Consider the following 212,546-nt stretch of genomic DNA (forward strand, 5'->3'; position numbering starts at 1 on the left):
AAATTACCACCTTGTTAAAAAATGTAGAAAAAAGTTGGGGGGGGACAATTAAAACTCATCCTGTATATAGACTCTTTTTTTATGTTTATCTACATTGCGGAAATGTGTGTGCCACTTAATAAGAATTTTATGTTTCATTAGAAAATATGGTAAAGGTTTGGTACATTTGTCTTATGGTTTTCTGTGAAGTTTATGTAAAATGAATACAGGTAAAGAGGCTTCAAAGCTGTCAAAGAATCAAGTTAAAATATGTGTATATTGTGTTGTTAGATTTGTGTATATCTATTTAATTTAAATGTAAGGAGAGTTTATAAATAGGTACGTGTTGTAAGCACAGTTTATTTTATAAAACCTGTTAATTTATATTCATATGTTTATTTGTTTTTGTTTGTTAAAAAAGGTAAATAAACTTAGTTAAATAAAATAAATTAATAAAATAATTAATTAACTAATTTTAATTAGTTGATTAATTAAAATTAATTAATTTAAAAAAAGGTAAATAAAATTAGTTAATTTGACATAAAACAGTACAATGTAGCAGCGGTTTAGAGCTATGCCTCAGAAGAGAAATCCTAGAAGGAAACAATCTGACTATGAAGATAACGAAAATGACCAAGAACACATTAAAAGAAGCAGAAAAAATAAATACAAAAATTTAAGTAGCTCAATCAATCATTGTATAAAATACACTTTCAGTTATTCAACCTCAAGCTATTTTCTCCTTTCTACCAGCAGATTGGCCAAAATGGAAAACACGATTTCGAAGGTATCGGTCAGCAGCTGGGTTATCTGAAGAGTCTGAGAACAAATAAATCAACACTCTGCACTCTGATGTGCACATTAGGTGAGAAAGCTTGGGATTTTTGCACCTTTTAATTAGCAATTGAATCAGCACTAACATTTGAAAAAGTCTTAGATTTATTTGAGAAACATTTTATTCCACGGAGGAACTTAATCTTCGAAAGAGCAAAGTTTTTTTAAAAGACAACAAAAAATTTACGAAACAGTTGAGGAGTTTATTGTTGGTCTCGCATCTAAAGGATCTGGAAGATAGAAAAGAAACATATCGTAAGAAGTAAAAACACAATTATGATAGAAAACGTAAACTGCAAACTCTCAATCCTCTTCAGATATGAGACCCAGTTTGGATTGTGGACCTTAGGTACACAATAACATTACCATGTACACCTAATACATGGTAAAACTGTGAAAATCCTGGACAGCCCTCGTTCATATATTGTTGAAACCGAGAAAAGAAACGTGAGGAGAAATCGATTCCATCTCAAACTTGCCCCTTATTTAAAAGAGGAAAACAGTGAACAAAATTTGTCTGAGAATACACGTCAAATAGAATCATACAACTGTCCAAAGATAAATATAAATAAACCAAGTTGATTAAAGAACTGTTAAACTTAAAAGGGAGGATGTTGAAAGAACAGTTTATTTTAAAGCCCCTGTAAAGATATAAGCTTTTAATATAAGTATTTACATGATATTATTACATTATAATACTAGTATTATGTTTCATAAAAATATAAGCTTGTAAATCAAGTTATCAGAGTACTGCCCCAAAATACCAGTTATAATACTAGTGTTTACACAGCTCTTGTTTCAAAAACAATCAAAACTAAAATTATAACACAAACATTTGGAGTAATATATTATAAGCATTTTTTGACACATAAAATTTTACCGTGTATCTTCTATCAGATGTAGCAAAGTATAAATATAATAAATATTTTATTAAAACAGAGATGCAATCAAGTGGGTCAAGTGATGAAGAAGAAACAGTGGTGGTTAGAAGACCAAGAACATTTTTAAAATAGGGATTTCCTACTTTCAAATTGAATAAACTCATGAGTTTTATGAAAGGTTTAGGTTAAGTTATAAATGAAATGAATTATATTCATTGAAGTTATGAAAATTGCAATATTATTTTGAATACAATCGAGCCTGTGTTACAGAACGCAACGAATAGGAACCATGCATTAACACCCAAAGAACAATTACAAATTGCACTTCATTGGTTTGGTAGCGGTGTACAATACCATTGCATAGCAGATATGCACGGCGTGTGGAAAGGGACAGTTTGCCGTGTCATAAAAAATGTTGTAAATGAAATTAATCAAAATTTATTGATGGACACTGTTCGCTGGCCAGACGATGTAGGAGTAAATTAAATAATTCGTAAATAACGTAATAATAGCTCTGACAGTTTATTTGTTAAGCTATCAATGCATTGATAATATGCATAAAGTAATATCGCTGGTATACCTCTTACTTGTTCAATTTTTTTTTCTTCATTTCACGTTCGCTTTATATTTTGATCAAGTTAAAATAGTGCAGTCAAAATTAACCTTACAAATCATACAAAAAAATTATATAACATGTAAAATAATGCAACAGCTGACTTATAACTTATATCATTAGTCTAATATTTTATTAGTTTGTATTTTTTTTACCAAACAGACAACTACCAACTTATAAAATAAAATTTTATCCTACTAATATTATAAATGAGAAAGTTTGGATGTATGGATGTATGTATGTTTGTGACAAGTAAACACGAAAAATACTGGTCGGATTGGCTGAAATTTGGCATGATGATAGCTCACATTCCCGATTAACATATAGGCATATTCTTATCTCAAAAATACTTTTAGGCTCCGCCCCAGTGGCTCTGCAGTTCCCAATGTTAACCTTATGAGTATTTATATTTAAAGGGAATTAAAGAATTTAGCCAGCTGTTTCAACTAAAAGAGTTGGTTCTATGATATGCAAAAGCATTAAAAATTTATAAGATTTACCAACAGGGTGCAGCACTATAATTTTTTCAATATTTATGAAAACAGCTAATTTGAACTAAGCGGCAACAAAAAACTGTGATAATGAGAACTGTCAAAGTAGGATTGTTTACAGTTATGTTTATGTTTTTAATTTCGTGAATAATTTATGATATTTTGCGAATTTTTAATAATCTATCTTTCTCTATTGTCTAGGCGAAGTAGTAGAACATTATGGCTATGGTAGCTGTGTAATACTATCGCATACCGTAAATTTGAGGAAGCAAATAAATGTTCTCAAACCGTTTTTTCTCACATCGCAAACGCAAAGATAGGGTATAACTACAATAAGCATTTTATACTTACTTGCCAACCCCGTACGAAGGACGGGTACTCTGCTAGTAAGCTTATATTACTAGCTTATAATATTAGTACTTTTATGAAACAAGCCCCTGGTAATTTCTGTTAATTTATAATCATATGTTTATTTGTTTTTGTTTGTTAAAAAAAGCAAATAAAGTTAGTTTATTTGGAGTAATGACATAAAACATTGCATCCATTTAATTCTTAGTAAAATAGTACTGAACGCTTTAAAGTAAGAATAGCTTTCTAATTAAATTTTTAAGTTACAGTATTTTCACTACGCCATTTATACACCACACTAGGTTTCCCAGAAAATTTAAACCTCTAACTCACTATACAACAAAACTCATTGTATCAAAATATACGGTGAAAATTAAGCTTTGTTTCTAAAACGAATGATGAATAAGAAACAATTTCTTAATAACTAAAATATTCTCGTCCGCGTCCTCTTTCCGTTGCAAAGCATGGGTATTGGGTATAAGCAACCAGTTAAATAATACTACACAGGTAAAATGTCGCATTTTGGTGAAAAAAATATTGAGTCACAAACAACATATCATATAGGTTGCTAAAAAATAAGGTTTAAAGGTTTTGCATTTTAAAAAATGGCTGACGATTACAATAATTAAGGCTACACCTATTAGCTCAATCTATCACTAAACAGATATTTGATTGGCACCACCTGCTTGATCGTTGCATATCCAGGTCTATGAGTTGCACAACGGCTGGATAGTGTTCCCAGCATGTTGTTCTTATTGCTGTTCATGGTGAGTATAAAATGCATTGGAAACTATATAAAAAAAATTATATATATATGTGTGTGTGTGTGTGTGTGTGTAGATGTCACAGTTAATTTATTATTGTATTTCCATTTTCAATTTAATATAACAATATAATCATATCTTTGATTCGAGTGGGACATAATTGCAAACAAAGAATAATATTGCCTTGTAAATTTAAATGTTGATACTGTTATGTAAACGCTACTTCAAGGAGTTATCATAGTTTGTATTGTTTCAGGTGCTCGTGCCTTTAAAATGTGCAGAAGGGTTGACAGGTAATAGCTATTATCAAATACAGAATTATACACTCTTATGATGCACGTTTAAGTTTTAAATACCGTCACTAAAAGTCGAAAGGGTTTTAATGCGATCATGTATGAAAAAAAAAGCTTTTAAGTTGGGATGTATCAATCTGTGTAGAATTCCTAATAAAATTGTTCATGCTTTGAAAAATACCTCACGATAATTTAAAGGTCGATTAAATTTAGTCAGTAATTCAAATTATTCAAAAAGTACCATCAATTATGAAATGCATCTTTGCTTCGCTTATTAAATTAGTACACAATGATGGTTGTTATTAAATAGTATGATTTAGATCTTCCAACTATTAGTAGATATGTTCATCATTATCTAGAATCTTTCTGAAAAATACTACTTTCTGAAAACTCTTCGGATAAAAAAACGGACACATATTATATTTTAAAACATAATATGGCATTTTATGTCATTGGTTGAAAGATTAAAGTCTAATTATTACTATTATTTTCGTTGGTATATATTCTTCAAATCACTATGACTCTTTGTATTGCAGAAAAATAATTTATTGTTGAGAAATTTGTTTACAAATCGGGATTGTAGTCGTAAAATTGGATATTGTTTATTTTGATGGCTTCCGGGCCTGTTTCATAAAAGTTACAGGCCCTGTAATACAGGTAAAATCCCTGTATTACAAGTTAATGTTACAAGTTTGTGTTTGATAATTTGAGATTATTTCCTGTAAAATAACTTACAGGTGATTTTCAAGTATTACAAGTAAATAATACAGGACACTTTTAGGGTAGTGTCTCATAAAAAGTAACTCCTTTTATTAAAATAAGAACCTGTAAATTGGTGGATATTTTAACACTCTCTAAACCACCATAAACGTTTTACAAGTAACAAGTAGTGATACATTGATACGTGAAATGTTGTAGTAAATATAAAACAATGGATGGATCTAGTAGTCATAGTGAAAAGGACAATATTGTTATTATTTAGAGGCCAAACATTTTAAGGAAAGAATCGTATCAAGATGTTAAAAAATACATAGCCTACAAACATTAATGTTCAGATTTTGATATAATTTGGAGTGAATTTTATGTGTGGAATAAATGTAATTAAGATCGCAAACCATAAAGATTGGGTCATGAAAATAGGGTTATGAAGTTAAAATGTTTAAAAAAAAATGAGTTTTTCAAATATTTATCAATAATACATGGAAATTCCCAGTTTGTATTACAACTACAATGTAAATCTTAGAAAGATATTATATTGAAACATCGTTTTGCCATTAAAGGTTACCTACGGAAAAAAAATATATATATATATATTGAAAATTTTAATCTTATTTTAATGGAGAAAAAACTTGTGTAGTTTGCTTGTTATAGCTATATTTTGATCAAATTTTGAAAGTTTTTCATTTCATCCTGTACTACTATGAAGATTTGATAAAACCCCCCTTTCCCTTCCCCGTAGAAGTCAGTCTTAGTACTCGTTAAATATAATGTTACTTAAATAGGAAAAACCACGATTACTAGAATCGTGGGAAAAACATATGACTCGTTTATGGAAATATTTCAGTAAAAATCCGATCACACTAATTGAAATTTATAGTCTACTGGTTTGTTGTTCAGGATGCATTTTTCTTCTGGTTTATAGCAATAACCTAATATTACTAAACAATTTACACACAATTAACGACAATAATGTCAATACTTTCTCTTATTGACGACTATACATATTATCAAAACTATATTTAAAAATACCATTCACAGCTGTGAGTTACTGGCAAATATTACACTAAAGTTATAAGGGTCAAGTTATTTTTTTTAAACATGATTTTACAAGATTGTAAATTTAAATTTAAAAGTCCTGTAATACAGCCACTGTATTATAGGGGTTTTATGAAACAGGTCTGGTGAAAAAAATATAATTTTGTAATTAGATTACTTTTAAATTATAATGTTGACGTGTTAAATAGTATAGTCATAAACAAGGCATTCATTCCAAAACAATTGCCAATACCCATAAAATTATTAAATCACTAATTACTGACTACATTTTCTAGTTGGTGATGTTTCTACGCTGATACCCGCCTATGCTCTCACTTCCCACAATTATATAAGAACTTTTTATTCGGAAACACACAGGGTACTATGTTTCCGAATGAGAGAACCAGAACATTTTAAGGTCAGGAAGGATGAATATGTAACCAGCAGCTTTGTAGCAATCCTCTACACAACGTATAAATCTTGGGGTGGATTTGTAGCGATGGCAGCCATATATCCCGAATCTTGTCATCACAGTCTTGGAGATGCAATCAACGTTAAGGATAGCGAATTTGAAGTAATGCTAGGCGAATATAGTTATGAAAAGAAATGGGCGTACTTTAAGGACTCAAAATGTAAAGGAACTCGTTTTCAAGATAAACACTTGCCTGATACATCGTGGTATTCTCTTAGACCTCAGGTAGGTTTAGGCCTTAGTATTGCGTGTTAAATGCATGTCACTGTAATTTATCAATATTATCATTTTTTTTCATCATTACGTTGATTTTAGTGTGAATGAACATTTGAATTACTTGGGTATGAATTTGAATAAAAAAGGACTCACTGAACAGAGCAACTACACATCCTTTTTATATAATTCTGTAAGGAAAAAATTTTACCAGAAAATTGTGGACGTCTGGTAAGTCGCAGAAAAGTGGGAGGGGTCTTAATTAAAGGTCTTGACCCCAGGGACTCGGGAAAAATAGCAGAATTCCCATTAAGTTACCAGAAAACGAGATAAAACGTAAAATGTGATATAAAAAAAACACATAATGTAATGTAAAATGTAACATAAGAATAGCATTAGAAGCCAATTACTGCAGATTTTTGTTTACTTCAATACAGCTGATCGTGATTTATCATCAAGCCAGTACGCAATGTTAACATTTGGATAACTTTTTTGCCAGTCAATTCTGCAATGTATTATATAATAAAACCAATGATAACGTTACCTATAATAAATAATTAATTATATGTTTGCTGCCTTTAGCAGAGTTAAACCTATGTAGTGATTCGAATGATTTATTGAAAATAACATTTACAAAGGCAAACATAGACAAACAACAAACTATTTTTTACACAAAATATATGGCGTATAGGGATACTTATTCTGACACATATATTATATATTTCTTAGTTTGTTTAAATATTAGAATAATTTGTTTTATATTATTGAGCTTTTTAGGGACTTGTGTCCCTACAAGCCACTAGTTTCATGTATTTATTTTAAGTAATTGAGCGGAGCGAAGCGAAGCAATCGAAGCTCTTATACTAAACTCCTGCTTTTGTTTCAAATAATATTTAATAATAATAATAACAACCACTAAACAGATTAAAAATAGACTTTGGTTCCTCCAAATAGACAATTCATTTACGTGAACCAGACTTATAATTCACTTTGAATACCGCAAATAGACATTCCATTTATGTGAACCAAATATACATCTGACATTGGATACTGCAAGTAAGGTATTTAATCTTATTTACGAGGAACAGATGTAGCATTGACTTTAAAAGTATTGAATTAATATGCTAGCTCCGCTCAATATTGCAAGCAGACAACTGCATTGTACACCTAGTTTTTAATATACGTCATATGATATATTGTGATATCTTACAGGGCCCAAATGATCCTTCTGAAGACCCACATGTTGCTAAATCTAAAGGTAAGTTAGACACCTAAAAATTAATTGTAGCATTAAACGTAAATTTGTGTTATTATGCCGTAATGATACAAATTAAAAGAAGTGATTATATGTATATTTGTCTAATACCTTTGACTATCAATACTTCAATATCCAACAGTCAATGCTAATACTCTTTGTCAATCTTATCTAGGTTAAGTCAAATGTTAATACATTAGTTTATCTAAATACATTGATAAAAATACGACTTCAAATGCTCTTCTAGGATGTGTTATGTTTTAATCTTTACAATGATTTGGTGAATTGGTGATAATTTAATTAGGTAAAAGGTCTATTGGCTATTACATTTTGAGACGATAGGTTTGTATATTCCGTGTGATCAAGCTTGTGGATAAATTAGAGTGGGAGAGTAAAATTATCTAAACTTTTTAAAAGTTTACACTGTATATTTTTGCCATGAAAAATTAGAAAACAAAAACTAAAAATTGTACCTACTATAATGTAACTATATTACGTATTTTGCTAAATGCTTACTGAAATTGTTTTTATTATAAGTGTGATTGTTAAACAATTATCAATTATCAATCACTGAGATGGGGTCACCATCTAGGTGCGTATTTTAACCCAAGTATGAGTAAAGGATGAGTATAGATTGTTGTGCGAGATGATCCTTGTAGCTTAGTTACTGCCTAAAAGATCAGCCGTGCCATTTGCCAGGATCATTTGTTTAAAGCCCAATGTTCAGGGTCCAGTTTAAAGAAGGATTGAGAGAGAAGAAGTAAAATTGTAATGATTTGAACTTCAGCTGTCAGTGGTAATGAGAGGTTATAAACAAAAACGCTACCTCTGCTCGATGATATGAGTAGTGATTTTTAGTAATTAAAATACTGTTGTAGGTAAAGTAGAGTTCGCAACTCACGTAAATAATGTCAAAGACACTCGTAAAAGTTTTTACGAAAACTAAAAATTTACTACTATTACAAGGCTTTGCTTATGAGGGGAAATAACCTCAGCACATCTATATACGGTGCGAGAGTGTACTTTTTATTTGATATTAATATTTGACCGTCATTTTTTTTTAATTTCCATTACCCTGAGAAAACAATAAATTAATTTTTGACGTATTTTAACATAACCACTATATCGTATTGGGTTGAGATAGACCTATAACTTTTGCCGATACCATTATTTTGTAAATGCCCATGAAATGGTGTGTCACTTGATGTGGCTTTACATACTAATCATAATTTACTCCAGGAAAAATTATTATCATACAAAAAGTTCACATTTATAGATAGTCGGTTATACTACTTGAAGCAAATGTCATTAATACAATCAAAACAAATCGTACCGATTAGTTATGAACGGCTCGAGTCAAAAACAAACCCGGCGAGCTAAAAACACCTCCATCGAGTATAATACCTGTGATGACAACATGCACCTTAAATGGGTTTTGATTTTTTAACGATCCTGTTCTGCTCTGAGCCAGTTGGGCAAACGGATGATAAGGTGTATCAATATATAACGATATATGTATATATATAAAGGTGCGCAGAGCTTAGTATTCGTTGTGTTACCCGTTGACATGTTAAAGATGGGGTTTCTATACTTTTTCCAAACAATTAAAAACACTCAACTGATAATAGAGACTAGTTTCTCTGCCGTGCTTTGACACGGGGTGCGAATGCAGAAGAGGACAATGCGGTTCTTTAAATCTACTGTAAATAACTTTTACGCACCTACTACGGATTATAGAGGCGAAGCTCAATCGCACTTATTGCTTATATTATTGAAAATCTCTTATGTATTTGCAGTAATCTGTGTGGCATAATCAAAACTAGAAATACCATCGTAATGTGAATAGAGAAAATCCGTAATGAGAATTAAAAGTATAACTCAGGAAAATACAAACAAAAAAATACAAATAAAAACAAAAGTAACAGCTTACACATTTTCAATACTTTTAATGTGATTATATACCACCCTTTCATTACGGTTCATGCTCTTAGGGGAAGGAAGGTTTTTCGAAAGATTAATATATTTTGGACAATTTCTCATCAAGATCATAGGCCTAAATTTTAGTATGCTGTGGCTTACTGTTATCATAAAAGTTTGTGTTCCTATTAACTTTATGTATTGATTGATAATGATTTTGATTTCCAGTTGAAGACGTTCTTACTATTTCTCAACAAGACTCCTATAGTATCTTACAAAACCTCAAAATCACTATCCATTTTTTTGAACTTGGGACCAAATTCGTTTTGAAATGTTTCGAACTAAATGACGAAGAAAGAGAGAAATTACATTCCGATGCAAAGTACGTGTCTATTCTTTCCAATGATGAACAAGGTACGAACATGGTACTTATCATGACCTCTTGTGAAAATATGGACAAAAACATTATAAACGTCCAAAACAACAAAATGGAAGTAAGGTTGTCAAATGGCAATTGGGCGTATTTTGAAAACCATGAGTGCAAAGGAAAAGAATTTTCGAATAGCCAACTTCCCGTCACAGTATGGATATTGCAAGACGCAGAGGTATGATGATATTTGTTGAATTAACTTAGTTTTAACTTGAATAGCTAACCTTCAATTTAAGTGAAGAATGTATCCAGTTAACAATTGAATAGTATACAAAATTTATTTTTTGTTTTAATTGTTCATAATAAATCGATTAATATAGGCTTAAAACCCCATATAGAATGCAACTTAGTTTATACCTTTCCTATTAGGTTAAACCATTTGCTTACTACTAAATAACTTTTTTGTTGTAATTTTTGCTTATCTAGAATGCTGTGTTGTGTTGGGGAGCGATCTGGTGTAGTGGTTTGAGCGCGGGACTTCAGTCCCTAAGGTCCCGGGTTCAAATCCCGCCAAGCCACCTAAGGACTTCATGTATTCTATAGCCCCGGACTTCATCTAAGTGATAATGCCGCTACCCCTAGGTCTAGCTTGAAGTAATGTGAAATACCCCCACCGCAGCAATCCTGCAGTCTAAGCAAATTTCCATGTGCCTAATTTGATTTTCAATTAAATCTATTCAGATAACATTCGGTTTAACGAGTACCTAGGTTTCCTGACAACAGGGAGGGTAATAAAGTGTGTTTTAGTAAAATATCAATAGCTTAGAATAAAATAAATAGATTTACCAAGTTTGATCTAAATATTTCCACAAACAAGCAAACTACAACAGTTAACTTATTATCATAAGAAAAACATAGGAGTTTTTAATTTACAATTTTCTCCGTAACCAATAACCATACAAAAATACTTCCATATACGAAATTACTTGACTTTTGAAGCTCTTCAAAATAGTCTAGGGAGAAATCGGGAAATTCTATGTTTTGGGGGTCAAAAGTGAGAAAACCCAATTTTTACCCCATAAATTTCCTCATAAGATTCTGTTCCCATCATGGTGGTTCACAAACTCTAAAATAAACGTAGGTTTACACGTTTGCACTGAATTTCATCGAAATCGGATCATTTTTGCTCTAATTATCGTGCTAACGGACACATATGTATGTGTACAAATAAATGTATAAATATATACAGGGTGATTGGTACTCAGTGTGACAAAAATGCATTGATGTAAGTACAAAGTAAATTAAGGGTGATGGTGTATATTAGAGGTTCCAAGTCTAAAAATTTGCTACCCAAAGAATTATTTTAAGTTTTTAAAAAATTACCATGTTTTGGCGAATTTCCCATATAGGGAATAAGCTATTACCGTAGTACTCATGGTAAGACCTGGACCCGGGACCGATTTTTTTTTCGTTTTTAGGTCCCTAGAGGCAAAAAATAGCATCCGTTCCCACCCTGTATGCAAGAAAAATGCCAAATATGTAATCAAACTGCGCCATTTTATAAGCTTTCCAACAATATGCTACACTATTGAGGTTTAGATATGCTTTTCTTTGTCTTAGTGGTTTGAATACGAGAAAACAGGGAACTTTTTTAGTGTTTTCACTGTTCAAACTAAAACAAAAATACAAGTATTGCTTTATGGTGACTTTCTATGTTTTCTTTAAACCACTAAAGTGTACATAAGCAGACCTAAAACTCAATAGTTGTGGTTGGAAAGCTTATAAAATGGTGCAGTATACATAAATAAATATACGGTTGGTGTTTTAGGCCTCTAGGGATATCAAAATTAAAAAGTAAATCGGTCCCGGGTCCAAGTCTTACCATGAAACTAAAAGCTACTTAAATTCGCTGAAACAATCCCGGTTTATGCCTAGCGTTTTAGGACACAAAAAACTAGAAAGCTGTGAGTGAGCAGCTTTACGTAAAGCATCACAGTTAGAAAACGTGCTTACTTAGAACAAAATGTACATGGAGATGACGTCGGAGATAGATATTTAATTACATCACACTTGTGTACACATACATAAACCATGACGCATTTATTCCCGAAAGAAAGATCTTCCTGCTTGATAAGAAAAAAATTCAAACAAATGAAGGTAAATTATTGACAATGATATTTTAAGCTTAGCTTATAAACGGGAGTTTTAGTTGTATTTTAATAACACCTTTTTCTTTTCCATTTATAGGATTTTAAGAAAGAAATGGACCATTCACAAGGTAAGAAAAGATAGTTATGTCATATCCGAAATCATCTTCTGGGTGTTTTTATGATGATACGCCAATTGAAATGTGATAATTAATGCGCTAATGATGATTATTTCATACGGATTTTTAGACACTATAGTCTTATTACGTAGGTAGTCTTACTCATAGGTAGGTACTCATATGTAGTAACTTTGGACTTCAAATAAATACTGATATGTCTTCATAAAATATACAAAACCAGGTGAAACCCTTCGAAATCGACGGTTACTTTCAAGGCTTACGTTAATTCATCTAACTGCGATAAATTGGGTGAAATATACATATTTTGAGCATTTAGCATTGTTTAGAGAGTAATAAGTGTAAAAACAATAATGATATTAATTGCGTTAGTTGCCAAATTTGTTGTATCATTCAATGAATAAAATATTCCCCATACCGTACGTCATCGGAGTTATCTACTATTGGTATGTTATCTGGTATCTCTTCCTGTGGAAGTACCTTTAAATAGTATTAAAATCGTATTGGTGGATCTTTTGTAGGTAAACACTTCCGTGATTCATCAGTGTAATATGATTTAAAGAAAATATTTTTGGGAAGACATATTCTAATATGAAAGGGAGGTATATCCGGTACAGTGTCAGTTTGATTTCCCTTCGTCACGTCGTGTCAGTTCATATCGTACTTCTGTGCCAATGAATGAACCCTCTAGCATAGTTTTCAGAAATTGATTGTGGGGTTACTGATAAAGCTGTAATTCCTTGACATGGGGGATGTCAGTTAGTTGTCTCAGCCTTATCAATAACATAAAGTTGTCAATTCAATCTATCTACGGAATGTTAGGTGTAGTGGAATACTTGAAGTGAAGTTGGATTTTATTTTTGAACTGTTATTGGCCTCCTAGTTTATGCGGCTTCATTGGCAACAAATGATACAAATGACATAGCAATGGGACATTTCCACAAAAGCAAAACTACTGTAAATAGGCTGTTACGTAATATTGACGTTTACATGCATTGTTAATCAACGTATCCTGTAAAGGATTAACTTATGTGATCTAGTTTAAAAGGAATATGACCTTTCTGTCATGACAGTGGCTGTTTTAATAGTATTTTCTCTTTTTACCATATTTTACAGCCAAAAATGTCGTGTTATTTTCAATAATGTTACCAACCCAGTGCGCCAAAGTCCGTAATATAGGCAGGTGTAAATAATTTGTTAAGATGGGTACCATTTTAGGCAAAGTTTCTATGTTTGGATTTTATTAGACATGATAAGAGCAGATATTTCTACATAAATATTTGATATGTGTAGAATAATATGATAAAATGTAGGCAAAAGTGGTGAAAAAACAGACACCATGATAAAGAAGAAAATCAATTTTAAAATCAGAAAATAACATTGCAAATACCTATTTGGTAGAATTCAGTAACTCCCAATAAATCTGTGTTGTTTGAAATACAATTTAAAAATGAACAGCTGTTTCATTAAAAAGTATTATTCACATGGCCAAAATGTAAACAACTCTGTGGAGGGATCTTTAAAGGCTTCTGGGGCAGAGTCCTAAGGGATTTTGCTTAGTTTTCTTTTGATAACTCATCTACAAACCAAGACCTTTCTTTGGACACCCCTACCAAGTTTCTACGCCCATCCGTTCTCTCAAATTAGTGGAGACAAAGTTTCCAATTAAAAATTTAGATTCCCCCATGTTAATCTTATGGGAGAAACTCCAACTTTGATGGCCTGTGGGGCAGAGCCCGGGGATTTTTATTACAGGAATTGGTGAAAGGGGGCGTCTACACAAAAGATAATTTATTTTGACAAGTCGTTTGTAAAAATCCGTCCATTATTAACGGAGGAGTAGTGTTTCGTAGAAATCACCTTCACGTATTATACAGGGTCCGGCTAAAAACCTCCCCGGTTTAAGCAAGACACCACATGAGTTGTAGTGGGGATAGAGATGTGGAGGGGGTATTGTTACGTAGCGGCGCACGTGCAATTTTCATTGTTGCCATGGCTTGGCTCGGTGTGCATCGGGCGTTTGTTGTGGAGGAGTTTATTAAAAATGGCGGTTCTGTGATTTCTACTCAATGAGCGTTTCGGCTTTGATTCGAACTTGGCCGATGTGATAGTGTTCCTGATGCGAAAACGATTAGACTGTGGGTGTCAACCTTTAGACAAACAGGGTCAGCACTAAAAAGAAAACCAACTGGACGACCTCGTACTGCAATAACACCGGAGAATATTGACAACAACTTCAGGGAAAGACTTCGTGAATGTCTTAGCAATGAGGGACATCATTTATCGGACATAATTTTCAAAACCAAGTAAAGTGTACTAAGTGATGTAAAATGGCATCATATAGGCTATTTACAAATATTCAATTGTATAATAAAATCCTGATAACAAGTGAGCGTAGTTAAACATTCTCGAAGCTGTCATTGAAGGTAAGGTTTTTGCACGATCAAAAATAGAAACAAGGTGTTTGTGATCTGTTATTAGAACAAATTTTCTTCCATGACAATAGGCGAAAATTTTCTTCAACCCCCAGTGAATTCCTACTGCTTCTTTGTCGATTTGGCTTTACTTCCTTTCTGATTTTGTGAGAGTTCTTGAGGCGAATGCTATTGGTTTCTCTGGTTCATCTTTGTATCTGTGAGATAAACAAGAACCTAAGCCAGTTGGACTTGCATCTTTAGCAAGTACCAATGCTTCACTCGGATCATAATGAGCTAATATTCGTTTACTGGTGATTTCAGCTTTGATCTTCACAAAGGCATCCTCGCACTCCTTATTCTATGTTAACTTCTTTCCATGTCTTAGAAGATTATTTAATGGCTCCAGATAGGTTGGCATGTTAGGCACAAATCGAGTGTAGTAATTTGTGAGTCCTAGGAAACGTATTAGTTGAGTAAAATCTTCGGGTCTCTTTGCTTTACTTATAGCTTCAACATTGTCAGGTGATTTATGAAGAACATTCTTGTCTATAATATGGCCTAAATACTTCCCACTTTTTTTGAAGAATTTGCATTTATCCCGATTCAATCGTAAATTGTATTGTGTAATTCTTTGAAAAACCTCTTTTAGTCGACTCATAGTTTCTTGGAATGTGCTCCCTTGAATGAGTATGTCGTCAAAGAAACATACAGCACCTTCTAGTCCATGAAGAACTTTGTCCATAAATCGTTGCTGTATACTTGGAGATTCTTTTATGCCGAACATTAGGCGATTTACTTTGAACAAACCTAAATGAGTACTTATGGTTTGTATTTACCTTGATTCATCATCCATAGGAAGGTGCAAATATGCATTACTTATGTCCAAGGTGCAGAAAAAATTCCCTTTATTCATGTGTGTAAAAATATCTTCGATGCGAGGGATAGGGTACTCATCTAATATTAGTTTGTTGGCTGTTACCTTGTAGTCAGCGCAGAGCCTTACACTTCCATTAGGTTTTTTTACGGGAACAATTGGTGTTTCCCATTGCGAGTTTTCAACTTCGGGGATTATACCACTGCTCTCTAGTCTATGTAGCTCATCTTCAACAGCTTTCCTTAGAGCAAAAGTTACTTGTCGTGGTTTAATAACAATTGGTTTTGCTCCTTCGTTTAGCTGCATATGTCCTTGTTTTGAGTTTATTTCACCAATTTATGCCTTAAAAATGTCCTGAAAAGTTGTTAGGAGTTTATCAAGTTCAGGATGTGTTAGTATACGCAAGATTTATATCAGTCCAATCCATCTTGACTTCTCGGAGCCATTCACGTCCAAATATTGGGTCTACATTTTGTTTTAAAACATAGAGTTTCCCGTGAAAATTTAAATTTCTGTACTTGCATTCAACAAAACAGACTCCTACAGGCCTCATAATTTATCCAGTTTATGTTTTCATTTCCACTGCCGTCTTGAATAGACGTTTATTAAGTTCAAGTTTAAGAAAATCACTGTATGATAATGAGCTCAAAGCCGCCCCGGTATCAAGTTCCATAATCAATGACTTGCCTTCTATAGTAACGTTAATCATGAACTTGTCATTCACAGTTGGTGTTCCCACCATGTAAACCTCATGAACGTTGTCATTATCATCTTCAACATAAATTTTATTTGATTTCAACTTGTAAGCGTTCTCGCTTGCACTGCAAACCCTGTTGCGTGTAAGACAAACATTCGCAATGAGTCAGATCTTAGTACACTTCCTAAAAAATTCATGTTTAAACTTACAAGTATCAGCTTTATGTCGAGCACTACCGCATCTGTAACATTTACCTCTTAAATCTTGAAAGGTAATATGAGGTTTGATTCCATTTCTAATCTTTCTTGCTAACCCAGATTGTTTACTCAGATAGTTAACATCTTTAGTTTGTTCTGTAACGTAATGAGAGTACTTAGGTTTTATTGCGTAACTTTCCAGTTTGGATTGTTCAATAGAAATAGCCACTTCTACCACTTACTTAAATGATAGTTTATTTTCTTTTTCGTGAAGAAGCTCAACTCTCACCTCATTAACTCTTAACCCTGGAATGAATTGCATCTTCAAGAACATATCACAGACTGAATGTTCACTATTGTATCACTTAAAGTCACAGTCAATTGCCAAACATTTTAATTCTCGAGCGTACTTAGAAATTCCCTCTTTAGTATCTTGAACTTTAGTGATTAACCTATTTTGATTAGCAAGTACACTTGGAGCAGGTTCCATACATTTTTTCAGTCTGATAGTTCTTCATGCAATTTGTCACCTGGTGTCTCAGGAGCAATTGTATTGTGTCCACTGAGCTATAATTCTAACTGGAGGTAGCACTGAATGTCAAAGATGCGTGTCGCCAGCCGCCATGTTTGCGTGAGGTGGGTGTCCATAAGAAGCCATATTATTGCTATAACTATTATTATACTTGGCTTAAAATACCTACTTTGTATGGTCACCATTTCAAAGAAAATTATTAAAGTATTAAAAGTATTCAAGTATGACAAAAATACTCACTGCTATACCAACCTAGTTATAAGAAGCCATGTTATTGCTATGGTAAGAAAACTTACTGCTATACCAACCTAACAAAATCAGCAACTCGCTTTTGACAGACTTCTGCCATGGCAGTGCTACCTCCAGTTATAATTTTAGCTCAGTGATTGTGTCACATAATGCCTGATGCATTTCGAGTGTAAGAGTACTAACAAACAGAAACAGCAGTTGTGTTTTTGTTTTGGGCTCTGTGATTTGTTTTGGATCCATTTGGATCCAAGACATTTTTTAAGCCGCATTAGGATATTCCGAAAGGTTTCATTTTCTGTGTAGAGTGTGAAACTCGCATTTGGTATGTTCAACTTATAGGGATTTTATTAGAAAAGGTTTAAATACCTGCTATAAAGCAATCCAATTTTGTTGTTAGCACAACTAGTTTCGGTGTCTGTGTGACACCATCATCAGGCTGCACAAGGACAGTTTTCTTTCTTCATACGAAGAGCGTCATATTTACACGAAAATAAATAAACATTTAAACACGACACAAACACGAATACGAGACATTATGGTAACTGATCAGTTAAGAAAACAGACGACGCTAACCTGGCAGAGTTTGAGTCCAGACTGCAAGTGGTCAGTGCAGTGGTGTACGTCCGTTATCTTATCATCCCAGGTTGCGTCCTGTCAATCACACCTCCCCTCTCCATTAAACCGATGGCAGTGTCATACATAAAATTAGACGAGAAAAATTGTTGGTCATTTAGTACATTATGGTGGTCGGATTTTACTGCCTTATATATCTCAAACTCTTCTAATGTGTTAAGTTTATATCCTGTCTTTAGAAAAATGTAGAATATCCACATTGCTGCTAATGTTGGTATAATTGTGGCCTTGGGATATTAAATGTTCGGCAAAAGATGATGTTTGGTGGGCTGTTGACCCTTTTGGAATATGCTCTTTGAATCGTTTTGTTTGGCCGATGTAATATTTAGTACAATCGGTGCAATTGATCTTGTAAACGCCAGTTTTATCAAAAGATTGCGTCATCGTGGGGCTGCGTTCCTTTAACAATGAACCAAGCTTGTTTTCTGTTCTAAAGGAAACTGTGATTTTTTGCAATGAGATTTTTATATTTATTGCTCATAAAGGTGCCAAATTTTGCAGAGATGAAAGTGTTCTGTTTATTAGTTCATGTTTTATTTTTATGTTTGTAGATGAGTTTATCCACTATACTACTTGGATAACCATTTGATACGGCTATATGTTTTATTGTAATTACTTCTTCGTTGTAGTCCTGTTCATTCATTGGAATTGTTAGCAATCGGTGTATGAAACTGTTATATGAAGCTAATTTTTGTGAATGCGGATGATAGGATTTTGAGTGAATGGTCTGGTCAGTGCATGTTGGTTTCCTGAATATTTTAAACTCAAATTTATTTTCATGCTTTTTTATGGTGAGGTCTAGAAAATTCAAACAATTATTGTTTTCTTCTTCCAATATGAACTTCATGTTGCTGTGAATACCACATAAGTATGCGTTGAGTAACGATAACTGTCTACTGTTTCCGTTGAACAAAACAATAGTGTCGTCTACATATCCGAAATAAAACAGGATCTTTCCTTTGTAGCGGTTGGAATCAGAAAATAAATGTTTATTTTCCAGGTTGTTCAGAAAAATCTCTGCTAAAATACTGGAGAGAGGGGAGCCCATTGCCAGCCCCCCATTGACAGCCCTTCTTTCTGGGAATAATAGCCATTGTTGAATCTGAAGTAATTCTAATTAAGCACTATTCTTGTGAGTGAAACTAACTCATTTACCGACTCTCTGGATAAACTTGAGTTTTTAATGAGCTTTTGGTGTAGGAGAGCTATTGTTTCTTGAACAGGGACGTTGGTGTACAAATTTACGATGTCAAATGATGCCAATTTGTAGTTATCTTTAACAGCATGGTTCTTAATTCTATCAAAAAGTTCAAGGCTATTTTTTATACTATGACTATTCTCCAATAAAATTTGGTCCTTTATTATTTTATCTAGCTTCTTGGCTATTTTGTAGGCTGGACTTGGCATAAAATTTACCAAGGGTCTGATGGGGACGTCAGGCTTATGGATCTTGGGGAGGCCTCTGAGTATAGGGGCTTGTGGATTAGTTACTTTCAATGAGGTGATTTCGCTTTTTGATAAAAGGTTTTTACTTTCTGAAATGGCTTTATTTATCAAATTGCTGTAATTTAAAGTCAGATCTTTATTTAAAGCATGTATTTTGTTAGCGTTCAAAAACGTTTTTACCTTATTTACATAATCGTTTATGTACATTACGGGATTGCTTTATAGCAGGCATTTAAACCTTTTCTAATATTATTTGGCAATCCGGAGGCTAACAACTACAATGAAGTTATAAGGATTATTTAATTCGCTAGAATCGTTCCTTTCTACTTCTGTTTGCCTGATAGTTGTAAAGAATAGTTGTAATAAAGCTCTTGCCTCGAGGTACGAAAAAAATGTATCTCCTTCACACACTATCAAAAAAATTACTTATTAAAAAAATTAACATAAAACACAATTTCACTTTGACAGTTCTAATTTTGTATGAGAGCTGCTTGGTTGATATTAGCAACTGTTGTCATAAATTTAGGCAATTAATATTGCTGCACCCTGTTGGTACATCTTGTAACCTTTTAATGCTATTGATCATCACAGAATCAAATTGTTTAGTTGAAACAGCTATTAAGATTCTTTAATTCCATTTAAATATGAGTACTCATAAGGTTAACATGGGAAACTCCAGAGCCACTGGGGCGGAGCCCTTTTGACGGATCTGCACCAAACCTCACACGAACTATCCTTGAATAATGCTTAATAATGCCTGAGAGTTTCATTACAATCTGCCGAGAAGTTTCGGAGTCTATAACGTTCAAATATACAAACTTCCTCTTTTATAAATATAGATACACGTGAATTAATTAGTAAAGTAAACTTTATTCTAGATAAAATGTAAACAATTACAAGAAAAACAATAATAATCATCTAATTATTTAAGCATATGACAAATACTCTGCTAAACATTCAACAATATTGATATTCTCCTGGGACTCCTTTAACGTAACAAAAAGGGCATAAAGGGAATAGCTCAGATTTGTAAGTTTTATGATAACACAGGTATGTGACATAAACTAAAATGAAATAAATAATAAAAGTTACACCTTTTTACCGTATCTTTTAAGAACGAATTCGGTATTTAAAGTACAGTAGATATGGATGTCCTAAGTAATAACCAATTGTTTAGACAATTCCATTAAACACGTTTAGATGTATATTTTTAACTTTATACGTTTTACTATTTTTTCAGTTTTGGCTGTTTTCCCCGATCTCTCAGAAACTTGGATGGCGGAAGTCAAAAGACCAGTTAAGTTAACTGCGTTTTACAAGGAATTTGTTCTGAATTGCTATGAGCTTGAAGATGAGAAAATTTACGGATTTAAATACAATAACAATCGAAAAGCAATAACTTCCAAATACGTAGCGACGATTGAGAATTTACACGGAGAATTAAAAGTGAAATACTTGCTCTCTGCTTTGGTTATGAAATCATGTGATAATATGGACAGAAACATTATAAACATAGTAACCGAAGATAACAGTTACCCGTGTTTGGAGGTAGCTGTGTTGGGGCAGCCGAGGCTGTTCTTTCGTCTTAACTGTCGAGCTGTACAGTCCGATCCCTCTATGAGGTTTCCCTATTCTAAATGGACATTGCAAAAGCCTGAAGATGTCTAGGATGAGCCAATGCATGAGTAGTTGGGCCTGCATACCCTCCTGGCCTACAACCGAAACAAAACATTACCTGGTTTGATCAGTTAATCAGCTGAATATGAGACATCTTTTAATTCATTAAAATACACCAGGTAAAAAATTTACAAGTGTAATTTATTTTAACATCTCCCTTTTACTTTTGGTTATAGTTTTTTATGTAAATATCAGTGGTTAAGCATATGCTTCATCTATCGCAATGTTTCAATGCAAATAGATTAGGTTCTATCACAGTTTAGTGCAACAGATAATGGCGCGTGAGTAAATAAAATAGTAGTCTAAATACTATACAGCCGCTTATGTAACTCACTCAGGTATACAAATTCTAGCCCACTTCTAGATGTGTTAGGGAGTTGAAATTTGGCACACTTGTAGTTCTTGGCCCCAAACCACCCAAAAAATTCCAAAAAGTCGCATTTTCAAATTTTAAACCCCCCAAAATTTTGAATTTCCCCCCCATGTTATTCTTATGGGGAATAACATTAAAAATGGCCGACTTTGGTGTGCCCATCTGAACCACTTAGAAACGTGATAGAGACTTGACATTTGCGTAGTATTGTACTATGGGATCTTAAATTAACGGTGAATTTTGCAAAAGTCCCATTTTCAAATTTTAATTACCCCAAAAATCCAAAATTGCGGACCTCTGAAAACGACAAAACACGTTTTTTTTCAAAGGGCTATAGCTCGAAAACGAGCTAGAAATGATTTGAAAGAATTTTCATGAACAGGAATTAAATTTTCTACTAGACACTATTAAGCGTTTTTCGAAAATCGCACTCCTTAACCATCAAAAAACGCCTACTTTCAAAATTTGGTAAATTTTCTTCAATTCTTTAACGGTTTTTGCTATTTTTTCGTACCTAAATAATTATTTTTTGCAAATATTATTAATGTTTCGTACTTTCCTTAGTTTACTTTACATTTCACCCTTTACATGTTTTTTTTCGTATTTTTACTCCTTGACCCCCCAAGACTTAAGTTTAATATGAAAATTTGATTGGTTTTTACCGCTTTTACCAGCCCCATGTTATTCTTATGGAGAATAGCTACAAATACATAGAGCTCAAAAACTGTAAGAGCTAGAAAAGATTTAAAAGAATTTTCATGGTCAGGAATAAAATTTTCTACAAGACACTACTATGCTTTTTTCGGAAATTGCACTCCTTAAGGTTCAAAAAACGCCCTACTTTCAAATTTTTTTTAATTCTTTCACATTTTTAACGGTTTTCGCTATTTTTTTATACCTAAATAATTCTTTTTTAGAAATATTGTTAATGCTTTGTATTCTCGTTAGTTTACTTCAAATTTTACTCATTGCATGTTTTTTCGTAACTTTACTCCTTAACCCCCAAAAGGTGATTTTACCACTTTTACGAGCCACATGTTATTCTTATGGAGAATAGCTATGAAATTTAAAGACTTTGGTATGCTCATCTGGTTTGTTTTGAAACATGTTACAGACTTGAAATTTGGTAATATTGAAGTATAGGATCTTTAATTAACGGTGAAGTTTGCAAAAATCCCATTTTCAAATTTTAACCCACCCAAAAATCTAAGATGGCAGACATAAAAACGACAAAACAAGTTTTTTTTACGGCTATAGCTTGAAAACGGTAAGAGCTAGAAAAGATTTGAAAGAATATTCATCGTCAGGAATTACATTTTCTACAAACACCTCTTAAACGTTTTCCGAAACTTTCACCACTTCACCCCTAAAAAACGTCCTACTTTCTAAATTTTTTAAAATCATTTTAAGTCTTTTTTTGGTTTTCGCTACGTGTTCCTACCTTTGCGATTTGTTTTTGCAATTATTATTAATGCTTTGTATTTTCCTTAGTTTACCTTAAATTTTACACTGTACATGCTTTTCCGTAACTTTACTCCTTAACCCTTAAAACTTAAGTTTAATGTCAAAATGTGAAATATTTTTACCATCTCCATAACATTTACAAAGTTTTAAAAAGACTCTTTACATGTTATATGGGCACAAGGGTACTAAAACTATACACACTTTACTGTATTAGAGCTAACACCAAGGTGAAAATAAAATGAACCATATAAAAATATCCCTCCCCCCCCCCTCCAAAATCGATTTCTCCCCTTATATCTTTCCTATAGTCACTACAGGTGCATCGGTCTAAATCACGTTTACCCATTTATAGATTAGCTGGAGATACTGAAATTTGGACCGATTTTAGGTCTTGCACCCTTTTCGGAAATTGACATTTTAAAATAATAATAACCCCCTCCCAAAATATTGACTTCCCCAATGTCATTCCTACAAGTGTATCGGTTTAAATCACATTTAGGCTACTCACTTCAACACAAACTGGAGATCTGAAGTTTGGCACGATTGTAGGTCTTTAGGTCTTGCGTCCTTCTGACGTTTTACAATAACAACCCCCCCCCCCCCCGAAATATAAAATTTCCTCTCCCCCAAACAAACTAGACAATTTTTAAAAGTTAAATTTTCCTATAATAACCCTTTTCCCTTTTTAAGAATTTCCCCCAAGATATTCTTACGGGAAATAACGTTTTAAGCTTGTGGGGAACAAAAGCCTTGTAAAAACTACTTTTCGGTAATAACCATCTTACAGTTATTTTTATTTTATTGCCTTCTTGACTTCTTTGCGCTTCTCGGTGTTGGCCTTTCACCCCCCCCTTCCAAGTTTTGAATTCCCCCCTTTTATTTTTATAGCGAATAAGTTTGAAAGTGGCTGTTAGATATTTGTTACTAGAGATTTTAAATTTGCCAAGGATGTAGTAAGTAATCTAATAAGTCAACACCCCACAATGGGGGACTGGGGCTAGACTCTAATATACTAATGACGACTAACAGCTAGGGGGCCTCCCCAGCGAGCCAAAGGCGAGTACATGATATAACACTGTAAATGTAACATTATTTCAAAGAAAAACGTGCAAATGAATATAAACGAGGTTTTATCTCAAGAATTCGTTGTATCTCAGTAAACAAATAATCATCCTGTGTTTTTTTTAGCGAAGTAGCAAATTAAAATTAATATTAAATAGATTTCTTAAGATTATTATATATATATATATATATAGTAACAAAAACATCCCTGTCGCAGCAATCCTGCAGACTAAGCCAATATCCATCCGTCTGAATGCATTTTACTATTATAGGAATATACCTTACGTCAACAGTTCAACAAGTAGTATTCGAATTCACCTAATTCACGACATTATTTGCCTCGGGCGTTGTCAAGATATCTTTAAAAGTGTAACACACCACACTAGACCCTTAACCTAACCTAACCAGGTTCGGTTCATGGTTGCCCAACTATCATAATATAGTCACGAGATCTGGAGTTAATAAAAGAATAATAACAAGAATATACAATTATTTAACACTAGGTGAAACCGTCAAAATCGACGGTTAATAATATGTTAACGTTAAATAACGCCAATCCAGCTTACTGTAGCATTCATACTATAGAAAATTGTAGCTTACTGGATCGCTCTCGTTTTCCAGAAAGGCTTTTGTTGCGTCGTTTCGACGAACTCGGAGTTTGAGGCTTAGGGTTATTATTCACGATTGGAGAACACAATAAACTTCTTCTTCGTCGTGGGAATCTGATGGCTCAAGAGCAATAACCGGAATGTCACAATCCAAATCCAAGGACATGTCCATCTCAGTTGGCTGCATTGACATCGACGGTTGAGGGCTGGATGTTCTGAGTTTCTTTAATTATTGCCTATAAATTCAGATTTATATTTAAAAACTAATGCTACTCAAGCGATGTTCACATTTTGCATTCTTTGCTAAATTAGGTGATTCTAGGCACTTTTGGGGAAATTCGGTTTTCATTCGTTTTTTTTTTTTGGAAGGTCGTAAGTCAATGGTATTACCTATCCAACCTATTTTCAAAGAACTTAATGCAGTCGCGAATTTGCATAAAGAACGATACCATCTACATGGTTTTTAAGACACCAAAGGAACTTTCCAACGTAATAGAAGTTTGGTAATGTTAGGAGATTACAGCTTGGGTTGGGTTCCATTCGGTTAGCGGTTTTTGTTTGGTTAGCAGTTTAACACTTATGTAGGTTTTAAGTGTATTTTAATACCCACATTACCTACTGAAATGAACATAAAGTTCACAAAATAATAGCATCTTTGGCCATCCCTTTAACGTGTTTGTCAACCTTAACCCTAGGACTGCCCTGGCCTGATTAATGCAAAATTGCTCGGTGCCCTGGCAGTTTTGGTTATTTTGCAGAGGTTTTTATAACAATTTGCAGTGCCTAAAGTTCTGTTGATAACCTAGTCATAATTATTGTTTTTAGCGAATTTCCCTATAGGGAAGTAGCTATTACCGTAGGTCTCATGGTAAGACTTAGGCCCGGGACCGATTTACTTTTTCATTTTGATGTCCCCAGAGGCCAAAAACACCATTCGTTCAAATTTTTATATATGTATATATATATATATATATATATATATATATATATATATATATATATATATATGTGTGTGTGTGTCCGTGAACACGATAACTTGAGTAATTTTCATCCGATTTTGATGAAATTTGGTTTGAAGGTGTAAGGCGGGATAAACTTGAACGAGTTCGTGATCCAGCATGATCGGACCATGGGAACAGTGTTTTATGGGGGGTTTTATGGGGTAAAAATTGGTTTTTCTCACTTTTGACCCTAAAAATACAAAATTTACCAATTTTTCTCCAAACCTTCTTAAAGAGCTTAAAAAAACAAACAATTCAGTATATAAAAGTGTTTTTGTACGGTTATTGGTTACGGAGAAAACTAAAAAAATGGTAAATTTAAAATTCCCATGTTATTCTTATGGAGAATATTGTAAAATGTTGTAGTTTGCTTGTTTATGGATATATTTTGATCAAACTTGGCAAATTTATTTATTTTATAGTAAGCTATCAATAGTTTACTAAAAACACACTACTTTATTAGTTTCCTTGTAGCAGCAAACCTAGGTACTCGTTAAAACTAATGTTATTTAAATAGATCAATTAAAAAACCAATTCAGCCAAATGGAAATTCGCTTAGACGGCAGGTTTGCTGCGGCGGGGGTATTTTTTTTTAGAAAAGAACGGAGATTTTGAATTATATAAAATATCAGGAATCCCTATAGGTGATTTTTTTGCAAAATATTACAAATAACAAAATTCTAATTTTTGGAATAATTTTCAAAAGCAGAGGCCTAGCATTTTTACAAAAAACTTTTTACAGACAATCTAATATAAATGAAATGTAGGCAATATATTTTCCTACTAGGAAATGTTATTGATTTGGTTCAAATAATTTTTTTACTAGAATTACGGGGGAAAATACGGAAATTGGGAAAAATCAACAAATTTAAACTGAACGTTTGAAACATAAAAATATAATTAGAAGTATACAATTTATATACAAAAGTTGGTATATTACTAAAGGTAACAATACATTTATTCAGAATAATGTTGTACAAAGTTATAACTTTATATGACTTGAAAAACTAATTTTAGTTTTTCCGAAAACAAAAATCTGTTATTCAATGTTATTTTTAATTTTTGTACTTTACTATAAGATGATACATATTACGTTTATTCGTAGAAAATATATTTCTTAACAAGAAAATATACATTTTTATACAGAGATATAAACAAAAAAAGGTTCCAGAAGCATTATTCTGGCGTGAGACACTCATACGATTGTAGGCTAGGCTAGGATTTAGGGCTAGCCTATAGGGCATATCTTCTAAACAATCACCATTTTAATAACACGAATTTTGATATAATTAATAATACTTACCAAGCGTATTATGGATAAACGTATTATAGATACTACTACTAGCTCGTACACCACCTACACTTCTTTTACACTAAAACACTAACCTCTGATGAAAATTAGCACAGATAATAATGTAACCGCACTGAAAATCTAATTTACATTCCGGCGAGCAGAACGCAAACAACTTTTTTTTCTATTTACAACTAATGTGTCACCTGAATCTCAATACTGAAAGGCACCAAAACATAGTGATAGAACGTTTTCTTAGCTTTAAATAGGTATAACTCGCATAACTCTATATCACTTATCAACATATTTCTTGGCGATTTGGGCAACATGACCAACTGACAAAACAACTGATTTAAAAAAATATCCTAACTTCGTATGACAAAGTTCTCTATACCTACGAAAATAAAGAACAACTCAAATTCTTTTCAATGGTACCAACCACTTCCTGTTAAGGCCAAAATTACGACTTGTAGATTTTTTTCTAAAATAACGTGTTTTACGAGGTTTTGTCAATCGTGACTTGAAAATGTTACGCGAGCAAAAGATTGTTTAAATTATAATATCATTTATATTGATCTGTTAGCGCTACGAGGTTCGTTTATCTATGAAAATAAAGGTTCAGAATCTCTTCTTTCCAATGGTATCAAAGTTATTACGCTTCTGGATCAATTTCATTGCGTAATAGTCCAGCGAATAGAGGTCTGTTTACTTACAAACGGTCCGGTAGTTCTAAATTTTTTATATGTTGTCTAGGATGGTAAGTAAGTAGGTGTTTAAAATGCAAACTGCACAATTTCCCTCCTCTGCGCCCGCCGCCATATTGGAAAAATCGATAAATTGGTACTTTTTACAGATTTTCGCCTATATCTCCGTTCTGGTACGATTCAGCGAAAAATATGTAGTGTCAATGTTGTAGACAATTAAATATCCTATTATATAAGTTTAACAATTTGTTTCTAGGACTTATGGATACGAAAATATATTTTTTTACAATAAAAAATCAAATATTTTGGATATTTTGCGAAATTTATAACTTTAGATTGCTGTAATTCAGTAATGGCCTATTCTAGGAAAACAAGTATCACAATCAAATTTATAGATAAATTAATTACCTACAGAATGCTTCTATTTTTAAGAGAACCGTTTGATTTGGGGCTGAAAAAACAAACAAAACAAATTAAAAGAATTGGCCTATTTTTTCGCTTTTGTTACCTAAAAATTGACAGATTTTTGTTCAGTAAGCTTTAATTCTCTGTTAATAAAAACCATACTTACTACATGTAACAGTGCAATGCTCATGATGCAGACACTATACTCCCCTTACAAATATCAACGGGTGAGAGTGATGGATATTACTGTCCAACATCATATGTTTATAATTAATATTGCTTAATGTATGAAATCACATGTTAAAAACACTTTATTTACAATGGATTGTTTTGTTTAGGTTTTGTATTAAAATAGACTTTATGATTCTGCTTTATTCTGAATTTACTAATTTCTTACATATTTAACAATGGCGACGAGGATAATAGAAACAATTGAACAAATAAAAGAGAAGAATGAGAGGATAATCAAGTACAAAAACCTCAGAAGATCCTTGAAAGCTCAGCTTACAAATATCACAAAACTTTTGAAAGAGAACAAAGTGTCTTGTTCATGATGCTTGTGTCATGTGTGAAATATTGTGTCTTGTGTCATGATGCTTCAGTTAGACTACATCATTTAAATGAATTGCACACGAAATTTGGTATAATACAGGAACACATTGAATTAATGATTAATGAAGATGATATTGAAGATGAACTCGCTTACAGACAAGAATTTGAAAATACCACAATTGATACCAAGGTAATGTTACAAAACCTAATTGATACATCAGGTGTCGATTGTTCAAATGATCAGATTCAGCATGCTGCTACAACAAATGTGACAACCTCAAATCTAAACTTTGTGCCATACGATGAAAGGGAAAGTTTTCGAAATTTTACAAAACGTTTGGAAACTTTTATGGAACTAAAATGTATAAATGACCAAAATCAGAAAACATTGACATTCTTACATGCTCTCACACCATTAATTCATCAAAAGCTATACGACATTTGCTCACCAGATGATCCAAGTAACAAAACATACGAAGAACTAGTACATTTATTACAACAGTACTTAGATCCTCAAGCAAGTACACTAGCGTTACAACACAAATTTGTACTTAGAGAACAACAGAATGGAGAATCAGTAACAGATTTTTCAACAGACCTTAAAAGGTTATCTACAAACTGTGAGTTCAACTGTGCATGTGGAAAGTCTGTTTGTGATATATTTTTGCGATTACAGTTTGTCAGAGGACTAAATGACCCAGAAATAAGAACAAGACTCTTACAAGAACGTGAATTGAGAACATTTCCTGAGTTAGTTAGGACAGCAACCGGAATAGAGCTATCAAAAACAGAAAGTGCAATGATTACTGAGCAACATTTTGCTAGACATGTGAATCAAGTCAAATACAAAAGTCAGCAAGTACCAGTACCAACAAATAAAGATGTAAGAAATACAAGGTATTCCATGAAATCTACTGCGAAACTTGATAAAACTACCTTGAGTTTTGATTCTTTGAGAGGAAAGTGTTATCGTTGTGGTAATGAATCACATACGGCTAATAAATGTAAATTCAAAGAAGAAACATGTCATTCTTGCAATAAAACTGGTCATATTGCTCGTGTATGCATGAGTAAAGGTAAGTTACAAAAATCAGTTCACTATGCTGAAGAAGAAGCTTTTGAAGAAGAGGATGGAAACGACTTACATAACATACATTTACTTTCAAATTCAAAAGACAGAGGTAAATTCAATGCAAAATTATCAGTGGATGGCAAGGAGATGTTATTCGAATTAGACACAGGCGCATCATTGAGCTCCATTTCCCTAAAAGACTTTCAACACAATTTTCCGAACAAAAAGCTTCTATCAACTGCAGTTGAACTACGCACATACACAGGAGAAATAATAAAACCGTGTGGCGTAGCTTTTGTGAAATGCAACTACAAGGGACAAAGATTCATTGGAAAGCTATACGTAATAGATCACCAAGATGATGCTATATTTGGACGTGAGTGGATGAGAGAGGTGAAACTTGATTGGGCAGACATGAGGGCAGTTGAAGAAACAAATGGATCTCAGCTGACATCCTTACTTGAAGAATATGAAGCTATTTTCAAGACAGAGATTGGAGAGATTCCTGACTTCAAAGCTAAATTTCAGGTGATGGAAAACACTACACCTATTTACATAAAGCCTAGACAAGTACCGTACGCAATAAAAGGTAAGGTCGAGAGGGAGATTGAACGATTGGAACGTGAAGTACTAAGGTAGAAAACTCTGCTTGGGGAACCCCTGTGGTTCCAGTAATAAAACCAAATGGCAATGTGAGATTATGTGCCGACTACAAGGTTACACTCAATAAAGTAATTGAAGAGGTAAACTATCCCATACCAAGAATAGAAGACATTTTCTCAAACATGAGTGGAGGGAAGTACTTTTGTACACTTGACATAAGTAATGCGTACTTACATATGGTAATGGACGATGAAAGTGCTAAAATGCAAACCTTAAGCACACACAAAGGACTTTTTAAGGTAAATCGCCTTATGTTTGGAGTGAAGGTCGCTCCATCTCTCTGGCAAAGATTCATGGACTCAACATTACAAGGTCTGGATGGAGTACAGTGTTTCTTTGACGACATACTCGTACAAGGATCTACGTTTGATGAAACTTTACAAAGATTAAAACAAGTACTGAATGTGTTACGTAGCAAGAATCTACGATTGAACAGAGAGAAATGCAAATTCTTCCAGAAGAGCATAAAATATTTGGGACACGTGATTGATAACAATGGTTTACACAAGAGTACTGAAAAAGTTGAAGCAATAACTAATGCAAAACGACCTTCGAACATCAATGAACTACGATCATTCCTGGGTTTGGTGACTTACTACAGTAAGTTTATTTCATGCTTCTCTGATATAGTTTATCCTTTGAACAATTTGCTAAAGAAGAACAAACCATTTAAGTGGACATCAGCTTGTGAACAAAGCTTCAAGAAAGTGAAAGAAGAAATTGCAAATGAACGGACATTAGCTCATTTTGATCCTTCGCTACCGTTGGTTCTTGCTACAGATGCTTCTCCAGTAGGACTAGGGGCTGTCCTATCACATAGAATGAAAGATGGCAGTGAAAGACCAATAGCTTTTGCCTCCCGAACATTGACAAGGAGTGAACAAAAATACAGCCAAATAGATAAGGAAGCAACTGCAATATACTGGGGATTGAAAAGATTCTTCTCTTACTGTTATGGTCGTAAGTTTCTACTGATTACAGATCACAAGCCTTTAGTATCTATTTTCGATCCACATAGAACTTTACCGACAATGACAGCTACAAGGATCTTTAACTATGCACACTTCCTTTCAGGGTTTAACTACACTGTTGAATTTCGCAGAACACAAGACCATTCGAATGCTGATTTTCTTTCCCGATTTCCAGTTGAGAACACACCTGATGATTTCATGGATGATAATGCTGTGTTTCAATTAAGTCAGTTGGAAACAATGCCAGTCACTAAAGAAGAGATTGCAAGAGAATCTTACAATGACAGCACTACAAAAGAAATTATTAAATTACTTAAAGAAGGAAAGAGTATCAAAAGAATTGGTTTACATGATCATGAATTTACTCTACAGAATGATTGCTTGTTTAAAGGAAACAGAATAGTTATTCCAACTAGTTTGCAGAGTAAAGTCCTACAGGAACTTCACATTGGACATTTAGGCATTGTAAAGATGAAGGGGTTAGCTAGAAGTTATTGTTACTGGAAGGGCATAGATAACGACATAGAGAATTTGGCAAAAACATGCAAAGAGTGTTGTCAAAAACAGAATCGACCAAGCTTAGTGACTCTACACCCTTGAGAAAGTACTGAACAGCCATGGCAGAGAATTCACATAGATTTTGCTGGACCATATGCTGGAAATCAATACTTTTTCATTATTGTTGATTCATTTTCTAAATGGGTTGAAGTTATTCCAACAAAGATAACAACCTCGGAATGGTGCATAAAGACACTTCGGAATTTGTTTTCGACTTTTGGTATTCCTCCCGTACTAGTATCTGACAATGGACCACAATTCACATCATTTACATTCAAAAGTTTCTTAAAGATAAACAGGGTCATCCACAAGACATGTGCTCCATTTAACCCTTCGTCAAATGGGCAAGCAGAAAGATTTGTTCAGACAATAAAGAAGGGCTTAAGTGCAATGAAAAGTGAGGGAGGAGACATAAGTACAAAACTACCAATGTTTCTAACGCAACTAAGAAAGTCTGTAAACTCAACGGGTAAAGATGCGTACTCCCTTATGTTCGGTCGAAATATAAGAACTCGTCTTGACTTCATGCTGGAAACAAACAAACTAGAAACAGCAAATGAGAATGAAACTTCAAATAAAAGATGTCGCAATTTTAACATTGGAGAAAGGGTTCAAGCTTTATGCTACAACCAAAAAGGGAAAAAGTAGAGTTTTGGAAGAGTAACAGCTAAAGAAGGAAAAGTGATGTATGTTTTGGGAATGGATGACGGCTGCAACTGGAGAAGACATGTCAACCAGATGCTACCTTGCCGATTAAAGGGGGAGGATTGATGGATATTACTGTCCAACATCATATGTTTATAATTAATATTGCTTAATGTATGAAATCACATGTTAAAAACACTTTATTTACAATGGATTGTTTTGTTTATAGTCTAGGCATATTAGGTAAGTTAGGAGAAAGTTTAGGTACAGTCCTAATCATCACTTTTCTTTATGTTTTTTGGGTCGCTGAACACGAATATGAGGTTTGCTGACAGATATTTTTCCCGGAACATTGGTTATTTTGTGAAAAACCTTAAAATTTGGGCACTTTTTTTGTTTTTCAGGCAAATCTCGATAAGTATGGGTTTTTGATAAAATCCTGCTTTGTAAAATTAAAGATGACAAAATTTACTACAAGTTTCGTATATAATGTTTGTTTCTACGACGAACCGTTTCGCCACAAGAGCACACTAAAAAAAGCCAGAAGTACAAAAAATTAAAAACATTGCTAAATGCTGCCGTTTTACATTACGTTTCCATGAAAACAACCCATGTTACGATAATTTTAACTATTTATTCATGATAACAAACTGAAACACACTTAAAAATACCCCCGCCGCAGCAAACCTGCAGACTAAGCGAATTTCCATTTCCCTGATTCTGATTGGATTTACACTAAAATGTCTCCTTAGAAATATCACATTTATTCCTGATTTAAATAAAACTAACGAGTTCTTAGGTTTGCTGCAACAGGGAGGGTAAAAAGGTGTTTTTGTCAAACGTAATAATTTAGTATAATATGAATGCATTTTCCAAAGTTGATCAAAATATGTTCATAAACAAGCAAACTACAACAGTTTACTTAGTCTCCATAAGAATAACATGGGCATTTTAAATTTACAGATTTTTGGAATTTTCTCCGTAACTATTAGGCGCATAACAACGCTTTAATATACTAAACTATTTTTTTAAGCTCTACAAAATGGCATAGAAATAAATCGCTAAATTTTAAGTTCATATGGTCAAAAATAGGAAAAACCAATTTTTACCTCATAAAACCGCCCATAAATCCCTGTTCCCATAGTCCGTTCATGCTGGGCAAAACCAAAAATGAAAATAAACCCTAACCGTTTTACAAAGGTTTTACATTGGGTTTCCATGGAAACAACCCATGTTACGATAATTTGCACTATTTATTCATGATAATGAACTGAAACACACTTGATAAATCTATGCCAAAATGTATGACTGACTGACTGCTGGAACATTTCCGTTCTCACAAAACCCCCATTTATTTTCTCAGCACAGGGATGTTGCTGGCCACAGGGTTGACTGCTATAGTGGTTGAGAAAAAAGGATGAAATACATTAAAAGAGTTGTAGATAACTTTTAACTTTGGTAACGTCAAGTTCAGACGAGCAGACCGTGTCCAGCCACTTGCCATAGTAAATAACGCGATGAAAGTAGAGAATTCTTACCCGTAAACCCCAGCACATTGTTTCAACGTATCAGCATCGCTAAGGATTCTGACGAAGAACTAAAACACTTCTTGTCGTTCTTACGGAGAAAATTCCAAAAATCCGTAAATTTAAAATGCCCATGTTATTCTTATGGAGACTTTTTTTTTAAAACAAGTATTTATTTACAATCTATTCTATACTAGAATAATAAGTAAATTTTATAACCATTTTAACATGGGTTAGTTACACTCCATCAAGTGCACTAACATACAAAAACTTTTAAAAGGTTTAACTAAAAACGATTTGGAAGGTCTATTGGATTAACTCTTTTGAGCCTATATGTAGCTTCAAGTAAACTGTTTTAGTTTGCTTGTTTATGGACCTGTATTGATCAAATTTGGAAAATGCATTCATTTCATACTAAATTATTACATTCGACAAAAAACACCTTTTTACCCTCCCTGTTGCAGCAAACCTAAGTACTCGTTAAAGTTTTATTTAAATATGGAATAAATGTGATATTTCTAAGGAGACATTTTAGTGTAAATCCAATCAGGGAAATGGAAATTCACTTAGTCTGCAGGTTTGCTGCGGCGGGGGTATTTTTAAGTGTGTTATCATGAATAAATAGTTAAAATTATCGTAACATGGGTTGTTTTCATGGAAACGTAATGTAAAACGGCAGCATTTAGCAATGTTTTTAATTTTTTGTACTTCTGGCTTTTTTTAGTGTGCTCTAGTGGCGAAACGGTTCGTCGTAGAAACAAACATTATATACGAAACTTGTAGTAAATTTTGTCATCTTTAATTTTACAAAGCAGGATTTTATCAAAAACCCATACTTATCGAGATTTGCCTGAAAAACAAAAAAAGTGCCCAAATTTTAAGGTTTTTCACAAAATAACCAATGTTCCGGGCAAAATATCTGTCAGCAAACCTCATATTCGTGTTCAGCGACCCAAAAAACATAAAGAAAAGTAATGATTAGGACTGTACCTAAACTTTCCGCTAACTGTCACTTATAATCCTAATATGCCTAGCCTATTAGGTTTTGTATTAAAATAGACTTTATGATTCTGCTTTATTCTGAATTTACTAATTTCTTACATATTTAACAGAGAGGACGTGTTAAACTTCAAACAACCCACCAACACAGTGAGTACATTTTAAAAGATTCATTTATTCAAACAAAATAAGATAAAACTAAGAAGAATAAGTAATGTCAATGTTGTAGACGTTTAAATTCCTTATAATATATGAATAATAATTTGGACTTATGGATACGAAAATATAAATTTTTTACATTAACAAATCAAACTTTTCGACTGGAACCATCAGAATGAGTAGAGACACTGCCCCCCCCCCCCCCAAACCTGCTAAACACAATCTCATGCGGTTGCACAACAGGCTGTATAGGGGTGTGTAACTGTTGAAAGGCGGGCCCAAGTTGTTCCGCCCTTTGCAAAGGGCAGTTGCCCAGTTGCACCGATGGTCAGGGGTGGCCCTAATCTCGAATGCCCAGTTGCACCGATGGTCATTTTAGGGTGATGCCCAGTTGCACCGGCGGTCAAAGATCCCTGACGCCCTCCTCTCCCATTGAAATGTTGTTAAACGTAGTTAGTACGGTAAACGGTTAGGTTAGGTTTACAAAAAATACAAATCAGTAAATATATTTCAAGACAAAGAGATAAACGTTTTATGGAAAAATTATATGATAAGGTGTGTTGATATCAGTCTATGTGTTTGTAATGTTTGTTTGTTACTCTTTACCCCGTAGCAAAAAGAAGGGGTTAGCTGCTAGTTCCCTATACAGGGTGTCTCAGACCACCCGGCCGGCTTGTATAGCTCCAATATGAAAGCAAATGGAAACCTAATTGCAACTGGAACCCCCTATTTTGACCCCAAGGAATTCAGCTAAATTATTTTCAACCCCAAAAAAGCACCCCAAAGGGCAGATTTTGGGGGGTGGGGGTGGTTTTTGGGAAATTTTCAAATGTAAAGGGGGGTCGTGTTATACCTCTTTTTAAAGGTCCTTTAGTCCTGAGTATTTTAGTGGAAAAAGATTTAAATTATCTTCATCCCTATTTACAGGGTGTTCAAAAACGTACAAAAAATAGACCTTTGAACTACTTTTCACTGTAAAGAGGTGGAATTTTGTGGGGGGTTCAAATTTTGATAACACTTTAATTAATAAATGAGCTTTCAAAAAACTCTGGTTTCAACCCTTTTGCTATCTTTTTACTTATGTTACGCATTTTCAAACTTTTTGAAGTTTCAAAAGCTGTTATCTCAAAAATTTCAAATGGCAACATGGGTTTCATTACAAACCACATTGTAGCCCTTAAAATTTGCTATAATTTTTGTATTAAATGTTTTTTGGTATCTTCATTGGTTAAAGAGATATAGCAAAATTAGTGTATTTTAATGTTTTATTAAATGGAATTCAAAGTGTTTGCTGTTGTAAATGTACACGTCTAGGTCTCAATTAAAACTAATTATGTTAAAAATTTAAAATACTACCCAGATTGTTAAACTTTGGAGGATTAATAAAGAAAAAAAACACAACTGCAAATATTCTTAGTTATTTTACAATTACAAAGTTCTAATTGCTTTGAATGAATACTGTCTATAAATGCTACTGGTAAATAAAAAAAAATCATCACGAAATCAATGAGCGTGTGCGTGAAACTGGTCACGTTTGATAAGATAAAACAAATTATAAGGAACTTACTGGATCTGTAAAAGAGGTGAATGCACCTGCGGTAGTAAAATAGCAATACAGTACCATAATAGTGGAGAAGAAGTACTACGTGCATAAACAGAGTTGGGGTTTGCATGGAACAAAATGGAAGGCAATTTAAGCATTTGTAGAAGTCCATCGGTATGTAGGCTATTAATGCTGATTCAAACAAATTATTCATTCAAAGCACTATTAGAGCCATGAAATTGTAAAATAACTAAGAATATTTGCAGTTGTGTTCTTTCCTTTATCAATCTTCCAAGATCAACAATCTGAGTACTATTTTATTTTTTTAGACAAGATATTGTTTTAATTGAGACCTAGTGGTGTACATTTGCAACAGCAAACACTTTAAATACCATTTAATAAAACATTAAAATACACTAATTTCGTTATATCTCTTTAACCAATGAAGATACCAAAAAACATTAAATACAAAAGTTATAGCAAACTTTAAGGGCTACAATGTGGTTTGTAATGAAACCCATGTTGCCATTTGAAATTTTTGAGATAACAGCTTTTGAAACTTCAAAAAGTTTGAAAATGCGTAACATAAGTAAAAAGATAGCAAAAGGGTTGATACCAGAGTTTTTTGAAAGCTCATTTATTAATTAAAGTGTTATCAAAATTTGAACCCCCCACGAAATTCCACCTCTTTACAGTGAAAAGTAGTTCAAAGGTCTATTTTTTGTACGTTTTTGAACACCCTGTAAATAGGGATGAAGATAATTTAAATCTTTTTCCACTAAAATACTCAGGACTAAAGGACCTTTAAAAAGAGGTATAACACGACCCCCCTTTACATTTGAAAATTTCCCAAAAACCACCCCCACCCCCCAAAATCTGCCCTTTGGGGTGCTTTTTTGGGGTTGAAAATAATTTAGCTGAATTCCTTGGGGTCAAAATAGGGGGTTCCAGTTGCAATTAGGTTTCCATTTGCTTTCATATTGGAGCTATACAAGCCGGCCGGGTGGTCTGAGACACCCTGTATATGGTAAATATTTAGCGCAGACTATATACGATTGAACGTTAAAGAGGGAATAGGTATATAAAATCGTTCCGAGGAGGGGAAGGAGCATCCAAACGTAATAGATGTTGACCGCCGGTGCAACTGGACATTCTTGGGAGGGAAGACTTAGTCAACCCTTGCAAATTCCTTTGACCATCGGTGCAACTGGGCATCAGCCTTGCAAAGTGTGTGGTAGCCAAGAATGCAACAACATATGAAGTCACCATCGACGACGAAGACGACGCTGATCTACCAACTCCTATACTTGAGGACAATGAAGATTCCTTCTTAATTCTCTCACCCCCTACTAAACGAGCGAAGCTCCAGTATCCTAATATGTTAGTTTTTTTAATTCGATTAGTTATTAGTTGAGCGGAGCGAGCGAAGCGAGCGAAGCTCTTATACGTCGACTTTTATGCATTTCGTAATACGCAAACTCCTCCTAGACGGCTGAATCAATCGTTTTCAAATTTTGGATGGTGATAAAGACCATATCGGTGAGTGCCAACATCTACATGGCGTTAAAAATAACTCTCAGGAATCCGCCCCACTGGGTCTCAAAGTTTCAATGTAATCCTTATGGAAGCAGTGTTTGACACATAAACAAAGACATATGATCAGCTGTTGACTTTTGAATGCAGTAGATAAATAAATAGCTGATAGCATTATTCCCCAGATATTAAAACATAAACGGTGGTATGGATCATAAAATAATCAAATGACGACACTAGCTTGAGGTCCGTGACGTAGGAAGTGTTAAAGGAAGTACTAAAGGTGAACAGTCTGGAGTGTGGGAACTGTTTATGACGATTAGATTTAAGGTATCTGCATTCCAAAAATTATAAAGGAAGATAGGAAAACGGGTCCGTGACGTAGGAAGTAATGAAGGAAGTAGTCATGGCGAGCCGTCTGGAGTGTGGGAACTGCTTATGACCATTATATTAAGGTATCTGCAATCATAAAATGCTATGGAAGGGAGAGAAACAGGTCCGTGGCGTAGGAAGTGATGAAGGAAGTAGTAAAGGTGAGCTGTCCGGAGTGTGGGAACTATTTATGACGATTATATCAAGGTATATGCAACCCTAAAATGATATGGAAATGGAGGGAAACAGGTCCGTGAGTTAGGAAGTGGTGAAGGAAGTACTAAAGGTGAGCTGTTCGGATTGTGGGTTCTGCTTATCACCAATAGATTAAAGTATTTGCAATTCAATAAAACTAAGGAAACGGAGGGAAACAGGTCCGTCACGTAGGAAGTGGTGAAGGAAGTAGTAAAGGCGAGCAGTCCGGAGTGTGGGAACTCTTTATGATGATTAGATGAAGATATCTGCAATCCTAAAATGCTATGGGAAGTAAGAATAACGGGTCCGCGACGTAGGAAGTGATGAAGAAAGTAGTCAAGGCAAGCTGTCCGGAGTGTAGGAACTGTTTACGACAGTTAGATTGAGGTATCTGCAATCATAAAGTTCTATGGAAAGAGAGGGAAACAGTTCCGTGGCGTAGGAAGTGGCGAAGGAAGTAGTAAAGGCGAGCAGTCCGGAGTGTTGGGACTGTTTATGACGATTAGATTGAGGTATCTGCAATCATAAAATGCTATGGGAAGGGAGGGAAACAGTTCCGTGGCGTAGGAAGTGGCGAAGAAAGTAAAAATGCTATGGGAAGGGAGCAAAACGGGTCCGCGAAGTAGGAAGTGATGAAGGAAGTAGTCAAGGCAAGATCTTCGGAGTGTGGGAACTGTTTATAACCATTATGTTAAGGTATTTGGAATCCTATGATGCTATGGGAAGGGAGGGTAACAGGTCCGTCACGTAGGAAGTGGTGAAGGATGTAGTAAAGGCGAGGAGTTCGGATTATGGGAACTGTTTATGACGATTAGATGAAGATATCTGCAATCATAAAATGCTATGGGAAGGGAGGATAACGGGTCTGTGACGTAGGAAGTGATGAAGGAAGTAGTCAAGGCAAGCTGTCCGGAGTGTGGGAACTGTTTATAACGATTAGATTAAGGTATCTGCAATCATAAAATGCTACGGAAAGGGATGGGAAACAGGTCCGTGGCGTAGGAAGTGGCGAAGGAAGTAGTAAAGGCGAGCAATCCGGAGTGTTGGAACTGTTTATGACGATTAGATTAAGGTATCTGCAATCATAAAATGCTATGGGAAGGGAGGATAACGGGTCCGCGACGTAGGAAGTGATGAAGGAAGTAGTCAAGGCAAGGTGTCCGGAGTGTGGGAACTGCTTATGACCATTATATTAAGGTATCTGCAATCCTATGATGCTATGGGAAGGGAGGGAAACAGGTCCGTCACGTAGGAAGTGGTGAAGAAAGTAGTAAAGGCAAGGAGTCCGGAGTGTGGGAACTGTTTATGACGATTAGATGAAGATATCTGCAATCATAAAATGCTATGGGAAGGGAGGATAACGGGTCCGCGACGTAGGAAGTGATGAAGGAAGTAGTCAAGGCAAGCTGTCCGGAGTGTGGGAACTGTTTATAACGATTAGATTAAGGTATCTGCAATCATAAAATGCTACGGAAAGGGAGGAAAACAGGTCCGTGGCGTAGGAAGTGGCAAAGGAAGTAGAAATGGCGAGCAGTCCGGAGTGTTGGAACTGTTTATGACGATTAGATTAAGGTATCTGCAATCATAAAATGCTATGGGAAGGGAGGGAAACAGGTCCGTCACGTAGGAAGTGGTGAAGGAAGTAGTAAAGGCAAGCAGTCCGGAGTGTGGGAACTGTTAATGACGATTAGATGACGATATCTGCAATCATAAAATGCTATGGGAAGGGAGGATAACGGGTCCGCGACGTAGGAAGTGATGAAGGAAGTAGTCAAGGCTAGATGTCCGGAGTATAGGAACTGTTTATGACAATTAGATTAAGGTATCTGCAATCATAAAATGCTATGGGAAGGGAGAGAAAAGGTCCGAGACGTATGAAGTGGTGAAGGAATTAGTAAGGTGAGCAGTGTGGAGTGTGGGAACTGGAAACCGTTTGTAGCAGTTAAATTAATTAATGTATGTGCAATGCTGAAATGCTATGAGAAGGGATGGAAGCATCCCCACGACATAGAAAATGGTGGAAGAAGTAGTAAAGGCTAGCAGTGCGGAGTGTGGGGAATGTTTGTGGCAATTAGATTAACGTATCTAAAATACTAAATTGCTATGGAAAGTGATGAAAACAGGCCCACGATGTAGAAAAAGGCTTAGAAAGTAGTAAAGTATGAGCATAGTGTGAAAACCGTCTGTGGCAGTTAGATTGATGTATCTTTAATCCAAAAATGCTATGAGAAGGGAAGGAAACAAGTCTATGACGTAGGAAATGGCGAAGGAAGTGGTAAGGCTTGCAGTGCAGAGTGTGGGAACTGTCTTTGGCAATTACATTAATATATCTGCAATCCTAAAATGTTATGGGAAGAGAGGGAAATATGTCCACGACGTAGGGGGTGGTGAAGGAAGTAGTAAAGGTGAGCGTGTTGAGTGTGGGAATGGATTAATGTATCTGCAAAGCTAAAACGCTTTGGGACGAGACTGTAGACTGTAGGTTAAAATAATTTCGAAGCACGAATCGATACATATTTCGATACATGCAATCGTTTATAATAGAAATTTTTTTTTTAAATTTTATTAAACGATCAGCATTTCATTGCTATACAGGTTAGGTATAATATAAGAAAGACAAAAATAACATTATTAATTACATTAACGTGGATAGAGGTCAGCTTAGCTCCTCAGGCACTTATTGTCACTGTTTTAGCGTGTCGGACTGTAAAGGCACTGTCCACCAATGAAACACAAATCAATGAAAACAAAAAAATGGTTATAATAAAACATCTTGAGGCAATCTGGGTTTTAGTCGGAGTCTCTGGATTTCAGAAGGTTGGCCTGTGTTATAAAATCCAATGCTGCTGGTTAATGGAAGTTTTGTAAACAATTTTGATGTAGTATGTTTTATCTATGATGTAACTTTCTCGATAAAATCTTCTATAGGTTTTATTCCCAGTTCACAACTGAGTTGACAACAGCTGATTTTTACTCCATAGAGGATAAAAACTATTTTTACTCCATAGAGGATAAAAACGTTTTTTACTTCCTAAAGAGTAAAATTGCTACTTTAGACCCGCAACGCATGCATTAAAAACGACTAGTATTACTGCAGTATGACCAAAACAATATAATATAAACCCTTGATGACTCCGCTCAATTTTGTGGATGCCTCTGCGAACGCCACCTAGTTTACTTTTTTATGTGTGTAAAGATTTTTACAGTTTTTGATCTTATTTTGTTTGAATAAATTAATCTTTAAAAATGTACTTGCTGTGTTGTGTTGGTGGGTTGTTTGAAATTTACCACCTCTCACCAGTGGATATCTGTAAGGGGAATATATAGTACCTGTATCATGAGCATTGCACTGTTACATGTAAGTACAGCAAGTATGGTTTTTATTAACTGAAAATTAAAGCTAAAACTGAAAAATAATTTGTGAACTTTTAAGTCATAAAAGCGAAAAATAGACAAATTCTTTTAATTTGGTTGGTTTTGTTTTTTTTAGCCCGAAATCAAACAGTTGTTCTACAAAATAGAAGCATTTTGTAGTTAGTTTTGGCAAATAATACTAATACTTTGCAGGTTTATGAAGTTCGTATGCAATTTCATTCATTTTTTATAACATCATTCTTTCCTTTAACTCTAAATATATCACCATTAGCCCCAATCAATAGATTATCTTCCATTCTTTTAAACACATAGTTTTCTGGTATATATGGTCTATTATCCATATACTTAAATCCACTCAAAGATGTGGGGTCAGCAACTAATAAATCAGGATTGTATTCCATCAAATTAATTTTTTTTCTCCATATACAAATTTCGATCCATCATAATGCATAGCTTGTGACATTAGACAAATATCATCCAAATGTTCCCCCTCTGGTAGATTTCTTATAAATTGTTTTTTGGCATCCCAACAATATAGTTTTTTATTATAAGTTATAGTCTGTTCTTTTGTAACACAGTCAGTGTCATCAATGGCAGGTTTAACACGTACTAACCTTTTATTATTAAAATTCCAATAGCCTGCTTCCATTTTTGGAACTTGTGAAACATTCACAGCATCTTTACTATCTGTACCTTCTATCAAATTGCTAAGTTTCTGTTTTTTAGCATTCCAAACACCATTCTCTGATTCTAAAAATTCATAATTATTATCGTCTTGTACAAATTTACCATCTTTTCGTATTAAAGTCTGTTGTAAAGTGGGTACATCATGTAAACTTTCACCCTTTTCCACATTAGTAATTTTCTGTTTCTTAGCATTCCAAACACCATTATCTGATTCTAAAAATTGATAATTATTATTATCTTGTACAAATGTACCACCATCTTTTTGTATTAAAGTCTGTTGTAAAGTGGGCACATCATCTAAAATTCACCCTTTTCCACATTAGTAATTTTCTGTTTTTTAGCATTCCAATTTTTATTCTTAGATTCTAAAAACTCATATTTAGTTTTACCTTGTAAAAAGACATCACCTTTTTTAGTTAATGTCTGTCCCAAAGTTGATACATCATCTACAAACTCCCCATCTTTAACATTACCAATTTTACGGTTTAAACAATTCCAACTATCGTCTTGTAAATTTAAAGTAGGTTCACTATGGTGCTCTTGTCTTTTCCACGAAAAATAAGGACATTAATGCGTAACCAATAGACATACACACACAAATATAGAATTAAGTCCACACAAGATTTTGGAGTCCAGACAGAAAACGCTAAAAATTATACAGTAAGACATCAATTAAATTTAATAAGCAATAAGGTGCAGTGTTTATAAATAAATATTGAAAATAGTTATGTGTTTGTATGTAAAAATGATTCTTACTGCTACCACCGGTTCGAAGGAAAAGTAGCAGTACCAAAAACCAACGTTTACATTTGAGAAAAGAATTGTAGTACTTCGTACTTACGACTAATTTAAACTGTCCTTCTAATTAAACTCAATGCCGCAAATCATTTTTTGTTATCAAGTTTTATTTATGAAATATTGAAATTTTTTTGTTAAAAATGTCAATATTTCAAAATCAAAATATGAAAATGAAAAACGGATCATGAAATTGAGTTTAGCTTAAAAAAGTAGTTCGAAATGATGGGTCACAACACCCCCTTCATATTTAAAATAATTTATCACATTTCAAAATGGCGGATCCAAGATGGCGGCCGAAAAAAATACATCAGCCATAACCAAGTGAAAATAGTTCAACAATGACTGGTAGTGTATACTTATCTTTATCTAGCACTATTTTGAGATTATGGCCTTAGTTTGTAAATGCACAATGTTAAAATAGGCTAAAAATAAAGTTTTAAAAAGCCCTCATAACTTTGGAATGAATCAAGATTTTTAAAAACAGTTTGAGGCATTGTAATCAGGGTAAAAATCTAGTTCGGAATAATGGGTCACAACCCCTACCTTTACGTTTGAAAAAAATATTTTGCATCCAATATGGCGGATCCAAGATGGCGGCCGGATATGACCACCTTGTAAAAATGAAGTACTTACTACCCAACAATGTTTGGAAGTGGTCTGGGATTGATATTTGACAAAATGTAGAAAAAGGTATGGGGGGACAATTAAAACTCACCCTGTATCTAAATATATAAAAGGCAAAGCCCTCACTGACTCACTGACTCACTGACTCACTCATCACTAATTCTCCCACTTCCCATTTACCTAGGAGGCTGAAATTTGGTACACTGATTCTTTAGGCATTAAATAGGAAAACTAAGTAGTTTTTATTCTGATCGGACTCTCGGGCTCCGCCCCAGTGGCTCTGGAGTTTCCCATGTTAACCTTATGATTTTTCATATTTAAAAGGAATTAATGAATCTTAACAGCTGTTTCAATTAAACAAGTTAGTTCTATTCTATGATGTTCAATAGCATTAAAGTTACAAGGATTACCAACAGGGTGCAGCACTATCATTTTTTTTTAAATTTATGACAACAGCTAATTTGCAACCAAAAGGTGAGTGAGCGTAGCGAACGAACTTCAACCTGGAGGCGAGTTAGCGTAGAGAACGAGCTAACCTGAAGGCAAGTGAGCGCAGCGAACGAGCTCCAACCTAAAGGTGAGTGAGCGTAGCGAACGAACTTCAACCAGGACGTGATTGAGCCATGCGAATACTTATGAAGTTAAACGGGGCAAAGCCCGAGGGTACAGCTAGTATATAAATAAATACACAGGCCACAAAACATGTAACATGTAACGTTAAGAACGTAAAGCTTTGAAAACTCACTATGGTTTGCTAAAAAAAAACTTTCACTTGATGTGGTGAAATCACACATCACTTCACTTGAGTAATTTTCCATTACTAGCATTATTTGTAAGCAGCTTTTAATGTTAACTTATTAAGACAGTTTGAAGAAACCACCTTTATCCAAACAAAGGTTTCTTATTTAAAAGATTACGTAATATCTAAACGATAATCGGTACATATATCTAGCAAACATTCGGAGGAAATGTGACAAAAAACGCACAAATCTGGGGTTTTGTACGTTTGTAGTTTTATTTCCTAAGTAGGAAAAGTACCGTTATCGTTGTCGAAATTTAAATAAGTAGAAACCAAAAGTGACACATTGGATAAGCGAGTTTAGCTACATGTGTTATGTTAAACCTATGTGTGTGTACGATCACAGTGAAATCAGAAAGATCTTCCAAGATCGCAGCAACATCCACGATCACCCACTGCAGTAGTGATTTTTTACTTTGCACTTAACACAACTGTCCTTGAAGCGCCGTCAATGAGTGGAAACCTTTGTAAGCTACGGTATTGGTGACGATGATTTAAAAAATGTATGTTTCCTTGCACTAATACCACACTGATTCACGGTATTTTCCCCGGACTCAAGAAACTCAAGAACAATTGTTGCACTTGCGATTAATTAAACCGGTTCAGTAATGCACAACGTTTTTAATCTCACTTCGTTTGGATGTGCTGACAAATCTTGATCGGAAATGGTTGCGGTATTTGTAAACAACTTCAAATGTAAACATATCAGTGACAGCTAGAAGTGAGAACTAATCCAAACAGCTGATCGTTATTTCATAAAATGTAATAGTAAACATTGGGAGAAAATTTGACAAAAATCTAACAAAATTGGGTTTTTGGTGGTTTGTTATTTTGTTTTCAAAGAAGCGAGGCCATGTTTTTATAGCCAAAGACACTCTCACCAATCCAGTAAATACAGAAAAATGGTTAGAACCTTGATCGGTACTCTAGTTTTCTAGGAGTAGGTCCCGTAAAATGACATTTTTGCGTTACAGACGGAGTCACAGAATGGACAAACAGACAGACATACAGACAGAAATTGAGATAAGACTTGTTTCGGCTTTCTTAGGCTATGAAACGTAAAAATAACCAAAAACTGCATGATTCTAAGCAATGTACAGACAAAACTCTAATTTTATTTATATAGATAGATTTGACTCATCTGTTTACAAAACAAACTAAATGTTGTTGTTTTTACTTTTCTTTGTTTGCACTTACTTATTTAGCAATTGATGCAGTGAAATTTATATAAAGGATATGTGTGGACGATTCGTTTAATGATTTCAGGACACCAACGTTATAATTATGTGTACTGTGAATTTTATTGGATGTTGGAAATTGTGTATAGTATGAGTAATTGTATTGTGGTGATATTCATTGTGGAAGAGGCAGGTATGCGATGGAATTGAAAGGTGATATCGTTGACTAGGCCTATACACTTCTCAATTGATAATTACTCTGTCTACTGTAGGCTGCAATAAAATTTGTCTTTATACGTGTAAGCTAGCTGTTTTGAATTATACACAGTTTTAACTGACTACTCCCGTACGTAGGACGGGCTAACACCTCGTTATAAGTTAAGTCAAAAATAAAATAACAACAACATATTTAGAGGTTTATTTCAGTGAGTACTACGACTATCTGCAGTACTATCCTGATAATTAGACCAATACGTATATAGCAAGGCAAAAATGTGGTTCGGATTCCACTATAAACTGTAGGCCCCTTAGTTTCTATTAGCTGTATGGTCTATAAATTAACAGCTGTGTCTAAGGAATGTGTCGGCCTTAGTCATAACCATCGATATATAAACAACAAGACCACAAGATCGCGCCACTAATAACTACACTCATCTCCATTCATACTTGGCTTAAAATACCTACTTTGTATGGTCGCCATTTCATCGAAAAGTATAAAGTATAAAACAGGGTAGTAAAATAAATTTTGTACTCGTGTCTTAAAAACTATCTTTACGTGATCTTCACGTAAACTACCATTAACTGTCGATCAAAGTAACTCATCTAATTTACGTCGTGTCCAAACATATGATTACAGTTATTAAATTCCCCCGACGCAGAACACCTGGAGACTAAGCAAATTTCCTTTTACCTGGCTGGATATCTATTAAAATATTCCCTTAAAATTGACAGATTTATTTCTTAGTTAAATAACATTATTTTAGTGAGTACTTACGTTTGCTGCTACAGTGAAGGTAGGTGTGTTTTTTTTTTATTGAAATGTTGATTGCTTAGTAAGAGATAAACAGAATTGCCAAATTTGATTAAAATATATCCATAAACAAGCAAACCACAACAGTTTATTTATTCTCCGTAAGAATGGCTTGGGAGTTTTTAAATGTTTTTATTTTTTTAGTATTTTCATACATTTTTGTAACTTTAACACTACCATCATATTCTCCATTAAATTCTATGTAGCTATGTTCTAGTGCTAACTATCCCACGTGGATAGGCCGAGGAGGTCCAGTTCCCTGGCCCGCAATATCTCCTGATCTGAACCCCATGGATTTCTTTGCGGAGAGCTAGAGCCTGCATCAGAGAGAATGTAGGACATTTCGGAAATAAATTAAAATGAACCTGCATTTTAGTTTGGTTATCAATCCAATACTTGGAATTTGTTTTGAACTTGTCTAGATACAATATTTATTTGTGTAACTAGTGGGCAAAGGCTTTTGCACTCGTGTTACACATTATATTTTTCCTACAGTCACAATAAAGCATATAAATAATTAGTCTTTCAAACACTATATAACACGTTTTTAGGTTCAGCTGGCAACACAAATGGTGCCCTAGAGAAAGAAGTACCCGCGGTCCGTATAACTCCGCTATTTTTCCTCGGCAAGAAATGTGCTCCGCGTTTTGAGAATATAGTTCCGTATGTTTTTGTAGTTTGAAGTGGTTTCCGCGCCTAAAAAAAAATGCTTTAAAGGTATATTCTTGTTTATTAAGATCGTAGGAATGTTTTTAAAAGGAAAGTCCAGAAAGTTCAGAAATACCGAAACTATAAACACGAAATGACAGGTTAAATCGTAGTTATAAATAGTCAATCAGCTGCTCATGGTATTATTATCTTTAAGTGTTGCCAACCTATTTCCAAGCGTACACGGATTACGTGCATAATAGAACCACGCTGTTTTGGTTGTTTCGTTGGAATCCTGATGTGCGGCAAAGTATAAACCGTACGACAAAGTATAAACCGTACGACAAAGTATAAACCGTACGGCAAAGTATAAATATGCAGCAATTAGCAGCTTTCTGTACTATAAACAGTACAAGGAAGCCAACTTTGTCGGGTGACTGTAGGAAAAATATGTTGCAGCCTCACGCTGTTTCTATAATAATAAAAACTATCATGTGTGTCTTTTTGGTTTGTTATAGTGTGTTTTTGTTTTCCTTAAATCATGTTTTCCACTGTTATAACTAGAATAGCTGTACTTAAAAGGAAGCAAAATAAATGCCTCATCATATCTTTTTAAAGCTAAGATTTTAGAGCAGTTTTTGTAGCCATTTTCTAATCTCAAGTATTTTTCTAAAAAAGGTGCCTGTGGGCTAATTTTCAACCTTTTTTTTTGTGAAAATCAAAATTTCTTAGTTCTAATGAATTTTAATAGCAATTCTGAAGCTTTGGGCTCACCAAAAGCTGACAATCTATAAGTATAAAAGAGGATGTTTGTATATATATATATATATATTTGTGAGTGATAAACTCAGACACCGCTGAACCGATTGCCACGAAACTTGGTAAATACGTGTAGAATTTCATGGAATAGGTTTATACACCATCAATTTCGTGATCCGTCCAATCGGCTCCACCCCAGTGGCTCTGGAGTTTCCCATGTTAACCTTATGAGAAATGGAATTAATGAATCTTAACAGCTGTTTCAATTAAACAAGTTGGTTCTGTTCTATGATGTTCAATAGCATTAAAGTTACAAGGATTACCAACAGGGTGCAGCACTATTATTTCTTTTACATTTATGACAACAGCTAATTTGCAACCAAAAGGTGAGTGAGCATAGCGAACGAACTTTCAACCTGGAGGCGAGTTAGCGTAGCGAACGAGCTAAACTGAAGGCAAGTGATCGTAGCGAACGAGCTAACCTGAAGGCAAGTGAGCACAGCGAACGAACTTCAACCAGGACGTGATTGAGCCATGCGAACGAGATCATCTTGAAAATTAAGAAGTTAAACGGGGCAAAGCCCGCGGGTTACAGCTAGTTCTTACATATAATTTAATGGAGAATATGATAGTGTTAAAGTTACAAAAATGTATGAAAATACTAGAGGAATTTTAAAATGTTGTGTAAATGTACAGGTTTTTCTAAAAAAATCGAAATAATGTTTCTGCAAGTGGGTGTTTGGAATATATATATTTTTTAATTGTGGATTTGTGTCACGCTTGTGTTGCTCTACCACCCGAAAAAGATTTTAACGCTAGGTCCAGACCACCGTGTATTTTTTAGGAAAGAATAGAGAAAAGAAAGCTTTTTAAACAATTATAATTATTCTGCTTATGAAAAGCGTGCATCTTTTCAGTGCTAGGTTATGTTCAAATATAGGGCAACTCTTTTTTCTATCAGCTTAAAAGACACTGCCACTCCACTACCACAGATCATAAACTCTCAAATCAAAAGAACCGCCTTAGAACTAGTATCATAAATATTTTTGTGCTTAGAAGAAACAAAACAAAAAAATACTGTAAACTTTGTTTGTAATTTTTTTATCGATTGGTCCTTGCCGACAAGTTTTGTAAACTTGGCGAGGCCATACATGTAATATCTTGAATAAATAAATATAAAAAATAAAATAATTGTCGAACTAAGTAGACTCGAACTCATCTGATTAAACAGATGATTACAGTTATTAAAAACATATTTGTAACGCTTCAGACTCGAACTCATCCGATTGGTGTCGTGTTCAAGCAGGTGTTTGCAATTATGAAAAAAACATATTTGTAACTGTCGATCAAAACTCGAGCTCGTGTGATTGACGTCATATCCAAACAGGTGTTTGTGATTAAAAAACATATGGTACCATTTGGCATTAAAAATTCAGTTAAAATTCGTGTTTTCGGTTGGATAGACCACTGAAATACTGAGTTTATGTATGACATCTTCTTAGAACGGGCTAGAAGTGGACATGTTAGTTTTGCCATTGTTGACGTTGTTTGTGTTTGTACAGGTGATGACCGTTGACTCTTCACGAGATGAGAACCTCAAAGTTCAAGAGATAAAAAGTAAGTTAGGTTTCTTACGCTTGAAAGATCAGAGTTCTACTGTAGATAAAGTCAAATTCGTTAAAACTGTGGAAAACCAGTACCAGGAAGAAACTGAAGTTTGCGGGTGCGTTGAAGGGTGGTCTTTGTCACTTTCGAAACCTATGTGGGAAGAATTTGCTTCAGACGAAGGGTTTTTCTTGAATAATCTTCAATTCAAAACTATGTCTATTAACGTTAAGAAATTCTACATGACAAAGGAAAAAATCCAGGAGCAAACTGCTTCGGAAGATTGCTGCGATCGACGACCCTTTTCTATTTTGGAAGAACTCGACGTCTCAATTATTATGAGGCCATTTAATTTTCAGATAGTAAAAAAGTCGGAAAATGTCGAATGTAATCTTTCCTGGGATGAAAGCGAAAACCATAGAGTAAATCTACCTGCACTTACATCACCTGGAAATACATCAGGCTTCTTGAAATATATAAGAAGTTGCTTTTCATGTGAAGATCCAACGTTTGAATTGCGTAGAGAGTGGGTTGACGGTGTTGCCAACAACATTCTTGATTCAAAAGAATTCAAAGCTATTTTCAGCGAACTGTTCACAAAAGCAACCAAAGACCTATGCCAATTCAACGACAACCGTATTGTGGAGTGAACAGGTATGGAAATAAAGGTTTAATAAACTGCAGTTCAGATTCACACGCATTTGATTTATCGCCCAAAGTATGTCTTTAATATTGTGTAGATATGTCTTTAAAACAGAGTTTCTAAAACTGTTCATCCTGTAAAAGCTTGGATCAGTTGCTGAACACTCCCAAAAGCTTGCTCGTACACAACTTAAAAGTTTAAATTTAATTTAGTTGAGTTTAAAGTTACTCAACCAACTTTTAGTACCAATTTTACTGTAAACTTCGATTTGAAATCTTCACATTGTAGAATCTTATGATTATCTGGCAATACTGCGTTAATATCAAAAACAAATTCGTGGAATAGATGGGACGTATAATGTGTTTCCTCAAATTTACAATAAATAAATTATTTGTCTGGATTTATATTAATACATTGGCCATGTCAGCATACATTAAAACACAGTTTGTCTTATAAAAAAAACTAGGTACTAAATTAAACATTATTTACATTTAATGAATCAACTCATCATGCCATGTGCCCATGACTGCCTGTCAGCAATAAATTCACGGACACGATAGTAACATTTGGACAGTAGCAATTGTCAAAGTGGTATTTGTTCGTTATAATATAGTTATTAATATCGCTTTTTAAAGGTGGTTGAATACTTGTAAAGTAGATTGAAACTGTTTCACAAATATTTTGGGCACGATTTGGAATTTAAAAATAATGTTATTTATCATAAAAGATAGTGTTTCAAAGATGTATCAAGGAAATGTTAAGACTATTTGAAGGCTACAAAAATTTCAAAATGCTCGTAAGCTGATTTTGAATAGAGTTTGAATTGCTCTCTTGAAGTAGAAATAGAAATCAATTCTTATTCTTTTATGACATGATTCATTTAAAATGACATTGCATCACCAAATAATATAAACGTGTTATGCAATCTATTTAACTTCTTGTTTACAATTTAAATACCTTTACAAATTGATTTCGTCACATAAACTTTCCCCAAGGTCTACTGTTAAACCACTTTTACAATTCTCTCCAGTAAAAATAGTCGGAGTGGTTAAAGTCTCTTTAAATTTTAAGTCAAGCAAGTTCAAAAGTTCTTGTGACTTATCTTTCAAATTCTTGGTAAAACACTGTTCTCTAATCAAAATGGCTTGACCTTTTTGAGCTCAATTAATAGCCTGAGTCACAAACTATTTGTTTAAATAGTAAACAATGTTGTCGAGGTGAACAGAGTATAAATCATGAAAGTTATATCCTCAAAACTTATTAGGTATTTAAATTTTATCAAAATTCAATGGAAGAGTGTAGCGTTATGATGGGGTGTGAGTGTAAGGTGATTGGAGTGTGTGGAAATGTGTTGCTTCTGACACTAATTTAAGCGTGCTGAATCTGCTACCAAATGATTTACATGAAAGACGTCTTGGGACCAGAGGACGGAGATATTTTACCCAGACCGGAGGCTAGCTAGCCAGCTTTGATTTATCCGAATACAACTTATTGCTTAATCCTTCCAAAAACGTGTGAGCTAGAAAATGACTATGTGTGAGATAGTTTGGTTGTGATTGAACTACCTAAATCTGAAATAACTATGAATTTACTGAGATAAACTGAGGAAGCCTACTGGGGCAAACATGTTGCTATTTTCATGTTGAAAATGGTCGAGGATTTGATTCTTGTAGCTAAATAATGTTATAACGAATAACATTTATCTTATGTTATTGGTTATTAAAAACAACTAAATGAATCTGCAGTTTTAAGCATTTCATTATTACTGCCCATAACAAATTGAAAATGTCAAAAACTATGAGCTTTCAGTTAATATAAGTGTACAGTTACTCGTATATGTCAGTGGTTAATATTAAAACTGTAATGATAAAAAATGTAAAATCTCTTTCTTACACAAAAGTGGTCACCCCTTACTGATTATATTCCTTCATGATGTTTCATTGCCCAGAGGTCCTTGGGGGATCTGTGGAGAATGTTTGGTACACTATTCTAAACGCTAACACTGAATTTACTTTTGTTGTTATTTACTGCAATGCTATCAGTATCTTTTTCTTTTTATGAAAAATGTTAACTATATTTTATTCTTTTTACTAAATACAATAATTTGAACAATTTACTAACTAAAAATAAATATGAACTGAATTGGGATAGTAGTGAATCAAGTTAACTTACATTAACTGAAAATGTTAAATTGAATTGAAAAGTTGTAAGCTGATATTGGAATAGACTTCCTTACTGAAACAATTAAAACTGGTACTGTAACACTTTACCTTGGCTGATAACATGGAACTAATAACAACTGCAAAAGTATTTTAACCAAATTCAATGAACAAGATTAAAAACAAAATATATGCCCAATAATTCAATACAAAGCTATCAAACAGATAATATATATTTTAGCATAAACATTTACTATTATCCCTTAAAAAATTTAAAACTAAGGCGAAAGGGTGCCTGAACAGATTTTGTTGATATTGGAATTTAATAAAACAGTTGCTGACAGAGGGGGATTGGCTTGGGAGTTTCTGAACCGATTTCTTGTTTTTTTTTTTTTTAGGTAATCATGTTTGAGGCCAGTTGTTTAATTCGGCAAATGGTGATTTCAGGTGGAATAAAATCACACCATTGTTGTCATATCATAGAAAAAAATATTATGCACTAAAGACAGGCTAGCTCTGAGTTAAGCACATAGGGTTATTATTTTAACATTGTGAGAATTATTGAATTGAACGGTACTCAACATGACAGCCTATAAATCTGAATAGTTTTGAATTTACTCCTGGTAAATTTGTTCCTCCAAAATTTTATCATATAACCCCAAATTGTTCAGTCACTGGATTTGATTTTGATTGACAAACTTTGTTGGAAAATGTTATAATACATATCATCGGAAATTAAATTGAAAACTCTTTAGTTACTTAAACTTGAGATTAACAGAATATGATAAATAGTTGATTTGCTGATAAATTTATAATATATTTACACAGAGTGGCCAATACAAAGCCAGCCTTTGCAACACATTTTACAACAACGCAACATATATTAAATATTAATTAAACTCAGCAAAATGTCTCAACAATAGTGCCTTACGTATACGAACATAAAAGGAAGGCACTGGCTGAACTAATAACTAATATAAATGAAATTCCTTACATTTCGGGTCGACCCTTAAATCTAACACTAAACTTTTTTAATAATACTAAGTCGGTGGCAAGTTACTCGTCCGTACTATGTTTCATCGAAGAATTTAACTTTCGACTGGATCAAGCAATTATCAGGTCCTAACGTTCACTTGGTCGGGTTCTGCGGTTTTAAGATTAGACAAAATTGAATTTAAAATAATACAATTAATTATTTAGAACTTGTTTCGTGACAGTTGTACTTTCTATAAGATACAGGCCTGCAAAGCTAAGATTCTAATTTTGATACGCGACAAAACGCAACGAACTTTTAATAATTTGCTGATACAACTGGTACGTACCAATCTTGACCACCGTCTAGTTGACTGTATCCTGACCCTTCCACTCGGTCAAGGTTGTGATTAGCTGGTCTGGTACTGGGGGTTTTCACCATTCCAGACGTATTTGAATTTAAAATCGGTACAAAACGAAGTTTTATTACTCAAGTCATGGTCATCGATGGTCATGGTACTGCAAATAATATAAATGTTATGAATGATTTACAAAACGGGTGTAATAAACATACATACATACATACATACATACATACATACATACATACATACATACATACATACATACATACATACATACATGCGTACATACATACATACATACATACATACATACATACATACATACATACATACATACATACATACATACATACATACAAGCAAACATTGCTCATATTGGAGTATAGGATAGTAAGAAAGCATGTTCATAATAGAATATTTAGATAAAAATATTGATTTGAGAATAACTAGTATTTGCTTGTCTCTCTATCTAAAATGTGTCAATAAGCAAGCCCTCGATAGTTTTTACTTTTGGCAACGCTACTAATAAGAGAGAAACTTCTCATTTTCCTGGGTCTACCACAGTCTGATCTAAAGTGCATAACTAGGTGTACAATGCAGTTGTATGCTTGCAATATTGAGCGTAGCTAGCATATTAATTAGTCCAAATACTTTTTTAAAGTCTATGCTACATCTGTTTCTCATAAAATAAGATATACGAGCTGTTGGCCCGTCCTACGTACGGGAGTCGAGTAGACCATTAAAACTGTATATAGTTATATATCAATATGTGTAAATATTAAATAGTTGAGTGAAATGTGTGTGAAATTTGAGTAAATTTGTGTGAAGTACACACAAATTCACATCACAGTCACAGTCAGTTGTTGTATACACTGTGTCGTGACTGATGTGATTGATCTGTGAAGTGTCGTGTGTGAATCGACCTTTTTATGTCGTCAAATACAACAGCTGGTTTCTTCTCAACGATATTTTTGGATTTTTAAACGCCTGCTTGATGATAACGTAGGTGTCTGTATATTTAGTACTGTTTATAACAACCAACAAAAAATGGCCAATGACAATTTTATAGAATATTGTGTTTCAAATAAAAAATTGTATGTAACATCGGTAAATGAAGAGTTAGATAATAGACTGTAACCAAATAACTGTCAGGTTGACTGAGAAATTATGGATGCAATAGAGACTGACCTGTGACTGGATTATAACAGAACTTTGACTGGACTGATATGCATGAATAGACCTTTTATAGTACAAATAGTATACAATTTCTCTCAAAGGGTCAACATAAAATATTAAAAACTAAATATGACTTTTTCATAATAGACAAGGAAAGGTCTATGAATAATATAAATGTTCTGAGTCCATTATTTTGTGATATAATCACCAGAGGTCCCAATAAATCAAAAAATTATATTATTTTATATAAGTACAAATAAATCAAACCATTTTAATTTGTATGCCAATGCATTGTAATATAATATCAGCATTAGTAAATAAAGGTCTGCTTTATTGTTTAATAATGATTATATCTCAAAAAGGCTTGATATACAACAAAACGGCTAAAATACCAGCCTACATCGGTTTCAACATAATAATACAGCATAAAAAGTTTAAAAATTTAAAACAATTTGAATGGGTACCATTTATCAGTTTATTTTTTATGTAAATGTGTTATAATATAATTTCAGCAATAGCTATGGTTTCAAACTATAGGTGTTGCTAGCACGGCACTGAAGGGGGCGTGATGATGTTCAAAGTGATGCGCCTCCTATCACTTACATGTTTGTCTAGCTTCTAATAAAAATATTTACAGCATGAAATTTATACATTAAAATTCTAAATGAACTACTGTTCAATACAATATAAATATGATTTAATTTGTGTCAGTGTGTAATTAATTATTAAGGAAAATATAAAGAGGTTACTCTGAGTAAACATGAGTAAAGTAAGTAAGCGAGGATTTTTTTAATTTTTCGGTCAGAGAAAAACTTTCAGCGGAAGAAGTATAGACAATTACATGTTCCTCAATTTTTGTTTCAAACATTTTTTCATAAGACTTTTAGTTTGTCATCGCTGGGGATCAGAAGCATGCCCGCGGCCGGGAGCGCGCCCGAGTTTACGTGCAAACCTCGCAATGTCAAGTTGATGATTTTGAGAATATACACGGGAATGGATGTGGATTTGAAATGTTAATAGAGTTATACAATGGTATTGAACATTTATATAGGCTTGTATAAGCCAGGAGCTGGATTTTTTTAAAAAGTGGTCAAAAAAGCTCACCATTTCCAGACGTGTTTTTCAGTATTAAAAAAGTAGAAAATTTATATAGGGGTGTATAGGTCTAGAGCTGGGTCTTTAAAAAGTGGCCAAAAAAGCTCCTGGGGCTTCGGACATTTTTTCGCCGAAAATTTTAAAAGTTCTGGGCCAAAAAATTTTTGAAGTGGCGTTATATTTGCAGTATTTAAAGTCAATTATATGTCGGGTTTACTTTAACGAATTGTTTACTTGCAGCACATACTTTAGAGTACCTTAAACCTATAGAGTAAATCTATATACCTAAGCCTATTTTTGTAAACATAACTCCTCCCTCATTTTTAGACCGATTTTAATAATTTAAGTGTCAAAAAATGGCCCTGATCTGTAGTTTTTCAAAGTGTTTTTCATTTTTTGACATCTTTATTAGTCTGGGCAGGATCTTCCATCAAAGTTGACTTTCCTCCCGTAAGATTAACATAAGGAATCTAAAAAGTTAATTGGAAACTTTGTCTCCACTATTTTGAGAGAACGCAGAACGGCTAGACGTAGAAACTTGGTAGAGCTGTCCAAAGAAAGGTCTCGGTTTGTAAATGATTTATCAAAACAAAAACGAAATAAATCCCCTTAGGGCTCTGCCCCAGAAGCCTTTAAATATCCCTCCACAGATTTGTATATGGCGTTAAAACAGTCCCTCAGGAATCCGCCCCACTGGATCTCAAAGTTTCAACGTGATCCTTATGGAAGCAGTATTTTTGACACATAAAAAAGACATATGATAAGCCGTTGACTTTTGAATGGAATAGATAAAGAAATAGCTGATAGCATTATTCCACAGATATTGGAACAGAAACGGTATAGATCATAAATATAATCAAATGACGACACTAGCTTGAGGTCCGGGACGTAGGAAGTGATGAAGGATGTAGTAAAGGTGAGCAGTCTGGAGTGTGGAAACTGTTTATCGCGATTAGATTTAGGTATCTGCATTCCTAAAATTCTATGAGAAGGAAAGAAAACGGGTCCGCGACGTAGGAAGTGGTGAAGGAAGTAGTCAAGGCGAGCTGTCCAGAATGTAGGAACTGTTTATGACGATTAGAATAATGTATCTACAATCTGAAAATGCTATGGGAAGGGAGGGAAACAGGTCTGTGACGTAGGAAGTGGTGAAGGAAGTAGTCAAGGCGAGCTGTCCAGAATGTAGGAACTGTTTATGACGATTAGAATAATGTATCTGCAACCCTAAAATGATATGGAAATGGAGGGAAACAGGTCCGTGACTTAGGAAGTGGTGAAGGAAGTAGTAAAGGCGAGCTGTTCGGATTGTGGGATCTGCTTAGCACCAATAGATTAAGGTATTTGCAATTCAATAATGCTAAGGGAAGGGAGGGAAACAGGTCCGTGACGTAGGAAGTGGTGAAGGAAGTAGTAAAGGAGAGCAGTCCGGAGAGTGGGAACTTATATATGACGATTAAATTAAGGTATTTGTAATCCTAAAATGCTATGGGAAGAGAGGGAAACATGTCCTCGACGTAGGGGGGGGGGGGGTGAACCAAGTAGTAAAGGTGAGCAGTTTTGAGTGTGGGAATGGATTAATGTATCTGCAATGCTAAAATGCTATGGGAGTAGACTGTAAACTGTAGGTTAAAATGATTACGAAGCATGAATCGATACATATTTTGACACATGCAATCATTTACAATATAAATTAACTGAGTTGACAACAGCTGATTCTTACTTCATAGAGGCTAAAAACGATTTTTACTCCCTAAAGAGTAAAAATGCTACTATAGACCCACTACTCATATATTAAAAACGACTGTTTTTACTGCAGTATGACAAAAACAATATAATATGAACCCTTGACGACTCCGCTCAATTTTGTGGATGCCTCTGCGAATGCCCCCTAGTAAATTGTAATTTAAACAACACACATTTATTATTACTGAATTGTCCAAAAGAAATGTTCTGTTTTTTTATGTTTTTCTTCTGTACCATGTCATGTTTTGCAAAACGTTTAATTACGAAATCAGTGGAAAATCGTTTTATAACAGTAACTCTTACAATTATTTCTTATTGAACTAGGTATCTGTTTTACGGGTTGGTGTCTGCCTTTTCACCACTTTTGCCCCTATTTTATAATATTATTCTAGACAGATCATCATAGGTTCATGAGATTATTGTCATACATGTTTTCAATCATTGGAAAATCTTCGATTGTGTAATACAATACTGTACAAAATAATACAAGTGCAGAAGGGCACCTTGCCCATTTGAGCCGTGTCCATATTTTGTTAAATTATTAGTAGCTTACAGCAATTGGAAAAACATTTTACAATATTTATGTAGAAATATGTGCATGATTTAGAAAATCATTAAGCTGGAAAACTGCAATATACTGCAAACTTTTCAGAGAGGTTACTTCGATCTATTCATTCAGCTTAGTGAAAACGTAATAATAGATATGTATACAAATACCTGAGAGAGCCTTTGGATGTTATTAGACTAACGAAAATGGTTGTGCATGTTTACTAGCACTACTCGGCAACTATTGACGTTTGGTCAAAAACACTTTTTACCTTCCCCGTAGCAGCAAACTTAAGCACTCGTTAAATCTAATTCTATTTAAATTGGCAATAAATATGTTTTATTTATGGCAGAGCACTTCGAATGTTTCCACCACTGCCCACCGGGTACCATCTATTTTAAGACTATGTCAAATTTCACCAAACGCTTTATGTTACATATAACATTAAGGCCTAAAAAATATACAATTGTAACACAAATCAAAAAAGACATAGTTTGTTTGGATTAGATGACAAATAACTGTGAAGTTGATACTGAATAAGTAGCATTATTCAGTATAATTGAATGATTATTTTTTATTTGTTTGATCGTAAATATTTTTATACCTTTTTATGGATCATCATAATGGTAGCCCTAATATTAGTTTGCGGCGCAGTTTTGCCAGGTTATATGTTGCAAGGTGTCCAGGTTACCCGGACTAGTTTGAGGTAAAATTTCATAATGGTAATACCGCACTCCATAATGCGTAAATTTCATAATAGTGCGCTGGTTCCAGTCAGGCGCGATAATTGTGTTATTAATCCGGACCCTTCGGCGCAGTTTTGGTGGCCCGTGTCCACTTGACAAACTGCCTCCTCTCATTAAAACATCTGGTTTTTTCTTTATAGTGTATATACTTGAGCATTTTGCCATTTACCTTCGAGAACCATATCGGTAAAATATTACCATATTTTAATTTGACAAAAGTTCTTTCTTTGGTTTCTCATAAAACATGAATATGCTGCTTCCCTGCTAAATGTGAGTTTCAATTGGTCCTCCATTTCTATAGCCACGCCCACAACATGGCTGCCGGTGTTAATTGCTGTTAGACAGATGCAGTACACCTGTTAACACTGACGTCAGCTGATGAAGAATTTACAAACTGAATTTCAAATGAAAATTGTACAGTAATATACGATTTTTTTTGTGATTTCCAAACAAAGTAAAACAATTACATTATTCCTCATAAGGATAATGCGATAAAATGTACTTTTTTAGCACTACCAATATATCTCAGTAACTGAATATATTAAAACAATCATGTAACCTACTAAATTGGTTTTTTATGCTCTACACATGATGACAGTAGTGGAAATTGAGTATTATATGTTTAAGAGTAAAAATTTGGAAGAATAACATTTTTTTCATTTAACATAGGTACCCTATAACAACCGTTCCCATTAAAACCGATCTTATTAGTTGGCGAACTCATGAATATTAATCCAGCCTTACACATTTATTTATTTATTTATTTTACGGTAACAACCATTTACAATAATATGCTAATATGCTATACAATACAAAACAATACGTATTTGATTTTGAATTTGATGGCTAACATAGGTGTGGTGCGTTAAACATCATGACATATTTTTGACAGTAGATAATCTAATAGATGTATGTATATTGTTATAGTACATGCTTAACTACACAAAAGATAGATATTTGCTTAATGGCTACAATATGAAAATTGTACATACTGTAGTGATAATTGCAATCATTTAACAAGACCGACAAAATAATTAAGAATTGACTACAATGACATTAATAACACAGCCATAGTGATACATGCAATAGTGTTGAACAAAACAAAAGAGAAACACATTGAGAAAGCAACTGACATTAACTAAATACATGTCTCCAGTAACTAGGATTTCCTCAACAGCTCATGTATAGTGACTTTGAAAGACTTATGACTAGAATTGAAGAAGTCAACTTGTGGTGCAACTACATTCCCTAGTCTTTGGGTGCGGACCATAGTGGAGTTCTGTGCATAGTTTGTACTGGAGTGCTGTCTACCAAAGAGGACCCTGGATCTAGTTGCTTTTGGTACGTGGAAGTTTGTCCTGCCGAGCAGTTCACTGCAATCCACCAGTCCATTTAAAATCTTGTAAAGGAACAATACATCCTGAGTTTCACGTCTGGACAACAAAGTTGGTAGGTTCATCTAAGCAGCCAAAACATCCAAGGGAACTTCCATGAAGGCAAATCCAAGTCTGAGTCCAGCAAATCGTAGAAATCTATTCTGGATCTTCTGGAGGCTATCACCGAGGGTAGACTGATGGGCTGCCCAGACTACAGATGAGTATTCCAGCAAAGGTAAGCAGTATAGTGTTCTAAGTGTCTGAAGTTGGAAAAGATGTCTCGATGAGCGTAGAGTCCGAACGCTTGGTTAGCCTGTAGGCAAATCCTGCTTACATGTGCTTCAGCACTGAGGGATGGCATCCATACAACTCCAAGATCCCTAATTGTCAAGGGCCTTTCCAGGATAGTTCCATTAAACATTGTAGTTGAAATAAGGTGGAGAAGGGATTCTGTGAAAGCAGAAACTTAAGGACTTCTTAAGGAAGGGCTTCATGCTGGTTTTATCAAAACCAAACCACGATTGCTCAAGTTATTGTGTTCACAGACACACATATAATACTGTATGCGTAAACACACTGCAAATAATAAAGTGAACGTATACTGTTTTATTCCCTTTGGCCACAAAAATAAAAAGTAAATTGGTCCCAGGTCTAGGTGTAAACATGTCATCTACAGTATGAGCTATCTTGTATATGTATATACAGATGCTACTTGCTACTTGCTATGTTGTATATGATGGGGGAATTCACAAAAACAAAAGATTTTAGTATTGTAAATGCCTTTAAGGCTCGTTTCACATCTACTGATTATAGTTATTTAATCGGGAAAATAGTATATCATTATAAAGGACGAGGCTTGTTTATGGTGCTTTGTTTTAGAATATTATTTATTTATTTTATTTATTTATTTTAAGGTTACACCATTTTTACAATTCAATACATACATACATCAATTCAATACCAACATCACATGCTAATAGAAAAAAAAACTAGTTGAATAGCAAGCATAACAATAGATAGAAATTTGGAAACAATAACAATCGATAAATACTACAAGAAAACATGCGACTAGATAACAAGAAAGAATCTCTTATCATATTATTACTATCTCTGTATTATTGCTATCTCTTTGCGAGATTTTCGACCTATTTGTGTCAATTAAGAGTTACATAGTCACCATACATCTCAAAGATTGCCCAGGCTGTCCATATGTTTGATTAAAGATTTTATCTGAGACAAATTGAGAGAGACGTTGTAACCGACGATCTCCCAGGAAGCCTGTGATAGCGTATCACAGATACTATGCATCAGACTTGAAATTCATATAGGAGATGAGACGTAAGATTAAAATATTTTAAGACAAAGAACCCTTAAAACATAATTTTTAAAAGTGAAAAACACAATGTTTATTGGGCTAAAAACTTTAAAAGGAAGTTTATGTAATTTAGAATGGAAATCAATAGAAAATAAATTCCACGGTGCAAATGGACTCAGCAAAAGTTGATTTTGTACTATTTCTCATAATAATCAATAAACTAAATACCAATAGAAATGACAATCATGGAATCTTAACAAGTTGTAGGCTACTATAACAAATGAATGCCTAATCTTAAATTATTTTAAAGTAACAGTTTTTGGCCAAGATTCTTTGAATTTTTATTGATTTGATTCAAACCAAAAATTAAAAAAACAAAAATGGAACTATGATGAATACACTGATTATCAATGTTATATGGTCCACTGTCATAATGTGGTGTTAAAAATTACTGTATATTTAAAACAAAATAGCTGCAACTTGTAATATAGTACCTATATTAGTTTTGTAAAACAAGGATCTATAAATATATGATACTTAAATATGAGGTATCCTGTACTCTAATATGAGCAATGTTTGCTTGTATGTTTGTATGCTTGCACAAAAATCTCGAAAACGGCTTCGACAATTTCCTTCAAATGTTTTAAATAATTTATTTCTTGCCTAAAAACGTGTTTAATGTAGTTAAAACTGCCAACAAAAATCTAATTACGTAAAAAAATCCACCTACTTAAACTTGATCTCCTAAGTAATCAGCTGTTTTAATTCAAACTAAATGTCAACACAATGATGTCTTGTGGATTGCAAAGTTAAAATTTCCACCATAATAAATTATAGAAATCCACTAAAACTTAAAAAAAATATCCAAAATTTGTTGTAAATAAAACTTTAGTTTCCTTTATATTGCTTTTACAATCGAAATAAACTACACCGGGCCATGGCTCGGTCCCCAGGTACTAAAGGTTAAACAGTTCATTGCAAAGCACAAAACTTCCCATTTGGGAAGATGAAACATGGGGTGAAGTTAGTTTTCCCGTTTTCAAAACAAAAATTTCGAAAGTTCTTTTCAAACCATTTTATAGAGCTTAAAAATATACTGCAATTTAGTACATTGAAGCGTTGTTGTACACCAAATATTTACAGAGTAGGCCTAAATTCCAACAACTGTAAATTTGAAATTCCCATGTTATTTTTACTGAGAATAATTAAACCGTTGTAGTTCGCTTGCTTATGGATTTATTTTATTCCATACATTATCGTTTGTTATCATTTTGCTAAAAACACATTTTATAACATTTCTTAGAGCGTACTCATTAAACGTTATATTATTTTAATGGGAAATAATAGGAAATGTTTGAGTACAAATCTGATCAGGCAAATAGAAATACGCCTAGTTTGCAGGAGTTCTACATCAGGGGTATTGTGTTTATGAACGTTATGTGTAATAATTGTCCTAATGTCTTTAAAATATGAATAATATACTTGATTGTAAATCGACAGAGTTAGTATGAATTAAATAAGTTGGGCTTAACTGACTACACGTTCCCTATCAGTATAAAAGGGGTTATCGCTACTGAATAATATAGAGATGTGATAGTTATTGGGAATAAGTGGGGCGCATAGTAATTATAAAATCTATTACTAAAAAATTATTGTTTTTGAGACATTGTAAAATGTATTTATAGACGTTTTAAAACTCCAACGTTTCAGAGCAACTAACTAGTCTATGTCACGTTTTAATCACCCGCAGCTGTTTGACCTTGGCTCACATTGACTGACATGCTAAAATGTTGTTCGTGTTTTAAAAGCTGCTTTGTACAATTCAACTATAAATGTTTATCTCATATAGTCAAAGAACGCTTAAACTCTTTGATGCTTAGGCCTCATGTAGTTTGGAACAGAAACAACGTGTAAATAAATCATATCCTGGCACACGAGTTTAAAATTACCAACAATCAAACACAATTAAAAGCTTTACGAAAGAAAAAACATAACTTTGTTAAATAAGATATTATGTTGATTAAATTATTTTTCAGAGTTTAATTAATTGTAGTCAAAATCCTTTTCATGTCCCAGAGAAAGGCATACAACTTTACTCAAGAATCGACTGAATCATTTTAACATAAAGCAGGATTGATTAAATTATGTATCAAGTTGAATTATTTTTGGTAAAATTTCGTGAATTGATGTGCCACGTAAAATTTCAAAACCTATTCATAATAATACTCTCGTAATGAAAATGAACTTATATACATGTAAAACAGGACTGTTATTTTCATTTTTTGTAATTTGTGATATTTGAAATCCCAATTTGTGTCGTAATACTGTAGATGAGGAAACGGAATGAATGACCAATCTAACAACTCAAAAACAGAAGAAATTCATTTTAACCTTAGAATAAATTCTAATGACAATAAATCAGTAAAATTGCTAGGAATCCATATTGATCAGAAGCTGAATTGGATTGAGCATACAAACTTTTTATGTAGTAAATTGGCTAGAACTGTATTTTTATTTAACAAATTAAAGAACAATGTAAGTGAACAAATTATTCTAAATTGTTACTATGCATTTTTCCCATTCTCACCTACAATATGGTGTTCTCTTATGGGGTAACTCTGCAGGAGCCAAAACCGTTTTCAAATGGCAAAGGAAAGCAGTCAGGTGCATTAGAGGAACAATGCCCAGGGAAGATTGCAAAGCAGATTTTAAGGCCCTAAATATCCTAACCCTTCCATCTTTATACATTTTAAATTGCTTATTATACGTAAAAGAGAATATAGACCAGTATAGCATCCGATCTGACATACATAAACATTACACAAGAAATAGTCATCATCTCAACTTACCAACAAGACACAACAACAAGACTTACACTTACACACAATAGCTACAAATATCTTAGTGTACAATTTTTTAATAAATTGCCCCCTTCTGCAGTAACGATTCCAATAAAAAAATTCAAAACAGTCCTTGATTCATGGTTAAAATTAAAATGTTTTTACTCTGTAGATAAGTTCTTGTCCTTGGAGGTTTTAGATATAAGTTTTTAAATAATTTATTTAAGATCAAGCTTCCTGTTATTTATTCTATGACTATGTTTAATGCTTTAATGATAAGATGCCATTTGACAATGTCAATTGCTTTTGTAGAGCTGAAAGACAATAAAAAGATTTGATTTGATTTGATTTGATTTGAATGAATCTATGTGTTGTGTAGACTAAAGCGTCCGAGAATAGTTGTTTGACTTGTGAGCGTGTGAGTATGAAAGTGTGTGACTGTGTTAGGAATACGAAAACTAAATAACCGTTGCTCTAATCGTTCAAGTTTTGCACAAATAATAACTATGACACCACTAGAAAGATGCCATTAAAATTCTAGACGATTCCACTCAGTAGTTGATTCTAAAACTTAAACCACAATTTGTATAAAAATAACCATGAATAACATTGGCCAGTAATTAGTTTAAGTTAACTGCGAGATGCAAAAGAATTTTTGTTTACTTCAAAATTGGCCATTAATAAAATTTACAATAAAAACGTTTTATCTAAAAATTCATATATCGTCTTATTACAGTAGTTTATACGATTTTGAAAACATTTAATGATTTTTATTATTGATTAAATAGTTATCATCATACCTAAACATTAAATAGACAAAATGATCGGAAACAAAAATACCCCCGCCGCAGCAAACCTGCAGACTAAGCGAATTTCCATTTGATTTAGACTGAAATGTCTACTTAAAAATATAACATTTATTCCCGATTTAAATAGAATTAGTTTAACAAGTACTTAGGTTTGCTGCATCAGGGAGGTAAAACTGTTTTTTTTTTATGTTAATAGTTAGTAAGAAATAAAAACATTTTTCAAATTTGATCAAAATATGTTCATAAACAAGCAAACTACAACAGTTTACTTATTCTCCATAAGAATAACATGGGAATTTTAAATTTACAATTTTTTGGAATTTTCTCCGTAACCATTAGGCGCATAATAACGCTTCAATATACTAAATTATTTGTTTTTTTAAGCTCTACAAAATGGTTTGGAAAGAAATTGCTAAATTTTATGTTTTTTGGGTCAAAAATGCGAAAAACCTATTTTTACCCCATAAAACCCCCCGTAAACCCCCGTTCCCATGGTCCGATCATGCTGGATCGCGAACTCGTTCGAATAAACGTAGGTTTACACGTTTGTACCGAATTTCATCAAAATCGGATCATTTTTGCTCGAGTTATCGTGCTAACGGACACATATATATATATATATAAATATATAAATATATATATATATATATATATATATGAATTTGAACGGATGGTGTTTTTGGTCTCTAGGAACCTCAAAACGAAAAAAAAAAATCGGTCCCGCGTCCAGGTCTTACCATGAGTACTACGGTAATAGCTTATTCCCTATATGGGAAATTCGCTAATATCAGACGCTGCTGCACTCTAGTGGATTAGTTTTAATTTGTTTAAAGAAAGAAAACGTAAGAACGTTGTTTTAATTGATTTGTTATATTAAGCAGCTGTTTACATTGTTCAAAGATTAAAGTTATAAAATAACTTCAATAAAGTTATAAAAAGTTCTCATAACTTTAGAATGGATCAACATTTTTTAAAGCGGATTGCAGCATCGTATTCAGCGTAAAAGTCTTGTTTGAAACGGTGGGTCACAAACCTACCTTTACATTTGAAAAATAACTTTAAATCCAATATGGCGGATCCAAGATGGCGGCTAAAAATTTAAACCCAGTCAAAATGAAGTACTTGCTACTCTACAATGATCTGATGTGATTCAGAGTTGATATCTTAAGAAATGTATAAAAAGTAGGGGGGGGACTTATTTAAAACTCACCCTGTATAAAACAATTAACAATTATTTTCCTCATATTTTTTTTAGTTTTGAACAGCCACCATTTTGAAATGACTTGATGAAACTTGACCATTTTCAACTCAGGCCGAGATAATGTATTCAAGCACTTGTGTGCCAAATTTCATGAAAATCGGTTCAGGCGTTCGGTCGTCATAGCCAATTCATGGGGACCCAGCATCCTCTTACGGCCGCCATTTTGATGACGTCATTACGGACGACCGAGGTCCTTAAAAATTGGGGTCTGGGCGGTTTTAGGTTCAGAAACTTGTATACTGTAACCACCTAAAATAATTGTAGCTACTCTGCCAGAACTGAAATATTCTGCCACTACATGCAGCTATACGACCCCACTATTACTAGCGTGTTTACTTTGTATATTCCTGCTACATGTGACCAAACAAACAGCTGTTTCAAAACAAACTGTTATTGTTTTTACTTTTCTTTGTTTACACTTATTTATTTAGCAATTAATGCAGTGAAATTTATATAAAGGATAGGTGTGACGATTAGTTTTGATGTTAGGACAAAGTTAAATTATGTGTACTGTGAATTTTATTGGATAGTATCGTTTTATTTTAGGTCGTTTCTATTCAGACCTACTGGAAATTGTGTATAGTAGTTGTGTTGTGGGGATAATAATTATGGAAGAGGCAGGTATGCTATGGAAGGTGGTATCGTTGACTAGGTCTACACAACTAAACACTTCTCAATTGACTATTACTCTTTCTACTGTAGGCTACTTATAATCAGTGTGCGTCTGTGCGAATCGTCTGCCAATCTCACTTCAACGCTTTTCACATCGTAAAAATTGCAGGATTGCTGTTTTATTGTAAAATTATCGGATTTGAAATGCATACCTATCGTATAGGCCTATGATGGAATAAAACCTATTTTGTCACACAACATATGTTTACAAGATGATTTTTCACATTAAAACTGCAAGAAACTTTGTCTTTATATGTGTAAACTAGCTGATCTGAATTGTACACGGTTTTAACTGACTACTGAATTCCCGTACGTAGGACGGGCTAACACCTCGTTTTTGATAAATGTTGATAGCTTAGTATGAAATAAACAAATTCACCAAATTCAAAACGGGGAGACTTGCACTTGTCTATACGGGGAGACTTGCACTTGTCTATACGGGGAGACTTGCACTTGTCTATACGGGGAGACTTGCACTTGTCTATACGGGGAGACTTGCACTTGTCTATACGGGGAGACTTGCACTTGTCTATACGGGGAGACTAGCACTTGTCTATACGGGGAGACTTGCACTTGTCTATACGGGGAGACTAGCACTTGTCTATACGGGGAGACTTGCACTTGTCTATACGGGGAGACTTGCACTTGTCTATACGGGGAGACTTGCACTTGTATATACGGGGAGACTTGCACTTGTCTATACGGGGAGACTTGCACTTGTCTCTATACCGGGATACTTGCACTTGTCTATACGGGGAGACTTGCACTTGTCTATACGGGGAGACTTGCACTTGTCTATACGGGGATACTTGCACTTGTCTCTATACTGGGAGACTTGCACTTGTCTATACGGGGAGACTTGCACTTGTCTATACGGGGAGACTTGCACTTGTCTATACGGGGAGACTTGCACTTGTCTATACGGGGAGACTTGCACTTGTCTATACGGGGAGATTTGCACTTGTCTATACGGGGAGACTTGCACTTGTCTATACGGGGAGACTTGCACTTGTCTATACGGGGAGACTTGCACTTGTCTATACGGGGAGACTTGCACTTGTCTATACGGGGAGACTTGCACTTGTCTATACGGGGCACTTGGAACTTGGGCACGCGTATGATCCTCAAACGGGTCACAGGAAATGCTAAGTGCATACAATAGAGTAATAACAAATAAATAAATTTGTCACAAAACACGGTTCCCATGGTCCGAATATGTTTATTCGCGAACTCATTCGAATCAAAGTGGGTTCACACGTCTGTACCAAATTTCATCAAATTTAAATAGTTTTTGTTTAAGTTGTCATTCTAAGTGCGTTGGAATTTATTAGAGTTTTAAGGACTATTTGGGTTTCTTTTTCATAAACTATGGATGAATGTTAAGAATCTGTTTTCCAAATCATCTAAAAAGTTAATATTATATTTTTGTATGTATATAGTAAATTTCAATTGTTTTGATGTTGTAGGCATATTAAATGTAAGTAATTTAATATTTGATTGCATGTATTTTCATTGGTGTCCGGACAGTTGCGGACATGGACAATTGGGGACACGTCTTAGAAGCGGACAAAGGTGGAAATCAGACTCTTTCCAGAACATGTATCCGCAGTTGTCCGGCAGTGAAATATTTTTAGAGACCTGTCAAACCCTTTTCAGGTAACATTAATCCCTAGTGTCCGCAATTGTCCTATTTTAAGACGTGTCCCCAATTGTCCGTGTCCGCAATTGTCCGGCATTCTTTTCACTGCCTTTGAAAGGGCAAATTACTTTATCTACGTACCCATGCCAATTTATAATATCATTTTTGTCTGGAGGTGAGCACTATAACCACTCAACTACCCATCCATTAACAAATTATAGAAACCTATTAAAACAGAAGCTTAGACGAAACGAGAGCTCACCCCGTAGTCAAAAACTCGACCAAAATGTATTGAGCAAACTTCTCTTATTCCACCCCAAACTGTAAATAAAAAAGTGATAGGAATTTATTTAATTTGATTTGATTTTCTGTTTATATTGTGTTGTTATTTTGTCACCAACATGGCAACTCATAACACCGATGTAATTTGTTTTTATTTAAAATTTTTTTCTGATTTTTAAGCATATTTTAATTTATAAAGGGATGCTGCACGTCTACAGAAAATATCTTTCATTTGGTACCAAATGCGTGTAATTCGGTTCAGTAGAATGGTCAGGCTAGCTGTTATAAGTTTTGCAAAGGTTTTTTAGTATAAAGGATTTTAAATTACATTTTTAGAAGATTATATAAAGGAATAGTAAACTTTTCAGGCAGGTGGGAAAATACAGTTAATGACCTCTCATTTAACACAACCTGCATGTAAATCGGTCGAATATAACTCCAGATCTCACTCTTAATATACTAAACATTTTACCCCATTTTAAATTGTCAATACAGTAGATATTTTAATTTCCAGATCTCAGTCTTAATAGACTAAACATTTTACCCCCTTTTAAATTGTCAATACAGTAGATATTTTAATTTCCAGATCTCAGTCTTAATAGACTAAACATTTTACCCCATTTTAAATTGTCAATAGATATTTTAATTTCCAGATCTCAGTCTTAATAGACTAAACATTTTACCCCATTTTAAATTTCAATAGATATTTTAATTTCCGTTTTTATAACATTTAGTTGAGTAATATCTGAAGTCGAAGCAAAATGGGCAAATATACAGACAATTACCTTTCATTTGTTACCAACAGCGTGTAAATCGGTCCAGTAGTATGGTCAGGGTGTCTGTCGTAAGCTTGAAACAATATCCATAAGAAAAGTGTATTTTTATATTGGTTCCTAGAGGTCGCCCCGTGATCGAAAACTCAACCAAAAATATGTAATGTACAGACTTCTCTAATTTCACCCCACACTGTAAATAAAACATGTGATTGGAATATCTTACATTTGTTTTGATTTTCTGTTTATATTTTGTTGTTATTTCGTCATCACCATGGCAACCCATAAGACCCATGTTAATTTTTCAAATTCATTTTTCGTGCTTATTCATGAGACTAATTTAATTTATAAAGGGATTCTGCACATCTACAGGTAAATATCTTTCATTTGGTACCAACCGCGTGTAATTCGATGCAGTAGTATGGTCAGGCTAGCTGTCATAAGTTTTGCAAAAGTTTTTTAGTAGCCTATATAAGATTGTCTTCACATTTACCGTCTTTACTTGAAATTACCAACTTTTTTGTTTACAAAGAATGAAGCACAGTACGGGTAATGAATTCTGTAAGAGTGTAATATTCACAAGCTATGCGAGGCACGTCCCTAACTGTTTCCTTTACTGATTCTGGTCTCACTGGGTCTTGTTTACTAACTAGCTCAAGTCTCGTAGTTTTTTGGCTTAAAACGTAATTTAGAAACTGGTTTGTAGATCATACTCCTTAATAAATAAAATTAAAACATGCTTATATGTGTGTGTGATGTTTAGCAGGAAGCATGGATCAAATATAATAGGTAGATCAATGTTAGTGTTATGAAATTTAGCCTATTGAATGAAATAAAATTATTGACACAAATTATTTTATCGTGTAATATATTTCCAATGAAAACTCAGATGGAAAAGAATTCAACAATTCTTTTCCTGATCTGAGTTTTCAGAGTTTTTGAGATTGCTGATATCGACGATCCTACGCTCATTTGGAAGAATTGGAATGGAAGAATACTTGAGAAACGTGTAAACCCACTTTGATTCAAACTAGTTCGCGAATGAGCATTATCGGACCATGGGAACCGTGTTTTGTGACGAATTTGTTTATTTGTTATAACTCTATTAATATTTTAGTAAATAATGTTCTAGTTCTGTAAAGAAAACAAAACAATTTTAAATGCTGATAAAAGTATACTTTAACCATTGACTATTGGATACAGAAGCTTTTTATATATATAGTATAAAAAAAATAAAAAACGCATTTGTAACTGTCGATCAAAGTATGCATGTTATTTGGGTTTCACTAATGACCGCTTTTCATTGAGTGTTAAACCCCAATAACCCAATTGATATAGGAAAATTAGGTTATTTGTTATTTACACAAAATCTAAAAGAGATACGAAGTGGTAAAATACAAAGTTAAAAGAATTAAAAACCTATAAAATGATGTGCCTCTTGACATATGTTGCTACTTGAAAATTTGATGAACAATGGGCATTTGCAAATTTTCAAAATTCATTTATTTTGGATTTTTTTTATTATTTAAAATAAAACCCCTACTTGTAGCATATTACAGTAAAGCTAATTTCATAACAGGGCTAAGTGCATTGGTATAAGAAACAAGAGTATTAAAAACATATTGATTTTTACCCAAAAAAAACTGCACCATTTTGAAACGAAAAAAGATAATTAATTTCTGTTCTAGCCAAAATGTTTGTCTATTAAATGCCTTTGAAATTATGTATAACATGCCATATTTTTACTTTGAAAATTCCGAGATTCGAACTAGTGACCCTCAGTTTTTGGTACACCCTGTATCGTAAAAAAGTTATAACTATTTTTATGTTATTCCTTGGGGTCGATTTAGTGGGAAATCATTTTACTTCATCCTTTTACGTCGCTTGTAAGTAAGTAAGTAAGGTGTGTCAATTCTGCTTGAGGTTAGTAATAATCCAAGTACTCCGAAATATTTTGTGTGGAGTTTCACAAAGGCTTTGCTAGCTTCCATAGACCATCTGAATATCTTCTCTCTATCCTCCTTAATATACATTAGTATAGGTACTCGAATACTTCAAATGTTTCATGAGAGTGCTCCATAGATGCATACAAATACGTAGTACGTATCTCATACGTATTTCAAACGTTCATACGTATTTGATACGTTCATACGTATTTCATAAGTTGAAGTACGTTTGCGAATAAGCTAGTAAACACTTGTATACATAAACATGCACACTATCTATCAAAACCGAACAGAAGTCTGAACCAACAAGCATTTCATAGTGCATATGGCTTAATTAATATTGAAATATTTGTAAATTAGAGCACGTTAGTGTTAGTAAATATTAATTTATAAACTTCTGCTAGAATTTCATTATGGTTTATTAGATACTACAAGTAGTTTTGATAACAGACACTTTAACAGGGTTTACGTTTGAGTAAAAAGGAAAAAGTTTTAAACAACATCGAAATAGTTTACGCTTGTCGTCTTATGATGATCCCCTATATTTATTTATATATTTAATATATTGTTCTTGCAGTATTTCAAGTTATAATTTTAAACTTGAAACCCTTAATTCACTAGCATAGTTCTTTTTAATCTACTTTAAATATTTGTAAAGAAAAAGTCATTGAAATAATCCTACTAATATTATAAATGAGAAAGTTTGGATGTATGGATGTATGTTTGTGACAAGTGAACGCGAAAAATACTGGTCGGATTGGGCTGAAATTTGGCATGATGATAGCTCACATTCCCGATTAACATACTGTATAGGCATATTCTTATTTCAAAAATCCTTTCGGGCTCCGCCCCAGTGGCTCCGGAGTTTTCCATGTTAACCTTATGAGAAATGGAATTATTGAATCTTAACAGCTGTTTCAATTAAACAAGTTGGTTCTGTTCTATGATGTTCAATAGCATTAAAGTTACAAGGATTACCAACAGGGTGCAGCACTATTATTTCTTTTACATTTATGACAACAGCTAATTTGCAACCAAAAGGTGAGTGAGCGTAGCGAACAAACTTCAACCAGGACGTGATTGAGCCATGCGAACGAGATAATCTTGAAAATTAAGGAGTTAAACGGGGCAAAGCCCGCGGGTTACAGCTAGTAATAAAATTTATTTTCCTGTGGTTCTGGTAATTTATTAGGTCAAATATAGTAAAAATTAATAGAGTCTTAATCTATACTTATCACTATTTTTTATTCGCTGTTTGTTTTCAATCTCCAACTAGATTTTTAATGCAAGAGAAAGATTGAATTACATATTTTATAGATAGTTTACACTTATTCATTGTTACTGGTTAGGTTTTGAAATAAACTTAAACATTGTGCAACATATCAATTACTTACAGTGTTACAGTTATATTTAATTTTGGCCTATTTTTGATCATTATCAACTTTCTGAAATTATCTTAAATACTATCGATAATCCAACACAAACAAACGGAAATAATAAATAATAGATCTTTCGTCATACATAATCCATCTCGTAAAATAAGCCTTGAGTCAATTGAAATACCTTTGAAAATTTGATAACTAACCAAAGTGTCGAAGTAACTAACTCTATTATTTTCCAAAATATACTATACTTTTCGAAACAGGAGATGATTCTATCGGTAATACATTAACTTGTATACCCACAAACAAAGCAAACATCTGCATTGGACATACAAACACTAAGTTTATGGTGGTAGCCTGAACCAATACACTTTGACTAAGTGCACAATGGTAGTGAAACCATTGTCTGAAATGCAATTTGTAGTCCTGTTTCTACTACTTTACCACTTACCACCTGCTACTTTGAGTGAGAAATACTCTAAGAAACCTATGTATGACCGTAATTGAATATTCTACTCGTTTAATTAACTTAGAAGTTATAAAAATGTCTAGAGAAACACTGAGATTTTGCATTCAGAACAAGACAATTGTGGACAAGAAATAGAATAGGATTTTACTTTCCTTATATTGAGAGAGCATTATTTTGGTCAGAATTTTCGAGTTGATTTTTGGGTGGGAATATCCGTTTTTTATGTTAATGGATGAAAATATGATTTCTTATTAAATTCTATACTGATATAACAGTATTAATACTACTAATGTAAAGTTTGTTATACCAACATTTGAAAATAATGCACTGATCAATACATTTATATATTTATTATATACGAGAATTCAAATTACTGTACTTTGAAATAGTTCTAAAATAAAACTTATTTCAATATTGTGCTGTATACACTGACAATAATTCAGCATTTCCATTGTATTTTTACGATAATACAGTATTACATAGATTTACAGCGTTTACATCTTAACGACCTTTACAGTAGGTACGTTCCTTAAGAGCCATTTACGGTGAGAATGGCTCCTAAGTGAAAGATGAGCAAGTTAAACTGCGTCAAACAAACTAGTTATAAAGTGGTCGTTCAATTAACAAAGAAAACTCGCAGTTCCTGCCTTCAGGAAAAAGGGAATTCGGGAAATTAATGTTGAAAGGTTGGTATTTACATTGTCTGTTGCATTGTTGTATGACGTCAGCAGTCAGCGGTTCAGATACAGTAGTTCCTGCATTGGCAACTCCCCACTATAGGGAAGTAGCTACTACAGAAAGGTGTCACGGTATGACTAAACTCGGGACCAATTTACTTTTTAATTTTGATGTTTCCAGAAGCCAAAAACACTATTCGTAAAAAATGTATTTTTCTATATATATTTATATATGTATGTATGTATATATATATATATACATATATATATATATATATATATACAGGGTGATTGATCTAAGTGTGCCAGCCGTTTTATTCGAAAACCATATAGTCCAGTCAAGGAATGAGGTGTAGAGTGCGTGAGCAGGTAACTAAGCGATTCCTTCAGAAACTTGTTCAGGGGGCTTAGGGTGTTAACATACCAAAAGTCCTGACTCATAGGTGGTGAGCCAGGGGTGGAGGGGGGAAAAAAGGGGGGGGAAAGGTACGCATTTTGGTTTTTTTTTATTATATCTCGAAAACTATCAATTTTTTGTATATTATAGTAAATTATAAAATTGAAGAAGATTAAATTTTCTACAAGAAAAGTATATAATGTTTTTATTTTGGTTCAACAGATTACGAGTTATAACTTATTTAATTGATATCTTATTAAAATACTCCTTCCATAGGAAATACATGTAAATTAGTATGCGAAATGGGGCGAATCCTATCCGCCCAAAGGAAATATAAATGATATTCTGGAAATCTTGACAAAATTTCCAGTAATTTGGCACTTAAATCATTAAAATTGATCCAAAATTAAGGCGAGGGCGAGGTAACAAAATGTCAAGTTTTGGTGTTTTTTTATTGGAAATATAAAAAAACCTTAAATCATCCCATTTTTAAACGCTCACCCTCGCTTTAATGTTTGACAAAATTTCATGATTAAAGTGTCAAATTACTGGAAATTTTGTCAAGATTTCCAGAATATCAGTTATATTTCCTTTGGACGGATAGGATTCGCCCCATTTCGCATACTAATTTACATGTATTTCCTATGGAAGGAGTATTTTAATAAGATATCAATTAAATAAGTTATAACTCGTAATCTGTTGAACCAAAATAAACACATTATATACTTTTCTTGTAGAAAATTTAGTCTTCTTCAATTTTATAATTTACTATAGTATACAAAAAGTTGATAGTTTTCGAGATATAATAAAAAAAAACCAAAATGCGTACCTTTCCCCCCCCCCTTTTTCCCCCCTCCACCCCCTGGCTCACCACCTAGGAGTCAGGACTTTTGGTATGTTAACACCCTAAGCCCCCTGAACAAGTTTCTGAAGGAATCACTTAGTTACCTGCTCACGCACTCTACACCTACTTTTGGATCATTCATTGACTGGACCAATAAGAGATATCAATAAAAGTTAGATGGTAAGTGCCTTGGATTTTTTATTTTAAATTTTTTTTATTTGTGAAATTTTGAATAGTTTTTGAATAAAACAGCTGGTATGCTTGCTTAGGCCTTTATCGAAACTCTCTCTTATGCCTAATTTTTAAAACTTTAAACATTATTATCTTTGAAACGGTTAGGTTTATAAAAAAATCACAAGAATAAAATCGTCTTAAAATTACATTTTCTACCGGAATACATCATAAAATACAGGGTGTTCCGTAAGACAAATCAAAGTTGGCGGCCATATTGGAAAAATGGTGGCTAAAATAATTTTTTGACTTGACTAAAATTTTTAAAATAAAAATCCAAGGCACTTACCATTTAACTTTTTTTGATATCTCTTATAGTTTTAGAATAAAACGGCTGGCACACTTATATCAATCACCCTGTATAAGAGGAAGTACGTATGTTTGTATGTATTTATATACCCTATGGACTCCGAAACCACTTTGTACCACAAATTGTAATGCCACTTTCAAGCAATATTAAGCATTATTTAAGGATGGTTTGTGTGAAGGTTGGTGCAGATCCGTCAAAAGGGCTCCGCCCCAGAGGGTTTTGAGGGGTCCAATGTCAGACTTTTGGAACTGCTGTTTACAAATAAATACAGGGTGTCCCGTAACTCTGGACACTTGTATATAGCGTTATTCCTTAGGTCAAGACAAACACATTTCACCATAGGAACATGGGTCTGTGGTGTCTAGTTTACCAACTGTCGGAATTTATGTGTTGTTTACATAAACATTAATAAATCCTAAACGGTTTGAGATACAGCTTTGATATTTTGCAAAAATGTTAACCTTAAAGACCTATTATCGTTAGAAATTATACTAAAAAATCGTTATCCGTTTCAAAATGGCGGCCATTTCAAATATTTTATGCCAAATTTCAAGAAAACTGTTAGTCTAACTTTACAAAAAAATTGCAAGAGACAAAAAAGTTTAAGATTGGATAAATAATAACAGAGAAACGTGTTGTTTTCATAATGTATGACCACTTTTCTCCATTTAAACAATGCTAAACAACGGAAAAGGAGAATAGTATCTTACTTTCACTCTACGTTTATAAATTTACAAACATAATGCTGGGCTGTCAGTTAAGAGAGGATTTATCAACGTCATATGACTTCATTGACTTGACTATTTGATAATGGAGGTCATATCATAGACAACAAGATTTAAATATAGACCGTCAGCAGTGCTGCGGTTAGCATATGTTCTGGCGTCCATGCTACTCATGCTAGGAATGCCGTGTAGTTACGACGCAAACCGCTGCAGCGTCGCTGGAAGCATACGGCGAGGAGCCGACGATGGCAGCGAAACGAACACCAAGCACGCTCAAGCGGCACATTGCGGAACCTCCCTTTGACACCGACAGTCTTTATTTTATTTTATTTGTCTATGGCCATATTAATCTCATTCATTATAGTTGTTGACTTCTTATTTCAATAGAAGAAATCCTTATTGGGTTTTATTACAGACGGACAAACAAACAGACATTGCTCGTATTAGGATTTGGTTTCCCTTTTAATATTTACTTCTATTCTACAAACATATTGATTTGGGTCCTAAACCACAAATGATGTAATATAAAGTCCCTCACGCGCACTGTAGCCATAACTTACATCATGTAGAACTGGTCTGATTTAGTGGAACTTCCAAAACAGATGAACAGAGGAACGTAAATTTCCTTAGACACGGGATTACAATATGGAAATGGTGTTGGTTTTCCATTCTATTTCTCTAAAGAAGAAAACAAAATCTCAAAACTTGTTTGTGAAACTCCATATCTTATTGGTTTTGTTTAACACATGAGCTCATTTGTAAACTGCTTACACACAAACAAATCAATTTAGATTCACTGATAGACGAAGGCTATTTAAAACTACATTATCCATACAAAAGACCCACTTTTAATACAAGGAAAGTTTTACTGTGAGAAACGTCCAGAATAAATTGAACGGAAAATCTTGATTCTACAACTGAAACACTTTTGAAATTAAAACTCTTCTTAACACTAGCTGAGAGAATTAACTTTACATGAGACATTTTTACCAAACATTATTGTGTACTTTTGGTACATTATACAGGGTGTTTAATTTAAACGCAATCCAAATTACAAGTACCAAGGGCCACTTTATGGTGACAAAAAACTCCTAGTTTAATTTTTTTTTCGCAAAATGTCCCCTTCCAAATTAATTATGAATATATCATTACAGTTTACATTATAATGATATTTTTGACTATTTTAAGTACAGGAAATAGGCTATATCAAATTTACCATCAGGAATGTAAAATGTGCAATTTTGATATGTATGATGAGGAAAAAGGTACGTCATACTGTCTTCTTTTTTTACAGTTTATATAATATAGTCGCATTCAAACCAACCTAACTCATATTTTAAACAAATCATCAATTAATATCCTTCAATAACAGGGTTTCTATCGAAAACAAAGACCTAATTAATTAGCCACAGAAAATTATGCTGTTGTGACACTGGTGATTTATTTCCCAGTAAAGTAATTACCCCTCTAAATCTGACAATATTTTAAGCTGCTTTCTTTGTCTATGTTTTAAACAATTAGACATTGGCCTTACGGGAGTAAGTTTTACAAAATAAGAAGGAAAAAGTAAACATAATCCTTCTTACCTTGGTAACCAATAAGGCCAATATGACATTTTCTTAGCTTTCAAAAGAGTTGAATAGTGAAAAACAAGTTTTCCTGAACTATTGGCTTTTGCCAATCAAGTTTTTAAGCCTAAAAGACCCTAACTCAAATTTTAGAAAGATCCTACTTCTGGATTTAGAGATAAATTTTATAAACAAACAAAACCACCCACAAAAAACTTACACAAGTCATATTAGAGTATAGGATTTTCGATTTATTCTATTCAGCATTTTCATAAACAGTTTTTTTTCCTCTTGTTTGCCATTTTGATAGTGGTCGAAATTGAAATGAATGTAATCAGCTGTTAAATTATAGTTCACATTAAAACTTGTTATAAAGAAAATTGGTCAGCAGCTTGTACACTCTAGAAATAAACCGAGGCTACGGTGCGAAGTTTAAAAAAATCATCCTTTTCCTTAATAGTGATTGCACCTGCACTAAATCTGGCACATATATCCGAAACAATAGGTTATATAGGTAAGGCGGGCAAAAATGGTATGTTACAGGGGTTATTGGAATTTACAACCTGGATGTTAGGATGTTCCAGTAACAATAACTTCTAGCTAACACCTTCATCGTTACAATGCCTAAATGTCCAATGTAAAGTTGGAGTAAAGTAACAGTTCCATGGAGGCCTAGACCATAGATTAAACATACTAACATATATATATATATCAATAACATCTCAAGGGGGGGGGGCAATAAAGGCCATACATGGCATAAAGTATGTATAGGTACAAACACCTTATTTTCTTCTGAGATAAATTGTTATTCTATGATAGTATAGTGTGCTAGCTCCAATACCGATTAAAATAAGTGACTGCATTACTGAAGTAATTAAGGTACACAGGTAGCACGCTTTTGTGTCAAACGTGCGATTTCAGCTCTGGTATTTTGGAGAGGAAATTTGTTTTGTCACGAGCAATGAAAAGCCCGAGCGTTTAGCACTATGCGGAAATTCCTATCGCTTTAGGACACGGCTCACGGGGTCTTCCTTCACCGCGAGCGTTGTAGCAAGTTGTAGTAATACATGTAAGTGAGGGGGACGACGGTGCGGGACTTTGCCCCCCACCGCAAAACACCACCACTATTACCATTGAATTGATCATCTGTTTCTTACTTCTCTGTGACTAGACCTTTTACAGCTTTCAGGACGGATTGATTTGAAAATGTACAATAAGGCCCAACTTTCCCAATGGCAGCCTGGCAGATATGTGGTTGAAATACAAGATTTCTTTATCCAAAATACCATGGAGGGATTTGGTTTGATCCCTTGTAAAAGCTCCTCAAAGCATTTATCATGACACTAATATAAAATGCTGTATAAATATGGTATAGGGGGGGGGTTATTACTGATGGTAATACATTAACGTATCATGCATGATTGATTATATTACTGTACTACGCATGGTTTATAATAAATAAATAATGTATTATACTAATAAATTATACTACAAAAAAATTTGTATAATATACAACAACTGTTTGAGGCATAGACTCCAGGCTTTAATACATGTCGCAGAGTGCTAACGTGTTGTTAACAATTAATTAGCATGTTTCTTATTTGTATAAATCATAAATAACCAAACATATCATAAGTCAACAAATATCTCATTACAAATAAAGAATCATTTATATTTAACGGTATTTTCTATGTTTTATATATACGTGATCCAGTGCCGGATTTACCACTAGGCCGATTAGGCCGCGGCCTAGGGCCGCAAGCAAAAGGGGGCCGCAGAGGATTGGGAAAAACATTTTTTAGATAAAATTAATAACAAATAATTTATTTTAAACCACCAGTTTGCCGCGATCACAGGTGACCATAATGATGTCTCCGTGGACCGAGGGAGATGTTCACGATTTTGCCGCGGCCTCGGGTGCCTGTGATGATGTCCCGTGATTGCGGCCCGCGGGAGACGTTCACGATTTAGCCGCGGCCGTGGGTGACGGGGATGTCTCTTTATGATCACAGCCCGCAGGAAACGTTCACGAATTAGATGCTGTATCGAGTTGTCAATGATGATGTCCCCGTGATTGCGGCCCGTGTGCGGGAGATGTTCACGATTTCGCCGCGGTCACAAGTGTCGATGATGATGTCCCTGTGATCGCGGTTCACGGGAGTTGTTAACGATTTCGCCGCGGCTCTGGGTGTCAATGAGGACGTTCCTGTGATGGCTTCCCGAGCGGGATGTTTAAGATTTCGGCACGGCCGCGGGTGACAATGATGAAGTCGTCATGATCGCAGTCGACGGGAGAGGTTTTTTTAACACGACTTTGCCGCGATCGCAAGTTTCAATTATGATGTCCCCGTGATTGCGGCCCGCGGGAGATGTTCACGATTTTACTGCGGTCCCGGATAACTATGATGGCTTTGACTTGGTTTAGGAGAGATGTCCACGATTTCATCCAGGATCACGGGTGTCGATGATGATGTCCCCTTGATGTATAGGAGATAGTCACTATTACTTCCGCGATCGCAAGGAATTTTCACCACAAGGGGAGGGCCGCTCAAGTAATTTGGCCTAGGGCCGCAAGTACCCTAAATCCGGCACTGACGTGATCAATCGTACAAGGTTTTGTGATACTGTATAATTATTTCTAAAGCTGTACAGAAAAAGGGGACAGAAAAGACAGAACAGTGTTGCCAACCACTAACCAGTCCGGTAAACTACTGGTAAACTAAAACCATTGTTTATTTGTAGGATAATAGTTTTGTTGTAATTATTTTAATTTATCTGGCTTTACGACAGGATGTTTGACTAAAATAGAAAATATTTTTGCGTTTGCACTTTTAGATGATTCTCAAAATTTACTTTGCTCCCAACATTTTGAGAGGATTTTATAGTTTCTATTCTAACCTTCTGTCGTGAGCATCTGTTTTGTCTGTTCTGTATGCGGAGAACGGTAGAACCAGGAGGTTGACGTAAGCAAGCAGGCGTAGGCTTATCCTTTTGTTTTTATTCGCCTCGGTGCGATCAGGAATTCGTGCATCATAAACATAATTCACGCCCAATTTATACCGCATTTACAACAGTATCACCCCGTGGAAAGTGTTGGATATCAAGTTGTGTGAGAGTTCTGTGTTCTAATCTTATTATTTTGTGAAGTGCAATACTTTGTTCAACAGAAACATTGTACTTGAAATATTGATGGACTAACCTCTAACATTGGTTAGCGGAATGTTCAAATTTATAAGAAATAAAGGGCAACAGCCCTCAGCTGAGCGTCAAAAACTTCAAAGGGATTTGTTTGCATATCGCAGGGTAAGTTAATGTTTACCTAGGCCCTACGCTACTTGTTAAAAGTTTATTTTAAACTTAAGGTTGACTAGGTTTTAGCCCGGATAAGTATTAAATAGGCCTGCTACTATATAGGCTTGGTAGGATGCTCCCTGATGGCTGGACTAGGCCTAGTCTAAACTAAAAACTAACTATCTTAAGTTAGGCAGTTAATGTTATTTGTGACAACATTGAACATCTTAGCCTCTAGGCCTGGTAAGTTACCTAGACCCTGATTTGTTGATAGGCTAGGCTGTAAGCCTACTAGCCCTAATCACAATAATACCTATTATATATACATATACAAGAGGTTCTACCCGCAAATTAACTGGTGTACAGAAGCCACCATTAAATTTATTTGGTCAACTTTGACTCTAGCCTCTATTTCATTTAAAAGGTCCAAGTTCGAGAAATTGTCATCTGAAAGCATGTTAAAAACAGTGGAACCTTCATACACTAGACGTCCTAAGGTGGCTGAGGTGGTACGGTTGAACCTAAACATGCCGCTCTCTTTCACGACGTCTTTAATACCTTATTACTTTACTTTAATACTTTTCAATGAAATGGCGACCTGTTAAGACCGGTGACAACCTCTTGGAACGAACAACATATATGGTTTGTCAATCTCATATTCATTGTGTTTCAACACCTTTAATCACTCACTTGTATCAAACAGCTAGAAATAGCTTCACTGTCCATTCACCGCACCTTTTAAGAACAAAAGTACCGGCTAAGTGATAAAATAAGTAAACAAAAATGTAAACAAACAAACTATGTTGTCAATTGAATTGGCCAGCTGTTGTTTACTTAATTAATCGAATAACATTAACTTCCAAAACATGCAAGGCGTAGCCCTTTGGAAATCAGCCTGTGGGGCAGAGCCCTTCGTCCATATTCAATACTTTTTGGCAAATCTACACACTCTAGCCTAAGTTATAAGCTTCATTTTGATATGCCATATGCCTATATTTTTATTTGGTAAATGGCCTTAACACGTTCGCTGCTGAGCGCTAGATGCCGGGACGGCGCCAGTTGCTGAACTAACGCTCGGCCGCTGCGTGACATTGCCACCGATACACTGAATTACAGTAAAAACAACAGTAGTTATACTGGATGGCAATGTTCTGCAATAATACTGGCATTTGATATAGTACTAAGTGATTCTGATGGATAGCAGCACTACCCAGGTTACAGTCGGTAAAGTAGTGTCGCTATCTAGCAGGAAAGAGGTAAAACAAAGCCCTGTTCCAAACAACCCTGGTGGTGATTTGGGAAACTATATTTTTTATTGTCAGAAAAGTACGTCCCCACGAGCTGCAAAGAAATATAGAACGCTTGTGACGTGCTGGCTTATCCATAGCAACGTTAAACAACAATGAACGGTGACGTTCTGGAACGTTCTTAGCTCCTGGCGCCGTGGCCCGGCTGACGTTCCGGAACGTCCGTAGCAGCGAACGTGTTAACTGTTTAGGCTACATTAAATTTGATTGTATCACTTTAATAATATAATAGATGTGTCCGTTAGCACGATAACTCGAGCAAAAATGATAACTTATGTTATTTTATAAAAGAAAAACATGAATAATAACAAAAAATCTGATTTTAGAAAAAAAGCCGGTTTCGATTAAAATTTGTTAGTTGTGTTGTTATGGTCCTTTAAATGGTAATTCTGAGCAATTACTTGGTCAACCCCAATTTTTTTCATACTTTACTACGGTCATCAGGAGGTTCTCAGAAAGCAAAAAACATATAATTCAAGGCCCGCAAGGCCATATTACAGGTTGCCGAGCGATAAGAAGGTTCAAAGTTTAAGCGATAACAGTGGCTTGCGGGAGACGCGCGGAAGGCCAGTTGTGACAGTACCGTTATGGCTATGGCTAGTGCATAGCTAAAACTTGTTATTATTAAAATATAGAACAGTCATGTTATCGTTGATGTTGGAATGGCTATGGTTGTTTGTGATTAAATGCTCTGCAAAAGTTGATGATTGAGCTACTCCCGCCTTATATCATTTAATTGATACGTGAGGGCTGTTTTTTGTGAACCCCACTCCTCCCTTATTTGTGGACCAATTTCAACGTTTAAGGTGTCAAAAGATTCGACCCAATTCGTAGTTTTGCAATAAGGTTTTAGAATTTAAAGTTCCTACCCTTATGGGCGTGAGACCCTTTCAAAGGTCGGGTTTTTACCAGAAGAATTAGGCCTACATTGAACAGATTTAAAAACAAAAAACAGCTGTATACAAAAAGAAACTCACCAGCTTCTTGTGAGTAAATATTAATGTTTGTAATAATCAGGAGGTTATAGACCAATCCAAACAGTAAATCAGGTTTGTTGGAAGAACAGAAAATTTCTTGAGTTTAAAGAAGAAATATTAAAAACAGGAGGAGGTTAAGAGTTAATCTTAGACGTATGAGAAGAGTAGAAGAGAGGCCTGGTCTAACAGTAAGGAATCCAGATACACAATCACTTGGAGGGATGAATAATTTTTACCAGTTCTGCTATGCAACTTATTTTGCAAGTAAAAAAATCATGAAGAATATACAAATCATGTTATCACAGTGGTTTAAAGAAACCCTACCTAATGTCATATCAAATGAATACATGCAAGAAATGTTTACTATATAGCTATAAGTCGGGAAACATTTGTATAAAACACTAAAAAATAAGGCCGGATTCTAGCCTAAAAAATGATAAAATATTTTTACAAGTGTTTATTATTTCAACCCGTTATTAATAGAGTGAGTATTTCAATTAGTTACATGAGCTTTGAGTCTTTTAAACTTATCGAAATCGAAAATTATGACTGTTATTACTGCAGTTTTAAATAACACCTATATAATAACGGTACTTGACAATTGCTCGATTTTGAGCACTCATAGAAGATGACCGTTATTTTTTGATAACTCCTTGTATAATACCGGTACTTGAAAATTGCTCAATTTCAAGCAACAGGCTCACTAGTTATATCTTATATTTCGTTCATTAACTCTTAAGCAACATTACCGGTACAGTAGAACCTTACTTAAACTCGATTATTTGTGGACTCAAAGGTTGTCGAGTTTGGGGCTTGTCAAGTTATTCAGATCATTCAAATTTTTATTTTAATTGGTTTAGGTAAATTAATAAATTCATAACAGACTAACTTTTACATAGCCTATAAATTTATTACCGTACTTAGGCCTACATGAGTATTTTCACATATGTAGTAAATAATCTTAAAAATGTTAAATGTTGAATTTTAATTAAAACTAAATGTTTTGGAAAAATTGATTATTTTTGCGTGCACCCTGTAAACAGACTGTCAAGTTACCGGGTGTTGAGTTGGTGAGGTTCTACTATACCGTACTGATCTTACGTTATTGGTACCGGTACTTATTCTGTAGGCAATAACAGTACCAGACCCAGTACCCGCTTAGTGCCATGAATTTAATAGAGTTTAGATCTTACAATACATCTTTCTACCTAATTTTTAAGCTTTAACCTCTGGCAATGCTCCGTTTTCCAAAAAAATATTTTTACTCAGTAATTTCTTAAAAATATTACTATTTAAATCTAAATACAATAGGCCTAAGTTAATACCTTCGTACACAATGTATTCCAAACATTATAGTAGCCATAATGACTTTTTAACGGGATGAAAGAGATAGATCTGATGCTATTGTTTACAACAATCCTAAAGTCCCGAGGTCACTGACCCTGTTACTACCCAAGGTGGAATAATGACCTACAGGCAGCAGCTGATAAATCCTATCAGAAGGTCATTGGCTCATTTTACCTCATGAAAATGATTCTCTTCCTTTTTATGTTTGTTTTATTGTTTATTGGCAACAAAGTATAGGCCTATTGGCTACTTTTTAATGGCTCTTAACTGAATTTTATTCGTTAATTGTCGCTAGTTACAGCCTAAACTTGTAACACATTTTACTTTGGATTTTTTAGATGCATGGTTAGGGTTTAATTTTGTGTAACTTGCTTAGAGTGTAATTGGCTATGGTCTCGATCCAATGTTAGGAATTTTATGATTCATGATCAAATGTTCCTCCCTCTTACTGTTTGTTGAATGTTTTGTTGTATTGTTTTTCACTCATTATGCTACTTCTTGCACCTCTCATGTTTGACATCTCGTTGCCTTTATTTTATTATTGTTGTTTTGTTTATCAACTAATTTTTTCACTACTAATCCTACTATCAACCATTGTAGCACTAGTGGTAAGTAAGTCTTGATCCAAAGTTTGTATCAATATCAAAATGGAGCTGTCCGTTGAAATTTAAAATAAAATATATTACATGTTACTAAAAAAAAGTTTAGGAAGTGATAATAAAGGGTATAATAAACCTGCACCATTGTTAGCAATCGTAAAGAATTAGGGGCACTGACTCTGGTTCTAACCAGCTGTCGTAAAAAGATAAAAAATTAGACCAAAATCCTCGCAGAGTTAAGAATGAGAAACTATTATTCTTCAAAAATTAATAATTTTATTTAATTAACTATGTTACTTCTTTTCTGATAACTTTAAATGAGAAACGATTATTCTTCAAATTAATAATTTTATTTAATTAACTATGTTACTTCTTTTCTGATAACTTTGATAGCTAAAGCGAACATTTTAAATCTGTCCCACAAAACATAACATTTAATGACAGTCGCACAGCTGTAGCATTTAATAAATATTCAAAATTCAAATAGGCCTAACTATTTGTGGTACAACTTTATCCCCTTACTTATTTCTTGCTGTTTAATAATAACCAGTAGGCGCCTGTCATTATTTATGTGATGTGATAGGACCTCATGTGGGGAATTTTTGATTTTGAGTTGTACCTATATATTAATTCCTTATTAAATTCCAAACCATTTTGTACAGTCACAAGCGTCTACGATATTTTTTGTTAAAGTTATATAGGACTTTGAAATTTTGTTAGGGAAAAGGGTAGGCCTATATTAATTCTTATTAAATTCCAAATCATTTTGTACAGTCCCATGTGTCTACGATATTTTTTGTTAAAGTTATAATAGGACTTTAAAATTTTGTTAGGGAAAAGGGTAACTACTGTATTTGAAAATTTCAAATACGCATAAAACAGTTTTATCGTATTTAAGACACAATTTTGACATCAAAAGAAAGCTTATAATGTCCTCTTTGTAGACAATACCAATTCGTCTAAACTCACGGCAGTTTTCGTTAAAATAGTTTTTTATCAAAACAAGTTTTTTTTTTAAATCACATTTCAGAAAAGGGACCTCTTGTTGGGGCCGCAATATTTGTGAGATGATATTTAGTTGTCCATAAACTGAACTTTATTTCGTTTTCTAAATTCCCACTAGAATGCAAGAAAATTATTTTTTTGACTAAAGTCTGTTTGATAAAGTTAATAATTGGAAATGGGACCTCTTGTCGTTACCTATGGCAAAATAACATTGAGCAACAAGAGTTAGGTCCCTACCTTTTCTCAGACAGTGTAGAGGCTAACAAAAGGATTTATTTTGACCTTTTTACATTTTCAATTCGATATTTTAACCGATACTGTCCTGTTCACTGTTAAATGAGGTATGACAATCGACAGGGCCGCGTTAAGGGCCAGTGGAGCCCTGGGCAAAGCCAAAAGCAGCGCCCCCCTTTTTTCCTAGTGAGGGTGGGCGGTGGTTGGGGGGGCGTCCCCAAACCTTCGGCGCCCCTGGGCATATGCCCAGTCTGCCCATTTATAAAAGTGGGCCTGACAATTGATAAAAAACTTAATTTTGATATTTTCAACCTTAATTACTGTTATCGGCCATACTGAAAATTTTAGGTCGCGAACAGAGGTCCCTTTTAACTTTACACATCACATATTTATTTATGGACTAAACCTTTGGCAGTCCCCTCTAAATAGAAGGAAAAGCAACTTAGATAAAATGCGTATTACTGTGTAGAATACATTTTTCTGTGTTTCTTTTGTCTTTAGCCTGAATACAGTAGGACTAGGTTAACTTTTGTAGGCCTATTCCTGTTTCTTTTTAAGACTTGCCACATTTAGTATATCATATTAGCACCCACAATAGGTCTACGGTATTAAAACACAGGCATATTGATTAATTAAGGATGAATATATTATAATTTAGGGTAATATATTAATTAATAACACAATAAAATATTATGAACAAATCGACATTTAGGCTATGTCGTAGAACAATAGAGTTTACCCAGGTTAAAAAGCCAGAACATTTAATAATTCTTAACAATTTTTCAACTGGCAGTTTTAAGTACCTACATTCCATTTCAATTAAGCTCCGTCCCAATTCCAATTTGGCCAATAAAAGTCCTCTTGTCTAAATTGAGTGGAAGTAGAACAGTTAATTTCACACGTGATGCTGTGTCAATTGGAATCTAAATAGGTGATAGAGATTAAAGTTCTGATGTAGGCTACTAGAGAGAAGGTTTGGGAAGCCTTTAGTAAAATTTGTTACAGTTGTGATCAACACTATTAAATGTTTGGTTTATATTTTTAATCGACAATTCATCAAATTATATAGTTACACTTAGCAGCCAGTGTCACTTTGAGACTTAAAAATCTGTGATATTTTTAATTAATTTATACAGTTTTCTATTGCAAAGTCCTATCAAAACACAAAATCTGACGTAAGTCATTTTCATCTTTACATTTTATACAAATAACATTACAATATCTATATATTTAATACGCTAGGCATATTTTTGTCATAATTGTTTTGGAGTGGTGGTGCTACCGATCACCTTGTCCTAGGTGTCGTTAGAAAGGTCTTAACATGTAGTTTTGCCATCAAACAAAAAAACTTTGGAATTCCGTCAGGGCTCTGCCCCAGTGGCCATCAAAGTTTCCATGTTATTCTTAGGGAGAAAATGTTTGTTTACATTTGAACAGATGAATACTTTGAATTTGACACTAATATTTGAAACAGCTGGTTATACTAAAACTTTGCACAAAATCAAAACATAACCAAAAAAACGTTCTAATGGTTTAACTGGTACGCGAACAAAATACAAATACAGTAATACTATTGTCGTTGATAGCCGAATACAACAAGCACCCTTCCGTGTTGGGTTTAAGTGTGCTCTCCAACAGCCGCCTGAAGATTTCACATTCGATTTAGGACTGTTGGATAATCGCTGCATAAGCTGTTGATTTTGGAAGACAAGGAGGTGGGAAGGACTACATCGGAAACAGAAGAGAGGAGATATTAGATGAGTGGCAAATGCATTGGGAGCAGAGTGTTTTGTGTTAACGTTTAAAAGGTAAACATTCGGATATATACTTAACCCTTAGAGTGCCAGGCGAGAAATAAAAGTAACGCTCAAAAAATGCCTATGATTTTTCCCGAAGGTCGCGCTAAAAATGCCGAGCGCGATCTGGCGATTTTTAGGGTAAAATTTCGTAAAAATCGAATTTTCGATATTTCGACCAACGAAAATCGATGTATCGCATCTAGTAACTTTCGACTCAATGTTAATATATGGGTTAAAAGAATCCGAGTATCCATTCGGTTGTTATGACAACTGTTCGATCATTACGAAACGTCCGGTTAGCCGGACGTTGGCACTTTTGGCTCGTTCTAAAAACGTCCGGTCGGCCGGACGTCGGCACCTTTGGCTCGTTTTAAAAACGTCCGGTTCCCCGGACGTTGGCACTCAAAGGGTTAACATCAGAAAGAGACTGGAACAAGATTGGGAGAACAGGACATGGAAAATTTCAAGGCGAATTTGTGGAGATTTCGCATGGTGGAAGAATGTAGATGTGGAGAAATAAAAACCACGAGTCACATATTTATAAATTGTTCATTTCATGAGATAAATAGGAGAGAACAGGAATAAGTCTTGGATAAGATAGGTCTAGAGATGAGAAAACAAAACATGATGAGTGACAAGGAAACAATTGAGACGTTTAAAAAAGTAGCTAGGGAAATATGAAAAACCAGGGATACATAAAGGCTTTAAAATTTAAAAGAAGAAACAAACGAAATAAGAAAAGGAATGAAATTTGCCCGTGAAGGGGAGAGGAAAGGTTAGAGCGAATCTCAATGATCCCTATCGCTCAGGGCGGTATGGGGAGGGAGTCGTGCTGTTAGGCTTTTGAACACATAATGTGTCTGGAAACCTAATGCGATGCTACCTGGTGTGGATTAACGTCCGCACTAGTGAGTACTACGACTATCCCCAGTACTATCCTAAATAATTAGACCAATTCGTTAATTACGAGGAAAAAATGTGGTTCGGATTCCACAATAAACTGTAGGTCCCTTAGTTGCCATTAGCTGTATGGGCTATTAATTAACAGCTGTGTCTAAGGAACATGTCGGCCTTAGTCACTAACAAGACTACAAGATCGCGCCACTCATCCTACACTCATCCTTCACTCATATTTGGGTTAAAATACGCACATAGTGGCGTCCCCATCTTAAATAATTGATAATTGAATTGATAATTGATAATGCGGCTATGAGCAAGGCTATTTGTAGAAAACACTATTTACAATAAATGTTGATTATATCGATCTGTTATGTAGTACATCTTGAGTATTTCCATAATGTTTGAGTCGTATATTTCAAAGTCATCAGAAATTATGACTGTTATTCGTTTTAAAATCATGCCCGTAATTCATAGCAATTGCTCAAATTCAAGCAACAGGTACACTAGTTTTACTTGAATTCACTAAAACATTACCAACTGTAACGATAATCTCATTTCCTTATGGATATAGGCTAAACAACATTGTATCATTGCCATCTGTTTTTATGTAAACAAATGTAACTTAAACTTGACGAAAGTTCAGTTGATTGACAACAGTATTCAGCACTAACTCTGACATTTTAAAAGCCTATAGGACAAAGGACTTTCACGTGATATCATCCAAACCCGCAAAAGGCACATCTAGAGAATAAGAGCTGTAAATTGATACCGGTACCCTACCCAATATGCCTAAGTATTTAGGGGTCGATTTTCTGAATACAAAAATCCAACAAATTATTTTAATTACTTAGTACTGCTTCTTTACAATAATTCAATAATTTAAAACTAATTTTTAGTGGTGTTTTTAGTAGTGTTTTTTAGTGATTGAAAATGTTGAATGAAATGATGGTAAAAACTGTATTTTCATTTATAGACTTTTTGCTGGGTATCAATCAAAAATAACTTTTCACCATTTGTTGGGTCTAAAATGCTGAGTTTTAACTAAACCAATGCAAACATTAACTACTGTTCATAAACAATAACCAACAAAGAGGGTAGACAAAATTGTTAAAAAGTGGCAAAAGAAGTTACTAAGTTCAAGTTGTAAAAATACTGTGTACGTTTCGTTCTAATAAAAATGTTATTATCTTTACCCAAAATCATCATTTTTATGTAGGGCTAAGTAACTCTATAAGGCCACCTTTTTTGCAAAATTGTAGGTAGGTTATAAATTAACTCAAAGTTATTTACATTTTTTGTAAACCTATGTTTGATCTAGATCAAACATCTAAATCAAGTCTTAATTTTTACATTAAAATCTGTTTAAAGATTCTATGAATAAACTAGGTACAAAAAATGAAGGTATTGCAGTATTGTTTATTAACTTTATTTAAATTCTTAACAATTATACTAGGCTTATTCATAATTTTGAATAATCCAGGACCACTTGAAAGTATGAATCACTACTTGTAGCCTACGTGACCAACAATGTCATCAGCTGTTTTGTTTACAATCAGCTGTTTTTGTATAAATGGAGAGTCACTCGTGGTCAAGGACGGAGTTTAGCACTGACTGCTACACTTCCTTAGTCGGCTAAATTTGAACTGAAAGGTCAAATGATATAAATATCCAAACTTGCAGTGTCATTCTGCCTTGAAATGTTCCTAGGCTTTGCCTTTGTGAGCGCAGCTGTTTTGAAATCAAATTTATGGAATACATATCTTATTTAGAAGGTTTTTTTATGTTTACAATCTTTGACTATTGATAAAACAAAAAGTGCTCACAACATAACATTTTTGTTAATAAAAAAAAAAAAAATCTAATTGTTGCTAAAAGGTTTACGATGTAGGCTAATATTTTTTAAGCAACAAAATATATGAAAATACTATTTATCAACTTTCACTATTTTAACTAGACAACCGATCCTCATGAAAGCCACCAATAGATTGTATTGATGTAAATTACTAATATCTGTACATTAGAACTTTTTTACCAAGTGAAACAACTTATTATGATGACCGATAGTAACTGTTATATCCCATCAACTATGTAAGCAACAAAAAATGAGGCAGAAAATACAATTTTAGACACTAGCACATTCTGTGACTGCCTCTCTCAACTAAGTTTGATTTTTTTAAATAAAAAATTGGTGACAGATGTTCCATATAGATTTGATGTCTACTTCAGTAGGGTATCCAATAGTCAATGGGGTTACTAAGTTGCTTTATCTTGCTAAATGTACAGAATAATCTATATCATGCCAGTGGCAGATTGGCACTGGTCAGGCAATGTAACACAATCCTAGGGTAATATGATATGTCAAGGTATGGGACAGAGGGGCTTCTATGGTGAAAGTGGAAGTTAGCAACGCCTCTTGGCCTGTAGGTCAATTGTGGCTAGACACTGACTGTACAAAGTGTCTTGTGTGACCCATGACTGTAGTTTGAACTGACTGTAGCACTTTTAACCGGTTAAACTTGTCGATTGGTTTAAGATACGCTTTAAATTGAGTTTATCTAGACAAAACAGGTTGGATAAGTTGATTAGTTAAATTAGTACACAAACCTAAAATGTCTAATAGGTACCCAAAATATAATTTAATTTTAATAAAAAAAAAACATTAGCCTATTTAAAATTTTATTGATTTTTTTTTAATAAAGTTGTGCACTAAAAGAGGCCCTAAGACAATTATTTAGTGTTTTGAACATACTGTAATTATTTTGATGGTATATTTCTGAAAAAAATCTCAACTGGGGTAATTATGGCTCGTAATTTTAAAGTGTGTTACAAACTGTGCTTAATAAGTTTGAAAGATGGTTTAAGTCTCTGTTTTTGTGCTCCTGTATTGGATAGTCTACCAATCACGTAGTTGCCAGTTCGATCCCAAGTAAAGTCACTCTTTGATAATAGTTTCCATGTAGTATTTTATAAGTTAAGAAATTACTAACACAATTCAAAGGAAAAGTGATCAAAACAAAAATCCCGCTTACCAGGTCGAGAAAATCATGTTTTATCGTTTTATCTCGCTTTATTGTGATGAAAATGCTAATTTATCCTGTATTAATATTCCCGTATCATCCCAAGTGTTCCTAAAGAAGTGTCATGTCTAAATAGGTCTTTAACTTTTTACAACCCTGTCTGGAATAATTTTATTAATTTGGGTTAGTTTTTATCTTGAAAGCAATATGAAAAAGATCTATCATGAGAGCTGAAATTCCTGTTGTATCCTGCTTCCTGTTTAAATCCCAAAATAAAAAAAAAACCTCTTATCTGCTCACTTGTTGAAATGTCTTGAACCATATGTTACTCATTCTAGAAACTAGAAATAAATAAATATTTTATCCGTTTCTTCCCCTCGCCTTGATTTTGGCAATTATTAATAGGTCTTTTCCAACAATACGACAAAGCTTTGACTTGGATCCTGTGAGAAGGCAAAAATTGATTTGTAGTGCTTTTGATATCTGATTGTGTAAGGGTGTAACTAACTGATTTGTTGGTTACAAGATGTCAAAGTAATGAATGTAAGTTTAATGCCTTGACATTTACGGTGGCATATCCACAGTAGGCCTAATAAGATTACATGCATTGGCGTGCAAATAGGCCTAATGTTATTAGAGGTAGGCTGCACTTTCAGGCCTGACTTATCATATTTGCATTATTAAATAGTACACTACATCAAGAATACTGTACGGCATTTGAACCGTAGTGTTTTGGGAAATCTAGATTTGTATGCTATTTTCAAGATATAATATTTAATATTCAAACGTCTTTATGTACATGGTATAATGACCACCGTCAATAAATTTCAATACTAAACTATCCATGTTGTTCATGTTATTAATTATGTCAGGGTCAGGAGTTAAATTTCCTTCAGTTCTAACTGCATGAGAAATATTATATTATTATTAGCGGTTTTCCCTTTTTTCAAGCTTAACCCACCTTTAGATTTACAGATTTAGAGTTTAATTTTAAGTTTCGGTTCCGTTTTTGAAATTCCTGGTTTCGCATCCATTATATGTGTTTTAGCATCCATTTTGTATTTTCTCTTCTATGTGTTTTTACTTGAATGGATGTAGAACACTGTAGTTGTAGTTCATTATGTTATTTGTTAACAATTGTGCAGACAAGGGATTATTTTAGCAAGTAAATATCAAAGTGTTTTTGAGTGGTACTATTGTGTTCACAGTTTGAATCAATATCAGAGACAGTTCCCCGCCCGCCTCAAATGTCAAAGACTTGTTAAACACTCATTTGCCGCTTCGTTGGGTCGGGTGGGCCTCTAATGTATGCCTATATTTGAGCTGTTGTAACTTAGCCTCTGTTACGCTTCTAAGTAGGCTACATGGTCAACCAATAATAAAGATTTACTAATTGCGTTGTAGTTTCAAAATCTAACACTATTGAAATTTATTTTCCTTTTATTACTTGTCATTCTTACTACTCTGTGCTGTGATATAAAGACAGCAGAGATCCTAGAAGTTTGCTCAACTGAATTTATATACTATGTACACAAGTATGAAACCATTTTGTACTGTTTCGTTCGTTCTACAGTTATGTTTCAACTTCTTGTGTTAATAATACGTAATTTTTGTTGCAGACTGTACAACATGGGTTCCCCAACAAGCCTACCTGTGTCGCATGGGACCCGGAGCTGCGACTTATGGCTATCGGCACCGCTACGGGTAGCATCAAAGTGTATCCTTAACGTACCAAGTACTGATCTACTGATTGTTTGTTACATTTATATTTTTAGCAAATTTCTCAGAAATTTGCATTTACCAGGGTTTAAGTGCAGTAGCACTTTTAGAATTTTGCTATAGGTACACAACTTTATGCTACATTGTTTTTGCAGGCTATAGCAAATTTGCTATAAATAAAATTGAAGATGTAATGTTCAAACATGTAACATTACTGAATTTTTTTTTAAATGCTTAAAGAATAATATTTTTGCTGCAGATGTCTGAAAGTTTGTAGCATTTTTGCTAAAAATAATTCATCTCAGCCTATACCCTGGTATTTACCTGATTCTCATTGTGGGATCGGGATGTAATGGGACCACAGTGCTTTTTGGTTTTGGAGTTTTCAGGAGCCCAAGACGCCTTTTTTTTAAGTTACCTGAAGAACTAGGCAATTTACATAAAATAAAATCCATTGTATGATTATTTTTTTTATTTAGCTCATATAGGCTAATTAATTACTGTATTATAAATAGCTGCTGTCAAACAGCTCCGGAATTTGCACAGTACATAGGCTATACAGTATTAATGAGTTTTCTGAGTTTCATTACTAAAGCATGTTCATTTAAGTAAGGTCCTACAAGCCTTTAATGTTTAAAACCAAGTCATTTTTAGTATTGATATTTATCTTTTTTATATAAAATTAAGTTCAGACCGTAAACCGACTTTTATTATTTTCAAACAAGTTAGAATTGATAGTAATTTTCTTTACATACCATAACCGAAATTAAGAAATAGTAGAATAGGACTATTGATATTGAGAATTACTAAACATGACATATAATTGTTACATTATTTTATCACTAACAATTGGAATAGGCCTACATCATTGTAAGCTGTCATGTAAATTTTACTCGCTAATGAAACAAATTTCACTACGAGGTCAAGGTCTTTTACATTGGTTCAACTGTTTTTGGTTGACATCACTCAGAGTGTGTAATGATAAGTTTAACTGGCAATAGTTTTGAACTCTCTTGTGTTTTTATTTGAAAAAAATAAATAAATTAATAAATAGAATTAAAAAAAAAAATACACTTGATGTTGGTTAGAAATTGTCTTCCAGTGACACATGGCAGCTGTTTACAAAATCAAGATGTTCTGGATAAAACTAGCCACATTCACAATTGGATCTAAGTTTTCAAAAATTTCTCTGCTATCCTAAAATATCAAACAAACTTATTTATTACTTTTTAGAGGTCGCTAGACTCTTCATTCATTTTTCCATTCATTTCATTTTCATTTTTCCCTTCATTTTTCCAACCAAGAGCCTTAGGCCTGTGCGTGGAATGCATCAAGCGAAGGGGGTGAGCCAGTACAGTATGAGAGCAAACTGTACTGAATAGGCGGCAACAGTAGATGACTTAGATACTTACTTAGGCCACATTGCTGACTTAGATTTGTAGTTTGGCCCACTACTCAGACTCACTAAATTGTAGAAACTTGGTTACTTTACTCCTCCATGTAACATTCTATTGTGGTGGATAGCAAAGTATGTAAGAGTTTGTTAAAGTTTCCCTAACCACAGTTTAGCGTTGGACAACCAGGCGTGGAGTTTTACGGACATCTTCCCACTACAGAGACTGCCATCACCAGGCTGATATTCATCCCCAATGAGGTAATATTATGGGTTGCCTATATACTCCGTCAAAATTAAATTTTGTAAATTTTACAAAATAAACATGCATTATATTCATTTTTGTACAATAATACCGATAATACAGGTTACGTTCCATGTCTTGTCAATAAACTTTCATTCACAAATTATTAGTTTCAGAATTCATTACTCGATTTTCAATAATTGCCGAACATTTGTGGCCACGAATAACAAAACTCTGCATAAACAAATAATTACACAGTGGATTGACGATAGCTTGTTAACCTATTTTATTGTAGTCATGCATTCATCATCTGTGATTATATTTTTTATTTGTACGTTTTCCTAATTTTGTCCAATAAGATGACTTGGTTACCATTCATCCTTAGACAAGTAGATTTTTGGTGGTTTGAATGTAAACACAGCTTTAAAAACCACAAAAAAACATCTTACTCCATTTTATATTCAACCAGCATTCATATTAATTTTAAAATTTGCTTCTAAACATGTGTCACTGTTTTAGAACATACCTTTCTTCGGATATAAGAACGTTTCTAAAAGATTTTCCTAAAGCATTAAAAATAGGGATGGTCAAGTCTCGAAATTTCGGGAAATTTTCGGGAAATTTTAAATCTCGTTACACGAGATGAGATTTCTTTTTGGCCGAGATTTTTATCGAGACGAGAATAAAAAAAAAAAAAAAAAAAAAAAATTAAAAACGCCTGCAGAAAGTCAATGCAATACCCGCAATACAGGTGCGTGTTGTAGTTGCGTTTCCTTTGCGAAGGTGTTCTTATTGAATTAATTCTTTAAATGTAAATATTACTTTAATTATTTTAATAATATTACTTTAATAAAATTTGAGAAGTTTTGTTAAGTGTAAGCAGTGTGAGGAATGTTTTATTACTATAAAAATTCAAAATAAGTACCTAACTATTTTATAAAAATTAATATTGCTTTTATTTTATGATTTATTTTATTTTAGGATAAGTTGAACTCTATCCTAACTGATATCAATATGTTTCCTAATCGTAGGCATTTTTAATAAGTTAGGCGTGATTAATAAAAAAATGTTATGCTGATGTTTTTTAATAAAAGATTGTAAATATTCTTGCCTATTATCATTATTTTTGTATTTAAACAGTCATCTAACAATGTTACAAAATCAGGTAAAAATTTTGAACGTGCATTTCCCGTTGTGTATGAGAAGGGAAATCCCGTCTCGATCTCGTCTCGAAATTTTATGAAAAATAAAAAATCCCGTCTCGTCTCGTCTCGAACTAAAAATCCAATCTCGTCTATCCCTAATTAAAAATATATCTTTCCACGTCTATTTACTTGATCTAAGTATATCTACTTATTTATACTCCGTTCACATAATGTAGGCAGTTGTAGGGGAGGAAATCTATCCCTTCCACTTGGTCCTACATTAAAAAGATTGCTCAACAGCTGAGGTTTGCCAAATCAGCTACATACATTAAGCAAAAAAAGTGGTGTGGGAACTTCCCCTCAAACTGCATTCTAATGAACTTTAGTCCATGTATGAATATGGATGGTCAGTGATTTGATCTGTTTACAGGGTCGTCTGGTATCTCTGAGCAGCACCAACACTCTCCATCTCTGGGAGATGAATGACATGACCTTGGAGGACACCAAGAGCATCCAGTTGGAGGGAAAGTGAGTATCTCATCTTTTCAGTACTCGTATCTAGATGAGCCAAGATGATGTTGCATCTTGGTACATCGCAGCATAATTGATGCTAAATTGGTGGCTTGTTAGGATGAAAAGAGAATTGGTAGTCTTCATCGTTGACTGAACAATAAGCCAGCTGTACAGGGAAAAGCAACACAATCTGTTGTGTATCAATGAAGACCAAACACTTGGCGTACACTGCTTCATTTGGCTGAAATTGCAGCATAGTCCTTAACTTTGTTACCTCCGGGTCACTATATTTTTTGCTACAAAAACCATAGTTTGCGTTTGGCAGGGCTGTCGCCTGACGTACCTCACACACCTCTTTCGCGGAATCGGTTTTGGCTAGTCTTACCCCTTTCCCAGTTGTCACTGTTGTCAGTTAACCTTGGGGAGTGGTTCACTTCACTACTGTAAGTGGCTTCCGTGAGCGCCCTGTGATGTAACAGATTTCCCGGAGCCTAATTCTGTGTGTGCCCTTGTGTTTGACCTTATTTTGTGATATTATAAAATGGACGAAGAAGAACGAATTGTACGATTGTTGGCTAGAGTTGAAATGGCAGTGAACAACATTTAGTGAAAAAGACCTATTGGCGCATTCTCTTAGAAGGAACGTTTTTTTTTTTTTTTGGAAAAAGAGCTTTGACAAAATGAGTATTCCTTCAAACAAATAATTTATTTTTCATGAGACCAGAGGTGTTTTATTTCATACACCATTGCAATTTTTCTAATCGCTTTGACAAAGTAAGTTGTCCTTGTATGAAATGATTTTTTTCCATAAGACCATCTAAGTGTTTTATGTCATACAATAATGCACTTTTTGTCTAAGAGCTTTGACAAAATGAGTTGTCCTTGTACCAAATGATTTTTTCCATATAATATGTCCATAGGTATTTTATGTCATACACTATTGCAATATTTTTCTAATTTTATACGATAGTACTGTAATATGTACAAAGGTAAGTCTTTTTTATCCACAGAACTTACATATTTTTATTGTTTATTATAACATTTTCTATTTAATATAGGCCTACAACTTAAGTACCGATAATAGTGTAATAACTTTTTTTCAGTTTTATTGATATTAAAATGTTTTTTACTCCTCATTGTATAGTTTTTGTATTCCCGGAGGTAACTTCCGTGAGCGCCCTCTGGTGTTTGAAAATCAATCCGCCCAACGGAAGGTTAAGCATGGCTTACTCTCTTTCAGTAACACCAAGGGATTGAAAGAATGGTGTTACCCAAGTAAAAGTAATTGTTGATGGTTGGTTTGTCCAGGCTAAAGAAGATTTCCTCGCTGAGTCTAGACGGTTCCACTCTGTTGCTGGGTACCGAGGGTGGAAACATCTACTCTCTCAACACCGCTACGTTCTCCATATCAGAGAGCATCATATACCAGGACGCAGTCATGCAGAAGTGAGTAGTCGATAGCGTTAGTTATACATTGTTTGTATACATACAGTTTTGTTTAGTGAGAACAAAAGCAAATGTAAGGTGGTGTATCACTGATACACCACCTTCAATGACTAACTAATACACCACACACCACTCCGCTCTACTCAACCTATCACATGATTTCTAAGAAGCACTTCAGATTCATCTTAGTTTTAGAATAATTTCGTAGTTTAGTTCCAAGCAAGACAAAATTTATATCCAGACGTAATAACAATCATTTCCAAGAATTCATTTCCCATTAAAATAAATCACCCGCAACTCATGTCTACGCACAGGCCCCTGCCTATGTAGTCCTTTTCCATATAATTTGTAAAGGTGTTTTTTTTTCTTTTTGTGCCATTTAGTTATAAGATACTTGTGTAATTTATTGTTTTGTACAAGGATTGTATAATTTTTTATGTAAATAACATGAATTGTATTTTTCAGTTGGTAAATAAGATATTATTTCATTTCATTTACCTTAGATCTGATTTTGAAGCAAATTAGCATGCTTAACCTAGACTTCCATTATTCAATGGAATAATTTGAATTTTCCTCTTCAACTGTTAGAACTAGATTATCTTAAGACATCGAGATAAAAGCTGACTATAATTGGTATGAATTCCTCAGAAACATGTATCATCAGTGTCAAAAGCTTGTTAAGCCGTTTCAGCCTTGTAGCTCATTCATATTTAGATAAGCCATAATGTGTGTCAGTCATGTGTTATGTGATTCATTGTTGTTCCCGGGATTTACTTCCGTATCACTCATTACACCTTGGCTTGATGAAAAAAATTAATAGAATTATAATATTAATTCAGTATAAAATAATTGACTTTTCTAGCAAAGGAACTATGTTGAGACTGTTTTATTTGCTCGTAAATGGATACCGGTAATGTTTCTAGTTTTAATTGTGTTTTGATTAAGTAATTTGATCAAAATACTAATTCTTGAGCGTTAGATCAGGTTGGTCTAGAACATGAGGTACTGAAACCATTAAGTGTAAAAAATTATTAAAGCAACCAGGAACATTTTATTGAAATTTATATTTTTAATTCCACCAACAAAAAACACAAAAACATACTGTATCATTATGAGTTTTAGAAAAAAAAAAAAAAAAATTTAAGCCTGAAAATGTTCTCTTGAGAAAAAGAGGTTCCCCGTGGGGTAGTCAAAATTCCTTGCATACCTTGTGAAAATGCTTAATTACATTTGACTTATTTTTGTACCGGTACCTTTATTCTTTTTACTAAGATATTAGTGTTTTAACTTAGTGTAATCAAAATTAGGATTAAAAATATAAGAACAATTTCAAGTGTATAAGAGCATCTTGTGTGTCGTGATGCTTTTAGGACGACTAGTATCGCTAACTGAATGGTGAACTTGGAATGTAGTATGTTATGTCTGGTTATTAAGTGACTTACCACAATTCTTTGAATCAATAAATACATTTTGGTAGAAGAGAAGTAATTAAAATATAACTCAGTACGGTATTCAGATGAAGCAACCAACCTAACACCGACTAGCTGTGGCCTAACTCTGATTCATCCTGTCACAGTGTCCCTGAGGACTACAAGATCAATCCCGGAGCAGTGGAATGTGTGGAGCCTCAACCAGGACATCCGGGACATCTGCTGATTGGATACAACCGAGGACTAATGGTGTTGTGGAACAGGAATACCAACAGTGCTCTGCAGGTGAGGCAAAACTTATCTTTTATTTATTCCTTCAAGTCCTAGGCTCATTTTACCATGAGATATTTTATCGAATAACTATATTATTTTCTTAGATCCAAACAAACTCTTTTATCAGCCACTGGGCTTGGAAATTGAGTATAGTAACCGAAACTCGACAAAATGTGGATTGAAAGAGTGCCGAGTTATTGGAAAAACTGGCAAGAATTCATACTATAATGGGATTGGTTTATTTCTCACATAGATTAGGGTTCAAAAATTATTTCTATGTTATGATTTAGTAATTTTAGTTTACTATAGTATGTTATGAAATCTATATAATATAAAATCCAATGTATGTTTGTTTGTATGTATGTTTGTCCTTTATGGACTCCGAAACCGCTCGACAGATTGTAATGAAACTTTCAGGCATTATTAAGTATTATTCAAGGATGGTTTGTGTGAAGTTTGGTGCAGATTCGTCAAAAGGGCTCCACCCCAGTGGCTCTGGAGTTTCCCATGTTAACCTTATGAGTACTCATATTTAAATGGAATTAAAGAATCTTAACAGCTGGTTCAACTAAACTATCTGATTCTGTGATGTTCAATACAATAAATTAAAAAGTTAATAGATTTACCAACAGGGTGCAGCACTAATGTATTATTTTTTAAATTTATGACAACAGCTAATTTGCAACCAAAAGGTGAGTGAGCATAGCGAACGAACTTCAACATGGAGGCGAGTTAGCGTAGCGAACGAGCTCCAACCTAAAGGTGAGTGAGCGTAGCGAACGAACTTAAACCAGGACGTGATTGAGCCATGCGAACGAGCTCATCTTAAAAATGAACGAGCATTTGACATAAAACCACATAAGGACAGGACAACGTCTGCTGGGCCAGCTAGTAGGTCATAACATTCAAATATTTTAAGCTTAAAATTGTTTTACTATTTTCCTAGAAATTTTTGCTTAATGTTCAACTCATTGGCTAGGCTAGCTCCAGTTGTTAGGTACTCACTGCGCTAGTCTAGATTTCACATCCGGCCGGTACGCGTCGCTCACCTTCTCAGTAATTTCTTGTGTGTTTTTTTAATGTTAAATGTCAGTGCTTAATGTTCAATGTTTGTGATAAGTGTTTATTCTTTTATTTTAACTATGACGACCTTCAAATGAAGTGACAAGTTATATCCTTGCAAGCCTGAAGATGACTCCTTGGAGTTGAAACCAGTTGCAACATAAAGCAACGAATAAGATCACTTGAATGCAGGTATCTAAAGTATTATACAGTAATCAATATAACATCCATCAATATGTATTAGTTTAGCTTTAACCTTATATAGAGTTTGGAAGGCTGCTAGGTTTACTGTGCATTGTGCCGCAGACGTACGTGTGGGCCCAACAGCTGGAGAGTGTGTGTTGGAACGCGGCTGGGACTAACTTCATGTCCGCCCACAATGACGGCAGTCACACCTCATGGGACACCGAGTCCGGGGAGCCGAGGGGTGAACCCACGACGCCCTACGGACCCTTCCCCTGCAAGAGTATCACCAAACTTATCTGGACCCAGGCTGAGGGGTAAGTTCGTCAAGGAGGTTAGGTTAGGTTATGTCAGAGTTTGTTAGGTTAGGTTATATTTAGAGTTTGTTAGGTTGGGTTATGTCAGGGCTCATTAGACTAGGTTATGTTTCCCGCAGAATTTGTGAGGGAAGTTGTGATTAAAGGGATTTAGAGTCAAAGGGTTAGGTGTTAGAATTGAAGAATGTGACAAAGGGGATTAAAATTGGGTTTGATAATTTTTGAATACCATGCCTAGGATAGTAAGTTCTTTTTGGAGATATTTTAATTACGAGTCTGAGCTGCCTCCAGGACTTTATCATTAGTCTATTGAAATAATTGGGTCTTTTTCAGAAGAGGGCCGCCACTCACCACTATTAAAACTGTAGAAAAACCACAGTGTAGGTTAGGTGATTTTTGAGTTGTTGTGATTGTTTCTATTCAGTAAATAAAAAAGGGGGGGAAACTATAAAATAACGTACCGGTAACCTAACCTAACCTAAACTGAGATTATTCCACAGTAAAAAGTGGAGGCTCTCTTCTGAAAAAGACCCGAATATGAAGATTGTGTTTTGTAACACTAGTTAGATTAAATTTGATGGTGTAATAGTAAGTTTTCCAAAACAAGTATCATGGTTAATTTTGCGTTAGGGTTTTATCCTCAGGTATTACATTTAGCTGTACTTAGCTCAATAAGTAACCATAATTAGTGATTTTAACACCAATAAAATTTGTTCATCTGTCAAAAGTTAAGTTACAAATAAGGATGTGCCAACTTCAACACTAATTCCTGGCTACTAATTTCATGGCTCAAAATTAAAATAAGGAATGAGATGTTTGCTTGATAATTTAATTTGAGTAACGTTTGACACTTTAGTCTAGCAAATCAAGTTTTAAAATCTTTGAACAAAAGTATCAAAATATGCATTGTGTAGGCCAAGAAATAAAAACAAACGTTTAATCACTCATGGTTTTTACAGTGATGACCTATTACTCTATGCTGGAGGGATGCCTCGTGCCAGCTTCAGTGATAGACACACCATCACAGCGCAACACGCAAAGAAACATGTAGTCTTTGACTTTACTTCCCGAGTTATTGATTTCTTCACCATCCAGGCCACAGGGGACCAGAAAGGTGAGTTTCTTTACTTATGAAGTGCAGTTTTTTATCACTTTGTCATCAAATTTTGGTTTAAGTATCATAAGAAAGGAACTAATTGTTTCCAGGATGTTCATCTTATTGTGTCCAACACTTTCAATGCATTATTTAGATGGCTTGCAGTACTAAATGTTCTCCATGCAAGGACAGTACTAAGGTAATTCAGTTTTCTGATGTGTTATCACTGCTTGATTTTTGGGCCGGTACTACAACCAACTTATAAATAATAATAATGGTGAAATTAGACATATCTTATTGAACACCAAGTGTTAAGTTTGGTCTTGAATAAGTAGTAAAAACAGAATTGGTATATGAGAATTTTTTCTAGGGAGAGAGTCAACAAACTTCTTAAAAGAGAGATATAGCAAAATGGCAAAAATAAGGAAAAAAAACCAAAAACACAGTATTAAGATTTTGTTTGGCCATTTTCTTCTTGTTAACTTAAGCGATATCCCATAAAGTCAACCAAAACCGCTTGATTATTTGTTCAATGTTTTTTTGTCTACCAAAACTTAATCAGTTTTCCTTCCAAATGAAAGGTCAAAAAACTTGAAGAGGTTTTTATTCTAAAGGAGTGATGTCAAAATGCAGTAAAACCAGTATTTGTATTATATTGTCCTAAAAGATAGTCATAAATACCAGGAATTCTCTTTATGAGGGAGATTTGGGAATGTGAAAAAGTAGTAGAACCAAAGATTTTCACGTTACCGTATATAAAGAAAGGTCCCAAAAAGCTATTTCACCGTGGTCCACCCAAAATCAAATTATCTTTTTTTCATACAAGGTCTGTATATTGTGAATAAGATCCATCAAATTTGTGACACAGAAAACGTGGTACTATAACCCAGAATGCCAACCGCATGGTAAAAAGCATTAAGCGTTTTAGCATGGCAACGCTGGTGGCGCTGCCTACGGATTGACAGGCAAAGCTCTCTCAAAACGCTTAATGCTTTTTACCATGCGGTTGGCATTCTGGGTTATAGTAGTACGTTTTCTGTGTTTGTGATTGGCTTAGACATGTTTCCTAACCTAGGAGTCAGTGCGTTGATGGTGCTGCTAGAAGAAGAGCTGGTAGCTATAGACCTGCAGTCGGAGGATTGGAGGATGCTACAACTCCCATACCTTGTGTCCCTACACGCCAGCGCGGTGACTTGTGCAACCTATGTGAGTGACATCACGCCTGACGTCTACGATCAGATAGTGGCGGCCGGTCAGGCTCAGAGCAAAGGAATATACTCTGACGCGGTGAGTTTGGTGTTATTTGTTCATCACTGTAATATTTCCAATATAATTTTTTGTTAGGGTAAAAGTTGTTAAAATAGTGTTTCTTCAATAGAATTTATCAGGGCTGTGCAAATCCAGAAATTTTGGTTCGAATCCGAATCCGAATCATAGCTGTACAGATTTTATCGAATCCGGATCGAATCCGAATATTTTAATTAATCCCGAGTCGAATCTGGGTCGAATCCGAATCTCAAATTTACAGCCATTATCGAACCTGGATGGAATCCGAATCTGAAATTTAAAGCTGTTATCGAATCCGAATATTTAAACCTGTTCAGAGTCGAATCCAAATCCGAGGAAAGTCAGCAGTACCAATTTTCACATTTTTAGACCACATTTTCTGGGGCTGAAATAACTTAGGGAATTGCTTAAAAAAATTCTTGAAGTGGGGCAAATAAAAAAGTTATGAAATTTAGGCCTACCTATTTGAAGTTTTGAAACTAAAAAATTGGGCATAAGTTAGGCATACCACCTAGGCCTAAGTTTCTCGCTAAAAGTGATGGACTACCAATTTGTGTAGTCTAAAACATAGGCCCAGCCTATTATACACCTCGGTGTTAATCCTCCACACAAGCCTATGTCTGCATTACTATTACAAGTAACAACTAACACTGTGAGGTTAAGTTTACTGATAGCCAAGATAGGGTTCAAATGCGACCTACACTAATGTGCCTAAAGCCTAACACCAAGTTGGTCAGGTTCCTAACATGAACCAGTCAACAGCAAATCGGAGTGCACAAGTAGTTTTTTAGTGTCTAAAAAATTATATTGAAAATTATATTCAATCAGAATCTAGTAAATTTGAATATCGAATCCCAACTCGGATCTATTTCCAAGAAATTCGAATATCGAATCCGAACCCGGATCTCTTACCAGTAAATTTGAATATCGATTCCGAATCCGAATCCAGTTAGAAACAGTAGATTCGTTCTCGAATCCGAATCGAATCTCTAAAAGATTCGGATTCGATTCGTTTTTCGAACTATTCGCACAGCCCTGAGAATTTTCCCCCTAGGTGGTTACACCTTAAAAATAAATTCAGATTCTAATTCAGATTTTTTATTTCTTAACATCTTTTTTCTTTGGTGGCTTTTTGTAATGCATAATTCTTGATACTTTGTGGATTTGGATTCAATGTAACATAATACCTTGTTTTGTTAATTATTTAGATGGAAGTTGTTCTGAAAACAGGATCTTCTAAGAAAAACTGGATAAAAAAGCCTTTTTTTATTTAGTCATGAAGCATAACATAGTCTTTCTGTTTAGCAATCTCTTTTTTTCTAATACTTGCAAAAAGTTGAAAAACTCACACAGCTTTTACATTGCAGCTTTGACCCATTGCTTAGAGCTCCTGTGTTTGGCAGACATTTAGTAAATTTAGTTGAAATATAAATAATCATACTCGGCTCCATGTTGCAGCCGTGGCCTATCGACGGGGGCAAGTTAAGAGACAGCCCACCTACTCACCTAGACCTACTACTCACTGGCCATGAGGATGGTAGTGTGCGAGTATGGAGGGGAGGTACTGTGGCGTTGGCTCCTCTGTACAAACTAACTTCCTCCTCCGTGTTGGTGAGTGACGACGAACCCGTGTCTCCTGTGGAAGAGGAGGAAGACGAGTGGCCGCCTTTCAGAAAGGTAATTCAACAAAGTAGTCATCCTAGTATGAACCAGCCACAGCCAGTTGCTTGGATAGAAAGTGGATGAGCCACTCTGAGTGACTCTGTCAAAGTTGTTCTCTAGTAGATTTGTTCCTTTAAATTTTATTTGTTTTCTCTTAAGGCAAATGGTCATGATGTCAAGTCCGTTAAATTACTTTGTGTGTGCCCCTAGATTCTTCGCTTACTTGGCAAAAGCACACCAATGGTGTAGTAGCAAAGAGTTCAGGGTGTTTTTCTTACAAGAAGGCTAAATGTGTGGCGATTCATATGCTGACTACTACGTATTATAGTTTTTTTTTTTTTTCACACATCTCCTTTATTCAAATATTCATTGGGTACATTGGTGCGTTGTGAAGCATGGGTATAGCAGCTTGTTTCTTTTTATATTAACAGGCTAACTTTATTTCTATGATGTTATCTATTACTTAATTTTTAAAAGTAAACCGATGGAAAAGTTCAAAATAAGTTGATTTAAGAATTTTACTTGGTTAACATGTTTATGTATTAACAAAATATCAGTGATTCATATAAGCACATATCAGTGGTTGAATTCAACTGCCGTAGAATCCCTTTTTTATCCAGACTCCTCGGGAACAAGGCCTGTCTGGCAGAAGTCCCATAAAACTCATTAAGTTAGGAACGTCTAGCATACTACGTAAGCCAATAACGATTAAGTACTAAATAGTAAAACTAGACACTCTGGGATGAGAACTGTAAATACAAAACACCAGATGTCAAGGGTTTGTGCCTTTGAAATCTTCAACAAACAAACAACCATGCCGAGCCGGGCTCATAAACATGACACGTTAAAGAGATATCACTTCTGCCGATTGTAATCTAGTTTAAAGGTTTCTGCATAAGAGGAAGTCTACTCTATTTTAATTGATATTCTAAAACTGGGCTCGACTTTAACATTGGATTAGAATGTATGATCTATCCATAGTCAAAGCTAGCGGGGAGTGAGCTAGTCTATTATTAGAGGGTCCTGGGTTCAAATCCCGCCAAATCACCAATAGACTTTTTAAAGTGATAATGCCGCAACCACTAGGCTCTGTAAAAAAGTCAAATCTGAAAGTAACATGTCAGTGAAGGTGATACGTAGATATCCTGTATATTTGTAGAAGGTTTTCTAGTTTCTCTCCTTGTGTTTTGTAGGTTGGAGCCTTTGACCCGTATTCTGATGACCCGAGGTTGGCTGTCAAGAAGCTATGTCTGTGTCCAGAGACAGGAGTGTTGGTCGTGGCAGGAACAGCTGGTCATGTACTGACTGCTACTTTGTCTCAGACATCCACCACCAAACAAGTTAAGGTGAGTAGTCCGTTGTGATGGGCCTATTCCAGAATTGCTTGATTCCGATTCCACTGTACGATATGATCCAGACAATTGTCACACCATCTGCTCACATTGAGTGGGAACGACAACATGAATCCAGTAGCTTCAGTATTCCCGGTTTTCTGTAAAAAGTTCCTCCTTCCGTTTGCTGTAGATGTTTTCTTATAGTATTAGATTCTCCTTTATAACGTGACTTTTTTGTGATTTTAGCGAATTTCCCTATAGGGAAGTAGCTATTACCGTAGGTGGCACGGTAAGACCTAGACCCGGGACCGATTTACTTTTTCATTTTGATGTCCCCAGAGGCCTAAAACACCATTCGTTCAAATTTTTATATATGTATATATATATATAGACATATATATATATAAACTAGGTGAAACCCGTCGAAATCGACGGTTACTTTCAAGGCTAGGGTTAATTCATTTAACTGCGATAAATTGGGTCAAATATACATATTTTGAGTGTTTAGCATTGTTTAAATAGTAATAAGTGTAAACACAATAATTATATTAATTGCGTTAGTTGCCAAATTTGATTGATCATTCAATGAATAAAATATTCCCCATACCGTACATCATCGGAGTTATTATCAGTATGTTATATGATATCTTTTCCTTTGGAAGAACATTTAAATAGTATTAAAATCGTATTGGTGGATCTTTTGTATTTAAACACATCCGTGATTTTATCAGTGTAATATGATTTTATTTAAAAAAAAAAATATTTTTTGGGAAGTCATATTCTAACTTCAAAGGGAGGTATATCCGTTACAGTGTAAGTTTGATTTTTCCTTCGTCACGTCACGTCAGTTCATATCCTACTTCTGTGCCAATGAATTAACCCTCTAGCATAGTTTTGAGAAATTGATTGTGGGGTTACTATTAAAGCTGGAATTCCTTGACTTGGGGGATGTCAGTTAGTTGTTTCAGCCTTATCAATAACATAAAGTTGTCAAAATAATCTCTCTACGGAATGTTAGGTGTAGTGGAATACTTGAGTGAAGTTGGCTTTTATTCTTAAACTGTTAGGGGCCTCCTCATTTATATGGTCTTGGTGGCTTCATTGGCAACAAATAATGCAAATGACACAGCAATGGGACATTTCCAAGAAGCAAAAATACTATAAATTGGCTGTTACGTATATGTTGGCGTTTACTTATTGGTAATCAACGTATCTTATAAAGGATAATCTGATCTAGTTTAAAAGGAATATAACCTTTCTGTCATGACAGTAGCCGCTTAAATCGTAGTTTCCCTTTGTACCATATTTTACAGCCTAAATGCAGTGTTATTTTCAATAATGTTACCAACCCAGTGCGCCAAAGGTCGTAAAATAGGCAGGTGTAAATTATTTGTCAAGATGGATACCATTTTAGGCAAGGTTTCTATGTTTGGATTTTATTAGACACGATAAGAGCAGATATTTCTACATAAATATTTGATACTAGCTGTGTGCCCGTTCTACGCACGGGGATCTTATAGTAGTCAGTTGAAACCTTCTTATATTAAGATTAAGAACAGCAATTAGTTTGCATATTTGCAGATATGCTGGCAAAACTATTATATATAAACCTTCGCAAATACAGTATCTGACAGTTCAAGCCAAAATAAATGCTTCGCAATTAAATGTCACCCGGATCGTGTTGGTCCATATGTCCAATGATTAAACTTAAAAATGTTTTATAGATCCATGAAGCGTAGCCCTAAAGTAGGCCTATAATTGAAAGTTACTTTCCACATCGGTTAACTTAAACGTATTTAAAGTACTACCTCAACCTCACCATTTAACACTTTATTCCGGTTGACATTTTCAGTATCAGTAAGACATCACTTAAATTGAATACGGACGGCTCTAATAAATAAGGTGCAACACCAACGATATCTAATTTGTAAACTACCGGTTCTAAGGAAAAGAACCAGTACCTACGTAAGAACCTACCTAAGAATTACAGTAAATCGGACCAATTAAATACATTAAATACACTTCCTCTGTTAAACCTCTGTTACAATCACCCACTGCAGTTGTGATTTTTTACTTTACACTTTACACAATCGCCATTGAAGCGCCGTCAATGAGTGGAAACCTTTTTTGTAAGCTATTGGCGACGATCATTTCAGTGTCACAGCCCTATACAACACTGATTCAAGGTATTCTTCTTTCTGGTTGTCAAAACTCAAGAAACATTTTATACTCAAAGAATTTCTGGTTCCGATTTGGACGATGTCTAGTTATTTAATTTCATTTACGGTTACACTATTAGACTATATTATTGCACTTGCGATTAATTAAATCCGTTATGTAAGAAAAACGTTTTTAATCTCACTTGGTTGGGATTTGCTTTCAAAACGTGATTCGAAATAGTTGCGGTATTTGTAAACAACATTTGTAAACATGTCATTGACAGCTAGAAAAAATAATCTTGATCCGAACAGCTGTTCGTTATTTCATAGACGATTATGTGATAAAAATTGAACGAAAATTTGACAAAAATCACACAAAACTGCATTTTTGAACGTCCGTAATTTTATTTACAAAGTAGTGAGGCTATATTTAAATCACTAAAGACACTCTCGCCAATCCAGTGAATACATTAAAATGACTTCGATCTTGATATGTACTCTGGTTTTCACGGAGAAGATTGCGTAAAATGCCATCTTGAGTGTTACAGACAAAGGGACAGACAGACAGACAGAAATTGAGATAAGACTCGTTTCTGCTTCTTTAATGTATAAAACGTAAAAATAACCTAAAAGTATATAATTCTGAGCAATGTACAGACAAAACTCTAATTTTATTTATATAGATGTGTAGAATAATATGATAAAATGTAAGCAAAAGTGGTGAAAAAGGCAGACACCAGTGTACAATAGATATAAGATAGTTCAATAAAAATAATTTAAGAATTGCTGTGATAAAAGTATTTTCCACTGATTTTGTAACGGAACGTTATATTTCAAAACATGACATGATAAAGAAGAAAATAAATTTTAAAATCAGAAAATAACATTGCAAATAGACTACTGATTTGGTAGAATTCAGTAACTCCCAATATGTGTGTTGTTTGAAATACAATTTAAAAATGAACAGCTGTTTCATTAAAAAGTATTATTCACATGGCCATAATGTAAACAACTCTGTGGAGGGATCTTTAAAGGCTTCTGGGGCAGAGCCCTAAGGGATTTTGCTTAGTTTTTCTTTTGATAACTCATCTACAGACCAAGACCTTTCTTTGGACACCTCTACCAAGTTTCTACGCCCAGCCGTTCTCTCAAATTAGTGGGGACAAAGTTTCCAATTAAATATTTAAATCCCCCCATGTTAATCTTATGGGAGAAAATCCAACTTTGATGGCCTGTGGGGCAAAGCCCAAGGATTTTTATTACAGGAATTGGTGAAAGGGGGCGTCTACACAAAAAATACTTGATTTTGACACGTCGTTTGTAAAAATCCATCCATTATTAACGGAGGAGTAGTGTTTTCTAGAAATCGCCTTCACGTATTAAGGATATATATATATATATACTAGCTGACCCGGCGAACTTCGTATCGCCTAAGTTATAGGTTTCCCCTAAGACAGACTGATGGAAAGAAAGTACCGTTACGTTTAATTTTCAAGATGATCTCGTTCGCATCGCTCAATCACGTCCTGGTTGAAGTTCGTTCGCTACGCTCACTCACCTTTGGGTTGGAGCTCGTTCGCTACGCTCACTCACCTTTAGGTTGGAGCTCGTTCGCTGCGCTCACTTGCCTTCAGGTTAGCTCGTTCGCTACGCTAACTCGCCTCCAGGTTGAAGTTCGTTCGCTACGCTCACTCACCTTTGGGTTGGAGCTCGTTCGCTACGCTCACTCACCTTTGGGTTGGAGCTCGTTCGCTGCGCTCACTTGCCTTCAGGTTAGCTCGTTCGCTACGCTAACTCGCCTCCAGGTTGAAGTTCGTTCGCTACGCTCACTCACCTTTTGGTTGCAAATTAGCTGTTGTCATAAATGTAAAAGAAATAATAGTGCTGCACCCTGTTGGTAATCCTTGTAACTTTAATGCTATTGAACATCATAGAACAGAACCAACTTGTTTAATTGAATCAGCTGTTAAGATTCATTAATTACATTTCTCATGGGAAACTCCAGAGCCACTGGGGCGGAGCCCTTTTAAGAATTTTGGAACGGGAAATAGTTTACGTCCGATTCGCATACCTACAGAATTTACACACCAAATTTCATAACCATCGGTGAAGTCGTTCCGGAGGAGTTTGCAGACAAACACTGTGACACGAGAATTTTATATATTAGATATACGTCCGTGAACGCGATAACTTGAGTAATTTTTGTCTGATTTTGATGAAATTTGGTTTAAAGGTGTAAAGCGGGATAAACTTGAATGAGTTCGCGAATCAGCACGATCGGACCATGGGAACGGGGCTTTACGGGGGGTTTTATGGGGTAAAAATTGGGTTTTCTCACTTTTGACCCTCAAAACACAAAATTTCCCGATTTATCTTTAGACCTTTTTAAAGAGCTTAAAAAAAACAAATAATTTAGTATATAAAAGTATTTTTGTTCGATTATTAGTAACGGAGAAAATTAAAAAAATTGTAAATTTAAAATTCCCATGTTATTCTTATGGAGAATATTGTCAAATGTTGTGTAGTTTGCTTGTTTATGGATATATTTTGATCAAACTTGGCAAATTTATTTATTTTGTACTAAGCTATCAATATTTTACTCAAAAACACACTTTATTAGTTTCCTTGTAGCAGCAAACCTAGGTACTCGTTAAACCTAATGTTATTAAAATATATTTAACTGAAAATCAATTCAGACAAATGGAAATTCGCTTAGTCGGCAGGTTTGCTGCGGCGGGGGTATTTTCTATCAATTTATCTCTTAAGATAGATTTTAGTGTCTTCCTATAACTCTCATAGCTGTTTGTGCCAGGTAGTCAGTAGCCTACTATGGCTCAGTTAATAGCGCTACGGACTTCAGACCCAAGGCAGCGATGTCATGGGTTTGGATTCTGGTGCCAGCCACTACTTTTATCATTTCAGTTCTCTCTTGTACGTTCCACGTACAGGTCCTGTTAAATATGTGGAAGGACAAATGCAAGGTTAAGAGAGTCTATTAACCTCTTTTTTAAAGTAAGTTTCAAAAACTAACTGCATCTTCTTATAAAATTAAATCCTCTTCATGTCTCAAACCCCTCATGTCTTAGCTATTTCATCTGTCCAACTCTTCCCATCAGGTTTTCTTTCTATATTTTTGTTTCATTACATTACAAATCCATTACCGGTATATTAAATAGTATACTTTGATTCTAAATCATAGAGCTCATGCCTAAGATGCCTAAGATCTTTATCATTACTGTCCCTTCTAAATAATCAGCACAAAATCGTAAATTTACAGCTCATGTATTTTTGTTTTGAACATGACATTTGTTTGCTCCAACTTACCATTGTCTTCTGTTTCCAGGTCACATCGCTCAACATTGTCAGTGACAGAGATAAGTTTGTCTGGAAAGGCCATGAGAAGCTTGGAGTGAGGGAAAGCGTGGACTGGGGTCCTGGATACCAGGTAAGTTGTTGTTAAACATTAACTTTGAAAATGAAGAGTTATAGGTATATGTTTACTTATCTAAATACGATCCTTTTTTTGCCCACAATACACAGTAAAAAGCTTCGTTCTGTACTCTTTTTAGAGTAGAAAGTCGTTGTTTACAGACCGGTAAAGTCAGCTGGAGTATGGTAATCACAGCTGGAGTATGGTAAAGACAGCTGTAATAGGTGCGGTATACACAGCTGGAGCACGGTACACAGCGGGAGTACGGTAAACACAGCTGGAGCACGTTAATCACAGCTGGAGTATATTAAACATAGGGGGAGTACGTTAAACACAGCTGGAGTACGGTAAACACAGCTGGGGTACGGTAAACACAGCTGGAGTATGGTAAACATTATCTGGGGTATGGTAAACACAGCTGGAGTACGGTATACACAGTGGGAGTATAGTAAACACAGCTGGAGAAGGGTAAACACTTGGCAAGCCTCGCACGAGAAAATTTTGCTCTTGCAGTAAACGCCTACTTCCCGGTCTTATAGTGTAATGTACTATTACAATAGAGTAGAGTTACTTTAACCGACCGACCTGTGTTTATGTTGACCCTCCTTTAGGATGCTGGAGTACCATGAAATCGCATGTAATTTCCATGTTTTCTGTCTTGTATGAGTTGCCTATCCGACCTTGTCTGGGCCTGTTTAGATCAGATAAATTCAACTACTGTTCTACACACTACACAGCAGTACATTTTGAATGGTAGTAGGGGTATGGGAAGCAGCAAAATTTTTTTGATTCAAAGCAACGATTCGATTCAAAAGATTTTCGATTCGATTCGATGCAACTCGATTCGAAGCAATACGGTATTTTTCTATTCATAATTGTCAATTGAGTGGATTAAAAATAATTAAAATTTACCACATTTGTGTAATACAAATTTTTGTTGATGTGGTATTAGGCCTATTCATACTTAACATATGAATTTTAGGTGAAAAATATTTATTTTAAATCATATATTAGAATAACCTGTATTGCTGGAAATACCAGTGAGCTGCTTTACTTGCCTATTTCATAATTTTTACTTGGAATTGGCTCAACTGCAAGAAAGAAGAAAATAATTTTGTTTATCAAGACATTCATTCTCATTTTTATAACTGTTTAAATAACTAAATAGGTAGCTAAATTACAACAAATTTGAATGGAACTTAATATAAAAAGACCATTAACAAATCAATTAACATATCACAAGTTTAAGGCCTGTGGACCAACTTCAGGACTGCAAGCAAGAAGAAAATAAAAATAATATTTTTCCACCATGCAACATGTATCTTTCACATTCATTCCCTGCCTCCTAACCTCCTTAGTAATAACCCCACACTTACAAATAAATAAAGAATTATCTATTATTGGCATCAGTAGGCCTACAGCTTTACATAGGCATTATTTTTTATAGGGCTTAAATAGTAATAGGCTAAGCAACATGACAAGTGGAGAACTCATTGAAGAAAAGATATTGTGTAAACTAATTTACTATAAAACTCAAAAACAGTAAATAACACACAAACATTGTTTATGGTATAATTAGTAAGGGCTGTAAAAAATGCATATCATGTCATACAGTAGTGTAGACCTACTGCAAGAGATTAAAATCCTAAAACAACTGATTTTGATAGCTAATGAATGAAAAGAATTAAAAATCCATAAAATAAAGCCAAACAATATCACAATTAATTAGGTACCCGAAAAGTAACTCTTAAATAATATATAGAAGATTAAAATAATATTAAATCAAGAGATAAGAAAGTTAAATGCTAATTTCTAGTGCCCTTAGCAACACAGGTCAATGTTTTTAAACTACCCTCAATGTTTTTGGAACAGCAGGGTCTTTTTCTCTGAAGGGAGGGTAGTAGTACCGGTATGTCAACAAAAACAATGAATCACTCACCAGCCAAGATGTGTGCATTCAAGGTCATAGACCCTCCCCCACCCCTCTTACACCACCCGGTTGCTACCCGGTTGCTTCAATTGCTGACAAAATGCAAGTGATGAAACAAGGAAGTAGAGACAAAAAAATATATTTCTTTATTAAAAAACACAAAACTGTTACAGATAATTTTCAAAGAAATTAATTCATTGTAATTTGTGAGTTGTAAATATTGTATAGGATCTTAGAAATATCTTTTTTTAAACCCCATCTAACCAAGATACAGATCTGTTCACTATATCAGATATTTATTTTGTTTATAATTTATTATGTAAAATACAAAAATATATTTTTAATTAGGTATGGGATAAACAATAAATGATTAAACTAGTATGTCTGGATAAATAGTCTTTCTTTTGACTTTGTTTTTTTTTGCACTGTTAGTGTTGCGTCACGGCTTTTGTCTTGTCACTCTTGTCAGTAGACGACTAGACTGGCTCTAGCTAGTGGCAGTGCGGCAATTGCTCTGTTGTGTCTTTATTCTTAAAGGTCGTGAGCCAACTTAATCTTTAATTCTCATTTGAACATTTTAATTCCTCTGTAATAATAGATATAATAATATAAGAGTGTTTCTTTGGAAATAAATTATTCTTTTTTTTTCTTTTGCCCGAACAAATCTCTGACCCGAGGAACAAATCTCTGACCCAAGCGCTCTCTGACCTGACCCGGAAAATTCGGGGACCCGCAGACCCCTAACAAAAATACAAAATTTATCAGTCTAAAACATCAATCTTGCTAGTTAAGTATTAAGTAACAATTTTTCAGACTAATTTTTAGAATTATTTTGGAGTAGCCTATCTTGTTTTGGTAAGGTTTACAGTAGAAAACATGTCTCACACTGCTTACATCAAGAGAAAAAACTAAACCTCTCATCATTTGCAATGTCAAAACAAAAAATTATAAAACAATTAAAGCTATATTTAATGCAAAGAATGTATTGCGTTGTTCCTGTATTGCGGGTATTGCATTGACTTTCTGCAGGAGTTTTTCGTATATGGATACTGACTCCCTCATGAATCGAATCGTTTTTTGACCACCACTGAATCGAATCGCGATTTGATGCATCAAATCGAAATTTCGATGCATTTTCGATGCATTGCACACCCCTAAATGGTAGTATTATAAGCAGACAACCTATGTAATATTTGTATTTGCAATACAACAAAAGTGTTTGTTGTAGGTAGAGTCAGTGTTACAACTACATCCGCCCGCAGCTGTGACGGCGCTGGCGTCACACACAGGCTGGGGACTAGTGGCTGTGGGGACGGCGCACGGCCTGGCGCTCTACGACTACCAGAGATTCGTATCTGTCACGTTCAAGTGTACACTCAACCCTCATGGTGAGGAAAAGGCTTTTGTGTTATCGTTTTTGGAAATCACAGAAGACTCCCATTATTTTCGATAATTTGCTGACTAATCATGGATATTAAAATTCATGGATAGTGAAAACCTAACCTAAAATTCACAATGGGTAACATTTACATTGAACTTTAATACAAGTTTAGGTAATTATATAATCAAACCTTTTAAATGTAGTTTACATACCGTTTTGTTTTGTTTCACAAACGTCTATTGTCAAAACGTTGAAGAGCCTATTTCTAGACCAATTAATTATGAAAATTAAAACACACAAAATTATGATGAACACTCCCACCTAAACAAATGGTATCATACTTGGGTGGAAGTTGATGGATGGTATTGGTGAGTTTAATAGAGATTGCACACAACATCTGTTTTGCTTCTTTTTACATTAGTATAGATAGAGGAAGAGGACGCAGATTTCAATATTTTGGCTGTTATTTTGATTGAAATTGGACATATTGTGTTGCAATATAAAACAACATAGACCTAAACAATTTGTAATAGAGAAAAACAAATCTTCTTGTGTCAATGCTTTTTTACTGCTGCACATTTAAACAAATTATTTGTAAATATTTTAAAAACTGTAAGTTCTAAGAAAGGACTATGATAATTATTATAAAAAGAATATGATGAAACATTGGTACATTTATTTATCTGTAAACTTTGTACATTATGTGCTAATAAACATGATTATGATTATGCTGCATGTTCCATTAATTCATTTACCCGTCTGGTATCCTAATTTAACTGAAATTTGATTGGAAGGAAAGTTAGTGTTAAAAAGGTTATTAAGTGGTTTAAATTACCATGTTACTGTCAAAACGATCCTTTGTAGTTTGTAAGACTACATCTGTTTCATGCTTCGAATGGAGCACATCATCAGGTCAGAAGAATGTCATGTAGTCTTCATTGGACATTCCTCGTAGTGGAGTTCGTCAACAGTTTAATAATAAAAAGGTAACAACAAAACATAGTAACAAAAATAGGTAACCTATTATTTATTAAAACATTGACGAACTCCTCTACGAGGAATGTCCAATGAAGACTACATGACATTCTTCCGACCTGATGATGTGCTCCATTTGAAGCATTAAACCGCTGTAGTCTTACAAACTACAAAGTATCGTTTTGACAGTAACAAGGTAATTTAAACCACTATATAGTTAATTAAATGATCCAGAGGTCATGCCATCATGAAATTTAAAAGGTTCTTATGATCTAATACTTCATATTTTTAAAACAAAATATGTTTCTCTTTCAGATCTCTCAGGCATTGGGGATGCCCCGATCTCAAGAAGAAAGTCTTTCAAAAAGTCTTTACGAGAGTCATTTAGACGACTGAGGAAAGGAAGATCAGGGAGACAGGGAGATAAACGAGGGGGACAATCTCCCACCCCTACGGACAGGCGAGAGAAACGGTAAGTTGGGACTGGGAAAGAATCTGGGAGTTGTTGGGTGGTTGGGTATTTTTCCCCTCTAAACATAGGCCAAGAAGAATGATAGGCTGTGGCAAGGATGAAAGAGAAAAGAGTTTTAGGAATCTGTTAACTTAAAGTATTTGAATAGAAATCGTTTATTAAGTTCTCATTATCTAACCATCTAAACTTCATTTGTAATACCAGACCCTCCCTTTGCATGATCTAGTGTAGTGGAAACCCCTTTTGACCATCTGGCATAAAAGATATTTTAAATTAATTACATTCGTTATGAATACGATGGTTTTATATATTTTCCATGATATCTTATCTTTTTGCATTATCTGACGTTGCCTAGGCCAGTGTAGGTCAGACAATCGAGACTAATTGATCGAAATGTGTTCTAATCTCTGCTATGTTATGTTACAGGCCCGTGGAGGTGGTGGTGGATTCCCCGGGAACAGCTGTCACTACACCCACTACCCCCGCGGAGGCCAAGCCTGTAGAGAGAGCCGTAGAGGCCAGACCAGTAGACGATGCGCTTGGCAGTATGGTGCGGTGTCTCACCTTTGCTAAGACCTACATCATCAGCGGTAAGAATGACTCAGGTGCAAGATGCATTTGTTATACCTCCAATATTTGGTTTTAGCAAATTTTTTATATCGGGAATGAGCTACTACCGTAGACCAATGCCACACTAAAAAACAGGCCGTAATGCTTGTCAAGCATAACGTCACGATAGAAGACGGCAATGACGTAATGTTATGTTGTTGAAAAGATTAAAACAAGCAGCTGACAAACCGCAATCATAACGTCATTGCCGTCTTCTATCGTGACGTCATGCTTGACGAGCATTACGGCCTGTTTTTTTAGTGTGGCCTTGCGTAGACTCAAGACTGATAAACTTTTTTCATTTTTATGTCCTCAGATGCCAAAAACACAATCCGTTCAGATTCAATTATGTGGTGTCTGCTAGCACAATAACTCGAGTATAAATTATCCTTTTTTTTCGATTAAATTTGGTAGTAATGTGTAGACATATTTATGTGTAGACATAAATAGATGTGTAAAAATGTGTAGACATATCACCTATTCAAGGTAGTTTGTGAACCACAGTGATAAGACCATGCAAATGGGGTAAATATTATTGAATAATTATTTTTTTTTAAGTTTAGTGAAATTTTCCCAATTTCTCTCTAAACCATTTTGTATAAAAAAAATATGTGCAAATCATTTAATATTTTTAAGTGTTTTTTTTTATGTTAGCCTATTCATTTATGTTACAGTGAAAATTCAAAGAAATGTAAATTCAAAATTCTCATGTTTTTTTATGGGTATAGGCTAAGTAAATTGTTGTAGTTTGTTTGTTCATGGATAGGTAGGCTATATTGTGTATCAATCTGTGCAAATTAATTCATTTTAGGCTATACTAAGCTATTGACTTTTAAGCTAATTAACTTTTTTAAACTAAGTAATTGATTTGGTGTTGAAAATGGTTTTTTTTGTCTGTTGTTTCAGATGGTTACATATTGTCTTGTCATTTATTTTTACCAAAAGGTTGTATGATTGTAACTAAATTTGTTCTGTATCTTCAGTGTTTTTCTTTTGTTGCAGTCCAAAGTGTTATGCCTACATTGTGGGCGGGGACCAACAACGGAACAGTTTACGTGTTTACGATCTCAGTTCCTGCGGGGAACAAGAGAAGCGAAGAAGCTGTAGGTTGTCAACTAGGTGAGTCATCTTATGTGTGAAAAGAATACTAAATAAATGTTTGCTCCCACAAATCTACGATAGACAAAATGGATACTTCCAAACCAAAACTCAATCTCAAAATTTTAACAAAAACAATTCCTTAACATACTATGTTTAGGGGAAGAAAGTAATAAACAGTTGCTAAATGGATATTTTTCATCGTCATTTAACATTGTAAAATTTTATACTGCAACTGCATTAAATTACAACTGTTTTTGTCCGCAGGTAAAGAGATCCAGTTGAAACACAGGGCGCCGGTGATCGCAGTCAGCGTGATAGACGGGGAGTATAATGAAGTGGAGGGCCGCGTCTGTGACACAGTGCCTCTACACAGGGTCATCATCACATCAGAGGAACAAATTAAGGTAAGGGCTGTTGGTTATAGTAGTGTAAAGCTAGGATGTCTACCTCTCATCCCGTTTGGTTCACTTGTATATACACATAGGAGCATGGTTCTTCTTAGGAAAACCTAAAATCTCTAATAAATGAATTTTACTTCACGAACATCTACTGTATCCAATTTGAAGTCAAGTATGTATACAATTGAAAACAAGAAAGAATTACAATGTTTACAAAAATAAAAATAAAATTCCTAAAGTAAATTATATATTTATACGTTTTTAATTTGTCCGTGAAACCAGGATGTTTAGTTTTTTTAAGGTAGCAGAGGGAAAGTTTTACCTTCATTTTTCTATGTTTTTTCTTAGGTTGAAGTCAAAATGAGAAAATTCCAAGCAATTTAAGTCTATAGATGGTTAAACAGATCTGTCATCCTTATGGAACAGCTGAAGCCAATTTTATTGTTAGTTCTGTACGTCCAACTGTAGAAGTAGTGTTTTGTTTACAATTTGTATTTTGTTATTTAAGTCATTTAAAACCTCATTTAACCAAATAAAACAATATAATCATAAACAATAACTGGTCTAGTTATATAACCAAATAGTAAAGCACAAATAAAATAATAGAAACAAAATTCCGTTCACCCCAGTGATCAATGTGGATGTACATGAACTATACACAAAAAAAACATGTTTCAAAATGTACAATGGGATGAGGAGTCTACTTGTGTTGCTTAGTCTATGGTTAAACTTAAAAATCTAAGAATACCTTAACTCATTGAAATCCTGGACATCTACTAAGATCTTGTAGACATCGTCATCATTTTCCGCAATCATTATGTTACCCAAGTTATTATTTTGCTATCAGGGCTTCAAACTTGTGAAACAGCTACAGTGAATTGTGAATTCTGTGTTTATCTGTGTTCCAATCTCTCTCCAATTTCTCTTCTCCTTAGTATTGGAATACGGCATCGTAAGTATTATTACTAAAGACTTTAACCTGAATGTTTCATGATTGGTCCCGTATAGCATTTTAACTAAATTATAATTGTTGTAGATATTCACATTGCCATCCCTAAAGCCATTGTGTAAACTGAAGTTAACAGCAGGGGAAGGAGCCAGGGTGCGACGTACTGCTTTAGCCAGGTAAGGTCAAAGGTAATTTTTTTACCAGACATTTTTATATACTCACAATTTAGGTATGTAAAGGGGTTTTCTTGTGTAGTGGACTATGAAGAAAAAACTAGGAAATTAAATACAAAATTGATAGAATACATTTATAAAATTTCATTTTAACAAGACAAGACCTTTTTCTTATATAAAGGTAGCAAACTTTGCTTATGGTGATGCAAATATTATGACACGACAGTTGTTATTTCTAAATCTGCCATTATAATTTAGTTTGACCACAGTTCTTGTTATTGTGGCTCGGATGTTCAAAAGGATCGTAAATAACGGTCCAATGAAAAATGAACACAAAATCACATTCGAAACCCCAAAAGTTGTTAAATACCTTGTTTTTTATGAAACGTTATGGAAAATGTGTGCAATAATCTCTTGAATATTTATGTTAACCTGATTGTCTTTTGTTAGGTTTTCCACGACAACTCACTCGGAAACCTGCCTCTTGTGTCTCACCAACCTCGGAGATGTAATTGTACTGAGCCTGCCAGAGCTGAGGCGGCAGATCAACGCTGCAGTGATTCGCAGAGAAGATATCAAGTGAGTCACCAGAGAATGATTGTCGGTTTAGAAATTTTATTATTTATAAAATCAAAGTTGTGAATCAAAGTCAACTCCTATCCATCACATCTCAACAAATACTGTTGTTGAAAAAACATAGCTCCACAACTTGCGTCCATGTAGGTATAGAATAATATCCAATGAAAACACTTTGATCACTTTCTTTGAATTTGTTTTTAACGGTTCATCACATGTTTTCCAGTGGCATCTCGTCATTGGTGTTCACCCGGTACGGGGAAGCAGTCTATCTACACTCCAGCAGCGAGATGCAGCGACTCTCAGTGTCGGCTACGCGACACACAGCGCCTCACTGCGGTCTGGAGCTGCCTCCACACGCAAGGGCGACCCAGCGACTAGACCAGGGCGACTCGTCTAGTGACAGTGAGTCTAGCAGTGACTCGTCGTCTAGTTCTAGCTCTAGCAGCGACAGCGACGCGGAGGAGGAGAAAGAGGAGAAGGAAACAGGTTTGGTCGTAGGAGTTGCGGAGGTGGTGGGAGATCCGGTGGAAGAGTAGAATCTCAGCTGGGAGTGGTGACGGAAGGTTTTTTGTAGATACTGTTTGAACACCATATTTCGTTTAATTTTTATGAATTTGTATTGTCTTACTGTTTTGGATTTCACACTTAAACTATCATTCTCGCTTGCTACAAGTAGGGGTTTGCAGGTCCATGATATTTTTGGGTTGGGTCAACTCAACTGTTCAGGCTGGAAATGATTTTTGCGCCAATCTTAGGTCAAATTGAGCCAATGTTTTATTTTGGGAATTGCTGTAAGGGTCTATAAAGATGTGCTTTTTAAAATTGGCGATTTCGCCAAGATCACTGTCGATGTTCACAGTTTTGCCTCGATTGTGGGAGACAGCGACGCAGAAGAGGAGATGGAACCCGGTTTGGTCGTAGGAGCTGTGGCACCAAGAGGTACCCTTGGGTACCAACAGCAACAGCAGTATTATTAGTACTAGCAGTGCCGGATTTAGGGTACTTGCGGCCCTAGGCCAAATTACTTGAGCGGCCCTCCCCCTGTGGTGGAAATTCCTTGCGATCGCGGAAGTAATCGTGAATATCTCCTATGGATCAAGGGGACATCATCATCGACACCCGTGATTGTGGATGAAATCGTGGACATTTCTCCTAAACTAAGTCAAAGCCATCATAGGTATCCGTAACCGCAGCAAAATCTTTAACACCCCCCGCGGACTGCAACAAAGAGACATCATCCTCAACACTCGCGACCGTGGCCAAATCGTGAACATTTCCCGGGGCCGCAATCACAGGTACATCACATCGAAGTATATTAAAAATATACTACGATGGTACATAATCACAGGCACCCGCGGCTAAATCGTGAACATTTCCCGGGGCCGCAATCACGGGTACATCACATCGAAGTATATTAAAAATATACTACGATGGTACATAATCACAGGCACCCGCGGCTAAATCGTGAACATTTCCCGGGGCCGCAATCACGGGTACATCACATCGAAGTATATTAAAAATATACTACGATGGTACATCATCACCGGTACCCACGGCCGTGGCAAAATCGTGAACATCGTTACGGTCCCTCGGTTTGCTGAGACATCATTATGGTCACCTGTGATCGCGGCAAACTGGTGGTTTAAAATATTTTTTTAATCTAAAAAAATGTTTTTCTCAATCCTCTGCGGCCCACTATTGCTTGCGGCCCTAGGCCGCGGCCTAATCGGCCTAGTGGTAAAACCGGCACTGAGTACTAGTAGTTACTGTTGTGATTTTTACAGTTTGTAAGGACCAAATGTATGTTTTGTTAGCACTGGCAGGAGGTAAAACAAATCATTGAATCCCTTATTATTACTGTTAATCAAGAGGTTAGAGGAAGAATCATAGATAGCTGTAATGGAAGGATAGTCAACTGTGAAGATAGGGGTCAATTATGTTTGAAATGTCATCGAATCTAGATCCAATTTTTTTGTACTTTCTCAAAAATTTTTAATTGTATGCAACTGTTATTTTGAATGCTAAAATTCAATTTTATAAAAATTATCAGTGGTTGTGAAAGAAGGATTTTAAGTAGAAAGTCTATCGTTTGGAAGTGATTAAATCCTCGGATGGGTTCAAAACTTTTTTGGTGTTTGGTGAGTGGGAAAGGTAAGGTAGTATTTTAAATCGGTTGAAGGTGTGACCTAGTATAGAATAGCTAGAACCAGTATTATTAATATGTTTTTATAGTTTAATAAAGTTTGCATGTGTAAAATATAGGGATGGGCAAGATTGTTTTTAACATTGGCACTGCGAAAATTATTTATTTCCCCCCATAATTTAGGAAATGTAAAAATGTAAGCCTAAAGTTGTCAATAAACTCATGTAATAAAGGGAAATTAAATAAACCCCATATATTTTCCAAAAACTTTTTGCTTAATTAACTGCTTCAATACAAGTTTTAACAATTTTTCTTTTTACTGGATCAGATATGATTTAAAATTAGGTTGAACTATTTGCATCAGTAATAGTGATGAGTGACGTATCAATCTCTCACAAAATTATGACAATATCAAGATCATCTTTGGCAATTACAATAACCAATACCCGTTTCAAAAATCATTCATTTTGTTGTAAAAAGCATCAAAAGATTTTTAAAGTAACCCTGAATTTTCACGTATTGAACATGCCTAGTACAGTGAGTATTATGCAGTCAGTGGTAGTGGTTGGTCAATAGTCTTATCTTTCTGCCTGTCGTTGTAGTGCATGCGTTTGTTTTTGACAGTTTTCACTTTTATTTTGTTTTGTAAATATATGATCGTAGTTTTCTTCTAGAAAAGACACAACTTTGCTCCATAACAGAGTATGCAGCTTAGTAATTCTTTTTGCTGTATTTAAAATGTTTAAAAGCTGGGATGTTTAAGGTTACAACTTTCAAGTAACGAAAGTGGCATTGTCCAGTGCACGCTCAGGATTCTTGTGCTTGGCTTTTCTTCACACAAAAACACAAAATTTCATGTCCAATGGGAAGCCACATGAGACCGAGTTTCATGCACAAGGCAAAGCCAAGGGCAGGAATAATTTATCGAGTTTGTAAAATGATACTGTTGATCACAACACAAATTCCTATTTCTATTTGCATTTAAATTGTTAAGTAGTAAACAGCTGATTTAAATTATAAAAATATATGGTACCTACTACCTATACATGTGTACTGCCTAGTGGAAAAATGAAGCAAGGGAAAGAAAATTTAAAGAACTCCTTCACCTCTAAGTTTTGGTATAACTGATGTGAATGTACCTTGGGTTGCAGGACAAGGACAGGTAGTGGAGATCAAGGAGAATGGTTTGCCAGAGACTGAAGGAACCTTTAACCATCTGGACCTCAGCAGTGTGGGGGACATCACCATAGACTCTGTCAAAGACCATATGGTCAAGTAAGTCGTCTTTTTTTACCTCCTGTCCTGCATCGTTGCGATGACTACGATAATATAGGTTACATATGTTGTCAACCTTTTGTGGATCACTGCAATCTTTGTAGCTTCATTGTTCTGTTTCAAATTTAATTGTCATAACTAAATCGGTCACCTTGGTGTTTTCATTTTGAAGCACCTTAGGCACCAATTGCTGTAAATAGCCACCGAAAAAATTGTTTGAAAATGTAATTTTATTTTGTCTGAAAGTCAAAGCTACTAAATTGTAATTGTACATTGCATCTATACTAGTGATGGGCGGATCCAAGAAAATGTCGGTACCGGATCCGGATCCAGATAACCACTGTCATAAGGCCTTGTTAAAAAAACGTAATTAACAGAATGCCAATTTAAATCATACTGTTTAAAATTAAATTGGTAATGTTTAAAGGTTAATATATCTTATATATAGAGTAATCTCCAGTTGAGCCCATAATCCCTCATTTTTTGGGGACACTAAAACTTTTCCAAATCTTAAAATGAAACTGTTAGTTGATGATATTAGTTGGGCAATGTCACAGTACTGTATATTACGACGTCAATAACCTGTATGGATGCGGATGGGCAATGTCACAGTACTGTATATTACGACGCCAATAACCTGGATGGTAGGGCAATCTCACAGTACTGTATATTACGACGTCAATAACCTGAATGGTTGGGCAATGTCACAGTATTGTATACTACGACGTCAATAACCTGTATGGATGGGCAATGTCACAGTACTGTATATTACGACGCCAATAACCTGTATGGTAGGGCAATCTCACAGTACTGTATATTACAACGTCAATAACCTGTTTGGTTAGGCAATGTCACAGTACTGTATATTACGACGTCAATAACCTGTATGGTTAGGCAATGTCACAGTACTGTATATTACAATGTCAATAACCTGTATGGTTGGGTAATGTCACAGTACTGTAGGGATGGTCAAGTCTCGAATTTTCGGGAAATTTTAAATCTCGTTACACGAGACAAGATTTCTTTTTGGCCGAGATTTTTATCGAGACGAGAATAAAAAAAAAAAAATTTAAAACGCCTGCAGAAAGTCAATGCAATACCCGCAATACAGGAGCGTGTTGTAGTTGCGTTTCCATTGCGAAGGCGTTCTTATTTAATTAATTCTTTAAAAAATGTAAATATTACTTTAATTATTTTAATAATATCACTTTAATAACATTTGAGAAGTTTTGTTAAGTGTAAGCAGTGTGAGGAATGTTTTATTACTATAAAAAGTCAAAACAAGTAACTATTTTATAAAAATTAATATTGCTTTTATTTAATGATTTATTTTATTTTAGGATAAGTTGAACTCTATCCTAACTGATATCACTATGTTTCCTAATCGTAGGCATTTTTAATAAGTTAGGCGTGATTAATAAAAAAATGTTATGCTGACGTTTTTTAATAAAAGATTGTAAATATTCTTGCCTTTTATCATTATTTTTGTATTTAAACAGTCATCTAACAATGTTACAAAATCAGGTAAAAATTTTGAACGTGCATTTCCCGTTGTGTATGAAAAGGGAAATCCCGTCTCGATCTCGTCTTGAAATTTTATGAGAAATAAAAAATCTCGTCTCGTCTCGAACTAAAAATCCAATCTCGTCCATCCCTAGTATATTACGACGTCAATAACCTCTATGGTTAGTCAATGTTACAGTATATGCCTCATAATTCTATTCTAAAAAATATATATTCTCGAATCTCGATCTTTTCTTAAGATTCAGTGGATTCGAGATCCGGATTCGACACATCCCTAGTCGTAATATACAGTACTGTGACATTGCCTAACCATACAGGCTATTGACGTCGTAATATACAGTGCTGTAACATTGACTAACCATACAGGTTATTGACGTCGTAATATACAGTACTGTGACATTGCCCAACCATACAGGTTATTGGCGTCGTAATATACAATACTGTGACATTGCCTAACCATACAGGTTATTGACGTCGTAGTATACAGTACTGTGACATTGCCCAACCATACAGGTTATTGACATTGCCCAACTAATGTCATCAACTAATAGTTTCATTTTAAGATTTGGAAAAGTTTTAGTGTCCCCAAAAAATGAGGGATTGTAGGCTCAACTGGAGATTACTCTATATATAAGATATATTAACCTTTAAACATAACCAATTTAATTTTATACAGTATGATTTTAATTGGCATTCTGTTAATTACGGTTTTTTAACAAGCCCTTATGACAGTGTGTAACCATACAGGTTATTGTTATTTTATGTATTATATTATTTTTATGTTGGTATTCTTAATAATGGACACTATTCATGTATATATTGTATATTATGAATAAAGGATGATTTTATTTGATTTGATTGACGTCGTAATATACAGTACTGTGACATTGCCTAACCATACAAGTTATTGACGTTGCAATATACAGTACTGTGACATTGCCCAACCATACAGGTTATTGACGTCGTAGTATACAATACTGTGACATTGCCTAACCATACAGGTTATTGACGTCGTAATATACAGTACTGTGACATTGCCCAGCCATACAGGTTATTGACGTCGTAATATACAGTACTGTGATATTGCACAACCATAGAGGTTATTGGCGTCGTAATGTACAGTACTGTGACATTGCCTAACTATAGAGGTTATTGACGTCGTAAAATACAGCACTGTGACATTGAGTAAAAAATCGGGAAAAATTCGGTCTTTTACATGGATACAGACAGCTTTGTGTTAGTAAAAAAATCGGGGAAAATCGAAAAAAATTGGATCTATCAAAACCGGATCCAGCCCAAGATCCGGAATTTTTTGGATCCGATCCGGTGCCGGTTCTAGCTCGAATCCGGCGGATCCCGTAGTCCGATATCCGGATCCGACCATCACTAATCTATACACTTACATTTCACTCAATAATCATTTTAATGATTAGCCTATAAATTTCAAGGTATTTTCCCATTTTTATCAAATATTCAAAGCGTTACGTTACAGTTAATTTTGTACAATGACTAATATATCCAATATTTGATCGAGATACCAATTCCGATTAAGGAAGATTTGAGTTAAGAAAGATGATTTTAACTTCAATGGTGACAGTGAAATATTTTAGTAAACGTGTATGCTTTTGTGTTCCTTATGCCAGGATGCAATCTTTACCATCCTATATAAGCCTGCTATCGCCATAACAATCCACTTACTAACTCAACACTCTTGTTCAAACGTAATTTTCCCGTTTTCCAGTTCCACCTCACAGGAGGAGGGCAGCAAGATCGTGACGACAGAGATGACCAAACTCGAGACAACCACAGAGTCTGTAGTGGTCAAAACCACTGTCATCACCACCAATGAGACCACGCTCATCACCCCTACGTCCGAGAGTGAGTTACATTTTCTTGACTGTCAATTTCTCTTATTTTTTAAATAGTGTATTTGTGTTGCAATGCAAAGAGTGTAACGCCAAACTATTGGTGCTATAACAAGCTTCAATTTGGTTGAACAATAACAATATCGTAAAAAGGTGATAAAAATTGATACTTCAAATTATATATACATTTCTGTTTTTCCAAATTGACTGCAATAAGTGTTGCCAAAGTTTTTGTATTTAGGTCATTTGAAATTATTTTAGAAGCAAAAAGGTTATTAAATTAAAGTTTCCTATTCTAGACCTATTTCTATATTTTTTACGATTGGCCAAACAGTTTTCTAAAAATTAATAAATTAAGTGAGGTACAATGCTGCACAATTATTTTTTTTGTGTTCAGTTGTGATTTTCTAACATAGCTCTCGACTGTGGAATCATTGCATTTTATCGAGTATCATTTATTTTCAGAGTAAATATTTTTATCAAAGGGTGTAAGGGGGGTCTGATTTATTGGAATTATTAAGTTATAATATACCAAACAAGGCATTACAAATTGAGGCTTATTAAGGCAAGTTATATAGTAAAAGCAAGTAAGACTGTAGTGTAGGATCTTTGGATTTATGTTATTTTGCACCAATAAAAGTTACCTAATAAAAATAAGTAAAATTGTAAGTACTGTATATTGATACTGTAGTTATTTTTATTATCCATATAGTCCCTGCACATGTCAACCTAAGATAGAATGGTTATCGTGTTATGGTTAACAGTTTGTAGTTGCTTGTAGTATTCCGCCCAAAAATAACATTAGAAGCAAAGCAAGAGCACATCAAGATTGCTGATCAAATATATGTCTTCAGTTTACACAAATATTTGTGTTTTCTGTTTTAAAGAAGTATCCTCGTAAAAGAATTAGATACTGTTCATTGATCTCTAAATATTCTATCGTAATAGTTTAGTGTCTTAATCTTTAAGATCCCGGCACTTGCTCACTTCTGACAATGATTTAGTATTAAAATATTACTAAAATCACATAGCTTAGAGCCTAGAGCACTTTATAAAATTGTATATTTATCACAACTTTTATACAGAAGATGTGTTTATAGAAAAATTCTGCTGATGGAAATTAAGGTTTACATTTATTTTTTATTTTTTTATGGACAGTCTTGTTTAGAACATAAGTTTATATATTTTTGATTAGTATGGCATAGACATAGACTCTAGTTAGCTAAACTAAATGTAGGTAAATTGAAGTCAATTTAAGTGAGTAACCTAAAAGTTAATGAGGAAAGCTCCTCTAAAAATCAAATATCAAATTTTTAAGATCAAAATTTTTAAGAATATATTTTTGTATAAACAATTGGTTCAGTTAGAAAATTTTTAACATGATGATTCCTAGGTTTTCTAAGTTTTACCGTTAAAAATAGTTATTGGTAAAAGTTCCAAAAGGCCTCCGGACAAAGTGGCAATAGAATTTGGAAAGTGTCTCCTGGTTAGAGACAAATGTTTTTGTTAAGTTACTTAAGAGAACTTCTCAAATTAGCTGAAGAACTGGTTAGAATTAGACTCTTAGCCGACAATTCACTTATAGATAGTTTTAGTGAAGGGAAATTTAGTGTTGGCGTAGTGGCAGGTGCTGAGCATGTGTGTTGTATTGTAGCCCCGGAACGAGCCTCTACACCCACTATACAGGACGGAGGCCATATGTTAGCAGAGGTATTCTCTAGAGATGGTGGTTCGTTTGAGCACTATTACCGCATGACTTGGGTGCACGGGAAATAACCATACCTAACCTAACTTCTGTCCCTGATTTAGGCGGATTATATGAGTCTATGAATCGTTGTAGACTATTATGTGGTTTGTTTTTGTTTTTTACATACAGCAAGTTGAATTTGGGTCTGTTGGTAATAAAATCGGAAGATTAATCAGATTTAACTAAGTAAACTAACTCGATAATTTGTGTTTGTATAATCTCTTGTCACCTTTACTTTTTTTACTAAAACAGAAACCACCTTTTGACAAATTAAGGAAAAGAATGTAATTTTAACAGTAATGGAGAGTTTTATGTTTTTACGGAAGATAATTTTTTTAAACTAACACTACAGTTTAGATCTTGAAAGGTGCATGAAAGGTTGAGGGCATGACGGTTGGGTAGCCTAGTTATTTAATATGACAGCTAACAAAAAACAACGAATGCCAAGTTGAATAGGTAATTAATGATGTTAGAGTAAGCTGGAGCTCTTACTAGTTTGTTCGCTTGTGCCAAATCTGAATGATGAACGAAGCTGCTTTAAATGCCATGAAATTTGTCAACAAGGAAGAAAATAATACTGATAATTAGTAATAACCCCATTTTTGCAGTCATCATGTTGTTAACGTTTGTATGAACAAGACTAAAGTTGTCAAAACCTTAATCTAATGTAAATTTTAATTTATATATAAATATTAATGGCTGTGCTTATTTGATATTGTTTGTTTAAGCAATGAAGTTAATTATGTGTTTTAAATGTTGTAGGTTTATCTGTATCATTACTAACCTCCAGCACTAAAATATTAACATTTTGGAAAATCCTACATTCATATAGCCCATAATATGTGTCAGTTGGAAATAGATTTTTTTTTTTAAACAATTGAACCATTAGTCCTATATCACCCTTTTATTTTTAATAAAAATAAAATATTTTTTATTATCGTATTTTTTTAATACGCTTTGAAATACATTGACAATTTGCACCTACAAATGACCCCTAACCCCGTTATATTAATATAACTATTTTATTATCAGTGTAGTAATTTAATTAACATTTCCATTAAATATTTAATGATATGTGGTTTAATGTATAATTTTCTTAATTCTAAATGTAACTATAAAATAATAATGTAGGACTATTACATTCATGCATCAATAAGTAATATGAGTTTGTAAATTTAAAATGTGTCAGTTGTTGGTGTTTTGCGGTAAATCTTTACCTTTCAACAACTGGTTTGGGATTATCCGATCGTTAGCCGCAAAAGGTTTCCAAATGAGGTACCCTTTCCAGCAAAATTAAGATAGATATTAAAAAGTTAACTCCATCTTACATTTCCAAGGTCCTGAATTGTATATCCTCTTTCTCTACAAAATAGGGGTGTGTGAATATTCAAACTTTTAACTTTTTCAAATCAAATTTTGGGATATTCAATTTGATTAAAAATGTCTTAATAGGTTAGAAGTTTGAATATAATATTAAAATTATCGACCTATCATTTAAAAGTAAGTTATAATCAATTATTATTCCAAATTAATACATTATTATTTATGTTGTTTCATAGCTAAAAAAGAGTAAATTAAATAAATATTAAAGTCCAACTATGAGTTTACTGTCAAGAATACGTAAGATCGGCAGAATAGAGTACAAACAACTGAGACGACACAGGCACGGCAGCTCAGATGAGCCGAATCCGAACCTTGAATCCTAAGAAAAGATTCGGATTAACCAACAAAAAATAAACCGCTGACAGAATACGCCGACTCACCGCCAGCTCTATAATAATGTGTAGCAGCAAGCAGCAGAGTTAATCTAGAGCAGCATAGCTGTAGAACAAAGCCAAACTCTGTCTCAAAACTCAAGGCCATGGCTTTAGTCCAGTCGGCAGGTAGAAAAAAGATGTGTTAGATGGAAAAAGGTCGGAAGTTAATGAAACTTGGGGATGTTGTTCAGGGATGATAAATCATCATTTTCCTAAGTTTTGGACTTCGAGGATCCTGTAGAAAAAAGAGGGTGGGAGTAAAACTTCGAACTTTTGACAATCTTTTTATTTTCTCTCAATAACTTTTTTATCTGACTTCCTACCGAAAAAGCATACGTTACACTTTTGTAGAGCGTAAAATTTCCTACAATTCTACAGTTCAAACATGTTTGTACGATAATGTGTTACCGAGCAATAGTATTTTAAGTTTATTGCAATTTTTATCCACTTTAATACGCAAAAAAGCAGAATTCCAACATATTTTTTCTGTTACACAACAATTATCACAAAACTTTGTAGTAATTATAGTTCCAAGTTATAAGCACCATCTCTGGATACACCCTCCCCCTACTCACCCAACCTTACCGGCCACCCTTTCCAAACCCAACCCAAATGATCAAAAGCTAATTTTCTTCTCCCATGAAAACCAACCATATTGAGATCTTGTTGATATCGATATTAGTTAGACAATAGACAAAATCTCTATTGAAATATTCCTAGAGAACATTCATGCGTCAGGTACATAAAATGTACAGTATGTACATAAACTATTATAGTCATTTGCAATTACAATTAGAATTTTTTTTCCTTCTTTTTCCATGGTCCGGTAGCTTATTGTTAAAGAATTCATCCTCAGAGTAGAACGTTATAATAATGTTAAGTTACTCTTCGAAGCTGAGGTGTTATCACAACCACCTACTGCGTGGAGGAAAGGAGCAGCAACTTGGAGAGTAGTGGACACTGGAATATCTGCCTCTTCCGCTTTTATGAAGATAGACGATATTTGTGTTGGTTCATAATGCTGTCAACAGAATAAGTGTGTATAAATCTTGAGCACTAATTACGATGCTGTCGAATTCGCTAGCCTTGGATATGGCAGTGTCGACGATCATCACGTCACCGTCCTCATATGCTTGCTTCACTTCTATGTAGCATCCACCATTGGTGTCATCAACATAGAAATAAATGCGCTCTTGTTGTTATTGTTTGCCAAGGACTTTTCTTGTGGTATAGTCACCACATTAGACGAGGAGAACACGACTTTGGTTGCTGACTGTTAATGCAGTACGGAGAAATCGTTCTGCGGCTTTGGTGCTTTTATAGCCAGCATTATTGGGGTATCCATCAAATACAACAATCAATTGGCCCCGAAAATGTCTCTGCACGTAGTTGATGTACGTAGAGCACAGCATCTCAAACTTGGTTGTAGGAGTTTTGTTCCACATCACTTTATGTAACCTCTACTCTTTACAAAGGATACCTTTAGGTATCCTCCATTAATTACGTTACATTTCCTGTTGACAAGGGTTAATTTCTCTATAGGAATGAAGAGTGTGTACATTACAGACTTTTTTCCCTTGCGCATTCCTTCCTCGGTAAAGATTGATATGGGAAGGGGTCGAGTTCAAACTTAAGAACTTATGTGACGGTTAACTTCGTCATGACCAATGATTCCTGTGCTCAAATAAATCTCCTGGATGAGAAGGAATTGGGGATGTTTAGTGAACCATGCAAGCAGTTTATCAATGTCGATGTTGTCTCTCACTACACAGGTTGGTCTCATGTCTAAATGTTGCTCAGATGTCTCTGAGCGTACACCAGCAAAAAATTCTACTTGGTCACAAATGCTTTGAAGACATAGCGTGCCAAATGTACATATAGAAAGCACAGAATCGCTTACTCCGCGTCCACTAGTGAGTCCTCCATAGCTCTTCGTAGCCCGCGTGAAGAGCATTTCTGGTAGGCTACCAACCAAACGAGACTAAAACTAATATATAACTGTAAGCTACACAGCGCGGCAGTGCGGCAACACGGTAAAGTATATAAGGCAAAAATTAGTAAAGACAGAAAAGAAACATCTAACAACCTTGCAGACTGATGGATGTTATGGTGATAGTATATATACAAACATACTAATCAATTACAATTGTGAAATATTCTATAATACGTAGAAGATAATGTAATATTGTGGTAGTGTAGAACCAAGGGGGGGGGGGTGTAGGAAGCCACCTTGGCCAGGTGAGTGAGGGGTAGGTGGGATATGGGGGGGTATCCAGAGATGGTTCTTATAACTAGGAACCATAATTACTACAAATTTTTTTGATAATTTGTGGGTAATAGAAAAAATAATTTGGAATTCTGCTTTTTTGCATATTTTGGTGAAATAAATAAAAGGTTACAGTACCTGCAGACTGCCTTGTGGGTTTTGTTAGACTCGGCAAGAGAGATGCTTGCATCATATTATATCCTGTTCGGTGTTTTAATAGTAGGCCTACATGAGTTCAATGTTCGTTTTGTGTATGTGTTAACGAATTTAAACTCTGACGTGACCATATATGTCGAAGAATCAAGATTTTAAGTTTCAAGTTCTCGATCTGATGATGGCAATATATTTGCCGAAACGTGCGTAATCCTACTGGATTAAGAAAACCCACAAGGCAGTCTGCAGGTACTGTAACCTTTTATTGATTTGCTAAACGAGGTTTAGAAAAACAACTACAGTATGAAGGATATTTTGGTGGATAAAAAAAATACATTAAAATAAAAGTACTATTGCTCGGTAACAAATTATCGTACAAACATGTTTGAACTATAGAATTGTAGAAAATTTAATGCTCTACTAAAGTGTAAGGTATGCTTAAAGTTTTTTCCCCACTCTCTTTTTTCCACAGGGTCCTCGAGGTCCAAAACTTGGGAAAATGCTGATTTATCATCCCTAAACAACATCCCCAAGTTTCATTAACTTCCGACCTTTTTCCATCAAAAACTACCTGCTGACTGGACTACTTGAATTACGTACTAGTTGAATATTAATTGTATTTTAATAGGGATAGGCCGATAACGGAATTTCTCGATTCGATACCAGTTCTGAAATATTACTCACGATTCTCAATACCGATTTCATATAAAAACTCATATTTTTAAGGAAGTTGCCATGGTCAATGTTTCGTTGTTCGTTGAAATTCTAAATTAGACAACCGGAGTTCTAATTTTTTTTTTCTACCTAGTTCATGCTGGCCCAAAGATATCGTGCGCTCTCAGTTGTTATCGTATCCAAGTCTGATAATCAAACGGAATCAGGGAACCGCTCTTGCTTTTTACAAAACAAAATAGTCGTAGACTGAAAACATCGAAATGGAGGTATCACTGGCACGGCAACTCTGTTAGAAAATCGAGACGCTGTAAAATGTTGTTATTGGTACCACTAGAAGAATCAATCAGCTCATTGGCTGTTGGCAATAACAATCTCCTAGTTCCAAAGTATTATTCCCCTAGTACATATGTCAGCCAACGTCTCTCAATTCAATTCTTGCATTCAGTGCTACCTTCGGTTGTAGTGCGAGCACGTATTGCCGGTATTGACTTAACCTTTACTACTGCAATGGGCGCAATAGTATTTGTCTGCGTAGTGCGTTCGTGTGTGTGTGTACTGTGTAGACACAAGACAGACGGCACGACGATTTAGACAATACGATTCCTAATCGACGCTCGATTGTGGATTGAATTGATGTTTAGTATTTAATATGTTATTTAAAATTGTAATAACAGAGTATACTAACGATCAACAAATTTAAAATTAACAAGTGTAAGTTACCTACAACAACCATGAACTAGACATGAAAAACGAGCTTCATAATTTACAATGGGATGAGAAGGCTACTTGTGTTTAGTCTATGGTTCAACCAGCTTACTTGGAAAATAAACAACCGTGTAAACCTTATTTTGTTTGCTTTAAATGAAATTTTACTTTAAAAAAAGGCGTAGCATATATTTTTGTCGTGGTAAAAAGTAGGCCTATCGATACAATTTTTTTGTCACAGCATCAGTACTTTCGTCTTGAGCTTACTCCAAATATATTTCAACATCCGTGATAATTTTTCTTTTTCCTTCACTCATCTAAAATAACATACACTTAATGCAAATTTTTGGACATGGACGACTTTGTTTCGGCTATTACGCAAGTAGGTGCCTATTACCTAACATAAAATGAGGATATGGTTGAGGAAGTAAGGTTTAAATAAATAAACTAAATAGACAAAAAAATGTATTTTCATTTTATAGAGGTTGGAATTTCTTTATTTCTTGATTAGCGGCAGGGGAAACTGTTATACAGTACGATAAAACAGTTTCTTCATGGTCGGCTGATTGAAGTGGTAGCAACAACCAGTGTAGTGTGTGGAAACATTGGACTCATCCCTACTTGTGTTAGTTTGTGATTTTGTTTTATGTTTCAAGTGAACAACCATAATGGATGAGGAATCCATCGATATCCAATATAGGCCAAATAGGATTTTTATTATTTGTTTTTGTCATTTATCGTTATTATTAACTTATGCAATGTACACCTAAAGATCTCGTTACCAAATTCCTGTTTTGTTTGAATATTTTAATTTGTTCAAACATAAATATGACAGAGTTGTCTGTTATTTTATGTCCTCGTTGTAAGATACTAACTGAGAAAATATTTATTAAACATAAATAACTGTAGAATATTATTCAATTTTTCATAATACAGAATTTTAACAGAAAATATAAAAATCACCAACTGAAAATCTTGCTATACCAAGGCCTGGTCATGAATGATACATTACTAATGGTGGGGGAAAAAGGAACCAGTGATATAAATAAGTAAACACAATCATATATCTTTTTATTTTTTATTACATAAATTATATTTTTTGTAGGCTTACATTTTATTATAGATACATAACATGCTGCCTAAGTTGATCTCGAACTCAATTGAACTTAAAAACTCTTCAATAGAATATTCGCTTGTAAATAATTGATATTCGGGATAGTAAAAATTTATTTGATTCGATTTGAACCTAAAAATCACTATTCGCACACCCCTACTACAAAAGGGAACTAAATTTAAGTTAAGCTTTATAAAATGTCAATATACAAAAGTATAGGCCCCTGTTTCAGAATTGCAGGTTTGAAACTAATAACTTTATTTACAAACATGTATAATAAAGTAAATTGAAAAATCTTAAAAAATGTAGTCCTTAAAGAACTCTTGACTATAAAGTTTTAATTAAATCCAATGTAGGAATGGATATACAACTAATTCGCTTAACTAAAAATGCCAGGCAGTTTATTAGACTCGCAAAGTTCACAACACAAGTAATTAGATATTTGACCCTTTTAGGAGGAAAAAACTGGTAATCTTTGAACCAACTAAATCACTCTTGTAATTCAACTAGTATTTTACTCTGTCAAACTTATTTAAACCTTTCAAACAATGCCAGTATTCTCACTTTTGAGTTGTGTGTCCATTTTTTCTTAGTGTATTCCTTAGCCAATTGCTCTTCCATCAACCAATAAAATATAGGATGTATCTTTATCAAATACTTTTTCCTGTAGGACAAAGTCCAACTGAAATGTCAATTCCGTTCACAGATGCGTAAAGCGCCGCTGGCCAAGATGGAGGATTTAGAACAGCTGGAGATGGCAGCCTAAACATTCCGCATGTTCCAGCATGTCTCAACACGTTCCATCTCGCATGGACTCGCCGGTGTGCTTGCAACCTACTCATGATATTCTGACAAATTTATATTTATTTAACTCAATTGTTTTACTATCACAGAAGACTTTTTACATTGTTTCCGTTCATGGGAAAGTTTTGTTGCTTGTGATTTTGATTTGGGTTTCATTCAACCCAGATGTTTTCTCTGTTTTGTCTTCCTGGAAGATTATTTTTCGTGTAAATTGATAAGATGAAATTTTGTACAAGGCAGTTTGAATTGAATGCGATATTGTATGTTATAGCTTTTGGTGATAGGCTTTGTTCCTTAACAGTTGTAAAATCAACTGTCTGAAGAATTAACTTAATTTTTTCTAATTTTGATAGTAAATATCTGGGGAGTGTCTGTTGAACGAGAAACTTACAGTACTGATAATCTTAGAACAACTGCACCTTCTAACAGCTTTACCAAAACCCACGACCTTCCTCATAATTGTTTTACAGAAGCCGTGGTATCAACCCAACTGATATTTCCCAGCCTCTATAATCTACAAGAGCTTTTCAGGAAGTAAGGAATGTTTTAAAATAAAATAAAAAGTTTTCCTATCGCTGCATGGAAATGATCACTTTGCCAAACATGGAAACACTATCTCATTTCTGCTTTATTCATTCTCTCTCGCGTTTCAATTAGCTGATTCCACTGTTGGCGTTTCTACAAATCAATAACATCCGGTAAGCTAATAACATAACCTAAATGACTTTTATATACAGTAGAACCCCGGTTAACTGAAATAAAGGTGGGACAGCCGTTTTGGATGACCAATTTTTCAGTTAACCCATCATCTGCTAAAAATAGCCTATGTATTACCACGGACTGAAGGAAAAATTAATTTAAAACAATTCTATACAATACAGTGTTTTATTTCAGCTACAAAAATGTTACAATGTGTTAGGAAAGCCCCTTTCTAGAGAGAGGGGCTCAGCGCTACGCCTCGCTGTTTACAAGTATTAGTATTGTACTTTTATTTTAGCCCTGTATTAATTTATAGAACCGTTTCGGTTAACCCAGGTTTCAGTTAACCTGATTTCGGTTAACCAGGCTTCTACTGTGTACAAGTAAAAAGTTAATTATGTATTGTTATGATAAGTTAATTTGGCGATAGGAAAAATCCTGTATGTGTTGCGAGCACAAACATCCTTAAAGGCACTCAGCTATGGTTCTCAAGCGGCGATGACGTACTTTCCGCCTTTAATATCCAGAAAATTTGATATTCCACAAGAAACAGTTTTTACTAAATACATTACAAAGAGCGAATAAAATACTTCTTTTCTACATAGCTGTTAAACTCATTAAGGCATTTAGCAAAGCGGTGGACGAGCTTTGAAGTTCCTTTGTCGTAGAATTCCGCCGCCTGCAAGCTCAGCTACCCGGTGACGCACAATTGGAGGTTCTCCGTAATCTAGGCACTTTTTTCCTAACCAAGTCTTCTTTTCGGTGCACAAAACAAGAGAAAATCAATCGGAGCCAGGTATAGACTTTCTGGTGTGTGGATGAAGGAATATATCATTTTAGAATCATTGAAGTTGTGTGCAGTTTGATGTGCAAGATTGGGGTTTTGGACGTCAACTTTTGTTCGGCCATTTTGAAACTAAATGCACCATTTCTAGACAGAACTTAAATTTATTATGTTGTTTCTGTACAATTCTCACCCTTAGCAACAAATTTCTATAGGTTTTATTTTTAAAATGATGTCCAACAAAAACCGTATCACAGACGGTACCTCACAACTGGCGGGATCTTCAATTGCTGTACACTTCTTAAACTTTAATATTGCAACAATGGGCAGCATAACAAGAGTTCTGCTATGATGGCTTGGCTGGACCGTCATTGAGGAGGGGAACAGGTCTGTACCAAAAAGTGTGCGATCAGAGCACTCCCACCGGCGTCAGGGAGAAATACTCCTTACTTACTGAACAGCCCTTGTATATTATTCAGTTTTGTTACCTTGCATAAACTGTTCCCGTTTATCAGCACTTTATGGAATTGAATTGTTTAAATCCTAATAAATTTCAAATCTAAATAAGTAGCCTATAAAAGAATTTAACATTGTTTTATTGTATTTGCGTAAGACATTGAACAGAAATTGTTTGGTTCCTATTTGGTATCTCAGGTTTTTATTTTATACGTTTTTCATTCGGTTTTGTTACTTAATAAATTGTAAGTAGAGTCTGTTACGCCTTGTTGTATTTTAAAATTGATGTTTTATATGTGTTTGTGTTAAACTTTTATAGGGTTAAAAACTGTTTGTTGTTTGCCAGAAAAGAGGTTTAAAACTTTTCATGCTTGCTCCAAACTTAAAAACTAATTTGTTGAAGTTTGTCACTTTTTTATATCAGTTGGTTTTATATAAACATTAGGATATCGAGTGACAATTCATACATGAATTTTCCCGTTGTTTCAACTGTTTTTAAACTGAAGTGGTTTATTAACAACAATGACATTAATAACTTTTGCTAACAACAAGGAATAATTAAACATTTTGTACTTACATATCAGTTGTAGCTAATCATTTGTGATCAATGGTTATTTTTCAAAGAGTATTTTTGTAAACTGTTTCCAAATAGTGTAATAATAAAAAAAACAAGCTCATATTGATCTTGCCGTAGAGAGTTTGTCAGTCAGACAATATTGTCCCAGAGTCCCAGAGTACCTAGTTTAGATTTTGTACGACAGTAGATTTTGAGTCATAAAAAATATATGCACTATATTTTAAATGAAAATGCAATTTAAAATTCATCTCATTTTATGCATTTATTAAAATTTTAAACAATGGAATCCATTATAACAGTTATTTAGTTGAACTACTATCTTTTAAATACTAGTTCAACAATTTGTTTTCGGTAATTTAAACTTTTCAAATTATCTAATTTAGTTAAAATAGTCCACTATGGTAAAACATAAAATTTTAGAAATGTTATTAACATTTTTCTATTGTACTAGTTAAAGTGTTTTGCTAGGTAATTTTATAAAATTAATTTTAATTAGTAAAATCTAGTTTTTATAAATTCCGTTGATTTTCCAATATTTAATTTGTAACCCTGTGATTCTCATCTCAATTTTGTCTTCACCAGTATTTTGTATGCTAGCTTAAGCTTATTTAATTAAATTAATTTATATGTTATGTAGCGTTGATAAAATATTTGTATATTCGCCGCCGCTAAGGATAAGTTAAGGAGATTTTATATCAAGACAGTTTTATTTTGGTGGTGGTAAAAGTGCCTAATTTTAACCATTATATTCATGATTGCTAATACAGTAAATGGCAAAAACAGGCAAATTTGAGCAATTTTTCCTTAATTGTATGTTTTTCTTTGCATTTAAGTTTGATTGTAAACTTTAAATTCAAATCTAAATTGTAAACAATGACAAAGCTGTCTTTGTTATTTACATTTTTCCAATATAGTTAAGAGTTATATAGTTTTATGTCAAAAAATATTTTTAAAGCGAAAATTTGCCCTGTAAAAGCTAACTAACCGTGTGTGTAACTTTATTTTTTTACCATGTTATGTTAACACCCCATGCTATGAATAGACACATAAGTATGATTTATATTTGCTTACAACCAAGCAAAGTTTTGTCCACCTTAAAATAGAGATGTTTTTTAAATAAAGAAGCTAAATTATTTAAGCAAGTTTCATTTAACTACCTATTGAAATACTATAAGGCAATTTCTTTTTATTCCTCGTTTACTAAAGATATTACGTTTTCTTGTGAAAAAGTCCTGTCATGATCTTATCAAGCAAAAAAGCGTGAGCCAGAAAAGAACATTAAGGACAATTAATAGTGCTATTGACATTTTAGTACTGTAAGTATATTACTCCTACTTATTTAAAGTATTTTCTCTGTTTTGTTTTTTCAGCTCAAGGGTATTGTTGTTGACTAAATATTTCTCTCTTATTTGGGGTTTTAGATTTTACACTGTGTAATTTACTGTTAAGTTACGCAACGAGGGGTAGATGAGAGATTGTAGTATACCCCTACCATGATTGCCAATTAGGTAGTATACTTTAATTTGGAATAAACCCTATTAAGCTGGTACTAATATTATAAATGTGAAAGTTTGTGTGTTTGTTTGTTTGTTTGTTTGAAGTTCAATCACACATTAACTACTGGTTGGATTGTGTTGAAATTTGGTATGATGATAGCTCACATTCCCGATTAACATATAGACATATTCTTACCTCAAAAATCCTTTCAGGCTCCGCCCCAGCGGCTCTGGAGTTTCCCATGTTAACCTTATGAGTATTCATATTTAAAAGGAATTAAATAATTTTGCCAGCTGTTTCAACTACAAAATTTGTTTCTATGATATTCAATAGCATTAAAAGGTTATACGGTTTCCTACTGGGTGCAGCACCATTAGTTCTTTATACATTTATGACAACAGCTAATTTGAACCAAGCAGCAACAAAAACCTGAGTGTGAGAACTTTACTTCTTTCTATTGTTTAGGTGAAGTGGTAGAACATTATGGCTATGGTAGATGTTCTATATACTACAGTATGCCGTAGATTATAGTAAACCAAATTTTCTCAAAACGTGTCCTCTCTCATTGCAAATGCAAAGCACGAGTATTTAACTACAATAAGCAATGTATACCAACCCCGTACGAAGGACGGGTACTCAGCTAGTATGAGATAAATGAATAAGACGAAATAGGCCAACATAGTATATTGTCCAATCCTTTAAATCAATCAATACAGAACTCTCTTCCATAAATAAAATATAATTAACTTTTTATTACTACTGCAATTTCTAATAAAATAATAAATTAGTTTCACCTTGCTTTAATGAAATACTAAGTTAACTGGACTCTGGCATAACTAGTATGTATTATAAGTGGTTGATTTCTGTCTGAAAACAGCAAACAAATGCAATAATAACTATTCTTGACAATTTCTAATAATTAAATGTGGATTGAAGATCCTTACAATCATTAGTGGAAATGTGCTTTTCAAGAACAAAAACCTTACAGGTCTGAAACAAAGTAAAAATGATTTTAAGGATCTTCAATGCACATTTAATTATTAGAAATTGTCAAGAATAGTTATTACAGTAAACTCCCTCTTATCCGGACTCCTCGGGACCGAGGCCAGGCCAGATAACAGGTTTTCCAGTTAAACCGACGTCCCAAAACACTCGTTAAATTGGACAGTTTACTGTGTTGTGATATTCGACTTAAATTTAGGAGAGCATTGTATATGGACACGTGATCACTGGTCTCAAATCTTTCCCACGAGAACAGTCGTTTCAGTACCGCCCACTCCCTGCCAATCTAGTCCGGTTAAACCAATGTGCTGATAAAAATTGACCGGTTACAGATATGTCATTTCTGCCGAGTGTGGTCGGGTTAAACCGATGTCCGGATAAGAGGGAGTCTACTGTATTGCATTTATTTGGTGTTTTCAGACAGAAATCAACCACTTCTAGTACGTTCTAGTTATGCAAGAGTCCAATTAACCCAGTATTTCATTAAAGTAGGATCAAAACAATTTATTATTTTATTAGAAATTGTAGTAGTAATAAAAAGTTAATTATATTTTATTTATGGAAGAGAGTTCTGTATTGATGTAAAGGATTGGACAATATACTTTTTTGGCCTATTTTGTCTTATTAATTTAACTCACATCTACTATACCAGCTTAATAGGGTTTATTACAAATTAAAGTATACTACCTAATTGGCAATCATGGTAGGGGTATACAAATGGGTCACTCTTCTTTAAACTGGCTATCAACTAGGTCTACCAACCTACAAGGTAAAATACTCTACTATATTTCTTGTTGTGTCTCTACCAATGATTATAATTTATAAATATAATTTTTTTTGTCATTTCAAAACTGTTGATATTATTTTACCTCGGTACAGTACCTAGTTAGTTACAAATAGATTGTTTTATTTGGTCCAAGTAACTAAGAAAAATAGCCACAAATAAAATATATATGACCCATGTGCGATTGAGCATTATTGGACATAACATACTTTTAAAATGTTCAGGGGTGATAAACTCGTATCCACATTTTTGGATCCTGAACCAAATTAAAAGCACTAAACAAAATCTTGGCAATAAGAAAATCATGTGAGGTTCTGCAAATTGTTTAAGTTTTCATATCATTAACCAGGTGGATAGCACGATTTCAGTTTCATTTTAGATATTTGAAAGTTTTGTTAACATCACCACTAGTCCTGATCTCTGTATTTCAGTGTTTCAACCAAAATAAAAAGCACAATGCAGCCAACTGCTTCATTAATGTATCCCTAAATCAGAGCAAAGCAAAAACGATCAGCTGATTTTCCTTTGTTCTAAATTTACTTTCACTTGTATTTGCCCGCTACGTGTTTGTTTACAATTTATTTTCCCTACTGTCACCCGACAAAGTTGGCTTCCTTGTACTGTTTATTGTACAGAAAGCTGCTGATTGCTGCATATTTATACTTTGTCGTACGGTTTATACTTTGTCGTACGGTTTATACTTTGGCGTACATCAGGATTCCAACGAAACAACACAAAACAGCGTGGTTCTATTATGCACGTAATCCGTGTACGCTTGGAAATAGGTTGGCAACACTTAAAGATAATAATACTATGAGCAGCTGATTGACTATTATAACTACGATTTAACCTGTCATTTCGTGTTTATAGTTTCGGTATTTCTGGACTTTTTAAACGTTTTTAAAACATTCCTACGATCTTAATAAACAAGAAAATACCTTTAAAGCATTTTTTTTAGGCGCGGAAACCACTTCAAATTACAAAAACATAGGGAACTATGTTCTCAAGTCGCGGAGCACATTTCTTGCCTAGGAAAAATAGCGGAGTGATACCGACCGGGTACTACTTTCTCTAGGGCACCTATTTGTGTTGCCAGCTGAACCTAAAAACGTGTTGTATAGTGTTTGAAAGACTAATTACTTTTATGCTTTATAGTGACTGTAGGAAAAATATAATGTTTAACACGAGTGCAAAAGGCCTTTGCTGCACTCAAGATCATTCCACAAACATTGCTCTCTACACAAATAACTATATCAGCTGTGTTTACAGTTTAACAATGCAAATAAAAACAGTAATAGGCATAAGCTAGTTTTCTGTGTTTTAGCTTGTAGCATAGATAAAACATACTCCCTTGTTTTATCTATGCTTGTAGTGTGTGTTTACTGCATAATGAACATAGCCTTGAAATTGAACTTATAATTTAGATTTTCTTATTTAGGTTTACTGTCGACTTTGATCTTTTATTTTTGTATTAAAATAATGTTAAATATGAAATATAATAGTTTTGATTTTACTGAGGCCTGTTATTTTGAATGTGAGTATTTGTGCATTGTAATGTAAACTTGTAAAAAAAGTGAATTTCTGGCACTTGCTGTAACGCAAAAATAAAATTTGGTGTTCATAGATTCAAGATTCAAATAGTCTTTATTCAATATATAACATATATGAAACATACATGTATCTGAATAGAGTCAAAATCTATATACAAATCATACACATTAAAACATATAAATCTACGCAAATGTCCATTATGAAAAATAAATGGAAATTCAAATGAAATATTTTGTTTTATCTACAAATTCTTGTAATGAATAAAAAGGATTTTTTACTAAGAAATCTTTTAAAAGTTTTTTGAATTTTTTTAAATTTGTCTCCTGCCGGATGCTTATTGGTAAATATTGTAACAATTTCAATCCTGTATAGGTGGTTTTCTTTGTATAATATTCTAATTTATGCTGAGGCAATCTAATTTTTAACCTAGTATTATAGTTATGCCCGGGATTGGAGGGTGTTGTTAGTTCCCTTTGTTTCAAAAAGATTATGGTTTCAAGAATATATAAATTATACACAGTTAAAATGTCCAATTCACGAAAAAGATTCTTCACTGAGATGGTTTTCCGTAATTTCATAATAGTGCGAATTGCTCTTTTTTGCTGTTTAAGTACTTTATCAAGATTTGATTTTGTTGTTCCACCATAGACTGTGATTCCGTATGAAATGTGGGATTGAACTAATGAATAATAAATAATTTTTAAAGTTTCCAAATCACAGACTCTGGACATCTGTCTCAGAGCATAGATACCAGAAGATAATTTGTTTACTAGGTGATTGATGTGATCATCCCATGAGAGATTTTCATCAATGATTAAACCAAGAAATTTAGTTAGGCCCACTTGATCTATTCTTTCTGATTTTAAGAAAATATTTGGCTCGAATTTGACTTTTGATTGTTTGGTTGAAAATGATATTAGGTTTGTTTTCTTTTTATTTACTAATAGATTTTTTTGATCAAGGAACTCATGGATAAACTGAACTGTTTTATTTAAAGATTTTTCAACATAATCATGTGACTTTCCTGAAAACAGAATATTACAGTCATCAGCATACAGACACATTGATGCATCGGGCCCAGGGATCATCTCCGGCATGCCTCTTATGTAGCAAAGAAAGAGCAGAGGGCCTAAGATTGACCCCTGGGGAACCCGGTAACGCAGTGTCTGACACTGAGACCTGGATTTTTCAAGGTATCGAGCCCTATCACTCTCGACAATATGATCAACTTCAACAAACTGTTCTCTGTTGTCTAAATATGAAGAAAACTTTGTCTCTCACATGAAACTTGAGCCCACACTGAGAATGCCAGTTACGCTTACGGTACCGTTATAGTTAGTAAAACATACTATTGATTTTGAATTAAAGGTAGAGATGTTGTGTGAACTATTCCTATTCTAGAGGTTAGATGTTGCCAAAGTAATCCTTGGTCGTCTGAATCGCTACCGGTTTTGACACTCCTGTGTTGTCATTGTCAAGCCTAAGACGTGTGGATGTCACTCCTGTGTTGTCATTGTCAAGCCTAAGACGTGTGGATGTCACTCCTGTGGTGTCATTGTCAAGCCTAAGACGTGTGGATGACACTCCTGTGTTGTCATTGTCAAGCCTAAGACGTGTGGATGTCACTCCTGTGGTATCATTGTCAAGCCTAAGACGTGTGGATGTCACTCCTGAGAGGTCGTCAAAGTCTTCAAAACACATAAACAAGACAGGATTGACATGAACATAAACAAATATTGCGTGAAATAGAGGAACCCCACAATTAGGTATGCATAGTACAACACACTGACATTAAAATATTGAAGAGTTCAAAATGTACTGTGCACATTTTAAATTTTAGTTGTTAGAAGGAAACATCCTTTAGAAGGTACAGCCATCGGGAAACTTAAGATTTTTGCAGTCATATCCAATAAATTATAAGAACATTTATCTTTATCTATCTTATCTGCTGTTTAATGAGCTTATTTCTACTAATTTGAAATTAAATAGGAAAACAACTTTGGTTTGGAAGGGATTTACAGTTGTATCATCATTAACAAAAATGGGCCGATTTGGATACTTTGTAAAAAGGATTCCATACAAGAAAATCGCATTGCAGAAATGGGCAAAACATCAAGATGCAGAGTTTTGGAGAAAAGCAAAAGTGGAGGAAAAACTAGCACAGTACCGAGATACTGACGAGGAAGAAGAGGGTCAAGTGGAAGAAACTGAAAAAGAAGAGGACGGAGAATATTTGGAAGCAATAAAGGAGGCAGAAGTTGACACTGAAGAGTTGAGAAAAGAAACTTACAGGTAAGGAATGAATACATTTTGTATTTATAAACCCTTATTACAAATCTTGCCTGTTCCTCTACACACACTAATAAATGCTGGTGTGAAATGTCTTTATTTGAACTCTCACCAATCAACTATTCTAATTGAATAATTTTGCATGTTACCTAGAACCAGAAAGCTGAAAGCTAGTGAAATTATTCTAGATTTAAACCGATAAGACTTACAACAAACACATAAACATTTATTCTTGTAATCCAGCTACTAGGATGTCAAAATTTTGGATATTTATAGGCATACACTGTGGATGCAAAACTCCCTGGTGTGAATTAACGTCCTTACTTATGAGTACTACGACGATCCGCAGAACTATCCTAATAGTTAGACTGATTTGTTAATTACAAGCCAATCGGGTTCCACTATAAACTGTAGGTCCCTTAGTTGCCATTGGCTGTATGGGCTATTAATTAACAGCTGAGTCTAAGGAACATGTTGGCCTTAGTCACTAACAATAAGACTTCAAGATCGCGCCACTCAACTCCATTCATACTTGGCTTTTTAAGTATTTTATGTATATTTGGTACCTACATTTGTATGGTCGCCACTTTTTGTTTTAGTAGTATTAAAATAACCATTTATAACTTTGATGATATAATGCCTTCAGTGCTTTGCTGATAACAACCTAATCTTCAACAAATACAAACAGGAATGAATTAAAACATTAATTTTTGAACAGCATCAGACTCTTGAAGAAGCATTAACCGTGTTCCCCATAGTATTATTTCTGTAGTAAAATATTAGTCACTTCAACTAATAATCTAAACAAAAAGAAACTTGTATTTTCTTATCTCATTATTAAAGAAATAAATCATTAATTTGAAAACAGACGTAATAATGGAGATGTGATTTATATGCAATGCAGATAAGTCATTGCTCAACAAACAAAGTTTAACCTTAAAATTGATGTAGATAATTATTTAGTTTTGAACCATTGCCGTAGCAAAAGTGTAGTACACAAATATATTGTTTTATAGTGATAAAAATGGGACAAATAACTAAGAGGATAATCAAATTTCCAAAATTTAAAAAAAGTTTATCGGGAAGTTCCAAAAAATGGCTTCAAAGGCAGTTTAGAGATGAATATTGTTTGAAAGCTCAGTATGATGATTACAGGTATTTAACATATTTATTTTTAGAAGGTAAAACCATTGATTAAACTGACTCCCATTGATATATCACTCTTTCAATCAGCTAAAGACTATTTTCTGTTTCTGTCTTTTTAAGTCTCCTAAAGGGTGCTTCCATGCTTACTATTTTATTTATTATTATTCAAACTGCTTTAAAACTATTTTTCATCATACTGCAGCAAAAACAGCCGTTACATACATATGTTGTGGGTCAGAATCAGAATACTTAATTTCTTGAACATAGAGTGCAGAATAGGCGTCAAACATTACAGAGATTTAAATATAAAACAGCATAAATTTGTTGGGCTTTGAGTCTGTCTTTAGTCATGGTTATTACTATGAGGGTTGTTTAGTTTTCACTGGAACATCGGTGATGTTCTCCAGTTCATGAACTCCTCAACTGTGTAGAATGGTCTCTCCACAAGCCAAGCCGATAAGCGTTGTCTGGTGCTGCTTTGCTGGGGCTAATTATTGTCTCTGGTAGCAGGTTCAGGAACTTCACTCCCATGTAGGAAGGCTTTTCTTCAAAAAGAGTTAGATGATGGACTGGAAGTGTGTAATTCATAGCCTGTCGGGTGTTATGGCTGTGCCTATCCATACCTCGTTGGAGCTGTAGCCTGCTTGCGTGAGTAGCCACAGCTAGGATGTACAGGCTTGTAATCGTTAGGATTTTTAGTTCACGGAATTTCGGTCTGTGACTTTCTCTATTGTCAATGTCTGCTAATATTCTTACTGCTTTTTTCTGGTGGATAAGCACACGTTGGAGGTTGGTTGCCGATGAGTTTCCCCATACTTCAAGGCCATATAGAAGATGCGATTCAAAAAGGAAGTGGTAGACAATCTTGGCTATGTTGGTGTCACTTATGGTTTTTATCCTTCTTATCACGTAGACACTGCTACTCAGCTTACTACACAGGCTCTGTCAATATGGGGGGTCCATGTCAGTTTCTGGTCTATTATTAAACCTAAATACTCTGCTTCTTCTGGGCCTTCGATGTCTGGGATCCTGCATACCCTACCATTTCGCCTGCCAAAGACCAGTTGTTGTGTTTTCTCTTAATTAACTACTAGGCTGTTGTTTTGGCAATATTGTATTGCCATGTTTATGGAAACAAACAAGCTGATTTCAAGGGCTTCAGGCTTTTTTTCCCCAAGGAGGAGTACAGTATCATCCGCATACATAAGAGTCTTGCTGTAGTCTTCCAAATAGTGAGGGAGATAATTTGCAAACAAGATGAAAAGAATGGGGCCAAGCACAGAACCCTGTGGAACACCCCTTTTACAGGTAGTAACTTTGATCTTACTGTTTGTGTAGATCCCTTTTCAGTGTATTACCTGAAGTGTTTAAGTTCAACCATCTGACTTCTTCCAGTTAAATAGCTCTTGAACCATTCTGCAGTTTTCCCACCAATCCCAATTTTTATCAACTTGTTACACAGTTGTGTATGATCTAAGCAGGCAAATGCTTTGCTGAAATCAAGTAAAATTGCGGTTGGTATGTTTCCTTCTTCTAGATTATCTATTACATATTCAGTTATCTATTATGGCAGATGTGGTTGATTTTCCCTGTACAAATCCATGCTGATGTGGTGTGAGAAGTTCATTGGATGATAGGTGTTGAAGAAGTCTGTTTAGTACTATTTTTTTGAATACTTTGGAGAATGTGGAAATTAATGAAATTGGGAGGTAGTTCTTTGAGTCCAGATGGTTTCCTTTCTTGAATTTGGGGTATACCTTTGCAATTTTAAGCCCACTTGGGAAAATTCCTTCTTGGAAAGAATGGTTGATGATGTGTGTTAACGGTCCAGCAAGTTCTTCTTTACATTTTTTCAGTAGACTGGCGGATATATCATCTACTCCAGCAGATGTTTTATTTTTTAGGGCGTTGATCACTTGAGTCAGTTCCTGCTTGTTTGTTAACTGAAGAGACATCTCAGGTGTCTGACAGTATACCTCTGTGATTTCAGCTGGATGATTTGGTTTTGAGGATTTTGTGCAAGGGTGTCATTAGCTATGTCAACGAAGAACTCATTAAGATGATTAGCAACATTTTGAGGGTTGTTGGTTTTGAGGCCATTTATTTCTAGTGTGATTGATTTTTCTGATGTGTCTCGAGCCGGCTTTCTTTCTCTTTTGATGACCCTCCAGAGTGCTTTGGTTTTATCATCAGCTTGCTGTATTTGGACTGCCGTGGCCTGTCGTCTTAGTGTCTTCAGTTTCAGGTCGTAATCTTTTTTCTTGTTTGACATTGTAATTTTGTCCTCTTCTGTTCCACTCAGTAGGTATTTTTTCAGAGCCTGAAGAAATTCTTGCTTTAGTACCTCAGTTTCATGGTTTGCTATAGGACGATGTTTTCTGGCTTTTTTCCTTGACTTTAGCATTGGGCAAGTTTGGTTAATAGCTCCAGCAATAATCTTGCTGAAGTTATGATAGGCGTCCTCTGGTTGATGTTCATTGAAGACACTTTCCCAGGTTTCTTGGGCAAGAATAGATTTAAGTTCATGACATTCCTTTGGTTGAATTTCCTAGAATAGAAGGTTTGATTCTGAGCTTCTGGGGCAGAGGTATTTAATTTGCAGAGCTGTGCTGTGTGGTCTGAGAGTCCGGCATTGAGAACGCCAACCTGAATATCATCATTGCCTAGGTTTGTGCAGACACAGTCAATTGAGCTTATTGTAGTAGGTGTTGTTCTTGTAGGAGACAGGGGGAGCCGTGTCATATTGTGGCTAAGAAGAACTTCGTTTAATTTTGTCATTTCAATGTTTGGCTCCAAGCTGTCTATATTGATATCTCCTATGAGAATAACTCGATTGTTCCATGTATGTGTTTTTTCTAGGGTTTCAGAGATGATATCCAAGGATGAGTCTAGGTCTCCTTGGGTTCTGTAGATGCCAACAACGTGTAAGTTTTTCCAGCCCTGTTTTATTTTCACAGATATTAGCTCACACTGTAGTTCAATGCTGAGGTTTGTTATGTCTGTAGGTTCAATGGTGTAATTAGCATTGTCATTTTTATTTAAACAGCTACACAGGTCTAAAGTAACTGGCTCCATCTCTAGGGAGTAAAAGTCAGTCGTAAATTCTGTTGTAAACATTCACTGTAAGAAATTGTATACTGTATTGTTATATAAATTGTATATATTGTTCATTGTATCTAAATATGTATTTACGAGCTGCTATACCCATTCTTTGCAAGGGAAAGAAAATGTGACCTAGGCAAGGCAGCCATTAAAGTTTATAAGTGGTGCTGATGTGTGTTTTAAAAATACAGTAAGTCTATGATTTAATTTGAAAATAAGATAAAATATGATACTTACTTTCAAATCCATACTTTTGATGTTAATCGATTCAGAATAATAGGACAACATACCTTAGTGTAGCAATAGCATCATTTGCTTCATATTGATGCTTCATGAATGAGATGTTTTACCATAATTCTTCAATTTTAGTCAAGCCTCTTTACATGTAGCTTACTGTATAAATTACAAATAAACTTTATAAAACGAGCACTACCTTTCCTTTACCAAATATAACCCTCTTACTAAATAATCCACATTATTTCCTCAATCTACATAAAGCATCACAAACATCTTTTTCGAGTAAATAAACAAACACCAGGTTTATTGCATTGACCAGCTGTTTGGTTAAAAAAATTAAATCGTTTGAACTTTGGAAGTATGTCAGGCGTAGCCCTTTGGAAATCGTCCCGTGGGGCTGAGTGTGTAAGAAATTTGTTCATACCAATAATTTTTGGCAAATCTACACTCTTAGCTTCATTTTGATGTCCCAAATGCCTATATTTTTATTCGGTAAAGGGCCTTAACCATCATTTACATAAAAATTGATTGTATCACTTTAAGGGGGTTCCCTACCTCGAACTGTTTTCAATCTTCTGCGACCCTGGTGAGTTTAGTTGGAACTACAAGACGACAAAATATTCCCTAGGATTGCTGTCTGCTGGTCGTGTCACCGCCAGGACGCCTCCGCAGTGGAAGTAGGCCCATCCTAGTAAACCCGCCCCAGCAGTGCACTCACTTTCACTTTCTCCCCTAGTTCCCTCTCTCTGATTTACAACCCTCGGCGACTGGTGACAACGGGCTTACCTCCCTGAACCTATTCACGCCATACAGCTCGTACATACAGCTCAAGACCGTTGCGCGCCTCTTCCAGTCAGATGACATCGCTGTAAAACAACTATGGGATTATAGCCCAAGTTATAATTTTTGGAATAATCTTGGGGAAAATATTATGAATGATGAAGAATGTGTAAAATTTGTATCCCTCCGCTAGACAGTAGTTTCGATAAAGGCCGCTAGAGTCCGTCAGAATCATAGCACTTTTCGCCGTGCAAGGTTTTACGCGGTTTCATTTTGCATATACAAAAAATAATCTTTTCTTGAAACTAAAAGTGAATTGATATTTTTAGTTAAATTTCGCACTAATATTGCTTTATTAAAAATCGATAATTTCATAAAAAGATATTATTATTTAACTGTAAAGTTCACTAACTTTGACAAGTCGTTGCCCTTGATTGCGTAAGCATAGACATTTTTTAAAAAGCAAACTTAGTAGAACCACTCTTTATGTACAAAATGGTGTTTGGTTCACAATTTAAATGTTAAAACTAGAATCGCTATATGATACCGCGCGAAGCGGTTTTCTGACGTTTTTCGGCAGGGGTAGGGAACCCTCTTAATAACATAATAATAGATTGATTACAGTTATAGCTTATTGTTGCATTTTTGTCAATAGTTCGACATGTCGATAGGGTAATGTACACTTAACACAAACGTAATAGATTAAATGGTTGAACCACTAACTACACAGTCTGCTTATTTGTATTATAAAAATTGAAAACAAGTTGCAAGTTGTTTTGAGAGGTTTACTTTACATGAAAAGTATTTTCGTTTCCAAAATAGTTTGTTAAATAATGTTGCAATACAGTGAAAATGTAGTTCATCACACTGGCAAAAGTGTCTTTTTCAACCCTTGCTCATTTTCTGACCTGAGCTCAGGTCGAAAAGAGTCACTCTATGCCCTATACATGTGAAACTGAACAAAACTATACCTGTGCAAACTATTTACCCCTTGTCCTTATTAGTAAATAGCACAGCACACTTTGAAAATTGTTAATGTGAAGAATATTCATTTGACATTAGCACATTCAGCGCATTTGGACGCAGTAAAACCAACTTTATTCTAATTTTTCTTAGTCTTCCTATGTATCCAAATTTCATTTGACAATAACATTTTATTCAGTGTAATTGGATATTAAATACACTTAAAGGCTTTATTCTACGGACAGAAGGATGAGAAACCTAAATGCCAATCATATAGAGTACGGTAACTAACACAGTGCAGTCAGGAATCTTTTAACATGTTTAGATGCCGCAGTGCCTACAAACTGCTCGAGATTCATGACAAATACAAGTTGTTCAAACCCGGACAGACGGTTGTGGACCTGGGTTGTTGTCCGGGATCTTGGACTCAAGTTGCGGTCAATGCCACACGAGCAAAATATGAAAGTAAGTCGAGTAAAGTTTATTTTAGAGGCACTTTAAAATTAAAATTCATGATGTAGCACCTGAACTGTTTAATTAGACTAATATGAGGTACATACCTTTACGTCAACAGTTTAATTGTAATAAGTAGAACTCACAACATGTTTCACCTGGATATCATTGGCTAGGATATCACCTGACGATGCCTGAATAGGTGAAACATGTTGTGAGTTCTACTTACTAAACTGTTGACGTAAAGGTATGTACCTCATATTAGGCACTTTAAAAGTATCACTATCGGAGCACAAATTTTTTGCATGTTGCACTTGTAGATAAGGGTAAAATGAACTGTTGATTAATAATTTTAAATGTTTTTAGTCACTTGGAACACAGCAAAGTTAGATACAGCAGAAACATTCAACACACTAAAGTGGTATCTAGCACTAGTCGTTGGTGTCTAGGGCAAAGTCCTATACCGACCCCCTCGCCCTTGTGTACTAAAACGCTCACTGTGGAGGAAGACCCTATGCCCTGTGCGATGGGAATCTCTGTACTGTGCTCGCCGCTCGGGCTCTTCCTTGATCTTCACAAGTATATTTCCAGCACAACATACTAATGCTATAAGTGTCTTGTCGTCCCACCTTCCTCTGTACCTTACCGCTCTGCGACCTGACTGTGGTGAATTTGAAACTTCAATCAGGTTCTGCCTCGCAGCCTACACCACCATTAACCAGACCTCGTGGTCAACAGAACTCTGATAATAATGTTGGTGTTAACCTGAAAGATAGTAACAAGTTCTAAACTTGACCCCTAGGGTGTAGCATGTCAGTTAAAGCTTTAAACTGTTTTTCTTAACATATATAGAGGTTAGTTTTGGTAATTTTACTCTAAATTTCTGATAAATCAACCTTTGGCTGATATATGATATTTTCTTCCTCTTTCTTCTTCTGTTCACAAAAACTGTGAGTCATTTTTCAGAGTTTGGATCCTTTGTTCTTGGGATGGATCTGCAAAAGACGTATCCGATAAAAGGGGCAAAAATCATGGATAAAATGGACTTTCTGGATCCTAGCTCGCAGAAATTAATAAAACAAGCACTGAAAGGACGGAAAGTAAGTAGTCAGTAATTAGTTAAATTATCAGCAGCTGATGGTAAATGACAATTAACTGTTTGTGCTTATTTGGTACAGAGTTAATTGTAGAATAATAGCAGATTTCTAGATAGCTAGAATAATAGATAGATTCTAGTTTAAAACTAGCGTGTGACAAAACCCACCTCTAGATTTAAAAAATTAAAGCCATGGATAAACACAGAGTTAATATTTGCTATTAGAAAACGAGATAAAATGAGTAAACTAGTTAAAGCCCGACCTTTTGATGAGCAATAAAATTCTGTTCAAAAAATTAGAATATTTGGGTGTAAGGGGTTTAGCCCTGGCATGGTTTAAAAGTTATTTAAGCAATAGGACTCAAGTAGTATCAATTAATAACGTTATTAGTGATCAAATGAATGTAGATTTTGGAATTATTCAAGGTTCTACTATGGGGCCTTTACTATTTTTAATTTACATAAATAACATAGATAAAATTGATATTTCTGGAAAAATATTCTTGTTTGCAGATGACACAGCAGTAATCTTTAGGGCACGTACTTGGTAAGAGGTTTTTAATATTGCATCATCAGAATTACAAATTTTAAAAAGATGGTTCTCAGAAAACATTTTAACAATGAATGTCGGTAAAACAAAATGTTTGCCTATCGCACTTCGTCCCGCTAGCAAGCCGCCCGCCGAACTCAGACTAACCTTGCACTCATGTGGCACCGCAGGCAGCGATTGCAACTGCCAAATTATTGAGACTGTGTCGCAGTATAAATACCTGGGCATTATAATGGATTCTAAATTGAAATGGGAAAGTCATATACATTTTTTTTAAAACAAACTTAGAAAAATAATTTTTGTTTTTCACCAATTGGGTCAAATTTTAAGACATGAAGAAATTAAAAGAATTTATTACGCATACGTTCAATCTCATCTGCAGTATGGTTTAATAGCTTGGGGAGGGGCTTATTCATCGGTAATTGTACCTTTGTTCGTAATTCAAAAATCAATAATTAAAGAGAAAACCGAGACGTTATTCTACTGATCATCTGTTCAAAGAATCTCAGCTTTTATCAATAAGGCAGCTATATGTTAAAGATTTATTAGCTTATTCATACATTCATTTAGACCTTATCGCATCGCCCGTAGTTCATAACTATCATACCAGAAACTCGGTGATGATGGGATTACGGGTCCCAAGAGTTCTCAAATCAATCAATTTAACAAATTCCTTTTACATTGCTAATTGCTTGCTGCGTAATATTCCTCCAGAAATTAGGGACCTGCGAGTGTCACTGAGTGTATATAAGAGGGTTATCGCTAATTGGCTGATGGAGATAGGCCTCGACAATACAGAGTTGCTTATCAGCCCAGAATATCTCGTTTAGACCTAACCAACTGATAACTGGACTATCTATTGTACTTTCTACAGCACTCTTACTTGACGGAATCCACGCCTCAGTAAAATTGGGAATCGCAGGAAAAAAATTAATGTGTATTGGTAAACAGGTATTGGATGCAAGCAATGAGCTCCCCTACTATTGAGTTACATTTGCATATGGTTGTTAGGTTTCACAGTTTTTTTTTTTTTTTTTATCATAATTGTATAGTAAATTAATTGTTATGCTTATTTTACTAAGTTAGTGTTCTATTTTCTTTTTTTATGTGAAGTGTGAAGAACTTTTATTTTGATTTTAAGCAGCCAAATAAGGACTCTATCACGCACAGGTCATTGTGACCCATGTGATATTTTTATTTGGTTCATGTAATGCTGCAAAATAATTTGTAAATAAAGAATTTCTCTCTCTCAAAGATTTTGTAATTTCAATTGGTTTTTATCTATTTATTTTATAGAATGTACGAAATAAATATAGATTGATGGCTTATTTTGACAGCTCAACAGCTATACCTACTTCCAGTGACTGATTGGTTAAGAGAAATATCTGCAGTGGCAGGTGAGGTATGGATGGATTCTATCGTATTGAAATTCTGAGTTAAATCGTGACTGATCATAGTTACATTGAAACATGTTCTTTTCTTTAGGCTGACGTACTGACTAGTGATATGGCGCCAAATACAACAGGAATCAGAGACAAAGATCATATGCAAGTGGCTGAACTCTGCTACTCCACTCTAAAGTGAGTATTGACATTTTATTTTATTTTCAAAAGTCAAAATCTTTTGGGTCAATGTTATTTTGGGTTGATATATAATCTCTACAAATGTAGCATAACTGACACATTTGACCGACGAATGGAATATATTCACAAAGAATTTAAAAATCCCTTAACTTCAAAATTCTTAAAATTTCCATTCCTTTCCTCGTTGCTTATGTATTAATTCTTCATTGCACCTCTTCCAGATTTGTCCCAAGAGTTTGTAAGTTGGGGTCCTCCTTAGTCATGAAAGCCTTCGATGGTGTCGAGTGCAAACAGATCATAAAAGACTTGCGATTCATGTATGAAAAAGGCATAGTGGTACATCCCAAAGCAACGCGACAACCTTCCAGTGAATTCTTCTACCTGGGTTTGAAATATAGAGGAAATAAACTGGAACCCAAACAACAATCGGAGCCTGAAGAAGAGTTTTTTGAACCATCTGATCCATTTGAAGGTATTGAAGACTGTAATGTCCCATCATCCCTCAGTAGTGATGAATTAATGTAATCTTGAAGCTACTTAAGGTTACGTTTTGGGTAACCTGCAAATTATCTGAGTGCAAAGTTGGAACATTGGCAAGCTTGACGGATGATGATGGAATTACCGATAAGAAAAGAATGACTACTTTACATCCAAAAGCAAGATCACAATGCAAGATGATGAGCTGATAGAGAAATATAGGCCTTCAAGGCTTTGCATTATAATGAGTTAACATCCATTAAAAGGAATTCTGAAAAAAATCCTTTCAGTTTTAGTTTTAAAACTTTAAACTAATAATTGATTGTTACGTAGCTGTTTCATTTTAAAGGTTCTCTACTACTAGGAGAGAAAAAAATAAGTTCACTATGATGCACAAAATACATTTACTAAAGTAAGATCCTTTTGAAAAAACGAGTAATGTTTCTTTAAAATCTTTCTTGATTTAGGATAGCTAAACATTAAATTGTGTTAAGAACTGTAATAAAAAGAAAAATGATCTTACCAAGAATATTTTTTACTTTCCTAATAATACCAGTGCTCGATTTGTAGGGGAACGCGACGGAAATGTGTTCTGGTACCTGTCTTATGGAAAGATAAAAATATTGGTATAAATAGGTACTAATCACATTAAATAGCTTACAGTTGTGGCACCCCATTTTTTACAAATCAAGCACTGCCTAATACCAATACTATGTTTTTTTCTTACTGATCAATTTTGTGTGATTTAAATTAAATTAAATAAGTATAGATTATATTTTTTTTAACTGTGGTATAATTTCAGCTTTTACCTCAAACTAAAGCAGTTGGGTGAATAATAAGACTAGTTAAACAAACAAAAATGTATTTGGGTAACATTCAATGATTGCTTTTTATTTAGACTTTCAACAAATTAATCACTGCAGAAAATCCTGCCTATGACACATTAGAGATCTTAAAAAGTAGCATTGTAAGCGAAATAAATCTATACATGTTTTATATACAGTATTCCCTCTTTTAAAAATACAGTACCTTACAACTAAACTAGTGCGATATTCAGTGCTCTATGTACATTTTGTAAATTGTCTATATGTACATAGATTGTATTTGTTTCTTTAGCTTTAGATAGATATTTTTATGTCATTGCATTTGTAAGAAGTAATTAAAAGTATTCTTTACCTTTTTTCCCGCAATGTTAAATAAAGGCTCAAAACTTGAAGTATCGGAACACTTATTTATCCTGTACCTGTAGTAAGTTAAACCATGATACTGCATTGATTTTAATTACTGTAATATTTAACCCAATACCTCTGGTGAGATGGTTCTTAACATAATCTATTTTCTTGGTTTTAAATTTTAACATTACGTGGGAAGTCTACTCTGTGTATAGCCAGTTAAACTCACCTTTCAACAGATATTTTATCAGGACTGACTTTCTATCTAGCTGTATGGAAATGGAAATATCTAAAAACATATTTAGAAGTTGTTTGTAGATTCTCCTGTCATTCGTTATTGGATTCATTGCAGCATCAATTATTTTTCTTGACTAAAATAAAAAATATTTGAGTTTGAAATATTCAGATTTAAAACTATGATAAATGCTACCAGTCTTGGAAATATGCTATGTTTTATATTTAATCAGAGTTTAACTATTTCAAAAAATCTTGTATTGAGTTTTATTTATTTTATTCAGGAAAAATTTGCAAATAAAAATACCAGAATACCAAATATTTTTTTGTGTGTCTTTATCGCCATTACATTAATACAATTTTGATAATGGAAGGTCCAAAACTACTGTTTGCTATCACATAACATCCATCTACTGTTAAATAGCATAATTTGTAAATAGCCTACTGACAAAATGATGTCTGGGTTCAGAAATGACTGGACTTTGAATCAAACCAGCAACCTTCAAGTTTGAAGGTTAGCTCTATTAATCTAACAAATAATTAGTCATTACTCTGTCAGCCAAACAAATGTGGTTCCAAAATAGTATAGTAATTTAATGAAAATCATTTGATGAAATCCATACAGGAGAACCATGCCCATCAGGCTTAGCTGAAATGTTCTTAATCAGACTCTTAGCAGACTCATTTCCACGGGCTCATATCCATTTAATAAATCCATATTGTGTTTAATAAACTGTGTATTCCGATGTATACTTCAATGTAAATAGTGTAAATATATGTATGTAAAAATGTAATTGACGCGGTTATTCAAAGATGGGCTACAATCAAGGATTTGGTAATGGTATTGGTTTACAAAGGTCGTTTTTTAAGTAAGGGCTGTTTGTGTGTAATGCTTCTAGGTTCGTGTTTGCCGCAACGAGGCTCCTTGCCACTTACTGGCATCATTAGTGCTAAACGGTACCAGTAAATTTTGCAGTTCTGTGGCTGACATGTATACTTTGTTGTGTGTCTACACGTTCTGTTCACAAATGATGAGAGTGAGCGACCTGGCATCTCAGGAATTAACAAGAACTAGCTAATAAGCTATACACACAAACAGTTCTTACTTTAAAAACTACCCTCGTACTTTGTTATCTCAATAAGATGACAAATGTGTACAACTGAAAATTGTATATAATTTGCATTTCAAGAGTGTATATCAATCAACTGGCTTTGTGTTGTTCTTGCTGAGTTGCTATTTGTTTTTTGTTAGTTTAGTAACTAGTAATGAATTGTCTTTGATCATTGGACTTTGATAATGGTGCTAGAGGTGTACAAGCCTCAGATTTTTTATCAAGCTGAGCTCAAGTCGAGCTTTTGGAAAAAAAGCTTAAGCATCAGGCCTCTTTGGAGCCGAGCTGTTTTATATTATGGATTTGATGCAATACTATAAGACCATATAATAAATAAAATAATGCCATAACATGTTATCGCAGTAATAACGTGATCATTTCCCGTGATCGTGAGGACATCATCAGAGTCTCCTGTGATCGCAGAAAATCACAGAAACATTATTGCCTTCCCCGATCACGGCAAAATCTTCAAAAAAATAATTTGTCATCCACGTTTACGGAACTCTATTGACTTTCTGACGACGAATCCACTAACTATAAATGAAACAGATTTGCTTTACAATGACAAGGTCAAAAACTTTGGGCTTACTATCAACTCAACACTTACTTGGGGCAATGCGGTAGTAGACATCCGTAAAAAGGTGTTTGCATCAATCCACTCACTTAAAAAGTTATAGAATTTCTTGCCTTTGCACATAAAGTTACACCTGGTTAAATCACTTGTTTTTCCCCACTTCACTTACTGCAGCTCTATGATCAATGACATGACTGTAAACCTCACTGATGCTCTCCAACGCGCTCAGAACTACTGCCTAAGATTCATTTATGATCTAAGACGCAGTGAGCGCATCACCCCTTTCTACATTCATTCTAAGTTATTAAAGCTATGTGACCTGAGATCAATCAACAATCTTTCACTAACCTATTCAATATTAAAAAACAATTTTCCAAAATATTTTGTAGATGATTTTAGGTTTGTAGCTGAAGAAAGTGTCAGATACTCACGCCATGCATCATTAACTTTGCGTATGCCTCACCATAGGACCGCAATTTACGACAGAGCGTTTGTTGTAACTGCTTGCCGTCTTTGGAACAATCTCCCTTTAGCTATTAAATCCCTCGATAGTCGTTCCCGGTTTGTGGCAGCACTAAAAATCACTATTTTGAACGTATGGCCATGGTAGGTTTGTCGTAGGGGCCTGTGCGCATGGCGGTCGCTGACTAGTATGTATGTGTGAGTGAGTGTGTGTGTGTAAGTATTTTGAAAATTTACTGATTTTTGATAAAAGTTTCTGTATCTATGATTTCCGTTTTGTTTTATTGTATAAGCTGGTTATGTTAAAATATTTATATTATGTTTTAAAGTACAGGTTAAGTGTAAGAAAGGGCCATGTGGCCCTATCTTTGCCTGTGTAAATAAATGATTTTTCATTTCATTTCAAAATCTTGAGCGTCTCCTGCGGTTGTGAAGACATAATCATTGTCTCCCATTAAAATGGAAATTTTATCGTTACCATCCGCGATCTTGGCAAAAGAGTGAATTTTTAAAACGTGTTGTCTTGGTAGACACTTTCTGCAATCGCGATGATATTGCAATCATAAAAGATTGGCACAAACTCAATTTTCTGACTCGGCTTTTGAGCTCGTTAGCTAGACTCGGCTCAGCTTAGAAATCTAGCCACAAGCACACCTCTAGTTCTGGCTTATGAAACAGCTGTCCTAGTCAACAAAAAAGTAACACAAGGCATCTCACCAATCACACGCTTTTCCGCACATCATATTCCCCTATTTACACCCTAATATTGAACAGTGATTTCCGCAGTTCAGATTATTTACCTTTTAATGATGAATATAGGATAACATCTTAAGATCAATTTTCTTTTTCATATTGGAATAAACTAATGTTTTGTTTACATTAACATGAGCTGCAATATTTCCCTAATGAAAAGACAGGTAAACAACTAGTTTTTTTTGCTACAATTTTAGAATGTTATGTTCCAGTAAATATTATATTCCACATCACTATTTTCTATAAGGTATGTATGAAACTTAAATAATCCACTTATCTTATCCAAACTAATGACTAAACAATGTATCTACGCCTTTACTAATTACTTCTAGATATAACTAACTCTTAATTAATTACTTATATTTGATAGTTAACAAAATAATCTTGATTATCAATAAGTTACACACGCTCACTCGCTCACCAAGCACAATGGATACACAGACTATGTATCAGTAACGTTAAGATACAAACAATCTAGAAGACATAAAAAAACCTATGGATTCATCAGGACGGTCTTTTAAAAAACTACTCTAAAAATGTTGAAATTGGTTCTCAATTACCTAAATGATTATGATCAATTATATTGATTTTAAAACTATATCCCTGATTCTACATAAAAAAATTATAGTTCTCCACAAATAAATAAAAGTTCACTTTCTTACATCCTAAATAAACTGTTGTTAAAAAATCTTAACTAACTTTAATAAAAGCTCACTTTCCTTAAATACTACTAAATGTAATAAATAAACTGTTATTAAAATAGTTACCAATGAGGCATATAAAATGTAAAATTGTCAACAATAGTCGTCAAAAAATACATTTAACATTTCAACAGAAAACAAGACAGTCTTGGCAAAACTTGCTACTGAACTTAAATTTATATAAAATTTTACATCTTGACTAAGTTAAGATGGAAAGACAGGTAGTAGAAAGCTAAAATAAGTTAGAAACAAACCCAAAACCTTTGCTTGGGCAACAATGAAATAACCTCTCTTGAATTACTAAACTGACCGCCCTGATGTTAGCAGCATATGGCAACTAAACACAAAGATTTCACATTTCAACCTTAATACAAAATTTACAATTTTGCTCACCTATTTCTGTTATTTTTAATGCCTTAATGATACAATACTTGACAACAATCATAATTTGATACTTAAGCTATAGGTTTTTAGCTTTAAAACATTGTCAATGCATTTTAAAATAAATTAACAAAGGCTGTTAAAATAAGTTCGGTGTTGGAAATTACCTAAGGATCAGGAAAAGTAGAGACATCTTTGTAATATCGCAGTCTGTGTAAAGTTGCCTCAGTTAGTCATCCTTCGCAAAACGCAAGCGAACTGGAGTCATGTGTCAAGCGGACACTAGCAGACGTGAGCAAACGAAACTCTGCTAGTGAATGAGCGAAAGCGAGTGTCATCTCTTGGGTTCCACCTGGCAAACAAAAATTTGATTGCTTTTCTTTGGACACTACTCTTTTACACTAAATTATACATTGATTAATTACTAATTAGTTATACACCCAACTTAAGATTAATCAGGATAAAGGCTTTCCAGGTAAAATCGCGGCTAATCAGCAAAATAAAATAATATTGAACAAGAAAGGGTATTAAAATACAAAAGTCTTAAACAATGGTGGTTAACATATTTATGTTGTATTAAAAAACGCGCCTGAGTGTTGTATTTTACAGGATTCATAATGAATAAGACAAGTATTTGAACACAATGACACACGTAAATAGAGAAAATATGTACAATCTTTTACACCACATTACAATGTTTTAACAAACTTCCCAAGCAAGGATTTAGTCCAGAAAACAGCTGTAATGAGTTTTTACCGGACACCAACCAGCTGAATATATTTGGCAATGAGTATTTATAAACAAAAACATAACAACCTCTCTTAGAGGTTTTTGAGTATTGATCGTTTCTCATTTAGTCGGTGGGTATCTATAAGGATTTTTTATTGTTAAGTTAGCTTTAGAGTAGTATGGTGTAAAATATTGTACGTCACTCGTCCAAAATCTGTTTACCGGACTCGTATGGTAGTCCCGCACTCGACTTTGTCTCGCAAGGGAACGACCAGTAAACACCTATTTTCAGGACTAGTAACGTAATATACTATAAGATCAAATAAAATATTTACGAGACCAATATTGAATCCATGAAAAAGTGCTTTTATTTTAAAAAATAGTGGGTAAAATTGACATTCTTAGCACTACCTTTGCACTACATACAACAATGATCATTAAGACCGTCTGTTCCGCCTGGCATATGTAATGACTCAAAATTCAATGTTTATAAATATAGTCCTTATTTAAATTCCAAATTCAATCTTGTTATATTTTCAATAATTTTTCATGTTCATTGGTAATTATTAAAACCATATTGTCTCAACATATATATAATTTATAATCAATATTTATTCATTGGCTTATCCAAAATTATTATTATTCAAAACAATTCCTCCACTTAAAATACAGTGCATCTGGGGTCCAGATTACAAGTAAATTTCAACCATGTTTTTATTTATGTGAGCCCCATAACTTGAAATGATTTACAACAATGAATAGTAACAGTGCAGTTAAAGTATCCAAGAAGAACACACAGAATCTATTAACTTAATTGTGAAAATAATTGTGAAATTATAAAAGAAAGTATTGTCAAAATTTCCAAATTTACTGAAGAAAGAAGAGTTTAAGCCTACATTACTAAGAAGAAAATTATTATTATAGAAGATTGGCGAGAACATTCCATTTTATTAATTTATTAACTCAGACTAAGACTCCTCAAGCATCCATTTGGACCCAACTTACCTCCATTCACCAAAATCAAAATCCTTCCCATTTATTGTTTTTAAAAGATTATTAAATTTATAACTTACCATACTTATTGAAAATTTAAATTAGGCATCAACAAAATCTTTTGATTCAGCCAGAACGAATCCCCACCCCTGAACAATTTTTGTAACCTTATTTTAACCATTTATGTACCATTAAACCTTGTACCTTAAAACCTCTGTCCTCGTAATTATTATTGTTTAAACTAAGATAAGATTAGAATACACACCATATTTAGAGGTTTATTTCACATACTGTACCTGGTCAGCACTTAAAATAAATTCCAAACTGCAATAGTTAAATTAATTAAAGTAAACTATAGTGGTAAAACAAATAAAAAAACCAAAACATATACATTTTCCTACAATGGAGATATTAAAAAAACATATATTTTAATAACAATTATAAAATAAACTTTACTTTTTTCAAACAAAACAATACATTTTTCCATAAAATCTATAGATATTTTATGATAAAGAATATAACAATTAAACACTTTTTTAAACAATAACTTTACTAAACAATTAAATAAATAATAATTTTTTTTTAAATATGATTTTTTTTTTTATTTCCATCTTTTTGATCAAGCATCTTTTAAATAATTGCTTAGGGCCAATCCATACCATTTAAAAGCTCTATATATTGATCCTATGTCAAAATCGGACAGCCAAAATAAAAATTCCTTATCGTATTTAAAATGGGACATACATATATAAAGTGAAAAGCAAAACCAATCTTTAAATGAGCCACTCACAGACTGCGCTACAGTCTAAAATTTGAATTTCTCCAACTTTTGTTACGTCCATTGTTGTTGTAAAAGTGGCAGCGAATTGTAATGTACACAAGTAGGGATGGTCAAGTCTCGAAATTTCGGGAAATTTTCGGGAAATTTTAAATCTCGTTGCACGAGACGAGATTTCTTTTTTTGGCCGAGATTTTTATCAAGACGAGAATAAAAAAAAAAAAATAAAAAATAAAAAAAATAATTAAAAACGCCTGCAGAAAGTCAATGCAATACCCGCAATACAGTAGCGTGTTGTAGTTGCGTTTCCTTTGCGAAGGCGTTCTTATTTAATCATATCTTTAAATGTAAATATTACTTTAATTATTTTAATAATATTACTTTAATAACATTTGAGAAGTTTTGTTAAGTGTAAGCAGTGTGAGGAATGTTTTATTACTATAAAAAGTCAAAACAAGTAACTATTTTATAAAAATTAATATTGCTTTTATTTTATTATTTATTTTATTTTAGGATAAGTTGAACTCTATCCTAACTGATATCACTATGTTTTCTAATCGTAGGCATTTTTAATAAGTTAGGCGTGATTAATATAAAAATTTTATGCTGATGTTTTTTAATAAAAGATTGTAAATATTCTTGCCTATTATCATTATTTTTGTATTTAAACAGTCATCTAACAATGTTACAAAATCAGGTAAAAATTTTGAACGTGCATTTCCCGTTGTGTATGAGAAGGGAAATCCCGTCTCGAAATTTTATGAGAAATAAAAAATCTCGTCTCGTCTCGTCTCGAACTAAAAATCCAATCTCGTCCATCCCTATACACAAGGATAGATTGTCTTGGACTTACCGAGTACACGGTGATGCTAGTGTCCAGTGAGCCGGCGGCCATGTGACTCCTCAGCGGATGGAACGCTAGAGACGTGACGGGGACAAAGTGAGATGCCATGAACCACTCGTGGTACTTGATGGTGTTGAGCGCCACACCGGACATGCTGTACACACCGATGTACTGGTGTACTGCGCCACTGCTGTACAAAAATGTGTGTTAGTACACATCACTGTGATGGTGATTTTGTTATAGATTGGATTGACAGATTGTTGGACAAGACACACTTTCAGGAAAGAAGAGATTAAGTTTTCCCCAAGGTAGAAGACCAACTGAAGGGCCCAAAGATATTCAATTCTAAGTATGGTTTTACATTAGAAAAAGTTTACACCGTAAAATTAACACTAAATGAGGAAGAATCATTAGTCTACATCATTTAGGTAAAGTGATTTTTTACTATTACTGAAAGTGTTATTACATTTTTGTAGCAGTTTGACTCTTAAACCTCCCAAAGAGCAACATACAACCGAACGTATACTGTATTAGAGACAGGAAATACTATTACTTTGCAATTATAAATTGTAGAGTAGGGAGGATAGCAGCTAGCTTACCAATAAAATGGTAAAAATGTAAGCTAGCTGCTATCCTCCTTATTCTGCAATTCAAAATCCTGACCTAGAGCCTTTCCTTGCAATTATAATCAGGAAAGATCCTTAGTTTATTTGTAATAGGTGAAATAATACCAATATTTTTTTCACCTGTTACTTTTGGATCACCTCTAATAGGAAATCAAGATCAGCAATATTTCACTTGCTCGTTCTTACAGGAATATATAATTACATGACGCTTTCTGTTACTAGGTAGACGATCATTGTTATTTTTCTTGTTTGTTCTAACAGCTCAGACGACATGACAAAAATAATCTTATCAACAAGGTACTGTTAGGGAGACGCGATCAGCGAGATAGTCATTTGTTTGTTTAAACAGTTCAGACAACGTTACTAAAAAATAGGGTATTTTCAGTAATCTATTACCAGGGTAATAGGTGATACATTAGTAATAGTATTATTTATATAGCGTCAAATAACGCCTATCTTTAGCTTAAACTTACAACTATCGATGGGAACATACATTTTTTTTATTGGCTGAAGACTTTACTTTATTCAACTAGATCATATTATTGTAGATGTTCATCATCCAACCAGGAAAAGGAGGCAAGCTACTTTCTGAGTTGCCTATCTACTATTTAGGTAAATGACCTTCACCAAGCAAAGCTGGGTCCACCTCTCACCATGCGAATATGTCCGCCATCCTGTGTGGTGCCATAGCGGTCATCCCCTGGACCAGCTGGTTGGTGACCACTGTTGAATGCTTCCGAGTGTCTATCACTCTGAAGTCTCCCCCGCCACTGAAAAAATAATTTGTTATTTCTAGTTATAAATACAACAAAAATAATAACGTACATATTTAGTGATTACTGATCATTTCAGTCACAGACTCGCTTTAGTCACAAAACATGTGTAACTAGTAACTTCCCTTATTTAGCTTTTTATCGGATAAAGTTGGCGTTTTGAGTCAATGGGCTTATGGATAAAGTTTTATGTTATCATTTCAAAGAAACAAATTAGCAAGTAACTAGTAAGGATTTTTTACAGGAGAATAGAGTTTCACCAAGCTTATCTGAGAAAATTAGAGTCCAGAGGCTAAAAGATATTCAATAAAATTAGGGGTGGGCAAGTACTCGACCTTCGAGTAATTACTCGAGTTTTCTCAAATACTCGACCTCGAGTCGAGTAGTAATTACTACTCGAAAATTTCGAGTCGAGTAGTTATAAATAGTGCCAATTCACGATTTTCTACATCAATATTTAATAAATTATATTTTGTTTTGTGTTGATGCCTTATTTAATCCCCATTCCTACATAAAACAACTATCTAACCTCATATAGGTTAGACCAGCGTAAACCAAATGTTCAACAAACACCCATCGTCATTCGGCAGAGCTAGCAAGAGGACTACTACTACTAACAACAGACTTTCACTTTCCTACAACAGTCAACAATACGTCTCAATAACGATACAGTAAGTTGAAATAAAGCATTGAATGAATCTATCGAATTGCAATAGTCGATAGTCAACAAGGGAGTCTCGTGACTATAGGTCGGCCGCTTAGAAAACGACCTCCTCCAGCATTGGTTTAGCATTAGCGCGCAGGTCGTTTTCTAACCGGCCGAACTATAGTAGGCCTAACAATGGCAGACGATTCTTGAAGATATTATAAAGTACAGTATCAGATTTAGTTTGAACTGCCATAAAAATGTTTTATACCAAAATATAGAAATAACAACATATTTTTTACCAAAATATAGAAATCTATATAAATAAAATTAGAGTTTTGTCTGTACATTGCTTAGAATAATGAACTTTTTGGTTATTTTTACATTTCATAGGTCAGAGAAACCGAATCAAACCTTATCTCAATTTCTGTCTGTCTGTCTGTCTGTCTGTCTGTCTGTCTATCTGTCAGTCTCTTGGTAACGCTAAAATACGCACTTTATTACAACTACTCCTCAATAACTATAGCACTGTCCCGCCTGAAACTTATTTTCCAAATACTATACATATATGAGATGGTTTTAGACGTATTTCATCGAATATGAGACAGTTAGATATTTAACAGTAAACCCTTGAAAATCAAGTTTTTGTCGATTTTTGACGTGGAATTTCTGGAAGCCCATGTTAACCTTATGAGAAATGAAATTATTGAATCTTAACAGCTGTGTCAATTAAACAAGTTGGTGCTGTTCTGTGATGTTCATTAGCATTAAAGTTACAAGGATTACCAACAGGGTGCAGCACTAGCACTATTATTTCTTTTACATTTATGACAACAGCTAATTTGCAACCTGGAGGCGAGTGAGCGTAGCGAACGAGCTAACCTGAAGGCAAGTGAGCGTAGCGAACGAGCTAACCTGAAGGAAAGTGAGCGCAGCGAACGAGCTCCAACATACAGGTGAGTGAGCGTAGCGAACGAACTTCAACCAGGACGTGATTGAGCCATGCAAACGAGATCAGATAGTAAAAATAAAAGTAAGCCTACCGTTATAGGATCGACCGGCAGACACAGAGGTAATTTAACCTTTTATTGATTGTCATACCGATCCGGAACAACAAAAAACAACATAAAATGAAGCTATGTATAATAGTTTGGCCAGCATATCTTAAAATATGCAAACCAACTGCTGTTCTTTATATAAGAAGGTTTCAACTGAATATTATAAGATCCCCGTGCGTAGAACGGGTACACAGCTAGTACAACAAATAAAAATAACCTACTGTAGCATAATATTTTTTCAAATTAATCGGTATTGGTGTTTAGTTTTACAAACCGATAAGTTACTGCAAGGAACATCGATGCATCTGAATGACGCAATCTCATTGGGTCTAGGCAAATGGCAGAAAGAAAAGATCAGTTCCACTTTAAACTCAGTGTTGCCAGATGGACGATAATTTTTGTACTTTTACAACTGTGGTATTGGCGTAAAAAAACTATAAGTATAATTTTCTAATCAGTTTACATAAACATGATTTAAATTAGTCAAACTATTAACTTTTTTTACGAAATAAAAGCTATAACAATTTTATGATAATCTTGCCGACATTCACCATAATGGTGTAATGATAAATATGGCAACGTCAGCCCTGCAAAACAGCTGTTTGATGGGAAAACAAAGCAGAAGCAGACAGCAGGAGCAGACCGACTAGAGAGAGAGAGAGAGAGATAAAGATGGTGACGCATAGCAACAACAAGAACAAAACAAAACAATGGATTGAAGTTATGTCAACGTCAGTTTTGAATGTTTTTACTTTGAAGTGAATTTGTAACTTAAAATAAAATTGATTTTGTTAGTGGAAGTTTAATAGAAAGTAAAATAAACATATTCTGTTTGTGATTTTAATTGTGCAATTTTCAATCTGGTGGCAGAAACATGACAACTACAGTTTGAATTGTAACTTAACCTTGAAAATGTAAGTTTATAAAGAAAGGCCAGATAGGCTATACCAGGCTACAGTGAAATGTGTTTTAATTTTAAATTAAGTGTTTAATGTGGGATTTTATTTCGAGATAATAGGCCTACTATGTTTTTATTTGATATTTTCAGTTTGTCAAAGACGAGGCATTTGATCATTTTTATAAATGTACTGAGTGAAGAGGATAGCCCTAGTACCCATAACCTTCAAACTTCAGACAGATGAAGTGCTTATCCAAGTGATTACCTATTTTAAAATACCTCATTGATGTTTTTAACTTGTGATACAATATGTAGTTTGATATAAGTTTTCTGTTAAATAAATAAATTTGTTTCTTATTTGAATTGAAATTATTCTTAAAGTTAGGTACCTTATTAAGTTAGTTAGTTAGGTTGATTATCATGTTAGTGAGGAGGAATTAAAGGCAAGAAAAAATAAAACACACAATAACAAGTGATGTGTAGGCCTAAATAATTTAATGCTGCAGCCATCAAGTAGTCTAGGCCAAATTTTTTATTAGGCCTAAGGTAGGAGGTACTAATAATTAGTAACCATATAACTTAGAAAATTTGGTATAAGTACTTGAACTACCTATTTAGGCCTAGGCAGGGTTTAGGCTAGGATGAAATTTGTTTCAGCAAAATGCTGCAAACTCTCTGCAAAGACAATTAACTAAGTTAGGCCTAACTGTAGAAAAAATATTATTCAATAACTTAAGCATTTAAAACAAAAAATTCCAGTAGGCTAATATTACATTTGTTTGAACATTACGTCTTTCAATTTTATTTGTAGAAAATTTGCCATAGGCCTAGCCTGCAAAACAATGTAAACTTAGCATTTTTAAGTTGTGAATAGCAAGATGCTAAAAATACTACCGCAGCATAAACCCTGGGCCTTGGCCTACTTAACGCGCAACTACTCGACTCGACTCGATACTCGAGTTTTTACTCAAATACTCGACTCGACTCGAATTGAAAAATCACTACTCGCCCACCCCTAAATAAAATAACACAAAAGACTGATATTTTCTCTTGATGTAGGACTTCTTTAGAGATTAGGTTGAAGAGGAAAACAAATTGCTCTTTAACCCTCTCTGAAATCCTAAGTCAGGACAAAATATCAATGTTTCGTTTGTGTTCTTTTATTGAGTATCTTTTAACCCGTGGAATCTTATTTTCTAAGGTAAGCTAGCTGAACTCTTGTCCTTTTTCAAAAAAATCCTTATTATGTCGTCTATATACTCCCCCTGAAGAAGTGCTTCACATCGAAAAAAAATTTAGTGTTAAGTTTTTTGTATATATCTTACCCCCTGGACAAGCTAGTTTTAAACATTCGTCAATCAGCAACTTAGCTCTCCTTTAAATTATGAATAGACGTGAGTGAGCGGATTGAAACGCCTAAACATGGAGCCGAACATATTAGTTTTTGCTTTACCTTCCAGTGAGCAAAGTACAGCCGCCATCTCCGCGCAGGTTAACACAGGTGATATTCTGCGTGTGTTCTCTGTAAGTCATCACTTTGGCCTCATTCGCAGACAGACGTCTGTCAAACAGACGCACAGCTCCGTCAGAGTATCCTGCAGCCAACAGTGAACCACCTGCAAACACCAATAGTTCAAAACATTGGTGGTCCTTGGAAGGTGCTAACAAACCTGTGACCAAGGTTTCAAAACAAAATGTACTTTTTCAAACAGAATATCAGATTTATAAGATCACTTCATCCCTGGGTTGTGAGAAGACGGTCCACAAACACTTATACAAAGACACACAAACAAAACATTTTTAAAAGTTGGCCAGATTATATTACTTATAGTTATGTAATGGTTGGCTCTACTGACTATTGTCATTTTAGTTTATTATCATGATGTTTCTGAAGAAGCAATCCGCCGAGACCATAAGAAGAAGCGTCTGCTGACACAAGAGTTGGTAAGCGAGGGTCGTAAAATGCTAGTTGGGGTGCTGAGGTCAGAAGTTTTTTTATACTTTCAAACGCATGCTGTTGTTGTTCTCCCCAAAACCATTCATTTTTCTCTTTAAGTAGATCATGGATTGGTTTTAGTATTTCTGATCGATTTGGTTACAAGTTATAATAGGCGCAAGCTGGCAGATGGTGAGTCAAACGCAAATAGACTGTAAGAAATCAAGTTTCATAGTAGTACGAAGATCATAAGGATCGCCAATGACTTAAGCCTGTGTCTATATGTATGGATAAAATCTTACTACGTAAACTGTAAATTTTGCAGCCCCCTACAGACTAATGGATTTTGTGTACAGCTTTTTTGTTTGTTTTCTTTAAACACTTTTCTTTTAGCTGGAACCCATTTACAACCAATTATTAGGGATGGACGAGTCCCGTAATTTCCGAAATTTTTCGGGAAAAAAATATTCCCGATTATCGGGACGGGATTACATTTGATTCGGGAATTTTTCGGGACGGGATTTGGTCCGATCGTCGGCGATTTTGGCGCTTCGCGAGTCAGTGCCGATGACGCCGCTATTGCGAGCGATAGGTCCGCGAACGCTGGAGACGAAGTCATTTCAACGATTGCGCCGTGACCACGGAGTCATAACAACGATCGTGCTGTGACCACGAGTCATAACAACGATCGCGCCGTGACTACGAGTCATACCGACGATCGCGCCGTGACTGCGGGTCCTACTGACGATCGTGCCGTGATTGCGGAGTCATACTGACGATCATGCCGTGATGGCGAGTCATACCGACGATCATGCCGTGATGGCGAGTCATACCAACGATCACAACGTGACCGTGGAGTCCTACCGACGATCGCGCCGTGACCGCGGAGTCATGCCGACGATCGCGCTGTGACCGCGGAGTCATGCTGACGATCGTGCCGTGATCGCGAGTCATCCTGACAATCATGCCGTGACCGCGAGTCATACCGACGATCACCCCGTGACCGCGGAGTCATACCGACGATCACGACGTGACCGTGGTGTCCTACCGACTATCGTGCGGAGTCAAGCTGACGATCGTGCCATGATCGCGAGTCATACCGACGATCATGCCGTGACCGCGAGTCATACCGACGATCACCCCGTGACCGCGGAGTCATACCGACGATCATGACGTGACCGCAGAGTACTACCGACGATCGCGCCGTGACCGTGGGGTCATGCCGACAATCGTGCCGTGACCGCGAGTCATACCGACGATCCTCCCGTGACCGTGAGTCATAACGACGATCACCCCGTGACCGCGGTCATTTTGATGGTCGTACAGTAACCGCCAGTTATTTCGACCGCGAGTCACAAGTTTCTATAGGTACCTGTAAATTGTTACCCACTTTTTGGTTTTTTTATAGATCAGTGCCACAAACGGTAAAAATTGATTTCGTATGTCTTTTTTGGTAACTGCAATACTCAAGACTTTCTTTTTATGCACAGAAAAAAATCCCGTCCTGTTCCGTCCCGAAAATCGAGAAGGAAATAAAAATCCCGTCCTGTCCCGTCCCGAACTAAAAATTCAATCCCGTCCATCACTACCAATTATATTTATAAACCTCTCCTAATTGGCCATACATCATGACTCTAAATAGGGGCTGGGGGCAGACATTTCTACTTTGAGTTGGGTCAACAATTTTGGTCCTTTAGTCTCGGATCAATATGGGGTTGCTTTGGAAAGTATTGATTTTTTTAAATAATAATAACACTACAATCCTTTGTAGATAATATTGTAAACGTCTATAGCACTGTAAAATAATGAAAATGTTCTGTAACATCGTTTGCAGTCTCAGACAAATCAGAGTCACAGTAAAATCATTAACGTCTTCCGTGGTCAGAGAAAAATCAAAACATCTAATCAAAGTCTTTGGTAATCTCAGCAAAATCGTGAACCTCTTCTGTGATCAAATCATCATCAACTCCCACTATAGTAGGAAAACCTGTATCAAAACACGGGACAAGGAATAGTCAACTTTCAATCCAAATCTTTGCAAAGGTCTTTTAGCGATCGAGAAAACAAAAGCTTGGCTAACCCTACATGAAATTTGGTCCGATAACTATTTCAGGCCTGAACCAACCCTGACTCACCAGAGTGGTCGTAGTCGAGACACGTGATGGGAGAGTCACTGCCGCTGGCCAAGTCACACACCTTGAGTTCCTTGTCAGCGTCCCACACTCTGATGACCCTCCAGTCAGCCACTATGAGTTGTTGTAACGCCTGGTCCCACGTCATCACCATCCCACTGCCTCCACTGCCTACTACAGTAACAATATAAGACACTCCGCATAAGCATGTAGGTATTCAGTTTATTGCAAAACGTCTTGTAAGTCAACAGTATAAGTGTAAATATATTATTGCAAGTGTTATTAGACGTAATATATTTCTGTATTTTTCAGGTAATTAATAACACGTACGATGCTAATCAAGAAGTTATTTATTTGCATGTAACCAACATGTATAATCAACAAGAGTAAGACATAAAAAATTTCAATGTTTGCATCTTACTTTTAATAAATGAGAACTTTTTAAAATTAGGAATCTATGGTATTGATACCAAAGTATCGAGAAAAGTTTTTTTTTTTGCCTAGAACCAGTATTAGTACCGACTTTGAAAGTGGTGCACATCACTTTGCTAAATTTAACTGATTGAATCTTTACCAATCACTCTGTACTCATAAAATTAATTTATTATACCTGGTGAAACTTAAAACATGATTGATAAAAAACTCCCATTAACTTAAATAGCTTGAGTAGTATCTTTTAAACTATAGAATGTTTTTCAATTACAGTAGAATCCCTCATATCCGACCATGACGGAAGGGCCAAAAGTTACGGATATTCAGAAAGTTCAAGTTGAACTCTACGAACCTGAGGAATGTGTAGATCTTGAGGGGCTCTGACTCTCAGGCAGTGCTTGCCAAGCAGTAACTAACTGTGGCTCCCTGGTACCTGCTGCTAACATAACAAAATTAAATCACAATATTGAACTGTAAAAATAGTGGCCAACATTAAGGTAACCAAACAACAGTATCAGACAGAAAAAATAGTTAAACACTATTCTTTACTTTGGAAGATTAGGTACCACCTACTCTTACTATTAAAATTATTAAAAATTAAAATATTTGATTGTTTAAATGGAGACTTAGCTGTTGATCATCTGGCTTTAAAAGAATTAATCTTGCTAAAGAAACAGTCGGTCTGGGTCAGTAACTGCTACAATTCAATCTATGCTCCACTACGTTATTATATATTCTGTGACATACTTAAAAAAAAAACACTATACGGTTGAGGTTGTTATTGACAAATGAGGTTAGGATCTCTGAAGTGTGTAATATTCTAGTAGGCTAGCCCTCAACAGAGAATAATTTCAAAATAACCTGTTTTTATGCGATGAGACTACTCCAGTTTTAATTCACATTTCTTTTAAATCTACTCTGAAGAAGTTCTGTATAAGAACAAAATATTGGTGTTAAGTTTTTTTTCTTGTCTTTTATATCATCTATTAGCCCATGGACTCTAATTTTCTCAGGAAAGCTAGTTGAAATCTACCCCTCTTCAAAATTTGTTTGTGAAGAGAGAAGACATAAGAGTTCAGCTAGCTTACTTGAGAAAATCAGAGTCCGGGGTTTAACAGTCAGGTACACAATAAAGAACACAAGACATAACACTGATATTTCCTCCTAATGTAGAGCTTCTTCAGAAAGTCGATTTTAAGAGAAATGTCCACAAATGTAGACAACTCACCAGTGCCGTTGTAATTGTTCCACACCCGCACAGTGCCATCTTCAGAACCAGTGACTAGGAGGCAGCAAGTGTCGTGAGCATTCACAAAGTTAACAGAAGTGATCTTGACATTGGCAGAGCCTATCTTCCAGTAGCACAATTTGGTGTTGGCCTGGTAGTCCCACACACTGAAATAGGGTGACGTAAACATCAAGTACATCAAAAGCTGAAATGATTAATGATTTGTTATGGTCTAGAAGTTGCCAATAAATATTGGAAATGGTTATAATACCAAGACTCAAGTTCCGGTTCAAGTTTTGCCAAATCAGCTGATTTTAACAAGCCTTGCCGAGCCCATCCTACAAGCTCGAGAGATCAAAAGTTAAGTCAGAAAAAGGTGATCAAACTGAGCTTTTACTTGTCTTCAAAGATGGCACAGTTGAAAAATTCACGTTTTGACTGCAATTTTCGAGGATTGCAATAAGGTTCCTGTGATCACGGGAGGCAAAGATCATGTCTGGCATATGTTCACAATTTAGCCGTGGTTGCAGGAGACGATGATAATGTTTCTGTTACTGCAGGAAATATTCAGGTTTATGCTGCGGTGGACTATGATATTTCTGCAGGGTTAAACAGAATTTTTCTGTGATTGCAGGAGACAGTGATGACATTCACAGGGGCGCGAAATTGATAAGTTTCTGCGTATTACTACGAACACATTGTCATTGTGACATTGGGATGGAGGCACATTGCACCAAATTTGTGATTACAGTCTAACCTTGATATAACGAACCTCGATATAACGAATTCCTTGATATAACGAATTTTTTTTATTCCCCTAGAACCCTCCATAAGACACAATGTATATTTTACCTCTACATAACGAACGAACCATAACAACGACCTTAATTTAACGAATTTTTCGTGATTTCGGCTAAAATAAGACACCTCAATATAACGAATTTATCATTGTCAGAACCTCTACATTGCGAATTTAACCTCTGCATAGCAAATTGTCTACATCTTTCCCTCGATATAACAAATCCCCCACCCCAGTATTGTTTTTGGAAAATCTGTTTCTTTATCAAATGAAATGGAAAGGTCACGTCATCGCTTGCGCTAACATTCGTCTCTACTCCGTTTTACATCTTTGTCTGCTGTCGCTGCGCGCGCTATGCTGCAACTGAGAACTGATTTCATTCTCTGAAGACTGATGACAACGTAATGTTTAGTAAGCTGTGATTGGGCGATATGGGATCACTATGGTGAATTGTACAATTTTTGGATAAAGAGAAACCTAAGAAAGAATATAAAAACAAAACCAAAGAGAAAGAATAGCAACATCGTTATTTTAACATTCCTTTTACGAGTGTTTTTATTATCCTTAAGTTGGCTATGATTATACACTTTTATAATGACTTATCTAATAATTTATTGTTTTCAATACGATTTGTTTCAACTAGCAACATCAATGCTATAGTTAATGATTATTATTGACATTCCTCTGTTGTGATAAATCAGTACTGTACTGTAAGTAGCCTGTAGTACTGCTTACAAAACTTTCTACCGTTTTGTTTTGATCTTTACATGGTTTATGACTACGCAATACAGTGTTTGGCTAGGTTTTAGGAGGGTTAGAACAAGCTGTGATTTTAAACTTACAGCTTTTAACCTGTACCAAGGTCAATGTCATTGTCATTATTGCGCAATATTCAAGATCCCTCCCCTTTATTATGCCGGATAATTTAGGTTCTACTGTACAGTGTAAACACTGTACTGTAAAGTATTGTAGCCTATGCTACTTTAATTGTATTTTAATGAGGTCAAATCCCGACCTATATTGACCGACGCTGGTTCTGAACCTCGACTTAGCGAAATTCCTGCAAACCTAACCTCTATATAACGAACCTCGTTTTAACGAAATCCTTGATATAACGAATATTCAGTTTGGTCCCTTCAGATTCGTTATACTGAGGTTGGACTGTACTAAATTTCATACTGCTTGTGTATTTAATACATGAAAACATTAAATTGAATTTTAAAAGATTTGTGACAAATATAATCCATTTTGATGGCATGCGATCAAATTCATCATACAGTCTAACCTTGATATAACGAACCTCGATATAACGAATTCCTTGATATAACGAATTTTTTTTAATCCCCTAGAACTCTCCATAAGACACAATGTATATTTTACCTCTACATAACGAACAAACCATAACAACCACCTTGATTTAACAAATTTTTCGTGATTTCGGCTAAAATAAGACACCTCAATATAACGAATTTATCATTGTCAGAACCTCTACATTGCGAATTTAACCTCTGCATAACAAATTGTCTACGTCTTTCCCTCGATATAACAAATCCCCCACCCCAGTATTGTTTTTGGAAAATCTGTTTCTTTATCAAATGAAATGGAAAGGTCACGTCATCGCTTGCGCTAACATTCGTCTCTACTCCATTTTACATCTTTGTCTGCTGTCGCTGCGCGCGCTATGCTGCAACTGAGAACTGATTTCATTCTCTGAAGACTGATGACAACGTAATGTTTAGTAAGCTGTGATTGGGCGATATGGGATCACTATGGTGAATTGTACAATTTTTGGATAAAGAGAAACCTAAGAAAGAATATAAAAACAAAACCAAAGAGAAAGAATAGCAACATCGTTATTTTAACATTTCTTTTACGAGTTTTTTTATTATCCTAAAGTTGGCTATGATTATACAATTTTATAATGACTTATCTAATAATTTATTGTTTTCAATACGATTTGTTTCAACTAGCAACACCAATGCTGATTATTATTGACATTCCTCTGTTGTGATAAATCAGTACCGTACTGTAAGTAGCCTACCGGCCTATCGCGAGCAGTAGCTTACAAAGCTTTCTACTGTTTGTTTTGTTCTTTACATGGTTTATGACTACACAATATAGTGTTTGGCTAGGTTTTAGGAGGGTTAGAACAAGCTGTGATTTTAAACTGACAATTTTTAACCTGTACCAAGGTCAATGCCATTGTCATGATTGCGCAATATTCAAGATCCCTCCCCTTTATTATGCCAGATAATTTAGGTTCTACTGTACAATGTAAACACTGTACTGTAAAGTATTGTAGCCTATGCTACTTTAATTGTACTGTATTTTAATGAGGTCAAATCCCGACCTATATTGACCGACGCTGGTTCTGAACCTCGACTTAGCGGAAATTCCTGCAAACCTAACCTCTATACAACGAACCTCGTTTTAACGAAATCCTTGATATAACGAATATTCAGTTCGGTCCCTTCAGATTCGTTATACTGAGGTTGGACTGTATAAAAAAAACCCAGCTCGACCAGGCTTTATTCACATGGCTATTGTATTTTCTTTATCTCACTACCTGATAGTATCTTTGCCGGCAGCCGCTACATGGGTGAGGTACGGATGGAAGTGAAGGACAGTAGCTGCGTGTTGCGTCCTCACACTGAACACCTGCAAACATTGTGAATTTAAACTCTGATGTTAACTCTGCATCTTGCCCTTTCTCTATCTAAAAATAATGTAGAATAAACTAATTAAATAGGACGAGGCTGAATCGATATACTATTCTATCATTGAATGAAAAGTTGGAATTGAATGGCTATTTAGTTCAAAGAGATCTTCAGCAATAGCTAAGACCATCAAAATCAAATTAAATCATCAAATTGGTCTGTTGTTTTTTATTTAATTGCTGTTATCTTCTGCTATATACAGATTTATTTCTTAAAATTACTTTAAAAAGCACCTTTCCCTTACAACCTATTAAATTTAAAGAAAGGGAAAATAGTACACTTATAGCGAGAAAAAATAAAAAAACCATTCACCATAAGCTTTTATCAAATTATAAAATGTAAACACTGTATTTTCCCATTCAGTATCCAACTATTATATTTAAAAAGTACAAAGCCCAAAATACATATTTTTTTACAGCCCTTGTTTGCAACCCTTGATGTTTTACCTGATGGTCGATTCTTCCTCGATTTAGCCTGATACACTCTACACGCGCAGTGTTTCTCAGTTTTGTGTTTTCTAGGTACCTGAAAAGATATAATAAAAAACTAACTCAAACAATCCCATATCACAACAATCTTGAAAAAAATTTCTTATTATTGGTCGGTGTTCTATATTTTAGTCTTTAACTACAGCAGAAAGTCAAATGAGCGTATCCTTAATATTTTGGGTACTTCAAAAGAATATTGGGAATTAAACTGCATTATTTAGCCACTGAGCTGTAGATAATGGAAATGTTTAAACATACGTGTGTAAGTTAATACACTGAACAAATATTCGCTTAAAATGAAATTCAGCTGATTTTCAACCTAAAACAAAAATATAATACATATAACAGTAAACAAGTTCTCGGAATGAATTTCTGTAGACATTTAGCGCGATTGCCAGCGGGAAATTCGCCTTGCAGTAGTTGGTACGACTCCTGGGGAGAGCATTTTGGTACTGTGGGTACAGCTGAATGATATATTCAGCTAATGATAATATTCCTTCAACAGCAGTCAATGATGTAAATATTAGTGATGTGTCAAAACTAAATCTCAAAACCATCAAAACTTTGGAAAAGTTTCGGTTTCAAAATTCAATCACTGTGTTTCGAGATTCAAAAGTTTCGAAATTGAAGATTTTGGCAGTTTTATTTTTTAAACTGCTGACATTTTTTGTGTCATTATTATTGTTAATAACACTGTTTCCACACAAGCTCGTAGCAATAGAGCAAACATATCACCATCAACAGTAATGAAACAAGTAAATTATATTCTGAACTTCAAAAGGCATCTTCAATAAATACTATAACTCGAACGACGTACAATTCAGTTTCATATCAATTTTCATAATACAGGGAATTATTGACTACTAAAATGTTCTAATTAATCTAATAAATGTTAATGTTGTTGTTAGGGGTTTAATTTATTTTAATGTTGGTTGTTTATAAAAAAAAATGTTCTATTCAAGTTTAAGATTATCAGACAAATATTTATGTTATGTCAGTGTCAGGTGTAGATCTCTTTCAGTTTTGATTGCATACTTAACATTTTATTATTACCTACATTTTTTGTCACCTTGACCTATGTAACCAGCTAAGTAAAAAAGTTTCGCGTTAAGGTTTTGAGATTCGAGATTCGATTTTTAAAAGTTTCGGTTTCGGTTTTGAGATTTGAAATTTCTGGTTTTGACCATCACTAGTAAATATTGAGCAAGTACAATTTTATCAATTGTTAATTTGCGATTTTCACACCCAACTTGTCATACTTGCTCAATGTTTATGTCATTGACTGCTGTTGAAGGACGTCCACTAAGAGGGTCATCGTCAATGCTTTCACGGCCTTTACGAAACCGTTTGTGCCACTCCTAAACTTGACTTTTCTTCTTCGCCTCCTTCTCCATAGGCTTGAATTAACAACTCAAGAGAATCACTAGATGGTTTTTTTTTTAGTAAAACACAGAACTTAATGTTTGCACGCTGTTCGTGAAATGCCATTTTTCAATGCAGGTACATGACCAACAGGAACCGACAATGTAGATTTGCAGGTACAGAAAAAGCGCATTTCAATACTGAACTACGGCTCGTCAGCTATACCCCCACTACTGATATGCCCTTCCCAGGAGTCGTACCAACTAGGCCTACTGCAAGTCAAATTTCCAACTGGCGATTGTGCTAAATTTCTACAGAAATTCATTCCAGGAATTTTTTTACTGAAGTAGTACAATGAACAGCCCAAAATAAAAAAAAATCACAATCACAATCTAAATACCTCACAAAACAAAACTGGCTCTATCAAAATTATTGTGTTTTGAATTTGAAACAGAATCTTTAAAAGCTACACAATCATAGAAGATAAAATACCTGTATTCCCGTTGGTAAAACCTGGGGCTTTCAAAGTCTTCTTGGTCGATGCCATTGGCCATCGTTGGCTGGGCAAAGTATTTACAACACCATTCCGTGAACTGAGTCGTAACCAGAGGTCGTAAACTACCTGTATTCTCCTCACTACAGTCTTCTGTGATCTGGAACATTGATAATGCTTAGTTCGTAACTGTTGGATAATATTGTTTGTAAAACTGTAATTTTACAAGACAAATTAATTATCTGAAACATTTACAAGGTTTAGGTTGTAACTGTTCCTATTGTTTGTAAATAGCTGTAATTTTACATGACTAATTGGAATTCTACTTTGAGCAAGATTTAGATGATGTAGAAATGGAGTGATGGTGATGGAGGAAAGAAGACCTAGGCAAAGATCATGGATGAGATGTGGAGAGGAGAGGAATGATGGCACATAATGAAGACAATTCACTGTTGAAAAATAGAAAAGATGGAGATTAAGTCGAGTAAGATGCGTGGAACTATAAAGAACCAGAACGGAAGCAGATATGTGCTTATAAGAAATAAAACCATATTCAAAACATTCTGATAACAAAATCTGAAGAATATGAATCTAATGTAAAGATAGGGAAAGAATCAATAGTTTCATTTTTTTGTGAGTACTATGAGGTTTGTCTAACACCAGAGACGAGAGACGATTCACAATGGCATCTTTTATTGTCTTAGGACTTTGAAGTATTTATGTGCAATCGTGCATGGCCCCATAGCTAAAACCTTATGAAATTAGCTATGAAACAAGGCATGGTGGTTGTATAGCACTAGCAGTTAGGATTTGGGCACATGTTTGGTGAGTTTTCGGATCAGGAGGATGATCCTCTTGAAGATGTTACCAATTAAATTACCCTACCCAGCTTAAATTGGGATCAAGAGTAAAACCAAGCACTAATCAGTGACACATTTTTTGACACTTGTTCAAGCAATAGCGTCAGATAATAGATGAGCTCCTGTGTCTTAACTTGGAAATGTTTCAACATGTTTTACCAAACCACTCGCTAGCAGCCGCAAATAAGAGCTCGGATCCTTCCTTTGCTGCTTTCTGACTTCTTCCACTAGTAATGAGTGTGGTTAAATCATCGCCTACGTCATCCTATATAGAAGATGTAAAAAGGCGACATGAAATGAAGTACCTTAAGTTTCAAAAAAAGTTGTGTGCAAATATTTTGTATCAAAACTTATGGAATAAGATGTTATAAGAAGATGACGAAGTACCTGTACATTTACATGTAAACTCTGTACGTTATGTGCCAATAAACATGATTATGATAGTAATACAACTCCATGACAAAAAAGAAGAATTCCAGGACTGAGGGTCACATTTGTCGACTTCTCTAAACTACTTTAAAAATTCCTGGTTTTCCAGGACACCTGGAAACTCTAAAATATCCTTTTTTTTGTTTTAGTATTGTTACTTACAGTGTTTGGCATGTTTTTCCGAGCTCTAGGAAGATGTCGGTGTCCACCCGTAAGGCGATTGAGATCATTGGCTGAACCCAGTTGATTGGGAGGAGGGGACTCCCTGGAAAAATAAAAAAATATCATAACCAAACTGCCAAGTGAAATTCAAATGTACAAGTAACAAAGTGGATATAGTGTTCACTAAGGAATCAACAAGTCATTTAAATCCTGAGAAAATTAAAACTACTAGACCTGGTCTTCCTTGATTATTGGGCTTCCGATAACGGTTAAGAAACTGGAACTGGTTGTTCTTAGTTCTTGGTCATTGGGCTTCTGATATTGATAAAAAACTGGACCTTATCTTTGATTATTGGACTTCCTTTGATATTGGTTAAACAACTTGATCTGGTTGTCCTTGATCATTGGGCTTCTAAAAATGTTTTTTTTTTTTACTGGACATGGTTGTCCTTGATCATTAGGCTTCTGATAATGGTTAACAAAACTTGATCTGGTTGTTCTTCATTGGGCTTCCGATATTGGATTTAAAAAAAAACTAGACCTGGGTTTCTTGATCATTGGGCTCCCAATTGGTTTTGACTTATCTTATTTAGTCACAAAACCATCATCTGAATTATTCTATGTTCATCCTTCACTCGTTTTCTCTATGCATGCTTGTCTCTGCATCTTAGTTAATTTTAACCTAATGAAATAATTACAATTTTAATCATAGTTGTATGTTCAAAGAAAGATTGTATCCGTGTAAACTAAGTCTTAAACTTGTATGTATGCAAATATGTGACTTATTATCAAACAATAGAGGGATATAGAAAAATTGTTTATGATAATGAGAATGGCAATATATAAACACTATACTCACCCCAGATAGGACCTGTTGGAAGGGGAGGGGGGAAGAGACATTGAAGTGTTTAGTCTTGTTTCTGTTAACTCTTTTGTCAAGTCTTTAACCTAGAAAAAAACATAGAATTAAGTGAAAACATTGAAAAATGTAGTTGAAATATATATATCCCAATATAGTAACAATTTAAATACATGATTGTCTACACTCCCATAAAGGTTTTTGCCCCATCACGGTGTTTGGTTGTGTTGATAGCCTAATGGTCAGCATTTCGGACATCAGTATGAGAGAAAAACGGGTTCAACATACAAAAAACACTGAGGGGTTTGCCCTAGTTCCCTTTAACGGCAGTATTAATGATTCTTTTATATGAAAATAATGTATGAGTAATACACAGTTACGTTTAAAACCATACAAACTTAGAAATAAACAAAATCAGAACTAGGCTTTACTGTAGGTTTATATAATCCAGGTGGATTATGATTATTAGTTTCGTGCTACCCAAATTTTATTTTTATTTTGATAGTTTATCAAACTGTTGTACAAAAGTTTCCCAAATCTATTACTATTTTTTCCTACAACTGGTTTGTGCTTTTGAGATCTCCAATAAATTCTACACTACGACTGAGTTTGAAACATGATGGTAGTTTACTCAAAGTTTAATCTCTTTTTTGGTCAAAATTAAAATGCTGACAAAGATTGTTTTACAACAAATCTAGCATTTGTTAGGAAATATAAAGCAAATAAACACCATAAAAAAAAATCACAGTCCAGCGTGCTATACAGAAATTGCGAGACAAAACTGAATAAATTAAAAGAATAACAACATTAATAATAAAATAATAAAACATCTAACAAAAACGGATTAAGAACGCTCAAACTACAGCCCAATTAGGAAGTTGGTGCTCAATGAATGTCAGTTTTTAAAAGCCTCAGATATTACACAATGGATTAACTTGGTTATACATACAGTATTATTTCCAATTATGAATCGTCTACATATGACAAAAATAGGTACCAATGTAAATCATATGGAACATACACAAACTAAGGAAATTACCGAGAATTATATGTGTTAAAGTTTTATTTCATTACTAAAACAAGGAAATAAATACAAATTTGGATACAAAATTTCCATCGTCCATTACTATATTTGAAAATATTTTGAATTGTATAATAAAGAGGGGGGATAGCAGCTAGCTTCTTTGAAAAAGTGTGTATATTTCTTCAAGCAAGGTAAGCTAACTTCCATCTATATATTAATAGGAAAGCATGTTTCTTTGAAACCTTTTTTCTCAGCTCGTGTGCAACGTTGGGAAAATATACAAACACTGTCAGAAAGATATTTTCTTGTAGGTGGGCAGAATCCCTTTAAAAATTCAAATAGGCTCGAAAATAAGAACAACAAATCAATTTAAAATTTTAAAAAATTAACATGGGATTTATGGGTGATGAAATGACAACAAAATATAAACAGAATCAAAACAAATGGAAGAAATTCCAATCACATATTTTATTTACTGCTTGGGGTGAAAATAGAGAAGTCTGTACACTACATATTTTTGGTTGAGTTTTCAACCATTTGACAACCTCTAGTTCTCTTTATTTTACAATTGGTGATCCTGGCCTAGAGCTAGCATTTTAAAGTATGTTTTTTTTATTATTTTTGAAGGACTTGAGAGATTTGTTAAGTTTGAAAATATTAGGCTACTCTGGGCAACAACAATAATTGTCAATTAATAAATATGTCTAGATTCATAAACAAAAACTCAAAACCAATAAAAATAAACAGATAATCTAAAAAACACTAAATTGTGCAAAATAAAGTCTTAACAACATCTACAGCTGTTTATCACAAAAAAATTATTAGTAAGAGACGTAAAAGTAGGCGACACACATAAATGACAATTCTTACGCTCAGTAAATGGCCTGTAGATCCAGCCCAAGCCTCCTCCTTATGGTGAAGGCCATGTGGAGGCCAAGCACAGACCTTACAACACACAATATCTTAGAGGCCCGCCTCTTAAGATGGTCCAAAAAAATGTGACAAATTGAGCAAAATATTCAAACATTCTTGCCAATAAGACTGGTGAATCAAAATATTTCAATGTTTTTAAGGTACCTAGTCTGTCTAAGTCCTATAAAATAGTACGTACAGGATGACTATTTTCGAGTTATATGACCCACTCTCAAATCCAACATCAAATTGAAGATAACATAACTTGTGATAATATAAAAATATAAAATGTGTGTATGATGACAGACATTTTTCGGACATTATAGAATGTCTTCAATGTGATGTTGGATTTCCAGAAGATTCCAATGAGCGATTTAGATGTCTACGGCTTTGATTCTTGAATAAAAATGCATTGGTTTCAAGGCAAGATGACATTTTCATTATGCTACATTACCAAGAAATGACAGCCAAACCTAGAGCTATCACAGTTTCTTCATTACACCTCATTTGATTCATCCTAACTTCAATGCGCAAAAATGTAATATTGACACTGAACGAATCATTGGACTTCACAAACCAACTCAAAACCACCTGTCTACACAATCACAGAATTTACAAATAACAAACCAAACCTAACTTTAGACAAACCTGGTCACGGATGTAGTCAGTGATTGTTCTCGACAACTGAGATACCCCTGGGAAGGGGTCAGAATCCAATGCTGTTAAAGCTTGCCACATCTTCATGTAGACACTGCCGAATGATAGCTGTGGCAGGTTGTTCATAAGACTGCAGCCGCCTGGTGAATAAAAGGAAGTGTTCATATAAACAGCAAAATATGTTAATTTTATTGAATTTTAGCCTCCTGATTGTCAAGTACTTTATTGACACACTAGATTTTACACAGGGACCAGCACAGAGGGAGTTGACATTGTCAATATTTTATGACTTTTTAGACTTAACCTCCATCAGTAGTCCAAATTGTGTCAAATTTCATTTACTTAAAGCTTACATGTTTCGTTGCAATGCAACGTCTTCGGAGCTTGCAACAAAATATGTAAGCTTTAAGTAATTGAAGTTAGACACAATTTGGACTACATCCTCTACAAAAAGTGTGAATTTATAGTTAATATTTTAAGACAACTTAGAAATGTGAATAATAAATAAATAGTAATAAATCTAAAATAGAACCTTGAGGAACACCGCTTGTCAATTTACTGTTTACTGTTTTACTGATTGCTTTAACTAGTTTCGTTCTATGATATATGCTTAAGCTGATAATAAAATAATTTTATGGAAAATTCTGAAAATGAAAAACATTTTTTTTTAGTTAGATATTTAATTTACACAATAATTTCCACACAATCTACTAACTGACCTATATTAGCACAATTTAACTTCTAGATCAAGGTTATTTTAGCTTGGTCCACCTACTTAGAGAGCTGATAGAGGAACTAGACGAGACTCGTTTCAGCCGCTCTTGAGCCGAGTATCCGTGGCCACTGGAGTCGCTGTGGTCGCTCGCGTACAGACTGTTGCTGATCGTCCTGATCCTTTCTCGGGATACGTTGCGCTTCAACGAGGACGTCGGTGACAACATAGCGTCTGACAGAACATCTAGTTGTAGCACACACATCGGTCAAACACAGTGGAGTTTGGTGTGGCAAACCAAAGTGTCTAGTAATAAGTTAAAATACCCGGTATGTTGTTTAAAACTACCATAGAAGTATTGCAAGGGGCAGAGGAATTAAGATTGGGACAAAGGTAATACTGGCCTTTGCATTAAGTGTATAAGCCTTGATATATCTAGCAAAAATGTTGATTGAATTTACTGATTGTGTGGGACTAGGAATAAATTAACAGAACACTATTGGAAATAAAAATGAAAAGAACCTGAACTTATGAGCAGAACTTTGATGGAGACAACAGCAAAAATTTAAGATGCAGAAAATAGGTGATTTTTCAAATTAAAAAAATTAAAATCTAGGAGTACACACAAAGTAATTCGGTAGAACTAGAAGTTACTAACAGAATAATAGCACTAATTCAACGCTTTTTTCACATTCTTGGAAAATATGAATCTACAAAACAATTATTAGCCCAGTACAGCTTTATAGTTGGGAAACCTATACGATGAACTCTAGGAGTTAAAAAATATTTAGAAAACAAGGTTATTGAAAGATCCTTGGTCCAACTTTCAAAAAGATGATTTTGAAGGATTAAACATTATCATTAAATCCACCACCCAATACAAAGATCTGAATATATCGTGGGACTAGTGGGAGAGATTGAACGACAGAGGTTACGTTTGACTGGACACATAGCAATTTAAAATTTAAATTAAGATAAAACTGATATTTTAATATGTTTGGATTATTTCCTGCAATAATGGTATGATTAAAAAATGTTTTGACTCTTTTATTTACCAACCAAAAAGTATACGAGTATTAGCCAATGATTCCACATAGATTTCAGGAAAAAACAGTGTATTACTATTATCAACACTTTTTGAAATGATTTTATTTTAAAGACACTTAGTTAAGTAAAGTAATTAAACACTAAACCCCAACACTTATTAATATGTTCAGAGTAATTAACCAGTTTAGATTTAGTACTAACCGGTAGCCTTATCTACTTGTGAGCTATCCCTCCTCAACTCATGCAGAGCGACTGAGAGAAAGGAGTTTTCAAAAACCAACACCATCCACTGCAATGCAACCACCAGCTCCTGAAAATGTATTTCACGATGTAGTTGAAAAAAACGCGATATCTTTGACTATTTATATAACTAGACATTCCATCCCCATGTAAAAGTGATCCCCAGTTTTTTTATCATAATCGTCATAGTAGATATGAGCCGCCAACAGATTGCACTGATCTTAATTACTGATTTCTGTTGAATACAAGAACTTTTCAACTAAGTCAAACCTGTGAAACGACTTATTGTGAGCTATAGCAACTGTTTTGACCCATCAACTATGTCAGCAACAAAATATAAGGTACAACATGGAATTTTAGACACTATCGCATTCTGTGACTGGCTCACACAAACTAGGTACTTTTTATAAAAAATAGACAACAGCTAGTCCATGGGATGTCTACTTCAGTATCTAATAGTCAATGCCAATATTTAAGTGCACGTTATTATTCTAATGTTTGTCAAAGTAAATTTACATTCTGGTTATGATTGAGGTCTTACCATTAGACCTACAGTAATTTAGCGTATTCCTTATGGGAAATTCGCTAAAAAACAACATAGACTAGTACAAACTTGACTACAGTAAAACACTGTCCAACTCACCTTTCTAACCAGGGGACACATATCATGGGACACGGTGTTGATCAACATCATAGCCACACTCTGGTCAATGTTGTTGGCGTGCTCGCTACGTTCGGTTACCGAGCTGATGAATGTTCCGAGGGCGTAAACCGCAGCCGCTCTCACCTGTACAGGAGAAGGTATTTATAATATGCAGTTACGACAATAATTTTAGTCATTTAGTAGGCATTCTTTAACAATTTGTCGTCATTAACATGAAAACGTAGCATTGTTAGGAACACCATACTGAAGATAAAATACGTGAGTTGTATGTAATTAAGATCTTCAACGGGCTCCTGTAACGGCCAAGTGAACTTTTAAAAAAACTTTTAAATACTTGCTATTAGGTAATGGTAATACATTTAAATTGCTAAACAACTAGTTTCAGCTCAACATCGAGCAATCATCAAGCGGTACTTTCAGTAATCATCAAGGACGTTTTCTTTCTTCATATGGAAAGCTTCATATTTAAAATATGTAAAAACTAACATTTAAAGACAACACACATACACCTAATCAACACATTTACAGTTCCTAATTAGTTTTGATGACAGATGACCCTAACCGTGTTAAGTACAGACTTCCGCTGGGTTATATTCATATTCATATTATTCATATTCTTTATTCATATTTTTAGCGTTGTCTGTTATCATAATAGCACCATCATAGCACAGCCTAAAAAACTCCTTGCAGTATTTTGTATACACAGTTACGTCAAAACAAAAAACTTATCTATACTTATTTAATACGCAAGCAGGTTTTTTGTGACAATTACTTCTCCGAAACTACTGAACCGATTGACATGTTTTTGGTGTCATTGGAAAGAGGGTAACGTGAAGTTGTGCAGGAAACTTTCTTTTTAGGGAAATAATGTGATATTGAGGCCCTGGAGCCCTTTAAAGTTTCGTATTTCTCCATAAGGATAACATGGGAGATAATTTTTATTTACAGAAACATATGTTTGCTACTTGAAAATGGTCAAAGTCTACTACATAATAATGGCTGTGTATTATGACTCTTAATGTATACCTACTTGTGTAAATTACAATATATTAATGAGTAAACTTAAATATTATGAATTTTCTGATATGGCTCTGTCTTGGATGCATTCATATTTGACTAACAGACATCAAAGAACAATAATCGTAAAAAATGGTAAAAAATGTATTTCACAGTGGCTTAACACTAAATGTGGGGTTCCGCAAGGGTCAATACTAGGCCCCTTGCTATTTTTAATATTTATTAATGACTTACCTCGAAATGTATCGTCTAACCTTATCTTATATGCTGATGACACTACAGCAATAGTTAAATCAAATAATTTGCAAAATCTTAAACAAGAAATCAGTCTTTCTATTCTTAATTTATCTAATTGGTTTACAGCCAACGGGCTAAAACTTAATAATTCTAAAACACAGGTGATGTTATTTCAAACAATTCAGAATAGACAAAACTCCACTGTTGAATTATCTTATGATAATAATATTATATCCTTTACTGAAAATGCAAAATTTTTGGGTTTAGATATCGATAAGAATTTAACATGGAAAACACACATAAAAATGGTAGTTGGTAAATTAAATACGGCTTGCTTTCAAATGTATGTTTTGAGAAATGTAATAGATTTAAAAACTAAACTCACAGTGTACTATGCAATGTTCTTTTCTGTCTTGCAATACGGGATTGAATTATGGGGAGCAACTTCTTATTCTAAAGCAGTTTTCAAAATTCAGAAGAAATTTATAAGGATTTTATCATTTATGCCTAAAAGAACCTCATGCAGAGCTTTATTTGCTAAATATGAGATATTAACTTTGCCTTCACTTTATATATTTAAAATGATGGTGAATTTTAAAATTAATTATCAAATGTACAATGATAAACAAATCAGTCATCCATATCTTACACGCTCAAAAAATTTTCAATATCCAAGACATCGCCTTTGTTTATATGAAAGATCTCCTTATTATATGGGATTAAGGCTTTACAACAGTCTACCCACTAATTTTAAAGAAATTAACAGTATTTCAAAATTTAAAAATGATTTCAAACGATACCTTTTACAGAAAAATTATTATAATATTTCTGATTATTTAAATGATAAGTAAATATATTTTAGTTTAAGCTATGTGGATTTTAGTTTTGTTATGTAACTTAGTGTTTAAGATCTCTGACAATATCACCTGTTTCACCAGCTAACGCTGGATCTGTGAAATGTTTTGTGATAATAAAGTAATATTTCATTTCATTATTTCATTTCATTTCATTTCATTTCATTTCATTTCATTTCTACTACATTTCAATCAAGGATTGTGTACCTTAAAGAAGGGATGGTCAAGTCTCGAAATTTCGGGAAATTTTCGGGAAATTTTAAATCTCGTTACACGAGACGAGATTTCTTTTTGGCCGAGATTTTTATCGAGACAAGAATAAAAAAAAAAAAAAAAATTAAAAACGCCTGCAGAAAGTCAATGCAATACCCGCAATACAGGAGCGTGTTGTAGTTGCGTTTCCTTTGCGAAGGCGTTCTTATTTAATTAATTCTTTAAATGTAAATATTACTTTAATTATTTTAATAATATTACTTTAATAACATTTGAGAAGTTTTGTTAAGTGTAAGCAGTGTGAGGAATGTTTTATTACTGTACTATACAAAGTCAAAACAAGTAACTATTTTATAAATATTAATATTGCTTTTATTTTATGATTTATTTTATTTTAGGATAAGTTGAACTCTATCCTAACTGATATCACTATGTTTTCTAATCGTAGGCATTTTTAATAAGTTAGGCGTGATTAATAAAAAAATGTTATGCTGATGTTTTTTAATAAAAGATTGTAAATATTCTTGCCTATTATCATTATTTTTGTATTTAAACAGTCATCTAACAATGTTACAAAATCAGGTAAAAATTTTGAACGTGCATTTCCTGTTGTGTATGAGAAGGGAAATCCCGTCTCGATCTCGTCTCGAAATTTTATGAGAAATAAAAAATCTCGTCTCGTCTCGTCTCAAACTAAAAATCCAATCTCGTCCATCCCTATAAAGTTTACCCATAATGGATCTTAATACTTTATTTTAATGCTGGGAATAGTAAAATTTAGTGGAGAACAAGTTACCATGATTCAGAAAACTTTACTATAATAATTTATGTATTTAAATCACAAATCTTTGACATTATTAATTCATTTGAAACTAAACAGCTGATCGACAAATCAAACAAATCATCTACTTCATGTGAATAATGTTATTACACATAGTTTTTTTAACCATTCTTTTTTACTTGTGGGTGTATTTTGAGTTTGCAGTTATGAAAGCACCAAGCCAAGTAACTTTTATCTAATTTTCTTTATAAACTAACAGTATTATTGAATTACTACATGAACTTGACAAGTCAGGTAATTAATTGTCAGTATACCAAGGGGAAGAAGAGTGGGTCCTTAAAAACAGACGAAGGCGGAGACACCCATCTAGAAAATCCAACTGAGTTTTTAAATATAGAGGTCAGTGGATTGCAAAGAAACAGATTAGACTAATAAAAGGGGGCAGTGGTTTTATTGATGAGGAATATTAATATATCAAAAAGGGCCTTATTAATGGCACAAGGCTTCATGTGATCAGAATCAATGGTTAACAACTTAATAGAATGTAAAGTCTTAACTGGAACAAGTGAGTGGGGACATATTTTGATTTCGAGGATAAAAATTTACCCGTCTGAAACAAACTTACCTTTCAAAATGGAAAGATGCTAATTTCCGTTACCTTTGGCATTTGCAGCGCTGTTCTTACCCAGACCAATTGAGTCATGAGCAACTATATTATATGTTGTTTTAAGTAAGGCTACATCTTTTAATAGGATACGCATATTCGTTACGGAAAACTCTGACCAGGGTAATCTTCCTGAAGGTAACTTTAAGGCTAAAATCATAGTATTCATGGAAGTGATTTTGTGATAAAAATATGGTTTTTTTAGTGTTTATTTTTAAAAGTGTATTTTCTTCAAGCAGCATTTTTATGACCCTCAAAATATGCTACATAGGCCTATTGGTTTGATATGATAAAATGTTTTGTTAAATGTGTTTTAAAAATCTTTAAAAAATAACTACGCTATAACCTTGCTCGCTGCCTATAACATACTTGAACCTGAACACTTATTAATTTACTAAATATAATACACATACAGCTAGAAAATGGCTGAACTGCTTCCCTTCCAAGGCTTCATTATTACTGCATTTAATTTACGAGGTCGAGTCAATATATATTACGTTTTCTAAATTCATATGCCGTTTTGCGGGGCATTGAACCGCACAGGTTCACTAGTAGAATATTAATATTATATACAAATGAGATTATTTTTACCTCCGGTACAGGATCGTTGAGAAGAACATAAAGTTTCTCGTGGGCCACATCTCTCACTCCGCACCATCTAGAAAATTAGAACATTCCTCAATAACTAAATAAATCATTATTAATTTTAAATTGCATAAAGGCTCCATACTTAAGTGTTACAACTTAAACTTATTGCCACAGTATAGGCAATATACTTTTGGTTGTTAATTTATAACCAGTTTGCTTTAAAGTTTTTAAGTTGGCTTTTATTTCAGGAACATGAACATAGAGTTTAAATCATGTAGGCTACACTAGTTACTCCTCTAGATTTTGATTAATGCTTTATCATTCATTCTAGAAACAAATTTGCGAACATAGCAATGGGTGAACCAATACAGTCTCAAGATCTGTGCTGAAAAATATCAGTGAAGACGACACGAAGATGTGAACCCACGTTATATTTTAATGATTTTAAGTCTGTGCTATCAACTGGGCCACCAAATCACCAACTATTCTTTTAAAAGAAATGTCAAAAAATGCCAATGGTGTGGAAAAAACAGACACTTAGCTCAACTGAAGTCAAATGACCCATAGTAAATTTGTTAGATACAGTGTTCAAACAGCAGTATCGCTCACCTAGCTTGGTCGTAGTTGTCCCAGAGACGCGCCAGACACAGTGCAAGCCACTGGCGCATCCTTGCGTCCGAGTCCTGTAGGTGTTCCAGACAGATTGACACCAGGTTGTTGGCACGTGCCACGTCCTGGCCCGCCGGGTGTTTGTGTACAATGCTGGCCAACACTAACACTGACATCACCCGGTCATCGCTCTGAAACATCAGCTTTGGTTAGGATGGGTTAGTTAGGTTGGGTTGGATTAGATTAGACAGGCTAGGTTAGGATAGGATGGTTTAGGTAGATAACGTTAGATGATGGGTTAGGTAAGTTGAATTTGGGAGGTTGGGTTAGGTAGGATGGTTTAGGAAGACTAGATTAGATAGTTAGTTCAAGATTAGATGAGTTAGTTTACATAGGTTAGATTAGATAGATTGGGTTAGGTAGGCTAGGTTAGACAGGTTGGGTTAGGTAGGTAGACTGTATTATCTCACACAGTACAAATGCACAATACAATACAATACACCGAGATTACCTCTTAGACTGGCGCCTAAGTCTACTAGACTCCCAAACAAACAATATTTAGGCGCACGCCTAACTGATCCCGAGCTCACAAACCCGCTTTCTAGGCAGCAGCTTAAATACCGGAAATATCCGGTTCTTAGTCGCGGACCTTGCGCTAGTACCGAGCTCCCAAACCGCCTCTTAGTGAGCTGCTGCACATATATAATATTATTGTTGTACATCTTAAATATCTAACTTGTTTGACACTATTCATGTAAATATGTATTTACAGAGATATGAATAAAAATTTTTGGTTTTGATTTGATTTGATTAGGCTAGTTTAGATGGGTTGGTTTTGTTTATATTGAGTTGATAGGTTGAGTTGGCTAGATAAGTTAGGTAGGTTGAGCTAATTGCGCTAGATTAGGTTATGTACAATGTCCTAAAAGAGTTATTTGGAGGGTGACACATGTTTCTTTTGTCTATTTTTTTTTTTAAGCCAACTAAGTGGATATGCTTCATTACACTTGTATACTTCACTGTCACTCATGATACTAGCTGAATACAATCATTGGCACAAAAACAAACTGTTATATTCCATTGAACTTCTCCAGCTAGAATGGTCTTGCTAACAAAAACTGAATCACTCATCTTCCTTTCTTTGACGATTCATGGTCTTTGTTAGGTTTAAGAACCAAGATTTGTCTGCTTAACAGCAATATGACTCCGATGTAATATTACGGTTAAAATTACTTTTGATGTTTTAAAGTAATGTTTTTCTATGGACTAATAAAGTGAAAATGTAAAATATGATACTTTACCCGTACTGAAGTGTCTTGGAGGATAGACAAGAAATACTTGTGTCCATTATCTCGTACAAGGTCCACTTGACATGTCTGTCAACAAAAAAATTCAAATTTTAATCAAGACTACCAACTACATAAAAAATAAATGAATCTAACACTCCAACTTCCCTGATACATCTGTTCATCTGATCCCTCAAGATACTAATTATTTTCTACTGTGACTTCAAACAAACTTTATAATCCTATGAATCTATAAAATAGGCTACAACAAAATTAACAGCATTAAAGACTCACGATGTCGACAGCCAATATCTTTGCCCAGATGAACACTAAGAGAGGCCTCAGTTCCTTAGCACCTTGCAGTAGTTTAAGGACATAAGGGAATATCCCCACAGACAATGCGAGGTTGACTGCCCACGGGCCGAGGTCTAGGAACTTGCCTAGCAACTCCAGCGCTCTCAGACGATGGACCTGACTGAGCAGTACCTGCAAACATACATCAGAGCAGTTAGAAAGACATCTCAAATTATTATGATACTTAGAATGCATTGAATGAAGCAACGGAAGAAGAAAAGATTGACAGATGGAAAGACGCTTTGACTATGAATAAAACTAGATGTTCAAACTGTAGCCAGTTTTAGAATAATAATTAGCGTAGTTGAGTTAAGCTAACAAGAGTGACTTCAGAAATGTTAAGGCAGATTTTTGAAGGAAGATAGAGTAGTCTCTTCTCCAACCTCGTTGTGTATGTTTTTTTCTAATTAGCCAGAAAACATTCACTGCTATTTTGTTATTTGTTTTTAATCATTTGAATGTTTAACAATTTGTTTTATGATATAGCTGATCCCGAGATAGGAAATGCAAGACAAGTGCTTTTTCTTCCAAAAACATTATAAGAATCAAGAGTGATAATATTGAGAAAACTTTACAAACCTGTAAAACAATAGGTAGTTGTTCAGGTGGACTTCGATGCTCTGACCCATGCTGAAGCCAAACTTGGAAGGCTGTCAATTGCTCTTCAAAGAAAGGTGAATGGGTGAAACTTTCCTCATTCGCCAAAACCTGATTACATAAAAATAAAAAACATATTTATCAGTCCTAAAATAAAATATGGATATTGTAATTAGCCTAAAAATTTTGTGGTTAAAACCACCACATTTATTTGTAAATATCACATTTCATTTACATTTAAAAGTTAACTTACGTGAAAAAGGTAATATCTACTAGACACGGTACTGTAGGGAAAATTAAAAGGAGAATTTCTTCAGTCTCTTTGAGTCGGAAACCCTTTCACAATGGTGTTTGTTTTGGGATTGATTACCGATGAGACACGCTAGTGTGTTATGGTAAGTTAACAGGTGTTAGTGTGTTAATGGGGAGCGAACTGGTCTAGTGGTAGAGCTCAGGGCTTTGGAATACGGGTCCTGGGTTCAAATCCCGCCAATCACCTATGGATTTTATCTATGCCACGACCCTCGAGGACTAGCCTGAAGTAATTTGTATAACAGTTCCGAGCTAGAACCTAGCGTCCTAGGATGTGAAGGTGGGACAAAAATACCCCCGCCGCAGCAAACCTGCCGTCTAAGCGAATTTCCATTTGGCTGAATTGATTTTCAATTGATCTATTTAAATAACATTTGGTTTAACGAGTACCTAGGTTTGCTGCTACAAGGAAACTAATAAAGTGTGTGTTTTAAGTAAAATAATTATTGCTTAGTATAAAATGAATATATTTGCCAAGTTTGATCAAAAGATATCCATAAACAAGCAAACTACAACATTTTACAATATTCTCCATAAGAATAACATGGAAATTTTAAATTTAAATTTTTTTTAGTTTTCTCCGTAACCAATAACCGTACAAAAACACTTTGATATACTGAGTTGTTTGTTTTTTAAGCTCTTTAAGAAAGTTTAGAGAAAAATTGGAAAATTTTGTGTTTTGAGGGTCAAAAGTGAGAAAAACCAATTTTTACCCCATAAAACCCCCCATAAAATCCTGTTCCCATGGTCCGATCATGCTGGATCGCGAACTCATTCAAGTTTATCCCGCCTTACACCTTCAAACCAAATTTCATCAAAATCGGATAAAAATTACTCAAGTTATCGTGTTCACGGACACATATATATATAAATCTATATATATATATATATCTATATATATATACATATATAAAAATTTGAACGAATGTTGTTTTTGGCCTCTGGGGACATCAAAATGAAAAAGTAAATCGGTCCCGGGCCTAAGTCTTACCATGAGACCTACGGTAATAGCTACTTCCCTATAGGGAAATTCGCTAAAAAGTGACTTACCGCAGGTAGCTGAGCCAATGACAGGTCCAAGGCTAGGTCCCACGCTTGCCACATAGGATGCTGATATGTGGGAGGCAGTACAGGCCACGACACTGGTGTACAGTCGTAACTCCTCATAATACGCTCGGCCAGCAACAGGTTGCGGAACAAACTTGCGACTAGCAAGTCTTGACGGAACAGCTTTTGGAATTGGTCTGTAAAATGTTTTATTAAATGGTTATTCTGATCACATTGTACCAAATCTATCAGAATGTACAGTTTCTGATTGATTGTAAGTATAAGCAGCAAAAAGCAAACAATGATACATTTTTTTCAGATTAAAAATTAGATCTATCAATTTATCAAGTATTTAAGATGGGGACACCACTATGTGCATATTTTAACCCAAATATGAGTGAAGGATGAGTGTAGGATGAGTGGCGTGAGCTTGTAGTCTAGTTAGTTTCTAAGGCCCACATGTTCCTTAGAGCTGCTACAGCTGTTAATTAATAGCCCGAAATTTGGTAGCTTTCAAAGGTGATTGTTATACTACAATGGGTTATATTGTATACATATACTATATCATAATAATAATATACCTCGAGGCAAGGTGTTCCATGCTATCGTGTCTGTTATGGCTGTGAAGATCCAGTTCAACTCTCCTAACATGGTTCTTCTGTCACTCAACTGCCCGGGAATCCTGAAAAATGAAAATAAAAAAAATGTTTCCGTTTCATTTTTGCTTGATAAAATTTCTCCCTTGACTTGTATACACGTATAATCGAAAACTATTGTTCGTGTGAGAAAGAAACCACAAAGATATAAATAATCTTCTTTTAAAAGCTTGTTTTGTTTGTTCATTAAAAATACATTTGGTCATTTAAAATGTTTTGTTATCTAACCTGGTGGGGTCGGTACAACAGAAAAGTACCCAAATGCATGTCAAAATATATTTTAGAAGATAGTAAAAAACTTTTAGAATTTTAAAATAAAAATGTAACATAACTTACTTATCAATTAAATCCAGTGTGATTCTTGGTTCTAGACGATTTTGATTCTGCATCACAAACCTAAAATTATAAAATTATCAATGATAGTTTTTTGGAGGTAAAGCACTTGAATACATTAAGAAAGAAGGAATGGATACACAGCTAACTTACCCAAGAAAAGAGTTACAAGCAGTTTAAAGCACACAAAAAAAATTCACAACAAAATAATCCTGATATTTCGCTCCTAAAGGCTTAAGAAAGAAGTTAAATGGCAGTTACAAAACGGACATTATTTGATTCAACTAAATCAGTCTTGCCAACACATTCTCAGCTCAGTCAGGAAAAAAACTACCAGAATTGAGACTTGTTATTCTTTCTTTTACACATTTGACATTTACATTTATAACTTCAACATAACCCCTCACCATCGTAGAGCGATCTTGATTGGCGTTGTGAGGCAAGAAGTGAACAGATCAGCTGGGAGATCAGGATTCATCGGAAGAATCTGATCTGCTCCGCAAGCTGCCAGCTGGATGCAGTTTTTGAACGAGACTGCACCTCTATTACCAGCACCGGGATTCGCTTGCTAAAAAAATACCAATATGATAGCGAAAGGGATGAATTGAGTCGACTCATTTATGGTTCACTTTAAGGTAAATGGCACTTCTTTCAAAATATGTATGAACAATCGAAAGTAGGTTTGAAAGACATAGTTAAGAGACGTAGCAATGCCAAATATCTTTAAAGTTCAGAAAGTCTACTGCTGCCTCAAAGTAATGGAAGAAAACTAATTATATTAAAAAAACTGCAGGAAAACCTTTTCTCTAAGGTTTATGCAGCTATATGAATATTTTTGGACCTCAACAAAACAATGTTTATACAGTTTGTCCGCTTAGGTTGGGGCCCTTAAATAAAAAAAAAAATTAGTTTGACCTTATCTGACCAAAAGTATATACAATAGAAATAGACAATTAATTATTAACTATCTAGGTACCCCAGTGGTTATATAAGTCCCGCCTTCCTATCTAAAGGTTGTTGGGTCAATTTCAACATTGGACTATCAAGCAAATTGTCAATGTTTAGAGACAAGACCAGGATATAGAATATAGACCAATCCCTTACAAAAAATCTTTAAACAACGCCAATGACGTGGATGGACAGGAAATTAACAATATAAATTTACCATGCTTAAGATTATGAAAAAGTAGGCTCTACCTAAAAAAAAAAACTTACAAAATTTAACTAACCTCGTACTCCTTTTCGTGCTGATCAGCTAATTGTCGAAATAGATCGACAATCACTCCAGCATTGGAGCAGTCATACACGTAGATGGACGGAGCTCCCATCCACGTCTGTAGGTCATAAACTGACAGTGGAATGTACTGTGTGTACATCTGTGGACAGGGTGAATGTTCACACAGTTTTCAAAGGTTTTACAACAAACATAACCTATTAACTACTAAATCATTCAGTACATTAGAGACACCAAATTTCTCACCTGATAACATGACAGTATGGGTTTAGTGGCGATCTTGTGAATAATTTTTACATAAGCTATAAACTTTATGTTAGTTACTACCCTGGCAGCAAACTACAGAACTCGGTAGCTTCAATACATGGGAGGCCACCATTTGGTCGGAAATTATTGGTCATCGGGCCACATGACCCTCTTTTTAAATGAAATTGATAAATATGGAAACATTGAACCACTATTTGTCAAAAAGTTGTTTAAAGGCCAGTTACATCGGTCCTCTAGTAAAATAAATATGAGAATCCTGTTTGCTGACAACAGTTCACAGTAATGTGACTTTGTAGACATTCAAAATGGAGATGAGGAACAACTAGGCAGCACAAATCTAGGAAATCATGGAGTGATGTGCACTTGCTATGGTTCACCACCTCACTGTCGGTTAGAAACCAGTATTGCCAACTTAAAACAATAAATAACTTCTTGATCAGCATTGTATGGGTTATTAAATTTACGGAAAGTAAATAAAAGATACGTCTTATAACACTTAAAACATATATTTATGCTTATACTGTTACTCACAAGACGGTAAATATACAAAAAAGATGGTAAGTGGTGATCGATTTCGATTGGACACTCCAATAATCATCAGACCCAATAGGCGAATGAATGATGAATGATGATTGGAGTGTCTAATCAAAATCGATCACCACTTACCATCTTTTTTGTATATTTACCGTCTTGTGAGTAACAGTATAAGCGTAAATATATGTTTTAAGTGTTACGAGCTGGTGGCCCGTCCTACGTACGGGAATCGAGCTGTCAACTAAAACGGAATAATTCAGAACATCTAGTTTACACGCATAGACACAAATTCTGGCAGTTTTAATGGGGAAGATCACCTTATAAACAAATGTAACGTGACCACCTATTCATTCCATTCGAATATAGACCTAAAATATGGCGATATGCATTTTAAATCCGATAATTTTACCATAAAACAGCATTTGTGTCGATTTGAAAAATCTTGAAGTGAGATTGGCGACAGATTCACACTGGTTTTGAGTAGAGTAGCTGCATGCCACCTCTAATTGCATACTGTACTACTTATGTACTTACCGTACCTTATCTTACCTCCGTGACCACTGGAACTTTTATGAGGATTCTCTTCTATCACCTGCCTCTTCAAAATTTAGATCCCAGTCTGAGGATGCATTTCATAACTTGATATTTCCCGTCTATCGTGTGGTACTCCTTGGAATATACTTTTTAAAAGTTTATGCAGAGCCTGTCCATCCAAGCTGTACCTACTTCTGGAAAGCATCCCTATATTTGGGTGTTAACACATTTTTCTTAGCTCACTGTTCTTTTTTATTTCGACCTCCGGGCCGTTATCTTGAACTGGTCTGTATATATTTTCTCTGCACTTTATTATCAAACCCAGCATTAAGGTTTTTCGGTTCTTTGGTCAGTGCCCAAGTTTCTGAATCATCAGTACTACGGGGATAGTTGGTATGGTATGAGTCGACTTTGGTTTCTGCTGCAGGTTATTTGACAGTTTTATAGAGACCTACTACACTGATTGACGCTTTCATTACTAACCAAAATTTTAGTATGCCGACATACTCACATTCAAACATACAGAAAAAGAAGTATCAACACGTAAACCACTTATATATCTCAAACAATTAAGCGATAAACTGCTGAAAAAATATTTCCCAAATATGAGTTGAAATTTGCAATGCATAAACTAAATACTTACACAGATTGCATTTACGACAAAACTTGATTAAACACAAGTGTTTGAGATGTTTAGTTCAATATAACACATTTCCTGATAACGCAGATCCTTCACGGTAGGGGAAAAACTACCTACATTTTAAAGTGAAATAGTATGTAGGCAAACACCAACGAACAATATTTTTGTAAACAAACAACTCGTAACATAAACATTTCAATGACAGTTATAAACCAGCTGTTAGTTAAACCAGTATTGAAAATACTTTAAATTGCTAGCGTCGGCTGCTAGACTTTTTAAAAATTAAAACTTAATTTCTAAAAAACTGAAACCCTAAACTAAAGTTATGGCTTCGACACTCCCTAGTTCTCAAAATTATCTTTCTTTCAACACAAAAATCATGAAAATCCGTAAAGTGGTTGATTCAGAATCGTGAAATAAAAAAACCCTGTTTCGTTTTAATATTATAGATAGATAAGACGTATCTTTTATTTACTTTCCGTAAACTTAAAACACTAGTGCTGTCGAGCTGGTAGAACTGTTGCAGCCCTAATGCTCTGCTTGCTGCCGCTCATCCCCACATTCATTTCCTTAAATTCGCAGTTCGATCAACTAGGCTTTTTTGAATGAAAAGCCGGTCTATGGAAACACTGTATGAGCATTCTACTGTACTAAAATTTAATTACTAGGTTTGAAGGTATTAAGGAGTGTGTGGGTTTGAACTTACTGGATTGTTAGGAAGAAAGGAAGGACTTCTGCTCCAAGGTAGGTTTTCAGGACATTTATTACAATCCTGCAATACTGAGTGTCGGTCATAGTGCTACATTACGTAAATAGAAACTTTAAAATTTCACAGCAACAGTACAGTATAAATAATCTCTAACAACTATTTTGCAACAGGAAATAGTAAGCATAAATTTCAAACAACCATAATGAACAAAATGAAATAATCAGGGTGTCCACCAGGCCAACCAGAAAAAATTCATGAGTAATTCATGGGTAAAAACAATCCAGGTAGTACTTTTCATACTAAACTTTCCAACGTGTTTTGCGCCAACTCCCGCAATGCTGTTTTGGCGCTAACACAGCTCACTATTTTAGTTATCGGAAAAAGCATTCTCAGTTAAAGAAAAGAATTATGATTACCGGTACTGTAATATTGCCTGACACAAGTATTCAATTTTTATATATTACTGAATACTGATTAAATAATCCAAAAATTAAAAACTAATCATTAAACCTGCAATTTATCAATAGCCTAACTTCTTAAAAAAAGTAGTATGTCGATACCAAAATTTATCGAATCTCCGTACGTACACCAGAAAAATAGATTCTTAATACTGATAACTTCAATTTTACCAAATTTTCCGTAAGGATTGCTACACCAACCCCCGTCTTTATGACTTTCATATAGTATGTAATTTTGGAGTTATGGGTTGTTTTTCAAGTGTTAAAAAAATAATTAATGCAGAAATTACAAAAATTTCACGTAGTCAATTTAAGTTTTAAACCCTTCTAAACACATTAAATAAATACCACGTTAAAGGTAAATGAAGATATTGCAAAAAATATATAAATAAAACTTTCTAAAAGTGTGCCATTATGAAATTTTTGGTCAAGCCAAACTCGAGGTTATATCATGATCATCTAAAGTCTTAGTGACACCATCATTTTTTTCTGCGATAACTGAAAAATTCTGAATAATTCACTCAGTAAAAAAAATCATTAATATCTTCCGTGGTCAACACAAAATCCTGATATTGTTCAGCAGTAACGGATCGCCTCCCGCGATCACAGTGAAGTAATCATCATCTTCCTCGATTGTAGCTTAGTTCAAATAGTCATCATCGTCAAGCAATATTTTTTGGACAATCATCATCGTTTTCCGCCGTCACGGAAACGTCATCATTGTCTCCCACAGTCACGGAAACGTCATTGTCGTCACCCGCGGTCACGAAAACGTTATTGTCGTCTAAATGGCATTCTAAGCAAAATCTTTGACAAAAAGTTAAGTGTCACCGATGGGATTCAGTCTAGACACCTCTCGCACATCAGCCGAGTTCTCTATCCACTACGCCACAAACACCGATGGCTATACATCACACGCCAGCAAAGAAAGAAGCAGACAAAATTGATTACGTGAGTTACGAGAAATAATGACGTTATCATCTTCATCCCAAGAGGCTCCCTTCAGCCGCTCTTCCCGTGGTCACGGAAACGTCATCGTCATCACCTGCGGTCACGGAAACGTCATCGTCAACTCCTGTGGTCACAGTAACGTCATCGTCGTCATGCGCGATCGCGGCAAAATCACTAACAAATCCCACGGCTGCTTGGACATATCATCGTCTCCCGCGGTCACGGAAATGTCATCTTTAAGTCGCAGCAAATTGAAAATTCCCGGTAAAACATGAAATTCATGAATAATTACCAGATTTTCCAGGTTGGTGGACACCCTGAACAACATAAGATTAATGATTCAATTAAAAAATAGTGAATGACCATAGACAACATTTCAGAGTTTTTTAAATACGGTAGGATAATGGAAAATTAATAACTCTGTCAGATTTCTTTTGGTATCAGGGTGTGGACCTATAGCGCTTCCATTTTTACCAAGCCTCAAAACATTGTGCACTACTAAAACGGCAGGCGAAACTGCTAAAATTCAATTACCCGGTTGAACACCCAAATCTCCCCGTTACTGGTAGGTTTGGGTACACCATGTCCGTTGTAGTGGAACAACACTCGTTCCTCCTTGGCGTTGCGACGGAGGGAAGTGCACAGCTTCTTGACCTCGTCCACTGTGGGGTCGAGGGATAGCTTGTAGCGGGCCTTGGGCTGCCAACGTTCATACTGCTTCTGCAGACTTGCGCCTACGCTCTCCAGGGCCTTCTGCGGACTCATGGACAACGGGTCTGTAACAGGTTGGTTTAGGTTAGATTATTTTAAGTAAAAGTCGATTAACTTAAAAGTAGATTAGTTTGGAGTAGGCGGTGTCAGTAAAGGCTTGTTAATGTAGATTAATAGTATACATAATAAGTTGTAATAAGTTAGGTTAGTGGGAACTTAAGTGTGAGTTGTGTTGGTGTCGGTTAGGTTAATGTAGGTTAGGTAATTTAAATTTACTTGTCAGGTTAGACTAAGCTTTAGGTTATTGTAGATTAGTTTAGTCACAGGTTAGGTTGGTGTGGGCTAGGTTAGTATGGTTTTGATTAAATAGGTTAAGTAATTAATGTACCTGTTACTTTAGTGTAGGTTGTGTGAGTGTCGGTTAGGAAAGTTTGGGTTGTTTCTGTGTAGGTTAGGGAAGTTTGGTGGTATAGACCAGGGTTTAAACTGTTCTTCCAAAAAACAGATGCTAAAATGGATCAACCAAACAAAAAATTACATCTAAACTTAAAAAAAAGGCAGGACATTAATTAGCACTGGGTTAGGTTAAGTTGAGCGGTTTTATACTGACCGATCCAGCACTCTAGCCTGGCGCAAGGCTGAGTCTTGACAATGTCTGGTGGATCGACTCCAACGTTGAGACATATCACGAGGGCAACGCTCACTGTCTTCATCTGGAACAAGAAAACACTTAAACTTGCAGACCAACATATTCTTTCTACTTCATGCTGCTTAATACTATTTTCTACAATAATTTTAAATTGGGTGGACTGAAATGATCCTAAAAGAATGGCCTACTTCAGTATAAAGAAATATGATACTCCCTGGTGTGGATTAACGTCTGCACTAGTGAGTACTACGACTATCTGCAGTACTATCCTGATAATTAGATCAATTTGTTAATACCAAGGCAAAAATATGGTTTGGATTCCACTATAAACTGTAGGTCCCTCGGTTGCCATTAGCTGTGGGCTATTAATTAACAGCTGTCTGTAAGGAATATGTCGGCCTTAGTCACTAACAAAACTACAAGATCGCGCCACTCATCCTACACTCATTTCGAATCATACTTGGCTTAAAATACCTACTTTGTATGGTTGCCATTTGAATAAAAAGTATTAAAGGGGACAATGAGTTAGAATTAAACTAGCCTACTCAAGCCTACTTCAAGACTTCAGATTATAAATACTGTTGTGATTTGACTTCAAAATTTATGACACAGTCAAATTTAGGTTTGTCAAGGGGGTAGATCTACTTATTGAATAGCCTAAGTTATACTTTCACCGATTAAAATTGTAATTTTTATGTAGGCCTAGATCCACCATGGTTTTTTTGACGCTGAATTCAAAAATGTAATCTAATCTATCGGTTTTAAGAGTCAAGAAAATTAAATAAAAAATTATAAATTTAGGGTTCACTGAGTGGTTTGGATAGACCACATAGGCCTAGTGGTTTAGATAGAGTTCATTGTGGTTTGGACAAGTTCAAGTTCTAGCGGTGTGTTCTAGAGGAAGGTATGTGGAGGGTTAACAGCTGTTTTGCTTTAGACAACAAACAAAACCACTACAAGCAATTCCATGCAAAGTGGGATCTAATTGTTCGGGATGAATCATTCCAAAATTGTAGAGGTTTGGAAAAGAAAGAGAGGTTAGGAGAGGATTTATAGCCTAAGAGGCTAGGAGATTATGAAAGGAGAAGAGGGTTCATTAAATCGGTAAAAGGTGTTAAGAATGCCAAAGAGGTGTTAAGATTAGCCCAAACGTCAAATGCATCAAGAATTAGACAATAGTTGACCAGTGCAGACAAATCAGTTATTTTAATTTCTTGGTGGTTTAAAGAGAAATTGAGATTTTTTTTTGTTTTGGGGGTCTAAAATGAGAAAATAACTACCGGTATTTATAGGCCCTACCATATAAAATTCCCCATAAAACCCTGTTCCTACATGGACAGATCAGAATGCTGGTTTGAGAACTCATTCAAGTTAATCTTGTCTTTCATCTTTTAGCCAAATTTCATCTATAAATCAAAAGTCCAAACTTCAAAAATTTCAAATTGGACAAAAAATACTCAAATTATCATGTTCATGGACATATATAGGCCTATATAATCTAAAATTTAAAGTAAATAGACAGTATAAGGAAATACTCTAATGATAAAAATTGCATAGTATTTGTATTACCTATTTGAAACTCCTTTTTAGGCCTAGATAAAAAATTTAAAAAACTACTTAAGTGTTTATTGGATTAACATGTTCAGTGCAGCCTACATCAATTGATCAGGTAGGTATTTTTTATAGTGTGTCACGAGCGCTCCAATCGGCCTACATCAATAGATGTAGTCGTGCCTCTCCCAAACAGTATGAGTTCAATATGAGCTCAGCCATTGCCGGGGAACATTATAAGTTAAATCGTTGCCAGCCTGAAGCTTAGAATGCAAGCTTTATTTTGGTGTAGGTTGGTACTAAAATTTAACGTAAAATCCCGTCTGGCAATGCTTTTGTTCCGGTTTTGGTGATTTTCTCTCTTCGAGCTACATTACAAAGACAGTGGCTACGGATCCAGGCAGTGCTGCTACCTTTGGTTGTTTCAATGAACTACGTTCACTCTCAGGGTAAGGCAGCACAATTACCGCTGCTCTTTTGTTCTTTGTCAGACTGAAATATTTTAATGCCAATTGTGTTCGCCGGTTTATTGCGCAGCGGGGCTTCGCCCGTGCCTCGTCGCCATTGGCAAGCGCCTGTTTGAATGCCGCAATGAATGTGTTAAGTACATAACTAGGCCTATAACATTTATGTCACCAAAAAAGAACACTTCAATTTACCTTTATGACAAAAATAATTACACGTTTGGATATAATTTCAAACATTGTAATAAAATTTGTCCTGGTCCCAAAAAGGACGGCAGTGTTCAAACTGGCAAAATACCTCAAACTTATACCTATTATTAATGTCGGTTAGACAATGCATAGTTTGACCTGAGGCTAGACCCTTGACCATACCCTTGAGGTTAAGAAATCGGGGTAGAATATGGGAGTGGAGAGGCAAACGTGTTGGCGCGGATACCAGAAGCTACACTTCCTGCTCCACTATGTTTCAGTCCACCTACGTTACAAGTTACTTGTATGATTTTAAACCCGCTTAGCTACGCTTTCTGTTACGCTCTAGCCTCGCCGCTCCACTTTGTTTTCACAATAAGGCCCTAAATTGTCTGCAGCTTTTTCTTCTGAGCTTATTCAAATTTAACTCAAACACAAACTTATTATTGTTTTATAGGCCCTACGTCATTTATTGTTGCAATTAGTCTATCAATGCAATATCATTAACTATATTCGTTAGTGCCTTGCCTAACATAGGCCTAGGGCTTTTAGTTATAGGCTACTTAACCTCTTACCCTTTCCTTCATTCTCCAACTGTGAAATTCTGTGGCTGCCCCCTCAATAGTTTCCACATGATGCTTTTTGAGAAAAGACAAAGGTAACTGCCAATCTTCGTTAGCGGCATCAGAAGCTTTACTACAAAAATAATTTGCTGCCATTTTTATAAAAAGCCTGTGCAAGTTAATTTGTAGGTTAAAGATTAAGTAATAGACTTAAGGTTTTGTAAAGTTAATAAAGTTTGTTTAAAACTACACACTCTCCAACTAATTAACATTATATCCTTCTTCATTCCCCACAATTAAGGAATAACACTCTTGGATCGAAATTGATTTTCTGCTTAACAACACAAAAGAAAAGACATTAACACAAACACTGAAACACTAAATTTATGATGATTACATTTTATGAATTTCTTAGAATTCAATGCTTTTCATGACGCACTTTGTCAGCTGACATCGTGAAGTGAAGATGTTTTTTGTACTACAGCGCAATATTTTTTCGTTGTTTTAAATCAGAGAATGCGAGCAAATTGGAGGAGTGAGGAGTTATGATTTCTTTATACATTGCCATTCTCTAGAAACAAAATAAGCCGAAGAACATTTTACAAAATAAAATCTAGAGCATTTTAGTGGAGTATTAGGCCTATTGTAGATTATTAATCATAGCTATCAATCTTGGGTGTAGGCCTACTATGGAGGTGAGAGGTAAGCGTAAGCTCCTCAGGGAGGGGGAGCTGTCTATGACAGCTCCTCCTCCAAGACCGCTGTGAGTCGACTTTGTTCAGCAAAGTCGTACTGTGCTATGCACAGCCTGCAAGGGGTGCCTCTGCACTCGCTGAAGGCAGCGGATCTAGCGCTGGCTGTGTCGTGACTAGACAGCCCTAGGGTAGGGAGCGGCTGCTCTAGTACTGGCCTTGGGCGGAGGTGACAATCACCAATCCGGCCAAGGCCCAGATAGCTAATGTTACCGCCAACTGTTACAGGTATGTGTGCAGCTGTGACAGGACTGAGCTGGAGACGATGAGGGGTCCTACCCCGAAAGGGTCCAGTCTTGGATATTAGCAGGCGTAGTGAGTGGGTCACGGTTCGGCTGCTAAACTGCTAACTTTTTTGCTTTTCTTGTTTTAGTAATGGCTGAAAGTAAACGAACGGAATCATTACCCCAGGTGGGTACCTGCTCAAGCGGGGAATCCCACTCCTCCTTTTTGGAGGACAAGCCCATGGATTCTGGGGAGGGCAACGATCAGCTTTCCTTTAACAATGATAATGTTACTGTGCAGAACACCGCTATGGAGACGGAACCTGGGGAGATCCTGGACACGCCAGAGGTCTTCTCGAGAAGTTCCTTAACAGCAAGAACTCCACCCAATTCATCTACTGATGTGCTTGAGCTTTGCCACAGGTTAGATGCAGACCTGAATAAGCCACTAAACACCAGCAGTGCTGGCGACTCTCCATCTCTGGCGGATGTTTCGTCCGACTCTGAGATCACTTTTACAGTTATGACCAAAACTGAGTACAATATGTCTGTTAGAGAAAGGAAAAAGGCTGAGGGCACGTGGATCCCTAACAGACAGTGGAGAAAGAGGAAGCGAGAGTCCTTGAGTTCTCCTGGGGAAGGTTCAGGCGTATCACCGATGCGTAGAACCGGATCCGATAGTAACCCTGGGTCGTCTCAAAATCCTCCTTCTAAGAGAAATAAAAACTCTAATCAATCAGCAGATGGACTCGTTGCAGGAAAGGCCAGCTACAGAGATCAGCTTGTGGGTCACAAGTTGGCAGTAGCTCCAGCGGCCTATCCCGATGCGAGATTCTCTGTTGAGGAATGTGATTTGTTGCAGGACAAACTGATGGAGTTGGTGTTTGGTGATGATGGCGCCAACATTCCTCATCAGTTTGAAAAAATTTACCATGAGAAGGGTGCTCTTGTCGTAACTTGTGGTAATTCTGAAACAACTGACTGGCTAAAGAGGGTGGCACCGAAGCTGGCGCTGGGAAGTGAGGGGAGTATGGAGGTCATTGTAGCAGACTATAAGGATCTGTTGCGCACGACCAAAGTGCTCCTACGCACTGACAGGCGCTTGGCCAAGGTCGAAGCCTCTAAAGTGTTTGTTCAGATTGAGCGGCAAAATCCTGGTGTCACGACAAAGGACTGGCGCGTCATTGGTGGGAAGAGGAAGGATGATCATCAGATTCTTGTTCTTGCTATTGATGAAATGAATGCGCAGGTTCTGAAAGATCGTGGCTGGATTATCTATCTGGGTCTGGGGAAAATACAGCTCAGAGTTATCTCTGGTGCTCCCTCTGATGACTCAGGTCCTTCAAGCGAACCTACAACACAGTAAGGCTGCCACGGCTGTGTTCTGTCTGAGCACGGTTAAGCAGTCCTTAGATTATGCCTTGATTCAGGAACCCTGGATCAATAATTTTAGAATTGCGGGGATGGGAACTATAAAGGGTAGCATCTTCTCTGCATCTGTACCACACCCTAGAACTTGCATTTGGGTTAAAGAGGGGC

At 34.7% G+C, this 212,546-nt stretch overlaps 4 protein-coding genes across 12 annotated transcripts; 3 read left to right on the forward strand and 1 right to left on the reverse strand.

Moving 5' to 3' along the window:
• The first annotated feature begins 3,861 nt into the window (after positions 1-3,861).
• LOC128999222 (uncharacterized) lies at positions 3,862-21,299 on the forward strand. Its single transcript, XM_054425616.1, has 7 exons — positions 3,862-3,913; positions 4,167-4,203; positions 6,255-6,655; positions 7,856-7,901; positions 10,044-10,420; positions 12,433-12,463; positions 20,755-21,299. Exons 1-7 carry the CDS (start codon positions 3,890-3,892, stop codon positions 21,180-21,182), a joined length of 1,344 nt encoding a protein of 447 aa, XP_054281591.1. The 5' UTR covers positions 3,862-3,889; the 3' UTR covers positions 21,183-21,299.
• A 61,049-nt stretch (positions 21,300-82,348) lies between these two features.
• LOC128999220 (lethal(2) giant larvae protein-like) lies at positions 82,349-142,770 on the forward strand. 4 transcript variants are annotated; one of them, XM_054425613.1, is made up of 24 exons: positions 82,349-82,655; positions 95,448-95,545; positions 97,117-97,201; positions 98,760-98,857; positions 100,151-100,288; positions 101,865-102,003; positions 103,360-103,553; positions 104,513-104,667; positions 105,725-105,936; positions 107,395-107,613; positions 108,792-108,944; positions 114,435-114,536; positions 117,680-117,839; positions 119,123-119,279; positions 119,706-119,869; positions 120,891-121,007; positions 121,254-121,393; positions 122,424-122,512; positions 122,960-123,088; positions 123,312-123,574; positions 126,383-126,506; positions 129,772-129,908; positions 131,550-131,624; positions 139,019-142,770. In XM_054425613.1, exons 1-24 carry the CDS (start codon positions 82,572-82,574, stop codon positions 139,024-139,026), a joined length of 3,240 nt encoding a protein of 1,079 aa, XP_054281588.1. In that variant the 5' UTR covers positions 82,349-82,571; the 3' UTR covers positions 139,027-142,770. The 4 variants fall into 4 exon arrangements, with proteins under 4 accessions (XP_054281588.1, XP_054281586.1, XP_054281589.1 ...); XM_054425611.1 differs by having other exon boundaries at positions 131,550-131,605; XM_054425614.1 differs by having other exon boundaries at positions 123,312-123,490; positions 131,550-131,605.
• Positions 142,771-148,431: 5,661 nt separating this feature from the next.
• On the forward strand, positions 148,432-159,385 carry LOC128999223 (ribosomal RNA large subunit methyltransferase E-like). 2 transcript variants are annotated; one of them, XM_054425618.1, is made up of 5 exons: positions 148,432-148,758; positions 155,309-155,448; positions 156,403-156,536; positions 158,568-158,662; positions 158,887-159,385. In XM_054425618.1, the coding sequence occupies exons 1-5, from the start codon at positions 148,508-148,510 to the stop codon at positions 159,188-159,190; spliced, it is 924 nt and encodes a 307-aa protein (XP_054281593.1). In that variant the 5' UTR covers positions 148,432-148,507; the 3' UTR covers positions 159,191-159,385. The 2 variants fall into 2 exon arrangements, with proteins under 2 accessions (XP_054281593.1, XP_054281594.1); XM_054425619.1 differs by lacking the exon at positions 148,432-148,758 and adding an exon at positions 149,743-149,910.
• A 602-nt stretch (positions 159,386-159,987) lies between these two features.
• On the reverse strand, positions 159,988-210,394 carry LOC128999490 (regulatory-associated protein of mTOR-like). 5 transcript variants are annotated; one of them, XM_054426049.1, is made up of 30 exons: positions 210,044-210,394; positions 207,226-207,328; positions 206,439-206,680; positions 201,807-201,953; positions 200,985-201,145; positions 200,581-200,640; positions 200,170-200,270; positions 199,592-199,785; positions 198,212-198,340; positions 197,573-197,764; positions 197,294-197,368; positions 195,993-196,183; positions 195,387-195,453; positions 191,009-191,152; positions 190,327-190,435; positions 189,142-189,312; positions 188,358-188,506; positions 187,668-187,742; positions 185,774-185,862; positions 184,915-185,017; positions 183,463-183,623; positions 181,567-181,645; positions 180,970-181,061; positions 177,605-177,771; positions 176,729-176,815; positions 175,948-176,118; positions 173,330-173,492; positions 169,155-169,271; positions 167,885-168,065; positions 159,988-164,883 (listed from the first exon to the last, which is right to left on the reverse strand). In XM_054426049.1, exons 1-30 carry the CDS (start codon positions 210,185-210,187, stop codon positions 164,866-164,868), a joined length of 3,882 nt encoding a protein of 1,293 aa, XP_054282024.1. In that variant the 5' UTR covers positions 210,188-210,394; the 3' UTR covers positions 159,988-164,865. The 5 variants fall into 5 exon arrangements, with proteins under 5 accessions (XP_054282024.1, XP_054282023.1, XP_054282022.1 ...); XM_054426048.1 differs by having other exon boundaries at positions 176,729-176,812; positions 189,142-189,324; XM_054426047.1 differs by having other exon boundaries at positions 175,948-176,115; positions 189,142-189,324.
• Between the last annotated feature and the right edge of the window lie 2,152 nt (positions 210,395-212,546).

The sequence above is a fragment of the Macrosteles quadrilineatus genome, unplaced genomic scaffold (genome assembly GCF_028750875.1).
Source record: "Macrosteles quadrilineatus isolate MER2022 unplaced genomic scaffold, UCM_ALF_1.0 Scaffold_8__2_contigs__length_117827958, whole genome shotgun sequence".
Taxonomy (NCBI): domain Eukaryota; kingdom Metazoa; phylum Arthropoda; class Insecta; order Hemiptera; family Cicadellidae; genus Macrosteles; species Macrosteles quadrilineatus.

Excerpts from the sequence above, each read along its gene's own strand:
- LOC128999222 (XM_054425616.1), top strand. The coding sequence starts at position 3,890 with ATGTTGTTCTTATTGCTGTTCATG. Across the intron at positions 3,914-4,166 it reads TGTTCTTATTGCTGTTCATG|GTGCTCGTGCCTTTAAAATG; the intron begins GTGAGTATAAAA and ends GTATTGTTTCAG. Across the intron at positions 6,656-7,855 it reads GGTATTCTCTTAGACCTCAG|GGCCCAAATGATCCTTCTGA; the intron begins GTAGGTTTAGGC and ends GATATCTTACAG.
- LOC128999220 (XM_054425611.1), top strand. The coding sequence starts at position 82,572 with ATGTTCAAATTTATAAGAAATAAAGGGCAACAGCCCTCAGCTGAGCGT. Across the intron at positions 82,656-95,447 it reads ATTTGTTTGCATATCGCAGG|ACTGTACAACATGGGTTCCC; the intron begins GTAAGTTAATGT and ends TTTTTGTTGCAG. Across the intron at positions 114,537-117,679 it reads ACTGGGGTCCTGGATACCAG|GTAGAGTCAGTGTTACAACT; the intron begins GTAAGTTGTTGT and ends TGTTTGTTGTAG.
- LOC128999223 (XM_054425618.1), top strand. The coding sequence starts at position 148,508 with ATGGGCCGATTTGGATACTTTGTAAAAAGGATTCCATACAAGAAAATC. Across the intron at positions 148,759-155,308 it reads TTGAGAAAAGAAACTTACAG|ATGCCGCAGTGCCTACAAAC; the intron begins GTAAGGAATGAA and ends TAACATGTTTAG. Across the intron at positions 156,537-158,567 it reads AAGCACTGAAAGGACGGAAA|GCTGACGTACTGACTAGTGA; the intron begins GTAAGTAGTCAG and ends TCTTTTCTTTAG.
- LOC128999490 (XM_054426046.1), bottom strand. The coding sequence starts at position 210,187 with ATGGCAGCAAATTATTTTTGTAGTAAAGCTTCTGATGCCGCTAACGAA. Across the intron at positions 191,153-195,386 it reads TCAACGATCCTGTACCGGAG|GTGAGAGCGGCTGCGGTTTA; the intron begins GTAAAAATAATC and ends TCTCCTGTACAG. Across the intron at positions 176,119-176,728 it reads AAGATCTACACATTCCTCAG|TAGGCAGTGGAGGCAGTGGG; the intron begins GTTCGTAGAGTT and ends TTGTTACTGTAG.